We start from the raw sequence: 288,358 nt of genomic DNA, 5'->3' as shown, positions 1-288,358 counted from the left end.
TTTGGTGGTTAGCGTGCATCTCATGGCTCCTCTACACGATGGGCCAACGCCGCCACTCCAAGGGACGCATTTATGCCTTAGAGGGAGCAAGTGATATTGCTATCTCATTCTATCGCATGGTTGCGTCCCTTGGAGTGGCCGGCGTTGGCCCATCGTGTAGAGGAGCCATCATGCACGATTATCATTATCAATTCATGACGCGTGCGCCAATCAGCAAGAACAATATTCAAAGTCGTTTCAAAACCAGAAATCATAACAAAATCCCAAATCAGAATCGTGCTCCGTGTCAAGCGTGGATACATCTGCAGCACTCCATACATTTTTAAGCCACGCATACACAGATATAACACCACCTTAAAGAAAGAATCATGTATTTTTAACCCGAACACCGTAGCACGTTCGCTACGTGCCAGTTTAAGCATAGTTTTATAGCTTTGCCCTCACAAAGGCGTATAAACATGCAAAATACAAGGATTTTATGACCTTTAGTGCTAATGCTAGACAAATTGTGGAAGAAAATGATGCTTTAGAACAAAAGTAAATCTTGGGATATTTATGGAGCTAGTTTATGCAGAGTGGAGCAGTATTTCTTACGCTGCGTTGCTCTGAGACTATTAAAGGCTTGCTACACGGTCGCCGACAAGCCTTCTAACCGTCTGACCTTGGTCTGTCCTCTGTATGTGGGTCCGTCTGAGTTGGCTGGCTAGACGGTGGCAGACCACAGTGTGTTCAGAACTCGCGGACGGACAACACATATTGCAAACGCACAAAATGGCCCCTAACCTTGCGGATTGCATTTTGTTTTTCTTCCTTGACTTCTGGGGCGGCAAAACTTATTGGCGGGGCGCCAAATTTCATAATCTACTCATACTAGTGCAATGACAAAAAAAAATAGTTTTTGGCAAAAATTTCATTTTTGGTACAAGTTTTTATCGCTGAATGTACTTTTCTTTCCACAGGCAACTAAGAAGAAAAGGCTTTCCACAGGCAACTAATTAAATACTCGTTGAGACAATTCTAAAAACCCCAAACACAATTAGGTCGCGTTGTTCTATCACAGGGTTCCTATGGCCACCTCCTGTCTCCATCATCAGATCAGCTATATGGTACCATAATAATGCATTGTCACCCGATTTATATATGTATGCAAATGTTCAGCTCCATCGGAAACTAGAAAGTAGGTCTAATTTAACTTGCAAGTTTGACCCGTACAAACATATTTACATATAGCTGGTTAAGCAAATCTTGTCAGTAAAAAAAGGCGCGAAATTCAAATTTTCTATGGGACGATATCCCAACGCGCCTACATTTTTCAAATTTGCCGCCTTTTTCTACTGACAAGATCTGCTTGACCAAGTATACTTACATTAGGTATATTGCAAGTTAATAAAAAGCTTGTAAAAAAAAGAAAAGGGTATATGAATGAAACGCTGGCTCAAAAAACGACATTTGTTGAGTCATTTCAACTTGATGAATTTGCTGGACTACGCTACGGGGCCATACATAACTTTCTGAGAATGAAGAGAAAAGTATTTGATGAATTTTTAGAAATGCTACTGAGTACCCATGGCATGGCTATAACCACACGAGCGCACACGGCGCGTCCTCCAAGCGAAATGGCCTAGTGCGGTCGGCGACGGGCGGCTACACGGTTCCGGACCGACCGCTCAGACCGCGGTCGCTGGCGCGCGCTCGCATGCCAAGGGCGTCCGGAGGTCAAACGAAATTTTGTTGGTAACAACTGTCTACACGGTCCGGGACAGACCAAGGCCACGCGGTTTGGGGGCTTGTCGGCGACCGTGTAGCAGGCCTTTTAAGGTTTCCTTGTTTATAGAACAAGCTGTAATGGCTCCTGTACACGATGGACCAACGCCGGCCACTCCAAGGGACGCATTTATGCGTTAGATGGAGCAAGTGATATTGCTATCTCAATCTACCGCATAGCTGCGTCCCTTGTAGTGGCCGACGTTGGCCCATCGTGTAGAGGAGCCATAAGGTAAACGTACTAGTGTTCGACATGCTTATGCCCAATAGATGACACCTTGCTGTCACCTCTATTGACAATGACTTAAGTTTCAAGATGACATGTACTGGGACCGCGTCAAGCACTAGCACCACCACCTTAAATAGTTATTTACTTATTTTACAAGGGGGTAAAGTTGTTGTTTAACATCTCGTGCTAATGTTGATAACCGGCCGAGCAAATGTAAGATTCCAAAATTGAATCACGACCGTAGCAGGGTGGTCCGAAAAGAGGAATCTTAAGCGTTGCGAGGGTTTCAAGGTTGGAGGGTTAATAAAACTTCGGCACCAAGTAAAACTTAAAAAATAGTTTTACTTGGTGGCGAAGTTTGATTACACCAGTGTAGTGACACCAGCATGAGGAATATACTGACTGTAAAAAAATACAAATAAACGCAACGCTCGTGAACGCAACGAACGAAATTGATGATTCAAAACCATCACTTAACCCCTTACTGCATGTAGCTGTCAATAGAGTTGAATGTCATATCCGTCATATCTTCGTATGCGGTAAATGCGTCATGGCTTCGTATGCATAAAGGGTTAAAAATTGGTTCAACCAGCCATCATGAGGATGCAACTCAAAATTTACGTCAAATTACTTTGCCATTAACATATACCTATACAAAATAAACAACAACTTTCTCATTAGTTTTTAATTTATAAAGAGAGCCTTGACGAGCTGGTGTGTTAAAAACTGGTGAAAAGTAATACCTATACCTACACCTACTAAACTTTCAGTCAGTAATGCATGTCCAAACGTGTGTAAAATCTTTTCCAGAAACATATGAAAGAACTAATGGCAGTTTCAACTTTGCTACGTGAGCTCGAACTAAGCATAGTTTTATGACTACATACAGTAGTAAAACCAGGATATCGTCGACAAAACGCCGCTACCAAGGCGTCCGGGAAAAATATTGCCGGGATATTTCTTGAAACGCAGACGTAAACTGCATATATTAGAAATAAGTCACAGGCATAAATGAAAAGGAATGAAAATAAAATATTTATTTTCAGGCAACTATTGGGCCATAGATATTCATTCGACCGCCGATGCGAACAGACGTGTTGAAATTATAATTAAATAATATACAAATTAAAATCGTGTGCAATATGCATTGACCTCGATTTGGACAAACTGTGTCATGCGATATTCTTTGCTTGTGTAGTGCAAGTAGTTATGACGTCAAAGTGTTTAAACAACTTCAATCATTATGAGTGCTAATAACAGCCCGTTTGGCAGAAGTTCCAAAATTCAGCGTTCTCCGCCATCAACACCAGTGCCACCGAATACCGGAAATGAAAATGCACAACCAACGAGCGCAAAAGACCAGACCAGTCTAGACCCCGTACCAACATCAGAAATTCAGAACTGGATGAGCACCATAGATAAATCTCTTAGTGAAATCTGCAGCATATCGACGGAAGGCAAATTGAACTCCGACCAAAAACTCAGGATCCACAATCTTTGCCGAAAGGTTTCCCACGGTTCAGCAAACTTGGCAGTTCTTTACCAAGGCCTTAAAGCAAAGGCACTCGTTAACCACTGCACTCTTCAGACGCTTCAAGAAAAACAAGACCTATTCAGACAGTTTCCGAGCCCTCAAGGAGAGTATCGATAGCACTAACAGACCGGCCACACACGCACTCTCTTTTGCCGATATGGTGAAAACCAGTAACAAAAATGAAATTCGTCCTAATAATTTGAGCTCAGTCGCAATTTATCCTAAAGATCAGTCGAACTCAAGCGAGGAAACGAAAAACCTAGTACAAAAAATTATTAATCCTGAAGAAATGAAACTGCACGTAAGAGGGCTGCGTAAAGTTAAAAATGGCGGTGTTATCATCAGCACTGATACTAAGGACGACATAGAAAAATTGAAATTGACATTTAAAAACACATCCCCGAATCTCACCATCGATGAACCCTTCAAGCGCAGGCCCAGAGTTGTATTAGTAGGCGTACCATCGGCTCTACGGGAACAAGAGGTCTACAGTTGTTTATATGAACAGAATATAGCCGACAAGTTTCCAGACCTAACTCGGGAAAATTTCTTAGCATCAATCAAATTAAGCCATAAGTCAGGTAAGAAAGAAGCAGAGTCCTGTAACTACGTGATAGAAGTTCCAGCCTACATACGACGAGCTCTTATATCTCAGAACCGAGCTTTCATCAACTGGTCATCATGTCCTGTCAAAGACTTCACAAGTGTTACAAAGTGTTTCAAGTGCCATTTTTACGGCCATGCTGCCAAAACATGCAAGCAATCAGAGCCCATCTGTGGACATTGCAGTAATCTAGGCCACTCAGACAAGGATTGCCCATTTAAAGCAGAAAATCCCAAATGCGCATCATGCAGTCTCTTTAAAAAACCCAATGGTCATATCAAGAGGTGCTATCAAAACACATCTTATCGAGCTCGAACGGGCACAACGAGCAGTTTTAAAAGTGATGTTCTATCTTCCATTTCGATACCCTACTGAGATGCTTTTTAATATAGCAGAAGTTTTAAGTGTACGCAAACTTTTTATTTATCAAACATTACGCAGATACCACAGACTAATAGCCCCTACAATCACATTTGGCAACAAACGCATAGCTCACTACCCCGTACCTCGCTGTAATAGTGCATGGTCTAAAAGGCATTTTTCATTTTTGGCACCATACTTATATAACAAAGCACACAAAACCCTTAATATAAACAACATTAGTAATTTTCAATTAAAAAACAAAATTAAGATTTGGTTAAAATCATTAAGTTATACTGAAGCAGAAGAGCTATTACGAAGCGTGTTCTAGTACATACATTCTAAAATAACCAGACACACACGCGCGTAAACACACAGAAACACACACATATTCTAAAAATCAGACACACAGAATACTCACACACGCGCGCGTACACACACATCACAGTTTCATCCTTCTTTAAAATTAATTTTAATATTGTTAAATATGTAATATAAAATGTCTAACATTGTAACATTACCTACGCTTGTAATTGGGAAGGAACTGGCTCTTGAGACACAGGGAAACCTACTTTGAGAGCCAGGAACCAATGTTATGTAACAACTCAAAGTTGCAATAAAGATTATTTTATTATTTTTATTATTTTATATAACTGGGGACCCTGACTGCCCCGTCAGGAAAATGGCCGAACGACGGTACATAAACTCGATTGATTATGGGGACGGTTAATAAATACATGCTTTTAAAAGATTATCTGTTAATTTTAATAAAATTGTTTAGCTAAGTATACCTAACTAGTTGGTTTGTTGTTATTATCATTTTTTTTATCGACGTATAGATCGATAATGTCTTTCATACTTAAGTATTTAATGTTTGTATAGAATTGTCATCAATAAGTACTTATTTACCTTAAGTTTAATTAGCCCTACTGACCGTAATCCTATCATCTTGCCTCGTAATTATTTTTAAGGTAAACTAATAACAACGTAATAATGAAATCCCACCAAAAACATTCTGTAAAAAACTAGCCAAGTCTCGATGGAGCTGCTTGTTTATCTCTAAAAAGTAATGAAATCTAGACAAAGCCGTGCCAAGTCTAAGGTTCCTTACTGCGATTTCTTTATTATTATAGTTAATGTTGTGTGACTTGGCCGTTGAAGGGTACACAAGGGTACAAAACCAGGTGCTCCATGACACCATTGCACCAATCTGCCATTGCACCAAAAAGAAGTGTTTGTTTCAGGCTCAATACATAAGTATTATTGAAATACGCAGCTTTATCAAGCCTACAATTGACTGGTTATTGAATCAACGTTTTCCAAGTGGCAATTTTCCATCGTCAATGGGTAGCGGTTCTGGCGACAGATTGGTGCAATGGTGTCATGGAGCACCTGGTTTTGTACCCTTGTGTACCCTTCAACGGCCAAGTCACACAACATTAACTATAATAATAAAGAAATCGCAGTAAGGAACCTTAGACTTGGCACGGCTTTGTCTAGATTTCATTACTTTTTAGAGATAAACAAGCAGCTCCATCGAGACTTGGCTAGTTTTTTACAGAATGTTTTTGGTGGGATCTCATCTCTTTTTGTAGGCAGTCCTTCTTTTCGGGTACTCATACCCATACTATGTATACACATATCATAACTAAACATATCTTCATTCATACTCACATCGTACATCGTAGTGTACCTTTACTTTACCTACTATTTGTAGGAACTGCAACAGTAACTTTGTAATATCATATATTTATATGGGATTACAAACTTACTTATGCAGTTCTTAGATCTTTAAAATGTGACTGATATTGCAATATTTTTAGGTTTTCCCTTTATGTGGCCATTAAACCCTAACTCTGTACCAAATTTCAGCTCTCTGAGTTTATGGGAAGTACTAGTTCTATTCTGATGATCATGAGTGAGTTTCATAAATGCGAAACTTTGCTTTCGCTTAACTTCGGAACTAAATGACCTACAGACTTGAAATTTTGGATTTTAAGTATGTGATTATAGCTTACTGGATGACCAAAATTTCTACGTTCTGGTCTTATCCAGAGGTTCTCAAATAGGGGCCTGAAAATGCGGCGAAATGGTTCCAGTAAAGGATGGTACGGCAGTGTTTGCTTCGCGCTCGACTTGGCGGGGGCACTGCCGTGCCCCCCGATAAACACGATCGACCTACTTTATATATATTATAGACACTGACACAGCAATACTTGGTTACTATGTGTAAGATAATGCAATACCTACATATTTATGTTTCAATGTTCATGATTTTAATTTATTTATTGTTTATTGTTGTTTAAATTAGAATATTATCTCTTTGCCTGAGATACAGGATTATATTCCTAGTTCAGGCGCACGTAACAATGTACGTAAAAAGTAAAAGTTCACGTTCAATGTAACATTAGAAATAAGGTTATTCTCAATAAATTATTCTTATTCTTATAGGTAAATACCTTAAAACTAGCATATATATTATTATAAAATATACCTTAAAACTAAAACACACAATTATGGCTGCGATGCAGTTCGCAACCCCGCAGTGTCAGGGAGCCGGCCGCGGAACCGCCGGAACTTGACACTCTTCGGCCAAAACTCCTCCTTGGTGAAGGTCGCTAGATGTTGAGTCGGAACGCTCACCACAAAAGAATTAAAATTCACACTGTGTCGAGATTCCAACTTCACGACCATCAGGATGAATTCAGACTTGACTCGTACATACTTTAGGATCTCCTCGACCTTCGTAAGGTAGTTAAGTTCGCATATGTGCCTACCTTTTCTGATTATAATCAAGAGTACACTCTCACATGCGTTTTCGTATATTTTGGAGCACCGACAACACAGGTACTTATTTCTATTCTTCTGGTCAATAAAGCCACTTTTCCCTAAATAGTTGGCACTAGTTGCCGCTGGATGGCGTTAGTAGTTACTGTTCTGTAAGGCGCAAAAGGTACTTTATGATTTTCGAAGATTTGAACCATTTATTTCTTAGAGTGGCCGCTGCGATATGACAGACGGATCTAATACGTGCCTAACAAATCGCCGATAACAAATCCTAACTGGGCCCAGCCTCAGCTTGAGTTAGGTCACCGGTCCTGAGATATGTCAGCCACTGGTAATGGGATTTTTTATCGCAGGAGCCCAAATGTTGCCAATGGTTTAGTGCGGCGGCGGCGCAATCGAGTTAGCTACCAGTTTAACTTGGCCTCTAAGTAGTACGCAAAGTAGATGTTAAAACAAATGCTATAGTAATATACCAATTATAGGTCTAAAGTTTAACTAAGCTGTGTTCTACGATATCTTTAAACGCGGGGAGGCGAGAGGATTTATCTTAAGGTTCTGAATATTTGAAATATATGGTGGATTTTATTATTATTTGCTATCAACGCATATCTATTCTCAAACAATTAATAAAAATAGAAAAGACCCAACGTTGGATAAACCTGCTTACGACGAATATTGCGGTATTTTGGCCATGTTGCACGCAGGGATACCAGCAATTTGGAATGCCTTATCGTGACCGTAAAATAGAGCGAAAAATAAATTAATTAAAAAATTAAAAACACGACTGCTGCATTTTCTCTACAGTCGGGGGCTCACTACAGTCGGGGGACCTTGATGTACCTAAGAGCATCTCAATCAAAAGGTCCCCCGACTGCAATTGAAATTAAATGTACACGTACCTACAGTCACGGACATAAATGTGCATAGCCCTTTGTATTTACTGTGAATGACCGTGAGTGTATATTTACATTCCAATTTAGATTTATAAAATTATGTGACTAACATATTAACATTATTTTTAGCTTTTCAGTTCGATTTAAAATGCAGCAGTCGTGTTTTTAATTTTTTAATTAATTTATTTTATTTTAAACATTTTAGTGAAAAAACTAAGTAAAACTACCATTTATAAAGATTTCCCCCGGCCATTTAGTTTGTCCACAAAGTTCTTTTTATGTGGATAGGTATTAGCTCCTAGGACTGGGACCTTCTAAAGGCAGGGACACACTTATTACGGGCGTCTTTTCTGTGGATAATATGTGAATGTGTTCACAATTTGGGACTTTTGATATTTGACATTAAATATAGCTTCTTAACTTCTTAAAAAGAAGTGGAATTTTGAATTATAATGGCCATGAGGGTTTGAAGGACCACAATAAAGACTCATCATTTTAACTGTCACTAAAAAAGTTTTTGACCCAATTATCTTCGTCGCAACTTCAGCACGACGGCGCACACATGGCCTTTGGCAAAATAGTACCAATTCAAAGATCAATAATGACAGACTGCATGTAAAAGGGCCTATTCGACGCTAATATCTTTAAGTGTTAGTACCTACCTACATTCAAATGATGAACTTCCAAATAAAAGTAGGTAGCCCTGACAGACTAGATGGCTGAATGCCGAGCTCTGCGTAGGGCCGAACACCCAAAGCGTCCAAGAGCAGCGAGTTTCTACGCGAGGCTGAAGGCTAAGCTGCGGGACGTTAGCGGTGAAACACAAAACCACTGTAGGTACATGTGTTAAAATACATAACCTGAAGACCGACCTCCGCGTAAGGTGAAGGGCTAGGGATTCTAGCAATTCCTGCAATTTCTTCAAATATCTGACCAAGTTCCGCGAGTACTAACCTCCCGCAGCTCGGTCTTCAGCCTTGCGTGGAATTGCGCCTTCTCAATTATGATACTATGGGAAATTGTAGAAAGCGCGTACCTGTCGGACGCTCCGGGCCTTCGGCTTTACGCGGAGTTCGATCTACGGGCTTTGCATTTAGACACTGGCTATGCCCGACTCTTTTTGTACGAGGGCGCCGAAGGCGCCCGACTTTGGAACGCGTGCATCGCGCCCCATACGTCGGCCTAAGCCCCACGCTTTAAGTATGAGGGCGCCAATGGCGCCCGGATATGGTAAGCGTACAGCGTGTCACGTACGTCGGGCTACGCCCAACTCTCTTAGTATGAGGGCGCCTCGACTTTGGAACGCGTACAGCGCGCCATATACGTCGGGCTAAGCCCGACGCTTTGAGTATGAGGGCGCCGAAGGCGCCCGGCTTTGGTAAGCGTACCTACAGCGTGTGACGTACGTCAGGCTACGCCCGACTCTTTCAGTATGAGGGCGCCGAAGGCGCCCGGTTTTGGAACGCATACAGCGCGCCACGTACGTCGGGCTGCTTTGAGTATGAGGACGCCGACGGCGCCCGGGTTTGGTAAGCGTACAGCACGCCACGTACGTCGGGCTACGCCCGACGCTTTGAGTATGAGGGCGCCGAAGGCGCCCGGCTTTGGTAAGCGTAAAACGTGTCACAATGTCGGGCTACGCCCGACTCTTTTAGTATGGGAAAGTCGTAGGTGCCTGGTTTTGGACCACGTGCAGCGCGCCACGTATGTCGTGCTATGCCCGACTCTTTTAGTATTATTCAAACCCTATCGCTTAAATCGAAGTTTACACGTTTAGATTTCAATAGGGCGATTTAGTTCCTAAAATTACTTTATAAAAATATACCTATACAAGTCATATGGATGATTTGTATATATTTTTATGATCAGCGGTAAATACCCTTTTATTTGATAGCTCACTAAATAAGGTAGAAGAATTTATTTTTCTTAGCACATTTTGTAAATCCTTATTTAACCAAAATAAAATTTAAGCGCGTATGTTGCATATATATTTTAAATCGCCTTTCAAAGCTCTTCATTTTGAGACCCCACTCGATAGGTTTGCAAGTTTTTTTTTCTAAACGTCACGCAATATTGTGTATTACGTCCGCCATATTGGTTTTATAATGAGGTCATATAGCCTATGTCACCCGGGATGACGTAAGGATTCTAATGACATATCATACATCTAAATCGGTTAAGGCATTCAGAAGTTATGGTGGAATAAAGAAACTCACATAAATAAATATATAAATACATACAAACATGAACGCTGAACACAATACACTCTTTTTGTTTGGGCAGTCGTGTAAAAATGGATTAGTAAAATTATGTGTCTGTGTTAAAAGTGACGTTTTTGTCTGAAGAAATCACATTTGACTGACATATCGTTTCTACATCTATTAATTGACGTATCTTAAAGTTCAAATCGGGCCGTGAATTATTTTTGTGAAATTTTGTGTGCTGGCTCGGTAATTGTTTAGATTTTTTGGTGAAATAGTTTTTGAAATTTTTCAAAATTGCGAATTCATTGGGGGATTTGGGAATCTATAGGTCACAGAGCCACATGACAGTTTTAGCAAGTGTAGCCCTTGAGTAGGTTAGTAGTGAGAACGAGGTAGAAGGAACGGAGCGTATCGGGACGCAGTCAGCCGGAACTATTTATTGTTAACACTTTAAGACAACGGAGGATTTCAAAAAAAATGTTGCTTGAGAGATATTGTTTTAAGTTTAACATGTCAACGTTAAAAAACCGGCCAACTGCGAGTTGGACTCCGCACCATTCCGCAAAAATTTGCTTTATATTCCTATACATTTTTTCCGATAACTACAGGAAAGACGCGAACGATCATACAATAAAATATGTATGACTCAAACGGTGTTTACTTGCTAATGCTTGGACAGACGCGAGCAAAAACTAGTATTTATTACTTATTCGTTGTATAGACTGTACGCCACAGACAAAACATCCTCCAGATTGAGCATAGTCGCGCTACCCCCTCTGCCACGTATACGGTAATTTTACTCCATGTTCGAGTCGAAAGTGTCTTTGTGTGACGTCCGTGTCTTTGAATGGACCAATCACGGCACGGGACTTCGCTCACCTCGTCCCGCCCACCCCCGCATTTTTGGCGTCATCGGTTGCATGAAATAATTCCTCTAAACTCGGTCTAGAGTAGCCATTCTCGAAGTGTGTTCCGCGGAACCCAAGGGTTCCGCAAAGCCTCTGTTGGGATTCCCCGAAAATATATTTGTAAAAATAAGAAAAAAACCAGCTCTTCTATAGATATATCTGGCCCACAGTGAAGAATGAAATTTTTTTATTTGGGGTTCCGTTACATATTTCGCTTGCCGAAAGGGTTCCGTCACCAAAAAAGTTTGAGAACCGCTGGTCTAGAGGATTCCTAGTCTATGCTGTACGTAGTCTATTTACTCATCGACTTTATCACTATAATAAACAAACATGGCCCAAAAAGCGGACCTAATAAAGAAGCAAAACATTTGACTTCCCGTATTTTTCTTTCAGCCTGCTGTTAACCCGTAGACTGCCTCCTGTAGACACAACCCTAAGGCTCACTTGTACCATCCTAATAACTCGGGTTTTAGAGGTTAAACCGTTAATCTAGTGTCAAATTGTACATGGTACTTTGACATTTGTATATGTTCCTTTTTAATTTGTGTGGGTTATGTATTTCTAATTTTATTGTGTAACTATTGTATATTTTGACATATGTTTTTGACATTAAAGATATTGAATTGAATTGAAATGAAAACTCCAGGTTTAACCTTTTATCCCCGGATCAGTGGAATGGTGCAAGTGGGCCTTAGATAAGATAAGATAATACTTGCGTTGGCGATATGACCTTGACGCCTTTGATAGGAACTGGTGGGAGACGGGGTAAGACCGGGAACGTGGAAAGTTGTTTAAGATGTTCACAACAAAAACGTACTTATAACCGTAATTCATACTAAAATAAAGGTTCTCAACCATTAATACGTATCTAAATAAATTTGCAGTGAATACGAGCTGCCCCACGCTCCATCTAGCGAACTGCGATCTGTGTGCTAACCTAATAAACACGCACACAAAAAGCCTTTCCCTGACTGACCCGTCTTCCATTTTTATTTCGGCAATACCTTAGTACCAAATTGACTTAAACACTTCACGCGATTCTAGGATGTAAATGTAAAGGACTAAGGAAGATAATCGTGTGTTCGATTAAGGTTTAACAACTATCCTCCTAAACCCCAGAACAATTTTTTCACCACACCAGCTCGGAAAGGCTTACTTTGCACTTCGAAAACGAATAGCAAAGTTGCATTTTATCCACATGTGAGGCAAAGTAATCAAATGCAAATTTTGAGTTGTTTTCTTATGTTTGCTGGTAGAATTGACTTTTAAATGATGATTTTGGATGATAAATATTTAATAACATTCATTTGGATTTGATTTGGTTTGATTTTGTTTGATATTTTACATTTAATATTTGCTTCGGGTTCGTGTGGTGAAAAATTTTGTGTTTCACTCGGGGGCAAATTTTGTTTAACCCTCGTGCTTTGAAACCCTCGCAACGCTCAAGATTTCATTTTTCGAACCACTCGCTACGCTCGTGGTTCAATTTTGGAATCTTTCACTTGCTAGGGTATCAATATTAGCACGAGCGGTTAAACAATAACTTTGCCCCCTTGTAAAACAAATAACTATTCCAGTTTTGAATTTGGAACCTTCATTTGTTATGAAAAAGTATAGAGCATGAAAACTGTTGCTTATGGCGACTCCGACTCGTCCCGTCAACACTATGTCCAAAGTCTACAAATGTATGTCGGAACTGATATGTTCTATGCTGTCGGGGACTAGAGTGCCATATTAGAATGACGTTGGAGTCATATCAGGTACGGTCCGATTCAAACTTTAAGGTACGTCAATTATTACGTCTAGATACGATATGGATTAAGGTACTTGCGCCTAATAAGGCCCACTTTTTATTTATTTTTTTATTTTTTTCATTTTTGATATGAACTTGCAATTTTGTCTATGGTACTAACCAAACATGGGCGAGAAATTTAAACTCATTTACACTTATAAAAGTATGAAATTTTGAAATTGTGCAAGCTTTAAAACTGGGCCTAATTAGGTGCAAGTACCTTAGATTATATCAGTGTCAAAAGTATCGTTTCTGTTTGAAGAAACGTCACTTTTGACTGTGACATATCTAATCCATATCCGTATCTTGACGTATCTTAAAGTCTAAATCGGGCCGTAGAAGCTGTCATCCATTGGGTTCATTTTGCTCAGACTTGTCTGCACAAGTATACAGTGTGGAAAGATAAGTCGGGCCCTGGAGGGAAACTACCTTAAATCCTTAAGCTGGCTCATTTTACTTAAAGGAGACATTCCTTTATTTTTTTAAAGAAACAAAACTGCATACAAAGATTAACATCGAGATTAACATAGAAATATTTCTCCACATTAAGTCTTAGACTCGTCTGTCGTACAAAATATCCATAAAATCTAATATTTAGAACTCAAGATTTTTTTAGATAAGCCAAATTGAAGAAAAAAAGAAAAACCTTTAAATGCAGTTTTGTTTCTTTTAAAAAATAAAGGATGTCTCCTTTAAGTAAAATGAGCCAGCTTAAGGATTTAAGGTAGTTTCCCTCCAGGGCCCGGCTTATCTTTCCACACTGAGCGAGACGCAAAGCAGATAAATTGTAGGCTCTATAAGAACGAGCTACAGAAGTTACGGAAGTACAAAATGCTGGTGGTCTGAAGTGTAAACACTTCTGCCGACTTTACCCTCCTGGAGAGGACGTGGAGAGGCAACAAATCATTGGCGAACTTTTGTTCTGGTTGGGGTTCCGCTTAGATATTATAATACAAAAAATGTGACGTTCTACGGAAAAAGGTACCTTATGGCGGCTGGCGCTTACATCGCATAGCGCCGCAATAATATTGGAGCGGCGTTAATAATAGCGTAAGCGCCAATCGCCATAAGGTACCTTTACCCGTGGGACGTCACAAATTACAGCGAGTTGACATTTTACATGCATATCTTCTACCAGTTCTATCCTAAAAAAGCGGTGTGAGTGGGTATGACCTCCGACTTTCAATCCAGAGGTCGCGGGTTCGAATCCTGGCTAGTACCAATGAGTTGTTCGGAACTTATGTAGGTTCATTTGATATTTACCACTAGCCTTACGGTGAAAGACAACCTGCATACATCTGCGAAGAAATTCAAAGGTGTATGTGAAGTCCCCAATCCGCATTGGGCTAGCGTGGGGACTAGCCCAAGCCCTCGCGCATGAGCGGAGGCCTGTGCCCAGCAGTGGGACGTATATAGGCTGAATTATAATAATATTATATTAAATTTTACCCATTTTATTTTCATTTCAAAGAAAACTATAACTCGTAGTACCAGACATACATAGATATAATTTTATTATGCAAATGTAGGTTTTAAGTCCATGCCAAGTTTCGTGTAATTTAAAAATAAAGAGTGTAATTTCGATTATATGGCGGCTATGTTTTATGTGTCTCATAAAGTCATGCCTGCGGAACTCTGGCGTGTCGCCAGCGCCCTCTATCGGCTAAATTAATTAGCAATTAGCAGAGAGTAGACTGCCAAGCCAAAGACTTTTTGTGTGTCCAATTCCAGTAAAAAGTCAAAAAAGTTGTATTTACAATCTGTACGGATATGATGGTCGTTCTTGTCTACGTGACAGCGTGATAAAACGGTGTCCGTCACTTTCTATCCCACGGTGTTAAAAAGTGACAGTTATTTTATCGCGTGGATAAAGGCATTCATAATACTACCACCCACCGCTATTCATAGACCGCCTGTTGTTTAACCTCTTCTTCCTGTATTATATGTATTGTTTTCTGTAATGAGGTGTGCAATAAAGAGTATTTGTATTGTATTGTACTCCTGCTGGAGGTCAATTAGAACGTATATTTAACGGGTGCATTACATTTGTTATATGTAATTACTTTTCATATATTATAGTTTGATATATCGTTATTTTGTATAACGTAATAAATGGCATACTACCGTAATACCTAATTAACGGTATACATAATGTTATTATTGGTATAATGGTCATAAGGTATATTTACACTTCGTCTAATATACATTGCCATAATTATTACATACTCTAAAGCATATTATTTGTCATAACAAGTGACATCACATAATTATTTATATGGCATAATAGCATGACATAAATGGGTTAGGTTAGGTTTGAACTGCGGCCCCCGCAGAACGAAAACCGTGAAAGAATTGGTTCGGTTAGGTTAGAACTGCGACCTCCCTAAAATAAAATAGCTAGCAAAAGTAGTAGGTCTGACTAAAAAGTATGTGAAACTACGTTATCAGTAAAAGAAATATGTCAAAAAATGTTATACAATATCTGGATTTATACTTGATAAAATTGTATGAAGTATTACGTTATACAAAAATATAATATAACAAATGTAATTATAAAATATGTCTATATACTATTTGAAAATTATATTACATTAGGCATTATATCAATGACAGTTTAGATGAAATCACAATATAATAAAGGAAACGTGTAATAAAAATTACATCATAACATACAATAATATATCAAGTGGCGTTATAACAAATGTATGATAGTTTTTTTATAATTATATTAACCATTACACACCCATATTTAACATCAAATGATATCATGATTTATCGAATTTAAACACGGCGAGCAGGTATGGTGAACGGTATTCTAGTACTCATGCACCGTTAGTGCTTCTAATGGAGACCTAGGATGTTAATGATATCATGTAGTTATCATTCACGTGTACATTTCGTTCCTGCTTGTCGTAGATTTGTATTGACGAGAGCGAGACGTACTGGCAAATGATAGGTAATTGATCATCATCATAATTTAAGAGCAAGGCTCTTGTCGGTGGAGTATGCGCCAGTTTTTGCGGTCCTCGGCCAGGTTCTTTGCAGGTAATTGATAACAATAAGAAATCATTTAGATATTATTTAGATGCCAAATTGTACAATCGCCCCCCATGTTTTGCTTTGCATTAAAACAATTTTTAAACAGATTATTTATGTAACTAAATAAGTTTTATGAATTTAAAATTACAGCGTTCGTGGTAAATTGGAGAGGAAACATACTAATAAATATTACATTATCCGCATTACATATAATCCACATAATTACATGTATTTTAATATCATTATCCGCAATATAATCCATTTCATGACTCTGTATGTCGGTCTGTCTATTACCTTTACACGATTGAAACAAAAAAAAATAGATAATATTTAGTATAGATTGGATACGCTTGCATTCCGGAAAGGAGCATATTTAGGCGAATTCTAACTGTATTATTTAATTAACAAATCCAGATCAAATTCATAACCTGTTATAACAATACCTGTTATACATCTCAGGGTAGCATTTATCACGGAAATCTTTATTACACGCAGGCAAAACCTCTGGCAGAAACTAGTACAATTTCATTTTTGATACAAACTTTTATCGCTGACTGTACTTTTCTTTCAACAGGCAACTAATAGGTACTCATCGAGACAATTCTAACAAACCCAAACACAAATAATTTGTTACGTTGTTTTATCACAGTGTTCCTATGGGCACCTCCTGTGTCCATTATCGTACATAATGTACGTGAAGTTTCATCTGAATAGAATACTAGAATGTGGGTCTAAATTTAGCTTAGAAGATTTGACACAAACAAAATACTTGCATAATATATGTATTACTAGCAAACAATGCAAGTTAAATAAACCTTCTAACCAGGCCGCGTAGCCAAGATGCCAATCGCTTACGCTCCGTAGCGATCGAAACGCAACTGTCACTGTCGCACTAATATGGAAGAATGGTAGAGAGACATAAAGCTTTTCGTTGTCGAAGCGATAGCGATTGTAACCTTGGCTAGGCCGGCTGTTCCAATAGGCGGTAAAATATTGACTAATCGATATGACGTCACAATTTTATGCGCAACTGTTTTTGATAACCGTATTCAATTTTCCTGTTTTTGGTTTCCAGTAACTTGGAATAATCCCGCCATTTTTCGAGAGCAATGTATATAAATAAGAACCGGTCGTAAACATGTGCCCTATTGGTCCTGAATCCAATATAAGGCTCTTGGATCTCGAAATATGGACATGGAGGTTGTTACACTTAGGTACGAATAACTATAAGTTTTAGCTTATTTTAATAAGTTATTTAATATTCAATATGTTACATATAGATAGTGTTTGTGTGTGTATAAATAGATAACTGTACCATTGGTACGAAGGTGTACGATTTAAGATATAAGGTAAATAATAAAAATAAGCTAAAACAAGTGCGAGTCGGACTTGCCCACCGAGGGCTCCGCACTTTATAGTATTTGTTGTTATAGCGGCAACGGAAATATATGATCACGGTTCATGAGATACAGCCTGGTGACGGACAGACAGACAGACAGACGGACAGTGGAGTCTTAGTAATAGGGTCCCAATTTTACCCTTTGGGTACGGAACCCTAAAAACTGACAAATCTCGCTCTAAAACGAATGAAACAAGAAAATATTCTCATCTGAAATTATAATTTTATAATGTATTTAAGCTTAGAATAAATTTAAAAGTGGAAAAATTACTGTCTTGGTTGAGACTTGAACTAACGGCCTCTGGATCGATACTCCAGCGCCCTGCCATCTGAGCCACCAAGACCTCATCCATAGCCAGCAAATCTTTCCACCATATTCTTAATAGCATCGTTCGCAGACGTTTCTGCTTGTTAAAAATTAAAATTATAATATATTTACTTCTTATTCATGACTTTTAGACGTCATGAGGGCAGATCATATCGAAAACAAACCAGATCAAATTCATGACCAGTTATTACATCAGAATAAGCCTCCAAGTCGTTTCGAATGACATCCCATTTGTCTGTAGTATGTATATACATACATACTTACTTACCTATTGATCAGAATTATAACTCTTCACTTGTTTCGTCGTAGTCGGGTAATCAAAACCAAGTGTTTTACACAACATACAAAACTGACTTAAACTTCACACACCAATTTTCATCTAAGTAAATTGACTGCATTATAGGCTTCACTTTTTATTTCGTATTTTTATAATAACACTATATTATGTAAGTACCAAATGATGTTACTACATCTTAATGACTTGTGAGAGTTGTTTGCAAATTAATATTTTAAATTTTACTTATTAATATTACCTATATTACAATTTGATTTTTGCGGTATCTTGCCTTTCATACAATAATTTATACCTATTTTTATTTAAATTATTCGTAAACCAAACTATTTTCCAATTTTTGATACTTTTCTCTATCTAGTTTTGGATACTACAGTAGGATATAGGAAGTAAGAAATACAAAATTAACAAATGGCAAATGAATTTATTAACAATGACATTTTATCATAAAGTAGTGTAGCGGTAGCAAAATTGTACATTAAAATATTTTCTCAAAATATTATCAAAACATTTTACATTTTGCTGTTATTTTATGAAAAAGCCAAAAATCCAATACCTAGGTATTTAAAAGCGAATATTAACAATTAATAATAATAATATTGGGAATATGGCGTAGGGATGTGACGACCCCATCGCCCGCTGGTTTTACCAGTGCAATCAGTCAACGCAGGGCAGCTTGTGGCGAGCTGTTGGGGATTAACGACCTCACGTACCCGAGTGCTCCTGGGGAGTTCTGTTACCCGCAAGGAGGGTGGGTGGGACAGGATTCTCTGCCTCTGGCTTGCCTTAGCCGGCCGGCCAGAGTGGAGTCGTTAGAGCTATAAGCTCCAGGGGTGGAAGTAAAATATGCATAAGACGCGAGTTGGCACAGTGGCTGTTAACAGTCACTGGGTAGAAAGCGGCGCACACCTCTCGACACCCCTGAGCCGCTCACACCGGTGTTGCCCTTGAGCCATCCTAGATGTCGCTTTTTGTGGGGGCCTATCTTGTGAGGGCGAGTCACCGTCTGCCGGAAATAAAATTGCATACCGTTTTATTAGGCAGGCGTCCGGTTTTTTACCCCATAGCTCAGTACTAGTCCATCGCTTTCACCCAATAACCTAGTTCATTTTAGATTTCATCAACTCTCAATAGCCCTTACACCCTGGCGGGTGCTGCCTCTGCGTGCGTCCCATGACACGGGTAAGGGCAGCATCCGCTCGGTGTACCCCTTACATTTCATTAAAGTGTCAAAAGGGCCTCTACGTGTTGGCTTCGGCTCCGCGCACGCCTCCCAAAGGTCCGGAACACCATTGTTCCGTGATGGGAAAGACATACAAAAATATTTTATTGTTTTGTAAGTGTTTTTATATTTTACTTTTATATTCATATTATAAAAACCCTAGCCTAAGAAAAATGATGAATAAAGAGAATAATAATAACTAATTGAGGAAGAGGGTATTATACGGTCGGTGAAGGAGCGCTTTTTTAGTCGGCTCACAAAAGTACTTAACAGTCTTTTGTCAGGAGGCAACAAAGTGCGCGCCTTCAACGCCTGGGTAATGCCTCTACTCACATACTCCTTTGGCATACTAAGGTGGACTCAGACCGAGCTGGATGCCCTGGATCGGAGGGTCCGACAGCTGCTCACCATACACCGTATGCTGCACCCACGCTCGTCTGTTATGAGATTGTACATCCCACGGAAATGTGGAGGTCGCGGCTTTCTAAACACCAAAAATCTCCACAACCGTGAGGTGTACAATCTCAGGAATTATTTCCTCAACAACGAGTGTGGGATGCATCGTGATGTGGTGGCAGCTGACAGGGGCCTCACGCCGCTCTCCTTGGCGAACGAGAACTGGCGCAAACCTGTAGTACTAAGCACCGAGGACCGCAAGGCGGTATGGAAGGATAAGCAGCTACACGGGCGGTTCTACAAGGCCCTCATGGGACCCGATGTAGACCTACCCGCGTCGGTGAACTGGCTACGATTCGGGGACCTCTTCGGAGAAACCGAGGGTTTTGCCTGTGCAATTGCGGACGAAGTTATCATGACGAATAACTACCGGAGATATATCCTGAAGGACGGTACGGTCGACATTTGTCGGGCATGCCGCCGTCCCGGAGAGTCACTCAGGCATATTATCTCCGGTTGTTCTCATCTTGCTAACGGCGAGTACTTGCACAGAGATAATCTCGTAGCCAGAATTATTCACCAGCAACTTGCCCTCCTATACGGCCTTGTGGACCGTGAAGTGCCGTACTACAAGTACTCACCTGCGCCAGTTCTCGAAAATGGTCGTGCCACGCTCTATTGGGATCGATCTATCATCACTGACAGGACTATTGTAGCCAATAAGCCTGACATCGTGCTGATAGATCGGTCGCAGCGCCGTGCTGTGCTCGTCGACGTCACCATCCCCCATGATGAGAATCTCGTGAAGGCCGAGAAGGACAAGTCCAGCAAGTACCTAGACTTAGCTCACGAGATAACCGCCATGTGGGATGTTGACTCGACGATCATTGTTCCTATAGTCGTGTCAGCGAACGGTCTCATAGCGAAGAGTCTCGACCAACACCTAGAGAGACTCTTGCTAGGTGGTTGGATCAAGGGTCAGATGCAGAAGGCGGTAATTTTGGACACGGCGCGTATAGTACGTCGATTCCTCACTCTGCGGCCCTGACCACCGGCAGCTTGGGCCCTGTCCCGCTGCCGGCGGCACCCTAGGTTAGGTTTTTTATAATGTGTTTATAATTTTTTTTTTGTTTTGTAAGTGTTTTTATATTTTACTTTTATATTCATATTATAATTAACCTAACTTAAGAAGAAAAATAAATAAATAAAATAATAACTAAAATGAACACACGATAAAAAAAACCCCTAAACGTGGAAATATGATGTTTCAAACGTTCTTCGTTGGGAACGTTTGAAACACCATGATGATATTAGATTTTTTCCAGGAATTAATTCCCAACAAGTTAGAAATTAGTGTTTCCATTAACAAACCTATGGGGACAATTGAATCACTTTCCCATATTCTCTTTGATTCCCTATCATTACATGACCATGGGCGGTAGGGTTTTCTAAAAAACTTTATTTAAGAACTGAATATAATACGCATACCTTTCTAACTATAAAAATGAAATAGTTACAGGCCATCAAAAATAAATTGTTTCAACCGTCCACCTTCTACCCTATATTCGGACCAAGAGTCGTCAAGCATTTCTCTAAAAATCAAAGTTATTATTACTTTTCTAAAGTTAAGTACTACACACCTGACATAATATGGAAAATTTAAGAAACATTTTAATAAAACGAAAATATGACAATATGTTGATATTGTTGGTTTAATTAAACTAACGAGCATTTCTCTAATAATTAAAACTGGAACGGCACTTAAATAACCGTTACTCATTAACAGATTAATAACTAATACAACTTCAGAGTACATAGTACCAAAACACGGTTATTTATGTTTTTTTTTTAATTAGTAGATATTTAAACATACAGTTTCTTAGGGCTACATGCGGCAGCCAGGGTTAGTCACTAACCCGAAGTTAACCTAACGGTTAACTTGGTTAACACCCAGTGTCAAATTGTACTGGTAACCATGGTAACTCCAGGTTTAACCCCGGTTTAGTGGGCTAACCCTGCATGGTGCAAGTGGCGCTTCTAAGTATGTAATAAAAATATGCTTACACAAACTTTTATTATTTTTCCTGACGTTTCGGACTTGCGACGAAGAACGAACTATTACGTTTGAATAGTCAGGCCAAATAATAAAAGTAAGTGCACTCGATTAAGTCACGTTATGGATGAAAGGATTACAACTATGAATATTAAAACTATATTGCTAAGAAACATAGATTAACTGGTAAAACTAAAAGACAAGTGCGTGCGTGCGTGCGTGCGTGCGTGCGTGTGTTTGTGTGTTTGTGTGTGTGTGTGTGTGTGTGTGTGTGTGTGTGTGTGTGTGTGTGTGTGTGTGTGTGTGTGTGTGTGTGTGTGTGTGTGTGTGTGTGTGTGCGCCTCATCCTCATACGTTTATACGTTTCGGTTTAGGCCAGTTTCGGCCAAAAAATCATCGGCCGTAGTTTTAGTTTCCGCCATAAAACGGGCGAACCTTTCAGCCGGGCCGAAACTTACGAAATGGTACTTCGTACTATAAAACTAAACTATGCGACAAAGACCAAAAGTTGGGGAACAAGTAGGACAAGTAGGACAACTATATTAATACATATGTATATTTACCGATTTAAAATAAATTGGTGTTTAATAAATTAAATTAAAATTTCTTCATTAAAGACAACATAAGGTCCATACATTTGTTAGTTATCGCTTATAATTTATTTTAGTAACAACCGTAACCTAATAAAATATTTAATAATTTATAAACAAAAGTGACTTTGTCCGCTGACCCATTGCCCATAACAGAGGACAATCTAGCTTATTAGCTATCATGTTTAGAATGCTGTTGGTACTCCCGCGCACTCTGTCAAGCAGTGAGGCCGTTTTCTTGCGCCACACGGCATCGAAGCCGTCTGTGCGCGCCTCGGCGAACATGGACGATGCGCTGCAGAAACGCGGCAGTCTCAACAGCATCCTAAACGCAACACAACTCCACTAATGAGGGCACCACTGGATGGACGACGCACTCTTAAGAGGCTGTCAATACCTAAAACGCGCACACTGTCTAATTATAGTAATTATATCGTCGCATGTTACTGGACCTGAGTAAGAGAATAGTAAGAAAACTCATAATCTTCCTCCCGTTTCTCGGCATTTTTGCGACGGCTCATTCCCATGAGGCTCCCGTTTGGGGTCCGCTTGACAACTAATCCCAAGAATTGGCATAGGCACTTGTTTTTACGAAAGCGACTGCCATCAGACTGAGTAGACTGACCTTCCAACCCAGAGGGTAAACTAGGCCTTATCGGGACTAGCCAAGGTACACGACACGATGTTTTTTCTTCACCGAAAAGCAAATGGTAAATATCAAATGATATTTCTTATACATAAGTTCCGAAAAACTCATTGGTATGAGCCGGGGTTTGTAGTAACTGCGACCTTCGGATTGAAAGTCGCACGCTCTTACCGCTAGGCCACCAACGTTCAAGGGAATGATAAGAAAAGTCTTGAAATAAAAATAAATGTGGATTATTTGTGTAATATTACTCGTTAGCGGTTTAGGTATAAATGTTTTGATATTGTGATTTTAATTTCAGACATGTGTCTGCTATAATATACTTAAGTCAAAAAACTAAAGACATTAGAACCGTTTAATGGTGATTTTAAGACCAATCTTTGCAATTATTTTCTATCAAGCCGATTTCGTTCAATCATGTATCGAGTGCGGCCACGGTCTTTAAAATATAATAGGTAAATTTTAACAAACCTATTTCTTTTGCTTTACCTACTAAAACAAAGTTTTTCTTAAAAAACTGCTTAAGTAACATCAATTTCAAGTACATTGGTGTTGACTGCCCCTTATTATGTGTATAAAAGCAGTTTTATGACATCCTTTCAGCGATTTTAACAAGTCTTATAAAGTTTCGGTTTCGGCCGAACCGAACCGAAACCAAACATTCGGGTCCGGTATCGATTTCGACAAAAAAACATATTTCGGTTGGACACTATTGATTTTATTTTATTATTTTTTTTTTTTTTTGGATAGCTTTTTTTTTTTTTTTTTTTTTATTATGAATGGGCTTACTCATGGCCACAGACTAGCCGAGGCGTAGACGTGGCCTACGATGGAGCGAGCTCGCCCAGAAGGTGCCTGGCTGGTGGTAGCTTTAGCGTATTCAAGTTTTTTCTTAATGCTTTTGATCTTGTGTAATAACGCCAAGTTCTTTTTAATAATGTTTTTTCTAAGTGTACACGCATCACAGCGAGCTATTACAGGGGAAACAATCGTATCTGCTGGTATTTGGGGCGCGTCACACGCGCACTCTGCCTCTGTGTCTGTGTGTACGGTTATTATATTACTAGGCTCTGACCACATGTTGTCATCGGCCTCTATCAGTCGTGCAGAATACCTCACCTCGTACTCCGTGTCCGGTAAAGGAAGATGTAACTCAAACGAGCAAAAACGAGTATCATACGTACTAAAGTAATAGTCACAGTTCACCTTCGACATGTCCGCCGGTCGCCATGCTTCACTGATTGCTGTCGGACGGAATTCTACTCGATATTTACAAATGTCGCAATGATAGTACAACCATGGATCGTGGTATAAATATGGTTTTGTCCACGTAATAGTAGTCACTGCACTCTCAGGGAAATAAAGCAAATCAATCAGCTGCAGTTTTATGAGCGAGTTGGTCTTATAAATAAATGTTTCATTTCTGCAATACTCGAATCCTACAACAAAGTTGCACGTCTTAAGTACGATGAAAATGTTGCTATTTATAATGAATTTTTCCTTACTCACACTATTGATATTCCAATTACAAGTATTGTGGTCAATTCCACTTGACCTACCTGAGCACATCGATATCAGTGTCTCGCTTTCATCGTCATCGTTTGAATCTTTATAAGACAAAAAATATTTTAAACCGCCGTGAGAGTAGTGCCAGTAACATTCCAATACACTCCAGCCACTTATAAGGCAGTGAAAATTGTGGGACTTCGGGTAATAGCCCCTTACAACCTCTAACGATGAGCGATAACCGATGTTATCGATCATCGAACAAAGATCGATGACACCGATCGATGGTGAGGATATCAGTCCATAATCTCCATATCCTATTGTTGTTGCTTCATCTGAGCACTCATAAAATGGTAAAATCTCAGTGCTGTCCGCCCGTGCTCTATATATGACCGTAGTACTGTTAATGATTGTTTGTTTGTTGTTGATTGTTTGTACATCTACTGGTAAATTTTCAATAAAGAGAGATGTAGAATCAGGGCCAGTACAGAATACTTCGTAATCTTCCTCTAGCGGTACGAAGTATGTAGCACTATGTAATTTTTGAGCTCTTGGTGAGGTGACAGATATTGCAGGAACTACACGAACAGTTACTGTATCATTGCAGCCCGACTGGCTATTCTCGCATGTGAATGTAAATGTCCCTAGGTTTAGTTTGCTCACAGTAGCTTGTACTGTGGTAGTGTTTATACAACTTGTTGATAACGATTGTCCATATTTGTCAAGAATTACAAGATTTGTTGCGTCTTCAAAGGAGCACTGAAGAAGTATGTCTTCTACATATGACTTTTCGTACTGATCCTGACACACATAATTACGTCTGTCTGTATTTATTGTTATCTTCGGTGCCGGCTGGTCGGGGGCGCAGACCCCGCGGGCCCCGCCGGCAGCCCCCGCGCGCGCCGCGCCACTCAGCAACACCACCACTGACAAGATCACCACACCGCACATCGTAGATACAACTAACGAACTACCTGCTTCAGTGTTATCCTTGTACACATTTATGTTAGTTAAAAATATGGGAACACGGGACAATATAGCAAATATTGCCGTAGACACCACTGCTGGGCAGCAAGCAACGAGCAATGTAGCAAATATTGCCGTAGACACCACTGCTGGGCAGTAAGCAACGAGCAATGGCCCAGTGTTTCACCGTAGTCCTAATTAATACCCAATTTTCTGTTACATTTCCTCAATGTTTATGTGTGTGTTTGTGTGTTTATGTGTGCGCGTTTGAAATTTTATATACCTTATTAAATAATGAGCAATCGATTTTAATTAATTTAATGGTGTGCAAGCCATAAACCTGTTATTTTCCTGCAAAGGTGATGTAATATTCCCAAAAACGGGTACCTAAATAATATGTTATGGCACTTATGGCAATCGATATTTCAATTTCCTGTTAAGGTTTACAGTTAGCAGAAGTATTTAGCTCTAGGTATACGAGTATTATTGTAGGGTTATATATTTTGACATTGGAAATGTCTTTTCGTTCGCTCCAGTATAGGGTCCGATTTCACGAAAAAGTGCGATCCCCTTATATCTCGGAAAGTTGTTAAGATATGATATTAAAAAAAGGCTCAAAAGACGCATAATCACGAGAGCTGTAAGGTTCAAAAAATAATTATTCGAGAAAGTCAAAAACGAAAAAAGTTATGGTCGAAATAGTAAAAATAAAATTCATTTTTTTCCGAATTTTTGATTTTGGTGGTCGATAATTTGGAAACCAAGAATGATATCAAAAATTTAAGAAAAACAGCTGTGGATAATTTATTCAGCTACAATTTGAGCCTAAAACAAAGACGATCGGGTTAAGGGTTTGCCCTGTAGCCTAACCTTAAAATAGTCAAAAAGTCAGAACATTTTTCACATGACATTTATGACTTCATGTTTCGCAGAGTACGTTATCGGTGTTTGTTGTGAATTATCGGGATTATGACGACAGAATAACACTTGCACTGCGTGGGCTATCAAAATCGCTGCAGATTTTTCTTGGTCTAACTCTATCTATCCTGTTTGAGACGGGCGTAGATAACGTGTTCACTATTCGACAATCTATGCATTCTTGTGGTGGTGGAAATAGAAATAGAGATAGAGGTAGAGGTAGATGTAGAGGTAGAGGTAGAGGTAGTGGAGCTCGGGTTTAATACAACATAAGCACACGCTGTTTTGGTCATCGGACTCGTCTCGATGAGCACTTAGGAGAGTAGTACCCAAGATAGAGCTGATGCTGAACCCTGGCTGTACCTAAAGGAACTCAGGTTGGTTGCAACATAGGCACACGCTGTTTTGATCATCCGACTCGTCTTGATGAGCACTTAGGAGAGTAGCAGCCAAGATAGAGCTGATGCTGAACCCTCGTTGTACCTAGCGGAACTAAGGTTTGGTGCAACATAGGCACGCGCTGTTCTGGACATCCGATTCGTCATGATGATCACATGGTAGAACATTACCCAAGATAGCTGATGCTGAACCCTGGTCATCTCTCGTCGCGTCAAACTGCTGTCAAGAAAATTTTATATCTTGCAGCAAATGGGCCGATGCCGATCAAGACTCGAGTGACGATAACGGCGATGTGGCTACCACTTCTCGAGTTGACTACGGGTTTGCCGTGTAATAATTTTCTTGGACTTTGAATATGAATATACCCTGCTTATTAATCGAAAAATGAAATATCTTCCTATACTTATGCGCCACGGCGACAATTATTCAAAATTCGATACGCGTGTGGAAATTTTGCAATTTGTTTGTTCACATGCGTTATGTCCAGGATACTTGTGTTAATCTAAGAATAAAATAATTATCATTCAGCGTTGTAGTTTTATTTTGTAACTTTTTCCTTATCCAGACTTTCTCGTCGCTCAGCGACAATATTTTTCGAATTCCGTAGATTGATTTCCAATGTGCTCGATAGTCGTGTGAGGCACGAAATCTGTGATTTTTTTTGTACATACCTTAGTATAGTTTTCAGCCCTTATTTGACTGAAATATCATTATCGCTTTTTAATTTATAACAATCTGTCAAATCTGAAATACCTGTCATCAGCATCCTTATTACAAGCTTTTATTTAGTTTCACCTGTCCGTTGTCTGTCTGTCGGTCTGTAATCAAATCTTGTAAGTTAAATTTGATCCACTTCCCGGTTTCCTATTGAGCTGAAATTTTGCATACATACGTAAGTCGGGTGACAATGCAATATTATGGTGTCATCGAGCTGATCTGATGATGGAAATCGGAGGTGGCTACAGGAACTCTGTGATAAAACTCTCTTCAATCGGTCCCTCATTGCTGAGGATCGTGACTCCGTTTGATTCCGTCAACTAGTTGTCTCCATCGGTCCCGTTCTGTAGCTTGGTGGAGTGCGTCGCTGACAGGTATTTTTAGTTCCTCCGCTATTTGGTCCGACCATCGTTTGGGACTTCTACCCCTAGGCCTTTTTCCCTCTATTTTACCGGTCACGATAAGGCGTTCCAAATTGCTGGTATCCCTGCGTGCAACATGGCCAAAGTACCGCAATATTCGTTGCAAACAGGTTGTGGATAGACGTTGAGTCTTTTCTATTTTTAATTGTTTTAGAATAGATATGTTGGTGCGGCGGGCCGTCCATGGTATTCTTAGCATACGTCGCCAGCACCACATCTCAAAAGCGTCGATTCTCTGTCTAGGTATCAGCGGCTTTGAAAGTCCACGTCTCTGTACTGTATAGAGCAATGGAGAAGACAAGGGTGCGGACCAGGTGTATTTTAGTCCGGTGGCTAATATTACGGTCTCTCCAAACTTTGCTCAGTTGGGTCATTGCAGACTTTGCCATGCCAATCCGTCTCCGTATCTCAGCTTCGCTACTTCCTTTGTTGGTAATTAGTGAGCCAAGGTATTGGAACTGGGTTACGGTTTCGTAGTCACGTAGGAGATTGGTGCGTTGGATAGCTGTGAAACGGTCAATGATCATGAGCTTGGTTTTAGATTTATTAATAGCAAGTCCCATTTCCATACTGATATATGGTTTCCAGTTTGTGAAGCAACTCCGCCATTTCATTTTCCTGTGACAAAACAACGAAACCTAATTGTGCTTGGGGTTTTTAGAATTGTCTCGATGAGTATTAGTTGCCTGTGGGAAGAAAAGTACAGTCAGCGATAAAAGCTTGTACCAAAAATGAAATTTTTGCCAAAAACTTATTTTGTTGTATGTTAGAAATTAAGAACTTCCCTACATAGTTTACCTCTTATCTTGGCAAGGCTCAGAATATTTTAAACTTTAATATATTTTTAGTTTTTTGGCACCTATCGAACTGACCATACTAAACTATTGAAAAATAATGAATAAAAACCAGGGTTTTCCAGTTTCTGAAAATTATATTTATCACATTTAATACAATGCCAATCCCTTGACAAACGAGAGCTAGACCAAGAAAAGTCTGCAGCGATATTTATAGCCCACGCAGTGTTATTTATACGTCATAATTTCATAGAAGTTTGACGTTTAAAATAACACTGGCACTGCGTGGGCTATCGAAATCGCTGCAGACTTTTCGTGGTCTAACTCTACCTACTTTTTAGAAGAAAGATATGGTTTTATAAAAAATGCAATGTTATGGCTGGATTGGCGGGAAAGAACAAACGATATGGTTGAGTGGAGGAAAGGAGGGGAGGCCTTTGCCCAGCAGTTGTATACTGAACTAGGCTACCAAAAAAATACGTTGACGTGCACTCAAAGTCAGCTCACATAATTTCTATTACTATGTAAAGTACAGTTAATAACAAATACATCATATGCTTACTCTTTCTCACCATATATGTAGGTACCATTGTATGAATGCCATAACAAAAACTATAAAGAGGCTCTAATTTTACGATTTTATAAAAAAAAAATCAATGTGGCGGCCATTGTTTACAATCTTTAACTACGAACTTTTCGGATCTTCAGATGTAATTTTTTATCATGATTAGAGCAAATTTTCCGTCGAACGTACCGTTCCGTGTAATCCGAGTATTACATTAATTTAGAACCAAATGACGGTATTAAGACGATTTCCAGCTTGCTGGGAATTCATCATCATCATCATCATCTCAGCCATAAGACGCGTCCACTGCTGAACATAGGCCTCCCCCTTGGACCTCCATACGTACCGGTTGGAAGCGACCCACATCCAGCGTCTTCCGGGGACCTTAACAAGGTCGTCTGTCCGTTTTGTGGGTGGACGTCCTACGCTACGCTTGCTAGTCCATGGTCTCCACTCGAGCACTTTTCGACCCCATCGGTCATCATCTCTGCGTGCAATGTGGCCGCATTGCTGGGAATTAATTCCTGGAAAAAATCTAATTTGACTGGCCCATTACAGCGATCGTGGTAAATGGGTGAGGAAAATACTAATAAATATTACATTATCCGCATTAAGTACCTATTTAATAAAACTTTCTGCCTATTAAAAGATAAAAAGGCCAAATTAATGTGCAATGTTTTATGGAAAAAAAATTTTGAAATAACAAATATAATATGAAATGATGGAACTCCAACCTAGCTGGGTACATATTTTTACCCTAAAATCTTTAGCCTGTCGGCCGTTGCTTTTGATGTCAATAATGGGAAATCTCTATGGTAGTTGCAAGTTTTTTCTTAATGGCATTAATTTTGTGTATTAACGCCAAGTTTTCTTTTATAATACTTTCTCTAAGTGTACAAGCATCACAGCGAGCTGTTGCAGGGGAGCCAGTCGTATCTGCTGTTAGGGGTGCTTCACACGCGCACGCTGCCTTCTTGTCTGTGTGTACGGTTAATATATTACTAGGCTCTGACCACAAGTCGCCTGCCTCAATCAACCGTGCGGAAACCCGCAACTCGTACTCATTATCCGGGTAAGGGAGATATTTTAACTCAAAGAAGCAATCGATATGGTTACAACGCGCCGTGGACATGTCCGCCGGTCGCCATGCTGTACTAGTTGCTGTTAGGCGGTATTCTACTCGATATTTACAAATTTCGCATTTAAACGACACTGAAGTTACCGACACATCTGGATGAAACCAATATACAACATCATCATGACCTCCGACGAAATGCAAATCTCCATTCAGGTTCAGTTTTATAAGCGAGTTGGTTTTGTAAATGAATGTTTCATTTTTGCAATATCGTGTTAATATATTGCAAGTCTCAAGTACGATGGAAAGGTTTCGATTGATAACAAATCTATTCTGTCCCTTATGTTTGATATTCCATTTACAAGTATTGTGTTTAATTATTTCACCTGGCATATCTAAGCACATCGGTGTTTCGCTTTCATCTTCGAGATCTTTATAAAACAAAGAATATTTAAACCCACTGTAACTGTACTGCCAATAACATTCCAGCACACTCCAGTCACTTATAAGGCAGCGAAAATTGTGGGATTTCGGGTAATAGCTCACTATAACCTTTAACTGGTCGTCCACCGTATATGTTTCATCCTTTGTTGTGGCTTCACCTGAGCACGTATATATTCGAAATTTAGTGCGGTCCACCCGTGCTCTATACATAACGGTACTACTGTTGATGACTGTTTGTACCTTCACGATTATTAAACATTATCAAACTGCACAACGGGACTTAATCGCGTATTTAAGTTTTAAGATTTACCTCCGACGTTTCGAGGACGGCGTTGTCCCCGTGGTCTCGGAGAAGACTGGCTCAAGTTGACATCAACATCTTCTAGCCGCGCGAGTTTTTCGAACTACCCGCACTTGGTCTTGTTTATCAGTTTGAACGTTTTGCGCACTAGGGATGTCACTCTGTCGACACACAACACTAACGATATTCGATTTATCGACTGTCGATATTCGTTTCCGCTTACATTTACTAATGACTGGATTCCATGTGGATGAGATCTTAAAACCCTCGTCCCGATTAAAATTGCAATGTTTTTTGATTTCAATGGCTTCCCGCACTTTTCTACTGTAGAAATGGCGATCCGTGGAGAGGATTTTAGGGTTATGCAGCTCAATCCAGTGGTTTGGTCCTGACTCCAGCAAATGCTCAGCCACCGCAGACTTGTTGACCTGACGATTTTTGACAGCTGCGATATGTTCCTTAACTCTTTCTGCTATGGTGCGCTTAGTTTCTCCGATATAGGAAAACGTTCAAACTGATAAACAAGACCAAGTGCGGGTAGTTCGAAAAACTCGCGCGGCTAGAAGATGTTGATGTCAACTTGAGCCAGTCTTCTCCGAGACCACGGGGACAACGCCGTCCTCGAAACGTCGGAGGTAAATCTTAAAACTTAAATACGCGATTAAGTCCCGTTGTGCAGTTTGATAATGTTTGTACCTGTCTGTCGGTTTTCCGCTCATTATATTCATCCCACTCATCCATGTCAATGAAGAGAGACAAAGTATCAGGGCCAGTGCAGAATACTTCGTGATCTTCCTCTAGCGGTGCGAAGTATAGATCATTTACGTCGATATCTAGTTTTCCAAAACTTGGTGACGCGATGGACATTGCAGGAACTACACGAACAGTTACGGAATGATTACATCCAGTCTGTCCATTCTCGCATGTGTATTTGTATGGCCCTAGGTTTAGATTACTAGCTTTCACCTGGACTGTGGTCGCGTTTATACAACTTGTTTGTAGCGGTTGTCCATTGTCGTCAAGAATTACAAGGTTTGTTGCGTCTTCCAAGGAGCACTGAAGAAGAATGTCATCTCCATAAGATTTTACGTACTGTTCCGTATCAGCATAACGTCTGTGTGTATTTGTTGTCATCTTTGGTGCCGGCTGGTCGAGGGCGCAGACGCCGCGGGCCGCGCCGGCAGCCCCCGCGCGCGCCGCGCCGCTCAGCAGCGCCCCCACCATACACACGAGCACCACACCGCACATCGTACACACTACCGCTGATCAACGAGCAACAAGCAATGACACAGTGCTTCAGCGAAGTCCTATTTATACACAATTTTCTATTACGTTTCCTTAGTAACGCAATTGCGCACAAAAAGAAATACATTCGATTTCTACTATTAATAATGTAAACGATGTGCATGACATCAACTTGTGGTTTTCCTGCAATGGTGATATAACACATAATATTAACAAAACATGCTAATAATAATGAACTATATTCAGGTGATCTAGATTTCAGTTTCCTTTTATAGTTTAAATACCTATACCTCACAGCAGTAGGTAACTATTATCGTTAGTGCATATATTTTAGGTATGCGTTTTAGTCTTCAGATATTTAATAATATTTACTATAATGTTATCCAGAGCGGTAATTGAGATTACGTTTGTATGGAGATGCGGTCACGCCACTTTCCTCTTTTTAAATGCTTTCCAAGTACAGTCAGCAGCAGAAGTTGTTAAGCGGGCGAGATATTCAAAATGATCTTGACGCGACTTTATTGTTAAGAATAAGAGCGTGTCAAGGTAATTCTGAACACCTCGTCCGCTTAGCAACTTCTGCTGCTGACTGTATGTGCAAGTTTACTTTATCGTCGTGTATTCTGTATCGCTCATGTATTTGCCGACACTTACAGTGCAGAGTGGGAAGTCGTGTAAATACGGACTGAGACGCCCAAACCGCCGCAGAACTAGAAGGAAGTAAGGTTGTACGTGAGCTCACAAACATCTTTACAAGTCAACATTCCAAAAATATATAATAAAAAGTTTTTGACAAAAATGTCATTTTTGGTACAAGCTTTTATCGCTGACTGTACCTTTATTACGACAGACAACTAATACTCATCGAGACAATTCTAAAAACCCCTAACACAATTAGGTTGCGTTGTTTCATCAGAGAGTTCCTATGGCCACCTCCTGTCACCATCATCAGATCAGCTTGATGGTACCATATTATTGCCATGTCATCCGATTTACGCAAAATTTCATCTCAATCGGAAACCGGGAAGTGGATCAAATTTAACTTGCAAGATTTTATCACAGACCGACAGACAGACAACGGGACAGGTGAAACTAAATAAAAGCTTGTAAAAACCAACCATCTTATAGTATTTTTCAGACTGGAAGAGTATCACTATTATCGTATCCTTCCACTTTAAAAAATACTATAGCATACTATAGCATACTATAGCATACTATAGCATACTATAGCCCTACAGGATTCGAACTCGGGACTTCCAGCTTCGTAGGCACAGAGAACTCTTAGGGGATGGGATTACGCAAAATTGTATAATCCCTAATCCCTGACAATATTATAAATGCGAGGTTTATCTGTCTGTATGTTACCTCATTAAGGACGACTCACGGTAGACCGGGCCGTGTCCGGGCCGGAGCTTCCGGCGCTTACTTTTCTATGAAATGACAGGCGATCACGTGATGCTTTCCGTAGAAAACGGTACGCCGGAAGCTCCGCGTCGGACACGGCCCGGTCTAACGTGAGCCATCCTTTATGCTTAAACCGCTTAACCGATTTAGATAAGATTTGGTATAGAGATAGTTTAAGGCCCGGGATACAGAGCGTAGTTTTTATCATTCATCACCTTCAACGCAGACGAAGTCGCGGGCAGAAGGTAGTCTAGAATAAAGAAGCACTTTCAGAGAATTGTAAATGCTATCTAAGTATTTGTTTGCGCAAACAGCCGGCAGGTGGGGCTTATGCTCGCGATGCTCACATTCAGGTGCTTAGCACGAAAATAGCAAACACACTTAAAATGGGCTCGCTGTCGGCATATCACGACGATTTCGCGAAAACTGTATGCCGATTATACAGGGTGATTCATGAGACGTGAGCAGGACTAATCCTGCACACTCAGTAACTGATAATTGATCGATCTCCGTCGTATTTAGGTAAAACAACTACACTTTATCCTATTTTTCAACTTTTTGGTGAGGGCAAATTTAATTCTCTACAATCATGGTTACCCTACAAGACCTAATTAATAAACATAAAACCTCTTTTACGAAGGAAATAAAATGTCAAATCTTAGTGAGATACGAGTTTTCAAAAGTAACCAGACCGTGATGACAGTGATGACATTGAATTTGACACAGAATATCTGTAGTTTAGTATTCTAATTTTAGGGCGACCATGCATGTCGTAAATAAATTGAAAAAATTTTTTTTCAACACTAGTAGAAAATTAACGTCAATCTCACTAATACTGATACGAAACAGTTGCTTATAATTTACAAAATGCGCATTGTTAGTCCTGCTCACGTCTCCTGAATCACCCTGTATAGAACTTTTATTATGATATTAAAATGTTGTCAGTTTTTTTTATTTTCCGCGCGTGCTTTTCGTTTAACTTGTTCATAGAGCTACAGTCTACCAAGTCTCGCCTCAACATAATAAGTATACTGATCCAAAAGTTTGCGCTGATCTTCCGGCGAGACCATTTGAAGAATGTGGTACCTATTTGTATTACTTACCGTTTTTTTGAGTCGAGAACATTGTGAGAATATGTCAAACACATTTTAAATAAAAGGTCACTTCTGTGGACAGTACAATAAAACTGGACGAGCTGGGTAAATAATAATTATCTATCACGTTTTTCCCTATTTTGGCCTCAAATACTGAACAAAAGCATCACGCCTGTATACAGCAAAAAAAATAGCTTCTGATTCTTCTGATCTTGTGATATCTACAGGAAAGATGCGAACGAGTTACCAATTTATAAAAAAGCCTATGAGTTGAATATAGTTTGATGTGTAGGTAGATAAGTCGACAAGTAGGTAGAAATAGTAATCTTAGGGTCTCTTGCACCATTCCTCGGGGTTAACCGGTTAAACCTGGAGTTACCATGGTTACCAGTACAATTTGACACTGGGTTAACGGTTTAAAGGGTAACCCCGGGTCATTGGGATGGTGTAAGTGTCGCTTATAGATGCAACGTTCTTAAAAGATTCTAGTTCTGCTATTTTGATTGATTTATTTAAACTTTATGCACAAAAAAAACCTTATCATACAAAAGGCGGACTTAATGCCAAAAGCATTCTCTGCCAGCTGTATTTATAGTATTTGTCAGTTATCGCACTATCGAAAGTTGCTGAGCTAGGCCTTTGTAATAGGTTAATGGAATACTTTGAAAGAAACAAGTTACTTCATTATCACCAGTATGCGTACCGCCACGGCAGGTCTACGGTAGATGCTGCTCGTGCGGTAAATCAGCGTGTCCTCCAGTATATTGACCAAAAGAAAATGGTTGCAGCAGTTTTTTGTGACTTGTCCCGTGCGTTTGATTTGGTTGATCACAAATTATTATTACATAAGTTGCAAGGATCGGCTTGCTCCTGCACTTTCACGTGAGAACTGTTCACATGGCATATTACGCGTATGTGAACTCAATCCTTATGTACGGTATTGACCTTTGGGGGCTGGCAGCCGACAGGGATAGAGTTTTCATACTGCAGAAGAGGGCTGTTAGAATGTTGGCTAGGGTGCCGCCATTCACTCCAACAAAAGAGTATTTCCGGGAATTAAAAATTCTAACAGTGCCCTGTTTATACATTTTTGAGGTAGCAAAATATATGTTTAAGCACAAGAGTGATTTTGTTACGCGTCGACCTGATCAAAGGCAAACTGATCGCGATATTAAATCTGTCATTGTCAGGCTCGTAAAATCATCCAACTCGCTGGGGGTAGTTGGCATTAAAATTTATAACAGCCTGAGCCGTGAAATAAAAGAGGCGGCTTCTTATGAGCTATTTGTTAAAAAGTTAAAAGATTTTTTGATTGACCAGGCTTTTTACACGGTGAAAGAATTTGATTGTAAATTTAATGTAAAATGAATCTAGTAATTTTTTTTGACATTTGTATTTTTATTTTATTTTTTGTTAGTTTTATTGACGTTTGTATATACCACTATTTTTGACATTGTATATATTATGTACTCTGACATTTGTATATATTCTTTTTTAATTTGTGTGGATTATGTATTTTGAATTTTATTGTGTACCTATTGTATATTTTGACATGTGTTTTTTTTGACATTAAAGATATTGAATTGAATTGAATTGAATTGATGTTATGTTTGTGTATTTTTCGCTGTGTTTGCCTATTTTTAGACTTGGCAATACGTAACCACAGTCAGCGACACTTGAGAGGTTGAGGGGCTCTCGTAACCCCGTTCGTGAAGGACTTGACACAGTGTTGAAGGGGTCGATGTTAAGGGTTGAAGGCGAGAAAGTACTGAAATGTAGGTACACTTGTAATTTACTGCTTGCAAATAAGTAAGTCAGTAAACTTACTTATTTTAAGGCGGGTTACTATTGTTTCCCAGATAGTTTTAAGTCATAATGTATTGTTCGTCCGAATTTTCGTTAGTCATAATTTGTTTTTCTCAGAAACGCGTAACTTTTTAAGATTGCCATAAAACAAACCTGACCTAACCTAACCTATCTATAGAATAACCTTACGAAAATCCTTAATAGTTAACGGTTTCAGTTTTATGACTAACGATAACATGACAAACAATACATTATGACTTAAAACTTTATGGGAAACAAAGGGACCCCATTTTAAGCATTTAGGTTAGTAATCTCTGTTACGGTTAATTTAATTTTGATTTTATTATATTTATTTAAGTTAGTTATAATTATTTTAAATTTATACTATATAATGTGATTGTGTGTGTAGTCCTGAAATGTATTATTCGCTTGAAAACGTAGAGTCTGGAGACTACTAACTAGAATAGCAATTAATTTAAGCTTATGTAACTCATTCTCAACATACATTAATAAATTTCATTTCAATTCATACCATTTATACCTACACCACACGTGAAAGCAGCTCTGACACCGCCCCAACCTAACTTTTTGATCGCATGATCAAAGCGGAAGCAGAACTCGTCAAAACATTTTCGCAAATAAAATACGCCAGTATTTAGTTGACGTGTTTGCATGTCAATGTCGAGTCGAGTAGAAAATAACGATCGCAAAAACCGAAGACTGCTCTTGACACAACCGCGTGACACATCGTAGGCCGGGGGGTGAAATTACGTAACACACAATTTACTTTTTTGAGTTTAGGTTTTCCAAAAAACTTCCTAATTCAGAACATTTTTGAGTTTTTTCTTACTCAGAAACATCAAGTGGCTTTTTTATCCATATCATAAAAAAACCGAAACGCCGCTTGATCTCATGCTTAAATAAATAAATTTAAAAGTTTTAAAAATAATAATTTAAGTAACTAAACTATTCTAATCTATTCTAGTGGGTTCTATTGTCCCACTAAAATTTCTTTGTAATTTTACATGTATGTAAGATGTATGATTATTGGTGCAATAAAGAATATTTACTTACTTACTTACTTATAATATTATAAAATTAAATTTTCTTCTTCTTCGTTACACTCTTGACAGAGTGGTCATCGTGGCCATTATGTAGACTTTGGAGCGACTCGTTTAACGATACGTCGCCATTCCTGCCGTAGAGCTGCTCTCCGTGAGCATTCGCTTACTGTGGCCATGATTTGGTCGTTCCATCTCATTGGCGATCTTCCTCTAGCCCTGTCACCTCCCACTCTTCCTTGCACAACTAGAAATTAAAACTAGAAAATAAACCTAAAAATTTGATTAATTATAACAATCTGTATATCAAAAGTCCTATGTCCCGTTCCGACTGCCACCTGATACAAACGTGTCGAAAATGCTAAACATTGTCGCATTGCAGCGATATTTGCTGAGCCAGGAAAGAGCCGGAACGGGGGTCGCTGACCCTATCCCTCAAACGCCGCCCCAAAGTTCTAGTTTTTTGCAATTTCTATAGCGACCGGATCGGAACAACATTGTACTATGCTGGTACCAAGTTTGCGTCGGATTCGAGTGGAATCGTAGTTTCAATGTTTTATCCTAAAATGATTTTGCATTACTGCATTTCGTACTTATACACACGACGAGGGTGAGCTAGAACGATCATACAGTCACCATTTACTGCTACAAAAAAGTAAAAAATTCACAAACAAAATATATTTAATAGAAAATCTAGCTTTTATCAGGTACCCCCTTTTACCCGCCAAGTTTCAGCTGAAGTGCACCCTTTACCCAAAGCTTGGAGGGTTCATTAAGGGGCAAGGGGCTTGCTGTTATTTCTGTTCGAGTTTTGAACGTTCGTTGGAAAAAATGGTTTAAACTGCTTCGGAAATTACGCAGAAACTTTAACTCTGACGCTTTGTTCCTTCTTCACCTTCAAAAAACTGCAATAGGTACATACTCGTATTTCATTGACATGATGACTGTATTTATCAGTGATTTTTTGGAATTATGCGACATTTCGAAGTATTTTGAATTAACCTGAACCGCATGCACTTTACATTAGGTAAGGTATAAGTTTACTGCATGTTAATAATTTACACTTATGTAAGTTTTGTGTTTTGTGATTACCTGTAACTAGATAGGTAGGCATCTTCCACGATTGTTACATAGCTTTAAGAGCATGTAAGACGTATTATCTGTTAGTAATCTTAAATAATGAAGATAAAAATGAAACAAAAAATGCATTCGAGTAATTTCGAAAGGAAAACAAAAACATTTTAACAAATGGGGTATAGTTACGAAAAGTGTAAGTCCCTTTCGTTATAATAGAATATTTATGAGTGAATAGATAATTTAGGCACTAACATATTCGGCTCGATTCGGGAAGTGAATTAGAGACTCACTAGATATGAAATAGTAAAGATATGTGACGTTCCACTGCTAAAGGTAGCTTATGGCGGCTGGCGCCGCGATTCGGGAAATGAATTAGATATTCACTAGATATGAAATAGTGAAGATATGTGACGTTCCACAGAAAAAGGTACCTACTTTATGTGGCCGGCGTTTACATCGCATAGCGCCGCAATAATATTGTAAGCGCCAACCGCCATAAGGTACCTTTCCCGTGGGACGTCACATATCTTTACTATATCGTTTCTAGTTAATCTCTATTCGGATTTCGAGATAATCACAAGATCTAGAGACGATTTAGAGATCAACTAGATCTACAGTAGATATCGACTAGATGTGACTTGGATATCTATGTCATAACTTGTCGAAATCATTCAAGAGGACTTCCAGAATCGCGGAAACGTCAAATTTGACATATCTATCTTACAAATATCTTTAAATTATCCATATCGTAACTTGTTGAAGTCTAGTAGAAATCTAATTCATTTTCCGAATCGAGCCGTAATTCATGTCCCGAATCGCGCCGATTGTTCTGAATTCACTACTTCCAATGAGACTTAACATCATTTCGATTTTCGTCGGCCCTTTTTGAGATATATGTATAACATTACAGGCAATCTTGTATATTCTAGACCTGTGATACATACTACCCCATTGTACGCAGATTGGCAAATGAATAGTAAATTAAATCAAAGTAATTTTAAACCAATCCGCTCTACAGTTCCACCCCTTCCATTGCAGAGGGCCGAATATTGGCTGATATATTCGGATCGGCAGTGTAGAGGCTTATTTATGTGAATATCTTTTTGTGAATTTTGTGCTATTTTTTATGGAAAAATAACATGTAAATTTTCAATGAGAAATAAATATTATCTATCTAATCTATTTGTTTTCGTTTTCCATCTTTTCAAGCTTATGTTTGCTAATGTCGAATTTAACTATGGAAAATGTGTGTATATTTTGTGTAGATATAGGCATCAGTGTTAAAAAAAAATGCTGGTGGCCTAGCAGTAAGAGCGTGCGACTTGCAATCCGGAGGTCGCGGGTTCAAATGAGTGCGGCTCGTACCAATGAGTTTTTCGGAACTTATGTACGAAATTTCATTTGATATTTACCAGTCGCTTTTCGGTGAAGGAAAACATCGTGAGGAAACCGGAATAATCCCAGTAAGGCCTAGTTTCCCCTCTGGGTTGGAAGGTCAGATGGCAGTGGCTTTCGTAAAACCTAGTGCCTACGTCAAATCATGGGATTAAGTAGTTGTCAAGCGGACTGGGGTCCATGAGCCGTGGCAAAATGCCGGGATAATGCGTGGAAGAAGAAGATATAGGCATCAGTGTTAAGGACCGATTCTGATTTAATATTTTTGTTACGGTTTCGATCTTATTTTGATAATGCAATCAAGATCGCTCATGCTGATTGGTGCAAGCGAAATGAAGTGAAAATCGTGCTTGAGATGCGCGCCAATCACCAAGTAGCTATCAAAACCATAACAAAATTAAATTATCAAACTACAATATAGGGCAAAATATGGTGGCAGCCGATAATTCAAGTCGGCAAGCATAATTCAGATCGGCTTGACTCCGTGAGTGCGCGACCTCTTAGTGCCGGCATCAAAAGTTAACATAGAAGACATCACACCATCCTAGCGATCCGATTATTTCATTCCGGCCCCGAATTGTATAAAACCAGCTCGTTAATTAATGCATTGTGGACAAGCTCTGTCATTAAATCCGATTCGGACAATCACAGTTTTGTGGAACTATTTTAATTTCTGCATATCGTGTTACTTTGTTCACGTCCGTCCAAAAGTGCCTATTTCGAGTATATAGTATGTAGGGTCAACCTGTTTATTTATTTGCATAAACCTGAAATATTATTTCAGTCAAATAAGGACTAAATATGTGAACCTATGATAGTAGGTAACTTACCTACAGTACTATACTGTTAGGCATATTTAAACGTTAACAGGAATTTGAAATGTGTATTGCCTTAACATATTACTTGGCCTGATTTGATAATATTACATCACCGTTGCAGGAAAATAACAGGTTGATGTTATGCACACCATTAAATTAATCAAAATCGATTGCTCATTATTTACTTAATAAGTAAAATTTAAATGCAAAAGCGCAATTGCATTGAGGAAATGTAACAGAAAATTGTGTATAATTAGGACTACGCTGAAGCACTGTGTCATTGCTTGCTGCTCGTTGATCAGCGGTAGTGTGTACGATGTGCGGTGTGGTGCTCGTGTGTATGGTGGTGGCACTGCTGAGCGGCGCGGCGCGGGCGGGGGCTGCCGGCGCGGCCCGCGGCGTCTGCGCCCGCGACCAGCCGACACCCAAGATGACAATAAATACACACAGACGTTATTATTATGATTTGAAACAGTACGTAAAATCTTATGGAGATGACATTCTTCTCCAGTGCTCCTTGGAAGACGCAACAACCCTTGTAATTCTTGACGAGAATGGACAGTCGCTACAAACAAGTTGTATAAACGCGACCACAGTCCAGGTGAAAGCTAGTAATCTAAACCTAGGGCCATACACATACACGTGCGAGAATGGACAGACTGGCTGTAATGATTATATAACTGTTCGTGTAGTTCCTGCAATATCCGTCACCTCACCAAGAGTTCAAAAATTAAATAAATATGAATTCAATGCATACTTCGTACCGCGGGACGAAGATCACGAAGTATTCTGTTCTGGCCCTGATTCTAAATCTCTCTTTATTGACATGGATTTATTATTTTATGTAAATGAGGACAAAGCCTACAGACAGATACAAAAAATCGTCAATAGTTCTACAGTTATGTATACGTATAGAGCACGGGAAGACCTCGCTGGACCTCGAGGTTATAAGTGCTTTGGTGACGCAAGAACAACTGAAGATGAATCGTATACGGTGGCAGATAAGTTAATGGTTGTAGTGGACTATTACCCGGAATCCCAAAAATTTCGCTGCCTTATAAGTAGATGGGATGTATTGGAATGTTTTTGGCACTACTCTTACATTGGCGAGTTAAAATATTTTTTGTTTTATAAAGATCCAAATGATGAAGATGAAAACGAGTTACCGATGTGCTTAGGCACGTCAAGCGGGACTAACCCCATTACTTGTAAATTGAATATCATAAATGAGAGATCACACAGATTTACTATCAACTACAATATTTCCATAGTACTTAAGACTTGCAATTCATTGGCGCTCTATTGCAGAAATGAAACATTTACTTATAAAACCAACACACTCATAAAACTGGAACAGAGTAAGGATTTGCAGTTAGACAATACGAATGCAGTGACTGCTACTCTAAGTTGGTTTAAACCAAATGTGTGGTTAAAAAGCAAGAAGAAAATAGAAAGCGAAATTTGTGTATATCGAGTAGAATACCGGCCATCTTTATTTAGTGAAGCATGGCGACCGGCGGATACGTCAACGGTGCGCTGTAAAGATTTACAATGTTTCTTCGATTTAAAATATCTTCCTTTGCCGGACACCGAATACGAGATACGGGTTTCCACACGACTGATAGAGGCAGATAACTTGTGGTCGGAGCCTAGTGATATAATAACAGTACACACAGACAAGAAGGCAGCGTGCGCGTGTGAAGCACCCCTAACACCAGCGGAGACGACTGTTTCGCCTGCAACAGCTCGCTGTGAAGCTTGTAGATTAAGAGAATACATTATTAAAGAGAACTTGGCATTAATACACAAGATCAAAGCCATTAAGAAGAAACTCGCAAATGCCAAAGAGATTTCCCAACTATTATTAACATCAAAAGCAACTGCCGATAGGCTGAAAATTTTAGGTTTCGAAAACAACGTTTGATATCTTTATTTCTAAATTCTCATATATATACATCTATATGAGAATTTATCTATATATATACATAATTTAATTTTTATTTCTTATTTTCTCTCCTAATAAAATATTTCATGTAAAATAAATTTTACGATTTAAACTAAAAAATAAACGTATTTTTGGAGAAACGCATAGTTGGGAATGCCGACCATCTACAAGTGGCTGAGAACGAAATGTCACATAGACCGATAGCGAAAGAAGCGGCAAGGATTAATCCAAACAATTTCTCGGAGAAGTCCCCGTTATACATGCGATGGAAAATGCAGAGCCAGACTACATCTCTACGCAGCGCCAAGGAGTCAACTCGATCTGCAATACCTTAATGGAAAGTGGTTTGTTTACATTTGCAAGTCTCAACTGTAGGAATGTTAAGCGTTGTGTTGACGGTGTCAAACACCTGTGCAAAACATGTGTTATAATTGCTCTCCAGGAGACATGGCTGTTGCCGGACGAAATTCCGTTTTTGAATGGCATTGACGACAATTTCTGTGCGACGGGGACATCGGCTGTGGACACGACGGCGGGCATGGTGCGCGGGCGACCGCACGGCGGCGTTGCGCTGTTGTGGAATAGTGCCGTTCTTCATGACGTATCGGTTGTGCAGTGCGATAATCCGCGTTTATGCGCAATTAAGGTAGTGACGGACGACCGTCCGATTATAGTTATTAGTGTGTATATGCCGACGAATAGCGCGGACAACCTACCGGAATTTACGGATTGCCTCGGTGTGGTGAGTGCTATTGTTGATGAATACGGGGTCGAATCTGTTTATATAATGGGAGATTTCAATGCCCATCCAGGTGAACTGTTTTTCCGTGAATTGATGGACTACTGCAACGACCTGGATTGGTGTTGTATGGACATACAAAAACTAGGTATTGACTCTGGAACTTACACATTCATTAGTGATGCTCATAAGTGTAGACGGTGGTTGGACCACTGTGTTATAACACAGTCTGCGTTTGCATCTGTGAATGACGTATATGTTAATTATAATGTGACCTGGTCCGACCATTTCCCACTCATGTTGCAGTGTAATTTGAAGCTACTTACACCCAGGTTAAATAGATCAGTTGACGTATCAAATCAACACGTAATATGGGGAGGGAGAGGGTCGGAGCAAATAATTAGTTGTAGCGCAGAGTGCAACAGGCTGTTGAAATGTATTGACTTTCCTATTGAGTTTACACATTGTGCAGATAAATATTGCAGTGAAATGAGGCATAGGAAAGTCCTGGATATTCTGTATAGAAATATTGTGTCTGCCCTTTGTGTAGCTGCGATGCGAACCGCAACAAGGAAGCGTAAGCCCAAAAAACAGGTAGTAGGGTGGAATAGGCATGTCAGCGATGCGCACAGGGCCGCAAGAGAAAAATTTCATGAGTGGACACTTTGTGGTAGACCGGGAGTGGGAAGGTTATTTAATGAGATGTGTGAAACGCGAAGAATATTCAAATCACGCTTGAAATGGTGCCAGGACCATCAGACTCAAATAAAAATGAATATTCTAGCTTCACAGCACTCCAAAAAGGACTTCCGGTCATTTTGGAAAGCCACAAACAACATGAAATTTCGACCTTCGTGCCCTGTGAGTGTTAATGCCAAAACTGACACCAAAGACATAGCTAACACTTTTAAAGATCATTTCGTTGTCAGATCGCCGCTTGTACTGTCGCAGGATGAGATGAGCGATGCTGAGATCAACGACGTGGAACCTGGACCGGGATATACTGCTAAGGATGTATCGGAAGCAATTAAATCTATCTCCCGAGGCAAGTCCCCAGGGCACGATGGCCTCAGCATCGAACATCTCCAAAATGCGGGTCCCCACATCTCAAGAGTGTTAGCTTTGTTCTATACGTTGTGCGTAAGGCACTGTTATTTGCCTGAGGATATGATGAAAACTGTAGTTATTCCTGTACCTAAAAATAAAACTGGTGATTTGTCTGACACCAATAACTACAGGCCTATATCCCTTGCCACTATTATTGCTAAGGTATTTGATAGTGTGCTTAATGCACAGTTAAATAAGTACGTGAGCCTTAACCCCAACCAGTTTGGTTTTCGACCAGGGTTATCAACGGAAAGTGCAATACTGTGCCTTAAGCACACTGTCAAATATTACTTAAACAGAAAGACGCCAGTTTATGCGTGCTTCTTAGACCTGTCTAAGGCTTTTGACCTGGTTTCCTACAATATCCTATGGAAAAAACTAGAAGCCATTAAACTACCTAATGAGACCATACAAATTCTGAGGTATTGGTATGGAAATCAGGTCAATAGTGTTAGATGATCAGGTACTTTATCGGACCCGTACCGGTTGGAGTGTGGGGTGAGGCAGGGGGGGTTGACCTCGCCCACACTTTTTAACCTTTACATAAATGAGCTACTCGAGGCGCTCGGCAAAACTCATATTGGCTGCCATATCGACACAGTTTGTCTGAATAATTTGAGCTATGCCGACGATATGGTTTTGTTGAGCGCATCGGCTTGTGGTTTGCGAAAACTTTTAAGTATATGTGAGACCTACGCCATCCAACATGGGCTAAAATACAATGTAGGTAAAACACAATACATGGTGTTTGAACCTACTGGTTATCGGATACCCAAGGTACCTCCCCTCAACCTAAACGGTAGTTCACTGGAAAGGGTGAGGACCTTTAAATATTTAGGCCATATTGTCACCTCAGACTTAAAAGACAACATGGATATCGAGCGTGAACGGAGAGCCCTGTCGGTGAGGGCAAACATGATTGCGCGTAAGTTTGCGCGCTGTACTAGGGAGGTGAAATTAACTCTCTTTAGAGCATATTGCACCTCCCTCTATACATGCAGCTTATGGACATACTACACGCAGCGGGCCTATGGGGCTCTCCGGGTCCAATTTAACAACGCGTTCCGGGTCCTGGTGGGGCTGCCCCGCTTCTGTAGCGCATCAGGGATGTTTGCTGAAGCACGCATAGATTGCTTTTATACGACTATGCGCAAGCGATGCTCATCCTTGGTGCGCCGGGTGCGGGCCAGCCCCAACCCTATCCTGCGTTTGATAGCCGAGAGGTTTGACTGCCCATATATGAGGCACTGTGATAATATGCATGTTTCTAGAAGTACTTATTATGTCTAAACGCTACTTGGTATGTTGTACTTCTAGAAACATTATTTTATTTAATCAAATTTTAATTATATTTATTCTGTATATATAGTGATAAGTGTAAAAACTAACATAGCTATAAGTACATACTAACAATATCTAGTCTGTAAAAGTTACTTGAAATAAATGATTTATTATTATAATACCTATGCCGGCAACTGACAATTCGAGTCGCTATATATAATGTTGGTGTAGTGTGCGTGACCTCAACTTAGTTGTCGGTATCAATAGCTACAGAGAAGAAATCACACAATCCTAGCGATCCTATTCCTTAATTCCGGCCCCGAAATGTTTTATACATTTCCATACCAGCTCGTTAATTAATGCACTGTGAAGCGCTTTGTCATTAAATCCGATTCGGACAATAACAGCTTTGTGGAACTATTTTAATTCCTGCATATCGTGTTACTTTGTTCACGTCCGTTCAGAAGTACCTATCCCTTCTATATAATATACTAGCTTCTGCTTCACGACTTCGCCTGCGTGGTCTCAAACTATCTCTATACCGGTTTAGCGGTTTAAGGGTGAAGAACTAACAGATAGAAAAATAGACATTGTTACTTTTGCATATATAATATTAGTAAGGGTAAATAAATTTCTTCTGTATAAATATATATGTATGAGGAGTAACATATACGTGTCATTTAAGTATTTAGGTACTCTTATTGTTACAGGGCCCACCCGGTATACATTCAATTCATTAAACTAATTTTAGAGTTAAAGAAATATGTACAAAGAATAATAATCGCAGCAGCCTGATAACCTATAAAGAGGTTACATAATTATGAAAGATTTATTAAGAAACTAGCTGTTGCCCGCGACTTCGTCCGCGTGGAATCTTATCTTCAAAATTTTACATCTTTAGTACCTATAATTTTCATATCCAAGCAATGTTGAAATTGAGTACTTTTCTTTTTTAGCAAGTTGTATGAAGTTTTAAGTCAAGTGGATTTTGATGTTGGTAGCTGAAATTACTTTTCTTGTATTCTCATAATAGGTACCTATGCCCTTATACCCTTATACAAAGATTCAAGTTCCGCATTCCGCACTCACAAAATATCTGATCTCCATACAAACTTTCAACCCCTTTCTCACCACCTTGGGGGATGATTTTCAAAAATGCTTGAATTCGTTTTCATGTTTTTTAATTTATTACCTTTTTTTCCAAAAAGTTAAAGTTCCTAGGTTAAAATTAAATTTACACCCCAAAACGAATTTTCATCCCATTTTTAGCCCCCTTAGGGATTGAATTTCCAAAAACGTTGCAATTACTTTTTTTTTGTAATCGGCTATTATGTCTTTCTAAGAAGTTTCAAAGCATTTGTAATGGATTCAAATTTTGAACCCCATTTTAACCCTATTAGGGGATGAATTTTACAAATCGCTGAAATTCCTTTTCCTGTCTTCTAATCCCTAAATACAAAGATTCAAGTCCCACACTCGAAAAAATGTTTGATATCCATACAAACTTTCAACCCCTTTTTCACCACCTTAGGGGTTGAATTTTCAAAAACGCTGAAATTAGTTTTCTTGTATTTTAATAATATATCTTTCAACGAAGTTTTTAATTCGTAGCTCAAAAGAAAACTTTAACCCCATACAAACTTTCATCCCCTTTTTAACCCTGTTAGGGGATGGATTTTACAAAACGCTGAAATTACTTTTATTGTCTTCTAATAATATCCCCAAATACAAAGATTCAAGACCCGCGCTCGAAAAATTTTTTGATATCCATACAAACTTTCAACCCCTTTTTCACCCCCTGGGGGATGAATTTTCTAAAACGCTGAAATCAGTTTTCTTGTATTTGAATTTGATACTTTTTTACAAAGTTTAAAGTTCCTAGCTTAAAATAAAATTTGCACCCGAAGACGAACTTTCATCCCCTTTTAAACCCCCTTAGGGGTTGAATCTCCAAAAACGTTGCAATCACTTTTTATGTAATCGGCTATTATGCCTTTCTACGAAGTTTCAAAGCATTTGTAATGGATTAAAATTTTCAACACCTTTTTAACCCTGTTAGGGGATGAATTTTACAAAACCTTGAAATTACTTTTCCTGTCTTCTAATAATATCCCTAAATACAAAGATTCAAGTCCACCACTTGAAATTTTTTTTGATATCCATACAAACTTTCAACCCCTTTTTCACCACCTTAGGGGATGAATTTTCAAAAACGCTGAAATTAGTTTTCTTGTATTTTAATAATATATCTTTTTACGAAGTTTCAAATTCCTAGCTTAAAAGAACACTTTAACCCCATACAAACTTTCATCCCCTTTTTAACCCCCTTAGGGGTTGAATTTCTCAAAATCGCTTCTTATCTCTTGTACACTTTATAAATGCAATCTGGTGTGCAAATTTCAACTTTCTGGCTTTTGTAGTTTCGGCTCTGCGTTGATGAATCAGTCAGTCAGTCAGTCAGGACACTTGCATTTATATATATAGATTTTGGCAGGAATAGTTGTCAATATATTGAATTTAAGAGTTTTTGTAACATGCAAGAGGATTGAATAGGATAAATATAATACCTATACCAAAAATGGAGCACGTTTTTACTAATTTAAGTATTAACTTACATCCTAAATGTTTGAGGAAACCAACAGGAAGTTACCATGAATGACTATCGGTGCCTAGTGGCTGTTAATTGGTACATTTAAAGTTAGGGGAACACAGAGTAAAACGGGCAGCCGGGACATATTGACAGCATTTCAGTCGCTTAACTTCAAACTCGGGTAAATCCATCTGTCAGATTATGCGATTTTGGTATTAAGAAAAGGTAATAGTGTAGCTATTTGCTGAGAGGGTCGAATGGATTTACCCGAGTTTGAAGTTAATCGACACATTTTTTTCTCAAAACCACAACGGCTCTTTATAACCATACAGGTCATATTAATTTATTAGTCAATGCGAGAGGACGAACGAATGTTACATAGAAACGAAGTATAATATCGAGAATTACTAGACCTCTCTGTAAAATAGTGGTATAAACTAGATTTTTCAAAGTGAACACGTGTCTAAATATGATCGTTCTCCTCCTTTAGATTTAAATAATATTCATCACCATCATCATCTCAGCCATAAGACGTCCACTGCTGAACATAGGTCTCCCCCATAAATGCCCCCTGAGGCCCTATGGGGTCTCCCATGGGGGGGGGGGGGAATAATTGTAATAGTATTTCAATCTATATATGGGGACTCCAGAAAACCAGCCAAGAGCATGTCGGGTTACGTAAAATGGAGGGGTCCTTTACCCATAAGCGTATATCTTGACGGCAACTTATTAGCAAGAAGAGAAGATTTTTTGGAAAAACTCAAACTAATTTACGTTGAAAGCATTTAATGAGGTGATTTTTGATATTTTAATGTGCCCGCTTAAAGAGCCTAAAAGGGGAACACATTAACCGATAACTTATAAAATAATAATAAAAGAAAAACTTAAGGGAAAGGATAAGAAGAGAAACGGCTCGGATGACGACGACCATGTTCTAGAGATTGATACTCCCAACCCATAAATGTCCGGATCTCGCTGTCTATGTGGAGGATAGACATACTGAGTACAAATAGTACATGACATGACGATTACAATCCTAAATTTATATGAAATAAGGATGCATCCTTATTTCGTATAAATTTAGGATTTGGGTCTAGCGTAAATCATGATTTACGCTAGACCCGATAATTCGTTTTGTATAGAAAACTTCAAGTGATCATCGAGGATTTCTATAGAAAACGTGTATCATATTTTAAGAAATAAGAGCCAGCTTCTTCACTATTAGTTACATGAACTATTTGTTAATTTGATCTCAATTTATTATCTCAATTAACGATATAACTTAGGGGCATACTTATATTGCCCCGTGTTTCCCTATTTTTAATTACGAAATAAGTGCGCAAAAGGAAATATTAACAAAAACGTATACCAGGATAACGCTGAAGCAGTCAGTGCTAAGATTATATAGTTCGTTAGCAGTAGTGTGTACGATGTGCGGTGTGGTGCTCGTGTGTATGGTGGGGGCGCTGCTGAGCGGCGCGGCGCGCGCGGGGGCTGCCGACGCGGCGCGCGGCGTCTGCGCTCACGACCAGCCGGCACCGAAGATGACAATAAATACACACAGACGTTATTATGAAGAACATTATGTAAAATCACATGGTGAAGACATACTTCTCCAGTGCTCCTTTGAAGATGCATCAAACCTCGGCATTGAAGAAAATGGGAAAACTATACAAACAGATCGTATAAATACAACCGCCGTTCAGGTAAAAGTAAGCAGCCTAAACCTGGGCACGTATACCTTCAAATGCACGGATAGTCGGAATGACTGCAATGATTTTCTAACTGTTCGTGTACATCCTTCAATATCCATCACGTCACCAACAGCTCATAAACTATACGATTGGAGAATAATCAGGCCTATAACGTACTTTGTATCGGTAGAGGAAGATTACGACATACTCTGCAGGGGCCCTGATGCTGCATCTCAATATCAATGTCGTCGTTTTGCAATATGGTTATTTATATTATGACCAGAAAGGCCCCGGAGAGACACAAACCATTGTAAACAGTACTACAATAAAGTACAGCGCACGGGCAAACGACATTGGACGTCGAACATTTCAATGTTCAGGCGACGCGACAACCACAAACGGTGAACAATTTGAGGTTGATGATATGTTAGAAGTAAGTATATGTGGACTATTACCCGGAGTCTCGAGATTTCCGCTGTCTTATTCGTGACTGGAGTGTACTGGAATGTCACTGGCAGAACTCTTTCAGCGGGTTTACGTTTTCTTTGTATTACAAAGACAAAGATTTAATCGAGACACCAATGTGCTTATATATGCCAGGTAACATTGATAATATTTTCAAATGGAATATCAAACAAGCAGGCCATAAATCATTTGTTATTAATGATACATTTTCAGTCATACTTATGACTTGCAATTCAAATGCAAAATATTGCAAAAATGAAACTTACGTTATGAATACAAATTTACTTATAAAACTGGATCGCATTGCGGCAGAGATTTCAGGCTTATCTATATTGGCCGAGAGAAACCTTACGAGTAGCCTCGTTTGAATCGGACTGGGAGCAAATCGATTGCGAGATTTGTGTATATCGAATAGAATACCGTCAAACAACAATGAGTGAAGCATGGCGAGAGGCAGAGACGTCGACAGTGGAATGTACCCATTACGATTGCTATTTTGACTTCCATCTCCCTTACCCAGACACCGAATACGAGCTACGAGTCTCCACGCGACTAAGGGAGACTACAGACGACTTTGTGTGGTCGGAGCCTAGTAAACCGAAAACTGTACGCACAGACAAAAAAGCACCGTGCGCGTGTAACGCACTCCAAACACTAGCAGAGCCAATGATCTCCCCTCTAACAGCTTCGTGTAAAGCTTGTACACTTACTGAAAACTCTATCACAGATATGTTGACTTTAAGAAACAAAATTAAAGATTCCTTGAAGGAAAAACGTGCTATAGCCCAATTAAATTTCGAAGAGTTGTCAAAGAAAAAAGAAGCAGCCGATAGATGGAAAAAGTTAGGGTAAAACATGTGCCGAATATGTAGGTAGCTTGTTTTGCACTAGACCAGTAAAATTAGAGTTCTTTATTTGAAAAAAAAAACAACATTTTTATGTCTTTTTTATTTGTATGGCATAGACGTACCAATATATGCTTAGTGATTTTTGGAAAATAAACTTATTAAGTTGTTTAAAACAAGTAAATTTTACCAAACGGTTTACCTTTCTTTTTCTTGATAGAAAAAAATAAATAAAATTTTTATATTATTTATATTCTTTCTTATGTTTTACCTATAGTTCGTTTTTTTTAGCATTAGAAAGAACTTGAAAGAAGGTAAGCGATCTTGACATGTCTTTTAAATGAAAAACGATTTTTAAAAATCAGTAACTATTATTTATGAAAGCTGAAGAATATAAATGATCGTATTAGATTCATAATTGTTACATATTTGCCGTAACTTATTTTTAAAATGTGTTTTTCAATTAAAATACACATCAAGATTGTTTACCTTATTTCTAATGCTAAAAAAAACGAACTATAGCTAGGTTAAGAATAAGAATTTATATGGCTGTCATGTCATGTCAATTGTTGTATATGTGCAAATACGCTACATCAATAAGTTTTATAATAAATATTTTTACCCGACTACGGCACCGCAAAAGGAGGGTTATGATTTTGACCGGTATGTATGTGGGTATGTATGTATGTATGTTCATTTGTTCCCTCAGAACTCCTAAAGTACGCATTATAATTTGACAAACGATATGTCATTCGAATCGTCTTAAGCGTCCGCTGGTTATAGGCTATATGACGTCACAAAAAAAGGAACACGGCGCCCTCTAGAGGTCATAAAGGCACGAACCAAAAAAATAAAAATAAGTAATGATGGCGTGTTGTATATCATTTGAAAGAGCTCAATTAGCACATTTCAAATATATACATATTGTTAGCTTTTGCACCCGGCTTTGCTTACATGAACCCGATAAAACATTAATTTATCGGGTAGGTAATTCGAACTACGAATCTATAAGCGCTCTGAATTCTATCCGCGTATTACCCGATTAAGGCGATACAAGAAGGTTTTTGCAAAAGAAATTTGTTTGGCCACTATATACATGGTGTTTTTTAATGATCTGCAATATTTTATAAAGTGAAGTCCAGATCAGCCAAAATGTAGGAAACAGCCCTACATTCCCTACAAGAGACGTACAAGGCACGCTGTACGTACGAGGCTCGCTGTACGCGGCAAAGCGGCGCCCTCATACTAAAAGAGTCTGGCACAGCCCGACGTACGAGGCTCGCTGTACGCGTTCCGAAGCCGGGCGCCTTCGGCGCCCTCATACGAAAAGAGTCGGGCGTTAGCCCGACGTACGCGTTCCAAAGCCGGGCGCCGAAGGCGCCCCCATACTAAAAGAGTCGGGCGTAGCCCGACGTACGCGTTCCAAAGCCGGGCGCCGAAGGCGCCCCCATACTAAAAGTGTCGGGCGCAGCCCGACGTACGAGGTTCGCTTTACGCGTTCCAAAGCCGGGCGCCTTCGGCGCCCTCACACTAAAAGAGTCGGGCGTAGCCCGACGTACGCGTTCCAAAGCCGGGCGCCGAAGGCGCCCCAATACTAAAAGTGTCGGGCGCAGCCCGACGAACGAGGCTCGCTGTACGCGTTCCAAAGCCGGGCGCCTTCGGCGCCCTCATACTAAAAGAGTCGGGCGCAGCCCGACGTACGAGGCTCGCTTTACGCGTTCCAAAGCCGGGCGCCTTCGCGCCCTCACACTAAAAGAGTCGGGCGTAGCCCGACGTACGCGTTCCAAAGCCAGGCGCCGAAGGCGCCCTCATACTAAAAGAGTCGGGCGCAGCCCGACGTACGAGGCTCGCTGTACGCGTTCCAAAGCCGGGCGCCGAAGGCGCCCTCATACTAAAAGAGTCGGGCGCAGCCCGACGTACGAGGCTCGCTGTACGCGTTCCAAAGCCGGGCGCCTTCGGCGCCCTCACACTAAAAGAGTCGGGCGTAGCCCGACGTACGCGTTCCAAAGCCGGGCGCCGTAGGCGCCCTCATACTATAAGAGTCGGGCGCAGCCCAACGTACGAGGCTCGCTGTACGCGTTCCAAAGCCGGGCGCCTTCGGCGCCCTCATACTAAAAGAGTCGGGCGTAGCCTGACGTACGCGTTCCAAAGCCGGGCGCTGAAGGCGCCCTCATACTAAAAATGTCGGGCGCAGCTCGACATACTAGGCTCGCTGTACTCGTTCCAAAGCAGGGCGCCTTCGGCGCCCTCATACTAAAAGAGTCGGGCGCAGCCCGACGTGCGAGGCTCGCTGTACGCGTTCCAAAGCCGGGCGCCTTCGGCGCCCTCATACTAAAAGAGTCGGGCGTAGCCCGACGTACGCGTTCCAAAGCCGGGCGCTGAAGGCGCCCTCATACTAAAAATGTCAGGCGCAGCTCGACATAATAGGCTCGCTGTACTCGTTCCAAAGCAGAGCGCCTTCGGCGCCCTCATACTAAAAGATTCGGGAGTAGCCCGACGTACGCGTTCCAAAGACGGGAGCCTTCGGCGCCCTCATACCAAAGGAGTCGGGCGTAGCCCGATATATGCGGCTCTCTGCATGCATTTCTGTACTGCGGACGCCCTCGCAAAAGCAATATCAAGTGACTTTAAATAGTTAGTAACGAAATCATGACCCCAAAATTAATTAAATAAAAAATAAGTTCAAAAACTAAAACCCGACTACTGCAAATCGCGCTCTAAAAAGTATGAAACAAGATAGAATTCTTATCTAAAAATTATCGAACAGGGAATAATATAAATGTTACCATTTTTTCAATAAAAAAATACAACGTAATATAATTTACTATTTTTTTTTATATATGTATTTACAGAGATTCAGAGGATCGCCGTGGTCGTATGCCACGATTATAAACTTTAAGGTAAAGTGGCATACGACCACGGCTATCCTCTTCTCTTCGATAATTTTTAGATAAGAATTCTATCTTGTTTCATACTTTTTAGAGCGCGATTTGCAGTAGTCGGGTTTTAGTTTTTGAACTTATTTTTTTTTATTCCTTAAAATAAATATCTACATGTATATTGTGTTTTGTTTTGGCCTTGAAACAACTTCTATAATAAAACAACTGCGATTTTGTTTCATAAATCTATAAAGGATTGGCAGGGGGTAACTTTTAGAATTTTAATTATATCGAACTACGTTGTTCTGAAGCATCAGCAAAATAATTCCGTTCCCAAGCGAATTTAGCAAGTTGCGGAAGATTCCCAAAAAGTTGGCAAAATTAGGAACTTCCTCAGAAATTTCAGGAATAAAATCACATAAAACAAAAGGAACTTTCATTTTGGAATAGGACTATTTCGATTGCTAATACAGAAAAAAGTTTACGAAATTTTTCCAAGCGAGAATTTTGTTGATTTGGACACTTTCAATCCAGGAACACTGTAAACAGTTTTCAAGTCAAACTTAAACACCAACTCTTTAAGATTAAATGCTTTGTTTCCGCCTAAGGTTGTCTGGAAGAGATAGCTCTTTAGCGATAAGACTCTATCTTTGATCAATTGAAGGGATGTTTACAAAAACAACATAACTGACTACACTGGTTGACGCCTGAAACGATTAACAATGTTTTTAAAAAAGTGTCAACCGCTCTAAGCAGTTATCTTGTTTTTAGGGTTCCGTACCCAAAGGGTAAACGGGACCCTATTACTAAGACTTCGCTGTCCGTCCGTCTGTCCGTCTGTCTGTCACCAGGCTGTATCTCACGAACCGTGATAGCTAGACAGTTGAAATTTTCACAGATGATGTATTTCTGTTGCCGCTATAACAACAAATACTAAAAACAGAATAAAATAAAGATTTAAGTGGGGCTCCCATACAACAAACGTGATTTTTGACCAAAGTTAAGCAACGTCGGGCGGGGTCAGTACTTGGATGGGTGACCGTTTTCTTTTCGCATTATTTTCCGTTTTTTTTTTTGCTTTATGGTACGGAACCCTTCGTGCGCGAGTTCGACTCGCACTTGCCCGGTTTTTGTCAACATCCCTTCAATAGTTTTGCTTTAAACTGTATCTTTTACTGACGTGTGCCAATAAAGAGTATTCTATCTATCTCTTTCATAACTCTGAACTAATTTCACTGACCCACATATGTTATTGTAATCTAATAACGAGAGGGTCTGGGAATATTAAGTCGTTTTTTGCCCACTGCTGGGACGGAACTAGCCCACAAATTCCACTAATATTCCCTTTATTTGGGAAGATCCCGAATACTACAGGGTGTCTCTACAGACTTTGCGAAATAATAGCTTAGTTCCTTTATGTTTTGCTCGAATTTTTATGTGGCGATATTCTTGAGAGGGATATAAATCCAGGGAATTAGAAAGAAACAAAAGATATTGCGCGCCGCGTGAAAATTGTGATGGAAGATATCGCGAGGGTTTTTACCATTTACCTATCTCAATCAGCAAGATGACAATCGTTACGACAGCGAAACGTGTCTCTCTCTCATTTTTCCATATTAGTGCGATAGAGACATAAAGTTTTTGTTGTCGTAGCGCAAACGATTGTCAACTTGGCTAGGCAGGCTAGAGGTAGATAACGAAATTTCGATCTCTTACTTTCATTCAAACCTGCGTTATTTACCGTTACCGTTTCTTTATGTACCGTTCGGATTCGGACAACACAGCAATAATGCTGCCAACTGTGTGGCTGCAGGAAACGACGTTTTATCGACACACAGCGCGATTCGGGAAATGAATTTGAGATGCACCAGATATGAAATAGTAAATATGTATATGTGACGTTCCACGGCAAAAGGTACCATTGCCCCGACTGAAAATCAGAGCGACGTTAATAATAGCGTAAGCGCCAGCCCGCCATAAGGTACCTTTTACCGTGGAACGTCACATATTTTTACTGTTTCATATCTAGTGAACGTCTAATTCATTTCCCGAATCGCGCCGACATTTACCCCCTTATTCATAAAACTTTACGGGCTTGATTTTGTTAAATTATGTTTTATCCCTTTCTTTAATACATAAGTCAAAATGACAGACAAGGACAAACGATTATTAGCTAATTGAGGTTTGTAGCGCGTTTATGAATAAGGGGGTTATTATTTATTTCATTTGATGCATTGCTTCAAAACAATAAATAAATAGGTACTTATCTTCGCAGGCAAGTGCTAAGATCAGAAGAGTGATTATTATGACCTTTATTCGACTCCTGAGGAACCTTAAAGTATAACGTTTGGTGCCGGGATTTGATGGTTCCTACAGTAACGCAGTCGGCAGCATTGCTGCAGGCGTATTGTATACTGGCGTGGAAAAGTGCATGGACATGTTCCAACCGTAATATTAAGGCATTACGGTCGACATCTATTCTATCCATGCACTTTTGAACGCTGCTGTAGATTCGGGATAGACCCAATAAAAATGTACACTATCCGTCTGTAGAATCACCCGGGACCCGTACGGGGCAGGTTTTATTGCGGTGAGTTATGCTGCCCGCGGGCGGAGTGGGGGGAGGAAGGAGGGGGGACTGTAAATACCGGCCTCGACAGATTTAACCGGGAAGAAAAGGATAGTTCAGATTTCCGGATTTTATCTTACGATTTCGTGTGCCTGTGGGAAGATTCTCTATACTCGGAGGCCTACCGTTGAACTGAGGCAGTTGGTAATCTATAAACGTACGAATGTAAGTTAAATATTATATTCCGGAGACCAGAATCTATTACAGGAAAAATCCACATGTTTTTAGTAAAAAAGTTCATACTTGCATTGATCTAATTCAACCATTATTGCACAAAATATATACAATAATGTATAAAATGGCAGACTTCGTGCCAAATGGCATTCTCTACCAGTCAACTATATAGAGCCCAACAAAAACAAAATACATAGATACAATCGGTAGGTACAGAGTTTTTGCTACTCCCATTATTTGCATCCACCACATTATAAACAGTCCTATACCAAAACACACATTACCATGCGTATTATGTATGTATGTCTGTCACAGGTGACGCGAACGTGCCTAATCTAATACGTGAGGCCAATCGCCAACTCGCTACCTCAGACATCGCAAAATAGGCCTTACGGGATTAACATAAAGTTGGAAATGCTTCGGATAGGAAAGCTCAAAGAAAAAAGTATCACGGTTTGAAATCTGAGTCGAGTAATGAGATTTTTAACCGACTACGCAAATCTGGCGCCGCCGCAAAACAGGTTTTGTATTTATGTTTTACATAAATTGTTGTCTATATCTCCTGTAACTTTTGCAGTACCGTGGAAGGCTTTCTCGTACAATTTTGATCGCAAAACACGTGATTAGTATACCGTTTTAAATTACAAATACTCACAGTAGTCATATTGGTACAAATAATATGCTTATGTCTACTTTTACGTATGTCATAATGCATGACCACAGAATAACTAATAGTACTACCGCATGACTAATAGTACATTATTGTCGAGGCTCGGAAGTAGCTACTTGCAGGCTGAGGATTCGTTTTAAACGGACGTCCTTGGGAGTCCGTTTAATTGAATCCGAAGCCAGCAAGTAGCCTTCCAGCCGAGTCATATATAGTGCTTTTCTCAAAAATGGCGCAAGAAATATAAATATCATAGAAATATTTTACAAAACCAACGTTCTTACGTATATATTTTCACAGAAAAAACCCCGTGCCGCCTTTTTATTTTTTTAATAAAATAATAGAAGTGTATTTTTCTGCCGAAAATACGCCAACCTATTTGAGACAACTAAATAGTCGCGGTACTAATCATCTGTTTGGCTGTTTAATGGGCCTGTGCCTTCATTTAATATGGCCATTTCAAATTTTAAAAAGTTTGGAACTCGACAAATAATGGAATTTGTATGCAACATTGCAAAAGCGAGACTGCAATGTTTTTAACTTTTTAATTTTTGAGAGACCATAAACTACGCGCTTCGCGACCTATTTTTGAGAAAAGTACTTTAATGTGTCGTTTCCCAGCAGAAAGTCCCAATTCGTCGCTTGCTATAAGGACGCTTAGACTGGTTATTTGTAAGTATAAAGATACGAGCAAATCTCGTCCTTATTAAGCGACAAAGTGCATGGGACCTTTGACTAGACTAAGACACATATTTTGAAGTACAAAGTTTTAAATAAAGTACTTAGGCACATCAATCATACTTTGCGCAAAAAACTTTTTAATTACAAGTAAGCAAAGTTAGACTAATATTTTGTTAAACGCACATTTCCCCTGCGTTCTATGTGAAGTTTTAAATTGTGCAAGCCATTTCGTAAGCTCCAGTAACTTTCCAATAACAAGTACTTAGGCAAAGTAACACTCCGTCAAACGCACTCTGAGAGCCTACCGCGAACCACGTTCGACGTGTTGCCTCCCTGTCACACTTACGTACGAATTTACAAGTGCGACAGAGAGGCAACACGTCGAACGTGGTTCGCGGTAGGCCCTCTGTCGGTTAAATTTGAAAACCAATCGTCTCAGAAGTCCAATTAGAGCTGTCTGTCGCACAAAGCGGGGCCCGAATGTGCGGAAGTGAGACAAGGTTGAGACAGATTTAGGAAGAGGGTTCCGTATTTCAACGTACAAACAGCGAGTGTTTTTGATTAACAGACCGATTTGAACGTACTTCAGAATTATATTTAAATCATGCTTTTTAGTTGTCGTGCGTCTCGCCCGCGCTCATACATGTCCGTGTAAGTGCGAGCGAGATGCGAAACAAAGTAGCAGTAATATGTGAGAACAGACGAAATTGGAGGGCCCCGAATGTCCCGATCGGTTTTATTGCTCAAAGCCTTGATTAATCAATATCTGAAGAAGACATCTTTCTAACATCACGTGACAGAAAGAGACGCAAACGTGCCCATGAAGGATCTCCACAACGATTGGCCATATTCTTCAACGAAATTTTAACCTGTCAAAGTAGTTCTTTCTGTAACGTCGGCGGCTATTTACCTAACTAGTATCAGGCGTGGCTCACTCCGCGATTTCGTCGGTTTGCTACAGGTAGCTAAAAGTATTACATCCGTTCCACCCCAATTTTGGGGAAAGCCATAAGCCGCGCGTGGCGCTGTCGCCACCTAGCGGCCATATATCTGTGCTGATCGTAACAGACGCGTTTTGTTAGAGAGTGAGTCTTCTGATTATTTATTCTGTGCTAGTATTAACACATTTTATAGACGGGTCTATCGCGAATTTATAGGTAAGTATTTACCGACGTTTCGACACAGGTTTCACTGGTCGTGGTCGCGGCTAGAGCTGATGTTCCAGCAAAATGACAAAATAAAATCCGCGATAGCCGTCTACAAATGTGAGTCTGTATGTGTTCAAAACGCGAAAGTTTTAAATATCGTATATAAAGTGTGTGGTATAGTTATTAATTTCGTTTAGTTGTACCACTGTATATACATTGTATGTAAATAAATGTTTTTGAATAAAATAAAAAAAAATAAAGTGTACGTTAGTTTAAATTCTGTGAGAAAATTCAGTTACGTTAAGGGTTTTCCTAGTACCTGCGGAACCCTAGCGGTGTCAGAGCGGACGAAATTGGAGGGTCCCGAATGTCCCGATAGGTTTTATTGCCGAGCCTTGATTAATCGAACTTGTGTTTCGTTCCACGGGCTTTTTGGGGCTAACGAGCACACAACTTGAAAAAAAAAGCGGAATTCGCATTTCCATCGTTCTTTCGAACCATGTAACTATTTATTATGCTTTGATGGGCTCGATTTTAAGGTTTTTGAGTAGTGACTAAGATGACTTATGTTACCCGGACCCGGGCCGGGGCATCCGACACTTTATTTTCTATAGAAATAGCATGAGGTGATCACCGGGAAACTCTCTTAGAAAATGAAGTGTTTGGTTGACTCGGCCCGGACTCCTTAAGACGCGCTCTAAAATAAATGTAGATATGTACTACTTATACCTTGTTTTTTTATCCTGAAATTTAAAATGACAGTTCTATGGTAAATATCATGGTCGTTTTAAATGCCTAGTTTGTTTTTACTCTTGTTTGATGAAATGTTTCTACATATGAGTGATATTTCTGGTGATTTGAGAGAAGTCAGCGGCTTCTATCAGACAGCCAAAAATATCATCAAAATATTAAAACGCTTCATATTGCTTTAAACTAACACGATTTTCTTTCACACTTAAATAAACGTAAGTTTTACGCGATGAAGTCCCGTGTTAGTTATAAAAGTATTAAAACGCGTTATCATAATTGTGACGATCTCAGATTAATGTGTGTATATTTTTGTTTGTATTAATGAAAATTTTGTATCGCTATTGAGAAATAAATAAATCTTAATCTGATTCTATGTCCGAAGAAATAAGGGGGGCAAAAACGCACTTATTGAAACTAAATATATTTAAATATGTAGTATTTAACACAAACGCTAGATAATTAAGTAACTACTAAATTGGCAATAATACTTTTTACAGACAGCTGCACAGAGATGACTGACTTACATATAAATTTTTCTGCTAGGCGGGGGGAAGACGAGAAGACCAAAAATGGTACCTCCTTATTTCGACCCCTGAAAATAAACTTTAAACTTTTTAAACCCAAATCAATCACTTTGCCAAAACTTTGTAAAATCATAATGAGTTAAACCATTTAGCTATAAGCTGACTGATGACTTATCAGTAATAAATCATTCTCACGGCACTTACGACCTTCCTACCTCTCAATACGAGCGAAAATCAATCATCAACTTAAAACTAGACAAATGAATGCTTTTAAACTAATAGGAATAAAGTACACCAATGCGCACAGGCAAATGTCAACCGTATTTGATATCTTTATAAAGTTTAAATTTAAACTAAAGCTTACTCTATCCAATGGTAAATCTAAATGCAAGCTAGACGGATTAGGATCTCGTTAAGCAAGTTTGGAGCTTACCGATTGGGAGTAAGGTTCAATTTCCTGTGGTGTTCGGGGAACGTATGAGCTAAGAACAGAGCAAATATTCGCGAATCACTCACAAGACATTCATTACGAGTACGTGTGCGTAGGATTGCTAGAAGCGTTATTGTTTTTACTTAGATCAAAGAAAAAAAAACTATTTTAGTATATTTTTACTTCAGACAGTCGTCATCCGAATGTCACCTTCAGGGTACAAGGAAGACAGAGTCCGGATAACAAAAACTATATTTGCAACCTACTTCCAAGAAAACAGAGGATCATCGCAAAAGAAAAAGATATTGTGATACTCCTAGCAAATGTTAGGCATCATGAAATGGCCATGTTGCATGACATAACTAGAAATTTCACGATTTGGCGTATTTAACGTTCAGCCACCAAAAATTATAATAAAGACACTACGTAATGTTCATACATATATTTACTTGGTACTGATAGTACAGGTCCAGATCAAGGGAAAAGATCCAGAGGAAGATCTGCTACGCGATGGACCGACCTGTTAAAAACAATGACGAAGTCATCCGTAGTCGAGTGCACTCGCAACGCCATCAACCGTCAGAAATGGAGAGACATCGCAAGAGAAAGTTTGAAGTCCACCAACATAACCGGAAGTGAAGACCAGCCATGTGCGTCATCCAAACAGCCACGACCACTCTGACAAGAGTGCACGATTGAGAAGAAGAGATATGTACTTGTTGAACCGGCAAAGTACAGCGAATTGTTATTGTTAGGTGACAATTGTCACAATGATCGAACAGGGGCCTTCCAGGTGATATAAATATCTTCATCAAGTCAGCACGACTCTGGACCGCCATCACTCTTGCTTCTAACGCAATTACAAGTCCCCGCTTTGATGTGCCGCTAAGCTTAATTTCCTACTGAAAGCTCCTTTTAATTCTAATTCAAAGCGATGGTAATTCTATCGAATGCTTTTTTAGTCTGACTGTCGGCAATTTGGGGAGTAATGGCTACGTTTGTTTGACATTGGCAATGATTGGCAATGTGGATTTTGCAGCATTTTGTCTTGAAGGTTGAAACAGAATAATTTACGAATGTTTTTAACGCATGGTAGGTAATGTATTTGACTTTATTTTAAGTAATAATTCTTGGTGGATGATGAAAAGCCACTTTTATCAAAGAAAAATGCATATTTTCATAAAAATACTTAAATTATTACACAGAGCGATGTTAACCGTGGGTGTTGTTGAGAAAGAAGAGATTTACGACGCGATTCGGAAAATGAATTGGAGATTTACTAGATATGAAATAGTAAAGACATGTGACGTTCCACGGAAAAAGGTACCATTGCTCCGGCTGAATATTGGAGCGGCGTTAATAATAGCGTAAGCGCCAACCGCCATAAGGTACCTTTTGCGGTGGCACGTCACATATCTTTACTATTTCATATCTAGAGAATCTCTAAATCATTTCCCGAATCGCGCCGTGAGTGAGTCGATGAATGGATACACGAATAAAACCATTCGGTCAATATGGTTGCGTTCAGAAACAATAATTAATAGGTTTTTTGTGTTGTATTTACATGTATTAGGTATTATATTAATGATACGAAAATAATCCAAAAGTGAAATCTAGAGCGTAGTGAAGGTTTCAAGGCACTACTAAACTCGTAGAGCTAAGTAATCTTTAATGTTGCGTGAAACATATTTTTTTATTCACAAACGCAATGTAAATAACATTCATGTAACATTTACAAATCTCATCGAAATTAGCGATATTATTGTAAATAATTGTAATTTGAAATCATCAGTGAAAAGTCTATTCCGCTAACATGAAGAAACAACTGGGTCATTATTTGAGGTGTAAGATAAATGTTAAAGAAATGAAAAAACACATTTTGACGTGGCCTGTTGAGTTCTCAAAATCAGCCTCAAATTACTTTGCACTCTAGAATATAAAACGCAATTTTGCACTGATTTCAAATATAAAAACAAAGCTTTTCCGAGCGGATGTGATACAACGTATTTACACCCATTGTCACTGCTTTCCATGCAAATGTGTGTTGATAGTGCCGCAAACGCATTCTTACTTATATTTTTTATTATGGTTTCCACTTTGTTTCATTGTGAAACTGGAGTGAGACAAAAACAAGGGTTTATAGCAAATATAAGTAGTTATAATATGGCCATTATAACTCTACTGAACTCATAATCTTACCTATTTTCGTAATTATGAACTATTAATAAGAAACCGGTATAGAAAACCGTAGCTTATAAGGGCCTAAGTATTTAATTTACCTATATTTATATTAAAACCAAATCCAACCTCACAGTTATTATATCGGAGCGGCCAAATGCTCATAAATATCCGAACGTGCACTCAAACTCAAACTCAAAATATACTTTATTCATGTAGGCCTAGCAACAAGCTCTTATTAATCGTACCTAATTAATCTTAATCTAATTATCAAAACAATTTATTCATGTTAATATTATTCCATAATAACATTGGATTATTATACAGATCAAATTTAACAGAACTAAGAATTTCACAAAAGGATCGTCAAAGATTAAAAACACTTTAATGGCTTGATAATTAAGGTCCATATATTTGTTAAAAACCTTAGCTGCACATCTGATGGCAACTGTCCCGTGTACGAAACGTGTTAAAATCCTAGATTATTTTTATCAAACCATAGGTATACTGTATTATTTTACTTATAATTCAATAACCAGCTAAATAATTTAATGGCGCAGTCAGTAGGATGCGTTTAGGTATATGATAATGAGGATAATTTTAAATCATTTCCTTGTGTGTGTTTCGTATTTACTATTCGTTGATTTATGGAAAAGGAAAAAAAAATTGTATCAAGGCATATCATACTTAGAAAGATATTCTTTCTTTTATATTTATATTAAATACATATTTATATAATATTTTTATTTATTTATTTTAGCTTAAGAAATATTATTTGGTCGTTGTATTTCTCAACAAATGGAGATGAAGAATATTACAGTTATAAAATAAAAGATCTTAGCTAACATAATTTCTTTCATGTTTGTGTAAACTAAACTTCACTCATGTTAAAACGGAACATAATGTTACGAAATAAAATTATATTTAAAGTTAAATAATATTTATATTTGTTCTCTAGTTCACTAAAAGTTAAAACACTTTATGAATACATCGATTAGTTAACATACATATGCTCACAAGATAATGGGGCGTGTATAACGCATCGGTTGAATCATGCATGTGTCGACAGGTGTGTAACGAAGCTCGTAACCGTTACAATAAAAATTTACTGTCCCGTGTCGAGTTTGCGCGCTTATTGATATGCGCGATGTTGTTGACATGTCATTTTGATGAGTCTCGCAGGTGTATTATGGAGCGCTTTATCCATGTATTGTGATTAGCAATGCACGCACGAGAACTTTCCAAAGTTGCGAAACTTTCCACATGAGAAATTCTCGGTAACTTCTGAGAATGTTCTCGAGAACGAGAATTTATTTATTTATCGTAGTTTATACCATGAATATTCACGATAGTTTAGGTGTAGTCCTTACCCCCAGAAAATTCCGACTTTTGGTCGTCCGCTTCCGGTCAGAAAAATGTATGACGGCCCGGCCAAACGGTCAGACTTAGGTGGGGGGTGCTCGACCAAATGTCATAGAGGGACCCTGGCAGTTTTTGACGCCACCATTTTTTTTCAATATGGCCGACTTTTTTTAAAACTTTTTGAATTTTATCCTAGCGCGCTGAAATTTTGGTCACGGAATCTCGGGGTCCCCTAGATACCTATGAAAAAATTTTTTTTGGAAAAATGCTACAATTGCGGGAAAACTGGCCACTTTTATTTTGTATGGCAACTTTTGAACGGTGCGTGATAGGTGGGGGGTACTCGACCAAATGTCATAGAGGGCCCCGAGACAAAACAAACTGCATTAAAAAAAACAAAATGGCCGACTTTTTTCTTTAATTTTTTCAAGTTGGTCCGAGCGCGCTGAGATTTGGCATGGCGGGAGATAGAGGCCTCTAGATTCTAATGAAACTAAAAAAAAATTTTGGAAAAATTTGTCGAAAGTCGAAATGTTCTCTGATATAAAGTGAGAATTTAAGCAACTTATTGGTAAATTTATCACATCAACACAATAGCTAACTGTAATAGACAGTAATATATGCATAATAACATTTAGTTTTAAGTTATGCCTATTTAAACTTTATTTCAAGTATATTCTCTTGTTTAAACAATAATTTCCATGTTGCAGGAATGTTCTGAGAACATTCTCGAGAACGTTTCCGCTTTTTGGGAATGTTCTGCAATTTGTACATTGCTAATTGTGATAAAATAACTGTCACCTTTTAACTCCGCGGGATAGAAAGTGACGGACACCGGACACAAGAACGACCATCATATCCGTACATGTTTGGATTGAAAGCTTGTACAACACTAATTGATACTTTCACGATTTGTTTAAATTTGTATTAATTGAAACGATTGCGTAAAAGTTAGCTAGAATATTTATTATAACCGAAGTTGTATTGGGACCACAACGGCAATACTGTCGCTTTTAGATGTTTAACGTCGGATGTAATTTAAAAGCTTATTTATACCTAATTACCTACGCAAATAAGTCCAATTTTAATTAACAGAACGACCTTTTAGCAGGACAGTAATGATCATGTTTATCCTACTAAAGTTATAAGTGTGATATTTAGTATGTTTGCATATTTGTATCTTGTCATGATTGTTTCTCCGTCACGCAAAATTTGGCACACAGACAGTTCATAACCTCAAAAAGGACAAAGATACTTAATAAATCAGAAAGCAAAAGATATGATGTAGATTATATTGTAGATGAAGATTGTAGAATGTAGAATTTAGGGGAGGGTGGGCCCTGTTTCTGGGGGCACGGGCAGTGCCCCCGCCAAGTCGAGCAAAACAAAGACACACGGCCGTACTATCCTTTTCCCGAAGCGGCGATTTTCGATATCCTGTAATTTTGTGCTGGCTAAAGCCAACACCCTGAATTTTCAGTGACACATAGGGCTTGACATGCTTTAGATATATTCTCAAAAACATTCAATTTGAACTTGTAATTTAAGAATTATTGTACGTCAAAGTTCCTTAGTTTCGACAATTACGACAATACGTCTTAACAATTAAATATACATATGTGGCCTCGCTTTGCTCGGCCGTCTATATGTCTTCGGCCGGCAACCCCTTTCGTCCCGGCCTCTGTAGTAATGTACTATTACCACCCTAAAATAATGAATGATCACCAAAATTATAACACCATTTTAATGTGAAATGATTACCAATTTTATGATTAAATATATCTTATTGATATGGTTTAACACCCCCCGGCACTGACTAAAATAACCGACTTGTGTTCATATTACATTTCAAAACTTTTTTGTAGTAGAAGAATTGCATTGCGAGACTTGCATCTTTTTACAGTTAATGTTTTTGATGGGATTATGAATTTTACTCACCAAAGTCTCAGAGGCTAGTGGTTAATATCACATTCCTTCTTGTAGCAATAACAATAACCCGTAATACAGTATCTAGCGTCCTATTGATATTGCCATAACAAACTACTAATATTTATGATATAACCAACAAATAATGTCGGCTCGCTGCCAAAACGATATCATTCGGCACCATATTAGTTGGTAATAGCACTCGGCGGACACTCAGCCGTAATAATATTGGTATAACACTAAAATATTTTAGGATTCTCTCTTCATGGACTGACACCGCATTATTATAATATAATATTTGACTTGGGCGAAGTTGGGCACAGACAGTGGGTTGATGAATATTTTTATCGTTAGGAAAAAATGTGTGTAAATAAAATAGTTGCTACCCTGAGAATATAATTACATTTTTATTTTTATTCAAATCAAATAATTTATTTCGGAAATATGTCCATTGTTGTTAGTAACAAAAATTACTCATTTAATTGATTAATTAAAATTAAATTAATTTATTAATGATTATGACATGTGTCAATTGAAAATGTAAATGACTTTGTAGGGTTGTAACTGATATAAAAATACTTCTTTTTAATGATTTTGTTTTACATTTTAATCCAGCTTTACGATTATAATAACTCTATTGTAGATCACTTAAATAACACTATCCTTTCAGCTCAGTCCCTAGAAATGTTCAAATACGTAACTACATCTAGATATGTTGCGTGTGGTCAATGTCGAAACATGTGGGAGTAATGGCCATTGTAGGGCACAGGGGCGTTAACTCAATATACAGGGTGTGCGTGAGTATGGATCCAACGAAGGCGATTGATTGAGAACCTGACAACGATTTATTCAGCGAAAATTAAAAAATAAAGGAATAAAGTTTATAAATTAAAATATTGGCAACGCGAGCCTTAAGGTAACATTCCATTTCTAACCGCAGCTGCATTACTGTCAATTTTACTATGGAAATTGACAATGACAGCGACGCGTTCAGTACCGGTAGTGCAGCTGCGGTTAGAAATGGAATGTTACCATTATTCAGCATACCTACTTTGGGGCTTACGGACCGATTCTAACTTTAAGATACGTCAATTAATAGGTCTAGAAACGATATGGATTAGATGTCAGTGTCAAAAGTGGCGTTTTTTTTTTGAAGATCACTCCTTTTTTTGTGAAGAAGACGTCACATTTGACACTGACATATCTAATCCATATCGTTTCTAGATCTATTAATTGACGTATCTTAAAGTTCGAATCGGGCTGTTAGTCGATTTGTGTATTCTATAGAAAACTGAAGTGTCGGACTCCTCGGCCCGGGCCCGTACCATTCTAAAGTTAGTCAACCTTTAGTCTAGTATAATATATTTACTTGCCTGACAAAATGTGTCAAAGTAAAGTGCTAATTACTGGGTCTAATCTTTTTCCCAATATACCTTAACAGATTTGTCCACCAGACACATCTTAAAGACATACCGGGTGTGGCCTGTAACTCGAGCAAATAATTAAAACATAGATTGTACTCCTCAAACGGTGACACTTTTGTTCAACACCTTTTAAAAATTATGAAGTATTTACTCCCTATTTTTCATACAAAATAAATAATTATCTTTAATGGACGCCTTCGCCACGCCGTATCATTATGATTGACGTTGCTTGTCACGCCTAAACATAACAAAATTCGCAATACATTGCGTCTTAGAATTAACTTTAAAGTGAATCAAAAATCAAACTACAAGTTATTTTTAAAAGTCGCTAAACAAATGTTGGTCAGTATGAGGAGTACAGCCAACAGTTTAATTTTTTGCTCATGTTACAGGCCACACCCTATATGACGGACATATCGGTATGTATCTATACTATAGCCTTTAACCAATGGCACATTGATTCAATGTGTCTGTTCCCTGGGTCATCATTTGCACACGCTCCGATAGCACGCTTGCAGTGGATCGATATTTATGGTTGTGTGCACACGAGGGCACTTGACTAGACAGTTATCGATAAACTAGCCTTTGCCCGCGGTTTCGTCCGCATTGTCGTTTCATTACTCCCGGCCCCACCTATCTAGTATGAATTTCGGTATGAAAAGTATCCTAAGATGTATGGATAATACGTGGGCCATACTCAAAGTTTCTGGATTCTGATATACCGGGTGTGGCCTGTAATATGAGTAAAAAATGAAACTGTAGGCTGTACTCCTCATACTGACCAACATTTGTTAAGCAACTTTTAAAAATAACTTTTGGTTTGATTTTTAATACACTTTAAATTTATTCTAAGACGCAATGTATTGCGAATTTTGTTATGTTTAAGGCGTGACAAGGAACGTCAATCACAATGATATGGCGTGGCGATGGCGTCCATTGAAGATAATATTGTTTTTGTATGAAAAATAGGGAGTCTAGATACTTCATAATTTTTAAGAGTTGCTGAACAAAAGTGTCACCGTTTTAGGAGTACAATCTATGTTTTAATTATTTGCTCGTGTTACAGGCCACACCCGGTATTTTTTCTAAGTGGCCGGTTCCAGGAATTTTCTGTATGCCCTAGCTAACAGCTATGTTAATCACCGTTGTAAACGTGACGGTGTGGTAAAGAGAAGACGGTATCTACAAGAATATGTCCACGGGGAAGACGAATCATATTTTCGTTCATTAAAAGCAATTGATCAACTGTTTCTGTATAATATTATATTATAAGCGCAATTTCACCGTACATCCTATAAAAACGCTCTTTTTACCCGACTACGGCAACGCAAAAGGAGGGTTATGATTTTGACCGGTATGTATGTGGGTATGTATGTATGTATGTATGTATGTTCATCTGTTCCCTCATAACTTCTAAAGTACTTATTATAATTTAACAAACGATGTGTCATTCGAATCGTCTTAATCGTCCGCTGGTTATAGGCTATATAGCGTCACAAAAAAATGAACACGGCGCCCTCTAGAGGTCATAAAGTCACGAACCAAAAAAAAAAAATTAAGTAAGGATGACGTGTTATACATCATTTGAAAGAGCTCAATTAGCACATTCCAAATATATAAATATTGTTAGCTTTTGCACCCGGCTTTGCTTGGTTGCGCCAGATCTAGACACGCGGCAGCGTGTCAAGCCAAGTTCAAGCAAAGGAACTGGCTAGCCAGCGCCGAGTGTAATATTACACGAACCACTTGGTGCCACTTTTGACCCTTCTATAACTCAAAACATCTTTGACGTAAACACATAAAACTACGTGTGTTTAATTATATCCATAAGGATATCTAGAAGCCCAAATTTCATGAAGCTAGCTCAAACGGTTATAAAGGTATGAAGGTCAAAAAGTCGTAAATTTTAAGACTGACTTATGACTTATAGTACCTAAACCTAACCTACTTCCAGATGAATTAGAAGGATGAAATTTGGAATCCAGCTTGGTTATTGTGTGTAACCGTAGGAAAAAATCTAAAAATAAAACAAAGTTAAAAAATAGGGGGGGTCCCCATACAAAAAAACCATTTTTTATTGGGACTGACATATAAGTACCTAAACCTAACCTACTTCCAGATGACCTAGAAGGATGAAATTTGGAATCCAGCTCGGTTATTGTGTGTAACCGTAGGAAAAAATCTAAAAATAAAATAAAGTTTAAAAATAGGGGGGGTCCCCATACAAAAAAACCATTTTTTATTGGGACTGACATATAAGTACCTAAACCTAACCTACTTCCAGATGACCTAGAAGGATGAAATTTGGAATCCAGCTCGGTTATTGTGTATAAGCGTAGGAAAAAATCTAAAAATAAAAAAAAGTTAAAAATAGGGGGGGTCCCCATACAAAAAAATATTTTTTTATTGTAGCGTTGGAACCGTTACAAGCAGATATTTGAAACTACCCCAATATATGTATTACAATACAATACAATACTCTTTATTGCACACCTCACATACACGTAGTTTACAATAAATGGACAATAACATAAACAAAGACAGTAGAGGTAACAACAGGCGGTCTTATCGCTTAAGAGCGATCTCTTCCAGACAACCTTTGGGTATCGGAGACATAAGAATTAGAATATATGGTAGGTGGCGCAAAGAAAAAAATATGAAAAGTCGAATTGAATATAACTTAACAATACAAAATATTACTATAGATAAACATACTTAAATACGTATAACCATAAACATACATAGACATACATAAAAAGTATATATTAAATAAAGAAACAACAGTGTCAATATTATAAAAATGAAAAACTAAGGTAGGGAAAGGTAGTATTTCTTAAGGTTTGATTTGAAGGAGGTAATAGATTGAGAACGTATTGATTGTATTATTATATTTGCTATATTAAAATAAAGTTTAGTCAAAAAATAAGTGGTGTCCCCATACAAAAAACTTGTAATACGCTCTAAACAACCGGCCAACGGTGTGTCGTCGGCGGCGCGCGGCACCACATAATTATACAAAGAACAGAAGTAAACACCATACAGCGGAAACACAAGAAAATACCTGCCTAGTTTTCTTTACAAAAAGTATTGATATCCCACCAAAAACATAAATGTAAAAAAGGAGAGCCAAGTTCAATACAAAAATTATGCTTGGCTGTGGGGCTCGCCGCAAAAAGAATGGAGATCTAAATGAGTGCCACTGCCAAGTTCTATGCAAAATCCAAATATGTATTTATAGGAACAAAATAACATTATAAACAAGTATTAAACTCTATTTCTTTGCTTTATTGGATACCTATAACAATTGCTGTTATTTAAAAAAATGTGAGATCTTAAAGTAGGTTAGATTTGGCTTGGCCAGATTTTATCAGAATTACAATATATATAAAATGATTGATGTAATGAAAACTGGCCAAGTCAAATCTAACCTACTTTAAGATCTCACATTTTTTTAAATAACAGCAATTGTTATAGGTATCCAATAAAGCAAAGAAATAGAGTTTAATACTTGTTTATAATGTTATTTTGTTCCTATAAATACATATTTGGATTTTGCATAGAACTTGGCAGTGGCACTCATTTAGATCTCCATTCTTTTTGCGGCGAGCCCCACAGCCAAGCATAATTTTTGTATTGAACTTGGCTCTCCTTTTTTACATTTATGTTTTTGGTGGGATAAATCATTAATTTATCAGTTATGTAATTCGAACTATGAATCTACAAGCGCTCTGGATTTTATCCGCGTGTTACGCGACTACGGCGATACAAGAAGGTTTTTGCAAAATAAATTTGTTTGGCCGCTATACATGGTGTTTTTTTAATGTCCTGCAACATTTTATAACGTGAATAGGTATAGAAGTCCTGATCAGCCAAAATGTATGAAACAGTCAATTTTTTTTCAAAATACTTACGCGTTCCGAAGCCGGGCGCCTTCGGCGCCCTCGTACTAAAAGTGTCGGGCGTAGCCCGACGTACGCGTTACAAAGCCGGGCGCCCTCATACTAAAAGAGTCGGGCGGAGCCCGACGTACGCGTTCCAAAGCCGGGCGCCTTCGGCGCTCTCATACTAAAAGTGTCGGGCGTAGCCCGACGAACGCGTTCCAAAGTCGGGTGCCTTCGGCGCCCTTATACTAAAAGAGTCGGGCGTATCCCGACGTACGCGTTCCAAAGCCGCGCCTTCGGCGCCCTCATACCAAAACTTTCGGGCGTAGCCCGACGTACGCGTTCCAATGCCGGGCGCCTTCGGCGCCCTCATACTAAAAGAGTCGGGCGGAGCCCGACGTACGCGTTCCAAAGCTGGGCGCCTTCGGCGCCCTCATACTAAAAGAGTCGGGCGTAGCCCGACGTGCGCGTTCCGAAGCCGGGCGCCTTCGGCGCCCTCATACTAAAAGTGTCGGGCGTAGCCCGACGTACGCGTTCCGAAGCCGGGCGCCTTCGGCGCCCTCATACTAAAAGAGTCGGGCGTAGCCCGACGTACGCGTTCCGAAGCCGGGCGCCTTCGGCGCCCTCATTCTAAAAGTGTCGGGCGTAGCCCGACGTACGCGTTCCGAAGCCGGGCGCCTTCGGCGCCCTCATACTAAAAGTGTCCGGAATAGCCCGACGTACGCGTTCCGAAGCCGGGCGCCTTCGGCGCCTTCATACTAAAAGTGTCGGGCGTAGCCCGACGTACGCGTTCCAAAGCCGGGCGCCTTCGGCGCCCTCATACTAAAAGAGTCGGGCGTAGCCCGACGTACGCGTTCCAAAGCCGGGCGCCTTCGGCGCCCTCATACTAAAAGAGTCGGGCGTAGCCCGACGTACGCGTTCCAAAGACGGCCGCCATCGGCGCCCTCATACTAAAGGAGTCGGGCGTAGCCCGATATAGGCGGCGCTCTGCGTGCATTTCTGTACTGAGGACGCCCTCGCAAAAGTAATATAATGTAACTTCAAAAAGTTAGTAACTAAATCATGACCCCAAAATTAATTAAATAAAAAATAAGTTCAAAAACTAAACCCCGACTACTGCAAATCGCGCTCTAAAAAGTATGAAACAAGATAGAATTCTTATCTGAAATTATCAAGCAGGGAATATTATAAATGTTACTATTTTTTTATATAAATAATACAACGTAAATAATATAATTTACTAAATTTTTTATATATTTACAGAGATTCAGAGGATAGCCGTGGTCGTATGCCACATTACTTTTATTTTAAGTTTATAATCGTGGCATACGACCACGGCGATCCTCTGAATCTCTGTAAATATATAAAAATTTAGTAAATTATATTACGTTGTATTATTTATATAAAAAAATAGTAACATTTATAATATTCCCTGCTTGATAATTTCAGATAAGAATTCTATCTTGTTTCATACTTTTTAGAGCGCGATTTGCAGTAGTCGGGGTTTAGTTTTTGAACTTATTTTTTTTCCACTGAGTTTTGAAAAAGTATGGTATTTTTTGTAACTCAACGGGAAATTACTTAAATTTTTACGGACAAGTTGTAATTTCGTATAGCTCTTCGAGCAAGCCAAATTTTATGTAAATGTCATCGTCTTTCTCGCTTTTTCCCGGCATTTTTGCCATGCGGCATTCTTCGGATTGAAAGTCGCTCTTACCGCTAGGCCACCAGGGCTCCAAATTGTATCCGAATGTAACGAAAAAAAACATCGACAGTTAAATAAAAGTCAGCCCAATTATTCATTATAAGAACGGAAAACTCTATAACATGCTTCAACCCAGGTTACTACATATTTACAAAATTTTATCCACCGAAAAAATCTACATTCAAGTTTCCCAAAAATCTCCAACAGCAGGCGCCCGACGCGCGAATTTCCCGAATAATAAAATATTTCCTAAATCGGACCCAAACCCGCCCAGTATTACTTGGCCTTTGACCTTTGAACTAAGATTTCCCATCGTACCTACATGTTAACAGACGATTTTGAACTTTAATGCAAAGAGATAAAGTCCATCGGTGACGAGGCTTGTTGCTCTTAGCACAGTCATCAGATATATCGGAGTGGCCAATGTGCTCACAAATATCTGAACTCGCCTCTATTATCAAAGCGTTAGAGCGCTTGTTCAGATATAACTATCGATTATTGTTAACTGACCAGTTATGAGCCCTATTGCGTAGGACATACGGTATATAAATAGTCATTTCTGTATACTTTAAACCGCTCTATTCACCAAGTCGTATTCCATTCATTTTTATTTCATTCTAATCTAATATAACTAGATCTGTGATTTCATTCGAATGATATAGGTACAGTCGACGTCAAAGATATGTTTACACTTTTTGTCTTGTTACAAAGGAGTAAGGTGCAAAAGTGTAAACATATTTTTGACGTCAACTGTACCATAGTATACACTGTTAAGAGGATAGTAGTGGATAACCAAAATCTCCATTCCTCCGTGTATTGACATTATAGAGAATATGTTTACATAATTTCTTGTATATTAACCATAACTACTAACGCGACAGTGTGATAACTAATAAAGAGAAGACAGTGGGTATGTACAAGAATATGGCTAATGCCCCTTTTTTGTTTTTATTTTCGAATATTCGAGTATTGTAAGAATTAGGAGCTTTGAAGATTTTGTACGGAATTCATTTATCGCTCTTAAATAGTCAAAAAAAATCAAGAAAAGCCAAGCTAATAATAGTTAATAATAAAAAATTGCATGAAACTATTTTCAATATTAAAGAGGAAAGTAGGAACTACGTTTGTATGGAGCAGCCGTCCTCCACTATCCTCTTAAGAGTGTTGATGTTACAATTCTTATGGCTCCTCTACACGATGGGCCAGCGCCGGCCACTCCAAGGGACGCAGCCCTGCGGTAGAATGACATAGCAATATCACTTGCTCGCTTTAAAGCATAAATGCGTCCCTTGGATTGGCCGGCGTTGGCCCATCGTGTAAAGGAGCCTTTATACTGGTGGCCGGTCGGTGCAGAGGAGCGGTCATAAAGTTTTGCGAATCGTAGTCGCAGAAGGGGAGACCAAGCTATAATGGTGACGTGATATCAATTTGATTCGGTATTGACAGCTTCGCTGACGGCCGTCATCTAGTAACATGAGCAGAATACAGGGTGATTTTTATAAGGGAAGATTTATTAAAACATTTTTTTGAATATTGAAGTTAGTTTTTAGGGTTGGCTATGTCGCAGTCGGATCGTATAATCCGCCGTATTACATCTTTTCAAAAACAGGGGCGTTTTGAAATGCGGCGGTTTAACGATTAGCCGGTTTGAATGCGGCTGAATGAGAATCCGCCGGAATGTATTCGGCGCCATGCGTTCTTCAACACGGCTAGCCGTAATGTAATACATTGAGTCATTAGCCGCCGCTTTGACAGTTTTTAGTTTCCATTTTTAACATTCGTGGCGCTGCCTGACAACAAACTATGAGAAACGCTGGAGTGTCCGTCAAATCTGGAGTTCGTCGGACTGTTTCTTTTGAAAAAACATTTCCTTCGCAACTTAACTAGATGGAGCCCCGCGAAGCTGAAATAAAACTGAAATAAAAAACCTTGTAATTTTAGATGTACATATATATATCGGACTTCCCGCTTACTAGTTGGAAAACTAGTATTTTATTCATACCCGTTCCATTACTTGTCTAATTTAGGTCTAGCTCTCTCTGGTGGTTACGGCATGCTTGTTTGCTTTTAGTTTACAAATAGACTGAGGAACTAAGTATCTATTCTATTTGAGTCGGTACTCGGTAATCATTTCATTTTAGGGATACATTATAACCATACCTAGCCTTTTTTTCATGTACCCAAATGACTGATTATTGATATTTACGTAGCTTATGGTGAAATTATGTTTAAAACTTTAAAAAAATCAGAAAACCTTAACATAGGTAAGTATTTAATATTATATCTTATTAAAATGTATGCGAAAACTAAACTGTTTTTCGTATTTTCGGGGTTACCTCGTAGTAAAACATCTTTAGTATGACTTCCATATCCTCATCTTAAAGCGTGGCCAGACAACAAAATCACTCTGTATAAATTTGATTTATAAATCCAATTCAATTACAAAACTCAAGTTAAAGCAAGCACCAATATGATTCTGCTGTAAAGTTCTTTATTTCAACCCAAAAGTTACGTAACCGTTTCAAATGAAACCGTGTCGGTTACCAATAAAACGGGATCCGTTTTAAAACAAAACACATTATGATACAATTACTCGAAGCCTCGTTCTTGGCGCGGCTATCCAATATCACACTTTGTTATTACACTACTTGCCAACCAATCGTTTTGCTGCGTACAAGTTTGATCAGCAAAAATAATAAAAGTGCTTATTTGGGCGGAATGAACACGAAATTCCAATTTGTACAGTCACCTTCAATAATATGTTACTCTTCGAAGGCAACAAAAATATCTGACACGATCTTATTTGTAGAGCCAGAAGAGCGTGTCACATATTTTTGCGGCCTTCGAAGAGTAACATATTATTGCAGGTGACTGTACTATGATTTTCCGCTGAGCTATAGTCAGCCGTAAAAAGTCTGCAGCGATTTTGATAGTCCACGCAGTGCAAGTGTCATTTTAAACGTCAAACTTCTATGAAATTATGACATATACATAACACTTACACTGCGTGGGCTATCAAATCCGCTGCAGACTTTTATTGGTGCGGCTATACGAAAATCCCATACTTTTTTATAACTCAGGTGAATGTTTTTAGGACAAACGATAAAATTGGGCTAATATACAGAAAAGGAAACTCTATCTATGTATTCACCAAATTACTTACATATATCGAAATTAAGGAAAAAAGCTAAAACAAATCGGTTCGTAATTTGGTGAATATAAAAAGAGTTCAAAATTCTTTTTAATACATATAAGCGCAATTTCACCATTAACTATATTATGTTCTACAAAATCTTCATCTGAGTTAAAGAAAAATACAACATAGTATTTCCGTTTCGTATCTCGTCGAAAAATTGTTGCATGAATTTATATTCTCGTTCCAAATTGGGATTTCGTATTTATTTCGTCCAGAATGAGAAGGTCTTCAAACCAGCAAATGCTTATTTATTCAAACAAATCGACAACAAATCGATACCACTTATACTGGAACGACGGAGGCGATTGCTCCATATTCCATAAGAATATTATGATTTGTAATTGCTGCGAGAAATTGGTGCCGAGCGATAGCACAGCACAATAAATTTAATAAACTAAGTAAGAAGTTGTAAAACATAATCCCACCAAAAACATAAATGTAAAAAAGGAGAGCCAAGTTCAATACAAAAATTATGCTTGGCTGTGGGGCTCGCCGCAAAAAGAATGGAGATCTAAATGAGTGCCACTGCCAAGTTCTATGCAAAATCCAAATATGTATTTATAGGAACAAAATAACATTATAAACAAGTATTAAACTCTATTTCTTTGCTTTATTGGATACCTATAACAATTGCTGTTATTTAAAAAAATGTGAGATCTTAAAGTAGGTTAGATTTGACTTGGCCAGTTTTCATTACATCAATCATTTTATATATATTGTAATTCTGATAAAATCTGGCCAAGCCAAATCTAACCTACTTTAAGATAAAACATTTTTCAACATGAACTATAATTTTCTAAAATTCCAATGTAAATAAAAAACCCAAAAAGTAACCTCAAAAAAGTAAAGACTAAGCAATTATAAAGAAACACAAAAACATCAAAAAACCAAATAAACTACAAGGAAAAAACTAGAACCTAAGCAGATATGAACCCTGAAACCTCGTAAATAGAATTCCTTCACACCCTCCATACTTTAATATCGCGCTGTTTGCTGTCTTCGAGAGTTTTTGTGACGATATAAATCATCGCTATCGGGGAGGACAGAGGGGGAGAGGGGGTCTACCCAGACATATACTAGTGGTTCTATAGACCTCACGTACTTCCACTTAAAGATAGATAAAGATAAAAAATAGTTTATTCAAGTAGGCATTAGCTTTATTTGACGTTCATTGTAATAACAATGAACGTCAAATAAAGCTAAGCCATTTGATACTCCTCCCGCCAACCAAATCAATCAAATTCTACAAAATTTTTCGAATACGCTAACGGCTCGATTCCGAAAATGTATTAGATCTCTACTAGACCTCAACAAGTTACGATATGGATAATTTAAAGATATTTGTAAAGATTCTGGAGGTCCTCTTGAACGATTTCGACAAGGTAGATATATGTCAAATTTGACGTTTCCGCGATTCTGGAGGTCCTCTTGAACGATTTCGACAAGTTATGGCTTAGATATCCAAGTCACATCTAGTCGATATCTAATGTAAATCTAGTTGATCTCTATATCGTTTCTAGATCTTGTGATAATCTCGTTTCCCGAATACGCGTGTAAGTAATAACAAGAAGGACATGATCTCACGATTTTCATCATTGATGAAGAAAAGGTAATCAAATTTCACCAGAATATATAATATTTTAAACTTTCGCGTTTTGAACACATATTAACTCGCTCTTATATAATTCGCGTTAGACCCGGCTATAATGTGAGTTTATGTCACCAGAATATGTTGAGAAATGCAACATAGAGCCGTATTCTAATTGTAACAACAAATGTGATTTGGATTTGTCATGGTTATGTTAGGTCAGTGTAAAAAAAGACGTTTCTTCAGCCAAAAAGTATATTAGTATTATTATCCAGAAAAAGATTAGCTAAGTAGCCCAGTAATTTTTTGAAATACGCGCTCATAACTGTTCGTTTCACTTTTCTAATTGTGGTATTTTATATTTGTACTTGTTTGTTCGAAGAGAAAGCGAGAAATTTTTGCTTAGTAAAAGCAATTTGGAATAAGATCTTGTTTACAACCACTAATCTAAGTATTCAATCTAAACAATTGTCGGAAAACAATAGAATCGGATTCCACCTAACCAGTGGAACAACCAAAGAGCCTTATGACGAAAAGTCATTTTATTTTTGTGTTGACGCTTTATTTTGACGCTTAATTGGCATTCGATATTGGATCAAAAAATTTAAAAATGCCTGTTCAAGTTTGTACCTATACCTACTCTTGATGGAAACTCTTCTTTTTCCTCGCGTTATCCCGGCATTTTGCCACGGCTCATGGGAGCCTGGGGTCCGCTAGACAACTAAACCCAAGAATTGACGTAGGCACCAGTTTTTACGAAAGCGACTGCCATCTGACCTTCCAACCCAGAGGGAAAACTAGGTCTTATTGGGATTAGTCCGGTTTTCTCACGATGTTTTCCTTCACCGAAAAGCGACTGGTAAATATCAAATGATATTTCGTATAAGTTCCGAAACACTCATTGGTACGAGCCGGGGTTTGAATCCGCGACCTCCGGATTGAAAGTCGCACACTCTTACCGCTAGGCCACCAGCGCTTACACTACTAGTCTACTACTCTACTCTTGCTACTCTTGGAAACTCATGAGGTTTTATGTGGTCTACCTTAAATATGTCTGTGGTAAGGGGGTTGCGAACACGACGAGTAACTTTTGCGAAGTTTTTGTAGTCTTTTGTGGACTTGTCTGCACGTCTGTGTCTGGACTTTTGGTTTTCGAGGAGGGAATTGTAAATGTGTGACTAAACGTCACATGTGTTTATGAGGAGGCTAGGCGAATTAGAGATATTTACTTGTGTGTTCTTGTTTATTTATGTTTGTATCTCAATCATGTACTGCCGTATTCGAACTATATTCACAAGAGACGACACGTACTAGATCCATTCTAGATACGTTATAGTTTAGATATCAACTAGTTCTCTTTTGCAGCGCAATTCGGGCAACCAATGTCACTATTACGTTAGACAGAGTAAGATATCTATTAGATGTGAATTAGATCTCTAAGTTATATCCTATGGTAACCGTTCAAAAGTATCTCCAGAATCGCGCAAGTTTCAAATTTGACAGGTTAGATCTTAAACATATCTTTATCGGATCTTGGTGATGTCTAAAAGATATTTAATAGATGTCTATTTCAAAAATCCGAATCGGGCCCAGATTATAAGTTAAGGTTGAGTAGGAAGATATTTCCGACGCACCTGCCACATGAAGAATATTTACATATAAAGAATGACTCACGCTAGACCGGCCCGTGCCCGGGCCGAAGCGTCCGACATGTCATTTTCTATGACGGCTGATCGGTGATCACGTGGTGCCTTCCATAGAAATCTTCCATATAAATAAATAAACAAGAATTGCTCGTTTAAAGAGATAAATAAAAAACCGGACAAGTGCGAGTCGGACTCGCCCGCCGATGGTTCCGTACTTTTTAATATTTGTTGTTATAGCGGCAACAGAAATACATCATCTGTGAAAATTTCTACTGTCTAGCTATCACAGTTCGTGAGATACACCCTGGTGACAGACGGACGGACGGACAGCAGTCTTAGTAATAGGGTCCCGTTTTACCCTTTGGGTACGGAACCCTAAAAACGGAAAACGCAAAAACATACCAAACTTGTCCTAGGCGAATTTTCAGAAACTTTTTTTGACAGTGAAATCATTTAATCCTTAGGAAACTATCCTGCATTTGTTTGAGTTAGAATAACAAAACGCAGGGCCCAATCTGTATAAACTACCCAAAACTCAGACCACTATTAAGGGACCCCCTAGGTTAGGGTTACCAGATGACAGGAATTTTCCTGACATGTCAGGAATGGGGACGGAACACGAATATGTCAGGATTTTTTTTGAATTGATAGACTTTTTTATAAAGTACCTTTTTATTTACTTAAATTAATAGGTACAAGTAATAAATTTGATAAAACATAAATTAATATAATGCGGCAACCGGCTCAATCGGGTGGCCACATCGCTAACGCCTAGACCCCCCCTCCCCCTTCGTAGTCAAAAATATGAATGACATGAAAATTTTTCGGAAATCAGGAATTGTGGTAGGAAATTCTAAATTTGTATCTGGTAACCCTACTCCGGGTAGACTCGGGCGTGCTCGTGTTAATTTTTCCCGGGCTGTTTAATCACCCGGGGATCGCTCCCAGGAGTCCCGGGTGAATTAGAAGCCGGTGCTGTGCTTAGTAATACATAAGTACTTATCTCAAAGCAGTAACATGACTTGAGAGTATAGTTAGCCGACGTTACCATAAACGGTAGATGAGCTAATTTTTAATTTGTTGCTGAATCTTGTTCCTCAGATTTCAATAAAATATCGCGTTCCCTATTCTGAAAAATATAAGCGCAATTTCACCACATTATAAATAGGTATGTCCCAAAAAATCACCACGTGAGTCATGAAAAATCTGCCGCTTTTAAGATTTAAGAAACCGGGCAGATCCTTTTTAGGGTTTCGTACCCAAAGGGTAAAACGGGACCCTATTACTAAGACTCCGCTGTCCGTTCGTCTGTCACCAGGCTGTATCTCACGAACCGTGATAGCTAGACAGTTGAAATTTTCATAGACGATGTATTTCTGTTGCCGCTTAAACAACAAATACTAAAAAGTACGGAACCCTCGGTGGGCGAGTCCAACTCGCACTTGTCCGGTTTTTTATAGAGTTGTGTTACTGCTTACGTCATTCTGTGGCAGTAAGATTGGCCTAACCCTCGGGGCCCCGGGGCCAACCCGGTAATGAAGAAACCGGACGGTGATCCCATTGTAATTGGAAACCGGTTTGCTGAGGTCTAAAGACTTTTACGGTTTTTTATTGGATTTATGTAAATCTCGTCCGGCTGTGTACTTTGACAATTACCGAGGCGTAAGATTGAATTGGTTATTAGCTTCGAGCAACACCGGCTTCCGACACGTCGGAAGGTTATTAGTGAACCATTAAAGGCCGAGCCACACCGGCTTGCGTGTGCGTGACGTGCGCGTGTGCGTGCGCTATAATGTTGGAGCCGCACACGCACACGTCACGCAAGCGGTGTGCCATCTCTCATAAGGATCTGTATGCTACAACACCGCACGCGCACGTGCACGTCACGCACACGCAGCCGGTGTGTACAGGTCTTAAGGCCCCGTGGATTCAGGTTCTATCACTCGCACTGAGCGTAAGTGTGAGCGAGATGCCTGTGCGGGCTGTGTTTGCCCAGGATCGAAGTTGATTTTTTAATGTGTAGCTCACGTTAAAAATTATAAATTATAATACATAATCCAATTTACGTTTAGAAATCTAGAACACCTCCTGGCCTTGCTTCGAAGGAAGTAACAATTACAACTGAACGATAAAAGACATACATTTCCAAATAATTTTAAATTAATTATTACTGAAATGTATGTACAGACATAGGTAAGTCAAATGAGACCAATTTTATTATACCTCGGCAGGCAAAACCGGATAAAGGTACCGTTCAGATTCAGACTGTCTGCCAGCGTTATTGCTGCAGTAGTGCGGCGCGACTAGCTGCCAACTGCATTGCTGCCGCAAATGTCAATAATTCGGGCAGTAGCCGCAGCAATGCAGTCGGCAGTAATGTCGCGTTGCAATACTGCTGCAGTATTGCTATCCTACTGGATTCCTGTACGAAACGTCAAATTAAATCTAAATGTCTCGATAAAATGACGTTTTTGACGTTTCCTGTAGCAATGCTGTCAGCAGCATTACTGCAACCGTATTCTGCCATCCTCAGCTAAAAGGACGTATTTTCAATGAAAATTGAATGGAAATACCGTACCTTAGAAGGGCAGAATTACAGCGTGACATTACTGCTGCAAATGTCAAAATAAATGTCAGTGCCCGGATTTTTGCTGTAACAATAAAACAGTCGGCAGCAATGACGCGCCGCATTACTGCAGCAGTGTTGCTGGTGCAGTCTGAATCCAAACGGTACCTTTAGACCGGTAAAACCGTCGACAAAATGTAAAATTTGCCAATCGCGTCTGTTTAGAATTCCAAATGAGGACGGGGCGAGAGGTGGATCTTTTGAGGTGAGGTACTTACCTCATTTTATTTGTGCGTAACAGAATTTAGTGAGGAAGTTAAAACGGTGGTGGTCTAGCGGTAAGACATGGGTTCAAACGTTCGGGAATGTGGGCGTCTTTCCCGTGGACATTACAATAGTTAAGAGGAAATGGGACAACCGTTTTTTTGCAACCTCATCGTCATCGTACTGTGACGGGTTCCGCTTTCCTACTTTTCTCCTTCCACTTCGCTCTATCCTGGACATCGGTTTCCGCTTACCCACAGGCGCAATAAAAAATACTGCATGTAATAAAAAATATTTGTTGAAATTTGAACTTTAATAGCTGTCAATAGAGTTAAATATCATATCCGCCATATATGGCTTCGTATGCGGTAAGGGATTAAATCTTTAGCGATGACGTTACGTTACGCCACCGCTGACTTGGTTTGCCTCTCCTGTTTGGGCCTGGGAAGGCAAAACTAAGGGGTCTACTCCCTACGCATTCAGGCGGCCTTCTTTTATATAGCCAAACCACCTCAGCCGACTTTCTTGGAGCTTATCGGCGACGTCTCTCACTCCTAGGCTACAACGGATGTGTTCATTTCTATCTATCTTTACAATCTGTGTGACTTAAAAGCCACAGTTGAGTACCCGTACTAGCGGCTTACCGGACCCAATTTATTTTAAAATGTCCTCTTTATTCGGAGGATGATTGAGTTCCTTCCAGGGATGTTATTGTTAAGGCTTGCCGAGTCAAATGCTGAAATGAACCAGTGGTGTATAATATACAGGGTGCCCAGTAATTAGTGGATAACGTTCTAACTCAAACCGAACTTTTCTGTCTAGCCTCGTGCCGCCCAATGTGCATTAGGATGTACACTCAGTTCCGATGGAATGTCAACCGTAATTAAAAACAAAGTAGGCTAGGTTGCATTTCATTTGTCTCGTTAATTTTACCGAACAAATTAAATTCGACCTAATTGAAAATACAAAAAAGATTCTAACTTCCTTGGCTATAATTTTGTATGGTGAGCGGCACGAGGCTAGTGAAACAAGGAACCAAAATTAGAAAAGTGCGATTATCTCGAAAACCACGAAACTTTTACCAGACGAAGCATTTTCTGGACCAGCTTAGGTGCCCTGTCGGTGGTTAGAAGGTTAATTACTAATTACTGGGCAACCTGTATACGCAAAGGTTGATTGGTAAAGAGCTTGTTGGAATTATTAAGGGGCAGTGAGTTCAGGTCCTTGTCTGAACGCTGAACACTGAGTGGACGGCCGTAGGTGCCCGGGATCGTGGATTATCATAGTTATTAAATTGTTATTTTTAACAAAAAAAAACATGCAGTGGCATCAAAAATAATATTACGTATTTGTAGAAGCAATTTCCATGTTAATAGCTTTTATGCAATAGTACATAATTACATACGTAGGGCAGTAAAGTAAGAAATATCTCTCTAATTGTCGGCCGAGGCGAAGCTGAGGTCGACAAACATGTGATCTGAGGTTTTCTGCCCCAGGTGATGTGTATATTCATTTTTTCCGTCGACGAAGCCGGAAAGCGGGAACTTCGTTTAGCGCAGTGGGCCGAAAGTTGACGCTTTCCGGCCGGAGGGCAGAAAACACAATTGTCACCTTGACTCGCCTGGCGCCGGGAATACTCAGCAACGGCAGCTTTGCGGCTCGGCCAAACCCTTTTCCGGACTCAATTTAAAGGTGTCCTATTGAAATACCTACTTTCCTGATTGCTTTACCAATGCCCGAGAAAAGTCTGGCATTTTCCAGATCTAGATTGAATTTATAGGTCCCATTTGAATCGTAGATATATTTTATATTATTCTTTGAAGGCTATAGTAGCTCACCATGGCATCAAGCTTTAAACCGGGAATAGCTCAACTCATACCAATGAGTTTTTCATGTATACCAAATCCCTCGCTCTGGTGGAAACGCAGCCTAAAGGAGTCGTATTTACAATGAATCAGTTGATTATAAACCTCATTAAGAGAATGATGCGCGATGCACTTAATATTCGTTAGATTGGAATTACATTTTAAACGGCAAATAGCCCCATTAAATCCACCGCTTTACATTAATCGCCCCCCGGCAAAAAGAGGGCAAAGGGAGGGGGGGTCTTTACTCCCCAATTAAATGGTTTTAAAGGGACAGCGTATTGGGTCATTATTTACTTAATTGGTTTTATATTGGCTTTTCTTTGTCAATGGACTGGTTTACTTTCTAAAGAAAAGGTGCAAAACGTATATATATACCTATATTTGTCTACCTATAAATTATTTAATAGCGTTTTACGAACGTGAAAAACTAGTGATAAAAACAATGTTTGACTTTTCTTGATAAACATCCATTGCTGACATTTAAGGTAAACGTACTAGTGATCGACGCGGTCCCAGTACATGTCATCTTGAAACATAAGTCATTGACTCATTATCAATAGAGGTGACAGCAAGGTGTCATCTATTGGGCATTAGCATGTCGAGCACTAGTTTACCTTATTGTTTTTGACTCACGTCACTCACGATCCAAAGTTGATAGTATGGGAGAGAGAGTAGCCTAAAGCCGGTACCTTACCTAAAACGGGTAGGCTGTTTTATTTGTATGTGCCATTTAAGCTACTGTATCGAGACGACACGAGTATTTATGTTATTGTATCGCTACATTCGCTACTACATCGAACTTGAATCTCGTCTTTTTCGCAGCAAAAAAATCACAGTGTGTAAACGCCTTGAACTCAATACAGTCAGTGGGCCCGATTCGGATTTTGAAATAGACATCTATAAGATATCTTTTAGACATCACCAAGATACGATAACGATATGTTTAAGATCTAACCTGTCAAATTGACATTTGCGCGATTCTGGAGATACTCTTGAACGATTTCCACAGGATATGACTTAGAAGTCATATCCTGTGGAAATCGTTCAAGAGTCTCTAGATCCAATTCACATTTAATAGATATCTTACTCTATCTAACGTAAAAGTGACATTGGTAGCCCGAATTGCGCTGCAAAAGAGAACTAGTTGATATCTAAACTATAACGTATCTAGAATGGATCTAGTACGTGTCGTCTCTTGTGAATATCTTGAAGTTCGGCAGATAGTCAGTGTCATCTGTAATAAAGATAATAATATGACTAATTGTTATTCGCAACGTTCACAAAATATGTACGTACAGCAATAGCACAAAACAACGGACAAGGGCGAGTCGAACTCGCACTCTATTTGTGGTTATAGCGGCAACTGAAATTCATCATTAGCGAAAATTTCAATGGTTCATGAGAGTGTCCAGCCTGGTGACAGATAGACAGACGGACAGTGGAGTCTTAGCAATAGGGTCCCGTTTTTACCCTTTGGCTACGGAACCCTAAAAAAAACAGAACATTAAGAGTACGTCACGAAATGGACCCAGCTCAGCATAATGCTAGCAGCTGACGCCAGCGCTAGTCTTCCATAGAGCCTATTCGGTGATGCCACGACAGATAACACATAAAGATAGATGTAAAAAGCAACTTCCTTATTTTCTCGTAACAAACACAATAGTCCTACAGAATCTACAGGATCTCCCCGGAATCGGGAAACAATCTCGCCAGGATTGACCTCGGCGACAATGAAAGCAAAAACATACACAAAGGGGCGCGGCACAGACCTTCATATGAAATAGACACAGCAAATGAGCCATTTTTGTCTTTTAAATACATAAATAAATTGAAATTAAAATGCTTGTAGTTAATTTTACGGTTTTTTAGCCGTACAATCATAGATACATGACCGCGGTTACGGTAAGAGATTTAAGTGTGTAAATATGAGTATGTAAGATTTCACTACTATTTACTTAAGGCGTTATTCATAAACGCTCTACAACTCTCTACAAGCTTCAATAAGCTACGAGTGTAATGGTCACGGTCGCCAGATGTAATGGTCACGCGAATCACTGAAACGATTAGTTAACGAAGCACAAACAGTAGTTAGAGCAGAATACGTCACAACGAGTATGACCTATTTGTCTTAATCTATCAAATAAGGTAAGCTTATTTATTTTTCTATGGATCCAATAATAAGCTTAAGTTGATGACCCATTATAGAAAGGACTACAAAAAATGACATAAAAATGTTTGTTTAGATATTTTAGATACCAAGGGAATAACAAGGGTTTTAAGAATGAACAAGACAACCGTAACCATGGCAACGAGTGCCAAGAAAAGTTCGATTCACCCACAAAATACGACCCGCGTGGCGTGGTTTTCATATTATTGAGGTTACTAGAGGCATCTATTTTATTCCATGGTCTGTGGTGACAATGAAAGCAAAAACATACACAAAGGGGCTCGATGACAAATGTTACGGATGCCTTTCCTTGCTTTTTACGTTGCTTATTGTGAAGGGGGTTAAGAGGGGGTAGGGGGAGGGGGGGTTGAAAGGAAGTATATCGAAAAGGCTCAAGGATTTAGGTGCTCGAGATTAAGCTCTTACTCATAGAAATTTATTGTGCATTGCTGTTTGCGTATTGGTATCCTTATATCAAATCTTCTTTTTACTACCCAAACAGTGTATCTGCGGCAGTCACAGAATATTCATACAGTTTTTTTGCTTTGGTAACCTATAAGGGCCACTTGTACCATCCCTTTAACCCGGGGTTAAGCGGTTAAACCGTTAATTCAGTGTCAAATTGTACTGGTTACCATGGTTTCTCCAAGTTTAACGTCTCTAATAGGTTAGCCAAGCAAAAAACATGCTGTGTAATTATTATTACTGTTTAATATACGAATCTCCCGTATAGAAACATAAAATGCAAAAAAACACTTCAACAAGTATAATAATTATAATATGTAGTAGCCAATTTTGTTTTCCAATAACGGGTTATTTATTTATCTATTTATTCTGGCTAAAAGTAATACAATACAACTTGTATATAAAAAAAAATGTACGCTTCAAACTATGACGGTTCAATAAACAAGACAGGAAACATGCACAACTTGGCTCACCTTACTTGAACTAACAGCAAAAATCGTGTTTACCGGAACCGGAACCAAGTTCCGTAACAGGCGCTAAGCGTGGAACTAAGACTCTCGCATCGCTCGGCTGTAAAACGTGGCTATTTTGTTTTCGAGCGCACACAGTATACGTGTAGTGTACAGTACGATGACTGCACGGTACTTTTACCGTCAAGTGGGATTACTAGGGAATCTAGGGATAGGTGCGGTAACTTCAAATAATATGTGACGTTATCTATGAAAAGGAACCTTATTGTCGACGACGCTTATGCCATTATTATCAATGCTCCGATATAAAAACAATAAGGTCCCTTTTCATATACTTATAATGCCCCTACTCTTTTGACTATGAACAGTTAAAAACATGAAAATTATTAAAGCAAAGACGTTAAGCGTGATTAATTTCGTATATTAAGCACCTATTTATATTGCTGGCGCGCTCGCACAGTGGCATCATGAGCGAGATAGCTAAATAATTAGTGCAATAGAGATGGTGGGTCAATGATCGAAATTCTTCGCGCTTGGCGGCCTTACTTTAACTCAGTTAAGATACTGTATTATTAGTTTGCGATGCGGTGAGCTCGGAACTAAAATCGAACTATTTAAATAACCGCCCAACTTCGCCGACGGACAAACATACAGAATTTATGGCCCCTGTTCGACTCCAGTTTGGAGTTCCAATAGAATGCTTCTAACGTGGTTAAGGAATGGTGAGGTAGGAAGGTAGGAACATACCTACAGATGTATTCAACTCTCTATAAGGGATGTGTAAGAGATGTGTCTGATGGACAAATTTGTTAATGTATCTGTCGGCGGCCGATCGTAAGATCAGGCATATCGTGAAATTCCTAGGCATATCGTGAAACGTGAAAATCTTTGACTCGTTCCCTGAGTCGACGGAGCCCCGCTACGCGACGTCACAACTTAAAAAGACGGAGCCCCGCAAGCGGGGCTCCTATTTCTGGGCAGTTTGCCCTTCGGGCATCTGAAGTTTCTGAAGCAGCCTAACGAACCTATCTTACCTATAATTATATTGGTTTAATGTGACTATCCTCAAAACAATACACAGGAACATTACGATCTGCCTGATCTTACGATCGGCCGCCGACATATCTATGGCGCGACATAGGGGTCATAAGCGTGTCGATCGAAGGTCTATCCACAGACACATCTGTGCCTGATTCCTGCGATGGGTACATTAGCTATTTGTCTGCCAGACATATATATCCGCCAGATTTGACAGACAGATCTGTAACTGTACTAGAAATACTTTGTAATCGCAAAACTGCCCCCAATTTACTACCTATATACCACATGTGTGGTACAGATGTACCTAGGTAGTGCGTAATTGTTTTCCTTCGTATTTTTTCGGAAACGTTCGTATTTGTCATGCCACTTCAGTCTATCTCAGTACTTTTTGTACTTAGACTGACTGTTCACTGACTACACTACACTGCACTTCCTACCTTTTGTAATGAAACACTTTCTTGACAACTTAATACCCATTTATTCCGAAACCAAATTGACTATATACGGGTCGGTGGGAAAATCTTAATAGCGCGAAGTAGCCGACAAAACAGCGACATCTACCGTGAAATTGGACGACTATGAAACTAAACATTACTACATCAACACTGACAGTAATAGCAAGACACGTTCGTACGTTTCCGTGAAAATACGAAGTAAAACAATTAAGCACTACATTTCTAAGTTGCTTGTTCACAATAACAAATTACTGGAAACTTTTTCTGCCATTTGCTTATAAAATATTGTGATCGATACGTTTAGCTCTTCTTCCGAGATTTTAAATATTCTTTAAGTTTCAAGACTGTCTCACCGGATAATATATTCCCTCAAGTTTCACAATAAAGGCAGATATTTGTCAGAAATAAAGAATAATCCAGCTTCAGTCTCATGCAGAAGACATGCACAAACAACGAACTAAGACACCCAATTTATAAAACAGTTCATATCAAAAATAACACAATGCAGTCGGATATACCTTAACACGTTCGATATAAGGTTCGATTTTGCTTGGTTTAAGTGTATTTTGGGGGTCAGCTTGTCCTATTGTTGCCACAAAAGTTGTACGGCAAAGGAAATATTGGAGCATGTAACAGGAACAGAGTAACAGAGTTTATTATTAGTGACGGTGTTAGATAAGATAATATTTTATCTGCGCAAACGAATACTGATCGCATCAGAGCAGTTATACCTCTATATGTCCAACAGACAGCCGAATACGTGTGTATTACCGAAAAAAGTGTATTGTAAAAGAAATCCACGGCATTGGGAACAGCCTGCGATCAATTCTTAATATCTGTTACCGACAAGACCCGTTTTTAGTGAAAATTTGTTAGTTTTCACCGAGGACTTACAGAAAACTAGTTTTATCGAGTGAAAACGTGATTTCCCTAAGGTGATACGGAAAACTAGTTTTAACTAGGGAAAACGCGTCTTCACTAAAACATGTTTTTAAGGTGACATGTGCATTTCTTATTCATACACAATAGGTACATACCTACCTGCCTACACGTAAATATTCGATAATAACTCACTTTGTCGCCGCAGGACATGCACTTGTAAAGGGGCCCACTGATTAACAGTCCGCCGGACGGTATCGGCCTGTCAGTTGTTCGGAACTGTCAAAATTTTGTTCTAACTGACAGGCCGATACCGTCCGGCGGACTGTTAATCAGTGCGCCCCTTTAGGTTGTATTACGAGTATTTAGTCACTCTGTTCGGTTTCCTAACTCCTGCCGGAAATGCCTTTGCGTCTGCAGCCATGGCAAAGTGCCAGCTGAATGTACAAGAACTTTAACTGACCATTCATTGAACCTTATTCCCTATAAATAAGGTTTAAAATAGAAGCGACTTTGGTGGCGGGGTGAAAAGTAGCTAAATGCTATGAAAAGATGACACTTTTCGTTCAATACTGCGGATGTCTCAAATATAAGGTTTTTATTTGGGAAGTAGCTTACAGATAAATAAATAGCCATGTACAGTCAGCAGCATAAGTTGCCAAACGGGCCAGGTGTTCAAAATGATCTTCACGCGATGTTATTGTTAAGAGAGTAAGTGTCAAGGTAATTTTGAACACCTCGCCCGCTTAGCAACTTCTGCTGCTGACTGTACAAGGAGCAAGAGTACTGAGGTACACAAGCATGTTAATTTTTTGACAGTATATCCTACCAAAACAAGACTCTTGAGCTTGAAAAATAGGTAATAATTAAAGTACATTCTTACATACATTCAGTAAGTGTGTTTAATTTTTTTTTTATGAAATAGGAGGCAAACGAGCAGATGGATCACCTGATAGCAAGCGATTACCGCCGCCCATGGACACCCGCAACACCAGAAGGGTTGCAAGCGCGTTGCCGGCCTTTAAGATGGGAGTACGCTCTTTTCTTGAAGGTTTGAAGGTCGTATCGGTCCGGAAATATGTACCGCAGGCGACAGTTCATTCCACAGTTTGAAATAGTAAAGATTATAAACAGTTTTCTATTCAACTATATAGCTACCTACTTTAATTAAGTTCAATTGCTGTAAATTATATTTTTATATAATTTTATTGTTAAAATAAGGATTATTCTTCTCACATAACTTCGTACAAGTAGGTACCCATCACCCAAGCACGTGGCAATGGGATCTATTTGACTCACTAATCTCCTCGCGACATGGCTCGTCACGCCGCAGGCGTTAGGCCCGAGTCAAACCATTTACACACAAATTAGACTTCCCATCTCTTAAGCATTGTGCACATTAGCGTTTCAATCCTTTCCTTTTTTTTCCTGATCTTCCCACTGTCCGGAGATTTTTAGCTTTTATTTAACTTGAAAAGAAAAAAAGCGGTGAAAAGAGCGTTTGAGGGAAAACCGATAGGACGCCGACCGGTCGGTCGACCTGGGTATCGATGGGCGGATGTGGTGGACGCTGATCTGCGCGAGCTCCGGGTTGAGAACTGGCGAGACACGGCACAGGACCGGGATCAGTGGCGAGCAGTCGTGTTGGAGGCCAAGACACACTTTAGGTCGCTGCGCCACAGGAGTAAGTAAGTAAGTAAGTATTTAACTTGAAATGTTTGTATGTATGTTTGGATCAAAACTTTCACTGAGCTGAAACTTTACATACATAATGTAAGCTACCCAGCTAATAATATAATATTATGGTACCATCGAGCTGAGGTGGGCACTGGGCACAGGAACTCTGTGATAAAACAATGCAACTTAATTGTGATTGATAGAATTTTACTTATCATCCAGCAGCATTTGCCTGCAGTTGCCTGTTGAAAGAAAAGTACAGTCAGCGATAAAACATAAATAGCCGGCAACCTTCAAATCAAGAGTGAACAGGCACCTTCTGGGCGAGCTCGCTCCATCGTAGGCCTCGTCTACGCCTCGGCTAGTCTGTGGCCATGAGTAAGCCCATTCATAATAAAAAAAAAACCTTCCATCAAAAATGAAGCTTTTTACAAAAAAAAAATTGAAGGCAGGTACTTACTTTATTTTATATATGGTGTTTTGTTTGTGCAGCATTGCATTCTGACCTTAAAAATGCTTACCGCAGAAATAGGACTTTTCGCAAGGCCAAATAGGTAGGTATCTAACTCTGCCAAATAATAAATCGCTCGTGTGCGCAGACCTTTAAACCTTAAGACCCTTATAATAAATGACAAAGGTCATACCGTCTTGTTTAGCCCTTTCCATATTTATTCATGAGTACAATTGGGATCGTATAATTAAAGGTTTCATTTCAGAATTAATAAGAGGGATGAAAGGAAAAACGGATGCGAGATCGGATGAATAAAAATGAAAGGAATTTTGAGACAATATGTAAGAATGTGGAGATAAAGGAAATAATTGATTTCAAAGGATATCAGTATCTGCGATACGGGTAACATAATGTTAGATAGTAAAATTCATTTCGGTGGAGCCTTTTTTCGGGACAAAGAAAATTGAAGAATATTCGTACCTATACGACAAAGATTAACTGGCGTATTCGAACTTCAAGATATTCACAAGTGACAACACGTACTAGATCCATTCTATAAGGTAAGTACCCCTATTAACGAGGGGGTTAAGCAACTTTTACAAAGACAGGTAAAAATGAATTATAAGCTGGCTCTGTATGAACAAAGACATATTTTTTTATGATAGTTTGTACATCGAAAATTATATTTAATTGTTTTTTGGAATTGTTTTGGCCAATTATATAGAATAAAATAATTATTAAAACCAAAACGTCGAAATCGCCTATTACCGTGGTAATTGATCATTGTTACCCAAATACCGCGGATAAGGGTTCCTTTTTACGAGGGTAGATAAACCCATCGCATTTTTAGTTCCTTATTTATATACCTACTTATATTTATTTGACAATAGTAGTTGAATAAATAATAGGGATTATATTTAATCTGATTTCCAATAATTAGATTCAATTAATTTTTTTTCTTAGATTTTCTTTAAAGAAACAAGAGGATTTTTAGTAAAACATAATTATGGAAATTAATTCCTTTGAGCCTTCACCTACTAACTACACTTAGATAATAGATAAATGTGGTCGTATCAAAAATACATGCTGTATACAAGTATCTACATAATAATAAATAATAGACGGACAAGAAATTGTAGAAATTAAAAAGGCGGTCTATTAAAGGGGACATCTTACACAGACCGACATAGCCCCAAACTATGCAAAGCTTGTACTATGGATACAAGGTAACGATATACATAGCTACTTATATAGATAAATACGTACTTATATACATAAAAAACACCCATGACTTATGAAAAAATATCTGTGTTCAACACACAAATAAATCAAATAAATGCCCATCAACATAAAATGATACAAGATATGGGAAATCAAATATTAAAATAAATAAAAAGAATTTATTTATACAAAAGGTTAATGGTATATAAAATCATACAAAAATAACATAAATATATCTAAATATTAAAATATTTTAATCTAAAAGACCTCCGCGAGTTGTACCGGGTGCAAAGGTGCCCATCACACTTACCGCGTTACCACGTTAAAATAAATTAATATTGTATGTTTGTGTATTATATGTTCCAATTAAAATAATACAATATATAGGTTTTATGATAATTATATTATGAACCTATTTATTTCCTACCAAAGTTGTAGGTGGGTTGGTATTAGGTTCCCATACATCTTATTACCGAGTGTTGTCTTTTGTAACCATCGCTAAACGGTTCAATTCACATTATTGCAAAACTCATTTACGAGTAATAAAAATAAATAAAGATCGTGTACATTTTTAATACAATCAAAATGGCAGATTCGAAATATTACAAAACATTGTATAAAACAGACTTGACAACCATGCTTTTGTTTTTATATCAATATTTAAACAAGATTCTCATATAATGGTTTCTAAGAAAACCTCCAGTAAAGTACTTAAAACTGTAGTCAAAATTAAGAGTTCTTGAATAGATTTCATACCACGTTAATAGCTCTTTAGCTTTATAAATGGTTAAATATTTCAATAACATCAAGAGTTATGGAAATGTGTATCTACATATTAATATACAACCCTTTGAACTTAAAATACCGTTTCCGCTATTACCGAGGTATACCTCGAAATTAGGAACCACACCAAAAAATGGAACCCAACACCGAGGTTTTGAAATTCCTATTTTTTACTATTGGCAAGCAAATATTTACAAATTGAGTATTTGGGAACCATAAATATCATAATTCAGAATACTATATAAAGTCTTAGTCTTTCTATAATATTCACCATCAGTATGAAAATCACTAAATAAAATACGCGTTTGCTTACTTGAGGTGTTGCGCGTTAGTATGGAGCATTCAAATAATGCGCCCCCGATGAGTTAATTTACGGTTTTCGAATTATTTACTTTGTGTTTCTTTACTAGTGCTATACTTATTCGATATTCAAAAGAGAAGGCTTTATTTGTGTGTAGTTAAATTAAAAAAAAGTCAATTGGCTTTCTTATAAAACGCCTTTTTGTACATACCACGGTAATCACTGCCGATTTTAATGGGCTCGTTAATAGGGGTACTTACCTTATACGTTATAGTTAAGATATTAACTAGTTCTCTTTTGCAGCAGAATTCGGGCAACCAATGTCACTCTTACATTAGATAGAGCAACTAGAGCAAGATATTTTTTTTTTTTTTTTTTTATTTAAACTTTATTGCACAAGCACAGGAAAAATGTACAAATGGCGGACTTAATGCCTAAAGGCATTCTCTACCAGTCAACCATTGGGTCAAACAGAGACAAATGTTGGTGCAGGAGATACATAATTTATAAAGAGAAATGTAACCGAGAAGTCAAATATTATATATAAACATAATAACATAAACCTACAAAATTATGATAAAATACTAATACTTATATGATGTACAAAGATAAACTAATAAATATAAATTATATATATATATATATATATATATTGTATAATATGAAGACGGAGAACATTATTTAAATTCTTCTGACAGAAGATGCTTGCGGAGTAGTCGTTTAAAGACAGGTTTGCTTGGGGCTTGTCGAATAGAGAGAGGGAGGGAGTTCCAGAGACGGATTGCCTCAACAGCGAAAGAGTTGGACATAAAACCAGTACGGTGAGAAGGAATCGAAAGTTTGAGAGAACGGGAGGAACGAAGTTCACATCCTGGACGGGGGGTGATGAAAGTGAATTTACATTTAAGATATCCAGGAGAGGCAGGCTCGAACAAGATGGAGAATAAAATACACAGGATTCTAAGGGACCTACGACGACGGATGGAGAGCCAATTAAGCTGACGGCGATAAAAAGAAACATGGTCGTATTTGCGCAGGCCGAAAATGAAACGTATGCCATTATTAATGAGACGGTCTAGCTTATTGAGGTACTCCTGAGAGATATTAGTCATGCACGCGTCCGCATAGACAATAACTGGCAAAATAAGAGCCTGAACTAATAATTTCTTGGTACCTACTGGGAGAAAATTCTTAAATTTATAGAGATAACGCAATGTACCACAAACCTTCCGACTTATTTCAGAGACTTGGTCGTTCCAGGTAAGGCTAGAGTCTAATACAAGGCCGAGATCTTTCACTTGTTTTGTTACTGGAATGACGGTGCCATCAAACAAAATCGGCGCGAAAGAAACCGCACTAAGTTTTACTTGCTGATGATGGCTTCCTAGAATAATAGCCTGACATTTCGCCGGATTAACACTGATGCCAAAGCTGGTGGACCATTCAGCTATGTGGACTAGGTCATCGTTGATGAGGGAAATGGCAGAATCTATGTTTTCCACAGAAGCCTGGGCGTATAGTTGCAAATCATCTGCATACAAATGGTAAGAGCTGCGGATTTTGGAGGTGATTTGGTCAATAAAGATGGAGAATAAAAGAGGAGAAAGAATCCCACCTTGTGGTACCCCCGTGTTTAGGTCACACCAGGCAGATAAGCAACGACTGGCTTTAACTGCCTGCACGCGGTCAGAAAGGTAGGACGCGAACCACTCAGTCACTTTTGACGAGACCCTTAGATGTGTGAGAGTCGCAACAAGTAGGTCATGATCAACCACATTAAAAGCGTTGGAGAAATCAATTAGCACCAACACCGTTACTCTAGAATTCTCCATGCCGTTTCTTACATCTTCCACAACATTGAGAAGTGCAGTGGTGGTGCTGTGTCCCGATCGAAATCCCGATTGAAACGGAGAGAGCAGGTTGTTGCTGTGTATAAATTTGGAAAACTGTTTATGAGCTGCTGCCTCAAGGATTTTTGAGAGAAAAGGAAGAATGGAGATGGGCCGAAAATGGTTGAGAGAACTAGGGTTTGATATTTTAGGAAGTGGGATGACAAAGGCCTTACGCCAACATAAAGGAAAGACCCCAGTGAGTAACGAAGAGTTTACAATATGGGTGACTATGGGCAAGATACTGTCGAGGATAAGGGTGATCATGACTCTACTCACATTGTCGTGTCCAACAGCTTTAAGATATATCTATGTATTAGATGTGAATTGGATCTCTAAGTCATATCCTGTGGAAATCGTTCAAGAGTATCTCCAGAATCGCGCAAATGTCGAATTTGACAGGTTAGATCTTAAACATATCGTTATCGTATCTTGGTGATGTCTAAAAGATATCTAATAGATGTCTATTTCAAAATCCGAATCGGGCCCTAAACCGATCCTCGTCAAATCGTTTGATTTCACACACGGAAAAAAATTCTTTCATTTACTAAAAAAAATGTGTGGTAGACTGTACTTCTTCGATTGTATGATTCCCTTTGATACGGTTCAGTTGATGGGCAAATGAGATAACTTTGTACGGCAATCAACTTTCATCAATCCAATCCAACTCGGGCCTGAAATATTCAGAGATCAAAATATTCAAGGGACTTTGGCGAAAAAGTACCGTATTTGTGTGTTAGGTGTGTGTATCGTTAGGTGATATTCGTAACCAAAACTTACTTACCACAAGGTTAGTACCTCTAGAGTGTAAATTTCATTAGATAACGTATATTCTGATCTTCAGAGCCATACGGCTCGATTCGGGAAATGAATTAGAGACTCACTAGATATGAAATAGTAAAGATATGTGACGTCAACCGTACTAGCACCAAAACAAGGATGGGTTTTGTTATTGTAATTAGTGAGTTTTGGTTATTCCTAAATAACTTAAAATAAATCCTCCTTAGTTTTTTTTAGATAATTTAAGATAAGTAAAAGTGTTGTTGATGTTATCGTCGAATTCTTTCCTATATAAAGTTTATATTGATTAACTAAATATTAAATTGTGTTCAAATATTCAAAAACACTCTCTCTCTCTCTCTCTCTCGTTCGTTTCTCAGATCATAAAATATCTTACCGCTTACCGAACAGTTGGTTATGACCAAAGCTGTAACACTACCACGAGTTTGACACTGACATATTCGCTAACGTCTGCGTAACTTACTTTCTATATATCTCGCTCGCACTAATATGCCAGTATGAGCGAGATGCATTGGTAAGTTACGCACACGCTAGTGATTATGTCAGTGTCAGGTCAGTCTCAAGCTCATGAGCTTGCCACGGCTAGGCTACTGATCTAAACTCTCATAAGGTAAACGTCCTGGTGCTCAACGCGGCCCCAGTACATGTCATTTTGAAACTTAAGATAAGACATTGTCAATAGAGGTGACAGCATGGTATCATCTATTGGGCATTAGCATGTCGAGAACTAGTACGTTTACCTTACTTGGTCCCAAATTCAACTAGAAACCTATGTAAAAAACATTACGTACCGGTCTTTGTAAAGGATTTTTAATATGTATTTTTGTGCCGTCGTCCAAACATGCCTGTCCACTGGGGCCTTCATTTTTGAGTATTGCGTCGACAAGCAGCGGCGCGGAAACAGTGCCCCCTCACGCACTCCTCTGGATTAATTTTATTAAAACCCTCCTTAATAACGATAATCCACTCTAATCCCCTTGAATAGAGACCTTTTTTCAACCAACGCCCCGAGGAAGCCGTATTATTGAAATTTACCGAAAAAAGTCAAGTGGAATGATGAAAAGAAAACTTCATATATTTTTCATATCGTTTATTTTATCCGGTATACGATTCCATAAACACATTGCGATGAATATTATGGTCTGTACATTCAATATCAAATCAATAAAATGTATATTAGTAAATAATGTAAATATATATTATGATCTATTTAAATTATGTTGGCACTGACACGACGACACGTGGTATCAAAATGGACGCTAAGTATGGAACTTACAACGGAACTACGATTCCTCGGCCCGACTCCAATACCAACGGCATTCGTCTAAACTCATAAAGCTAGTAGAAAAAATATTTAGGCCAATATTAAATGACATTAAACTGTTTTAATATTTAATTTTACGCTCAATACATCTTCTATTTTAATAGTACCTAAACATCTCCGTTTAAATTAAAATATCGACCCAATGGAATGTAATAGGCATTACAATACTTAAATATTGACTCTCTTTTACAGTTTCCCTGAAGCAAGCTTAAGGTTACATAGACTATGTTGTACGCGTTAGTTTCTAACCACATACAACATTATTCTATCCCCTTAGCCGCGAATAAAAGAAACCCTACAGCTGCGAAAGTTGTAAGTTGCGTATCGATTGGGGTCGGGCGAGTGTCCGGGCGGGGCGGCACAGGCTGAGATGGCCTGACGCACAGCTGAGTGTATCCATGCTTGTATCAATTTCCTGCTTAGTTGATCAGTAACGTGAAAGATTTTTTGTCGGGGACCAAAAACGTAAAAATGGGAAAATATGAATAACTATTCAAACTAAGAGGCTTATTTTAGCCTTAAAAATTTAGAACTTGGTTTTATAATTATTAATTTGACACATACTCGTAAGGTAGGTCTGCAGTGTATCTCGATCAGATGAAATCAAGTCCAGACTTTCAATGTTGGAATAGGCCTTGAGAATCCGAATAAGCGTTTTAACGATATTTTACTCAACTCTTAGCTTGAAGATCAATAGTCTGATGCCCCAGCGTAAAATAATAACTTTCAAACGCTTCTTTTTCTTAACCTCCTGTCAGGGAGAGTAATGCTATTAATTTTACTTTCGCGAGATTTTTCTACGAAGTTATATTTTTTGTGTTTCACGATGTTATTAAACTTGCAAGGAATATACTGCATTAAATACACTCAGATAAACTTATTTGTGCAGTCAGGCACTGACTAATGTCACTACTGAAGGGTGAAATTGCTATTGAAGGGCGTAGTCGCTACAGAAGGACGTAGTATCAGTGGCGGGGCGTTCATAATACTCAAAAACCCACCGATTTTCTGATTTTCCAGACTAGGAATTTTCTTTAAGCTCACGGTGACAAGGAGCAAAATAAGCGCTGAATAATGGATGAATGTTTTTGACGCGCCGCCACTGGTAGGTTAGATAAGAAGGGCGCAATGCGCAGGAGAGGGTCTAACTCTTAATCTACTTCGAACTCCGATGGACGGAACATTGCGTTTTCCACTCAGGTACGTAACCAAACGTTGTACATCGTTTTATAATACAATTTTAAATCATCGCACAATTGACGGCTCTTAACGGTACAAAAATACATCTCGCTACAATTAAACTAATGGCGACTAGTCGCAGGCGCCCCGCCGGACTTTTAAAAAAATAACAAAGGAGGGTTGAGGTAAGGAGAACACTCTATGTGTATGAAAAAGTGTCCGTCAAAAAATCTTAAATAGGTGGCGCCACAATACCTAGAATATTTGATGAGATATATCCTATAGCTACTCCAGCGCCACTCTGGAGAGATTTCAAACTGTTATTAATAGCAGACAGCTGGACACTTTTCCAGCTGTTCTCCCATAAGAGGGTTTTCTCCTTACCTGTATCCTCCATAAAACTAACGATTAACATCAACACCAAACATCCGATAAAAATTTCCTTTCCATTTACACTAATGTTATTATGTACTTGCAAAAATGGTGGTAGCAAACTTTTGTCCATACAAAACTGCCCGGGCTACGCGGGCACTAAAATTGACATCGAAATTTACATGATTTAGATTCAGCTATGATACATAATGTTTTAAACGTTAATTTTACGAATTTGACATCTATATAAAATATATAGCGGTGTGCTAGCCAGTCGCGCTTCTCATGAGTCCGCCTAAGGCCTGCTGAGGCCGAAAAGAGAGATTATATGATTTATAACTTGGATGCTTATTCTAATTTAACAAATTGTTATAGTTCTGATCTTATTATGATACGACCTTGTCACAGGTTTACAGTGCATCTCACCGCCACCCCCCAATTTAATGTTAAATAAATGAAATGAAAAAAAAAATGCTTTATGACACGAATTTATGACGCTCGAGGGGGCCAATCAGCGTTTCAGGTCCCAATCAAGGCCTCATTCGGACTCGCGAAGCTTCTAGGCGCCTACCAGCACAACGCTCGCTCCAACTTACAATAAATTCTAATGCATTTCAATTGGTGTTACAATACATTACTCACCGATTACGATACCTATGTTAACTTCCACATTCATTAATAATAAGAAAATTCTATTTTAAAATATCAACAATTTGGCACATTATCTTCCTGTTTTCTCAAAATACCCATTAAAGAAAGCTTAAAGATTAGGAAGGGATGCCTTAATAACGAAATGTCGGCGTAAAGAGATAGCTAAGTATAACGAATACATATAGATCCTACGAAGACTAGAGGGACGTGTCCCGTACGATAGTGGGCGGTGCCCTAGATACGAACAGCTACTATATAGAGAGTCAGAGTGCCATCGACGACACGTATGCGTTGAAACGTGTCGAGCAACGACGCATGTGCGTCGAGAGCTTTACGGGCACGAAAGAGAGCAAGCGGGAGAATATGTACACCCCCGGAGCGGGGACCACAATAACAGAGTCGATAGATAGAAAGAGGACGCTAAGAAACTGTGATTTTCAGCTAGCCGATGTTACACGCACACATACTTATCATTTTTAAGCCATTCAATGCTTGTGAAGTGTGCATTTCGTGCGTAAACAAGAGAAAATCGTTGTGTAAAGGTGACATTCGGATGTTAACTGCCGCACCATTACTGTTGCAACGTTACTGCTACAGCGTTGAAGTCGCGATGTCCCGATTAAAACAGTCAACTGTTATGAAATCACAGTTTTCTTATAGCAATTCCTCTGTCTATCAACTCTGTGCAATAAACTTTTCAAGTCTACAACAATATCCGCAACATTTGCGCAGTCTTATCCTAGGTCATTCTTAGTTTCCATTCACTGAGTATTGCTTGAAACTTTTAACATGTCTCTGATTCCAGTTCATCCCAGTCTAACTTTGCTTCCACTGTTGGCACAACTTTAAATTCGCTCCTTGGATCAATGCAATCAGTAAACTAGGTTACGAAACTTTCTGCAATCTTTGCTTCAACTTTTAAGTATTCAGATACTTTCAAACTTTTTAGTCTAGCACTCTATTCACTATTTACACTTTCACTTCACTACACTGATTGTTTGTCTTTCATCACCGCTTAGGCTCAAATGGGGTTATAATTCATGTCTCGTATCTCCAATAACGTACAGCTTAGCAGTACATTTTTATTTCTTATCCCAATTTTCGCTAATATGATATAGCTGGTTAACACTGTCTTGATTGATGGCTTTATATCAAATTGCTCGCCTCCTTTTCACATAGGTTAACAATAGCGATTTTCATCTAAGTATTTCACTGCTATATCGCATGCATTTTCCTCGCATGCACTAGATGTAATTATCTTTAATCCGATTAAAAGCAATATTCACTTCAGATTTAACACTCTCGTTAGCAGCGGTTTCGCCATCGTTTTGTGATCTTCTAGTTTACATTACTACTTCAATCCAATTTCTTAGGATTGGAAAGTAAAACTCAGTTCAGATCTTACAATTTTTGGCAGCAGCGTCACCATCCTTCTATCGTCTAGTTTTGAACTAGCAAAGCTAACGCCGTCGTCAGTAAGGTTAGAGAGGCGTGGTAAGCGGTGGAGGCGCCGTGCAGAGCGCGGACGGTCTGCCGGGCGGGGGCGGGGGCGCGCGGGGGGAACACTGCCACCGCGCCGCCGCCCGCGCCACCAGCGACGCACCACACCTGAAATTTAATGACTGTGTTAATTTCATGTTTTAAACTGCAATAGTAAAGGAATTTGATGTCTGTGCTTCTTTCACCACTTAGTAATATGCCAAACTGACAATCAATATGAAAGCGACTTGGGTCGAAGTAACACAAATATATTAAAAATTTCTTGACTGTTTAAAATTCTAGATAAGACTTTGTGGCGATCTTCCACTCCGCTCAATACAATAATACAAATGCTCTCGAAATTCTCTACTCTAATATGAATACTCCATAAATGAAATGAAATGATTTATTCTTGCACGAACAAAAGATTGAAAGAAAGAAGCCATTAACTCGGTCCTACATGTTGCTACCTCTAGTCTCCGTCACTGCAGTCACTAACACCAAACCTGAGACATAATATTGCTCACCTCATCAGGGTCGGTCACGTGAAGTACAGTCCGCCAGCAATGTTGCGGTAGATCAGGCGTCAACGCCGCTGGTACAGCCCTGCCTCGGAGCAGCCATAGAACTCGCAACGCTCGGCCGCAAGCTCCACACTCGAGCCTCCAGCCGCCGCCGGCCACTGCTGTTGCTGACACTGCACGGGCCGTAGCAGCACCTAAGATATTTTAACAGTCTATCATCATCATAGGGAAGCAGCTAATTGAATCTTCATATAAACCAAACCTTGCTTTTAGACTTGATTGATTAACAGTAATAAACACACGTGACTCATAAAGTATTTAAACCATGGATCAGGCTCAAAGGACCAATCGGTAATTTTATTAATTCAAGCTATAGACAAGCTTGAAGCGCTGGTTGCCTAGCGGTAAGAGCGTGTGACTTGCAACCAATGAGTTTTTCGGAACTTATGTACGAAATATCATTTGATATTTACCAGTCGCTTTTCGGTGAAGGAAAACATCGTGAGGGAACCGGACTAATCCCAATAAGGCCTAGTTTACCCTCTGGGTTGGAAAGTCAGATGGCAGTCGCTTTCGTAAAACTAGTGCCTACGTCAAATCATGGGATTAGTTGTCAAGCGGACCCCAGGCTCCCATGAGCCGTGGCAGAATATCGGGATAACGCGAGGAAGAAGAGAAGCTATAGACTAGCCCCCTCATACTATACTTAGGTACAACTGCATTAGAATGAGAGTGCCAATTAGTGGTGATCGTCTACATGTAAAAGTTACGAGCAAATTATTTAAAAAAGACATAATTAGGCACTCTAAATGCTCATTCTGAATATGTTTGTTCGCAAAATCAACCTATTTTGTGTCTTGATCCGTTCTTACCAGTGACTCGTAGAGTGACACGCTTCAGCTCCTGCAAGCGCGCGAGGTCCGACCCGCGCGCTCCGACGCAACGGTACTCCCCTCCTTCCTGGTACAATGCTTCTTTGATCCCTGCTTGACAGATTAAGGGATTGACTCGAATTGAAAGTGAAGCTCTAGAGATATGTGAGACGGCTTTTTAGGATAATTTGGCCCACTGAACTATTTAAGGATGACTCACGTTAGACCGGGCTCTCTATAATATATATTAGCAAATGTGTGTGTGAATATGAACGTGATGTGTTCAATTGTTCCTCCTAAACGTTTTATTCCTCAATGGCTCTCATGGACCGTCCAATTATTGATTTTAGAATTCAAGTGAAAGTAAACACCCGTATTTTGGCTGCTACAAGGCTGGATGGAAGATAAGAAATCTCGGCTTTCGAACCGAAGGATAAGCGTAGATCTCGCATTGAACTGATCAAAAGGATAGACCCAAGTGCCCTCGCCGTCGCAAAAGATAATGGAGATTCTAAGAATACATACCGAGTACTCCGTGCGCATTGTGGGAGCCGGCGGGGGCCCACGCGCCTTCAGACGCGTTGCCGAGGACACGACGCCACCAGCAACCAACGCTGCCTGCAATACCACCTCAATATCAACAAAACAGAGGCCTACTTGTAATAAAAATGTGATTAATATTTCACTTCGAGAAAAGGATTCAGTTAAATGAACATGCTCTTCATAATGATAAAACCGAAACGTCCCTCGTTATTGGTCAAGCGTGTATCAATCGGCTGCTCAACACCTTAAAATTTTGTAGTTTGTAGCTTTATCTCAAATGTAAAGATAGATCAGATCAGATCTACGACTTTATACTAAACGTTACGGACCTAAACTTAATTTAAAACCTTTACCTTTGGGACAATGCAGCTGTACACTCCCTCCCAGTGGCACGTCGACTTTCTGGTGGTCCACCTCTTCTTCCTCGGCTTCCTCGGATTTCTGGCCCTCAGTGTTGGATGCGCTCGATGATACCGACGATGATTCGTCCGGGGCTGTAGAGAAATAAGCCTCTCAATTATTAGACTTGTAACTACCGACTACTTTCTCCGCATAGGAGTAGTTACACTGCCTTTCCCCATTAATATTCTTTTAATGACAAACCTATTTTCCACTTAGCTAATGACTTCCAGGATAAAACTACGGACAATCTTCTTGTAGGATATAGTTGGTATAAGTTCGAGGGGTGTAAATTATTAAAATCTAAAATATGGGAAGAGATAGAGAGACGGGTCTATTCGGCGTTTCATAGTCTCAAAAATTATCTAAGTTTGAAATTATTCACCTCTGTCAGCCCCAATAAAACAGGAGACCACCTGTATCGCGTTTTATTATACTCGTATAAGTATACAAAAAGTACTTACAGAGCACATTCAGATAGTAGCCGATGGAAGAATATTCCTGGTCAAGCCATGAGGCTCTGCAGCGGTACCATCCCCCATGCTGCGCTGATAGTGCCGGCCAGCGGAGCGACGCTGAGGATCCTCGCTCAGCGCCACCTTGTGGAGGTGCGCTGTAGAAAAGGTTTTTTTTTTAATATATGTCAGATCTTGAGTATATTCATTACTAGGTTTAAAATATGGTAGATCAAGATGCATTTCTTTACACCTAGTTGACTTTTGATTGTATTGTATCACAAACCTATCTGGAGGAGCGTCGTCTCGTCGCCACCAAGCTCTTGCTGGTGGATTCGCATCCACGTCACAGCGCAACGCAGCTGCGCCCCCGGCCCAAAGCGCCACGCCGAAGCCAGGCCACCGGGAGATCACAAATGATGGTGGGTCTGCCAGAAAAAAACACCGCATTTTGAACGTTATGATTGTTATGAACGGTATAAGAATTAATGAATTATAAAAATTTACGAGTATTTTTAATTATTATTATTTATTAAGAACACTAACAATCATAAATATCATAATAAACATCTTGTACACGTATACCGGGTGTGGCCTGTAACATGAGCAAATAATTAAAACATAGATTGTACTCCTCAAACGGTGACACTTTTGTTCAACAACTTTATGAAGTATTTAGACTCCCTATTTTTCATACAAAATAAATATTATCGTCAATGGACGCCAAAAGTTGCTGAACAAATGTTGGTCAGTATGAGGAGTACCGCCGACAGTTTAATTTTTTGCTCGTATTACAGGCCACGCCCGGTATTATTTTAACGTGAAATTAAAAATATGAACATTGAGCATACATGGATAACTAACCAAAATCTTGGAATTGCGCAAAGATAAGGAAAAGCACAAATAACATAAATAATTCACTGGCAAAGCAGCAGGTCTAGGTATCGACTGCTGCCGGAGATCGTGGTGGGAGGCCTGCATTGTTTGGCGTCGCACTGAATACTAGAGTTGAACTGAGAGACCGTGTTACTCACAAGTGACGTGAATCTCTAGTTTAGTAGAATGTATCGCCGGAGGGGTTTCGGCCTCATCAGCGGTGGGAGGCCTGCGTTGTTTGGCCTCGCATTGGAGACTGGCATTATGTAACTCGCGTGCTGCTGTCACTGACGCTCCGGACCAGGTTACGCCCTCTGTTGGACAAACGATAGGCATACAGGCATACATCTAGGATAATCATGACTGCACAATTATTTAAAAAGTGACAGCCACACGAGACACCAACATAGGTCACAAAATGATATTTTTATTATTACCCCGTGAATAGTTAGCGGGCTTGGTCCGCAAATACGGCCGATGATCCAGTGCCGGCTCTAGAGCTAGCAGTCGCCATGACAACTCTGGTGCTGGCACCCCTCCTGTAAGATAATCTAGGATAAGATAAAGGAATACGTTAAATGTAGGCGAAGAACTTTTTGGAAGACACAAATTTTGATCACACCATGGATGTAGAAAATTTTAACTGGAACTGGGAGCCCGATTCAAATTTTATTTTCTTATTCCGAAACTGTTCTTTTATGTCCGAAAAATTCTATTCGAGCTCTGGGCCATTCAGTAATCACCATAGACTACGAATCTTCTAGACGGAGCTTAGTGCAATTATTTCATGAAACCGATGCTGCCAAAAATACAGGGGTGCGGGGGACGAGGTGAGCGAGTCCCGTGTCGTGATTGGTCCGTTCAAAGACACGGGCGTCACACAAAGACACTTTGATTCGAAAATGGAGTAAAACGGTACCGTATATTTGTGGCAGAGGGGGTAGCGCTAGTGCTCAGTCTGGAGGATGTCTTGTCAGTGGTAATCGCTAAATCCTACCTTCAGCCACACAGCGTACTTCCAGCACCATCTTGTCCCGCACGGGCACCCACGTGTTCCCCGCGTCTAGTCGTCGCCCGTCCACAGCCAGGTACAGGGACCGCACCGGTTCTGTATCAAATAAAAACAATGAATTAGTTCTTTAAATCCGCCATACATTATTGGGAAGGTTGCTTCCTAGTTAAGCTAACTAGCCACACAGCAGAAAATCGTAATTGGAAACTGATTCGGTTGCTCTTGCTTGCAAGAGTGAGGGAGATAGATCTTTGAATGTCGGTGTTTGCGATTCTAGCCCAGCAATTTAATTCTGATATTAACCACATCCAACACAGAGACGGCTCCTAGGCTTCTTTTATATCAATGGTAAATATCAAGTGATATTTCGTATATTACTTATATGTTCCAAGAACCTCATTGGTACGTGCCGGAATAGAAGTCTTACCATAAACCAGTAGCTCCGTTGGCTTCCCCGAAACTTTATTGCCATTGGTATCTCTTCCTTCGCAGCGCCACACAGCGGCATCACTCCGTGTCGCTCGCGCTATAACTGCGCCGCCCGGCTCTGCCCACATCGCTTCTCCACCACGCGCAGAGGTAGGCAGGTTCACCAGCTGAAGAACATAGAAACACTTGATATTCTGATATAGGCTTGAAGGTGTACGGACAGCATTAATGAAATTTTGATGAATACTTATACACTTATACAGGTTGTCCCTAAAACCAACGCCAAGACTTATACATATAAAGGGCTTACAGAACAGCTGATGGGCTACCAGATTAAGCAAATTTACCCTGAATGAAAAACTCATTTCTTTTAGATACGGCACTTACGGCACATAAGAATCCTGGTTATTAAAGGTATATAAAACTGCCGATATCTCAAAAACTGAGCCTTTCATTCATGGTAATTTGCTTAATCTGGTAGCCCATCAGCTGTTCTATAAGCCCTATAAGTTTAGGCGTTGGTTTCAGGGACACCCGATATGTCATACTTGTCATTATTTCTTCTTAGCAACGTACCTCACTGTCGCGGTACCACCGCAGGTCCGTGACATTAGCCAGCTCGCACGGTATGCGGGCGCGGGCGTGCGGTTCTACTAGCAGCTCCCGATGTTTTGGCTGCACAACAAATTTTCAAAATAAACATATAAGTATATCGGGAATCACGTCATTCATGGGTGGGGTGTTTATGAAGCGTCTTTTCAGAATTCATGGGATTTTGCTCAGAGCTGTTTTAAGCACTCGATTTGTGATCGAGTTGAATGATAAGAATGATTTACAATGTAGTGCTTAAAGGCCAATGTTTTTTTATTCGAAATGCCTATGGCCCCCGGCAACCTTCAGCAATTTTACTGTCACAATTCTTGTATAAGTTGACCAAATCCAGAGAACACAACCAGAGAAGAGCCTATACAAGTTGGACCATGATCTGGTTAATGCAGGGGGCATGAATGGACCAGCCGTTCCTGTGGTGATGATAATCTGCTATATTCGAACTTCAAGATATTCACAAGAGATGACACGTTCTAGATCCATTCTAGATACGTTATAGTTTAGATATCATAATATGATATATTATAGTTCTCTTTTGCAGCGCAATTCGGGCAACTAATGTCACTTTTACGTTAGATAGAGTAAGATATCTATTAGATGTGAATTAGATCTCTAAGTCATATCCTGTGGAAATCGTTCAAGGAATCGCGCAAATGTCAAATTTGACAGGTTAGATCTTAAACATATCGTTATCGTATCTTGGTGATGTCTAAAAGATGTCTAATAGATGTCTATTTCATAATCCGAATCGGGCCCAATACCTGGCTAGTAGAAGGTTGCACCCTCGGCGCCTGTCTCGCTTGCGCTTGCGGCTGCGGCGCCGGCGCGGCCGGTCTGATCACAAAGGCGTCCACGCGTGACGACGCGCGCGGGCCCGGCGCGGCGCCCGCGTCGCCGATCGCGTCGCGTAGCGCGCCGCGGATGTTGAGGATCGTGTCCGCTGTCTGTACTCGTCTGTTTGCTCCCTGGTGATCAATTTTAAATGCGTCAAATATCTGATCCATACTGAACGGATAATTCTAAATTGTACAATGTACATACATACATACATATAATCACGCCTATTTCCCGGAGGGGTAGGTAGAGACCACGGATTTCCACTTGCTACGATCCTGACATACCTCTTTCGCTTATTTCACATTGTAAATTGTAATGACTTTGAATATATGTTCTGTGCAAATAAATTTTTTACATCAAAAGAACGCATGGTATTAGGTTAAGGAACACCTGTCCTATATATGTGAAGTTCGTTAAGGCTAAATCTGCGCCGACTTGACAAGCGACAGTATAAAATCACAATATTCCTATGAAAATATGATATTAATAATTAATGGTGACCACACTTTACAGCTCGTTTAGACGGACTCCAGCCGCCATTTTCTGCTTTTTTTCCAAAAAGTACTTTCAAGTCTCGGATGGCAAAATCCACACAAAAATTCTTAATATAAAATTCTTAACATTTATGACTATTTCTAAACGTAACTGCCAGATTTTGCTCTCAAAATTTTGATGTACTTAAACTATTAAGACAAAATTACGTTGGTTTTCTAGTTTCGTAAGTTTGATTTTATTAACTTACCTTTGAACCTTTATCCCAATCAGCTCCACTGCTTCTTTTCCTTCTCTCTCCCTCTTCAAACTCAACTTCACTTTCTCTCCTATCAATCTCCTGGACGTCATTAACATTCCCTATGTCAGGAAAGTTTTCAATGTCAGGAACGTTCTCAATATCAGGAATGTTCCCTATGTCGGGAATGTCAATCTTGTCGCTTGTTTTGTCTTCGGACAGCTCTGGTGTAACGAGGATGCTGCTGTCTTCGATGCTGGTTTCCGGGTCCTCAGGGTCGTAGTCGGGAGAGGCATACTGTGAGAAAACAACAATATCATTTTTAGGGTTCCGTACCCAAAGGGTAAAACGGGACCCTATTACGAAGACTTCGCTGTCCGTCCAGGCTGTATCTCACGAACCGTGATAGCTAGACAGTTAAATTTTCACAAATGATGTGTTTCTGTTGTCGCTATAACAACAAATACTAAAAAGTACGAAACCCTCGGTGGGCGAGTCCGACTCACATTTGTCCGGTTTTTTTCTACCATTGTGCCGACTTTTTCTACATGTCGCTAAGAGAGTTTGGGATTCTCTCAGCAACATAACCCAAAGAATTTAAATTGATCCATCAACCGTTTACTAGTGAACGAAATCATTGGAAGGCCTGATGGCAGTTGCTTTCACAGTAAAAGCAGTATTTATAAATGCGGCATTGCTAAAAAATAAAAACATGCCTGTAGCGGTGGGTAGAGGGGCGCATCGCGTAGTAATTCTTCGTCGAGCGGGGGAGGCGCGCGGGGGGAAGGCGCGCGTTCCGAGCTGGATGACGCGCGGGCAGAAGGGGCTGTAAAGAAAAGGACTTGTTAAGGTAACATTCCATTTTTGACCGCAGCTGCGCTACTGCTCCGTCGATGTTATTGTCAATTTCCATAGTAAAATGAATGACAAGACAGTGAATGCCAGTAACGTCGCAACAGTAGTGCAGCTGTTGTTGGAAATGGACTGTCACCGTTACTCTTGTTAGATATACCTAATTACCTACTCTAAGGTAGACGGTGAGTAACAGATAACCCACAGTCAATAAGACCTCAAATGCTGACTGTATAGGGGTTTCATTAAGTTGGAGACTGCAACAAGTGGAGTGGAGATTTTTGCAACACTTCAATCGAAGTCTAGAACTTCAGGAATGTTATATTGATAATTAAAAAAAATATATCCTGGTCCGGGCCCCAATTAAAATTACAAAACATTATAAATATATTACGGTACCTACCTATCGTTTGTAAATTTTTACGAGATTTCTGAATAGCTAGCATATGTTTGACTTCTGTCTGGATACTTTGACTTTGATTTATCCCTTATGTTCAAATGAGAATTACTGAATATTAATTTCCATAATTTAGCCCTCTCGCGCATGAGAGGAGGCCTGTGCTCAGCAGTGGGACGTATATAGGCTGAAATGATGATGATGAATGATGAATTTCCATAATGATTTAAACTTCGAAATCTAAAATAAGACATGGCAAAGTTGTTGAACTTTGAAACTGTTGATGTTTCAATTGAGTCAGTGAGATATATGTGGGTAGAGTAGGGAGCAATGAAACGCACTCGTACCGATGCACAGCTGGTTTATTACTGACTTGTATGTGTAGGTATCGGGATGCGCGCGCGCACACACATAGACATGCATACATATCAACTCCTTCCGACTTAATTTGGGAATCTGGGGACAATTACAACAAATTACTTAATTACTAAACCTTATAATTAATTTTCTTAAGCCTAGGTCTTAAGTTACATCCAGGCTGAGGAGCAGGCGATGAGCCTGACGAGACTTCCTCACTATTGTCTTGCACCGGTTGCTCAGAATGCTCCGATGATTTAACTACCAGATCATTTTCACTCGCACTCATAGGAGTCTCGGTCTCAGTCATCTCCCCCTCCGCAATCCTCACCTCTTCCCCCGTGCTGTCCGATTGATCATTAACCGTAACTGGAATATCAAGCGAACAAGTAAGGGGGTCTGATACAGGTGTGTAATTGGCAGAATCTGACGTTTGTACGTCAGTTGACGATAACAGATCAGTTTCCACATTCGTATATTTTAATAATTGATCGATATGCCTCTTACATACAAGATCATTCTCTAACTTTACCTCATACATTCTATTGCCTAGTTTTTTACATATACACGCTTTTTTCCAACATGGTTTACGGTTTTCATAACATCTGGCCCACACTAAGTGTTCAAGTTAATTAATATACGGTTTGATGTTTACGCCATCTACTATGTAATCACAATAATTTTAAAGTCCTAATTTTGCATGTGAACCATTGAACTTATCAATCTTATGTATTAAAACTCATTACTTCGAATAGATGGCGTTACGGGTCCTAAAAATCATCAAGCATACTTGTTTACTTCAATAAATAGTCTTGCACTACTTATCTGCATGAACGCTGCATTTTTAATTCTCCCACACCTCTCATCGACCGGTACAAAAGTGGTCCTTACCGAACGGATATAAGAACTATATTAGTGTGACATCGAAATTAACCTCAAATGTTGTTTACGTTTTTACAAATTTAAATGGATTTAAGAAGAAATTAAAGTGAAAAAACTGTATAATAAGTGATAAATAGACTTGATAAGTGTATACAAACGTTGGTGTGTGTATATCTTCATTATGGAAGACTATATAAAGGAACAAGAAAACGTGTACGCGTTGTTGACGAAAACTATTTCAAATTATAAGAAATCGCCGAAACAAAGATTAACTAGTGGTTATGTACAGTTACGGATGGAAATATTGACCGAATATTGGAATCAGTTTCACAACAATCATATGGAAATGTTAAAATTGGTACCTAAACAAGATCGCGGACAGTATGAATATTTCACAAAAGATTATTTTATGGAAGTCGAAGAACAATACATCGAAATACGGTCAAATATGATGGACTTGTTATTGAAGTTAAATTCACGAAGCGGAGAAAGTACATCGAGTTCACATAACCCTCCAACTGCCACTAGTGTGAGTGATGAAGTCCGGTTGCCGAAAATTAATATTCCACAGTACTCGGGCAGTTATCACGAATGGACTTCGTTTCACGATATGTACACATCGCTAATACACAATAAAACCACACTCAATAAAGTGCAAAAAATGCATTATTTAAAAAGTAGTTTATCAGGTGAGGCGGAACAATTACTTAAGCACATACCTGTCAGCGAGAGTAATTACGACATGGCATGGAATATTTTATTAAAAAGATACAACAACAAACGAATTATTGTAAACACTATTTTGGCACGATTAGTGAATCAACGAAAATTAGCTACGGGAACATCGAAAGGGTTACGAGAGTTGTTAGACACCACAAGTGAATGTATGAATAAATTGAAAAATCAAGATATACAAGTTGATACATGGGATACACTGGTAATTCATTTAATTGTGAATAAATTAGACTCCGAATCACACAAAGAATGGGAACTCGAGCTCGGGTCCCTAGAGATTAGTGAATTACCAACACTAAACATGTTAAACAAGTTCCTGGAAAAAAGATTTCGTGTTTTGGAAATGATACAAGCTCCGTCGCCGAGTGCACCTGTCAACAAAAGAAGTTTTCATGTAAATAAAAGCGAACAGAAATGCATTTTTTGTAACCAAGACCACCTATTATACACTTGTAAGGAGTTTACGAAATTGGCAGTAGATAAGAGAGTGGAATATGTGCAAGGCTGGCGGCTTTGTTTTAATTGCCTAGTACCGGGGCATTCAGTCAAGTTCTGCAAACATCGATCTTCTTGCCGCCGATGTGGGAGAAAACACCACTCTCTGCTACACAGCACGGGGAGCCCGCAGTCTCAGACCTCTGCGCCGGTTCCGGAGGCATCAGCGCAGCTTTTAGAGGAAAAAGAAGATACAAAGGAAGAAAAAGAAGATAAAAATAAAAAGAATATTATATCTCACCTCACTACGGGGAGTCACGCGCGGCTGATGCCAACTGCATTAGTGCAAGTATACGCGGAGAACGGAGAAAAACACTTGATGAGAGCGCTGTTGGACCTATGCTCACAGGAGTCTTTTATAACTGAGGCCGCCGCACAAAAGCTTCGTTTACGACGTACCTCAGTCAGTGGGCATGTCACGGGAGTTGAGAAAATGAAGACTACGCTCAAGTATGTAACAGAAATAGAGTTCTCATCAAGAATCGAGCTTAAGATGAAGATGAAGGCAACTACTTACGTTGTACGTCACATCACCGACATTATGCCGGAGAATGAAGTCAAGATGGAAAACTGGAAACATGTAGAGAAGTTGTGCCTAGCAGATCCAACATGTCATACTCCAGGTCACATCGACTTGCTTTTAGGAGTCGAAGTTTGGAGCGAAGTTATTAAACCTGGAGTGATCAAGGGCCCCTCAGGAACACCTATAGCACAAGATAGTCACCTGGGGTGGATAGTTTGCGGAAATGTGAGGACAGAGCACACTGCCACAAAAAACATCGTCAGCATGCATCTTAATGTTGATCTTAACAACATGCTGAAGAAGTTCTGGGAGTTAGAAACCATAGAAGAAGGAAGTAATACACTAACCTCAGACGAAAAGAAGGCAGAAGACATTTATGAGAAGACACACAAAAGAAAAGAAGATGGTCGTTACGTGGTCAGGTTGCCATTTAGAGAAGAACCACCTGTGTTACCACGTGACTCACGAGAGATAGCAGTGAAGGGATGGATGTCGCTAGAAAGAAGATTAGATAAGAATCCAAAATTGAAACAAGATTACAACGACGTCTTACAAGAGTACTTAGATCTGCAACACATGAAGAAGGTAGATGATGAAGAACGAGCCGAGAATTGCGTGTACCTACCACATCATGCTGTTGTAAGAGACGACAAACAAACCACACGAGTTAGAGTTGTATTTCATGCGTCATGTGCTGGAACTAATGGAGTCACCTTAAACGATGCATTGCTCGTAGGTCCTACTCTGCAAGAAGATTTACGCGATATACTGCTGAGATGGAGAGCGCACAAAATCGCATATGTCGCAGATATCATTAAAATGTATCGACAGATAGAAGTTAATGACGCAGATACAAATTATCAAAGAATTGTTTGGAGGAGTGATGCTCAAAAACCGATAGAAGACTACAAGCTACTTACCGTTACCTTCGGGACCTCCTGCGCTCCCTACTTGGCTATCAAAACCTTACGTCAAGTTGCGATAGATGAGGGTCAAGAGTATCCTGAAGCACAGCGTATAATACTAGAGGATTTCTACATGGACGACGTCTTGTCGGGTCATGAAACAGAAGATGAAGCTAAAAGAAATCAGAAAGAAATCACAGCAATTCTCAAAAAGGGTGGGTTTGAACTTCAAAAGTGGAGTTCAAATAGTGAAGCATTCATGCAAGAGATTGAACCTGTAAAACGATCCCCAAAGGCCCAGAGAGAAGTAGATGGAAGAGACAGTATTAAGACTTTGGGTATAATTTGGAACACTAAAGAAGATAAATTACAAATAACGAATAATTTGAAAGACTTACCTGAACAACCTATCACGAAGAGGAATGTTTTAGCAGATATAGCTTCATTATTTGATCCGATGGGTTGGCTGGCGCCTGCGGTAGTCATCGCTAAAACATTCATGCAAAAATTATGGCAGTTAGGTGTTGGTTGGGATGAAGAACTCGCAGATGACGTGAAGGAAGAGTGGTTGAAGTTTAGAAAAGAGATTCCTGCATTGACAGAAGTAAAGATAAATCGCTGGATACATACCAATGCAGACAGAAGCTCGATTGAGATTCATGGATTCGCTGACGCATCGATGAGCGCTTACGCAGCAGTAATATACGTCCGAATTATCGACACAGACGGGCAAGTACAAGTATCGCTACTCACGGCTAAAACGAAAACAGCGCCTTTGAAGCAAATATCCATGCCAAGATTGGAGATGTGCGCTGCTGTTCTGCTGGGTAGACTTCTGAAACATGTTGTAAGCATATTAAAAGTTGACAAACATCAAGTATTTGCCTGGTCAGATTCACAAGTTGTACTGTCATGGATAAAAGGCGACCCAGGTCGATGGACTCCTTTTGTAAAAAAATCGAGTTACTGAAATTAAGAAAATGAATGAGATAAACGGGTGGTATTATGTCAATACTAAACACAATCCAGCAGACCCAGCCTCACGAGGAGTTATGCCAAAAAAGCTCTTGACAAATACACTCTGGTGGAAGGGACCGGCGTTTCTCAAGGAGCCAGCCATAGAACTGCCGGGAACCGAAGTACCTGAAACAGACTTAGAATGCAAAAAAGTTATAAAAACATTAGTTACTACCAATAAAGAAAATGAAGAGGATTTAATACTTACCTTGATCGCTAAATACTCGTCGCTCAGGAAACTGGTGAGAATAATCGCATACTGTCGTAGATGGATGCTGCACCTGAAAAGAAAGAGAGAAAATAAAGATCACTTACCAACTTACCTGACGACTGAAGAGAGAGATGAAGCACTTACCATTTGCTTAAGACGATCCCAGGAAATCGAATTTCAAGAAGAAATTGAAGATTTAAAGAGTAAGAGACAGCTGAAAAGAAAAAGTCGATTGTTGTCACTCGCCCCCTTTTTAGATCCAAAGGGCGTGTTGAGAGTAGGCGGCCGACTACGCCATGCTGATTTAGAAGCCCAACAGAAGCATCCCATTATAATCACGAAGGACAATGCTCTGTTACCTCTTCTTCTAGCAGAAGCACACAGCAGCACTCTTCATGGCGGTCCGCAATTGATGGTGATGTATCTTCGATCCAAATACTGGCTAATCAACATGACTAATAGAATAAAGAAATATGTACGCAACTGCATCGTGTGTATCCGTCAGAGAGGAGAAACCGGCAGTCAGCTCATGGGAGATCTACCTGCTATAAGAGTAAAGCCCGCAAAGCCTTTTTTGATCAGCGGAGTAGATTTTGCGGGACCTATAAACGTGCGTATGAGCAAAGGCCGTGGGGCAAAATCCACCAAGGCGTACATATCTCTCTTTGTCTGCATGGTGAACAGAGCTTTCCACATCGAACTTGTGAGTAGTTTAAGCACAGATGCATTTCTAGCAGCTTTAAGACGATTCGTAGCTAGACGAGGACGATGCGCAGAGATGTGGAGCGACCATGGCATAAATTTCATAGGAGCCAAGAAAGACTTGATAGCCATGTGGCGCCAAGGTCAAGCAAGAATCCCAGACGAGTTTGCAGCGCAGTTGGACAATATGAGGATTAAATGGAAGTATATTCCTCCTGCAGCTCCAAACTTTGGTGGTATATGGGAGGCCGGCGTGAAGTCTATCAAATATCATATGAAAAGAGTCATAGGAAATTCAACCCTCACCTTTGAAGAAATGACGACGCTACTTGCCCATATTGAAGGTTGTCTGAACTCTCGGCCTTTATATCCTCTCAATGATGATCCAGACTCCTTACAGTCCTTAACCCCAGGTCATTTTTTGACCACTGAACAGATTGTTAGTATCCCTGATGAGGACTATACAGACTTTAAGATTCACCAACTATCTAGATGGCAACTAACGCAAAAGATGTTGCAAGATTTCTGGAGACAGTGGCAGAAGGAGTTTTTAACCCGTCTTCAGCAACGTCCTAAGTGGAACCGCGTAACCAAAGATCTTGACATAGGCGACTTGGTACTGGTCAAAGACCAACGACTCCCGCCTGGAAGCTGGCCGATGGGTCGTATTATAGGAAAACATCCAGGCCCTGATGGCTTAACTCGGTCTTACGATATACGGACAATTTCAGGTGTTTTACAAAGATCTATTACTAAATTATGTGTTTTGCCTTGTGTAAAGGACTCCGTCCTTTCCGGGGGAGTATGTTCAAGTTAATTAATATACGGTTTGATGTTTACGCCATCTACTATGTAATCACAATAATTTTAAAGTCCTAATTTTGCATGTGAACCATTGAACTTATCAATCTTATGTGTTAAAACTCATTACTTCGAATAGATGGCGTTACGGGTCCTAAAAATCATCAAGCATACTTGTTTACTTCAATAAATAGTCTTGCACTACCTATCTGCATGAACGCTGCATTTTTAATTCTCCCACACCTCTCATCGACCGGTACACTAAGGTTGCCTCCAGAATCTCGCGAACTAAATTGACAGGTCAATGTGCACAAATGATACCACAGTTTGGCCAGTGCTGTTCATATCGATATTTTCAAAAAAGTTTGAATTAGAGAATACCGCGAGAATTCACCGCTAGCGGCGCTACTGTTGCGCGGTCATTTAAAATGTATCTTTAAGTAATTTAAATTATTTTACAAAAGTTACTTGGTATTTCGAAAATTGTGCAATTTTATAGTTATAGATACAAGGATATTGGATAAACATATTGTAGGTAATTAAATAAATATTTTATTTTATTTGTTAGGAAAACTTACAGCTAGAGTAACAAGTTGTAGGTGATAACATAGAAACAGTGATTTTGGCTCAAAATACAAATAAGGCAGACCTAGACGGGGAAATAAGATAAGATTTCTCATTTATTTTGTGTGGTGTGGACGTAAAAATCAAATCGTCTCGGTGATCCCTATTGCTTCGATTGTAAAGAAGACCAGTCCCTAAACTGGACATTCAAGTTGACAATTAGGTCAGAATTTAAATACAGTTAGACCAAAAAAAGTGTGCAGCGATTTTAATAGCCCACGCAGTGCAAGTATTATTTTAAACGTCAAAACTCTTATGAAATTATGACGTATTAAATAACAGTTATCGATCAATCTCATCTACCGGTCACATTGTATAAAATTAAATCACCAATTTTAGATTTATGGCGACAACCGCGAGCTCTTGATATAAACAACTTGCTCCCAAACCTGCATATTAAGAGCCAACAGGAGTGGTCATATCTCCATACAAACGTACTCGACTGTTTCCTCCGTGGGTTTTGATGCTAGAGCAATGATTTTTTCAACACAGATTAATATTGTCAATTTCTGTGTCGGACCATTTTGCTTTTTTTTGATATTTTTGTTTTTTAAGGCGCTAGAGCCTTTCAAAAATGGCCATAATGGCCTCATTGACTATGCCGCAATGAGAGGCGTAGTATTCAAAACTGATATCAATTAGCCAAAAAAGCAAAACGGTCCGGCACAGATAATTTCATGATCATTTAGATTTCCATATGTGGTTAGGATTGGTTAAGTTTTGGAGGAGGAAACAGTCGAGTACGAAACCTCAATTTTTGAGATTTTTACGCAGGATTTTTCGCCTTGTCTTTATCGCACTAGTTTTAGGAGCCGCTTCCGTTAGCGAGATGGGTATATTTACCTAAAATATTTAAAACTCAGCTCCTGTTTCGTCTTAACATTGAAATTTGTCAGTTTCACATCCGCACCTCCTGATTTGATTGGTAACGTCACAATCTTACAATCGAATCAACCACTTTTCTCGTCACATTCATACAAATCGAAATCGTTTGTGACCCCTTTATAATTATCACATGGGTAGTAAGTGCATCTTACTTATCGATATTATTTTATCGACATATACCCCTGACTATTTTTTCTTTGCTATTCCTGGTATCATTTTATTTGTCAAACTCATGTCAATTTAGTTCGCGAGTTTCTGGAGGCAACTGTAGGTCACCTATATCGAACCATCTAACATTTTTATTGTTCTCATTTTCCTTATTATGGTTTCCGCGCGGCGCCGGCGCCGGCGGTCGCAACAAGTCCAGCCGACAGTGCAGCTCGCGGCCCAACATCAACTTAGCCGGGCTGGCACCCGTCGTACAGTGTGCAGTATTACGGTATTCGAATAAAAAATCTTGTAACTTCTCATCTATGACCTGAACACACGAGTGACACTGTAAAATGGACTTTAACTGCGTCTTACAAGTACGAACATTTATTTCCGCTAGACCATTACTACACGGGTGATAAATAGGCGACGTAAGGTATTGTATCCCGTTTATTTTGCAAAACTCGACAAATTCCTGAGAAGCTATTTTTGCATCATTATCCGAGACAATAACTCTTGGAAGGCCGAACCTAGCAAACAAAAACTTCAATTTTGTTATTAAATTCCGCGTAGTTAAATTGTTTCCCATATCTAAGCATTCCAGCCATTTACTAAAAGCATCTACTACTATTAAGAAAGACCTTTGACCTACCGAGAAATAGTCTATATGTACCCTTTGCCATGCAGAGGTGGGGCGGGCCCATGGCGAAGGAGGGCTGATGCACGCCTACGGTACATGCATTAATCAGCTGTTCGATATCCTTATCTATGTTCGGCCACCATAAGCGCGCTCGTGCATTACTTTTGGTTTTGACTATTCCCTGGTGCGATTTGTGCAATTCTTGTAGCAACCTAGACCTATACGTCGTCGGAATAACCACCTTATGCCCTCGTAATAAACAACCTTGTTCTACGTCGAGTTCGTTACGGCATAAAAAGTATGGATAGATATTCCTACATTTAATTTTACGTGGCCAGCCATGCTTTATATACTTAAGTACAGTACGTAAACACTTATCGCTGGCCGTAGCTACCTGAATATCTTTATATGTTAACGGGAGACTGTCTAATTGCATTGAATTTAAAGTATGTATTTCCTCATCTTCAACTGCTGACTCCTGCGGATCCTGATTCTGAGTCGGTATACGTGAGAAATAATCCGCAACCTCGTTTTGTTTACTAGTAATATATTTAATTTTGTAATTATATGCTGACATAATTATGCCGAACCGGATGAAACGCGACGCTGTCATTACAGGAATACCGTTGCACTTGCCAAATATTGCTAAAAGCGGTTTATGATCTGTTTTCAAAATAAACGGGTCCTGCCGACCATATAAATATTGGTGGAACCGTGTCACACCAAATACAATTGCTGCAGCCTCTTTGTGAAGCTGGCTATAGTTTCGCTCGCCGGCTGTTAGGGATCTTGAACCATAGGCGAGTGGTCGCTCGATACCATCGGGGCCGATTTGACCCAGTACTGCCCCAAGGCCGTAGGGACCAGCATCTACCGCTACCGTCAGCTGCGCGCTCGGCTCAAAGTGCGTGAGTACGCGATCTGACGCCAGCTCGCGTTTCTACGCCTCGAACGCCGCTTGCTGCCGCTCTGACCACTCCCATTGCGCGTCAGCGCGCAATAGCTCATGTAAAGGCCCTAGCAAAGATGATGCATTTGGAACGAAATTTCGGTAATAGTTTGATATACCCAGGAATCTTTTCAATTCTGTCACATTATTAGGCCGGGGAGCACTGACAATTGCCTCAACTTTCTTTGGGCACTTCAGTAACCCGTCTTTATTAATAATATGACCTAAGTATGTGACATTTTCCTGGAAAAAAGCACACTTATCTTTACCTAACCTCAACCCCGCATTTTGGAACCGCTTAAAAACTTGCTCTAATCTTTTCAGATGTATTTCTTTAGTGGGCCCCGTTACACACACGTCATCTAAAAACACGGATACCCCTTCGATACCCGCTAGTACGCTTTCGAGCGCCCGTTGAAAAATCGCGGGCGCACTTGCCAATCCGAATACTAGACGTGTATACATAAACAGGCCCTTAGTCGTATTAATAGTAGTAAGCTTTTGGGAATCTTTGGACAATCGGAACTGATTGTACGCTTGACTACAATCCAACTTGGAAAAATGTTGACCTCCACTGAGTTTTGCGAACACTTCTTCGATACGGGGAAGCGGATACTTATCTATGTAAACATCGTTATTTATAGTTATCGAATAGTCCGCGCATATTCTTACACTACCGTTAGCCTTCCGTACCGGTACTATAGGCGTCGCGTAGTCGGAATGATTTACAGGTACCAATATTCCTTTATCCACGAGTTTCATCAACTCCTCCTCTACGGGACCCTTAAGCGCAAACGGTAGGGGTCGAGCTTTGCAAAATTTCGGTTTGACACCATCTTTAAGCTGTAACTTTACTTCGCCATATTTAAAACAATTAACCCAACTCGTTATTAAATAATTCTTTATATTTATTTAACAACTTATCGGTTTCTGTATCGCACGAACAGTTTAAATTGTAAATTTTGTTTACGAGTGCGTTTCATTGATCCCATCCTCGTCGCCACTGAGATATATGTGGGTAGAGTAGGGAGCAATGAAACGCACTCGTACCGATGCACAGCTGGTTTATTACTGACTTGTATGTGTAGGTATCGGGATGCGCGCGCGCACACACATAGACATGCATACATATCAGTCAGGCTTTTTGTTTCGGAACTCAACAAGGCAGAAACTGAGATGAAACCATCTGTTTTGGAATTTCATTTATTAGCCCGCATTGAAGCGGAGTTTATCAAAGCGCCCGATCAATTAGTAGAAAGCAACAGGAGTTTGGTATTTAGACAATAAAGGTGCACAACTAATCTGGAGTTTACACTAATAGAACTTTAATAGTGCAGGAATTGTAAAATGTTGTAGGGAGGACGATTCTAACTAGACTATTTGTAATGGATTTGAATTGGTTTTGATACCACCTTGAGGATCATCTTGACGCATCTCACGCACAACTTTCACTCCATTTCACATGCACTGATCAGCGTGAGCGATCTTCATGGTCGTAAAATAATAAGATCAAAACCATAACACATTCGGCCAACATGAATCGGGCTCAGGGTATTTTGTAGGTTTTCTTTTCTATATTTCCTGGTGTAAAAAAGGATGAACCTTTATTGTGTTTTAATAATACCCAGTGTTAGGTATATGGCTGATATCTTAGTACTTGCACATGTTTAACACCATTTCAGCTCCTTTTAATAAAACCAATGTCCTAAATAGTATTCAAAGTTCATTTATTTGTGTAATCAACCGAAAAACTGCTGACAAAATTAACATAAAAATCGCCAAGAATCGTTATAAATAAACCAGAGCCTAAACGGAAGGCTAAAAGTTCTACAATAAATTACCCCATCAAAGTTGCGAGAACCTGGCAAGTAGCTATCGAGGGCGATCTGTATTCTGTATTGAAGGCGGGTGGGCAAAGTTGCGGAAATTTCAATAACGCGGTGTAAAGTATAGCCGTTAGGACTTTGCCCGTAAATACAGCTCGATACAGATAGGTACCTATTCGTATTAACTTTGAGTTTGGAGTGGAGCCGAGGCTAATGTAAGGCCGTCTTCAATATGCTGGGACCCTTAGGCACATACGAATTTGGGGCCCTTTTGAAAAGTAAAGAAAGCTAATTAAACTAAAAAATTTCTACTATGATGTTCAAGCAAACCAGTATGAGACGATTACACCTTCATTGACCTTGACTATCCCTATGACTTCAGAAGTCTGGTGCACACACACTAAGTTAGGAGGTTCTACATACAAAATCAGTCCCCAAATTCCTCTCTGGACATTGACATACCTGATAGAAAATATTTGTATAAAGCTAGCTAGCGGACGCTCTTAGCATTGACGGAGTCTCGATAATTTTTTGGTGTTCGAGGTACCCTACTTGTTTTGTTTTTGAGTGTGAAAACTTCTTTAACGGCGCTGAATTTTAAACAATTAACGCTACAAATTTAAGCTCAGTGGCCAGCAATTTCGGAACTAAAGTTTTTCAATAGAAAGGAGGATGGGTCAATTATACATAGCGCTGCAGACATTTTGGACTAGTCATTGAGTTTTCACTTCTGTCGGCACTCCCGGAGTGCAACCCGTTGTTTTTTTTATCATTAGACTACCCTGTCGTCGACACGTACATATTCGCAATAACTCGCGGACATAATCGCAAAAGTTCTGGATGAAACCGGATAAGGGGTAAGGTGAAGTTCTTTTTATGAAAGAATTAAAGTTTAGTACCCAGGCGGAGCTTAATGGTCTGAAAAATAACCTAACTTTAACGATTTCTTTTATTACGACGCAGAACAGTCGCCATCAGACATATCGGAGCAGCCAATGTGCAAAAATATCTGAACAGGCACTTTAACGCCTAGATAATAGAGGCCTTGTTTAGATATTTGTAAACACCTTGGCTGCTCCGATATATCTGATCGCGAATGAACAAAGCTATCGTGAATGCGTTGAAATAGGTATGGCATATTTGTGGTGGGATCGTGTTTTTATGCGACTACAGCGAATTGAAAACATTCACAGAAAATTTGCTGTGGTTTTGAACTGGTTTTGAGATGAATTTGATGATCGTCTTGCTGATTGGCGACCGTCTGACGTGCGTCTTACACTTTATTACGCATGCACCAATCAGCGTGTGGGATCTTTAAAGTCGTATCCAAATAAATACAAATAAGTTAACCGTTAAAAATTGTTAATCTGAAATCCTGATTTTATGCATGACATGGGGTATGTTAAAACAAATAAATGTCAATTATGTTCCAAGAGCCAGGTATTAACCAAAAACCTAAAAGAAGAATTAATGTAATATACAAAAACTTTTTTATATATATACTTTCATTAATATCACCAGCTTGGGATCACTTAATTGAGCTTTAATTTAATGTAATTTAATTTAATGTAGTGTTAATTTTTAATTTTAAGCTTATGTTCAACACAATAATTTTATTGTTATGAATAAATAAAGAAAGAAAGAAAGAAAAAAATACTGAAATTAATACTTTTCTAACGTATTGCCTACATATTTATTGAATTCTATTTATAGCGATCATCATCATCATCATCATCATCCTGGCGTCAATCCCGGCTGTGCCCCCGCGCGGGGCGCGAGGACCAGGGGTCCGCCTTCCGACTCCTTCGTGACCACTTTGCCCGATCTTCGGCATCCCTGGTAGTGAGTCCGTTGGCACGCATGTCCTCCTTGACGACATCAAGCCATCGCTTCTTGGGCCGGCCTCTTCTTCCCGTACCGGGAGGAGGCGGCATGGCGAGGCATTTGTTACCCACGTAACTTGCCGGTCTGCGCGAGACGTGGCCATACCAACGAAGGCGACACTCTTGCAGTTTGTCTGCGATGTCACGGACGCCAAGACTACCCCGAATGTGGGCGTTTCGGACGCGATCCTTGCGTGAAACTCCGCACATCCACCGTAGCATCTTCATTTCCGTGACACGCAGTTCCTGCTTGTGCCGCTCTAGTAAAGGCCAAGTCTCGCTGCCGTACAGAAGGGCAGGTCTAATGATGGTGTTATAGACCTGTCCCTTCAACTTAATCGGCATTTTGGGGTCACAAATAACCCCAGTCATCTCCCGCCATTTGACCCAAGCAGCGGAAATTCGGGCTTTGACGTCGCTGTCGATGTCCCCGGTAGTGCTAAGTACAGATCCTAGGTACTTAACTTGATCCGTGCGCTCGACCATGTCCACGCCTATGCGGACGGGTAATTCTATTTATAGCGATAGCGGTTCCTAATTGTCCAAAATGAAGACGATCTTAACAATTTCGACTCCTAAAACTTCCCCTTTCTTCAATCTATTCTTGTTCTTTTCGATATAATTCATTCATTCATTCATTCATCAAGCAACGAAAAGTTACGAAAGTAAAATACAGACGAAGTCGCAAATTAGCCCGTAATCACAATCATGCTAACTCTAAGCTGAAACAGCTAATTACACAGACGTTCAAATTCAACGCCGAATTTCTTGTTTCAACCAGAGAGAAGTGAGTCGATAAGGAGTGTGAGTTCCAAACGCCGCGTCTTCATGTTGTGTCCGATGTTTCGAGGATGGCGGTGTCACTGTGGTCTCGAAACTTCGTTTTTCGAACTATCCACACTTGGTGTTGTTTATCAACTTGAACGTTTTATACACTGGGGATCACTTGGTGGCCACACAATACAGTATTTTATGTTTGCATTATAGATATTCTAATTCCACACAGACGAAGTCGTCTGCTCTCTGTTACTTCTTCACGCTTAACCCGCTGAACCGAATTAGATAAAATTTTGTATGGAGATACTTAGAGGCTCGGGGAAGGAGATAGGGTAAGTAGTAATCATCATCATCCCATACAGACGAGCGGAGGGTAGAAGCTAGTGTTTCTAATATAACAACGAGAGGTTGTCACTCTTCATAACTTTACTTCTCTCTTTTTGATGATTTCCCGCCGTCTGCCGACTTAAACTGTCTAATGTCTGACTCACTAAATAACTTTTCAAGCAATTTTGACCTCTAGCAATTTACGAAAAATGTCATCAACATTTTGATTAAATCGTTTAGCATACAGCTGTTTCAATAATTTATATGTTAAAGTTTCCACTTTATAATTCAGTTTATTATTTGCTTTGTCTTTTTGTTGAATTATAAGTTTCATCAAGGCCATTAAATAATTTTCGTAGGAATTTCATGAATTATAAATTTAGTTCTGTAGTACAAATTAATTTATTTCATTTCCAAGCCAACCAAACTTTTATTATCTGTACACGAACGTTATTAGAAGTGGGATTTATTTATTTAACCTTTATTGCACAATATAAGAACTAGTAATGGCGGACTTTATGCCATAAGGCATTCTCTACCACTCAAGAGAATTAAAAAAATATTTATGGTATGGCAAGTAGAGAAGTATTTTTATGAAACACTAAGATTCTCATCACACTGTGACGTCATAACAAGAAGTCCTATGATGAATCCTCCTCCTAAATCTAAAAATTGCTAAAAGTGCTATTAAAGTCTTTGACCTTTTCATCCTTATACTCGTATTTTCATTAATGAAATTGCATAGCTGCAGTGGAACAATTAAATTCAGCTCAAGACGCTCTAGCCTTTTATATATCGGGGGGCACGGCAGTGCCCCCGCCAAGTCGAGCGCGAAGCAAACACTGCCGTACCATCCTTTACTGGAACCATTTCGCCGCATTTTCAGGCCACTATTTGAGAACCTCTGGATAAGACCAGAACGCAGAAATTTTGGTCATCCAGTAAGCTATAATCACATACTTAAAATCCAAAATTTCAAGTCTGTAGGTCATTTAGTTCCGAAGTTAAGCGAAAGCAAAGTTTCGCATTTATGAAACTCACTCATGATCATCAGAATAGAACTAGTACTTCCCATAAACTCAGAGAGCTGAAATTTGGTACAGAGTTAGGGTTTAATGGCCACATAAAGGGAAAACCTAAAAATATTGCAATATCAGTCACGTTTTAAAGATCTAAGAACTGCATAAGTAAGTTTGTAATCCCATATAAATATATGATATTACAAAGTTACTGTTGCAGTTCCTACAAATAGTAGGTAAAGTAAAGTAAAGGTACACTACGATGTACGATATGAGTATGAATGAAGATATGTTTAGTTATGATATGTGTATACATAGTATGGGTATGAGTACCCGAAAAGAAGGACTGCCTACAAAAAGAGATGAGATCCCATCAAAAACATTACATGTAAAAAGGTGCAAGTCTCGCAACGCTTTTGCTACAAAAAAGTTTCGAGATGTAATGTGAAACCAAGTCGGTTATTTTAATCAGTGCCAGGGGGTGTTAAAACCGTATCAATAAGATATCTTTAATTTGTAATACGTATAATGACTTGGCCATCGCACGGCTGCATAATGACAAAAGGATCATCGTCACCTATTAAAAATAATTCTAATTGAACATAACGCTAGCGCTAATTGCAGTTTGAGCATTACACATATTTACGAGTACGGTACGAGTAAAGCATTATGTGCGATTGACAAGTCATTATATGATGATTAGTGACGGATTACTGATTATTATTTAATTATTAGATTTAATGAATGGGCAATACGAAAAACTGTTGCTACTGTACAAGAATCAGAACCGGAAAAAAAGAAAAGAAAGATTTGTAATAATAAAAAAACTACTCCTAAAAAGAAAAAAAATGTGTTAAATAAGAAAATCTAATAAAATAAATCAATATGCCCACGTTTCTACAAAAAGAAGTGAAATCCCACCAAAAACATTCTGTAAAAAACTAGCCAAGTCTCGATGGAGCTGCTTGTTTATCTCTAAAAAGTAATGAAATCTAGACAAAGTCGTGCCAAGTCTAAGGTTCCTTACTGCGATTTCTTTATTATTATAGTTAATGTTGTGTGACTTGGCCGTTGAAGGGTACACAAGGGTACAAGACCAGGTGCTCCATGACACCATTGCACCAATCTGCCATTGCACCAAAAATAAGTGTTTGTTTCAGGCTCGCCTATACATAAGTATTATTGAAATACGCAGCTTTATCAAGCCTACAATTGACTGGTTATTGAATCAACGTTTTCCAAGTGGCAATTTTCCATCGTCAATGGGTAGCGGTTCTGGCGACAGATTGGTGCAATGGTGTCATGGAGCACCTGGTTTTGTACCCTTGTGTACAACATTAACCATAATAATAAAGAAATCGCAGTAAGGAACCTTAGACTTGGCACGACTTTGTCTAGATTTCATTACTTTTTAGAGATAAACAAGCAGCTCCATCGAGACTTGGCTAGTTTTTTACAGAATGTTTTTGGTGGGATAAGTAATTACACAAAAAGCATTATCAGAAGGATCTTGCAGTGCAGCCTTATAATAATATTATTGTTATGGCGAGCAGTTTGCACGTGTCTTATAATTGAATCCGAGAACACTGCAGCATGGATAATTTAAATTGCAGTTGTGGAAGGCAATTTACTTGATTATACCATTGTCCAATGTTCATGACAATTCATGAACTTTATTGCAAAGACATAAAGTCCTCCGATAAGCAGCTGAGAGTAGTGCCCTTATTATGATAAGGCGAAAACTGTTTTAGCAAAAACTGCTTTATTCATAAATTGCGCGCTTAGCCCATTAACAATATTTATGTAATTGATGTTATTCTTTAAAATGACGATAATATAATTGTATTAGCAAAATATCGATGAAAAGGTCGAACCTTACAAGTCACAAACAATAGTCGAAACCCTAGCAAAGATAAGGATAAATGAAATGAAATCAATAAAGAGCGAGTAAGACATTTCAAAGTCGTTGTTACAAAACCATTATACGGATAACTATTATTAATCGATTTGTATAACGTTCACCCCAACCATTTCTATACAATATCCGGGTCTAATGGCGAACAATATAACTCGGATGTGAAAAGCTTTAGCAAGTAACAAGTAACAACTACCGGCTTTTGTTCCCAGTGCGGTCATAAAAACTTTCTGTTCCAACTATTCCGACGCTTTAAAAAGTTTACCGAAGTTTAGAGATCATGGCCGATAGCAATTTGCTATACCTAGGTACAGCCACAGAACTGCACAGGATTTAAAAGTTTATAGAGCCCAGATTACCAGTTTGGATTGTCTTTCAAATATTCAAAAGTGATTAAGAAAGACTTACTATTCAGCAAAAGTAAAATATGAATATGTTTATTAACAGCAATAATCATAATCATTAATTTGCACATAAAAAGGGTTTTACATGGAGGTGTTATAAAGTTACATATACATAAGTTATATACATGCGAGCAGGATAGATAAAAATTTAAAAGCACACATTAAGACAAGCTATTTTTTTATCTTTAATATTTAACAGTGTTTTATCATTAACAGTTAGGTATATATGTAAGAAATATACGAAACATATTTGAAAGATCAATTTTATTCAACACATGTATAACAATCACACAATAACATTTTACTTTTAAAAAGTACTGATAGACTACCAACATTACTTCCATGGCTGAGAGGAATAAAAACCACTCACATGTTTAAATATAATTCATCACTTGAAAACGTCACCTTCCTTCGACATTCGTATAAAAACGTTAGAGGCCACCGCAAAATTGCTCACAGATTACAATTTTAAAACTTCAGACATTCACTCCAAACCAAAAAAAAACGTCCACAAAGCTAACTCAGACCGCTCAGAATCCTGCACTTCATTTTCATAAAGAAATCTCAAATATTTACAGAATGAGGGCAAATTCTCGAGATTATTTAACTGCGTAGTCATTTGCGGGTCTTCCCTTCCGCGGTCTGTCGCGACCTCACTCCGTGTTATTCTTTTCATTAATAAGCGTAGTCTAAAGCTCAGACGAACTTGTATTACTTGGCCTTTAACCACATGTATTTGCTATTAATCTTGAAGTCACATAAATATTGGTTTTCTTGAAGCGTTCGACTAAATAACGGTGAAAAAAGAATGAGAATATACGACCCGAAATGTTCAAAGCGCTTGCACATTAGTACTTATCACCTTAAACAAACCACTGTACTTAAAATCTAAGCTACGCCTATTTTGTCATTATTTTCCAGGGCCAAGTTATACTTGCAGCAATTTCTTCCAGGTTTCTGTGTGGATTAGGTTTGGACTTTTGTTTTTATGCGGAGAATAAAATCTAGATTGCACCCCGGACCGTCTGCCAGGATTTGATTTTACTGTTTTGACTTTAGGATTCGGATTGAAATACTTTCTCGTCTAATTTATCAAGTTAAACAGAACTTGAGGACCAATCTACTAAAGTTGTCTTAAAGATTTAAATTCCTAATGAGATGTTTGAGTAAAAAACTTTTTGTCATTCGAGTTCATTGCTCTTTTTAGCTACTGTAAGTAGTAAGTAGTTATGTTTGTTACTGAAAGTAAAGTTAGGAAGTTAAACAAGAAGGTTTTTAATTAGTTCTAACTAAGGTTGGCCTACCATAATAGAACCCGAAAAGCCTTGATATAAAGGTTTTCATTTAAAGTTTGGCTTAATTGGGAACCCTGAGGTACGCCAAATGCATTCGCATAGATTTTTTAAGCAAACTAGACACGAGTGTCGTTGTGAATGCTTATCAAACAGATTTAGGCTTATGACCTCAAATGTAAAAACTTATATTTAATCAAAAGTCAGTTACATGCCTACTCACGATTACATATATGTACCAAACGTAAGCTTTTAAGGATTCTAAACTTCACTAACAAGTAAAGTTCAAAATATTAACGAACTCGATTGGTATTGACTATAAGCTTCATTCTAAATGTAATGACATCAAACCAGATAATCCCTATTATCTGCCAAATAAATCTTCCTAATATTAGGTACCTAGATATATATGACAATTTATTCATATTTATTTTGTACGATGATATTTGATTGCGCCAAGCCGCTTTTTTTTGATCTGAAATAAAACACGGAATAGTTCTTAGCCCAAAAATCATTCCAAAGGGGGTAGAATATGGTGGTTAAATAATAATAATAATAAATAAAGAGCTAGCAGAATTATAAAAATATTTACACTCTAAACATTACCCTATTCCGGTCGGATTATAAACCGCAACGAATTTGTCGCAATCTCTCACCCGTTGTCCGTATTATTTTCCGAACGTTGAACATTGTGCGCGCTGTGCGTGGTCGGATGTAAATAGCGTTACGCCGGGCGCGGGACAGACCGTAAATCAGGACTCAGACCGCCCTCTTTCAGAGTACAGCGAGTAGCTAACATTTAAATTTACAAAACGGGGAAGTAAAGGTGGTATTTGCCTACTTTCTGAACTGCAAGTGAAGCAGGTGACTAACAGTAACTTTGTAGAATGACATATAAAACAAAGACACTACAACCATGACATAAAAAGTAGTAGATTACTGGAACTATAACCGATCAAAGCGAAAAGAATAATTTTGCTCAGTTATAGCACTAGCATTCGCCCGGTTAGCACTGTTAGTACAGCATAAGATAAGTAACAATTTAAGCATAAAAATTATATTAAGAAATAAGATGAAACCATGAAACTAATCGCTAAACCTGATTAATAGGTACGTAGACTAAACTTGGTAAACTTGACTTCTAAAGAATGGGGATTAAACTACTTCATCTCTTTTACTTTACCCTCTAATCTATGTGTGCATATGCCGCTATGTTGAAGTGTGTTGCGTGAGTATTTGTGTTCCTGCGTGTTCCAGTGTTTGTGTTCCAAGACAAACGCTGGCGCAATCCGAAGTTATTGCAGGCGTTCATCTATTGGCTCAACTACTTTGTATTTGTGTTCATTTGTTACATTTGGTTTAGTTTAGTTTAGTTTCTTATTCAATACTATCAAACGATGTCGTTCTCGTTGGATCTATTTTTCACAGAGACTTAAATTTATTCGACGTTAGAATATTCTATTTTACGTATTGTAGATAAGTAGAAACCCCGAATTCACTAAAGTTGAGAACAGTTAGACTTTCTAGTTCTCCGACAAAATAAAGAGCATTTGTATAACCAAAGCTCTTATTTTTATTTGGATGGCTACTACAAAATACAAAAGTTCTCTAGAATCTACATATGACAGATTTACGTTTACGTGATAAACACTTTTTCCTTTGAAAAAGGGCGTCAAATTCACATTAAAGAAGTGACAATAATTATATTAAAAGTCAGTCTTTAAATATTTACTTTTGATTATAGATTAGATTTAGATTTAGATTTATTTATTTCATAATATTAAATTTCAATATAAATTATTATATCTTAAAAGCAGAGCTTACACAGAGTAGATGAGACTAAATTACAAAACCTAGTCTTATTCTAAACAAAACCTTTAGAGCTTTAGTAATATGGCGAAAATGGAGCTCTGAATGAAATATTAACAGTTATTTGAAGACGAAGATCGGGCAACAGACTGTGGCTTCTAGACAAGGGATTTACGCCTTTATTACTAAAGTATAAAGCTCAAGATGGTGAATGTAAGCTTGGTGGTTTATGAATAATGTATTGTTCGGGTTTATTTACAAATAATGAGGATTCTTCGCCGGACGGCGCGCGGCGCTCTGGTTACAAAGTTACTTAGAGACTGCTGTTACTTTTAGAGACCAGAGATAGAAAAAATAAATTTATTCCTAGATCTGATAAGAGAAAATTCTTCATTCAAACTTTCTAAAAAATGCGCTGTGAAAAAAAAACGGGTTGCACTCTGGGAGTGCCGGCAGAAGTGAAAACTCAATGACATTGTAATAGTTTTTCGATCAGGTCACGTGTCCGTCTTATTTTTTCTCCATCACAAAAAGTGCACAGCGCCGCTAAAGAAGTTTTCACTTCAAAAAAACATTTCGATCAAATTTTCGCTGAGATCAAAATACAGTACACTTATTATTCTAAAAAGCAATGTAAAACTGTCAAATTAAATTAAAGATTCCTTTATATATCCAAATTCATTTGCCCTATAAACTGGTGGCAAGGTTCACTTAATACTCATTCATAAAACTATTTAATATTGCTGTAATCTGTATAAAAAACCCACCTTCTCATGTTTGAGAAAATGTGTTAAAATGGCGCCCAACGTGGGACTGTGAAACTATTTTGTATTAAGATTACGTTCTGATTGCGAAAGTATTGCTGCGCAGCATTTTATTAGGTATATTTTAGCTGCCAGTAACGGGAGATGTCACTATCCATCTCTTTGACGCATTTGCCGCATTGCTGTTGCGCTTCGAACGTTAAAATCTGTCGCTTAGTTTATCTAAAGTGTCGACAGATGATATCACCCATTTCCACTTATCCTGTGGTGCTGCTCGTGAATGCTTTGCTAATGTAGGTATACATTTTGTTTTCAAAGATATAACGTCTATTGCCCTTTCCAGAGGTCAAGATATACCAGTGAAAAGCTCTCTTACCGAAACGGGCTTAGCAATAGTTCGGACATGCGCGTCGTTACGTACAACCGTTCATTATTAGCAATGCAAAGGACGTGGGCTCTTAAAGAGAGATAAGGGACCGGGATTGAGGTTTTATAACTCCCGCATACATATTACTAGATTTACCATACAAACTATTTGACGTGGGTTAAGGAACAGTAATATCTTAACTAGAAAGAAGTAATAGGACTGCTTAAAACAGAGATCTATCATTATTTACAACAAAACAAGACGCTATGAACAAGTATAAAAGTCTTATCACAAATTATTGCAAGGACGTTAAGTGCGATCTAGATTTGACGACATTAATTGTATCATAATTACTTTCGTAATTAGTAGGTATTATATGTTGTAGCAATATAGTTGCAATATATTTTAAATCATGCTATCTAATCCGTTAAAATCGTTTTAAAAGTTACGTCATTCCTGGTGATAGGATCTTTTTGTGCATAAAGAATATACTATACTATTCACAATTATAGTCTGACATTATTTATTAACCGCAGATTATAATCAGATATAAGATTGGTCAATTAACAAGACAAATATTGTTAGACGGAACAACCGATGTTATTATTAGCAATGCAAAGGACGTACGCTCTTAAAGAGATATAAGGGATGCTGGCGGCTATTGGCGAAGGGTGGGGGTGATTTGGAGCAACTGAGGTTGAATACAAAGGGGGATTTTAGTAAATAGGTCGCAAGAACAGTTTAACGTTACTGACTACCTTTTACTAAACAAATAACTTGTAACGATTTTTATTTTGATACGACCTTTTATATCGCTCTCGCTGATTGATGCATAGCAAAATTAGTGAAAGTCATGCGTGAGGTACAGGCTGCAGCCAATCCCTAAGATGATCGGCGAGGTCCTTAGAGTTTTAGTAACTGGAGACGTCATGACTGTCATTTTCTGTACGAAACAGTATTCGAATTTTTGCGGGGGACGGGATGTCAAATGTATTACTATTTCTACATGATTTGTACGTAACATACAAATAGGCATGTCAGTCCATACAAAATTTTGCACAATTATGCAATTTTTTTGGCAGAGGCAAGCTCTTAAAGGCGACTCCAGTTACTAAATGCTCTAAGGCGAGGTCGTATCAAAACCAGACCATGAATATAACAAATGGTCAAATCTGAATCAAACTCCGGTTCAAATCCGGCCCCGGGCACTAAAGTGCTTGGCAGTTTTTCTTCAGTATATTAGATCTATTTCAGTTTTTAAATTGGCTGCATGATAAGTTCGGTATATTTGATGCGTTGGCAACGATCACTGCTGCCGCTTTCAACGTTAAATTGTTCATAAAATTTTATCGGTATAATTTATTCGCTCATAACGTATCAAGTGTAGTAATGTTGAGTCACCTGCAATATCATGCACAATAACGAATCTCGCAAACATATATGACCACTCTTATGACTCTACAAATTATATTGTGTCAGATACTTAGAGAGAGAGAAAATCAGACTTTTAAAAGATAGTTAAACCATTTATTTGTTATGTATAGATATGTGGGTACTTATAATATTGTATGCATACCGTTAGTCGGAATAAAGCATCAGCTGTGTTAACGTACTTTCGTTGTTTTAATTATCAAATACTTCATTGGCGACTTCGGAAAACAAGTTTTAAAGCTATTTATCGCAATAATAGCCTGTGAGACGCGTGCGAAATAATAAAATAAAATGTCTATCGGTAAAATTCGCGAGTTCGACATTGAAAATGGCAGTTGGGACTTGTACTGTGAGCGACTTGAAATGTATTTTAAAGCTAATTCCGTGACGAACGATAAGCAGTTATCAACGTTAATTGCGGTGGTTGGTGATCGGTGTTATGAGTTAATGACAAATTTAGCAAGTCCGAAAAAGCCATCGGAGTTATCTTTCACGGAGTTGGTATCGTTGGTGCAAAAACATTTAAAGCCGAAGCCATCCATAATGGCCGAACGGTACCGTTTTCGGCTTAGAAGGCAAGCGGCGGGCGAGTCCATATCGCAGTACATAGCGGAGCTGAAGAAGTTGGCGCGAACTTGCGATTTTAAAGAGGCCTTAGCGGACAACCTTCGAGACCAGTTGGTATGCGGCGTAAGTGGGGACGTTATACGGCAACGGCTGTTTGCGGAAGAGGATTTGACGTATGCTAAGGCGGTGACCTTGGCATGTTCATTGGAGGCGGCGGAGCGTGATGCAGCAATTATGACGGGCGGCGGCGGTCGAGCCTCCGGAGAGCCCGCGGGAGCGGTGCATCGCGTGGCTAGCGGGGACGGCGCGGGGCGCGGGGCCGGCCGGCGGCCGCCGGCGCAGCGCCAGCACCGGGAAACAGGTTTTAGTGCGCAGGGAACAGCTGGAAGTATAGGCGGTGCCACGCCTTGTACTGCCTGCGGCGCCACTAATCATTGTTTATCGACGTGCAAATTTAAGGAATATATATGTAGTATGTGCCGGAAGACGGGACATTTGCGGCGAATGTGTCCCAAGAGGTCGTCTTACAATGAAAAAGCGGCTCGAGGGCGCAATGGCGGCCGGCCGCGGGCCTATTTTGTTACCGGAGAGGATAGCGAAGGAGAAACTGAATCGGAGGAAGAGGAGGAAGCGTTGTACAAAGTTTCATTAAGCCAATACAAGCCGGTGAGTTTACCTATGTGTGTAAATGGACAACAATTAATGATGGAGATTGATACCGGGGCGGCTGGTTCATTTATTAGCAAAGAAACTTACGAACTATATTTTAGGAATGAGACTCTAAAAAAACCAAGTAGTGTATTTAGATTTTACGACCGCACTAAAATGAAAACATATGGTGTAATTACAGTGCCAGTAACTTATGGTTCAATTACAAAGAATTTGGACTTATATGTTGTAGAACAGGGTGAAACCAGTTTGTTAGGCAGAGAGTGGCTGGCCGAATTACGGGTAAAAATACCGGTAATGAAGCGTAGCCCGGTTAGCAATGTCAATTCCGTTAGCAGTGTTAATAGCGATTTAAATGTAATTCTCGACAGATATAAGGAAGTTTTCGATGGGGGACTCGGGTGCTACAACGGTGGGACGGCCACGCTGCGCGTGCGCGAGGGTGCTGCGCCGGTGTACCGGCGCGCGCGACCGCTGCCGTTCGCGCTGCGGGGCCGCGTCGACGCCGAGCTGGACGCCATGCTGCGGAGCGGCGTCATCGAGCCCGTTGACTGCGCCGACTGGGCGACTCCCCTGGTTCCGGTAACTAAGAAGGATGGAGGTTTGAGAGTGTGCGCCGACTTTAAGGTGACGCTTAATCCGGTTCTTAAGGTAGATAGGTATCCGTTGCCGAAAGTTGAGGAATTATTTGCAAACTTATCGGGGGGAGAATTATTTACAAAAATAGACTTGTCGCAGGCGTATAATCAGATTTGTTTGTCGGAGGATTCAAAAATGTTAACAGTTATTAATACTCACCGGGGGCTTTTTAAGTACAATAGGCTTCCGTATGGCTTGTCATCAAGTTCGGGTATATTTTGTAGAATAAGTGAGTCAATAGTGAGGGATATTCCTAATGCTCAGAGTTTTTGTGACGATATATTGATATTTGGAAAAACTCGAGAGGATCATTTATCTACGTTAGAAGCTGTATTGAAGAAATTAAAGGACTTAGGTTTAAAGTTAAAGAAAAGCAAGTGTACATTTCTTGCCGACGAGGTCTGTTATTTAGGATTTGTGGTTAGCAAAGACGGGATAAAGCCAGACCCTAACAAGGTCGCGGCTGTAGCAAAAATGCCACCACCATCGTGCGTGACCGAGGTGCGATCGTTCTTGGGTATGGTTAATTTCTATTCTAAGTTCATTCCTAACGCGAGCGATATCTTGGACCCCATACATAGGTTGCTAAAAAAAGGTGCGCGGTGGAATTGGACTACGAATTGCGATGAGGCCTTTAATAAAATCAAATCTTTGTTGATAGGGAAGCGGATACTAGCGCATTATGACCCTAACAACCACGTGACGCTAACATGTGATGCTAGCCCGCGCGGGGTCGCCGGCGTGCTCAGCCAGCCAGACGGGCAGGGGCGGGAGCGCCCTGTGGCGTATATATCAAGGAAACTCAATACAGCTGAACAAAATTATTCGCAGATACACCGAGAAGCACTCGCGATTGTTTTTTCTACTCAAAAATTTCATCAATATTTATATGGCAAGCGGTTCACTTTAGTAACTGATCATAAACCATTAATAAGTATTTTCGGTCCCCAAACTGGTGTGCCAAGCATGACTTCGAGTCGAATGCAGCGATGGGCATTGCTATTAATGGCTTATGATTTTGACATTCAGTATGTAAACTCAGCGGGAAATTGCGCCGACGCGCTGTCGCGGTTACCAATAGGACAGAGTAGGGAAGTAGACCCTCCGGAACAATCTTACTTGCATTTTGCATCTGACGCGCTTTTTCTAGACTGTAATGAAATACGTTTAAAGACGGCAAAAGACCCATTGCTAGGTCGAGTGGTCAATTATATAAAAAATGGTTGGCCAGATAGTGCGGAAATTAGGGAAATACAACCATATTTAAATAGGCATAAAGAGTTGTATTTAGAACTTGACTGTGTCATGTGGGGGCATCGTGTAGTAATTCCGGAAGCGTGCCGCGAGATAGTGCTGCGAGAACTGCATGAGCCTCACATGGGCGTCGTGAAGACCAAAGCCATGGCCAGGAGTTACGTGTGGTGGCCCGGAATGGACGAGGCTATAGAAGCGCGGTGTCGCGCGTGCGACGCGTGCGCGGCGGTGGCTCCCGCGCCGCCGGCGAGCGCACCGGTGCCATGGCATTGGCCGTCGCGAGCTTATGAAAGGGTCCATATCGACTTTCTAGGTCCATTAGATGGTCGTACTTACATGGTCTTGATTGACGCGCGATCAAAATGGATAGAAGTGTCGTGCATGACACGGACGACCGCTGACAGTGTCATAAGTAAATTATTAGAATCTTGGTCAAGGTGGGGGATTCCAAAACAAATAGTATCCGATAATGGCCCGCCGTTTTCTAGTAAGCAATTTAACGAGTTTTTAGAAAGGAATTGTGTGCGTCATATTTATTCGGCTCCTTACCACCCGGCGTCTAATGGAGCGGCGGAGGGAGCTGTAAAATTAATCAAGAATGTAATTAAAAAAGCTAAACACGAAGGGGTTAACATTGACACAGCCATACTCAAATTTTTATTGCACTATCATAATACACCTCATTGTACCACCGGTGAGACGCCTGCTCGGCTGTTGCAGGGCCGCGATTTACGTATTCGATTAGATGCCGTTAAACCGGATAGATGCGCTAAAGTCATCAACGAACAATCTAAAATGGTAGAACGGTCACATAAGCCATCTAGGCATTTAGAAATAGGTGAGCCCATACAATACCGAACTTTCGGAACAGGTTCCAAATGGGCGGAAGGTTACGTAGCCAATAGGTTTGGGAAATCTGATTATACTATTGTAACAGGTGACGGATCTACACACCATCGGCATATAGACCAAATGAAACGCCGAAACTTAAGAAACTCAAACGTTTGTCCTCCATCCAATACTGAAACCGAACCAGGGTGTGCCGTGCAGAGCGGCCGGCCAACTGGCATTGATGGCGCCGTGCCCAGCGTCGAGGTTATGGCAAACAGCCCTGGCAGTGACGCGAGGTCCGCCTCGGAACAGCCAGCACCATCGCAGGTGCCTGCGGCGCCCGTGGACATTCCGCCTCGCGCGGGTGACGGGGGGCCGAAGGTAGTTGAGGGAGGGGACCCTAAACGAGCGAAACATGTCGACCCACCGTTACCGGCATTAGAAAAAAGAGTACCTAAAGTAGTAAAACGCTACGGATTTGAAATTGACTACATCTGTTAACGTTAAATGTAATATGTATAAAAAAAATAGTAATGTTATCTAGTTATACCTAGCCTTTCACATGGCATACCTGTCTCGTTGTGTTATCCTTTATATATTTCATTAATACCTACAGGTACCTAAATACGTATTGTTAAGTTTTGACTAGTTACAGCTACCTATATAAAACCACACAAGCGTAACCACACAAGTGTATTCACGCAAGCGTAAGGGAGAGAGGAGAGATAATGTCAGCCAAGAATACTTACTTAGATATGTGGGCGATAGTTATCTTTTATTTCTTATGCAAGCTAACATGAGTTATATTGTGTAAAGCATTACTATGCAATTCTATATATTGGTTTTAGGTACTTGTCTGCAACAAATGTATGTATACTTAGTATAAGTTTTATTTTCATTAGTATTAAACTAGCGCCGCTTAGACCATAATTTTGTTATTGTAAGTTTTACTTAAAATAGTATATTACTATGTAATATTAGAATAAGTGTGGGGGTGTTATGTATAGATATGTGGGTACTTATAATATTGTATGCATACCGTTAGTCGGAATAAAGCATCAGCTGTGTTAACGTACTTTCGTTGTTTTAATTATCAAATACTTCACATACATAATGACATATAAAAAAAAGAACAAAAAAAAAAGGAAGATAGAACAGTTTTTTGGTTTGCTGCGTGCGTTGCAGCAAAACAAAAGGGTTCAGGCTACGCTACACTCTTTCGGGCGAAACACCGATGCTCCTGCTGGAAGAACCCAAAAAACCAAAAGGATTACCAAAGTTTTTTTTAATCACGTCTACCTGGAAATATTTTTAGATTAATTAGGCATAGCTTTTAAAATTCCTCTTTCATAAATCCATCAGAGCAAAATTACAAAATAATAAAAGCACCTAAGCCTCATTTCCGATCAAAAAGCCGTTGTTTTAGGCCTTTCTATAGAATTACTCAACAGCCGTAACAGCCATCGGAAAGTTCATTCAATTTTATACCATATCTCCTAGCAATAAGGTCCAAAGTCAAGCTGGTCTTCCAGTGTTGTAGAGGTTATGAATTATTAATTAAATAACTAGCCTCCATAATGGCGAATGAGCAAGCGTCTCACGTAGGAGAGGGGGAAGGGGGTGGAGCGGGGAGGGGGGTAATGGAATAACAAGTTGAAAGTTGGCAACACTTAACGCGGGTGAATCGTTGTGCGGCCAACGGCCGTTCTGGATCTAGGCATATTCGGATTTTGAAAATTTTACACATGTTTCGAATATTTTGGAGCTAAGTACTTCGAAAATATATATTTGATATTCATTCCCTGAGGTAATTGGTAAAATAGTTATTTACGATACAAGTGCGGGAAAGAGGAAATTCGAAACGAGTGGCGATAAATTAAAACACAACCGAAGGGAGTGTTGTAAATCGACACGAGTTGTGAATCACCTATTCGCACGTGTATCGTACAACGTTTTACAGTACATATGGCCTTTAAACTTTTGACTTACGCACGGAAAGGGGTTTCCTAAACCGTAGGATCATATGTACTGTAAACGGGATTTAAAGTTTTTAATGAAACCGTGTAAGACATTTTATATTATCCATACCCACTTGTTAGGTATGAGGACAATCCAAACTTACATTTTGACGTCAAAATGATGTTATATCGTTATCATTCGCCAGTGCATCTCACTCGAGTCACACTTGGTACTAAATTACGTCATTAAGATAAAAAAACGAACGAATTGGCCTTTGGATCAATCTATACTGGGTTTTTGAGGCCTCAGCTCGCTAGTTTTTGAGCATTAAGAATATGTAGTTAGTTGGTCAAGTTACTGAGTTACGTAACTTTGTTGGTTGGCCAAGTTACGCGTACATTTAACAGAATTATAAACAGATTTGTATGGGCGGTGGTCCGCCGCTTGATCTTTGAGTTGCTTGGTTAATTATAAGGTTTACATAGTCAAATATATTTGAGCACGATATTCACAAATAAGTGCTACGCAATGTCACAGAAAAACTAAGCTTCTTTAGAGCTCCACACAAAACTATTCGCGGAGCTCTTATAAATTTCCTTTCTTTAGAAGTTGTGAGTGATGATTTTGTACTAAGTATATCGATTAATGAAAAAATATTTTATTAAATAAGAATAAGACAATAAAAAGACAAACAAATAACTTATGAACTAAATATATATGAATGAAACTAAATTAAAACTAAGAGCCCTAAATATATCTAAAGTTAAAGAAGGAATATAAAAACTACTGAAAGAGGCGTCCCCGCGCTATCCCCTACTAAGGGCCCGATTCGGATTTTGAAATAGACATCTGTTAGACATGACCAAGATACGATAACGATATGTTTAAGATCTAACCTGTCAAATTTGACATTTGCGCGATTCTGGAGATACTCTTGAACGATTTCCACAGGATATGACTTAGAGATCCAATTCACATCTAATAGATATCTTACTCTATCTAACGTAACAGTGACATTGGTTGCCCGAATTGCGCTGCAAAAGAGAACTAGTTGATATCTAAAACTATAACGTATCTAGAATGGATCTAATACGTGTCGTCTCTTGTGAATATTTTGAAGTTCGAATACGGCAGCATGTATATTGATTATTGATAATTGTGTATTATTTACTTTGCATGTATGGGTACATAATATATCATAGTTATTTATCTACAGTTTCTGATTTTCCTTCACTGACTCATTTTTATAAGCACTCTGTATTATAATTAGTTTCGACAAAAACAAGAAGTCAAAATTAAAGAACAAACAAGGGGACGGAACTCCTCCGTAATCTCGAATTAAAAACAACATTATTCATATTACAATATTTCACGGCGGACCGTTAATCAACGTAAAGCCAACGGCACACCCGTCCTTTTCCCTCTTGTGGGAGGGAGCGGGACGCAACACTCATTAGTACTCATTAGCGTGGACGTTGTTGTTTTGAACGCTCAGAGAGCGAGGGGGCGATATTTGGATTCATGAAATAAAGCCGAATTGTTTTTTATTTGAAAGTGATGCGAGAAGGGTCAAAAAAATATGTACTAATTATTAATTGAATAAAAATATATCGCCGTAGCCGGATGGTGTAGTTGTCGGCGCGTCTAGCTGAAGACGCCGGTTCGATTCCGGCCTCAGCCACTACAGGATTTCGTCACTTTTCCTTTTGTATACGACATCTATCTCAATTAACATTCAAATCCTCAAAAACATAGGAACTCTGATAAAAACACAAATAAATGCCTGTACTAAGATTTTAACCTGGGATCTACAGATTCGTAGCTACACGGCGCGATTCGGGAAATGAATGAGAGATTCACTAGATATGAAACGGCAACGGAAACAGTACGCAGGACACGACGCGACGTCATGTCTCTTGCTAAACGGCGGCTGAACCCGTGAATATTTTTACATTTTTAGCAGCCATAGGCAAGACAAGGGAGAGAATTTATAATCAGGGCATTTGTAGAGTAAAATTAAAAGCGATTTTAATAGTAATTTATTGTTAATAAGTTTCTCTAACAACCTGCTATGCTAATATATGACAGTCCCCAGACTGCCGTGTCACACCCAACTCCGTTAACTCGAGTTACATGAGTTACGGATAACCAGTCTAAATCGTTTTAAAAACCTTTAAAGATATATCTTCTAAAAGAAAATTTTGAAAATCTTCATTATTTACTGAGAAAAGCATATGACTAACGGCGCGATTCGAACTTTAAGATATCGCGCCGTTAGACATTCACTAGATATGAAATAGTAAAGATATGTGACGTTCCACTGCAAAAGGTACTTTATGGCAGCTGGCGCTTACGCTTATTATTAACGCCGCTCCAATATTCAGTCGGGGCAATGGTACCTTTCACCGTGGAACGTCACATATCTTTACTATATCTTATCTAGTGCATCTCTAATTCATTTCCCGAATCGCGCCGTTACTCATGTAACTTAATTTTTTTGCCGATGGCGTCAGGCACAACTCAGTTAACTTGAGTTGTATGTCTGACACAACCAAAATATCACCATCGTTTCTTAAGTTGCCGGAGTTAGGCATGACTGGCCGAGCGCTTGGTTTATACCACAACAACATTAGTCAAGTAATACGTGTCACGTTTGATCACGCATCTGTCATGTAACTTGACTTACATGACTTCGTGTGACCACTATAGTATGGAAGAGTTCATTATGCGGAACCATTTAAATCGAATAAAATAAAAATTATTCAATTATGCGAAAAAAAATTTAAGGGCCTATTCTGTGACCATATTTCCTACATGTAGATTAGAAAAAAGAAAAAAAATACGATGAACCGTCAACGATAACAGCATTTGAATCTTTAAAACTTTAAACGTAATTATCTCGAAACTCAACTTTTAAAGTTACATGAGATGCGCGTGACACGGCAGCAGACCCCATTCAACCACCCGGGATCTCTAGTGTCAGCAGCCATTACCAGCATGTAACCAGCGTGAGCGAACTTATAACTCGTAATGAAATAAGATCAAAACTTGAATATATATCTATACTTAAATATTTGAATCGGTTCCATTCCACAATTCGACGAAAATAAGTATTGTAAAGTATTTGTTTATTATATTTTATGGGCCCATAATGTCCCACTGTTGGGCAAAGGCCTTTCTCTTATTCTTCCACGTATCCCACTCTCGATTGAGAATTACAACATATACTACGTCTTTGTACTTCAATCTCGAGCAGCGTAAACATGCCTTCGCTCCGTCTGTTTGTCCTCCGAAATCAAGCCGTCGCCAAATATTGACGGAACGAAATCGTTAACAAAACAAATGCTAACAAAATACAAATTAATTTTGTTTTTTTCGAGACGAGATTGAAATTACCAAAAAAAAAAGATTTCAGTCTCGATCCGAAGCTTCTTGTTATCTATTCAGATTCTATTGTGTTGTGTAAAATCTTATTTTTGCGATATCTTTGTGCAAAAATTGGGAAGGTGACGCTTCTTTTGAGCAATCATGTTCATTTAAATACAAAATAGGCATGAATAGATTTATTTACAAAAGCTTGCGTTAAATTCAAACGTGTATATAAACGTAACTTATGATCACAATTTGATTTTGTTAGGTACATACAAATCAACTTAATGTACAAAATAATTAGCTATTTAAATAATATACTAGGTAGGTAATTTTGAATTCTAAGATAATTTATAGTATTGTTTTATTAATTTCTATTATTATCGAATGTTATTATTGTATGTTAAATAAAAACAATCGGCGCGATTCGGGAAATGAATTAGACATTCACTAGATATGAAATAGTAACGATATGTGACGTTCCACCACGACAAAAGGTACCTTATGGCCGCAATAATATTGGAGCGACGTTAATAATAGCGTAAGCGCCAACCGCCATAGGGTACATTTTGCCGTGGAACGTCATATATCGTTACTATTTCATATCTAGTGAATGTCTAATTCATTTCCCGAATCTCGCCGAATGCTATTTAAATCACAAGTCGATTTTATAAACACACTTTTTAAACGTGGAATAGATTTTTGGATAAAAATTTCATTAATGTGTACTGTATTATATTAAATTATCCTTAAAATATTATGCATTATAGTTGTTCTTGCGTATATTTCCACTCGATAAATAGAACTAACATCTGATCTGTCAGTGTGACGTTTGTGGTTGAAGAAATGTCATTTTTGACACTAACAGATCAGATCCATAACTAAGCTGTACGAGTATGTATGTCTAATTCATAATCTGTTATTAAAATGTAAGACAATTTCTATATTGTTTTATAGTGGTTACGAATTGTAGCAAACGGCTACGAAACAACGTAGCAAGTGCTACGGCGTAGCGCGCTACGTCACAAATAAGTATAAATTAAAATTAGAAATAAAGAAGAAATAACTACGATTTTGGTAACAGCAGGCTGTAACGTTAAATCAGTTTCAAATTGAGATCAAATTTTAAGCCAAAAGGTCAACTCAAGTCAACGGTATATATCAAGGGACACAAATAAGCCCACAATAAAACGCGAAAAACCCTCCATAAATCTGCCACAGTTTAATTAAAGCCGTAACAGAGGCCATACAGGGTGTCCCTCAAATGGCTCGTTTTGGTATCTAGGACCACTCGATTTAATGTAAGATGGATGGATATCCATATTTGTTATCTTGTCATAACCGTCCGCAAAATATATTTGTATATGCCCTCATATACATTATTCTGATTATAATAACAGGTTGTGAGGTTGGTCTGGAGCACAATTCAGATTTAGGTACTTGTTTTGATTTTGATCTTATTTTGATACCGCCTTGAAGGTTCTTCACGCTGCTTAGCGCATAGTGCAGTTGTGCGTGAGATACGCACCAATTACCGAGAAGATCGTTAAGGTCATCAAAACCAGTTCAATACCATAACAATCGGCATTATAGATCCATTTATTTCACCGATATTCTTAACTTTTGTGCACAGATAAGTCAAATTTGAACCTAAATCTGTGTAATCTACTTATTACTCTTTTATATTTTGAAATTCAATAAAAACTGTTTCCTTTTTAAAACACCTTTCACTCACCAAAGAAATCCAGTAACAACCCCCGACCATAATGAAATCATAAAAACACCGTCCTGACCGTTAACGTTAATCCCCGCTCATGAATACATTACAGATGTTAACAATCACCCCCCACCCCCTAACCCCCCACCCCTGAGACAATCACCGCTCTTTCAACTTTTCAGGGAAATTTGTGTAATACGAACGATCAACGAACATGTTTTGGGATGCTGTTGTTGTGTTGAGGGACTTCAAAAATGAGTTTCAGAGGTTATAAGAGTTGGCAATGTCACAGAATAAATAATAGTACTAGGTACTGTAACGTAGACATTTTCTTAGATTTTTAATTAATATTTTTGGGTTGAATTCCTTTTCTTATTTCAACGTTTTTAACAATATCCCAAACTAACTCGATTGATTGCACTTCTTTGCATAATCTGTTGCATTCATATGCACCTTTTGATGCTTATCTGTTGTCGGGGTTGTCATATAAGTAAAAATAATTAAAACTTGAGATATTTATGTTGTCACTCCAGGAAAACTTTGTATGATTTAGGCATGACTTTTTTAGATAAAGAATAATTTGGTACTTACTTGGTAGATATTCCACCAATTCGCACGAAGCGCTTTGCTTCTACTTTCCTTATGCGCACTGCCAAGGAATGGAATTCCTTGCCGGCGTCTATATTTCCGTGTTCTTATAACCCGGCAACCTTCAAATCAAGAGTGAACAGGCACCTTCTGGGCGAGCTCGCTCCATCGTAGGCCACGTCTACGCCTCGGCTAGTCTGTGGCCATGAGTAAGCCCATTCATAATAATAAAAAAAAAAAAAAAATTTTGATGTAAAACAAAACATATAAATTACAGACTGACAAGGTGGCTCTGAAATGAAACATTATTAGATTTAATGATAAAATATATTTCTTAGGCTCAAGAGTGAGTTGTTAAGTTAATCAGTTCAGAATTTTCGAAGAATTTGTGTCTTCAGGGAATTGGCACCCTACTTTTGTTTTTGGCCTTTTGTTCTCAACATATGAGGAGGTCATTCTGAGATGACATGCACATTTGATGTGTGGACCCCTCCGGGGACGCACGCTCGCATGAGCCCTATTTTGTGGTGAGACCACGCATTCCACATGGTGGTCAAAATGGTGGAAGCAGTTCGAGTCCTTCGGTGTGTTCCACTGAGTGAGTATAAATGGAATTTGGTTGTGATCAATTCCACAATGGCGTGAAACGTTGTGGGTTTATTCTTAACCAGGTTTTGGTTCTTTACAGAGGTGACTCCTGCTCGAGGGAAGGGAGCGCTCCGCCAGAAGTCCTAACAGCTTCCAGTGCGGTGAGCTAAATTTCCAATTGTTTCATATTTTCTTTAGCGGCCATTAAGGCGTCGGCTAATATATCCTTTTCTCGCTTTGCAGGAGCCGGGATGTTTCTAGAAGCTTCCGATGTTTCTAGAAGCTTTCGATGTTTTTATATTTCTTTTGAAGATGTTTTTGAAGTTTTAAAATGGGGCTGTGGGATCTGTTCCACGCCATCTGCAGCTGCCTGCTCCAACCTGGGTAGCAGCCAGCTGCCCGGGGAAAGGCGAGCTCGCTCCCCGCTGCTCCGGTTCCAGCAGCAGCTTTGAGGTCGGTCCGTTGCATAACTTTTGAGTAGCATCAGCGCTCAACCACAAATTTAAAATGGTTTAATAAAATTCAGTTTAAAGTTTTGAAAGTTCTGGTGCATAAAACTTAGGTATTTCGAAATTTAGTTTTTAGTAATTAATTAATTGGTGTAAACCTTATAACATGAACCTGTGAAGCGACCCAGCTATACCACTGAGCTTTTGTAATATCTAATGTTTAGGAATAAAGTTTGTTAGATATAAATCTGTTTAATTGTTTCTCCTCTTAGCTTTCCTACAGCAAGGTTTCCATTTAGTTTATTTTATTTTATTTTGATTTAATTTTATTTTGTTAACATGGCTGTTTCCATTTTAGACAAGCCGGAGCTTTTCATCATTTATTTTACCCCCTTTCAAAACAGCCGTGTTACAATGGCGCCCAAGGTTTTCATGTTTTTTAATAATATCTTTGCTGCAGGAAAAGTCTAGACTTATTTTTATGCACCAAAAAATAATTTTGTTTAACTCACCTTTTGTAGAGTATTTTGTTACATTTCAAAGATTTTTTGGGTATTGCATACCATAATTTGGGCATTTGCTCACATTTATGCTGTTTTCTGCACATTTACATGTAATTATTTTCGAAAATCATAGAATTTTGTATGATACATTTTGAGGTTATAAAATTTTGCTGACTTGACAGATGTCAATAACACGTGTTGTATTTTTGATCAATTTGGATACTATTTTGAAGTTTTGACACTAGATTTTCGTTTGGTTTCACTTTTAACATTTAAATTTCAATGAAAAAATAAGAATTTTGTATTTTGTAACATAAGATAGGAGAACACAATTTTGCCACTTGGGATCACTTGTAGTAACTTGAATTTAGTCCAGAATTTCATATTTAGGAGGAAAATATGTGAATTTTAGTAGAATGTTGGTTTGTGATTTTTAATAGATTTGATGGAAATGCACTTTCATAAATGTTTTATAGTGAATTTTGTAAATTTTTATGTTTTAACAGTTAAGCCGGAAGGCATAATAATTTCACCACATTTCAAGGTTGTTAAGGAAAACAATAGTTATCTTAACATTATTTTATTTTATTTTCTTACACAGCACAGTTTTTGTAAAAATGAAGCACCAGAAATTTCAATGTAGTAGCATATTTAGTTTAATAAAGTTGAAACGCAACACTCAATTTCACAGCTTATGGATAGGTACATTTATTTAGGGTGGTCAAGCCAATCAGGAGCACATCCTAGGTCCAAGGAGCTGTGGAAGCGGTGTCGGCATTTTATTTTGCAGAACTCTCCGCATAGCGCAGGGGAAACAGTTTAGTATGGAAGTCTGGTCTGGCAGTCTGTAGTGTCCGGCGAGATGCTTGTGGTTTTTCATGATCATTTAACTTCTTAAAGGCAGATATTCTTCTTCGGCGTGCTAGCGCTTTTAGTTCCAGAACAATAGACATGATTTCACTTTCAAATTTAGAAATTCCTGTGATCCGGCTGTCCAGTTGTAGAAATGACTGGATGCTTTTCGTTTTTGTAGTGGTAATATCCAAATTCAGCACGGTTTTGATGTAATCTGTAACAAGTTCACTTCAATTTTGAGGTATGCAATACAAATTTGTGGTTAGTTTATTTCATTTGACTTTGAAATGACATTTAGCGTTGATTTTGAAGGGAAAGGGATAATCGTGTAAAATAAGATGATTCCTGATCTCAAGATTTAGTGTTTTACCTGTATTTTTGGTAGTTTTCGGTTAACTCTGTGTAGTTTTGTGTCGCTGATTTAGCGTATTATTATTTACCGTAATTCGAGTTTTTAACGGTACTTCACACAACGTAAGACTTGTGTTTCATATTAGATGGTAATTTTCCAAATTAAAATGGTATTTGCAACCAAAGTTTTGTTCTTTGTAATTTTAAAGTGCAAAGTAAGGTTAAGTCATGAAATTGTTTTTTTTTGACACAGAGTAAGGGTGCGTTCGGAAACGCGTAAACTTTAGTAGTGTTTTCTTTAATTCGTAACGAGTTCAGCGTTTATAAAAACGCTCGTTTTTGGAAAATCATTTTGTAATTTGTTTAAATATTGATATTTATTTAGTTAAATACAATATAGTTTTATGGTTTAGAACGTTACGAAATTTGGTTTTAGCACTCAAATTTAATGAGATAAATTGTTTTGAAGTAGTTTTTTTTATTTAGACCTTATTTCGCCAAGAATACAGTTTGTAATCTCGGTTTGAGAATTGGCGGAAATTTCGAATAAGGCTGGCATGTTTTGGATTTTAAAACAAGTTTTGGTAGGTTTTCAAGAAGGTGGTATTTTCCAAGGCCTCGCCTACACGAGAACGTTTTGCTTCACGGTTGTCTCGTTTGGAGTGTTGGGTATTATGGTAAAATATCCAATCACGACTTTATGCACGGTACGTGGTGAACAGCACTGACTGTATTCACTACTAATTTTGTTGCGGGGATGGATGAACGGGATTTGTAATGCGTGAAGTATGGTAGGGGCGACAGATGAGATATGAACGGTATGGTGAAGTGCGTGATGTATAAATGGGGCGAAACAACTTGCTCACTTTTAAGGTCAGAGCGAATCCTTAACATAGCCAAGGGTTTGGATTTCGGTAGTAGGTTTCGAGTGCTTACCACACTCGAGCACGGTTTTGTGCAATTTTGCGTATTTGTGGCTACGCATTTGGTCGGTATGGGGTTCATACCCAGCAGTTACCATTTTTGAGGCTGTTTTAAATTGGGTTCTTGCTTTTTTGGACATATCGACCGCAGTACCCCTTTTGGTTTGGTACCTTTTGTTTATCGTGTTGACGATCCAATGAGCCATTTTTGAAGGCATTGGAACGGCACTCGGTGTCTCCGCCACCTTTTTCATGCCTGCTACCGCAATGCAACTCAGCCAAATGGTTGAAATTTTTTCGGTTTAGTATGGTTTTAGAGTTTAGGGGAGTTATCCTTGGACGCACGACCCCTCGTCTTGTACCAGTCGTCGTGCCGCCAAGGACGACAAACCACACACCTGCTATATACCTCGTTTTTGGTTAGGTATACCATTTTTTTGTTTTGGTTTTTGATTCCGGAGAGTTGGGGGGACAGGTGTACCTCATCAACTCAAAGGGCCGTTTTGGATTTTTTAGGTTTGATTTGATGATTGTGGCTAACTGAAGGGTTGGGACAAGCCTTATTAGTGTCCTCAACCGGTAGGGTTGCAACAAAGGTTTTCGTTGAAGGCTTATAGTTGGGGGACTATAGGTCTCATTTTCGCCCGGTCTAGCTGAGTTTTTTTAGGAATGCTGAACATCGGTCCTGGCGGTTGGTTTTTGCCTTTCTCAGAACAACAAGCTTTTATCGCGTTGTACTGAGAAGGCCAACGGTTTGTTTACGGGTTGGAAGGATAGACGGAGGTTTTTTTTTTCTATGTGCAGCGCAGTTGGCCGCATATTTTTTTTTTTTTCACCTTCCGTGGTACTGACGTGGGTTCGAGATTATTATTTGTTTTTTTTGTTGTTCGGTCAGAACAGCAGTTATTTTAAATTGTTTAACGTTAGTATGATTTCACTTTTAGATTTTTTGGGGGTTCGTTTGAGCATTTTTGGTATGTTTTGAATCTCGAAGTTGCGTTAGACTTTTTGTTTACATTCTAGGTTTTCTAGGTCAGATATTTGAGTAGGTTAGTTTTCTTGCCTTCATTTTGTTTTTAATTTTGTTTTAGTGCACTCTAAAAAAAATTTGGTTGGCCCTATCAATATCTTGATGGCCGTAATCAAGCATCTTGATTCCATACGAGCCTAACAAGAACTTAAACACATCAAACAAGGTAATTCTGATTGCTATTACTATTGTTAGGTAACTGAACCAATTGAGATCTTGTTCAATATTTACACGAAAAATAATTATGCTAACTAATTGATCCTAGTAAGATCAACTAAGGGCTTGATAATGAAAACAAACAAGTTAGTTTAACTAAGATGTAAATCAATGTTAACATGAAGAATTACTGTATTAACTATTTGACCCAAATAAGTTCAACTAAGAACATGATTACACCGACTTATGGCGTATTAGCCTGAACTAAGATATTGGTCAATTTGAATCTTAATTGTTTAATCATTTCAACTAAGATGTAAATCAATGTTAACATGAAGAATTACTGTATTAACTATTTGACCTAAATAAGTTCAACTAAGAACATGATTACATCGACTTATGCATCTTATTAGCCTGAACTAAGATATTGTTCAATTTGAATCTTAATTGTTTAATCATTTCAACTATGAAGCTTGTTTAGTACAATACCATTCTTGTTCAATTGTACTATGACTTACTTTGTCGCATTTACTAAAACATTTCTTTCACATCTCTAGTTTTTATACGCGCCGTGCTGAATAATGCTGGTGGTCCTCGTTATTATTCTCAAGGAATTAGTCTTAAATACTAAAATATACATTATACATTTATTTCAGATCTTTTTGGCGATCGGCTTAGACCGGTTTAGCTTTACAAACACGGGAGGAGGCGTGCTTGTGAAATGTGAAGCCATATCGGCCTAGGCCGATCCTCAAGAAGATCTGAAATAAATCTGTAATCTGTATTACCTACTTAGTATTTAAGACTAATGCCTTGAGCATAATGCGAGTACGAGGACCAGCATTTATTCAGCACGGCGCGTATAAAAACTAGCACAAAGAAAATGTATAAAATTTAAACGAATAAGTAGTAAATAAAATATAACAACAAAGAAAGGGATAAAACATAATTAAACTAAATCAAGCCCGTAGAGTTTTATAAAAAGGGGGTAAATGAATAAAACAAAAAAATATTATAATAAGATGTTATTTATTCATTTAATCATTTTGAAAGTAAACGTTTTGCATTTAAATTCACGCGCACGGATCCGTGTCTAAGCTTACGAGGGGTTAACACTCGTTGGTCCAATCACGTTCACACTTGTTGGTTTATCCAAGCACACTACACTCACAGTGTCACTACGCGAGTTTGATTCGGATGTCACTGGTTGTTTTTTAGTCAAACAAATCACAAGATTCCACACATTTGACAGTTTAAAAACCCATCTTCACGATTGTATTTGTGAATTAAGGCTTCTCTTACCAATCTTGGTATATAGTGGCGTGCTGTCGAAATGACCTTGGGACTATGCAGCTCGATCCATTGACTTATACTCGACTCAAGGTGACACTGAGCAATAGCTGACTTGTGAGCGTCGTTGTTCTTGACCGCAGCGATGTGGTCTTTAATTCTGCAGGCAATAGTGCGTTTGGTATGCCCACTGTACGAACTACCAAAACTGCAATCAACTTTGTACACACCAGGTTTTTCCAGAGGAATAAGTAATTGAATGAGCTTAACGCAACTGCGTGCTACAGAGACTGACTGCTCGGTCGCACGCGCCACGAGAGGGGCGCGGGCGGGGCGGAGAGCGGGTGTACAGGCGATCCCCCTACTTATCTCTTGATTGATCGGATTAACCGATTATTTAATTTAATTATTAAGAAAATCGATTTAACAAATAATTCTTAGTAGAATGGAATATTAGTTTCGTAATCAATACAATAACTTGATCATAATGGGATTGAGTGTTTTATCTTCGTTGTTCTAAATAAATTATATGTTTAGTTGATTCAACTAGCAAATCTTATGTAAATCAACAAAGACAAAATAATCAAAAAAACTATTAAAATGTTCATACCTATTAACATATTTATCTGTTTTAATTAAATTGTTAAGGATTGAATTAACCTACGTTACATAATTATGCCAACAAGTTAATAATAGATGCAAAGTATACACTTGTTAGGATTAATAACATACCTACTTTATTAGTTCAATCACAGATACACTTATTGTTTTAAGTAATCAGCTTTCTTTGATTTATATAAGATCGTTATTGTTGTAATTAACTTAACGTCAACGAAGAGAAAACTGCTCTTAGTTGGTCTTCATTTTTTAGAGTGTGGTGAAAGTCGCTGAGGACAGCGAGCAGTTCACCTACGTTGAACCTTAAAATCGGGAAGGGGGGTATTGTAACGTAGACATTTTCTTAGATTTTTAATTAATATTTTTGGGTTGAATTCCTTTTCTTATTTCAACGTTTTTAACAATATCCCAAACTAACTCGATTGATTGCACTTCTTTGCATAATCTGTTGCATTCATATGCACCTTTTGATGCTTATCTGTTGTCGGGGTTGTCATATAAGTAAAAATAATTAAAACTTGAGATATTTATGTTGTCACTCCAGGAAAACTTTGTATGATTTAGGCATGACTTTTTTAGATAAAGAATAATTTTGATGTAAAACAAAACATATAAATTACAGACTGACAAGGTGGCTCTGAAATGAAACATTATTAGATTTAATGATAAAATATATTTCTTAGGCTCAAGAGTGAGTTGTTAAGTTAATCAGTTCAGAATTTTCGAAGAATTTGTGTCTTCAGGGAATTGGCACCCTACTTTTGTTTTTGGCCTTTTGTTCTCAACATATGAGGAGGTCATTCTGAGATAACATGCACATTTGATGTGTGGACCCCTCCAGGGACGCACGCTCGCATGAGCCCTATTTTGTGGTGAGACCACGCATTCCACATGGTGGTCAAAATGGTGGAAGCAGTTCGAGTCCTTCGGTGTGTTCCACTGAGTGAGTATAAATGGAATTTGGTTGTGATCAATTCCACAATGGCGTGAAACGTTGTGGGTTTATTCTTAACCAGGTTTTGGTTCTTTACAGAGGTGACTCCTGCTCGAGGGAAGGGAGCGCTCCGCCAGAAGTCCTAACAGCTTCCAGTGCGGTGAGCTAAATTTCCAATTGTTTCATATTTTCTTTAGCGGCCATTAAGGCGTCGGCTAATATATCCTTTTCTCGCTTTGCAGGAGCCGGGATGTTTCTAGAAGCTTCCGATGTTTCTAGAAGCTTTCGATGTTTTTATATTTCTTTTGAAGATGTTTTTGAAGTTTTAAAATGGGGCTGTGGGATCTGTTCCACGCCATCTGCAGCGGCCTGCTCCAACCTGGGTAGCAGCCAGCTGCCCGGGGAAAGGCGAGCTCGCTCCCCGCTGCTCCGGTTCCAGCAGCAGCTTTGAGGTCGGTCCGTTGCATAACTTTTGAGTAGCATCAGCGCTCAACCACAAATTTAAAATGGTTTAATAAAATTCAGTTTAAAGTTTTGAAAGTTCTGGTGCATAAAACTTAGGTATTTCGAAATTTAGTTTTTAGTAATTAATTAATTGGTGTAAACCTTATAACATGAACCTGTGAAGCGACCCAGCTATACCACTGAGCTTTTGTAATATCTAATGTTTAGGAATAAAGTTTGTTAGATATAAATCTGTTTAATTGTTTCTCCTCTTAGCTTTCCTACAGCAAGGTTTCCATTTAGTTTATTTTATTTTATTTTGATTTAATTTTATTTTGTTAACATGGCTGTTTCCATTTTAGACAAGCCGGAGCTTTTCAATCATTTATTTTACCCCCTTTCAAAACAGCCGTGTTACAGTACAGAACACTAACACGCGTATTCGGGAAACGAGATAATCACAAGATCTAGAGACGGTATAGAGATCAACTAGATTTACATTAGATATCGACTAGATGTGACTTTGGATATCTAAGTCATAACCTGTCGAAATCGTTCAAAAGGACCTCCAGAATCGCGGAAACGTCAAATTTGACATATCTATCTTACAAATATCTTTAAATTATCCATATCGTAACTTGTTGAGATCTAGTAGAGATCTAATTCATTTCCCGAATCGAGCCGTCAATCTCTAAGAAAACGCGTCTGTCACGATCAGCACAGATATGGCCGCTAGGTGGCGACAGCGCCACGCGCGACTTATGGCAAACCCCAAAATTGGGGCCGAACAGATGTACTTTTAGCTACCTATAGCAAAGCGCCTGGCAATGTCAACACAATACGCCTGGGGGCCTAGAAAAGGTGATAATCGTTTGCGTTTCGACAATGAATCTCTATCTGTCTCTATCGCACTATGTAATATAGAAGAGTGATAGGGAGAAAGCGTTTCGTTGGCATAGCGCAAACGACTATCATCTTGGGTAGATCTCCGGGAGTTAATGGCGTCAAGACATTTCCATACAAACGTAGTCCTTTCCTCTCTGAATTAATTATTAATAAAATTGATAATATTTTGACATTTTTAGCATTCAAATTTTTTGTTTGTATAAAGTTAGGAGCATTTAAAATTTGTAAAATATATTTTTCTTATAATGTTTTCCATGCTCCCCCCTTCCATTTTTCCCCTTTTTCTCTTAAAGTGGCCACCGATGTCCGTTAGAGCATGGCAGTAAACATTCCTGAAGTTGGAATGCCGCCTTCTCCCTGAAAGTAAATTATTGGAACAATATTTACTCATAAAACAGGGTTTTGCGTTGTGAAAGAATTGATTGAATCATATTCTGTAATAAAAAAAAAACATCACAACAATTATATAAAATTTTCCCTTAGTATTGCATATCGGAAACTAGGCCAAACCAATCTGCAAAATTAGCGTCCGAAACAAATGGAACAAAATAAAAGCGTGCACGTAATATGTAACCACAAGAATGATTGTTACGGCATGAAGTAATCATTCAACCCTCGACCTTCAATCATCCCCCGCCCCCCCCAAACCACCATCGCCCACTAATTGCAGTGCTTCATTCACTTCCGTTTCCCCTTAGAGGAATAAAGCACAGATCATGGATGAAACTAGACGCCGCAGTCATCCTCGGCGGTATGATGGCTCCTCTACACGATGGGCCAACGCCGGCCACTCCAAGGGACGCATTTATGCGTTAGAGGGAGCAAGTGATATTGCTATCTCATTCTACCGCATGGCTGCATCCCTTGGAGTGGCCGCCGCTGGCCCATCGTGTAGAGGAGCCATGACACGCGTGTTGATTTTTGCATGAGGACCTACAATTAATTACCTCGCAAGAGCGAGTTATGAAATTGACAAGTACTTTTTTGCACTTTGTTAAAATTTGTGCTATTAAATGTGGTGTAATGAGGCTGATGATTCTAATAAAGAGACTATCAGTTTTCAGTAAGTAAGCAGTTACTAGTGTATTGCACTTGTAAAAAGACACGCGAACTGCAGGCCTTGTTGCGTCTAGTTTAGTCAGCATCTAAAGTAGGGGATACGATTTTATACAGCATTAAAATAGCAGTTAAGTATGTCTCTATAAGTTTACAATTACGATTTGGGAGATACTTTTGAAAACGGATTGCTGAGATTTAGCTCTATGTGTAAAACTATAATAAGGCCCACTTGCACCATCGCACTAACCCGGTGTTAAGCGGTTAAACCGTTAACCTAGTGTCAAATTGTACTGGTAACCATGGCAACTCCAGGTTTAACCGATTAACCCCGGGTTAGTAGAATGGTGCAAGTGGGCCTAAGTATGTTAAGTTTTAGAATTGTATAAGTATTTGGCGAGTTGTTCTATCTAACGATAGTATTGATGTTGCCTGTTCATGGTATTGGTCTGTGCAATAAAGGGAAACAAAATATAGCCCCGAGATGGACGGTTACCACAAAGTTTCACGGCTTTATTATTAGAACCTCGTTTATTTTCACTCTTTTGCTTTTTACTGCTTCTCACAGCGCGGGAACATCATCCGGATAATTTATATTTCCAACGAACGAAAGTTCAACGAACTTTGCGTCTTCATCAAAGACTTGAAGATAATATTGCGATGAATAATTTTCTTCTTTTTGAGATCAAAATTAAGCATAACATGCAATCTTGTGGTATTTTTATGGTAAAAGATCATATAACCACTAAAATGGAATAAAGTGTTTTTAAGTATCATATCTAGCAATGTACAAATTGCAGAACATTCCCAAAAAGCGGAAACGTTCTCGAGAATGTTCTCAGAACATTCCTGCAACATGGAAATTATTGTTTAAACAAGAGAATATACTTGAAATAAAGTTTAAATAGGCATAACTTAAAACTAAATGTTATTATGCATATATTATTGTCTATTACAGTTAGCTATTTTGTTGATGTGATAAATTTACCAATAAGTTGCTTAAATTCTCACTGTATATCAGAGAACATTTAGACTTTCGACAATTTTTTCCAAAATTATTTTTTTGGTTCATTAGATTCTAGAGGCCTCTATCTCCCGCCATGCCAAATCTCAGCGCGCTCGGACCAAATTGAAAAAATTAAAAAAAAAGTCGGCCATTTTGTTTTTTTTTAATGCAGTTTGTTTTGTCTTGGGGCCCTCTATGACATTTGGTCGAGCACCCCCCACCTATCACGCACCGTTTAAAAGTTGCCATACAAAATAAAAGTGGCCAGTTTTCCCGCAATTGTAGCATTTTTCCAAAAAAAAATTTTTCATAGGTATCTAGGGGACCCCGAAATTCCGTGACCAAATTTCAACCACCAAAATTCAGCGCGCTAGGACAAAATTAAAAAGTTTTAAAAAAAAGTCGGCCATATTGAAAAAAAATGGCCGCGTCAAAATCTGCCGGGGTCCCTCTATGACATTTGGTCGAGCACCCTCCACCTAAGTCTGACCGTTTGGCCGGGCCGTCATACATTTTTCTGACCGGAAGCGGACGACCAAAAGTCGGAATTTTCTGGGGGTAAGGACTACACCTAAACTATCGTGAATATTCATGGTATAAACCACGATAAATAAATAAATTCTCGTTCTCGAGAACATTCTCAGAAGTTACCGAGAATTTCTCATGTGGAAAGTTTCGCAACTTTGGAAAGTTCTCGTGCGTGCATTGCTATGATTCATATCTCGTTAAGTAATAGGTAGAAAGCCTGACTATGAATATGAATATGAATAGATTTTAATAAATAATTATGAATTTGTAATACGCGCAATTATGATTAAGTTATTGTATAGTTAATTGATTATTTCTTTAGTTAAGAATATTTGCTTGTAATAATGTAATGTAATAATGTAATAATAAGCTGTCCCTGCGGAACAGAAGTTGACAGTCTGGGCTCCCACGGCCTCTCCTGCCGAAGGAGTGCCGGCCGCCTGTCCCGCCACGCCAGCCTCAACGATGTCATCCGTCGGGCCTTTGTCAGCGTGGGCGTGCCGGCCGCGTTGGAACCAGCCGGTCTGGCGCGCGACGATGGCAAGAGGCCCGATGGAATAACCCTCATCCCCTGGCAGATGGGACGGCCGCTCATCTGGGATGCCACATGTGTAGACACCCTAGCGCCGTCCCATCTAGTCGCCACGTCTCAGAGAGCTGGCGGCGCGGCAGCAGCGGCTGAAACCCTAAAACGCCGCAAATATGCTGGTCTTACAAACAACCACATATTTGCGGCGTTCGCGGTAGACACCCTGGGGCCGTGGTGTCCTGACGCCCACAACCTTTTTAAAAACCTAAAAAAAAGACTGTTGGAAACGACGGGTGACCCTAGGGCTGGCTCATTCCTAGGCCAAAGAATAGGCATAGCTATTCAGCGTGGGAATGTAGCCAGCCTTATGGGCACACTTCCGCAGGGGACAGATCTGGGGGATCTAAGGTAGGTGGGTAAGTTTTATTTATTTATTTTATTAGTTTTAGTTTTAATTTATTTAGTCTATACTTAATTTTAATAATAGTTTGTATAATGTAATTTAATTGGTATGTGTAGTGTTGGATATGTACAAAAAGTATTTGAGAACGCTATGTTTCGCCGACAGGCATACACATTTGAAATTATACCTATGTTTACAAATAAATAATTTGTCTTGGCTTGTCTTGTCTGAACGTCATCAATATAAAAGTGATTCGTGATTGAACACAAAAGTAAGAACACAAAATCAAACATAACATAACATAAGCAAACAACAAACAAAAAAAACACAATTCAAGTATCAAAAAATTCTCTAATGAAGCTGGTACATTTTGGATATATGTCTTTTTAATATTACGGTACCTATTTATCTTGACTATTATAAATCATGCTGCAGGGTTACAGTAAGAGTACTCTCATAAAGATCTTAAACATTTAACGATTCTCCAGAAACTTGTATATACTTCAAGAAATAATAGATTCTACAAACTATTTGTCTTCTCAAACAAGGCTGCCCTCGAACACACAGCATTAGCCTATGACAACACCTGCCCTGTTACGGTAAAACGGCGTATCTAGATAGGAAATATGTATAAGATACACCGTTCTGCCGTAATAGAGCAGTACTGTAAGCAAACGTGAGTGTATTCTTATGCCATTCGGCTGCGGCCGCAGTTGCTTGCAGGATTGGTATTTACAAAGATAACCGAACTCTATTACAACCTGTATAACTCCCGTTATTTCTAAAACGTAGCAAACCTTTGTTGAATTCTGTCACTTTCTAACAAAGAAGAAATGGCAAGGTGACCGACAGGGAGCAACGATTATCAAGGGAATGTTATACTTGAAAGGCGTTTATGAATAATGCCATAAATGTGGTCTCCAATCAAACATTTGTTAACGTATTTAATCTCGCAAATATCCTAGTAGTAGTAAAACACTTTATTGCATAAAACAAGTATATAATAAATGTGTACAAAGGCGAACTTATCCCTTTAAGGTATCTCTTCCAGTTAACCTTAGCTAGCTAGACGGTAGCGACCGTGCATATAAGGCTGTAGGTTCTGTGTTTGACTCTTGGTAAGGTCTCATTTGTGTATCGAGCAAGGATATTTTGTTCCTGAGTTATATTTAACTGTCGCGATATAACTAGTGACAGTAGTGACTAGCATACATAATATATAGCCGCGATATATCGCTGCCCCAATATTACAGGGTTCTATGTTTCACTTTTATCAAACTGAAATGTGAACGTTGTCATGGTAACATTAAGTCGAATTTCAACTGTCGTGAAAATGTAACATAGAACCCTGTAATATTGGGCCAGCGATATGTGAATGTGGCTGACGCAAGGACACAAACTGCTGAGTGTCCCGCGGTCGCTCGTTAGAGCCACTTGAACTGTGGACACATACGAGGAGAGGAACTTGGGAATCGGGACTCGAACTTTAACGAGTGGTACCTACTTGGTATATGGTAACAATGCTTATAGACTTAACTCATAATTCAGTTATTATCAATTCATTCATTCATTCATTCAATTCAGTCATTAATTTAATTTAATATTTTACACACGAAACACGTGTCGAGTATTATTCTTTTGGTGGTGATTTGTTATATTTATTTGCGTATTTATTATTGCGGTGGGAGGGTGGGAACATTAATTGCATGTAAAAAATACGCAAGTAAGTATAACGGATTAGCACTGATTGACTAGCACGTTATCTTTTACGCGGATTAGCAAAGTAATATTATGGTTTTAATTTTTTATTTAATATTTACACCCATGCTTTTCTTCACTATAATCAATACTAAATTAAGATCCAACCCCAAATGTTCAAATGCTGCTCAAAGACTAAAATTGTCACGTCAATCATCATTTAATCATTGAAATCATCAACACTCGTTAGTGGCACTCAGAATGTGAAAATCGCCGGAACTTGAGAAGAAATTCTCTAGGTTGATGTGTGACAACGTCTGCATAAAAGTTTTGGAGAACATTGACAAGGAGATAAAAGTTTTTACGTCAAACTAATTGACTCGAGACTTAAAGTCTCTTTTTGATTGATGAGGGATGACCTATCTGGTCAGGTTGTTGACATGATTAATAGATTATATCAATAAGTACTGTGACTTGTCAGTAAAGATTAAGATTATTTTGTAATACATGTTCCATGTATCCTCCAGAAACGCAAAGTTTTCAAAAGAGAAATATTAATAAAAGTGTTTAGCAACATTTAATTAAGTTATAGAGCATAAACTTCGTATTCAATTATTGCTTTTTTAAACCAAAATCTTAACGCACAAATAAGGCTTGAACGTATACTAGATAGATAGACATAATTATAGATAAACCATTTCGTTTGCTATAATACACACATATAAAAAAATACGTTAGGTACATTACTAGCGCAACAAGTTTTTTAGTAACACTATAAAAATAACAAGCATTAATAAATAATTCATAGGTTTGTGCGCGTGCCACGGACACAAGCGGGGAAGGGGAAAACCCAGACGCAGCTTTTTGGAGCAAGTGAAAGAAAAAGTGGGGGTCGTGTCGTATCAAAAAGTCAAAGAGCTGGCGCAAGATAGGGAAAGCTGGAAGATACTCCACCGACAAGAGAATAACTCTTAAGTTAATGATGATGACGTGCGCGTGCCGTGTGCGTTGCCGCAAAACAAAAGGGATCAGGCTCAGTAATGGTAACATTCCATTTCTAACCGCAGCTGCACTACCGGTACTGAACGCGTCGCTGTCATTGTCAATTTCCATAGTAAAATGAACAGTAATGCAGCTGTCGTTGGAAATGGACTGTCACCTTAATACGCTCCTCTGATTCGACCGAAGTTACTTAGACTAAGTACTGCCTTCCATTTTTGCGCCATAATGTATTAATTGCAGTAAAAGTCAGCATTGCACGCAAACACACGCACGGGTGAGTTACTGGCCTCCAGTAAATTATGGGCAGTAAATCAGCAGCCGCTGACACAGCCGCGCGGCTAACGAGGCGCGGCTAATGATCCTCCGGAAGAAAACAAAAGGATTTGGGGCATTCCAACAGATTATCGCTGAGGCAAGTCTTTCCTTTTTTGAAGGCCGAGTTTGGGTTTGACACTGAACATTTTTTATGCCAAGCTCTGAAAGTCTTATAATCGGTCGAATAAACACCTTATTAACTATGACAATTCAAGAACAAGTAAAAAACAGAAGAGCAGAAAAACAGAAGGATTTGGCGTATTCCAATATTTCCAATACACGATTACTGAGAAAATTATTCATTCCATTATAACATACAATATTGATACAAACTATAGAAACTGGAATAATACCTTGCACGAGAAATCGTGCTAAAATATATGACACAATCTTATTTGTAAAATATATGACACAATTTTATGTGTAAAAGATATGACACAATCTTATTTATAAAGCCATAAGAGCGTTCTGTATACATACTTTTACGAGTTTCATTGTGCAAGGTATCATTGCAGATGAGTGCACTCGTGCAAATAACAAGCGCTCCAGTTTCAGTTTCAAATATTTGTGTTGTACAATAACGACATCTACTAGGAGAACTACTGCGACCGTCGAAGCACTAAGTTTAACATCTTCAAATTAAGTTACATTCACTTGTTGAATAAATTACCATAAAACCCCCGACTATAGTCCAAAATCTCCCAATCATAGTCCAAAACTAACCTGAATATCTCAGTTTGGGTGAGACTGTTATTTGAATTAACCACAATTCTAAAGCGAAATATTTTAATAACGAACAAACTCAGGATAAATCGATAGCAAAATTAGTATGGATATGGAATATATGGATACTTAATTAAATAATTACTGTCGGTAATTTGACCGCCTGTTGTTTAACCTCTTCTTCCTGTATTATTTGTATTGTTTTCTGTATTGAGGTGTGCAATAAAGAGTATTTGTATTGTATTGAACTTGTGGAACATAGTTCTATTTTTTGAGTATAGTTAAGTAGTTTTACAATGTCCTAATTAAATACAAAACTTTTAGTGAATAATAATCGCTATAAAAAAGACATAAAACTTAGTTCTGATATTGTAGACTATTGATAATGTTTATCAAATCAAATATCAAATATCTTTATTTTGCATAAAATATGGTACAAAAGATGGATTAGCAATTAAGAAGCACATGCATAAGCCGCAACTGGCATGCAAAAACACAAACCCTAGCTTCGCTACATCTATTAATAATGCTAATAAATCTAATATTATACATGTTCCTTCTTATGATTACAATGTCAAAACAGATGTCATACTTAATCTAATTACAATGTCAGTATCTAGTCATATTTGAAGAAGTCGAAAAATTCATCAATTGAGTAAAAACATTCCTGTATCAACCAACTCTTAAGTTTACGCTTAAAAAGACTAAGTGGTAGTACTTTGAGATCATCTTGGAGACAGTTATAAAATTTTATTGCCATACAATAAGCGCTCTTTCCGTATAATACTGTCTTTTTAGCAGGTATGACGAGACGATTAGGGTATCTCGTATTAAACTGACAAATGTCCTTACGTCCTTACTTTACATGTTTACTTGACTATTATAGTTTTGGTCGGTACTTTCGCTCACATGGTACTTTCGCTTGTTAAATCCCCCTTCTTTCAAGCTTTCACGACCAGGTTACTCCCTTAGGGGATGATTTCCATTATAAAAATATTCCTTGGTTTTGTTCTTGGTTATATTTATTATAATAAGCCAGTACAAATTTTAGAAAAAATCGATTCATGGATTTTGCAACAAAAATAAGTAGTAAGCAAAAAGAATATCATACAATTTGTGAGTTTCATTACGTCAAACTAGTACTAGTGCAAAACCCTAAGATAAGATTACCGAGTGGACCCAGGCTCCCCAAGCGAGCCGTGATGAAGTTTCAGGAGAACAATATTATGATGATGATGAGATTTTGCAAGAAATGGTAACATTAACTCTCAAAATTTTGAGTTCAATTACAAAGTTTGTACGATTCTCGCAGAATAAAAAACAAACGTAAACAGTTTTACGTAACGACGGACCAAACAAGGTGAAAAGATGAGCAGAGTAATTTATTAGCACCCGAAATTCGTTACAAAATATTCTCTAACTTATTACAAGTCAAAGTTGTCGACTTGACACTCACCGAACTTCAGAGCCCTTATTCCAATCGCCCTCCAAGCGCAGGCTGGCGGCGCAATTCGGGAAATGAATTAGAGATGCACTAGATATGAAATAGTAAAGATATGTGACGTTCCACGGCAAAACGTACCTTTTGGCAGCTGGCGCTTACGCTATTATTAACGCCGCTCCAATATTCAGCCGGGGAAATGGTACCTTTTACTGTGGAACGTCACATATCTTTACTATTTCATATCTAGTGGATCTCTAATTCATTTCCCGAATCGCGCTGTTGGACAAACCAGTATGTGGTGTTCTGAATACATTCCACTGCTGGGCACAAGCCTCCTCTCATGCGCCCAATGCGGGGTCGGGACTTCACATACATCGCGGATGTATTCAGGTTTCCTTACGATGTTTTCCTTAACGAAAAGTAAGTGGTAAATATCACTTGATATTCCGTACATAAGTTCCAAAAAACTCATTGGTCAGTTCCAAAAAGTCAGACGTCAAATTCTCTCAGCCATCACCGCACTTATGTTATCAAACCAGAATTATCAAACGTGGTGCCAACCCCTCATAAGCATACAATTTATTTATTCGCTATGAGTTGCTAGCTAGCCGAGCTGTTGAGCTAGAGTTTGAGATTGAGAGTAGAGTTAAGAGTCCAAGACAGGCCAGGTAAGACAGGTGCTAGTCTGTGAATGTAGATTTACACTAGCTTTTCGCTGTGCTTCCTTTTGTGATCTTGGACGATACTAACCAGTCACTTGATATTTTTACTGAACTCTATTGCCTTAGGAATAAGAGTGACATAGTCGGCTTCAATTGCACTCTCTTATAACTGTTTTCTTTCCACTGTGACGGAGATGAGATGAGACGTGCAGAAATCAACCAATATCATTGGTTGTAAACTTGTAATTCAGCGGAGTGGAGAAGAGAGGGAGCGAATTATACTAACCAATGTAGTTGGTTGATTCACGCACGTCTTCTCTCATTTACCACCTAAAATTCTTACGAATGTAAAGATCACGTTAGTCTGGCAACCCAACTAGACTCGTCGTAGCGCGTAGCAGTGGGAATACTTTGCCAGACTCCGCAGAACTTTAGAAACACGTGCTTGAAGGAATCGTAATTAGAGAGAGAATATTCCAGCAAATGCAGTATAGAAACATGACAGAGTTACAGCTTCTTATTTATAACTAGAGTCCGTTTCTTGAATAGTATTTAATCCACTATAGAAATTGCACTCAAAAAACCCCTGGAACTAAATAATATATACTTATATATACATAAGTCTAGTGCTGTTCAAAAAGGCTCAGGTTCTGTTAATTTTTCTGGCAAAGAAAGTCACTTAAAATACAACACTGTTAAAGTCAAGTTACAGAATTACAGTACTGGAATCCTCAGACCAAAAAAATGGATTCGAAGCCGTTTCATTCAGTGTCAGCAATGCTACTAATATTATACTTAACTTGTAACGCTTAATTCGTTGCGCACATTTAACAGTGGACTTTCACACCCCTGTTTTTGAAGTTGTTACTCTGTTCTGATAATAAAATTAACTCTTGTAACAGTCAGTTTCCGTGTTGTCTTTTGTTCTTGGTCCTCTCATAACCGAAGAAAGAAACAAGCGCGAGACGGGCAGAATTTGAACAATCATTGAATAGAAGTTTCACGTTTTAAGTGCGACACACATACATATTTACCTTTGTTCTCCCGCTACATAATTTACACAACCAATAGCATGGTTACTAAATAGAATTATATTTAATGTACCAGAATAATTAACTCAGAGAACCCATTAATATTCCGCATATAACTCGCCCAATCGAAAATCGACATCAATAATAACTTGCTGACGACTCCGGAATTATATTACGGTGCCGATTTACGGAATCCCGAATTCCTGATGAAGTTTGGAATTCCGTCAGTTCATAATGGAGTTCGGCATGGCATTCGATTCAAGTTATTCAGTTGCAGTTGGCCCACCATTATAATTACTCCTTGGAGCAAAGAAAACAGGTTACTAGATAAGGTACGGACAGGTGCAAACTTTGGCAGCCTTTATAGTGAAGTCTCAAACTTGCTAGGTAACGAAATTTGTTTCATTTATAAAAGTTACCTACTCACCTTGTCGATCAACACCGAAGTATACAAAAATATACATGTAACTTTATTTGGCTTTATAGTAAAAGTTGTTTAGTGTCCTCTATATTTTGCCTAAAATTAGGAACAATTTGTTCTTTGTGATGCCTTGGATGGGATGTCAATCGCACAATCGATTCATTTTTGTGACTTGCCTGAATTTTATAAATGATATTTTAAAAACCATATTGCCTTAAACTCTTACTTTGTAGTTCTAACAGACCCTGAAATAATTTTAAAACTAGCAATTTTCAGACGGACGCCAAACAAACGCAAGCGTTCCCGGGAGAATAGGATCCTGCCTGTATAATTGTTCTGCACTTGTGCTGAGCTCGCGTCTGGGCTTGTGTTTGCATTACTGCTTAGAGCCGGCAGAGGATGGTTCACATTGCACTTAGGTATATACATATATTGTATTGTGTACGTACCCATATACAACTTCCCCTTTGCCAGTAATACATTTTTTCCAGCACCAAAGTATAGGATACATTTCTATTTTTGTCTTGTTTTTCATGTAACCCCTTACGTCCTATGAGTTAAATTATGAAGACATTGCTGGAATCTAAAGTTTTTGAAAACAACACTTCTACTCCATGCACGAATGAAATAATCTCATTTCAGCAATTTTTTTGCCTACTTTGGTGTCCCACTGCGGGGCAAAGGCCTTCATTAGTTATCAGGGTTTTATATCAAATTGGTGCTTGCCTTGCATTATGTTTGAACTGGGGATTTGGTTTCCACAACTTACCTGTAACAAAACAAAAACACTTTAATCACAGAATCATAATGTTACATTACCTACAGTCACATAATAAAAGGCTTATCGTATAGTTCAGTGCACTTAACACTTTTTTTTTCATTTCATTTTCTACAGTATTCGCAAAATAACTTACCTATGCTACCATCCTGATAATTGGAAATTATTAATCCGAATTAGGGCCTGATTCGGATTTTGAAATAGACATCTATTAGATATCTTTTAGACATCATTAAGATACGATAACGATATGTTTAAGATCTAACCTGTCAAATTTGACATTTGCGCGATTCTGGATACTCTTGAACGATTTCCACAGGATGTGACTTAGAGATCCAATTCACATCTAATAGATATCTTACTCTATCTAACGTAAAAGTGACATTGGTTGCCCGAATTGCGCTGCAAAAGAGAACTAGTTGATATCTAAACTAGAAAGGTGTCGTGTTTCGGAGGTTCCGGGGCAAACTGCCGAATCCGACACAAGAGCAGCCGATGCAACGGAGCCACGCCGTTTTGTCGACTAAATAGTGTTTAGTTTTAAATTTATAAAATACATTATGTATGTTAGTCTGTAAGGTACTTGTAATATGGGCCTTGTTGCCTGAATTAAATTTCTAAATAAATAACGTATCTAGAATGGATCTAGTACGTGTCGTCTCTTGTGAATATCTTGAAGTTCGAATACGGCAGTTAGCTGCCGCTTTTTGGTTTAAATGATATAAATTCCATAAATGATCATATAATTATGGCGTTGTAAAAAGTACTGTGCGGACGAAGTCACAGGCAAAACTAAGTCCTAATTCAGCTATATATCTTTCACCCGGTGCCGTGCCGGGATCCGGCGCCGTCTATAAAGTAACAAAGGATTACCGGCTCTCGTCCGGACATGAGCAGTAAAAGTTATATCTTCAGTATGGCGACTTGGCAGCCGGCCCGGGCTTTTTATGCCAGACAGCCAAAAACGGTTTGTATTCAGGGGACGCTGTATATAATAGTAGTTTATGCAATTGTGGCATAATAAGTATTCTAATTTTAAAACATGGAGGCCATTTCGCTTGAGGAGGTTTGCAATACAAGTTTCTATGCAGGGGGGGTCAGTTATCTAGTTATGCAGCTTACGGTACATGTATTGACGCGACCGATACGCAATTAATTATGACATCAAAATGTAAAGCTTGGATGGTTTCCTACAGATGGTTTCCTAGTTATGTATTATGATACAGTCCATACACTGTAAGCAACAGTGGATGAGCGCAAGTGTTAAAATTAGTGGTCATTTTGCGTGCAGTTCATTTTAAGGTTGACTCACGCTAGACCGGGCCGGGGCCGGGCCAGAGCTTCCGCCGCTTCGTTTTCTATGGAAAGCACCACGTGATCACCGATCAGCCATCATCGCCTCGTCCCGGGCACGGCGCGGTCTAGCCTGAGTCATCCTTTAAACACCATAGCAAATAAACTACAGCACCAGAATACTGAATTTAAATCACACAAAGCAAATTCCATAAAAAGGATTCCTTTAAAATAGGAAACAGCTCGCTTAATTACAAAAAATCACATAAAAAAACCCAAACGAGCTAACGCTGCAAATGAATGTTCTTTATCAGAGACGAGATAAACATAAAGATAGGGATTAACATTATTTACTTCATTAAAACTGTGCGAACAAACATGATACGTTTCCCGGTAGGCCCTTTGTTTGTTAACAAAGCAACCGCCTTAATGTATCAACGTATTGTCTGTGAAAATTTATCAAAAAACGGTTTACGTCACAGTATGTACTCTGACGGCAGAACATTGCAGTAATACCCCCTATTAGCTATGCCAACCAGTTTTCGTAAAACCCGCGCAGCTAGAAGATGTTGATTCAATTCCTCGCTATATAGTCTGCTGCGACCACGAACGTATGTCACGTTCGAAACGTCGAGACAAATCATAAAACTAAGTGCAGGCAATAAAGACCCTTGAAAATAGTTTGAGTTCAAATAGATTTTATAAACTGAAATAGATGACTGAAAAGTGACCAAGCCCTCAGATTTCGATTGTTCCCTATTAGTTGTATAGATTAATTTTAGTTATAGGTTCGCCTTGGTAGGTTATGTAGTATGTACTCATAAATTGTAATTTGTATGTCCTTATTATAAGCGTGATTACGAGTATTAAGCTTGTTGTGTGCAATTTCCAGTCTCTATTTTTCTCATATCTCGGTAGTATACAGCAAAGAAAAATGAAACCCGTAGTGTCCGAGCAGCCGAGCGTCCATGTTGCAGTTTTGGAGGGAATTTGTGGAACTAGGTCGGAGATTCGATTACACTCGCGTGGAGCTAGGGATGTCACGATACCGTGTTTATTTGGTACGATACCGGTACCGATTTTGGAATTTTTGAACCCTGGTCATACATAGAAATTTGGTTTTTACCTCTCATGTTCATAAAGTTGGTGTTCAAGTAAGAGACCTAAAGTTAGATTTATGCTCTAGTCACTAGTGCATAAAGTAAAATTATGTATTTAATTATTTATTAGTCAAATAAGTAACGCAGCATTACAGTAAAACCAAGGCACTGTGAAACTACAAAATAAAATACAATACAAAGAAACTAAACATTAGATTTGGGCGACGACGTAACAGCGTTGCGTCGTCTGACTTGGTGTAGGATTCGGCAGGTTGCCCCGGTACCGCCGAAACACCACACCCTTCGGCCAGAAGTCCGCGCCCTTATTAACCTAGCAATAATGTCCAAAACCTGCCATACAAATTACCACTGCTGCAGCAGGCGCCCGGCGCGCTGCTCTCAGCGCGCGGCCTTGCGTGGACCCTAGTACTCATATCTTTAGTCTTGAATAAATAGTCTAATCTCAGTTAAAAAAAAATATTGAAGAGAAACAATTGTTGCACAATCTCATCTTTCGCACAATACTAAAGCACCAACCGGTATCAGTAAACCGGTATGCCGGTATCCGACCCGCTCATCCCTACTCCCTAGCTCCCAAGTGTCCCTAACAGCAAAGTGAACAGTCAGCTGTTCCAAGGGTAATTACTTATCCTTTACCAAATCCTTTTCCTTAACTAAACGTCCTAACTCACCATTCTTCAATTTCAAGTTTCATACACGGATTAAACTATCTATAGATAATGGATTTTATTTCTTATTTTTGAGAAGGTATAGTTCAAAGTCGCTTACATCGTTTCGCGATTGGATTGTGGGTATAATTCGCGCGTATGGGGATTTCAGTTTGAAACTTGCCACTTTGCCGTCAGGGCCCGGGATGGGTGACTGACGTGAGATAAATTGACTTTAGTAAACAAAGATTAGCTACATTTATGTGGTTTGGTAAAGTTGGAAATATATTGGATGTCAAGTTGACTTTGTCAACTATTAAAAGCTAACGTAGTTTTAATTAAACATCATGTACACCTAACTTGTGTAATAAGCCAATTCGAGTTTTAGTTATTCGATCTGATTTCGATACGACAATGCTCAGTGTCAAACGTGACTTTAGGGTTTAAGAAATGTCTCTTTTGACACTATCAGATCAGTATCAATATTGGAATCAGATCGAATAACTTAAACTCGAATTGGTCTGAATATCAAAATATATACCTATAGATTGTATGCCGCCCCAGGGCACGGTAGCGGTCTGCATAGTGTATCCACTAATAGGATTAAGGGAGTAATTAGCAAATGGCGGCGGAACTACAAGTTGCCGTGGTTGCATCTCACTACATTAGTTAGAGCATACGTAATAACCTCCTGTAACCCAGCTGGCTTGTCTACTCATGATTAGCATAACTTCAATTTCGGGCCCGATTCGGATTTTGAAATAGACATCTATTAGACATCTTTTAGACATCACCAAGATACGATAATGATATGTTTAAGATCTAACCTGTCAAATTTGACATTTGCGTGATTCTGGAGATACTCTTGAACGATTTCCACAGGATTATGACTTAGAGATCCAATTCACATCTAATAGATATCTTACTCTATCTAACGTAAAAGTGACATTGGTTGCCCGCATTGCGCTGCAAAAGAGAACTGGTTGATATCTAAACTATAACGTATCTAGAATGGATCTAGTACGTGTCGTATCTTGTGAATGTCTTGAAGTTCGAATACGGCAGCTTATTGTTGTTACGACCTGTAATTAATAGTTATCTGTTTTACTATCAGTCAAAGTTGTTGTTTCACTCCTCGCAGGATATATTGATACTCATGCTCATGCAAGGGAAAAATGCCAAAACTGAACTTTTATTTCCCCAGTAAAAACAATCCATTTCAGTAATATTTTATGGTGTCAGATTAATCTTATTCTTTTCGAATTCACGAAAATCTGCAACGATTTATCTCGCGCAACGAGTACTTAAAAATATTAAAACTTTTTACATGAAACAGCCGTGTCATTTATCAGTTCCTGAGTTTCATTTTAAACACTTGCCGAGCTTGAGTCACCCGGTATAAGAGAGCCTTCACATTTGCCAGAAAATTTCTTCGGAACTTTGCAATTTTGGAAAATTACGTAACAGCGAACATGGAAGAGAACAATCTCACACCTGAGGATGCCGAAGACCGGGAAAAGTGGAGAAGACTGAACAGGAAAGCGGACCCTGGCGCTAGGCCGGGAAAACGCTAGGCTGAAGAAGAATAGTAGAAGAAGATCTGATTGACAATTCCATATGTACAAGTATTAGTTGTTCATAATCTCAAGGTCATGTTACATTGGTCGAGTCATTCGCACGTTCACATTTGCGGAAAGATCTCGGACTGGAAGTGGTGGAGAATGCTGGCGCGAACACTTAACTAAATTACTCCGTATGCTTTCCATCTCTTTAGCGTATCTCACGGCAGCTAGCAGGCAAAGAAACTGTATTCTCAAGACATACAATCCCACTAATTTGATTCTAAAATACGTTTTAAAATAGCTGAAACCATAACCAAACATGGGCTTAGTAGGGCAAGAAAGCCGCTTATTTATATTGTCCTACGGAACCTTTCAGATCTTTAGCGCATTCGGGCAGTTAGCAGGCTATGAATCTGAATTCGTGTTACTACTGAATGGAGCGGAAGACACACAGTGCCACACTATCTAACTAATTTGATTTTAAAACGTGGGCTGAGAACGGTGAAGAATTCTTCCGCAAACACTTAACTAAATTGCTCTGTCTTTTATCACTTCGTATCTTTCCGTAGGCGAGCAGACAAAACCTCCCCCTATCTGCTTGCTTTTTCATTGTGCTTTTTATGTTTGCACACAACAGGTGCGACGTGATATGAAGACAATATATATATCAGACAGATATATGTCTACATGCCTAGGTACTTAAATAAGTGAAAGTGTTGCATGAGATGCGCGAGAGTTACCAAGACGATCGTCAAGGTCGTATCAAAACCAGTTCAAAACCATTACAAATAGTAAACAAGAATTATCTTAAATATTCTGGTATTGATCTAACATCATTCGAAACCATTATGTAAGGATGTTTGCATGTGTAAAGCGTTGTGCGTAGTGTTAGTTCCCGTTAAACTGTGTATTATTAATGTTTCTTCAAAGAACACGCGTGTCGGCAATAATAACAGAAATCAAATACAATTATAGCCTCAAGCAGTATGTAATTATACGATCCTTCGCAATGGAAGCATTCTAACCCTAAACACCTGATCTAGATTTGAAACTGATATCATGTTCGTCGCGCTGTGAATAATTATTGTTTATTGATACGAGCCAGATGCACAATGATGGGCGATTGTTCAGTTATCATTTAACTATGTAGTCCGATAATGACTATTACAACGAATTAAAATATGAGAATGACCAATAAGAATTGTGTAATGAATGGAATAAATCCTATCCGTATGTTCAAAAAGCATAGCTCGTACAAAAGGCCTTCTATTCCATCGAGGAATACATGGCATCTTTTGACGGAGGTGGGTGACATAATATTATATCCCACCAAAAACATAAATGTAAAAAAGGAGAGCCAAGTTCAATACAAAAATTATGTTTGGCTGTGGGGCTCGCCGCAAAAAGAATGGAGATCTAAATGAGTGCCACTGCCAAGTTCTATGCAAAATCCAAATATGTATTTATAGGAACAAAATAACATTATAAACAAGTATTAAACTCTATTTCTTTGCTTTATTGGATACCTATAACAATTGCTGTTATTTAAAAAAACGTGAGATCTTAAAGTAGGTTAGATTTGACTTGGCCAGTTTTCATTATATCAATAATTTTATTTATATCGTAATTCTGATAAAACCTGGCCAAGCCAAATCTAACCTACTTTAAGATCTCACATTTTTTTAAATAACAGCAATTGTTATAGGTATCCAATAAAGCAAAGAAATAGAGTTTAATACTTGTTTATAATGTTATTTTGTTCCTATAAATACATATTTGGATTTTGCATAGAACTTGGCAGTGGCACTCATTTAGATCTCCATTCTTTTTGCGGCGAGCCCCACAGCCAAACATAATTTTTGTATTGAACTTGGCTCTCCTTTTTTACATTTATGTTTTTGGTGGGATATCAATACTTTTTGTAAAGAAAACTAGGCAGGTATTGAGATTTAATGTTTTTTCTTGTGTTTCCGCTGTATGGTTTTTACTTCTGTTCTTTGTATAATTATGTGGTGCCGCGCGCCGCCGACGACACACCGTTGGCCGGTTGTTTAGAGCGTATTACAAGTTTTTTGTATGGGGACACCACTTATTTTTTGACTAAACTTTATTTTAATATAGCAAATATAATAATACATATATTGGGGTAGTTTCAAATATCTGCTTGTAACGGTTCCAACGCTACAATAAAAAAATATTTTTTTGTATGGGGACCCCCCCCCCCCTACTTTTTAACTTTTTTTTTTATTTTTAGATTTTTTACTACGCTTACACATACTAACCGAGCTGGATTCCAAATTTCATCCTTCTAGGTCATCTGGAAGTAGGTTAGGTTTAGGTACTTATATGTCAGTCCCAATAAAAAATGGTTTTTTGTATGGGGACCCCCCCTATTTTTAAACTTTATTTTATTTTTAGATTTTTTCCTACGGTTACACACAATAACCGAGCTGGATTCCAAATTTCATCCTTCTAGGTCATCTGGAAGTAGGTTAGGTTTAGGTACTTATATGTCAGTCCCAATAAAAAGTGGTTTTTTTGTATGGGGACCCCCCCTATTTTTTAACTTTATTTTATTTTTAGATTTTTTCCTACGGTTACACACAATAACCAAGCTGGATTCCAAATTTCATCCTTCTAGGTCATCTGGAAGTAGGTTAGGTTTAGGTACTATAAGTCATAAGTCAGTCTTAAAATTTACGACTTTTTGACCTTCATACCTTTATAACCGTTTGAGCTAGCTTCATGAAATTTGGGCTTCTAGATATCCTTATGGATATAATTAAACACACGTAGTTTTATGTGTTTACGTCAAAGATGTTTTGAGTTATAGAAGGGTCAAAAGTGGCACCAAGTGGTTCGTGTAATATTACACTCGGCGCTGGCTAGCCAGTTCCTTTGCTTGAACTTGGCTTGACACGCTGCCGCGTGTCTAGATTAGGCATTGACTATTATGACTGTTTAAACTTAGTTTTAGTTGTAGTTTTAGTTTTTTGCATGCCAGATGCTGGTGAAATACGTGTTACCTAATATTGTCTGACCATCTTTTGTACCATATTTCATGCAAAATAAAGTTATTTGTATTTTGTATTTGTTCAACTTGGGACTGAAGAATCGACTCTAAGTCAAATCCCATCAAAAACGATAATGTGAAAATAGGCGCCAAGTTAAATATGATTTCACTGACAAAAGAATTGAGATCTGCATGGATGCAAGAATCTGTAGATAATCAAATAAGCAGACAACTTATGATGTCGCTTGTCTAGTTTAATATCAAATTATTATCAGATTTTTAAAATCTGAATACCGCCCTGGGTATTTCCTGTAGTTCTATCAATAGAATTTAAAGTCGTTGTAGGACATATTAAAATATAATTGGTCGCATACGTAGTTTAGACCGGTTGAGTCCCACCACGGGACCTATTCTTGTTAGAGGAGTTAGAATTTAATGGATTGGAGGTAGTTTACCAATAGGAGGCTGGATGACACAGATCAGATATATAGACCAGTTTTAAAATAAACATATTCATTCGCATGTTTTTAACTACTTATTTTATAATATAACTAATGTCTAAAGACCCCTGCTGAGAACGATTAAGACAGAAGACGAAGTATAGACGCAGAGAAAGTGTTTTTCTACAAAAACTGGGCCGATTTTTGATTAAATACATGTAATTCATATTTACAAACATTGACAATATTGAGATAGGATTGAGCACCACGGTTGTCATTTGTCACACGACACTCCCGCACGCATTGATCATTTCAATACATACAGCGATATTCGAACAATGAGATACGTCAAATACTAGATATTGAAACGATATGGAATAGATATGTCAGTGTCAAACAAGTGTCAAAACTGACGTTTTTGTTTGAAGAAATGTAAATTTTGACACTTGTTTGACACTGACATATCTAATCCAAATCGTTTCAATATCTAGTATTTGACGTATCTCATTGTTCGAATACGGCTGCTACTCGTTCAACGCAGGTCATTGTCCTACACATCGAGTATTTTCGCAAGGGCACGTTTAGCGCGAAACATTTTTATCGAATAAATGTGTATTTTAATCTGCGATGAATGGGTCTCCCCCCTCCTCTAACCTACTCCCCCCTAACACATGAATTCCCTGTCAAAAATGTCGTCAACACGTGCTGTTTTCCTGTTTATGATTTATATTATTGTTGTACAATCAAGGGCTGCAAAAACGGCTGATTTTGCTTATAATTTCTACTAAAGTGACCTGTTATAATTGCTCGTGAGTACACGGCGTAGGTGTGCGTTGCGGGTTGTCAACAGTTGTTATTATTGTTATTATGATTGATGATATAGCTATCATCAAAAGCGTGTTACATCATTTTTATACGTATCTTTGCAAAAAAATGTCTTTTAGGATCTTTCGTGGCATAATTCAGAACTCGTTATTTGTAGGTACTTACCTTTCTGAGAATTTACCGTTTCTCCAATTCGTACACTTAGATCACATTCACTCATTCGTTAATTTCACAAGCTATTAACAATTAGTAGATATTACTATACGTACGTACATATAGTCTGTCAGTAGGAAAAGGCGCAAATTCAAATTATCTATGGCACGATACGAGTAAACCTTAGCGGCTACAATTTTTAAATTTACAGCTTTTTTAATCTGTCGGAAATGGCTTGACAGACTATAGCTGCGTGTGTAATCATTCATCTCAATTCTCGTGCCGACTTTAATTAATCAAACCACTTTGAATCGGATTGGAGCCAATATGCGCATGTTACGGAGTGTTACAATGTTACAACACACAGATTAGAGTCTGGTTCATATTTAACAACTTGTTACAGCTTTGATACAAACTCGGATATCGCTCGCACTAACTGGTGCATGCGAAATGAAGTGAAAGTCGTGCGTGAGATGCGCCCCAATCACCAACACGATCGTCAAATTTATATCAAAACCAATTTAAAACCATAACAAATTGGTTTATTAGAATCGACCTCCTATTTGTTTCATTTTACATTTCTTCAACCCGAAATATCACTTTGGACACTGATATATCAAATTCATAATAAATTGAGATCAAATTCGTAACCTATTATTACAATCAAAATACGCCCCCTGGCTTTCTGGAATAATACAATCGCTTCAAAAGGTTCGTAGCAGCTACGGCGTAGCAATTATCGGCTACGAGCCTCGGCCTCGTAGCTACGAATATCGTAGCAGAGCTCAGCCTATTCCTCGAGCTCGGATTCCTGAAATTCTTTGGCTGTAATTAACGAAGTTATCCACCGGGTGCGGACACTTGATGACAATAAAATTAGGCCACTTTGTATGAACTTTACACACAAAGTAACCCTTTGGCTACTTCTACTCAGAACATAACTACTAGCATTTTCGATCCTGAGGCTGACCAACAATGTGCATGGATATATTATTTTCAATTACACTTAAAAATAATAATTAGCCGATCTCATTGTAATTCAAAACATTACTGAACGTATTCACTCCTTATGGAAAAACCGACTTTCGGCGCGATTCGGGAAATGAATTAGAGATGCACTAGATAAGAAATAGTCAAGATATGTGACGTTCCACGGCAAAAGGTACCATTGCTCCGACTGAATATTGGAGCGGCGTTAATAATAAGCGTAAGCGCTAGCCGCCATAAGGTACCTTTTGCCGTGGAACGTCACATATCTTTACTAGTTGATATCTAGTGAGTCTCTAATTCATTTCCCGAATCACGCCGTATTCCTCGAGCTCAGATTCCTGAAATTCTTTGGCAGTAATTAACGAAGTTATCCACTGGGTGCGGACACTTGGTGACAATAAAATTAGGCCACTTTGTATAAACTTTACACCCTTTGGGCTACTTCTACTCAGAACATAAGTATTAGCATTTTCGATCCTGGGGCTAATAAAGTCCAAAAATATGCATGGATATATTATTTTCAATTACACTTGAACACTTAATTAGCTGAACTCATTGTAATTCAAAACATTACTGAACGTATTCAGTCCTTATGGAAAAAACCGACTTTGTCATTACAAATCACTCTGTTGGCCGATCGATGTAAAGAATCCCATTTCTTGTGTAAGTATTACCAAAGTGTTTCGTTACTGTTATGCAAACATTTCTTTCAATGAACGGCACGTGAAATTATTTTCAGGAACCTGCGACCGGTTTTTTTTTAACTCTTATTTAAAAAACTTGAGCCACAATCGTATAATGTTCATAGTTGCCTCCACAAGTCCGCAACCCGCAAGGAAATAGCAATGGACTCTCAAGGCTCGACTTAAACCCTCGCGACGTTCTTTTGTTCGCTTCCTTAGCCTTACAACATTGTGCTTTATTTCAACGGCATAGAGTACAAAACTCGATGTTTGTAGTTGAGATTGATAGTGCAACTCTGTACCTTATTTCAAAGGAGTAAGGTTATATATTAGAGTGTTTAAATTGCTTCTTTTGTGTTCTCGTGGGTTACATTTTCGAGAATTGTGGACAATGGCTCCTAGTGCAGAGAAGATGGGTATTTTACGAAAAGACTAGGCTAGAGTCATTTTAACTCATACTAACAAAAGGTACAATATTTGGGGCATTATCTATGAAAAGGGAACTTATTGTCGATGGCGCTTACGCCACAGAGCGTCGCGCGGCATAGTATTTATATCGGAGCTTCGTTAACAATGGCGTAAGCGCCATCGACAATAAGGTCCCTTTTCATAGATAACGTCACATTTTAGTAGACTTAAACTTGAATAGTTCTTTTCCAGTTCCTTTCGTAAAAATCTCTTTTAAAATTATAATGAACTAGTAGGAGGATTCAGATTCAACAACTTGTTACCGTTTTGATCTTATTTTGACCCGACCTTGAAGAAGAAATGTAGTGAAAGTTGTGCGCCAATCACCAAGATGATCGCCAAGGTCGTACCATCAAAGCCTTAACGAGTTGTAATATCTGAATTGGGATCCCAGCCGTAAGAATATTACTTGTTGAGTTGTAAGTAATCGCTAATAATGGGCATACAATGATAGCAAGTCAGACTGTTTTATGAAATCCTTTAAACTTTCAAGAAAATAAGTTTTAGGCAAAAATTTCATTTTTGGTACAAGCTTTTAACGCTGACTGTACTTTTCTTACGACAGACAACTAATACTCATCGAGACAATTCTAAAAACCCCTAACACAATTAGGTTACGTTGTTTCATCACAGAGTTCCTATGGCCACCTCCGGTCTCCATCATCAGATCGGCTCGATGACACCATAATATTGCATTGTCACCCGACTTACGTATTGTATGCAAAATTTCAGCTCAATCGGAAACCGGGAAGTGGATCAAATTTAACTTGCAAGATTTGATTACACACAGACAGACAGACAACGGTCAGGTGAAAGTAAATAAAAGCTTGTAGAAAGCGTACTTCGTCAATGCATGTATGATGTCGCAGGTGGCCTACTACTACAGGCAACGAAACTTAAAGTCAGGTGAATCGTCTGCTAGTTTGCCTTCCATACTTATCATATAAAAGTCGGTTCTTTTTATTGTTTCAGTTAGAACTGCGAGAGCCATAAGTTCGATTCTGCTGCTGACTGTACCATTGAGCGTTATCAGGCCATTATAGCGTTATCGACGCGAGGCCCTCGAGAGGGCAGTTAAACTTGATGGCTCCTTAGAACCAGAAACTAACTCGCATAGACTACGCTGGGAATGCTTAGAAATACTGTACTTAATTCACTGCATTTATATTTGTATGAAATGATTGAAAAGGTAAAACGATTGATTAATGGGATGGGATTGTATTATTTAAAATATCTTTTTCTTTTTTTTGACGTGTATACTACCTAACTAATCATTTATGGGTCTGTGATGTCCGAAATAAAGTCTTTATAATAATAATATGGTGTGCATTTACGAAAAATAATAATATGAATAATATGATTATGTCAAAAATGAAATTATCGGCCCTCTTTAATACTAAAATGGGTTTTACAGCCACATAGAAATAGAACGCTAACTGGACGTCCACCAAAGCCGTCCTCCATCCTCCTCTTTTGAGGTGGTAGTCAAGAGGAAATCACGTGGCTAACTGCCCTATTCGAACTTACGATATGGATTAGATGTGTCAGTGTCAAAAGTGACATTTTTCTTTGAAGAAACGTCACATTTGACACTGACATATCTAATCCATATCGTTTCAAGATCTATTAGCTGACGTATCTTAAAGTTCGAATAGGGCCGTAAGGCATTAAATCAGCTTAATTTGAGCCAACGAGCAATTCGTGCCCAGCGGCATAAGCTGAGATAAAAATGCATATTCATATTCTGCACTGCACTTACTTCCCGCACAATAGATAATAGATGTAGACTAAAATAATCGGGTCACACTAAATTAACACCTATAGGGAGTGACCACGTATGGTTTTGTCCGTCCAGTACATATTTAAGTGGTCTGTGCCTAAAACATAGTGCAAAAGTATATGACCCTTACGTAGCGAGCTTAGTTCGCACTCTACGGTCATAAAACAAGATGATTATCTATGTTACAAGTAACTCGATGGTGGTAAACAAGCATACGGTCGGATACAGCAACTTGATAGACGTTTGTCAACACCCTTAAATAGTTTTTTCCAAGGTTTAAGATGTTACTTTTTATCAGTTTTAGTTATTACTTGTAAGCGACGACATTTTTTTTATATATACCTAGGTAAGGAAAATTGATTACGGTCTAAAAGTGTAATTTTTCATTCAGAAACGTCACTTTTAACACTTATAGGTCATATTCGTAACAAATTCAGATCAAATTCATAACCTGTTATTACTATCAGAATACCTCCCGGTAGTTATCCGCTGTGATTGGTTCACGCGCCCGTTGATAGATGGCGCTAATCCAGTTTCGCAAGTTCGCTGTCACTGCACTGTAGTTGTTTTCATAGAATATCGAGTCGTTGCCTCGGGAAACCAGACTACAGGACCTACCGCGAAGTTCGCAAATTGCGGGCATATTTCTTTTTTACTCCAATCAAGGCGTAACCCGGAGCCCCTTTCAAGCAGGCGACGACCCAGCTCCCGGAGGAAGGGATAACCCTCAGCGTACCAGCAGCCTGAAGTCTCGGCAGCGAGGGGGACGAATGGATGGGACCCGCTCCGCGCAGAGTATTTGTCTTTTTTAAGGGACGTTTAGTTTAATTCAAAATCTACCGATGTATTAAGAGAGCAATGTTAATTTTTTCTGCGATAATGCGCTCTAGGTATACGTATTGAAATTTATAATCCTTAGCTTACCTGACGCATTAGCCAGATCGCCAACTGATCGGAATACGTAGATCAGCTGTCGCACGATCAATCAGGGGGGGCTTTAGTGGAAAGGGGGGCGGAGAGGGATTAGTGCCTACGTGTGCCGATTATTGGCAGCGAATAATGATAGGAGTTTGGCTACATGCTCCAATGCTTTAGACAGTGTGGAACTAATGTCGTAATTGGAAATAATGGCTGTTGTACACTGCATTAAAATAATAGTAAGATATTGTAGTTCATTAAAGACCTAACGAGAGATTTTGGACTATTAGTCCGATAGCAATAACTTTTGAAGTTATAAGATTATTAATGTTGCCTATTTTTTACATATAGTTTTCAGACCATATACTAAACCTAATAATAATAATTTGTGTCATCCTAGGTATTTGCTTAGGTAGAAATTTAGGTATTTCTTTTTTTAAACAGCATTCGGTAAAAAGAATATTCGAGATGAAATTCTTTGTTTCCCTGTAAAAGCAAAGTGGCTTCTGACGTACACACGCATTTTGTGTCATTTTCATCCACGGGTATAATGACATTTAATAAATACCTAATAGTGAACCTAAAATGCCTAAAATAAAATTATAGTCGGTAAGTGAAGTGTTGTACTTCACAGGATATTATAATATGTTATTCAAATAAATGTGTTTCAAATTCATCCACCGCTTTTACTTTTAATCTTTTTTTTTCTTATAAACTTCATGTATCTGCCACAAAAAAAAATTCATGTTATTAAGTTCATGTCTACATTGTTATAATGCCACATCGAGACAACATTCATAATTTGGGTCATTTTCAACAACGGTTTTTTACTATTTGGCAAAATAAAACTTTGCATGAACGGCGTACGCGGGGAAGGCTACCTACGCGGGTAGCGAGTACCTACTTGCTCCCTTGGAGTGGCCGGCATTGGCCCATCGTGTAGAGGAGCCATTACAGTGTATTTATTTCATTCGGAGGCATAATTATTAACTTAAGTCTTTTCATAGTGTGGGAGTCAGTGTTGCCAACTCGGATTTTGAAAAAATGCTAGACTAATGTCTAGATTATGCCAAAATTATGCCAGATTTTTAAAATTTTTATGCTAAAAAAATGCTAAAATATCACTTGAAATTAGATACTTAAAACACATACATTTTTCAAATTTGCCGCCTTTTTCTACTGACAAGATCTGCTTGACCAACTTTATATAGTCCGTCGACGTCCATCCGTCCACGAAAGTCAAAATTCATAGAAAATTATGAACCACATAAGGCGATGGCGCATATTGTTGCTACCAAGTTGGTGCAAACTTGGCTGAGACTAAATTATGCTAAAAAATATGCCAGATGCTAAATGGAAAATGTTGGTGCCAAAGCGTGTGAAAATATGCCAGATCTGGCATCATTTATGCCAAGTTGGCAACACTGGTGGGAGTAGGTATGTTGTAAGTATATTTAAAAATAAAATTTAGGCTCCTCATACTGACCAACATTCGTGACGTTCGCAATCAAAAGGTACCACTTTATCCTTGCCATAAGGACTCTCTGACAGGTTATTTGTAATAAAGATACAATAAAATTTCGTCTTTATGGTAAAGGACAAAGTGGTCCCTACCTTTTGAATGAGAATGTTACATCAGCAACTTTTAAAAATAACTTTTATTCGGTATTTAGTACACTTTTTAAGATTATTTTAAGACGCAATGTATTGCTAATTTTGTGATGTATAAAGCGTGGCAAGCAACGCCAATTACAATGATGATGGTGTACATTGAATACAAAACTTCATAAATTTTAAAAGTTATTGAAAAAAATATGTTCCTTTGAGGAGCAGAATATTTTCTGTTAGAACGATTATGAAACAATTGAATGAATGAATGAGTTTATAGGACATTCTTACACAGATTGGCTTAGTCGATAAACAACGATATTATAGAATATAAGAAATTATGTATATATATAATATACTATAAGAAATTCCGCTGCGAGTAAAACGATGATAGTTGCTGACAAACACCGAGCTGAGGTTTTTAATTTGAAGAGAAATGTAAGTCCGTGTCGCTAAGTCCATGTTACTTGTTTTAAATTTAGAGTTTAGAAACTAATTCGTGGTAGTAAACGATACAAATATTAGAAAAGTCCTTTACAACCTTGTTCGCTTCATATACTTATAGTGAAATCATTTTAGGGCGGGTCATAAAGGGCAAGTAAAATAAAAATTGTCAATAGTAAAATATGTCCTTTACGACCATATTGACCATACGAGATACGATATGAAAAATCATCAAGACAAACGAAGGGCTTAAAGGACGACAAAATACATGTAAGTCATTTACAATCATATTTATATTTAGCGGTAACCTTAACGATAATATCTATGAATTTCTAATTTATAACTGGTCATTTACGCCCCTTTAGATAAGCTGTTTTTACAAGCTCATAGTGCAAAAATTTGGTCGTAAAGGCAACTTTTTAAGAGATATAAAAAATTTCACTATACAGAACGAAAGCGCTTGGAATTCTGAACAAAACCGACTACCGTCTAACGACTACCGTAGGGTCAAAGGGCGTAAGGGACAAAATTGCAAAAATGCTGTTATACTCAGTATTTTTTTCTCTATCGAATAGTATATTTAACGTATTGTTAACTTGAAAAAAATGTCCATTAAGCCCTATGAAAAATCAATGCTTGAACACAGTTTTCCAACGCATTTGGCCGTATCTACCAATTCAAAAAAATGTTGTGAGACATTTTGGCGTAACTCCCAACTTTGTGTAGGATACGCCCTTTTGCATAGGAAATTTTTGAGTGCTAAATGTACGTTACGCCCACAACTAATGTACAAAAAATGTATAACTATTGTATATTTATGCGAGAGAGAGATTCAATGTAAGAGATACGCCTGCGCCCCCATACTATGTATAATTTCGGGTTTATAATTGTTGCTTTTTTGTGTTTACGTGGGATGACCTAGTTATACCTACTTTCCTTGTCAATTTTTTTGTTAAGTAGGTACTTGCATTACCTGCTCATGTGCTCATTGCTTTATTTATAGGGTTACTAAATTTTGACAATTTAAACTGAACTAGTGGGTACTTTTTAGAGATGCACCGGATATCCGGTTACTATCCGGTATTGACCTATCCGGCTATTATTTTACTATCCGGCCGGATACCGGATAGTAACATTGCTTGATTTCGGAGTAATAAAATTGGATTTAAGAAACAGACACGGTCATAATCGTACTTATTTATTATTTTAAAACAATTTAATCATTCCACTGACTTGTACGCGCACTCATTTCGAACCTAGAAATGAGTGTGCGCGAACTTTTACTAGGAAACACTGAAAAACCGAAACGTAGGTATAGTTCCTCTGACCGGATATTCGGCGGCCGGATACTGGATATTCGGCCGATGGTCAGGCCGAATATCCGGTATCCGGCCAAACAACTATCCCTTGCATCTCTAGTACTTTTTCATCAGTTTTATAAAAATAATAAAACATGACTATATTCAAATGATAATTATGGCGTTTAATTAAGGTTAGACTGATAACTATTAGTTTTGTTTGTGACTGGGTCATTGGTAATATTGATTAAGACGTCATATTAATATTTTTTTGTTTAAACCCTAATTTACAGGATTAACCTTATGAAAGTTACTGTCTAGGTATAACGTTTGCATTTAAATCCATAGAAGTACGTAAGCCTGGCCGCATGCCTTTTTCTACTCTAATATAATGTCATAAATATGCGATCATATTCAATAAGTTTTACTGAATAGACATACGAAATTTCAAAACCACTATTAGGTACCTAATAGTACTTTAGTATATATAAAAGTAAAATTTATAATCCAATTAACATTACAAACAGAAATAACGCGTAATACTTTCTATAGTAAAATTAATTTGTTACAAATTGTTGTATATCAATATATACAGGGTGTCCAGTAATTAATGAACAACCTTCTAACCATCGACAGGGCACCTCAGGCTGGTCCAGAGAATGCACTTATAGGTCTAGTAAAAGTTTCGTGGTTTTCGAGATAATCGCACTTTTATGTCTTTTTACTAGTTAGCACCATACTTCACTTTAACCACCATCTAGGCCATAATCTTTGTTTGTAGAAATGTAAATAGCATGTGTGATACCATTTTAGAATCAATATTAGATAAACTATTTTTAAAAAAGTTGGCCACTCTGTTCTCCATACGTTTTTTTGTTTTCACCACAAGCGATCAGACTTCTTAAAAATGTTAGAGACCAAAGTATTTTTTTGGATTAAGGTCTTTTAAAAATATACCTTGGCTATGGAAAAACTGTTTTGCCTATCGGTTCGGTTAGCAGGCCTATTTGAGAATATTTTTCAAAAAACAGAAGCTAAAAATCTTTTCATTTATGTCCTAAGCGATCATTACAGTGAAACAAGGAACCAAAATTAGAAAAGTGCGATTATCTCGAAAACCACGAAACTTTTACTAAACCTATAAGTGCATTTTCTGGACCAGCCTAAGGTGCCCTGTCGATGGTTAGAAGGTTGTCCATTAATTACTGGACACCCTGTATAAATGGTAGGACAGCAGTGATTATGTTGAAGTAATCATCATCATCATTGTTCTTAAGAGCCTAGCTCTTGTCGGTGGAGTATTCGCCATTCCGTTCTTTTCTCTGCCACTGTTTTGAGCTCATGGTACGTCACTACATTAATTTTCTCTTTGGCCTGGTCAATATATGCACGTCTCGGTCTTCCTCTGCCTCTCTGTTCTTCTATTCTGCCTTCAATTATAGATTTTATGTAAGTATCGTGACGTATCAGGTGCCCCAACATGTTTCCCCTTCGGTTTTCAATTGTTTTTAGCAGAGATCTCTTCTCACCTACCAAATTTAATTTAATTAATATACTTGAAGTAATATAAACAAATAAAAAAAACATTGTTTTTGTAGTGTGTAAAAAAACATTGTTTTCTTAAGAACGACCTTTTCCACGTTTAAGTATCCAAAATAACAAAAATGGGGAAAACTTGACAGTGAATACTTACATCTCTATAATTTTTATTTAATATTACGCCCTGTTTCTGATAAGATAAACATTAAAGAAGAGGCGTAAGGGACGCCTTTTTAAAAATAGTCGTGTTTTTTGGCGTAACGGACATGCTATTTTTGTAAATAAGCATTGTATTCAAGAAATCAGTTTAAAATACCTCAAAAAGTTAGGAATAAGCCACATACAGGCATCAGTTAATTCAAACAAACAAAAAAGGTCTGATTTTTTTCTCAAAACAAAACTGATTTTTGGCTCTCCTGGAAAGATATCCTGGCGTTTTGTCAGTTAAACCCTTTGAGGCTACGGTAGTGGATATAACTCATTTTCGCCAAAATGTCCTTTACGCCAATTGAACCCAAAGGTAATTATTATCCAAGAACCTTGAACTATCAAAAGTGTTGGTAATTATTATTTAAGGTAAATGTATTCAAAACATCAGAATAAACAGGCATTAAATAACCTCAATACGTGTACATAATTAATAATATCTATTATAAAAAAATGCTAAGAACAAAAAATACATTAAAAAAATAATGTGCATAATTTACGTTAAGTATGGAAAGACTGGTTTGTGCTATTTATAATGAAAAAAAAATGATTATATTAAAATTTATTAGTCCATATAATTAAGATATATTGAAGTTAGACTTGATTAGATATAGAAATCAAAATTTTGAGAACATTAATATAAATTAAGTTCAAGAAGTAATATTTTTATCAAAGAATGAAAGTTACCTCAAGTCACGGTATTAATAAGCAAATTTTACTCAAGTGGTACCTATTCCCTGTCATTGTCACAAGTATATGATGCGTAACCATAATGTGTATAGATTTATAAACAGACCTTAATTCTCGCAATAAGATGTACTTACTTACAGTTCTTTTGATAAATGGTGACATTGTACAATATTTATAAGTTCTCTTTGTAGTAGTATAACTTTGCATAAGTTGCGTTAATTTGGCGCGCAGGCGAAGTAAACATGCGTTGCGTACGCAACGTGTGGTTTTTAGAGAGAGGCCCTTACCCGCCGCCACGCCAAGGTCGCGCCGCGCCCGCCGCGCCCGCTCCCCGTGCATGGCCCGCGTTGCCCGTTAAGAGCCACCCGCTAGCGTCGTATGAACGCGAACATTATTTTTGTATTATTTGTTTATGCAATGGATGAAACTGACACAAATTCATATTTCTTATTTATCCCGCCTTTTATATTAATAAGGTGTGAACTCTAGTAACCTTAATATTCTTTTGTTATGGTAATAGCTTGTTAGAACAGAATTATCAAAAATCTTATGCAGCTGTGCCTCAATAAGACACAAAAACATGTAATGTCCATATTGACACGATTAAATGCGACGTCAGCAATTTTTTTTAACTTTAATTATTTTTTGAGTCATTTTGAATAGTATGACATAGTATCCGATTGCAATGGACGTAATTGACACAAACTATGTTTTCACATTAAAAAAACTATCCTAAATGCGACACAGTTACATGTTTTCTCTCGAATATTCTTTTCTCCAAAATAATTCAAAATAAAAATAATTACCACAAATTATTAAATAACTTAAAAAGCAAATAATATCTGTGACACAAAACAAAATGTAAGATTAACAGCTTAAAACAGCATTCGTAAGCGAAAAAAAATTTGACTTTAATAATACTTTAAGTTAGGGCTCAAAATATAGCCAGCGCTGCAGGACTATATAGTTAGATGCTTTTACTGTAACTATGTATAATGAGTTGCCACATGCCCCTTAAATAGTTAGCCTCATTTTATTTATTATACAATCAAGTCACATGGGTTATTCGCGGGACTCCCAAGACCCAATTCCACGTACTCGTCTTTCGTTCTATCTACGCTCATCTTATCTCCAATTTACGTTAAATCCGATCCCCCCCTCCACCTTCCACCCCCCACACTGGAGAACAATGGCCGTGCGTATAATTTGATTGCCGACATTAAAGCGTCATCAAGACTAATACGAGTGTAAAGGTAACCTTAAAGATTTACATAATAGCCCCCCCTTTCCCCCCACTGCTATGCTATGCCGCCGATGTGATTGGGTAAGCTCAGGGAAACTAGTACTGTGTGAGTGCAAGGCATCATGGTCATTTACACTAGTGGATCTGTGAGCTCGAGATCTAGTTTTATAAGATTTTTTGAAATATAGTTTTATTTCTGTATTTCACAACTTCAGTGCAAAACAATTCATTTGGTCATAGTAATATTTTTGTGATAATATGCCTCATGGCATTAAGTTCGCCTTTTGTACATTAAGTTATTCTTTTGTGCAATAAAGTTTTAAATAAATAAATAAATAATAATAGACCCCATTTTGTGACAGAAATCAGATGCAATTTTAATATTTTCCCAATGGGACATTTTAGAATTTTATAAATGAAAAATCTTACACGCTTTTTAAAAGAGGGGACGTTTTGCAAAATGGATAAAGGGATAGTTAGTGAGTGGGCCTTTACACGGCTTCTCAAGGTCAGAAATACTGATGTGCCGTCAGAATGTATCGAAATCGCAAATTTTCACATTAAAAGTTTTCACATAATTTTCATAGTTTAGTATCCTGGAGATCAATGTTTTTCGTTTCCAAAGCGAATAATTTCCCATAAAGTTTTCCTCAAATTCCCGAGAACTATTCCAACTTTTTTGATTCCATTCCATTCCGCAACTAGCACATCTGTCTGTAGTCATACTTTGGTTACTTGAGCGTGGGTTCCTGTACGCTTCGGAACACGCTCTCTTTACGAACAGACTACTGCAACTAATACCTTACTTGTGATCCTGGAACTGGCTCCAATCTAATTTCAACCTTAAACTCTTCACGCTACAGTAAGTTTTGGAGTGAGCGCAGTATTAATACGATAGCCACCGCTGTGATTCCCGTTTGCTATCCGATCGAGTTTCGACTTTAAGGTATTATAGCTAAGGCAGGTTTTAGAGTAACTTGATATGCCGCAGTAGCTAATCCGTACAATCAACAGAATCGGTCCCGCGGCACACATCTCGCTTGCACCCATGGTAAATAGTAATGATGTCTCTGTCACACTTGAGACAATATTGCGAAATTGCCAGGGAGTATAAAACTCGTAATTCCATCGTAATTCCATAATGTCGTATATCTATATGAATCTTGAAAAGAAAGACAACGTTAACGTTAAGAATTTTTTACCTTGCTATTACAGTATTGTTATCTCCATTCCAGTTCCATAATAATATATCTAATCGTAAAATTGTTCGAAAATGTACAAACTCCAGAGTGTAAATCTGTTTTTAGCACTAATTTAATCAGTTAAATAGCTAATTTAAGGACACAGGGTTTTTATCAGTCATTATCATCCTTCCACGCGCACGCGGACAACATCGCGGGCTGCTATACCTATACTTACGTATATTTATGTAGATCGAAGGATATCAAGGATAATTAGATCGCGGAACCCTTTTTTTAGGAGTAACCGGTTTGATTACATTAGATCGGTCCACTGGTTCCGTCGAAACTCATAAACAACGACATTACTTACGCCACGACGGATTCCGCGTATCTTCTTCCACATTACTTTGGGCTAAATAACATTGTATGTTACAGTCAAAACCCGTTTTAGTGTAAAGTAAATGTGCTTACCCTAGTTAAAACTAGTTTTACGTATCGCCTCGATACCGAGTTTTTCCTAGTTCGTGGTGTCGGTATTGTTAAGTAGCAGGAGCATTCCACGGGCTGTCCCGTACAAACGCATTTTATTTCCTGTGTTGCGACTTTTTTCTCGGCTCATTTGTCATAGAAAAGGAAACTCTTATACCTTTAAATCTTCAGAAACTTCGCGTTTGTACGGGACAACGGTAGACAATTTCATGGAATGCTCCAGCACCAGATTGATAATTTTGAATAGTTGTTTAATACAACTGCAAAAACAGACGATTTTGCCCCCCTGTTTGCCCACAGCCCACAAACCTCCTAAATCTTCCAGAATAAACTCCTCTGGTTTCCTCAAGTCTGTCGCTAGATCTAGAGTATCTATAGACTCATCAATCATCACAAACAAAAAAACCGAGAGTTGATCCCCTAAGCTGTTTGCCCACAGCCCACAAACCTCCTAAATCTTCCAGAATAAACTCCTCTGGTTTCCTCAAGTCTGTCGCTAGATCTAGAGTATCTAGACTCATCAATTATCACAAACAAAAAAACCGAGCGTTGATCCCCTAAGCTGTTTGCCCACAGCCCACAAATCTCCCAGTAATGAACATGTGTAATCGGAGGCGATTGTCGCGGGCCTCCCCTGTGTCCCGTGAGACCGCTCTGCTAATTCACAAAACATTTTGCTGCGTTCACTACGGTGTCCTGTATAACTTGACCTCAGACATTTATAGCAAATATGTCTGTTTCACCCTCTAGCTTTTTCCCATTTCATTTCGGTCGGCTCTCCACATCATTCCTCTCCAGGCGAATCTGTTCTGGGTTGTCGAGACATCTATTTAAAAATATTAAGGTCATTGTTAACGACAGATATCCAGGTCACAAGGAGTCTACCTCTATCCGATCTTTTGGAACTGATGCTGATGTTTAGGAATTGTTTAAGGCGACAGTCCATTTCCAACGACAGCTGCACTACTGTTCATTTTACTATGGAAATTGACAATGACAGCGACGCGTTCAGTACCGGTAGTGCAGCTGCGGTTAGAATTGGAATGTTACCATTAGGCTTTAGTCGAACATTGCGTGAGCGACGTCAACGCCAATTTTCAATGTAGCAGTGACTTCGCATATTTGCCGCCTCTGCAGTCGCAATTTAAATCTAAGTTTGAGACTCATATTCTTACTATTTTCAATCTGATCAAAGTAAGTAAATTATACTGGTTCCTTTGAGTTAAGTCATCATTTTGCCTACGTTTAAAAAATGGGGCTAATATCTCTAGCCCCAGGGTCCGGATAGCCGTGATCTGTCCGTGTCCGAACCGCATACTTTCTTCGGCACACTGAGAAAATGAAATGGCTAGAAATAAATAAGTTTTTGCTGTTTACAACCGAGTGACTTGGCTCGGAGGGAGCCTGCAAAGTTCGTTGTTAAAATCAAAGAAGTCAACTAGGTTAACGTAAGTTGGTAAAATTACGCAAATAAATGTATTAAGAGTAAATAACACGCGTTTATATTGACTAAGGCATTATTTGAAAACAGATTAGTACTTGGTTAAAACAACCAAGAACGTTTAGCAATAATTGCTTGTTTGTCAATTACAAAGCTTTATTCCGCATTCTAAATAAGTATTTGTTGTATCCAACTGAATAAATTTTAACGAAGCCAAATTGGTACTTTGCTAGAGCTTATTTTTTTCCGTGCACAGTCATTTGATCAATCTTAATCTTTACTGCTACGATATAAAGTGTACAAATGGTCAGCTGCAGCGTTCCTATCGCATACATTCTTCGACACTTTTAACTGATCATTCGTAACTCTTATTGCAACGACTTAAAGCCTACCCTCGGTCAGTTTGGCGGATACTTCCCCTCAATTAGCTTGGTCCGAGTTTTACCTTTCATTGACCGGAGAAAATTGCTTCTCTTATTACTGCTATCAATTCGATCGGGGTCTCCGTTCTTTGGCAAGTAGATAATTCAATGCGACCGCGTACAAACAATTTAGTATTCTACTCAAGCTAAAATAATTAAAAACAGCCAAAGAAAATACTAAGACGTAGGTTAGCCTTGGCCGTAAATTTACAGCTGATGAAGATGGCGCTGTCATATTATACGATAACTAGTTACAATCGCTAAAGTTTAATGATCCACTTACCACAAAACCCATAGCACTTGTGTCCAGCGCCATCTATCATTATGTATAAATAACTAACGTACTAAACTCAACTGTGTGTGTGTGTGCGTGTGTAATTCAACTTTCAAGCGAGACATATTACTGTGACATACGGGCAGATATTTTTGCCATGAACCCTAAAATGTTTTACTAAAAGTATGTTAATAAGAAGCTGTTTTTGAGTTAAGAGCAATAGTTCAATGACCTTAGGTTTGTCCCTAAAGAGCGATGATCGTCGTGTTTATGTCGCAAATAATTATTCGGAAGGTCAACTCAACAGCAATCATTTTTATTGTCCCTGTGGACCTCTTAATGTAGGCAGGTATGTACCTACATCTCCATATTGTGCAAATTGTTTATATCTTCTCACTTTTAAACGATGCGTCCCAAAAATAAGAAAAAAACAATAAGTACAATAAAACTAATTAGAAGTTTATTTATACCTGGTTAGTATTATATTTAAATATTACTTAACTAAGTAAATAAAATTATAAAGTGTAAAAAAAATGCTCGAAAATTATTTTACATTGACCGGTTTTTTCAAAAAAAAGTCTATTCTTATTACAATGACGTTCTTAAGAGCTTTTGTATCATATGAAGGTACGGATTTACGGAACCATAATTTTGTGTGGCCCGACTCTCACTCGGCCACTTTTTTATTAATGGAGGTGTTAGGTAAACTTTGTAGTCTGTATGTGGTTACGTTTCAATCGGTGCCATTACAAGTTTTGTGACCACCCCGAGGGTCGCTGTGGGACCACAACAATCCACATCCATCAAAGTCTCGCGGATCATTTGTATCCCCCGATCGTAAATATCTGAACAATTAACAACCTTATAACTTTCCGTTATAGTTGAAAATTGCTTACAAATTTACATATACGCGGAACAGTTTCAGCGTTAAAGTTCAGAATTGCTGACATATTTATGACGCGTGTCTTACTGTCCTCTGCGTGAATACTGCACGATTTACAGTCTTATTGCTTAGAGCTTAAGTTCAAAATATATTATATTTATGGTTCGCTGTGGAAGGATCTCTGATTTATGATGGCTCGGATGTACGGTACGAACCTCGTCCAAACACATCAGCTGAAGATATTTCTATCGCGTTACCTAAAGATGTCAAGATTGTCAAGTTTCATTTTGTAGAAAAAACATAAGACCCAATTATATTATTTTTCATTCTTCTTTCGTTGTTACATACCTATAGTTAGAAATGTCAAGAAATTGGTTTTGATTTAACGAATACACATCAAAATAATTAAATAATAATTTGAGAACAATCTTACACAGATCGACTTAGCCCCAAACTAAGGAAAGGGCGTACAGTTGCCATCACAGATATATGGGAGCGGCCAAGATGCTCACACGTTTCTGAACACGCCTTGCCTCTATTGTCAATTTATCACGGCATTAGAGTGAGTGAGAATATAATATTCCCGGGATTCGAATCCAAGAGATGTTTTAAAGCTTGTATTAATTTTTGATATTATCTCGACAACCCTACCGTCCCTACCTTCGCACAACACAAATTTATACTTACCTAATAGGAAGCAATTTAGCAACAACAACAAAACTAAGAGTACCTTAACAATAGGCAATCAACTGATAAATCTCGGCCATTTGTTACCGGCGCAACCACAACAGACTGAACTCTTTGAGCACGTCCCTGGTATAATTTGATCCCAAACTCAGTAACAACAATGTTTATTTCGAGCCAGAGTCGTACAAATAGGTAGACATTGCATTATGAAGTTCACAAAAAGCGCAATTTTACCATAATTACATCATAGGCCCAATTTCACGTGCTATAATTGCTAAGAGGCTAACAGCGTCAACTGATGAATTGCACCCTACCCTACGTAATTCTCTACTGCAATTTCTATAACAGTCCTTGTTTAACCCTAAAACATACCTAATTTAAGTAGATACTTTTAATTTGAACGTGGTCATGGTCTATGGCTCTCTAGTGTCTATCCAGTGCCAGTGGAGCGGGGCAAGGCAGCGGAGCGGTGATCGAGATAAAAATGAATTCACCAATAGAATTGCATAAACTCTCCGCTTCTCTTTGCGCTATTGATGGCCAAACGCTCCGCTGCTTCGCTCCGCTACAGTGGACAGGCAGCTTAATACGGGAGCACGTATAATATGTAGGTTCTCGTGTAGTGACCGCGAGTTATCTCTTATGAAAATATAAACCACCTTGAATTAGATAATCGAATGTTCGTATAACCACTTATACCGAATCGACATGTAAGCGATTAGTAAGTTTGTGACTAGTCCTCATTTACGTAATAATATGTCACACTGGAGCTCATTTCAACACGTTTGATGATTCGATAATAGTATATTCAATAGGCTGGACTATGATCATAGTTAACACTGTCAACTGTCATGGTTGGATGACAGGGAGTGGTGGGAGCCATGGGAGCGCCTTCCGGCCATACAAACTTCGTACCCAAGGACCTTACTTGTAAACTGGATGCTCCGTTCATACCACTTAGTTGAGACATTATTATTGATTAGTAGGCATGGGCAATTGGGCATGACATTGAATGACAGAACACTCAGGAGCGTCGGGTTCGTATCATAACAACATCAAAACATTAACAAATCGTTAATTCAGAATAGTTTAAGCTGTAACAACAAAATTTTAATTCTTCATTTTTTCAATACTGTTTAGTTTGGGACCCATCTTCATTTGATACCTTTATCGCCATCTAGTGAGCGCAGGCGTATTCACCCAGCGCCCTATCGAACTAAGCATGGTCCGGGTTGCTAGATTAAAAATAATTTCGGTGTCTTCCTGCATCTTTGGTTTTTTTTTTAATCGAAAGGGGTTTGTAAATTAAAATTGTCTTCAAATATTGTTTTTCCTTTCTATTTAATATTAGTCCAAATAAAGTAAAGAAGAAAGGTAATGTTTTCTTTTCAAAATCACCTAGGATCGCACGAATCCAGTTCGGGCTGTGGCAACTCTGTCATTTGGTCTGTCATATCCTGCCAAAATGAAGGTCGGACATTTTCTTTGGAGTTGTTCCGCAAAGAACAAGCCTTTTCAGGCGATTTCTAAACCAATCGGGATAAATCTCCCCTTTGAGTGAGTATTTTAGTGATTTTTGCGACGAGTTTTGTGTGTAAGATTCAGTTTAATAGTGTGGTGATTTTTATTTTCAGCCCAGGCGAAAAAGTGGGGCACATGCAGCCCCAAATTTAAGGGCCTTTGTGGCCGTGTTTTATAGACCTCGCTTGTGTCGACATATGTTGCAGAGCACCCTTTGCGGGCCATTTTTCCACAGCGAGTAAGTTATTATTTGTTTTTTTTAAGAGTAACCTTCCGCCGCGCTGGTCAAATGTTAACCTTGACCTGACGCGTGCCGTTCCAAATTCGAAATTATGTATGTCTGGACTCCATTTTGTTGCAAAGTTATTTAGGTTCCAGCGTTGATAAAAGCGTTGTGTACTCTTGTCTTACTATTTGAAAACCTTTCCAGGGTCTACAATTTTACCTGTAAATCCGCCTGGCGCGGGTTCTACCTACGTGTGTGCTCGGTGAACCGCGTTGACCGGTGATCGGCGGGTGCTGCCTTGGCCTGTACCGAGAGGGTGACGACGTGGCGGTGTTGTTGGTACCCTAAACCCTGCGGATCAGGTCAGCTCCTTCCAATCTTTAATTTACCTCTACGGCGCCCAACAATATTCTAGTTAAATTGTAAATTTTCGACTAAAAGTGTTCAACCATAATATTTTAGCCGCTAACCCACATTCGCTCTCTCTCGTCCCTAGTGTAGTCTCAATTTAGATAAAATTAAGAGCTAGTCTAAGATAACTGCAGTGTTTGCAAGGCCCTTAAGGCCCGGGTAATACTTTCCTTGGTTCTTTAATCGAATAAACGTTGTAATTACAGTGGTTGTATTTCTTTTCTCTCCTTAAAATTTTTAGAATAACCCCCCCCTAAAATAATTTTGGTAACAGTGTCACCCATCGCGGGGCCTTCATAGCGAGCTACCTTTAGTCACATAGAAGTTAGCTAAAGGAATTTATGGTTGAACATTTTTTTTTCTTAGTGTACCTACTTGTTGTAGCATTAATTCTACTTACTGTCATAACCTTTAGTGATAACAGCACATGTGTCAATTGAATACTTATTATACAAATTGAATAGTGTTAGTGATAAGAGTTAATATTAATAGTCTAAACTTTAAATATACATTCTTGCTGGTATTTAAATTCCAGATATATTAAAAATAAATAACTTACCTCTTAGGTTTATTTTTGGGTACTATTGTGAACAATAGTAGGTTGATAATTTTATTTAGTAGAAGTGTACTGTTGTATCGGGCCGAGCACACAAGGTCAATTTTATTGTTTCAAATCTTTATTTACATTGTTTTTGCATGCATTACTGTGTCCCGAATAGGGGTATTGTCATAGGGTTATTAGCGTCAACATAAAAAAAAACTTTTGTGTTAAATTGATTGTAATTGAACAATAAGTTTAAATTTTTTTAAAATGGAGGACCGCCCCATTAACTTTAATTTATTGCATAAAGATGAACTAGAGTATGAAGTGAAGGTACGAGATGCCACTCCGGCAGACGATGTAAAGGGATTGAGGGAGCAAATTAGGAAGTTAGCGAGGGACTTACCATCAGATGATATCGAAGAGTATGTTGGGCACATTTCGCCGGAGCTTGCTATAATTCAAAATAAATTGACTGAATTGGAAAACTTGACCACGGCCGCCAAGACTCCAATAACTTTAAAGTCTCTTAACCGGGTACAGGCTTTAGGGCATCACTTGTATCATCGTTTAACACGGATTAACCCGGAGGAGTCCGCTGATGTCACCTTGCACTCGGGGTTAACGGATCGACTCATGCGAATCCTTTCAAAGTTAGATAATATGCTATCGGTGTTTGTGTCGACTCGTTCCAATGCTGGGTTCGATGATGCGATGGAAGGTTCGGGGAGCCCTGCCCAACCTGAAACTTCATCGACAGCTCCTGCTACCTCGTGCTTTAATAAATATCAAACAGTTAGTTCTTTAAATCTTAAATTTAATGGTCGGACGTGTGTTAAGGCCTTTTTACAGCGGGTTGAGGAGTTGGCAGCTTCGCGTCGTATTACGGAAGCCAGGCTTTTAGCTTCAGCCGTAGAATTATTTGATGGGGACGCACTAATGTGGTATCGCGGTATACGCACTGAGGTGTCCACTTGGGACCAATTGAAGGCTGTCTTAATAGATGAATTTTTGCCATTCGATTATGACAGGCGCTTATTGAAGGAAATTAGAAATCGTACTCAGGGTTCTAATGAGAACATTTCTACATACATTAGCATTATGCAGAATTATTTCAGTCGTTTGAATACGGAATTGTCGGATCAGGAGAAATTTGACATAGTTTCCATTAATGTTCGCCCGGAGTATACGGTACCTTTGGCCATTCAGTCGGTTACTACCTTAAAGGATTTGAAGAGGGTGTGTCGCGTGCTTGAGGACAGCTGGCAGCGGGCTAATGCTTTTGTGGAGCCTCCCAGACCTTCATCGTCTACCTTGGCCGCAGACTTGAGTTGTAAAACCTCTTCGCGTCCTAAAGTTGAGGCAGCCAATCCGCTGGAGAAGCCGTTCTGTGTTCGTTGTCGTGTAGATACGCACAGTCTGAGGGAGTGTAAGTCTAAACGGGTAGTTTGTTTCAAATGTGGTAGGGCGGGAGTGTCTTACCCAGATTGTCCCAATTGTTTTCCTAGAGCTTCTACTTCTACTTCGCCAGATGCAGGTGCTGTGCCTGGTGTTTCAAAAAACTAATTATTCCGGACCGCCGAATGTCGAGTCCCTACGATTTGGAGCGTGGGAACTCATGTAATTTGGTCGAATTTGGTGAAGATATTATGGGGGACATTGGGGTTAATCCAGACTGTCCTGATTACCCACTTATAGTTAGTACTTTAATGTCTCTTCCCGTTTCGGTGGTTCGGAGTCGGTTCATTTTGAATAAAGACGAGCGACCTCACATGTCGGTGGGAATTTTAGGTCGTTCTTTTCGTGGTCTTTTGGATACTGGGGCAGGGATCAGTATTATAGGTTCGAACTCGCATAGGGAATTTTTGTCATTAGGAGCTCAGTTGGTTTCTGCCACGGATAATACTCATATTATAGCAGCTAATAAAACTCGTTCGAGAATAATCGGGTGTATGTACTTGGTTGTTAAAGCTAAAAATTTAACACGCGAAATTAAATTTTATGTAATACCGGACGTGGGTACACGTATGATCTTCGGTGTTAATTTTTTTAAGGCGTTCAATATCGCACCGGAATTGTTTAGTCAGTATGGGAACCAGGAACCGGACACTACCGTGAATGAGGTCGTGCCCGAAAAACACTTGTGCTCCTTACAAGAGTTGACACCTGATCAACGTGCCATAGCGGACGGGATTATTTGTAATTTCAAGGACATTTCGTTTGAGAAGAAAGGTTTGGGGCGTACGCACTTGCTCACCCATACCATAGATACCGGTGATAGTCCTCCGATTAAACAACGTTATTATCCGATCTCGCCACACCGTCTGGTAGAGCTTAACCGTCAATTAGATGAGATGCTAGAGCAGGACGTAGTTGAACCTAGTACTAGTGCTTGGAATAATCCTACCCTTTTTACAGCTAAGTCTAATGGGGAGCTACGTTTTTGCTTGGATAGTCGCAAATTGAATTCGGTTAGTAAACGCGATGCATATCCGTTACCGTATATATCACGTATTCTGGACCAGTTGAGGGACGCGAAATTCCTGTCCTCAATTGACTTAAAAAGCGCGTTTTGGCAGATTCCGTTAGATGAGGCGTCGCGCGAACGAACGGCCTTTACGGTGCCTAAACGTGGCTTGTTTCAATTTAAGGTCATGTGTTTCGGGTTGACCGGAGCACCTGGTACCCAGCAGCGTCTAATGGATAAGTTGTTTGGACCCGAATTTAATGACAGGCTTTTTGTGTACTTAGATGATATAATAATAGTTAGTCAGACGTTTGAAGAACATATTGCGTTATTAAATAGGGTATTAGACCGTTTGTCGGCTGCTAACTTAACTATTAATTTTGCTAAGTCACAGTTTTTTCGAAAAGAACTTAAATACCTTGGTTATGTAGTAGACGAGCGTGGTCTGCATACCGATCCTTCCAAAATTCAAGCTATTGTAGATTACCCCGTTCCTACCAACCGTAAGGAAGTTAAAATGTTTGTAAGTACTGCATCTTATTACCGTAGATTTATTAAAAATTTCAGTGACCTCGCAGCCCCCTTAAATGCTTTGACGAGTACTCGGAAGAATGCTCCTCCTTTCGCGTGGTCGAGGGAAGCTCAGGAGTCCTTTCAAAAACTTAAGTCGGCTTTAGTTTCGGCACCGATATTATCGTGCCCAGATTTCTCAAAGCCGTTCCTTCTACATTGTGATGCGTCCGGGTATGGCGTGGCCGGAACTTTGACCCAAGTAATGCAGGACGGGCTGGAGCATCCGATAGCGTACGCGAGCCGCTCGTTAAACCGCGCCGAACGCAATTATTCCGCGACCGAGCGCGAGGCACTTGCCGTTGTTTTCAGTATCGAGCATTTTCGGCCATACTTAGAGGGTGGCCCACGATTTAAGGTAATTACCGATCACTCCAGTTTAAAGTGGTTTTTTAATTTAACCAATCCGACGGGCCGGTTAGCACGTTGGGGTTGTAGGTTATCCCCTTATGACTTCGAAATCGTACATCGTAAAGGTAAAGAACATGTAGTTCCGGACGCTTTATCTCGTAGTGTACCCGTGTTGGAAATTCATACTTGTGAGTGGTATGATAAGCTTTTTGAACGTTGCCGGGTATCCCCAGGCTCGTGTCCGAATTACGCGATTCAAAATAATAAACTTATGCGTTACTGTAAAAGTAAATTCAAGCTTTCAGGGGAATTTGATTGGAAGGTCGTGATACCATCGAGTCAACGACAGGAATTAATTAAAACTTGTCATAACGAGGAGCTTTCCCATTTAGGAGTTTTTAAAACTTATAAAAGATTATCGTTACATTATTACTGGCCTTCAATGTACCAGGATGTAGCTAATTTTATTCGAGGATGTGAGGTTTGCGCTGCGTATAAAAATTCACAGCAGCCCCCTATAGGTATCATGGGACACCCTAAGAACTGTTCGCGTCCATTCGACACGCTCAGTATCGATTTAGTGGGCCCACTACCACGTTCCAGGGCAGGTTATACTTATATTCTGTCAGTATTATGTTGCTTTTCTAAGTACGTGTTGTTTTTCCCACTTAGGCGAGCCGTAGGGAAGACTATCGCTCAGCGTCTGGAGGATGAGGTGTTTCTTAAGCACGGCGTGCCGCGCACAGTGATTGCGGATAATGCTACGCAATTCACTGGTAGCGAGCTTAGAGGTTTGTTTCAGAAATACTTCATTCCTCAAATTCATTACACCCCGCGTTATTGCCCTCAGGTTAACACCGTAGAACGCTATCATAAGACCCTGATGACGTCCGTCTCTATCATGGTCCAGAACGATCATCGAGCTTGGGACGTAGCTTTGCCGAAGGTACAGTTCGCCATGAATTCCACCACCAGCGAAACGGTTCGTTATTCTCCATTCTTTCTGGTTCATGGTAGGGAGGCTGTTGCTTGCGGTAAAGTCTATGGAGATTGCCAGACTTCGAAACTAGACCTATCAATTGACTCTCCAGATCGGTACGCGGAATCTTTAGGCGGCTTAAAGGAAGTTTTCGATAGGGTTAAGTTATCATTAATAAAAGCTCACGATAGAGGGGCGCGTTATTATAATAGGGGCCGACAGTCGGTTGAGTTTAGTGAGGGCGAGGTTGTTATGAAAAAGACTTTTCCTTTGAGTGACGCCAGTAAATTCTTTATGGCTAAGCTTGCTCCTAAATACGTGAAGTGCCGCATAGTTCGTAAACTCTCGAATTTAGTATACGAGTTGGAAGATTTTTATACGGGTAAGAATTTAGGGTCCTGGCATGCCCGGAATCTTAAAAGGTTTGATCCGTGATCAATTTCATTGGCTATAAGCCGTCTATCCACAGTGAGCGTTGGCAGTGCAGGGCGAAATCCCTGATTTCGCACTGCAGGGCCAGTGTTCCTGTGAAGAGTGTCGACTGGTAGCTCAGTGGCTCTTTAGCCGAGCTATCAAACACTGTCCTTGACTCACTTGGGTAATTGACTGTACTCAGTCATTACCGCAGATTATTGAATAATCTGTTACCTCACGCACATTCCGCCATATAACTTGGACGTGCAGCCCGCGACCCAGGTCGCTCGCTGCGCCGCCAAGATATACAGCGATGCAGTGCGTAGGTAGGGAGCTTTGCAGCTTCGCTTATTAGCGTTAGTTTCGTTAGGTTAATATACGCTTAGGGTATCATAGTGTATATTACAGTACAGTAATATTATAGTTTGTAGGTGGTAACTTGTGCACAGCTCGGCTGTGCTTATTTTTTTATTATAGTTTAATGCGTGGGTTCGAATTGGGTGGTCGTTGCTTTCCTTTATGCCTTTGGCGTCGATTTTTTTTTTGGGACTTCGTCTAGAAAATAAGAGGGTGGTTTTGCGAGCTGGGGGCCAGCTCAAAATTTTGCCGTTGTCAAAATTTTCTTCGGGTAGGGGAGCACTGTAACAACAAAATTTTAATTCTTCATTTTTTCAATACTGTTTAGTTTGGGACCCATCTTCATTTGATACCTTTATCGCCATCTAGTGAGCGCAGGCGTATTCACCCAGCGCCCTATCGAACTAAGCATGGTCCGGGTTGCTAGATTAAAAATAATTTCGGTGTCTTCCTGCATCTTTGGTTTTTTTTTTAATCGAAAGGGGTTTGTAAATTAAAATTGTCTTCAAATATTGTTTTTCCTTTCTATTTAATATTAGTCCAAATAAAGTAAAGAAGAAAGGTAATGTTTTCTTTTCAAAATCACCTAGGATCGCACGAATCCAGTTCGGGCTGTGGCAACTCTGTCATTTGGTCTGTCATATCCTGCCAAAATGAAGGTCGGACATTTTCTTTGGAGTTGTTCCGCAAAGAACAAGCCTTTTCAGGCGATTTCTAAACCAATCGGGATAAATCTCCCCTTTGAGTGAGTATTTTAGTGATTTTTGCGACGAGTTTTGTGTGTAAGATTCAGTTTAATAGTGTGGTGATTTTTATTTTCAGCCCAGGCGAAAAAGTGGGGCACATGCAGCCCCAAATTTAAGGGCCTTTGTGGCCGTGTTTTATAGACCTCGCTTGTGTCGACATATGTTGCAGAGCACCCTTTGCGGGCCATTTTTCCACAGCGAGTAAGTTATTATTTGTTTTTTTTTAAGAGTAACCTTCCGCCGCGCTGGTCAAATGTTAACCTTGACCTGACGCGTGCCGTTCCAAATTCGAAATTATGTATGTCTGGACTCCATTTTGTTGCAAAGTTATTTAGGTTCCAGCGTTGATAAAAGCGTTGTGTACTCTTGTCTTACTATTTGAAAACCTTTCCAGGGTCTACAATTTTACCTGTAAATCCGCCTGGCGCGGGTTCTACCTACGTGTGTGCTCGGTGAACCGCGTTGACCGGTGATCGGCGGGTGCTGCCTTGGCCTGTACCGAGAGGGTGACGACGTGGCGGTGTTGTTGGTACCCTAAACCCTGCGGATCAGGTCAGCTCCTTCCAATCTTTAATTTACCTCTACGGCGCCCAACAATATTCTAGTTAAATTGTAAATTTTCGACTAAAAGTGTTCAACCATAATATTTTAGCCGCTAACCCACATTCGCTCTCTCTCGTCCCTAGTGTAGTCTCAATTTAGATAAAATTAAGAGCTAGTCTAAGATAACTGCAGTGTTTGCAAGGCCCTTAAGGCCCGGGTAATACTTTCCTTGGTTCTTTAATCGAATAAACGTTGTAATTACAGTGGTTGTATTTCTTTTCTCTCCTTAAAATTTTTAGAATAACCCCCCCCTAAAATAATTTTGGTAACAAAGCTTACGTTACGTTACTTCGCTTTGTCGCAGTTAAAGTAAAGACAGTAAGTCGACTTACCTGTTAGAAGCAGTAGAGAAAGCAGAGAGAGCATCTCGCGGGCGGGGCGGGGTGCGGGGCGGGGGAAGGGTTGGGCCGGGGGCACTGCTCATCTCCACACGCCCAGGGTCTGAAAGAAAAAAATACACTGAGTATAAATCATCACTTCCTTTGAGATGAATTAGTTTTGCGAGCGAGCTGACGGAGTGGCAACTAAAGTTTACGAGATTTCACTGTACATCTCCAATAATGAGTTATCGCCTGAGAAGTAATGACTAATGGTTTTGTTCATAATAAGCGCTACAGACCTCAATTACCTATTAATTGTTTGACTTAATCTGTCTGTATTTTTAAGAATGAGATAAAACATAATTAAGGGTTGTAAAGTTTTATGAGTAAGGGGATACGAGATTGCTAGACGAAGTTACCTACACTGCTGACTGTCGTGTACCTTATATTGTAGTAATTGATATTTTATTAGGTACCTACTTACTTATTCCTTAAAAAAATCATTCGTAGTAAATATGAATATAAACTAGAAATAATACTTATATTTATACCAGCGGCAGCGGACAATAAGCTAACCAAAGTTAACGAACAGGACTGGTTTTAACAACACGGTAAACTAAAGGGCCTTAAAACAGAACCTCTATTAACATATCCTCATGAATAACAAAAACCCTCATAAATTTCCACCGAAAAGTTTCATGATTACACTTTAATAAACCACAAACAAATCCCGTATAATAACCGAAGTGGTAATTGTGGCGAGTTACAAACTTTGCCAACAGATGGCGTTGCTCGTTAGTCAGAATGTTTCATTCCTACGTAGGACGGTTCCTAGTATAACTTGAGCCTTGAAGTCACTACAAATGTGTGTAATTAGGTAAAGGCAAGTATTATACTGGACTCGTAATGCTGTTCAGTTGCATTGCTGATATACCTACTACTAGCTAGCGTTATTATTTTTAGGCAAACATTTGCTTCAGGCTGCATGTAGACAGAATACATTTCCTGCTATTTAAAAATGTTTTTATTTGTTAATAATAGTTTTTATAGTCTACAATTAATTTCTATACGTCAAACCTCTTGCACGGCATTACATTATTTGACGTTGTCAAAAAATACGTATATACAGGGCGTCCCACGGCGATGCCACATGGAGGGAAAGTACCTTAAATATCATAGATAGCATATTTTTCTGAAAGAAGACTTCATTTTATTTTTAAAACTTAGTTAAATTGCATTCATACTTTTTTAATTTTTTTGAAAAATAATGTATGGAAAAAAATTATCGCGTCATTGGAGGAAAAGTACCTTAATTATTGTAAATGAACATCTTACTGAAAGAAGACATTATTTCGATTTAAAAAAACAAGTTGAATTGCATTTTAAATAATTTCATGGTTAAACCGGGAATCGAACCCGCTACACGAGAAAAAAAAATACCTTGTAGCTTTGTCATACCGATCGAAAGGCTTCAATGTGAGAATTATTTTTTTGGTACAAGGTATTTTTTTTTCTCGTGTAGCGGGTTCGATTCCCGGTTTAACCATGAAATTATTTAAAATGCAATTCAACTCGTTTTTAAAAAAAAATACCTTGTAGCTTTGTCATACCGATCGAAAGGCTTCAATGTGAGAATTATTTTTTTCCATACATTTTTTTTCAAAAAAAATTAAAAAAGTATGAATGCAATTTAACTAAGTTTTAAAAATAAAATGAAGTCTTCTTTCAGCAAAATATGCTATCTATGATATTTAAGGTACTTTCCCTCCATGTGGCATCGCCGTGGGACGCCCTGTGTATATATATATATATATATATATATATACGTAAACACAAAGACAAATACTATAGGTATACTGGTTGAACTAAACGCCGCGCAAACTTGCGTTCGCCAAGCGGATGGAATGGCCGAGGACGAATGCTCCCGAAGGACCGCTAATGTCAAGCGGATTTTATACTGTCTGCCAACTTCAACTCTGTACTACAGAGAAATGAACGATAGTGGACCTTATGTGGTTGCTGTAAGGCATAATAGTGGCCATTTACTTGGTTGCGTCTTTGGAGTTACTAGGGTCGTACTTGAAGATAATTTGATCCCACGAATATTTAAATAAGCGATTCAAAAATATTTGATTCAAATACAAATCATACTGAGCGCGGAGGAGTGCCAATTCATATATCGAGCATGTAGGATGAAACTGATTTTAAACAACATTGGCATTCAGTGGGTACTAATAGTAAACGTCTATATAAATCAATATGCAACATGTAAGCCAAAACTACATCTTTAGTGATGTCCTTACACTTAAACTTTTGTGTACGTCAAACCAAACTATGAATACATTGTCATTCCCTTCCACTTGTCAAACTATTGTTCCTAATGAGCACATGCTCCCCTCGCAATCACTACATAACACTCGCTCTCAGTTAGCGGCCACTTGAGCCCCCTTACCTTCCTAATAGAGAGACAGGTTCGCAACGTGAAATATCACTCGGCGAAGGAGGGGGGCTTGTCATAAACGATGCAATTTGTAAAGTGCGGCTTCAAAGTGACGGTGCAATAACGGCACAATGTTGTTCATTTGTGATGTGTGGGCTCTAAACGCGAAAGTTTTAAGCGTGATCATAATGAAGGTCTGAAAATTTAAACTAATTGAAAATATTGTTATAGTTTTGAACTGGTTTAGTTATACGACCTTTATGAATGTTTTGGTGTTTGGCGTATCTCATGGACGACCTTCACTACATTTCGCAGGTTGTCAACGGGCGATCTTTGAGGTCGTAACAAAACAAGATCAAAATCAAAGTTGTTAAATCTACGCCTCACGATTACATTTGAATTGCGACTACAACAGCGTTGCTGGTGTAGTACTGCAGCGGTAAATGAGCGATTGCATCGCTGCCGTGGTCCTTGCGACTAAAACGATCAAGCCGTTACTAATTACTTATCAAGGACAGTGACCTCGCCCTCGTCAACGGTGCAGCAGTAGCCCTGCAACAGTAATACTGTCACTTTAATCCAAGAAAGTGACAGAACACCACAACTGTCACTATCATACTGTCATGCGCTATGGTCGCATAAACTAATAAGTATCTGATGGTTGCACTTTTGCCGTCTATCGTGCGTCATTGGTGTACTAAAATACACACTTTTTAGAAAGTGACAGACGATAAAACGCAGCCATCTTAAGCCCACTTGCAAAAATGTATGTTCCCTTTCAGCGCTCATGACACAACAACGATCGATTTATAATAGGGATGGGATCTGAGTATCCGGTTTAAGAATGGGGTGGCTCGCGGGGGGAGGGGGAAGGAACTTCCCTCCAACGAGGGTGAATTTACTGTTTATTTCAATGTCAATGTTGATTAGCGGCAACACTAGAGTATGTTAAATTGATGGTTATGTCCTTTCAACTGAGTTGTGCGGGTAAGGAAGGGTGCCATTGATTAGAGCTCGTTTGTGGAGAGGAATGATTTTGACGAATACGATGCTAGTTGTAGATGTTGGTAATATGTATGGAGAAAATGATTGTCTGCTGTCGTCTCGTTTGCTAAGTGCTCGTTTGCGAAGTGTAATTAGGTCCGTATTCATAATTTAACTATTGATAAGAATGATCATATCAATAGTTAAAAAGTGCTCGCATTATGAATTAGTGAAGGTAAATTAGTTTGTTTACATTATTTGCGATTGCTATTGAGTATAGCCCAACACTTAAAAGTAAATTTTGAGGCATGTCATTTCTTACGTTTCCGACACAAAATTTAAAAGGCCAAGTCTAAAAACTTGTAAGCTATGAATAACATAGCACAAAAGTGGACAGTCGGCCTCAGTTTCATTTCGTCATCTCCATAAATCGTCCACAGTGCCATGTCGTCAGCCTACAATTCCTAAATCGTCACCTTCCTAACTTGCCTACTTTCTGATATCGTCAATACCCCATTTTGTCTAAATTCCTATTTTGACCATAGTGCCAACTCGTCCAATATCTGATATCGTCAATATACCATTTTTGTCTACGTTCCTATTTCGACCAAAGTGCCAACTCGTCCGCGTTCTTTTATTTGAATTGAGAATGTAGAATTAATACTGATTGTCACTTAAACTGTCAGAAGCAGCACACATTTTATTCAAATAAAATATTTTTTCTAGCTCAATAGGTATCTAAGAAAGACAGATAAATAGGTAGTTACAAGTGTTTTTTTTTTCAGAGATGGACAACGAATATAGCCAATCAATACTACTTGGATTTGTAGAGGAAGCTTATCAAGCTGAAACACAAGAGTTTTTCAGGTTGAGATCAACCGATTCTACACCTGACCTGTACGTACATCGTGGCACACAAACACCTCAGCCACAGTTAGAAGAAAGCTTCTCACAAACCCCGAATTCATCTGCCCAAGATGTCTTTACTCAGACGGACGAATCTGCTGAGCATATTTCCACGCAGACGGATGACAGTTTTGGTCTCAGAAAACGGCATGAGTTTATGGCGGACATGTTGGCCGAAGAATATTTTGAACATAATCAAACGTTGAAAGAAATATTTAAAAGGGCTTTTCTGCAATTCGACATTTTACTGTTGGAAGTTTTTGATTCAGCGACTGACTGAATTGACTTATGTGTGTCATTGAATCATAGATAAAATTAATGTCAATGTGCACTTCATATCTTCTTAAGTGCTATTTTCCAGCTAGTATGCGGCAGTTACAATTAGTATTTGCTGTTGTCACACTTGTCCTTAACCATAAAGATAACTTTGATGATAATGATGATGTACTATTAGGGCTGCTATGTAGTTGACGAGTTGGCACTGTGGTCTAAATAGGAATGTTGACGAGTAAGCACTATGGACGAATTAGGAGTGTTGACGAATCGGCACTGTAGTCTAATTAGGAATATAACCAAGTTACCACGTAAGAAAGCGGGCGAGATAAGAAAGTGACGATATAGGAATGCTGGCGAATCGGAACAGTAGACCAAATGCGAATGAGAACTACTTAAGAAGTTGCCGAAATGAAACTGAGGCCGAAGCGGTCCTGAGCCAAATTTAAAAGGCCAAGTCTAAAAACTTGTAAGCTATGAATAACATAGCACAAAAGTGGACAGTGGTTAGTACGGTAGTACTATTAGTTATTCTGTGACAATACTTACGTCACGTCAGGGGGTGTCACTACGCAGTTTAGGTACATTTGGCCGGCGCGCCGCTCGGGCCGGCAGGTGTATGGCAGTGGGCTGCCGCTCGACCGCACGATAGTCGTGTCACGTGGCGCTCGCGCAAAGAAGATTCACCGTTCGTGCGCGGTTATAAGTTTCATTTTTGCTGCAGGCGGCGAGTATAGGTATAATTTTATACCTAAATCTGACTTTTGTGAAGGAGTGAATTTTCTGTACGGTAGTACTATTAGTTATTCTGTGGTCACGTCACGATATTATCACTATATCGACTCAAATAGAGCCCTATGATATTTGCAATGTCACACCGTCCCATGTTTGCTAAGTGCAGTGAATAATACCCCGATAATGATATTTGCCGAGGGATGATAGAGACGTCATTAATAACGCCTGCAGTGACGCGGCAGATACTCAGAGGATAAGGGACAATGGGGCTTAGTATGCTCGTAGCTCTATTCTGTCATTGGATTAAGATGGAAAAGAATGAAGCGCAAACTAAATTACTAAATCTTGAGGCAATGAAAATTATCGAATTTAAACTGTCGCTGTCGTGAGTCTCTCGGAAACATATCGCGCGAGTGACTCAAACTATGTACATCAGTTAAACCGTTGTTTTGGCTTAAATAATTTTTAAGAAAAAAAAACCGACTTCCATGGGGGCCGATGAAAGATTATTGTAGATGGTACACTATGTAGAAAAGGAGGTAAAACCACCCACTTTTCTACTAGCATTTCGCTTCTGTATAATGGCTCCTCTACAGGATGGGCCAACGCCGGCCACTCCAAGGGACGCAGCCATGCGGTAGAATGAGATAGCAATATCACTTGCTCCCTCTAACGCATAAATGCGTCCCTTGGAGTGGCCGGCGTTGGCCCATCGTGAAGAGAAGCCATGAGGGTCGTAGTTCTAGCCTAACCTAACCCACTCCTCAGATAGCAGTTCGGTTCTGTGCGGATCGCAGTTCGAACCTAATCAAACCCACTTTTCAAGTAGCATTTCGTTTCTGTAAGGCTCGCAGTTCTAACCTAACCTAATCCTTGTTCGGTTCTGTGAGGATCGCAGTTCAAACCTAACCTAACCCACTTAATGGCGCATGCCGTGCGGTGTACGGGGGTTTAAGCGGGAGGGGCTAGTAAGATTGGCATCATCGTACTTTATACCTACATTAATTTTATGGTAGGTAATCATAGTTGTTTATTTAGTTAAGGTATCATAGTGGTTTTCTGGGTCAAGGTCCGGGTCCGAGTCCGGGTCCGAGTCCGGGTCCGAGTCCGGGTCCGAGTCCGGGTCCGAGTCCGGGTCCGAGTCCGGGTCCGAGTCCGGGTCCGAGTCCGGGTCCGAGTCCGGGTCCGAGTCCGGGTCCGAGTCCGGGTCCGAGTCCGGGTCCGAGTCCGGGTCCGAGTCCGGGTCCGAGTCCGGGTCCGAGTCCGGGTCCGAGTCCAGGTCCGAGTCCGGGTCCGAGTACGGGTCCGAGTCCGGGTCCGAGTCCGGGTCCGAGTCCGGGTCCGAGTCCGGGTCCGAGTCCGGGTCCGAGTCCGGGTCCGTGTCCGGGTCCAAGACCGGGTCCGAATCCGGATCCGAGTCCGGGTCCGAGTCCGGTTCCGAGTCCGGGTCCGAATCCGGATCCGAGTCCAGGTCCGGGTCCGAACCGGATCCGGGTATGAGTCCGAGTCCCAGTCCAAGTCAAAATCGAAATTCGTAATCACCAATCGTGTACCATGCGTCATTGAAGAGTTCTGTTCTGGTCATCATCAGCAGTTCCACTTCACCAAATGCGACAGTTTTTAATGTAAATGCTTGATTTTATGATGAAAATACAAAAAAATCTATACGTATGCCTTTAATATTTGAGGAGTTCCCTCGATTCCTTATGGATCCCATCATCAGAACTCGAGCTTGACAAAAATGTGGCTTAAAAACTTAACTTGCTTAACGAACATAACGAAAAGGAAAAATCGCCAAACGTGAACTATGCGTCGTTTAAGAGTTCTGTTCTGATCATCATCAGCAGTTCCATTTCATCAAATGCAACAGTTTTTAATGAAAATGCTTGATTTTCTGATGTAAATACAAAAATCTCTATACGCATGCCTTTAAGATTTGAGGAGTTCCCTTGATTCCTCATGGATCCCATCATCAGAACTCGAGCTTGACAAAAATGTGGCTTAAAAACTTAACTTGCTTAACAAACATAACGACGAGGATAAATCGCCAACCGTGAACTATGCGTCGTTGAAGAGTTCTGTTCTGATCATCATCAGTAGTTCCACTTCATCAAATGCAACAGTTTTTAATGAAAATGCTTGATTTTCTGATGTAAATACAAAAATCTCTATACGCATGCCTTTAAGATTTGAGGAGTTCCCTTGATTCCTCATGGATCCCATCATCAGAACTCGAGCTTGACAAAACTGTGGCTTAAAAACTTAACTTGCTTAACAAACATAACGAAGAGGACAAATCGCCAACCGTGAACTATGCGTCGTTAAAGAGTTCCGTTCTGATCATCATCAGCAGTTCCACTTCATCAAATGTCACTTTTTTGGGTGTATATGCTTGATTTGTTGATAAAAACCCAAAAATCACTATATGTATGCCTTTAAGATTTGAGGAGTTCCCTCGATTCCTCATGGATCCCATCATCAGAACTGGGTTTTGACAAAAACGGGACCAATCTGTATGCATATACATTCAATCAAAAAAAGAATTTTCAAAATCGATCTAGTAATGACGGAGATATGGAGTAACAAACATAAAAAAAAAAAAAAACATACAACCGAATTGATAACCTCCTTCTTTGAGATTTGGAAGTCGGTTGATAAATAAAATAGATCATATTTTAAAGAAACTCCACACAAAGTCCTTCGTTTGAATTGCATGGCTCGTAATATTATCCCTGCAGTTTCAAGACATTGCCTAAATAAATTTAATTTGTGTAAAATAGAACGTAATAGGTACATAATAAGAATAAGTCTGTATGATGAGCAACGACTTACATAATAAGTATACCTACTCTAAAAATATTAACCAAGTTATCAATTACGATACATGCTTCTTCTGTTGACGGTCTGTGTCAGACCTTAATAATTAATAAATGGCGTTAGCATCGTGACGCGGTGGGAAGTGTACGCGCTGTGGGTCAGGGATTACGCGCCGAAAGCCGAATGTGTGGGATTAGGTGCTGTAAGGACACTGGTATTGGGGGAAGTGCCCACTGCATCTGTCACAATAGCTCAAAAAAGCTGCTCTGGGTGCCTAGCCAAGGTGACAATCGTTTGCGCTACGATAACGAAGCACTTTGTCTCTATCACTCTTCCACGTTAATGCGACAAGGCAGTTGCATTTCGTTCGCTACGGAGCGTAAACGATTGGCATGTTGGCTTCGAACCCTGCTTTCAATAATCTGTCTCTCATACGACAGCCGTTTTTAAAATTGCGAAACTTCCACATTGGAACATTTCCGAAACTTCTCAAATTTTCCTAAATGAAAGTTTTAAATTTCCTATGAAATATTCCTGAAATTTTGGAGATTCTTTCCTGTAGGCGTAACCATCGAAGGCGTCGTCAGTAGGCGGCGAAAAGTAACCGTGTGATGTCTGAGAGTGGATTCTGAATATTACCAAGAAAATTTACTATCTTATCGTATGGATCTCCACATGCATGAATTCTGTTATGTTATGATATTATTTAGCTCTGCTGACGGTTGGATGTGGACCTTAATTAATAAATGGCGGTCGTATCGTGACGCGGCGGAAAGTGTACGAGGCAGGGATTAAGGGCCCAAAGCCGGGGATGAATGGGATTAGTCACAATGAGGACACTCGTAGTACACTCGGGAGCAATGAAAATGGATCTCTCTGTGTGGATATTTCAACACGAAGCGTGCGGTTTTCTTTGTTCTTCATTCTTGTTGTAAAGTAACATCCAGTGTAGTTGCGATCACAGCTTGCTTGGTCGTATTTTAGTCTTTTTGCTTTTTAATTCGTGAAAATTTTAAACAGGTATGGTTACTTACATACGTAGGTACTTAATAACTAGGTAGGTAGCTGTTTATACATAGTAAGTGCATAGTTTGGTCTTCTTCTTCTTATTTCCGTGCCTTTTCCCATTATTTGGGGTCGGCCTATAAGTGCATAGTCTGGTAAATCATAAATATGATACACAAAAGAAAATTCACTTCAGACAAAGTTGGCAAAAGACAAAGGTCCCGTAAATCGAGACGCAAACATTTGTTACGCGCACCCCGTCTGTCTGTCTCTCTGTATGTCCATTTTTGGCTTTATTTATTAAATTTTAAGAAAAGTAACAACTTGGTAGAATTAGTGAATTACTACGTTAAAATGTGGGTCGCGAGCGGTGAAGTGGAAATGGACATGTCACCACGGGGACTGGGCGAGAGGAAATTGCTTGCGTCTTATCAAAAGAGCGCGGAGTAGCCTACTTTTCATCTAAAATCTAGTACACTTGGACTATGTGAATTAAGTAGGGTAATTATGTTCTTAATAGATAATAGGCAAATAGTCATAGTAGGTAAGTAAATAAGGTAGTTAGGTCATGGAGATAGATGATGTTAATAACTAGGTATTCAAAAATGTCTGTCAAATCTAAGAAGCCTTTGAAAATTATTCTTCTTGTTCCTGGCGTTATCCCGGCATTTTGCCACGGCTCATGGGAGCCTGGGGTCCGCTTGACAACTAATTTCATGATTTGACGTAAGCACTAGTTTTCTTTTTGAAAATTATTATAAACGATATAATTTAACAGTGCTATGCCAAGTATTATAAATAAAGAGTAATTAATGGTTGGCGAGTTTTTTTTATACCTACGTCAATAATGACAAAATGTACATGTTAAATTCAAGTTTCTGACCAGTGGGCTTTATATACCGAGTTGAAATAAAATGCTTGTAAAAACCATGAAATTTTCGGTTCCTTTGTTTCATTTTGTACATTTTCCCTACTTGACCAACGCAACAATGAAATAAGCTAAATGTGTTTAATTCGTCTAATAAATTCCTTAAAATTAAGCTCATTGGTGAAACAAATGTGCACGAAATTGGATGGCATATCCCAAAACTACGTCGGGCCCGATTTTTAGCCGATGAAAGTCACTGCCAGAAATTAGGCTCCAGTGAGTTTCGAGATTAGAAAAGTAAATTTATGTTTTCCTGCCTGCCTGTGTATGACCCACTCCAGATGAGCGTGTCATCTCGGGGCGAGCAGGAAATTGCTCGCGTTTCTTATCTTTCAGCCACGAGTAGCCTACTTCCGGTAAGTCTAGATGACTTGCTTTACATATACAGGGCGTCCCACAGCTATGCCACATGGAGGGAAAGTACCCTGAATATTGTAGATGGAACATTTTACTGAAAGAAGACATTATTTTAATTTCAAAAACAATTTAAACTGCATTCATGATTTTTAAATAATTACATGGTTGAACCGGGAATCGAACCCGCTACACGAGAAAAAAAAAACACCCTGTAGCTTTTTCATCCCGATCGAAAGGCTTCATCATAAGGATTATTTTTTGCTAAATAATATAGTGTCAGAAACTAAAGGAAGACCATGAATTTTAACATTTGATGTGAAATTTAGCGAAATAATCAAAAGAGAGCGGCTTTGTATTCAACAGAATGACACTCATTTTGAGCATTTGATAAATTAAATTGGTTAATTTGAATTAAAAATGTTAAAATTCATGGGTTTCTTTTTATTACCGACACTATGTTATTTAGCAAAAAATAATCCTTATGATGAAGCCTTTCGATCGGTATGAAAAAGCTACAGGGTGTTTTTTTTTTTTCGTGTAGCGGGTTCGATTCCCGGTTCAACCATGTAATTATTTAAAAATCTATGAATGCAGTTTAAATTGTTTTTTAAATTAAAATAATGTCTTCTTTCAGCAAAATGTTCTATCTACAATATTCAGGGTACTTACCCTCCATGTGGCATAGCTGTGGGACGCCCTGTATAAATTAAGTTGAGAAGGTATATAAAATAAATAAACGGTAAATATAAGACAAATTACGTATCTCCGTTTAATCGAACTTAAAAATTATAATTAGGTAATTATAATATGTATGTGAAATACGATCTGCCGAATTTAATTAAATTGGATTGGCAGGTATCTAACGACCTAATAAATACTTATTTGATCATTGATACCTTAGAATGATACAGATATGTACATAGCATTCGAAGTCGTACATATTTTGCTTTCATTTGGCTTCGTCCTTAATAATACTGCCGTGCTAACAACATATGCCGTAATCGCAGTTGAAATGTCATGCAATTATTGTTTATCTTGTTCTCTTTTAATAAGTTCTACATTTAGACGATGATTTTCATGCAAGTACTGCAAATACAATAAGCAGGGCAGAATACTTATCTCTACTAATATCATAAATACGAAACTATCTGTATGTCTGTTACTTCTTTATACTTAAACCGCTACACTGATTTAAGTGAAAGTTTTGGAGATAGTTTGAGGCCCAGTGAAGGACATTTATGATAGTTTTGATCAGTCACTACCATTTCACACAGACGAAGTCGAGGGCAGAAGCTGATAAGTAAATAATGAACATCTCCACATAGTCCACATGTTATTTAGCATTCGTAGTCTGTAGCTAGAAGTAGACATCTCAGTGTAATAGTTAAACACCAATTCCTGGCACGTGCGGCGCGTTAGTTCCCGCGGGGTTATTACATCCAACACCAAAAACTGACTGAACATGCTCTTATTTATTATCAGGAATTACTAGGTAGGTACGTGACTTACTACCTCGATCTCTACTTCAAGTTATGTTAGGTTACATTTTTGATTCGAAAAACTATTACTTTATAAATATGTGAGATATTATAACAATAACATGGAGGTAGAAATATTAGAAATCGGACCAGTACCTAAGACGCCGCCACTCTCTCTAAAACAGCAAAGAGTAAAGAAACCTTTCGCATGATGATCGCCGACATCCGATAGGATATAGCACCATGAGAAGAAGAAGAATCGATGTAACGTCACTACATATCTACCGTTTCACCGAGTCAGTTAGTTATGTAAAAAGTTGTTATGGTAGTTACTTACTGGTTTGTGGCGTAACTAGCTGCATGAAGACTATTTTGTATTATGTTTTGCACCTAAATAAAAATAGTAAAAATGCGATAAATTAAATTATGAAACTAGTTTTAGTCCCAATAATTAGCGGCCTTGTCTTAAAAAAATACCGCGCATATTTTTATGACGTATCTCGACGATTACAACTAAGTATTAGGACTGTATCTTAAATAGTGTTGCCAGAAACGCAAAAACTCTCATCTGTTGTAGAACAAACAGCTGTTGAAGTGCTATCCAGGGAGCGATAGTAATTGTAACAAGATCCTTCTGCAAGGGGAAGGCGGGATATAATTACGAGAACGAATTAGATTGGTCAGTTGACCGCAGTAGGTTTTTGACTTAAAAGTTACGGACTTTGGTAAACCACTAACATAATAACTACTAAACTTAATCTAATAGGACATGGAAATTGCAAAATAAATAATTATATCTACTCGTAGGTATTGAAGAAAAGTTATTCTATGCAGTCGGCACTTTGTTGCACCTGCCGTAATGCAACAACGGCGGCAACGAGAGGGGCATTACAACTTTACAAATGGTATCTTGATTTGATATTGATATTTTTAAATGGTATCTTGATTTGATATTGATATTTTTAAATGGTATCTTGATTTGTTATCAGGCTCGCACCAATATGAAAGTGAAGGCGTGTCACACAAGGAATAATATCAAAGACCGTGGAAAATGTTGAATTGTTTCCTCATGTGATGATTTTGAATAATAATATTTAATAGGTGTGGTGAAATTCAATTTGTTTGCCAATTGCATTATTACACCTACACAGGTATTTGGAGGATGCACTAGAGTACAATGTTGTGTAGTAGTAAAGTACCATCCGCGCAATATTACGTTATGTTTTAAATTGTCTCCGTTGCAGTAAGCTGCAGGCACATCTGACGATAATGTTTCTGCGGAAAGTATTCCCTGATGTGAAATGTACCGTGTTTATTGTGAAGCTAGTACACTAGTAGTATCGTAGTATGGTATGATAAAACAAGAGCTGAACAACACTGCTAAGTAGAATTTTAACAGATATTTTAAAAAGCGATTCCGATTACTTACGTGACTGAAATATAAACTGGTCATAAATGACGACCGAACTCGGCAATTTTATTGAAGAGAATAGAAATCTTTCGTTCTAGGAATATCAGAGCCACAAATGTTTAAGCGCGACTTGCAACATACCACGACTAACCCGGGGTTAACCTGTTAAACCGTTAACCCAGTATCAAATAATAGTACTGGTAACCGTGGTCACTCCAGGTTTAACCGGGTTAGTGAATGATGCAAGTGGCCCTGGTGTTAATTTTTTGGATGGCTTATGTCTTGCCAACTTACCAACCTTTGAACTAAAACTGATTGATTGTATCAACGTCAAAAGTTTCAATACACTATAGAGTACGTACTCCTACATATTTTCGATGTATTTGTTTTGGAATTTCAATTATATTTTTATATAATTTAAATTATTGTACAAAACAAACATAGTTACCTATTTGGTCATACATGCAACCATAACAATTATTATTTTCTCATCATCCATTTATATTACCAACTTGTTTCACCACACAACCTGATACACCTATCAGGATATAAAATGGAGGACTTTTAACACGAATAGAGTAGCGAATAGCTTAAGCGCGCCGCAGCGTGCTTGCTCAATAATCCCGCTAAATGGATGATTTAGATATCGTATGTTTAGCGAAGTGTGGTTGGGGGCGCCACTGGCGCACGCACGCAACTGTGTGTGAACGAGATACGCCATCACGTCACTCAGCTGAACTTATTTTCTGAAGTTGCTAATACATAATTATTTGATATTATCAGGATTCAAACTCGGAACCACTAACTTAGGTCACCAAGTATTCGTTTCTTAATTTTAAAGGGCCACTGGAGTTTCAAGTGTCTATCAGGCGAATTATGGGTACCCACTTATCACCAAACGCACTTGTTTAAAAAAAGTAAGTTTTTTATAGGTAGCTAATATGTATGTAGATAAGATATATTATGATTCTTCTATTATGATCTGATTGATATCAAAACTGAACTACTTAATTTCTTTACCTATTAGATTAGTTTTTACTAAACGTTTAGCTTACGAATAACGAATTCGGCTACCACGTCACAGGCATAGCCTAGTGTGGGGCCACAGGACACTTATAATTGTTAAGAAGGTTTTTCTGTGAAATAAATATTCTTTATTCTTTATTCTTTATTCCGATACACCCATACGAAACGAAAACGGCCACTTTGCGAGTCGGTTTAAGTAGAAAGAGAACCATTCACCCCTTTTCTTTGTCTTTTTTATTTGGCGATGTGCGACCAGACGCAACTGTGTGTGAAGAGATACGCCATCACGCCACTCTCGGTGCAATCTTCTCTTATTTTTCAAAGTCCGGCGGCCATCGCCCCGGGCGGCTATTCATCAAACGTTTCAGCCCCCGACCACGGCACTGGTATAATTTAACTTAGCACATTTCATCCAGAGAACGTGTTCCTCAATGAATACTCAGGAAACGAAAGTGGATAATGTTAGGAACGAAGGTCCCTAACTAATATTTAAAACTAAAATTGGATAATAACTTCCTACCCCAAAAATTATCTTAATTGAAAATTCGTGGTACTTAGAAGTTAGTAAGTCATCATTTTTCCCCAAGCCTCTACCCGACGTGCTTTTGTGGACATGAACTAACTAATAAGCCTCCAAATCTCCGCATTTCATACCAATACATCAAATTTTCAAATAAACTCTCTAGGGGCCCAAATCCGATGCCCTACTCCTACAGCGGTCGTCAACCGTTTGTGAATCGCGCAGTGATAACTCACGCGGCGCCTTTATCTCTCGACGAGACAGGGGGTGGGGCTGAAGGGGGGGGGGGGGGCAGGGATGGGGTAATCCCGGGTACTTGATTACGCCGCGCTGGGACGTAGGGTCGCCAAATTTTAAAAGTCCTGGTGATTTTTCTAATACGGTCCTGACGTTTTAAGCGCGGGTTTGAGTACAATTGGCTATTAATTTTAACTCGACGTACAGCCGCCATTAGGGATCTACGTACTTGAAAACGACAGGGTATATTCAATAATAATGAAAAGACATGGTTTCTGTAATCCATATAAAAAACAGTTTGTCCTTTACACCAAAGTACTCGTAGATTATGGGTTAAATTAGTAAGAACTAAAACCACACACCTACTTAATCTAATGTAAACTTTGTATTATTTCCATTTTTTTTTCAGTTCCAAATATTATTTTCTTCCGTATCACGGTATAAATATTTCCAGAGATAGCTATAAAATACAGGTTTGGAATAAATATGTAGTTACTTTCCTCAACTGTCTGATTTGTAGTTCTTAAATGAATCATTCATTCATTCATTCATTCATTTATTTATTTCTATAACAATATGATATTGTGTTAGAAAAATCTTACAAACTAATACATGCACATAATTAAAATTATACAATAACAGCGAATAATAATAATAATAGTGAATAAGGGCAGCTTGTGGCGAGCTGTTGGGGAGTAACGACCCCACGGACCCGAGTGCTCCCGAGAGTCGATCAGGGTCTCCGTCTCCGGCGTGTCTTCGTCGGTCGGAGTGGACCCCAAGGGGACCCGCAGGACTCTCAGCTCTGGCTTGCCTTAATTGGCCGTCCAGAGAGGAGTCGTTAGAGCTATATGCTCCAGGGGTGGAAGTGAAAGATGCATAAGACGCCAGTTGGCACAGTGGCTAGTAACAGCCACTGGGTAGAAAGCGGCGCACACCTCTCGACACCCCTGAGCCGCTCACACCGATGTTGCTCCTGGTCGTCTTTGCGACGGCAGTTTCAGGGGCCCATCTAGTCAGCGGCAAGTCACCACCTGCCGCGATAACATGTTTTAGCATTGTTATGGCAGGTGTCCGGACTTCTCTACAATAGCCCAGTCTCATTGTCCATCCAAACTTCAATCCATAGACCGGTATACTATTCACTTTTTCTGCAATAGTCCCAATGCCTGCTGCGACCGGTTCATGGGTGTTTATTGTTGCGCCTGTGAACGGGTTCCAGCAGGCGTTCTACATGACATTAAAGCTCTCCAAGGGGCCTCTACGTGTTGGATCTATATCCCCACGCAAGCCTATCAAAAGACCGGGATTTGTAGGCCCGTGAATTCCAAAATAGTGAATAATGACTATGGAACATTTTAAACAACCTAAAGCTTTATTATCACCTGTCTACACGTTACACCTACACGTTTAGTTAGGTGGTAACCCTAATGCAGTAACCCTAACTGAGAGTTGAGACTAAGTAGCAGGAGACGATGAGCATTTTGACGAGTCGACGAGACAGTGCCACACTGTACGTAGAGAGTAGACTGTACAGAGTAGACTATGTAGACTGTAGAGTGGATCTCAGTGTTTAAGAGACTCAGTGTTCATTTCCGGAGATAGATTAAGTACCAGATTTCTACTTTACTATTGAAGTAGTATAGTAGTGTTTTAATTTCATAAGGTCATCAGCCAAGTTAATTGCACTATGGAGCAAATTCAACTACTCTTAACATACAATAAGTGATTCTAGAGCTATATTCATGAGATACAGCCTGGCGACAGACAAACAGACAGACGGACAGTAGATTCTTAGGGGCCCGTTTTTACACTTTGAGGACGGATAGTCGTGGAAAAAGCATGGAATACGTTAATAGTAACGCACATTCGCTCAAGCCCGCGAATTTGGCATAAGTGCTCAAACTGCCTCCAACAAATTTTCTCGAGAGGGTGCTCAAAGTGGGGAGCGCTTTACATACGAGGGCCGAACCCCTAAAAACGTAGATTTATTTCCCGAAAATTGAAATTGGAAGGCACTATGGCCGTTTCACGCATTCTGGCTCACAATTGTAAAGTAGGGATATCACCGATTGGGTTCGGTCGTAAAATATCGTTTAGAGACTGCCGGCTCCTTTAAATGCTGCTTTTATAATAAACAGAGTAAATAATACAGGAAGTAAATGTTACAATACGTAGGTAACTGAAATAGAAAGGCGTGAGGTGTGAACTCGTGACGACCTCCATAAAACTTACTAATATAATATATGTAGGTACCTAACAGCCTCCTAGTCTAGTCAACAGTAAACCTGGCCACGAGGCCGGAGGTTCCTGCTTCAAATCTCGCTAAGGAACACATATTTTGTTGTTATGTTAATATTTATCGGCTGCTATTTAACTGATCACCAGATTTAATAAAATTTAATACCAAAAAAATCTATTTTACCACCCTAAAATAATGAATGATCACCAAAATTATAACACCATTTTAATGTGAAATGATTACCAATTTTATTACATTTTACTATCCTTGTAAAGGAAATGACACCAAACTAATCATTATTAACCCAAAAATAGTAAATGATTACCAAATTTCAAACCCCATTTTTATGTGAAATGATAACCAAATTTTTACATCTTGCTATCCTATTAAAGAAAATGACACCAAAATAATTATTGTAAACCCAAAAATAGTAAATGACCACCAAAATTAGAACTCCATTTTAATGTAAAATGATAACCAAATTTTTAAATCTTGCTATCCTATTAAAGCAAATGACTCCAAAATAATCACTGTAAACCCAAAAATAGTAAATGACCGCCATAATTGTAACCACATTTTAATTAAAAATGTGCAAATATTTAATATATCGTTATCCTATTAAATTAATTAATCCACTTCGTCACCTTTTTCTAGTAGCATTTTATTTCTGTAACATTCGCAGTTCTAACCTAACCTAACCCACTTTTTCTAGTAGCATTTCGTTTCTGTAAGGGTCGCAGTTCAAACCTAACCTAACCCACTTTTCTAGTAGCATTTCTTTTCTGCAAGGGTCGCAGTTCAAACCTAACCTAACCCACTTTTCTAGTAGCATTTCGTTTCTGTAAAGGTCACAGTTCAAACCTAACCTAACCCACTTTTCTATTAACATTTCTTTTCTGTAAGGGTCGCAGTTCAAACCTAACCTAACCCACTTTTCTAGTAGCATTTCTTTTCTGCAAGGGTCGCAGTTCAAACCTAACCTAACCCACTTTTCTAGTAGCATTTCGTTTTTGTAAAGGTCGCAGTTCAAACCTAACCTAACCCACTTTTCTAGTAGCATTTCGTATCTGTATGGGTAGAAGTTGAAACTTAACCTAACCTACTTTTCTAGTACCATTTCGTTTCTGTAAGGGTCGCAGTGCTAAACTAACCTAATACACTTACCTGATAGCAATTTAACTTACTTTTCTAGCAGCATAACGAAATACTACTAGAAAAGTAGATTAGGTTCAGGTATGCGGTGCGGGCTACGGGGGGTTGAGCGGGAGGGGCTAGTAATTTTGGCATCAGTTTACTTTATTTGGTAATATGTATACATTTTTTGGTAATCATAGTGGTTTATTTAGGTGAAAATATCGCATTAATTTGGTCTTCAAGATTTGGTGATCATTAATGATTTTTGGTGATCATTCAATATATTTGGTATTTGAATACAATTTGAAGTGCAGTCGTAATTAAAATGGTGGTTCTTTTGTATTTTTAGGGCTTATTTTTTTGGTGTTCATTAATTTTTTTTGGTAAGCATGATTTTTTTATTTAGGGTACCAAAGTATTTTTTGGTGGTCATTATATTTGTAGCCATATTTATCTACATCGTCGCCTAGTTAAGTGCCCATAGTACAAGCTTTGCTTAGTTTTGGTCTCTGACGATATGTGTAAGATTGTGTCCAAATATTTATTTATTTATTAAGACAATTTTACAAATTCAAAGGAATCATGTCTTATATTGTTCTTTGTTAACAACGTTTGCACATATAAAGAGTAAAACCGATTTAAATATTTTGGTATGGAGAGGAATATCCAGCCATCGTTGCGCGTTGAGTGTTTTGTTTATTGAAACTTAAATAGTTACCTACAACAAAGGCAGAGGTAGGTACGTTAAAACTGTAGAACAACAGAAACCTGTTAAACGTGCAAAGTTGGGTTACCTATTATAATAATATTGTGAACAATTGCAGGAGAGTAAGCAATAATTAATGATGTTTAACCAACTATATTTCTAAAGCACGACGTATGTATGACGGCCGGCAACGACCGTACGTTGTTGTTCCCACACTCGATTATGATCAACTCAGCAGTTCTAGTAATTGAATAAACGCATTTTGATTTAAACCATTGCGTCGAGGCAGTTCATCATTCCAATCGTAGTCGAGTCGAAAGATAGAGACCAACCATCTAAATAGCACTTTAAATTACACAGGTTTTCTGGGAGCCTGTATCGTCGTAGAAAATTCCAATCGAAATTTAAATAATGTATGTGTTCCGGCCTGGTAGGTATGTCATGAAAAGTCATTGTAGAATTGATCACTTCATGATATGGTATTATGGTTAGGTTCAGGTATGTTAAGTTTGACTGTTTCATGATGTGGTTGTATTTTATGAAATGTGGCATCATAAGACGATCACTTCTAGGATCTGGCCATGACATATGCATATGGCCATGACTTGTCGTAGCATCTTTTACCCCGATACATTTTTTATTTTCGTTTGTCGTTGCACCATGTTGGCTAGGCCCCCTATGGCTTAAGCGTTCGAGTCGTCGGCTTTTGATAAGCAATGGATAAAGACGAGCACTGCACTGTCGCAGGCACGTTATAAAGAGCCCATAACAAGAACCCTTTCAAGACAAACAGACATTAATACTCACGCAAACATTCCGTTATTCATACATCTAATATTAGAACTGAAAGGAGTAAAACATCACTACACGAGGGAAGTGACGCGACGTGTGGACGTAATAAAAAGATATTCACACTAAATGCAAGCGCATCACACACAGCGCGCTTTGATGGACGGAAGCTCTTTGCGGGGTGCTATTTAACATGTTTTAGTGACAGGTCGTGACATTTATGGCCGTCTAATAAAGAAATCGCAATCACAGCTTGCAGTAAAAACTGCTCAATATAGGTAATACTCCTAATACTTGTCGTCCATTAAATGTGTAAATAAAACAAGGAATCCCAAAATTACGGATCACTTAGAATTTCAGACTGTCATCTCTAGCCTAGTCATCAATTTATCATTCCCTCTTAGCCACACCCTCTTAGCCATAATCCCCCTTTTTCTGTCAGCATGTAGGACGTAGAAAAAACAACGATTTAGGACGTAGATTTGGGACGCATCGGTGATATTTTAATTCGATCGTATTTGCCGACACACAAGCCTGCACGTGCCGACACTTACGGCGCTGATGTGTGCCTTTGACACGTGTCGTGTTTTCGACCCTCGGTGTGCGTGTGTGTGTGAGAGGCCCCGAATTGATCATCTATCAGTTTATTTCTCTTTAGCTTTTATCTCAAATAAGCAATGCAATGTGGCGAAACTTACATATATATAAACAATCATTTTCTTTCTATGTTACTTTTTAATATTTGTTGTTATAGCGGCAACACAAATACATCTTCTTTGAAAATTTCAACTTCAGTGCTACCACGGTTCGTGAGATACAGCCTGGTGACAGACAGACAGACGGACAGTGGAGTCTTAAGTAATAGGGTCCTGTTTTTACCCTTTGGGTGCGGAACCCTAAAAAAGAACCCATAAATAACCCAACTTCTTGTTTCAAAATCATTTTTAAGTGCTACTTCAAGTTGTTGGTGTGTTTGTGATTGTGATGCTGTCAACACGTATCATTTTGTGTATGTTCGTGTGTGTGGGGACCCGAAACCGCCCTTTGTGCCTCGGGCGCCATCGTAATTGACCAGCACTTGCCTTTGCTCAGCCGTCTTTATTCCCAAGCCCATAGAGTTCAGTGACAAATAGCACTCGCTTGCCTTTGCTATCTAAATCTACCAGCCGTCACCCTTATTCCCGAGGTAATGGAGTTCAAAGTGAAACCAGTAAGACGGTGCTTTGAGAGATATTGCGGGATCATTTGTATTGGCGGAGATTGCCTTTGGTGTTCACAAAGCTTCTAGTGGTGTCAAAATGGAAGCCTCGACGGATTTCATGAAACTATAAAGAGGTAATGTAACATTTGATTCGTCAAACGTTTGTCTGTTATCCGCATGTCACAGGAGGAGCACATATACTTATGAAATGTTTGATTCGCGTTATAACTAAATATATGTACATGATTCAATTCACAGACAGATGGTATGCCAATTCTGTTTTTATATTAATGAACTGCTATACTTTCATGCTAAGTAAATATGCCACAAGAGGAAAGAAGAGAGTGCAAAAAAATGCTAAAATCAAAAGGACTTGCATTTTAAACAATTTGTAGAATTGCGTATTTGTACAAGCACTACACCACATGGAAAACTGATAGACGAAATGATGTAGTCTGCCTATAGGTCGTTTTTAGGGTTCCGTACCCAAAGGGTAAAACGGGACCCTATTACTAAGACTTCGCTGTCCGCCCGACCGTCCGTCCGTCCGTCTGTCACCAGGCTGTATCTCACGAACCGTGATAGCTAGACAGTTGAAATTTTCACAGATAATGTATTTCTGTTGCCGCTATAACAACAAATACTAAAAACAGAATAAAATAAAGATTTAAATGGGGCTCCCATACAACAAACGTGATTTTTGACCAAAGTTAAGCAACGTCGGGAGTGGTCAGTACTTGGATGGGTGACCGTTTTTTTTTGCTTTTTTTTTTTTTTTGATTATGGTACGGAACCCTTCGTGCGCGAGTCCGACTCGCACTTGCCCGGTTTTTAGGGTTCCGTACCCAAAGGGTAAAACGGGACCCTATTACTAAGGCTTCGCTGTCCGTCCGTCCGTCTGTCACCAGGCTGTATCTCACGATCTGTGATAGCTAGACAGTTGAAATTTTCACAGATGATGTATTTCTGTTGCCGCTATAACAACAAATACTAAAAACAGAATAAAATAAAGATTTAAATGGGGCTCCCATACAACAAACGTGATTTTTGACCAAAGTTAAGCAACGTCGGGAGTGGTCAGTACTTGGATGAGTGACCGTTTTTTTTTTTGCTTGTTTTGTTTTTTTTTTGAATTATGGTACGGAACCCTTCGTGCGCGAGTCCGACTCGCACTTGCCCGGTTTTTTTATATATAGTAAGTCGTTATCCAAATAAAAGTTTAGTGAAGCTAAAAATGAAGCAACTTAAACAATTCTTGACAATGTAACTTGATTACTTTATAGACATGTAACAAAATTAATAGAAACATTGTCTAGCCCACGACTTTTACTGGCGTCGTAAAAATGTACGTCCCCAGACAAGTCAGCACTATCACGTCATTCCCATCTGACAGCGCAAGCCTCAGGCGACCAGCTGATAAGATCCCCAGTCACATGCTGTTGTTACGGTGGCGAGGTTACGCTTTAACTCGACGGGGGTAAGGAATAACTCGACGTTATCTTATTCATCATGTCCCGGTCGTACGATTACGGTAATCAACATATAAATTGAGTGGGACTGTATATGTTGTGTGTATCTAATGTCTGGATGGAAAGATAGGTTTGACTTTGCAGAAATAAACATTATTTTGCAAGGAGTGATATAAAAACTATTCGCACAAAGATTAAGTCAAGACAAATTTATTTTAAATCAAGAACCTGTTTTAGCGAACAGACATTTAAAGCAACAGTTTTTCTTTGATCTAGTAAGTTTCAATTAAGATTCATCGTGAATAATATAAACTGCAAAGTTGGTAAATAATATTAATATTAAACAGTTAAGTACCTATACAGGATGATCAATCTAAATGGGTCAGTATGGAGAAGTCAGAAACTATAAGAGATAGCGAAATCTGTTCTTAGGAACCATGGCTTCGATTTTAGATTTAATAATAATGGCATTAAATTTTTTTTTTAAATCTATCATACATAACCGGGATTCGAACATGGTCAATATTCTTGTTGTTTGTTTGTATGGCAACTTTTAAACGATGCGTGATAGCTGGGGGGTGCTCGACCAAATATCATAGAGGGCCCCGAGACAAAACAAACTACATTAAAAAAAATTCAAAATGGCCGACTTTTTTAAATTTTTTCAAGTTGGTCCGAGCGCGCTGAGATTTGGCATGCGACGAGCCTAGGAGCCCAAAATTACCATGTCAAAATTTTTTTTGAAAAAATCCAAAATGGCGGCGCACACGGCCAAAGTCAAATTTCCAAGTAGGTTAAGCGAGCCTGAAGGGCGAGCTTCAGGCCGGGAGACCGAAAGCTGATCCCGGCGGAAGGCCGAAGGGCCGGAGCCTCCACCCCGACTCCCAAAACGCGAGGCCGAAGGCCGAGCTGCATGAATACGGTGCTTCCAAGCGTTTTACCAAATCAACTGTCTTGATGCGCGAAGCCGGCAGGCCGAATTCCCGACGGCGAAGCGTCGAGGCTTGCGAAGGCCAAAGGCCGAGCTCCGCGTAGGGCTGAAGGCCTGAAGCGTCACATGAGAGGGGGCAGTTGGAGCTTAAACACGACCCAACACTTTTCCTATTGGGAGTCGGGGTCGGCCTTCGGCTCTCCGCCGGGGTCGGCCTTCGGCTTCCCGGCCAGAAGCTCGCCCTTCGGGCTCGCTTAACCTACTTGGATATTTGACTTTGCCCGTGTCCGCCACCATTTTGGATTTTTTCAAAAAAAAATTTTGACATGGTAATCTTGGGCCCCTAGGCTCGCCACATGTCAAATCTCAGCGCGCTCGGACCAACTTGAAAAAATTAAAAAAAAGTCGGCCATTTTGAATTTTTTTTAATGTAGTTTGTTTTGTCTCGGGGCCTTCTATGATATTTGGTCGAGCACCCCCCAGCTATCACGCATCGTTTAAAAGTTGCCATACAAACAAACAACAAGAATATTGACCATGTTCGAATCCCGGTTATGTATGATAGATTAAAAAAAAAATTGAATGCCATTATTATTAAATCTAAAATCGAAGCCATGGTTCCTAAGAACAGATTTCGCTATCTCTTATAGTTTCTGACTTCTCCATACTGACCCATTTAGATTGATCACCCTGTATAGTCCGCTCCGCAACAGAACTTGCTAAACGTATGCGCTATTAAGGTAACATTCGGATTTAGATTGTATCAATCCATCACTGCTGCAGCAATAGGTACTGCATAGTAGTTTATGCTCTCGGCCATACAATCGTGTTGGTAACTTCTGTCACAAGCTTGTCAGGACACTTGATCGAGGCGGGGGGTTCTTTCATTGCACATTCTTTGCTCAATAAGCTGCTAACCGTACATGAGTTATTTTTACAAGCTTCTATTTCCTTTATCCGCTCGCGCCATTCTGTCTGGGCTGATTGTGTGTGTGTCGGCGGATCGGCAGCCAATTAAACCGGCAACCTTCCCCTTTTGCAATAAAATTGTTTTCGTTACCAACTTCTGGGCTCTCACCATTAGCTGAAGTACCTCTTTCGAACCAATAAGGCCTGAGATGTATAGTTAGAAACTTTTATTGTTGCCGACTAAACATAACCCTACAAAGAATTTAAACTCGTCAAATCGAATCATATTGAAATACTAGCTTCTTCCACGTGCCTCAACCTATCCCCATAACAAATTTCATAGAAAGTAGATGAGCGGTTTAAGCGTAAAGAGGTAACAGACAGACTGACAGTGTTACTTTTGCATTTAACAGTCGTCATCATTGCACGCAAACGAAATTACATTATTTTATGTTAAAGTCACTGGAGAAATCAAAATTTTTGAGTACTTAAATACAACTACTTAACTCTTATAATTATAACTTAGGTACATTTTGGTTCAAATCCACACATACCTACTGGGACTCCCGAAGCGACAGTAAAGGACTAAGGGGAAATACCAATAAGGGCGAATAGCTCGCGGAGGGGAGATGGGAGATACGACGGAAGCAAATAAAATTAATTGCAGCGCCATCGACATCCGACCCAACGTCTATCCATGCACACAATGTGTCACAAGGATAAATATGTATAGAGGGCTTGTTACAATAGGATAGGATACCAAATGGGTAACAACGGTAACATTTTGCGTCTAATAATGTGAAGTCAGGGTCTTATGAGCCGTGGCAAAATTACGAGATAACGCAAGGAAGATAATGTGACGTCAGGATTTGTAACAATTCTCCGTCTTCATTTATAAAAGGTATTTTTTTCTAAAAATTACTTATTTTCCATGAGACATTTTTGACGACTAACGCCCTGATCAACAGATCATAATTCTATATCAGAAAAACCATTGGTCCATTTATATGTAAAGCGCAACGTTCGATAGAACCCAAACCTTTTGTATTGATCCCCAGATTATCAACACTATATGCTTTAACTAACCAATATTCGACCTTATCACTTTACAATAAGGTTTACGAGTGGTCACTCAACTGTGCCAACATGCCATTCTTCTTTGTGTTCGCGCGATGTAAATCAAAGTCCGCAACCCTGCAATATATTGCAGAAAATATGGCTTTCTGCGCAAAAACTAACGTATCATGTGGTTGAGGCAAAAACGCTAGTTTATGATGTATTCACTTCGTCTGTCATTGCGAGTCGATCATTTGGAAACACGAAAAGTCTGACCTCGCGATTTATAGCTTTTGCCCGCCGAGTAGCACCGCATTAGGTAGTATAAGAGGGACATGCATGATATGATAAGCGCCAACGGCCATAAAATATTGAAGGAGTGTTCAAACGACCAGAGAGCTCACTTATGTTGGTTGTGCTGAGCGTTCGTCTCTCTTTCATGTCGTCAGCGATAAGATGTTATCCCTTGGTCAGCGGTTTTTAGGTTATGTTATGAGGCGAGAATGTGTCGTGTTTTTATTTAGTCGCGGTCATCCGTCACTCCATGATAGGACGATAAGCGACTTCTTCTATGCAGTGTTTTGATTTTGATATATGTATATTATCCGAAAATGTACACTCAAAACCGATTATTGTATGTATACATTGGAAACATGCGTTCGAATTTTTTGTTCTAAGTAGGTACATATTTTTAGGATTCCGTATACCTCAAAAGGAAAAAACTGAACCCTTATAGGATTCTTTGTTGTCCGTCCGTCCGTCTATCAAGACATTTTATCTCGGGAACGCGTGTAAGCAAATAATACCGAATTAATTAACGGTCATTGAGTTAGACCAAGAAAAGTCTGCAACGATTTTGATAGCACACGCAGTTCAAGTGTTATTATAAACGTCAAATTTATATGACAATATGACTGAAATTAATCTAAGACAACACTGCTTATTCTTATGGGGAATAGGGGTAATGTGAACAAAAATAATCTAATTAAATACTTTGAACAGTTAAACTCGCTTGCAGTGCATGAAATTATTTTTTTCACATTCCCCTATTGTGAGCAAATGTCAGAGGCAGAAAATACCACTAGACATAAGTTAAATATATCTCTATATAATCTTTGTACATAATATATAGTAGTAAGTTTAGCATAATTGACACTAACAATTTTGTTAGTAAATACCATATGCCTATGGTGTTTTTGACTAAAGGCAAGTGTTGCCTTTCAAATTATTATAAAAGACAAATAGCTTTATCGCTATCCTATTTACTTGACATTTCTGCCAAGAATTTGGCAGACAATTCTGCTCCTATTGAGCAGCCCAGTATGAACTTGGAATTGGTTCCAGTCATAACCAATGATTTAATAGATTAAAACTAGCTGTTAAGACAAAAGATTATGTCTCTGGCAATTTAGTTTTAAATAAATATAATGAAAAATACTGCAAATATGGAAAGTATATCCACCTGGTGCATCAAAATATTCAATGTATTAGAGGAAAAAATTTGCAGATTGAACTTTTTTTGAATGATTTTAATATTGATATTTTATGTCTTACTGAACATTGGTTACATAATAATGAATTAATGCCCCAATTTAATAATCATCAGGCGGGAAGTTCGTTCACCAGACTTAGTTCCATACATGGTGGGTCATTAATTATATTAAATAGTGTAGCGCCTGCTAGCTCGGGGTTCGGATGAGGAGGCTATTTAAAAGTGAAAACGACACCGATACTGAATTAAAAGTGTATTCTGTTGAATAATTACACTCGTAATGTTCTTTGGGAAACTTATTAGAAATTAAGCACTAAATACTGTTGAGATTTACAAATATTATCATTAGACATATATTAATCGTATCGCGTCGGTTGCCGGACTGCGCGGGAGCGGCGAGAACGTATCTGTATACGGTCGGTCACGCGCAGTGCGTCATGAATCGGAGCTGTGATTGGCTCATGCGGTGCAGCAGGTAAGTCGTCCAATCCGCGAGTTTCGTTCGGCCGGGCCGACGTTTGAGGTTGGCGCGTTATACACTCCCCCTCCAAGTTCCCAGAACGACCCGTTGGGGACTTGGTAACACTATCATCTCGCGCTAAGTTACGAGGGCGACCACGTAGTCGCCGTGGTTGGACAGGCACCGAAGGAATACCTTGACCTGGTGTGAATGGTGTCAAATCAGAACTATGGTATTTACCCAGGTCGGTATTGGTTTGTACGTCAGCTATAACATAAGAAGTTGGACTAATTATTTTACTAATGCGATAGGGACCATCCCGTTTGGGCATGAATTTCTTTGTTAAACCTTTAGAAGCGTTACTAAGCAAATGAGTGTCTACCAGAACTAGGTCATTAACGCAAAACAAAGGTGACTGCCGTCGGTGCTGATCAGCGTCGCTTTTCTTCTGGTCCTGCTGGCGTACAGCTTTCTCCTTTATAACATCCCAGTTTTCGAGAAACTTCTTCAAGTAAGGAGTTATTTGCGGCAGAAAGTTTTCTTTTGACAGAATAGCCTTTAAATCACGTTGGGCATCAAAAGGAGTCCTCATCTCTCGAGCGAACATCATGTGAGCTGGACTGCATCCAGTGGTGGCACAAAGAGCACTATTCATCGAGAACCTGATCGCTGGCAGGAACTTGGGCCACGCACGATGATTGTTCTTCACTAAAATAGAGAGTTGAATCTTGAGGTCTCTATTCTTGCGTTCTGCAGGGTTGGCCTCAGGATGATAGAGTGGTATTAAATTCTGCTTGATTCCCAGCAAGAACATGGTCTGCTGCATCACAGCTGAGACAAACTGAACTCCGTTGTCAGAAATGATTCTTCTTGGGAATCCATACCGTAGGAAGTACTGCTCGATAAGGGCTGGAGCGCAGACTTCTGCTGTTGCGTCCTTGAGGGCTATCAGCTCCACCCAGCGTGTAGCCGTGTCCTCGATGAGCAGCACCCATTTCTCTCCATTGTCTCCTTCAGGTAGAGGGCCAAAGAGGTCTATAGCAAGCACCTCTCCTCTTTGATTAAGCACTGGGGTCTGTAGTAGTCCCATAGGCTTCTGGTTACTTATCTTGTAACGTTGGCATTCTTCACATAGTTTTAAATATTCCGTGATGTACTTGCGCATTCCTGTAAAGTAATACTTTTGACAGATGCGTGCGAGGGTCCTTTCCACGCCCTGATGACCAGCTGTTGGGGCGTCGTGGTACTCTTTTAGGACGGCCTCCTTCATAGAGTTAGGTACTACCAGCTGAGCTTCCTCCGACTCAGAGTTGGGATTGTAATAGTAGAGAATCCCTTGGGCCATGACATATCCTCTCTCTAGCCATCTGGTCGAGTTAATAGGATCAGAGTCTTCCAGGTCTTGAATAATCTTGGCGACTTCTGGGTAGTTCCGTCGGGTTAACTTGTGGAATATCAATGCTAATAGAGCAGACTCCACATTCTTCTTTGGAGTTTTCATCGCAGACAGGTCGACTCAATGTGTCTGCTATGACATTGGCCTTTCCAGGTGTGTATTCATATTTGATGTCAAAACCTTGCAGTTTAAGTGCCCACCGGATAAGGCGACCACTTGGTGACTTGTGAGTCAACAGCCATTTCAACGGCTGATGATCCGTCTTCACTAAAACTGTATGACCATCAATATAGGGCCGGTACTTCTCAACCGCCCAGATCACAGCCAAACACTCCCTCTCAGTTGTGCTGTAACGGCGTTCTGCTGGAGTGAGCAGCCTGCTGGCATACTCAATGGGACGCTCATCATGTCCTTCGCCTTGCATAAGACAAGCTCCAAGAGCATAGTTACTCGAGTCAGTCCGTAGAATAAATTGTTTGCTGTAATCCGCTTGCACCAGGATCGGAGCAGAAGTTAATCTGGTCTTGAGCTCCGTAAAAGCCTGTTGTTGCTCGTCTTGCCATTTCCATGGTTCATTTTTCTTTGTAAGCTTGGTAAGCGGCTGAGCTACCGCTGAGAAATTTGGAACAAATTTTCTGAACCAAGCGCAGGTTTGGAGAAATGTCCGGAGATGCTTGAGATTAGTTGGCTCCTTCATGGCTAATATTGCTTCAATTTTCCCATTATCTGGCTTAATACCATCAGGGGTAATGAGGTGTCCAAGGTACTTGACCTCTTTGCAGGCAAAAACACATTTCTCTCGGTTTGCTCTTAAGCCAAACTGACGTAGTCGGTCGAACACAAGTTGCAGGTCTTGCAGGTGTTTCTCGAAACTGTCAGATATAACCAGGAGATCGTCCAGGTAAGCTAGAACTGTAGTATTTTGCAAGCTGGCACCGGATTTGAACTTATCCATCAACCGCTGGAAGGTTGCAGGTGCATTCTTCAAACCGAATGGCATTCGTACGAAACGGTAGGTACCGAATGGTGTGATCACTGAAGTCTTATCCCGATCAGCTGGATTCACACTTACTTGCCAGTATCCGGATCTCAGGTCTATGGTACTTATGTAGCAATGTCTTCCGGTCGACTGCAGCAGCTCATCAATTAAGGGTAAGGGATAGTTATCTGTCTTTGTGACGCTATTCAGCTTTCTATAATCAGCACAGAATCTGACAGTATTATTCTTCTTAGGGACAAGAACTGCTGGTGAGGTCCATGCAGATTCACATTCCTCTATTATCCCTTCCCGGAGCATCTTCTCAATCTCCGCTTTCATTATTTCTTTCTTTGCAGGTGTGAGCCGGTATGGAGGCACAGATATAGGTGCATGGTCTCCTGTGTCTATATGATGTTCAACAATTGGAGTGGGCGCTCCCCCTAGACTGAAGACTGCACTATTCCTCTCTAACACTTCGGCTAATTTCATCTTTTCACCTTCGCTGAGCATTGATCCTTCTTCAGCATGAAGTATATTGCTTGCAGCAATTGACAATTGCGTTGGCATGTCAGATTCATACTGTATGGGATATTTCTCACCACCTGGGAAACACCAAGTATGGTTATCAAAGTCCAGGTCGAGCCTAGATGCTTTTAGAAAATCGATTCCCAGTAAAGTTTCATTTTCTTCAGCTTCAGGTAAGATCAGGAACTCTTGAGGTATCACTCTATCCTTCACTTTGACATCTAAGGTAATTTTGAGCACATTTCTAAGTTGAGTTACACCATCGGCTAATGTCACTCTCATTTGCTTCTCGCAGAACTGTTGCTGTCTCTCAAGTAACAGTGAGTAGAGCTTTCGACTTGCCAAGCTTCTCTTTGCGCCTGTATCCACTAAGGCAATACCTTGCATGTCCAGGATTCCAATCCCTAAAATTGGCCGCTGATGCCTTTTTGTGTATTCCTCATATGTGTCAAATAAATCCAACACGGGTTCCTCAGAGTCATTCTGGTCCATTAGGGCTCCAGGTGTAGGCTCCTTGGAGTCCTCATCCTTCTGGTTTGTCCCTGAAAAGTCCACAGCTGAAAATAAAATTCCCTCACAAGGCGTGGTTGAGTTACTGGAATTATCTATACTGTGACCCGAAGATGACTTACTGTATTTTGTTACATTGTGACCATTCTTATTACTGTTATCAGCTGATCCTAAAACAGCTGTAGTCAACCTAGATTTGGCGTCATTGACCTGATCTGGCAGCACAGGGATGTTACTAATATTATTTGACACGGTGCAAAATGACATTTCCTTACTAAGGGGACAATTTACTTGCTTATCACTGTTATCAATAATGGACTTTGCAAAAAGTGTGCACGATTGTTGAACGACTACAGGGTCATCCTGGGAGCTGTCGGCGGCGCGGGGCAACACCGGCTTTGCTACTAAACCGTCACCAAAGAAATTTGCAGGAAGTGCATGTCGAAAATCAGTGGGAGACAAAAAGATCTCGTCAAGCTTATTATTTTGAACCTTAGGTATAGAGTTAAGAGTACTACTCACCGGGGAGAGCTTCTTAGTCTGCTTACCAGTGTCCTTTAACCCTGGATTGGACGAATCCATGCTGCAGTTGACAGTACAGAAAGTAGCATTACATTTTTCGCAATTTGCGCGTATAACACCTACTTGACCACAACCATAACAACGTAAGACATTAACATCTGATGTGTTATTATTATTATCGTTAGACGTACCACTAGTGTCTTTATTTAGTTTTCTACATTCTTCTTTTACGTGGCCGTAACGTTTACAATACCCGCACTTCTTACTATACGACTTAGATTTCGCGGCGGACGCGGACGCTGTATTGTTATCACTGTTATCATCTAAACGACGCGGCGGAGGCGCGCGGGGCTCGCGGGACGGCGGCGCGGCGCTCGCGCTCGCGGTAGCGCGCGGCGGCTTTGACACGGCGACGGGACGACTCGGCGAGGCGTAGCTCACGTTCTTGGAAGCGGCGGCGGCCTTTGTATCGTTCGTACTCTCGTTCAACGATTCTTCGACGGCGCGCGCCTTTTGTAATAATATCTTAAACGTTGCGCACTCTTCCCTCTTAACACGTTTGCGTATACGTTTGTTTAACAGTCCGTACACCATATCCAATTGTACCTTCTCGGCCAACTCGCTACGCGGCAATTTTGCCAACAGGGCTCTACACTTTGCGACGAAAACATGAGTATTTTCTTCGCCTTGTGGTGTAGCGAATAAGTCACGGTAAATGCGCGGTGGAGCTCGATTGTCGCCGTAGGTATGGCGCAAGCTGTCAACTACTTCGGTCCATGAAGTTGTCTCCGGTTTTATGCCCTGCCACCAATCTGCGGCTGAATGCGTTAGTAGCATTGATAACCCACGAATGGCGTTATCGTCCGAGATGTTGGCACAATCTTTGTAGGCCTCAATGGCGTCAATAAAACCTTCGATGGACTCTTCCGCATTTCCAGCGAATCGAGCTTTGCAGCGAGAGAAATTTCCTCCTTCTACAGGAAACGGTGTCGATGTAGTAGACGACGACGGGTGCCTAGAGGTTGTGATGACGCTTTCCAGCAGTTCCCTGAAGGCGTTGGTTTGCGACCGTTGCAACGAATCCACAAGCGTCGCGACGTCATCTCTCGTGAAAGAACCTTCTCGAGCGGGCTCGAGGTCATCTCGCGTCGGCGTCGACACACGTCGATTTCTCCTTGATTTAGGCGGCATTTTATTACACTATATTGTTTATTTCAATGAATCACGGCACAAAAGTCCACTTTTTCACTATAGCCTCACACTTGGGCAGCCATTTTGTAGCGCCAGCTAGCTCGGGGTTCGGATGAGGAGGCTATTTAAAAGTGAAAACGACACCGATACTGAATAAAAAGTGTATTCTGTTGAATAATTACACTCGTAATGTTCTTTGGGAAACTTATTAGAAATTAAGCACTAAATACTGTTGAGATTTACAAATATTATCATTAGACATACAATGTATATTAATCGTATCGCGTCGGTTGCCGGACTGCGCGGGAGCGGCGAGAACGTATCTGTATACGGTCGGTCACGCGCAGTGCGTCATGAATCGGAGCTGTGATTGGCTCATGCGGTGCAGCAGGTAAGTCGTCCAATCCGCGAGTTTCGTTCGGCCGGGCCGACGTTTGAGGTTGGCGCGTTATAATAGTCAGTTAAAATTTAAGGAACGTAAGGACATTGTATCCATGTCTGTTGAACGGACTATAGAACTAAGTGCAGTTGAATTAGAGCAATTTATTGTTGTCTGTGTGTATAGGCCGCCATTAAGTAATTTTGAATTATTTGAAAACATAATGGAATCTGCCCTACTAGGTCAGGAAATGAATGCTCAAAAAACGTTGTAGAGGGAAATGCTAGGAACACAATTTTTGACTCCGTAACTTTGTTTAGACTAGTTAGGAGGTGAACATATCAAAAGTCCCCGGCTGTAGCCCCGGTGCTGCGGGGTAGAGGGGAGTAAGAAGGTCGAATTTTTCGGTTTTTTTATTGATATCTTGGAAACTTTGCATCTTAGCGACATGACTACTAAGACAAACCGAAAGCTCATAAAATTAGTTACAAGTTTTATCCAGTCAAGTTTTTCGATATCTTGAATAGTTTTTGAGATAGACGCTCTTGAAAGTTTATTTAGGGATTTTAATGTTATCTTGATATCTACATCAGTGATGCTGTTAGGCCATGTTTGGCATAATTTTCGTATAAATCGGGGGTGCTGAATTCATTTATGGTATCACATTGACACTATTCCGAAGTAAAAACAAAATTAAAAAAATATATATTTTTTAAAATCCCTCTTCACGCTTAAACCGCTGAACCAATTTCGTTGAAATTTGGTACAGAAATAGTTTCAGTTTCGACACAGGACATAGGATAGTTTTTATAACCAAAAGCATCTTTTGAGGATGTGAAAAGTGGGGTGGAAGTTTGTATGGGGAGTCAGTAACCGCTGAACCGGTTTAGGTGAAATTTAGGATGGTATACATCTGTGATTTAGATGAAAATGATACCTAACATGACTTCAAACCTTACCTTAAGCAGTATGAACCTCAGGAATTCAGTTTCGTCGATGAAGTTGAATTCCCCCCATACTCCATTTCACAACTTTAAAGGATGATTATTGAGATAAAAAGTATCTTATGTCCTGTCTTGGAACTCGAAATATCTGTATACCAAATTACAATTAAATCGGTTGAGCGGTTTAAGCGTGAAGAGGAATTAGAAAAAAAAGTTATTTGTATAAAGTTTATATGTTTTTTCTTAGGAATGGTGTCAATGTGATACCAAAAATGAATTCAGCATCCCCGATTTATACGAAAATGATACCAAACACGGCCTAGCAGCTTCACTAATGTAGATATCAAGATAAAATTTAAAGCCCTAAATAAACTTTCAAGAGCGGATATCTCAAAAACTATTCAAGATATCGAAAAACTTGACTGAATAAAACTTGTAACAATTTTTATCAGCTTTTGGTTTGTCTCAGTAGTCATGTCGCTAAGACGCATAGTTTCCAAGATATTAGTGAAAAACCGAAAAATGAGACCTTCTTTCCCTCCTCTCCCTCCCCAGCACCGAGGCTACGGCCGGGGACTTTTGATATGTTCACCTCCTAACTAGTCCAAACAAAGTTACGGAGTCAAAAATTGTGTTCCTAGCATTTCCCTCTATAACTTCTTATTTCTTGGCCTATACGTAAAATATCATCTTCTAGTAAGAAATTGCTTATATGCGGCGACTTTAATGTAAATATTATGGAAAATTCAACAATGTCTTGTAGATTATTGAATCTTTTTAAATCTTGTAATCTCAACCACATGTTTATGGAGCCCACTAGAGTGACTGCTACTAGTGCAACCTGGCCGCGTAGCCAAGATGCCAATCGCTAACGCTCCGTAGCGATCGAAACGCAACTGTCACTGTCACACTAATGTGGAAGAGTGATAGAGATACATAATGCTTTTCGTTGTCGAAGCGATAGCGATTGTAACCTTGGCTAGCTACCCTGTATAGATAATATTTTCACAGATATTTTTCCTATTGCTAAAAAAGTTATCAGCAATTTAGAATCTGACCACTTAGGTCAATTAATGGTATTTGAGGCATTTAGGAAAAATACCATGAGAAAACAAATAACTTTTGTACCAGTAACCTCGGACCGCGTGGAAAGAATGAAGCTAAGTTTAGTTCAGGCGCTACCCTTTTTGTCTTCTGATATGAGTCCTAATAGTATGTATAATTCATTCTTTCACACTTTTATGAATCATTATAATGCGATATTCACCTCAAAATCGGTCGTAGTTAATGGTGCATCAGTTTTTAGTGAGTGGGCTACTGCGGACTTACATCAAAGAAGACGTGAACTGTATGCCTTATATGAGGAACGGCGGTTTAATCAGAGTGATGAATTTAAAGAACATGTGAAGGCGTATTCGAAGAAGTTTAAAGTAGATTGTCATATAGCTAAGCGAAATTATCTAAGTCAGAAAATAAAAAGTAGTTCAGACATTATTAAAGCAACCTGGAAAGTAATAAATGTGGAGACTGGTCGTTCGAAACACACAATTAAAGAACTTAAACTAAACATTGATAACAAAATTATAGATTCTAATTTAGAAGTAGCTACAGAATTTGAAAAATTTTTCACCGTGGTACCAGTATCTACAACTAAGGATTTAAATTCATCACCCTCATCTGCTGTTACATTATTAAAAGATAACGCTCCAGAGTGTTGTGGAGACCTTCATTTTGAACATGTTTGTACCTCAGATGTAATAAAGGCGTTTAAATCAATTAATGTCAAAAAAACTAGTGACCTCTGGGGAGTCTCTGTCCATGCTCGCCTTGTTTATTATAGTTATTTTCATAGTGTAATGTCATATGGTATTCTGGTTTGGGGCAAAGCAGCTGACATACAGACTATATTTGTCTTACAAAAGAGAGCCATTCGTTCTATATATAATTTAAGGGTGCGTGAATCATTAAGAGAACTTTTTAAAGAAATTAATATTTTAACTGTAGCTTCCCAATACATATATGATAGTATTATTTATGTTGTTAAGAATCTAGACTCCTTCACTAAGAATTCTGATGTCCATAACTATAATACTAGAAATAAAAATAAGCTTGCTATCAGAAAGTTTCGTGTTCGTAAAGTACAGAAGTCATTCGTTGGGCAATGCATTCATTTTTATAACAAGTTACCTGAGGATGCTTTAAGATTACCCTTTCCAGCTCTTAAGAATTACTTAAAAAAGTCATTGATGTTGAAGGCTTATTACAGAGTCGAGGACTACTTGACAGACAAACATGCATGGTCCAAACCAGAAACTGTAATAACGACAAGTAGCAATTAAAAACATTGTATTATGTGTAGAGTTAAAGGTGACTCAGCTCAGGTAAGAAAGCACATCAAATTGTATGAAAGCATCTCATAACAATCAGTTAGATTCATATAATATGTATTCTCATTTCTTTTATTGATTTTATTTTCTTTTCCTTTTGTAAGATTTGATTTGTTTTCTGAAAGAGCTACGTATTTGTGATTTCATGTGCATATATGTTTATTTTTTATATCAAATTCTATAAAGTTATGTACTCACTGAGTATAATTGCATGAATTCTATAGTAATTTAAATTGTATTAATTACTCGTAATGCATGTTAATTATAAGATGTAATAATGTTTTGAAAAGATGTGTCCCGCCGAGTTTGTTGCCGGTCCCATATTGGGATACCCTCCTCCAATTGAGGGGGGATTTAAATCTTCTCGGGGCAGAGGTGTACGGTTGGAGCCGGTAAAGGTTTATTTGACGTTCATAAGCGCATTGTAATATGCCTACTTGAATAAACTATTTTTTATCTTTATCTTTATCTTATCTTATCATGCTGTCAAATCCTTAGTAGAAATTGTAGCGCCTGACTTGGTAGTTATATTTAACAACAGTGTTGATTGCGGCGAGTTTCCTGATCTAATGAAACATAGTAAAGTAATTCCTTTATTTAAATCTGGTAGCAGCTCTGACCCCACTAACTTTAGACCGATATCTGTGCTACCAACATTTAGCAAGATTTTTGAAAAATTAGTTCTTTCTCAATTAGTACGACATTTTAACGTTAATAATTTGATGCATAATAAGCAGTTTGGTTTTACACGGGGTCGCTCAACAACCGATGCTGGTGTTGAGCTAATTAAGCATATTTTCGATGCCTGGGAGGAGTCACGAGATTCTTTAGGTGTCTTCTGTGATTTATCTAAGGCCTTCGACTGTGTTTGTCATGAAACATTAATCAGGAAACTTCATTATTACGGCGTTAGAGGATCGGCACTGAATTTACTTAAGTCCTACTTAAATGGTAGAATACAAAGGGTCGATGTGAATGGACAGCGATCACCTGGGTCATTGGTCTCTATAGGTGTACCACAGGGGTCAATATTGGAGCCTTTCCTGTTCCTTATCTACATAAATGACTTGCCATTCCTTGTTAAGACCCACCATGATATAGTATTGTTTGCAGACGACACCTCACTTATTTTCAAAGTCAAACGACAGCAACAAGCTTACAATGATGTAAACAATGCTATTTCAAAAGTAGTAAATTGGTTCAATGTTAATAATTTAATGTTAAATGAGAAAAAAACTAAATGTATTTAAGTTTGTCACTAGTAGTAACGTAAGGCATGTGCAAGCAAGTGTCATTGTGAAGAATGAGGAATTGGAATTAGTTGATAGTACAGTTTTTCTTGGTATAACTTTAGATTCTAAACTCCAGTGGGGTCCCCATATTGCTACTCTTTCGAATAGACTGAGCTCTGCAGCTTTTGCAGTGAGCAAAATCCGTCAGTTAACTGATGTGAAAACAGCTCGATTAGTATACAGGGTGATTCATGAGACGTGAGCAGGACTAATTCTGCATACTCAGTAACTGATAATTGATCGATCACTGTCGTATTTAGGTGAAACAATCACACTTTTTCCTATTATTTAACTTTTTGGTGAGGACAAATTTAATTCTCTACAATCTTGGTCACCCTACAAGACCTAATTAATAAACATAAAACCTCTTTAACCGTAATGACAGCATTTTGATTACGAAGAAAATAAACTGTCAAACTTGAGTGACATACGACTTTTCAAAAGTAACCAGACCGTGATGACAGTGATGACATTCAATTTGACACAGAATATCGGTAGTTAAGTATTCTAAGTTTAGGGTGACCATGCATGTCGTAAATAAATTAATAACTTTTTTTTCAACACGACTAGAAAATTAACGTTAACCTCACTAATACTGATACGAAACAGTTGCTTATAATTTACGAAATGCGCAGTGTTAGTCCTGCTCACGTCTTCTGAATCACCCTGTATTTTAGTTACTTCCATAGCATTATGGCATATGGTATTTTACTGTGGGGCGGTGCTTCAGAGATAAATACCATTTTTGTTCTGCAGAAGAGGGCTATTCGAGCAATATACAAAATGAACCATAGAGACTCACTTAGAGATAAATTTAAGGAAATTGACATAATGACAGTGCACTGTCAATACATTTATGAGAATATTCTGTATGTACATAAAAATATTGTAATTTTTAGGAAAAATTGTGAAATCCATAATATTAATACTAGAAATAAACATAAGTTCGCAGTGCCCTTCACTCGGCTCCATAAAATTAAAAAATCATTCATGGGTAATTGTGTAAGATTTTATAATAAACTTCCAAACCATATTACTGAATTATCTATTAATAAATTTCAGAATTATGTAAAGCGTAAACTTATTTCCAAAGCTTATTATACCACACAGGACTACATGAATGATAATACAACGTGGGATTAATTGTTATTCGAAATGATTATTTATTTATTAGGTATATTTGATTATTGATGAGGAAATGGATATTCCGATGTAATACTATCTACTTGTTTGTTACTTATGCTTTTTTTTGACATTTAGATTTTATTCTAGAAATTCTAGACTAGTATTTTTTTATACAATTTTTTTTTTAATGTTTGACGATCCTTTTGTGAAATTCTTAGTGTTAAATTTGACATGTATAATAATCCAATTTTATTATGGAATAATATTAACATCAATAAATTGCTCTGATAATTAGATTAAGATTAATTACGATTCATAAGAGCTTGTTGCTAGGCCTACATGAATAAAGTATATTTTGATTTTGATTTTGATTTTGATTATAGCGGATACGATATTCATATCATATCATATCATATCGTATCATATCATATCATATTTATTTATTGCAACCATGGTATTTCTATAGATATTACAATGTCTGGGTAGTTCCACATGGACCCTGTGAGGGCATAGCAATATTACATGCTTAGGATCTAATCTTAAATCTATGTGTATAATATGAAAGTAAGTCAAGTTTTTATATGAAAGTCGTATTGAATCAGTTAATTGTCAGTATGTGTATTCAATACAAATAGGCAACGAATTAATTATTAAGTGATGTCAAGTTAATGAGTATATAAATATAAAAATAAGTTAATGAGAATGTAGATTTAATGCAGTAAAAGTGGATTAATATTTAAATGCAATATGTTAACAAATTGATTCAATTTAACCTAGTAAGGTTTGTAAGTATACAGATAATAATGTCCGAATTTAAAATTAGTGCACAAATTATCGTCTAGTTACTAGAACAGGACTGTTACTGGCCAGTATAATTGTGACCTTTGCTTCCACAACAACCGTGAATAATAGGAGTTCTTTTTCTACTGGACACTCTGAAACGAACTACCTACTTGGTAAGATGGATTCTTTGATAGTGCTAGATTGTGGGACGTACATTTTTACGACCGCACTAAAAGTAATTTGTAGGCAATGAATGATTCTATTTATTTTATTTCATGGGCCTGTAAAATAAAGTTACAGTCTGCAGAATTTATGAAACAATAATAGAACCCAATATTTAAAAAATCCTCGTACTATTAGCATGACTCCTACATGACGCATAGCCCGCAACCCTTTCTTCTTTTTTGTTCGGATTGATGTCTAAGGTTTTTCAAATAGGTTACTTACAAACAAGCAGAAAAACAAGTTAACGGCAACCAGCCTACATGAGCGCGCTCGCCTGCTCGCCGCTTTTGAGTGGGAATCCGGGCAGTGGCTCCAAGCTCTACCTTCCATTTCAACAGGAACACTCTTGGACAACTCCACCTTCCGTCTCTCCGTCGCTCTCCGCCTGGGAGTGAACTGTGTTGCCCCACATCGCTGTCGCTGCGGTGACCCAGTGGACCGGTTGGGCCACCATGGTCTATCCTGCGGCAGAGGCGCTGGGCGTGCCCCCGCCATGCCAGCCTTAATGATGTCATCCGTCGGGCCTTAGCCAGTGCGGGAGCACCGGCCGTTTTAGAACCTATTGGCCTCGCCCGCGATGACGGTAAAAGACCCGACGGTATGACCCTGGTGCCGTGGAAGATGGGACGGCCGCTGGTTTGGGACGCAACCTGTGCCGATACCCTAGCGCTGTCCCATCTCCATGGCACTGCAGTGAAGGCTGGCTCGGCTGCCAATTCGGCCGAGCTTCTCAAGCGGCGCAAGTATGCAACCATAAATAGATTAAATAGTGGTTGCATATTTGAGCCGTTTGGGGTTGAGACTATGGGGCCTTGGGGAGAAAGCGGCCACAGAGTTTTCAACGAATGTAGCCGCAGGTTAGTCGAGTTGACGCGTGACCAGAGGGCTGGGTCATATCTAGCGCAGCGGATCAGCATTGCCATACAACGTGGCAATGCTGCCAGCCTTCTGGGCACGCTGCCAATGCCAATAGACGGCGATTTGGGGCAAATTTTCTATTTATAGTTTATAGTTTATTTTTAAGCTTACTTTTAAATTTTAGTTTGTATTTTCTATTTTAAGGCTTTTTATTGTTTAATAATTCTTTTTGCTTAAAATTATAAGAAATTGTACTGTAGTTAACTAGTTATTTATTCTATTCCTAATATTATGGATGGATGTATACTTAATGCATTTTCTTATCCAAGAGGATTAAAAAAATAAAAATTAGATGCTCTAGTATTTGGGCTGTTAAAGTATTTGAAAGATTTTTATTCGAGAAAAATTAAATATTCACAAGTGAGACTAGATTACTACTGAAGCAATAAGTTATACCTTATATTTCCTATCTCGCACTTTATGCAGGGCTGCAAGCAGTGCAAGCTGTATACAGTTGCAGTTAGGATGCAATATTTCCGTATCAACACTGCGCTTACGTATGAAAGCCAATAGGTATTGTAGCACTCTAAGAGCAACACTCTTAACACAGCATTAGTCCTTGTGTCCTTGCAGTAAGGTTTAAAATTGTCAGTTAACAATGTGGACGATACCTAGCACTTACGAACGCACTATCTGTGCATTAATAACGTGTCTGCAACCTCGCAAACGACACTCAGGCCTTTTGAGCATTGTCTGCGAATGGTCTACTCTGTGTTCTTTCCAATTTGAACCTTGTTAACTATGAAGTAAGGTGGAGTTCTGAATCACTAGGACTAGACGACAAAGCTAGCAGGCTCAAAGCGCGCAATCAAATCAGTTGCTCATTTTGTATGCGACGCATGTGCTCATCTCTGCTACAGGCTGTCGGGTCTATGGGATGTTGGAACTTTGGTAAAATTATTTAGCTACTATAAGGTACTACAAAATGAAGTTGATATAACAATGTACACGTTTCTAAATGGTCAGGAAACGGCATGCCTATAGAACTGCAGACATCCATAAGCTAAGAAAACATTCAAAGATTCAAAGATTTATTTGTTCAACATAGGTAGGTTACAAGATGTTAAATAAATGTTTCAGTATCATTTCAGGTGATATAAACGCTGCTAGTTTAAAACCAGGAGCGTATAAGGGATGTTAATAGGTATAACTAGACAGCAGCGATACAAATTGAACTCTCAACAAAACAACAACAACAAATTGAATTCTGGTTATCGGCCTGATTCAAACTTTAAGACACGTCAATTAATAGATATAGAAACGATATGGATTAGATATGTCAATGTCAAATCTAATGTTTCTTCAGTAAAAATGTCACTGACACACAATTGACACTGACACAAATAATGCATATCGTCTCTAGATCTATTAACTGACGTACATATCTTAATGTTCGAATCGGGCAGTATCACCTTAGTACTGCTAGGCCGATGGCATCGAACCGACTCTAACCAGAACAGTTGTTCGTTAACATGTTCTTGTATGAAATGTAGTAATAAAAGTAAACACTTCAATGTACAAAAATACATATTAAAAATAACATACAATTAGTAAGAAGTACAAAGGCGAACTTATCCCTTTGAGGGATCTCCTCCAGTTAACCTTTGAGTAGATGAGAGGAGAAAGTGAAATGAGCACAAATGCAGCAAAATGTACAACAAGGTACCAGAAAGATAAAGGATATAAATACATACACAATTTATAGAATAACAAAAAGGAATGGGGAATGTTGTCGTTGCTATTAATATTTTTTGGTCATATCATACTATCAGTTGATTATGCGTGGCGCAAGCTGAACTTATGGAACCAGACGAAGGAGAGCTAGCTGCCTTCCTTCTATACGCCGCCGCCGGGTTAAAACCAGGAATCAAATCAGGTGCTCATTTTGTATGCAACGCACAGGCTCATCTCTGAGAGACTGTCGAATCTGTGTGATGTGATGTTGAAGTTCTTGGAATTTAGAACCGCGTGGGTATACATGTATGCGTGATGTTTCGTACTGGCATAATTAATTAATTACAGAATTAATGTTGTAACTTTTGTGTTCCCAGAAGTTAAGAACATAAGTGAACCAAACAAATTGCACAGTTTCGAAACCAACAGGGATTTGATTACGAATGCAGACATTCAATAGGCGTTTGTTCATATTTTATGTTAAATTGTGACGTTCTACAGACATCAACACTATTTTATTTACCTAGTATGCTTTTCTAAAGCAATAGCGGCGATCGAACATTATCACTAGGTACTGGCTGATATGCTCATTTTGGTGTGAAATTGAAAGGACTATTATAATAATAAGCCTGACCCCACCAATGGCGGGGTGAATTGACTGGCCGGGACAGTGGGCCCGATTCGGATTTTGAAATAGACATCTATTAGATATCTTTTAGACATCACTAAGATACGATAACGATATGTTTAAGATCTAACCTGTCAAATTTGTCATTTGCGCGATTCTGGAGATACTCTTGAACGATTTCCTCAGGATATGACTTAGAGATCCAATTCACATCTAATAGATATCTTACGCTATCTAACTTAAAAGTTTACATTGGCTGCCCGAATTGCGCTGCAAAAGAGAACTTGTTGATATCTAAACTATAACGTATCTAGAATGGATCTAGTACGTGTCGTCTCTTGTGAATATCTTGAAGTTCGAATACGGCAGAGTATCGGCGACGGTATCCGACAGCTCGGAAACGGCGGATTATTCGCGAGTTCCGGCTCGGCGGCGACGGCCGTGGCGGCGGTGGCAGGGAGCGCCGTCACCATCCCGGTACCGGTACTATATAGTAGGGGTGTAGCATCAAGATAATAATCAGAGCATTCTACCGTAATGTATTTTGATAACGCAACTCTTTTGTTTTCTCTATGAATTATGGTGGTGGCAGTGAGTTTGTTAACCAAAACATTGTAACATTTTTAAATCCATACTATGGAATACCTTCCAATCCTGAGCAATTTTATGAATTCAAGAGTTTTAGAATAAGGAGACTAATAGAATGCTGCAGCTACGCTTCTAACTTCCGCACATCACTCAAGGACACATAGGCACAGCTGTATTGCATCATTGTTTTCCTTCGTATGTATTTTCTCGGAAACGTTCGTATTTGTCATGCTACTTCAGTCAACGTCAGTACTTTATGTACCGAGACTGATTGAAATAGCAAGACACATTCGTACGTTTTCGTGAAAATACGAAGGAAAATAATTATGCACTACGCTACATCTGTTCAATAATGTTACGTCAAACACATCTGTAATTAAAATTATTCTGAAGGGTTCACGAGTACCTCTAGTGATTTACAGTATTTTACACGCGTGTTGGGCGTGGTCCCTTTAAAATCTTCTTAATGAGCATATCCGTATAAAGTACCTTAAAGAAACAGTTTTGAAGTAGCTTCCGGCATACCTAAGTTAAATATCTAGTATCGGATAGTTGGCGACATCGCCCGGGGATAAGCCGCGCTAAGCGTTATTAAGCTGCATTGTCTAGCCCTAGACAAGATACCTAACTACCAATGTGTCTCTCATGTCCTACACTGCGAGGCTGCTAGCTGCGGAACAATGCGAGCACGGACGGAGCGAAGTATCGAGCGATAACCGCTTGGATATTGTCGCGTCAAGTCTTTGTGTTCAGTTTCGTCGGCTGCGCTTTGACAATCAGGGGGAACACCGCAAATTTCCAGATTATTCTTGTAATTTCATTTCTGTCACTTATTGGAGGAAAATCATAACGTAAATCTTATAAGTATTTTCTCGTAAGAATCGAATTATTAATTCCGTTGGTCGAGTCTTACATCAAGGATAGATACTGCCTAACTAAAGTACATCGCCCATAACCAATCACGACACGACGTATTTTTCCACATTGTGGGCATTTATTTTACTGATTTTCTCAACTTTCGGGAACAGGACCTATATTATGTAACCTGAATCGAAGTACATAATAATATAGGTAGTTGATGCATTTTTTAAATGTTAATTTATTTTCGCTTATTATCGACATTGACATTTAAAAATTGTTGCCCCAATATATTACAGGGTTCTAGGTTATACTTTTATCGAACTGAAATTTGGACAGGGTCATAGTGACATTAAGTCTATTTTCGAATTTAAAACTCTGTAATATTGGGCCAGCGAAATGTCGACATCTAATCGAAAGCAAAATAAAATAAACCGTCGTATCATTTCCCCCGATCACCAATTCCTCAATCCCTCATTACGATATCCATCCGCGGGGATTTCCGTCGCGGAGGCCCTTTCATCAACATTCCATCCATACTTACCTACTTGTGTTACATACGTTATAAATTTTCCTAACATGTTAGATTTTTTTAAATCTTAGCCTTTTTCCCGATTCCCCGCCCGCTTCTCGCAACCTTACCTAATATGTCACGGGAACTTAGCTAGTAGTATTCACAAAGGAGACTGCCTTCTGGCCTAACCCAGGAAAGGAAACAGGCCTTAGAAGTTTATTAGGCAAAAGTCCCAAGAAACCCATTATTTCAAGTATTAGGGGCTCCAAAATATAACCTCTAGTTACTGACCTGCCCGCCTTTCCTCTAGACTACCTACTTGTGCTATCGTATTAATTCCTTTCAAGGAATAAATTTAATCGGAAACAACATCTCATTAAGTAGGTTTAATAAAAGAATAATTCATTTTTCATTTATAGAAAATATACGGCGAATCCCCCAATCACCAATTCCTCATTACGTTACGATAATGTTCCTCGGGGACTTCCGGCGCGGGGCGGGGGGCGGGGGCCTTTCATCAAAATTGGATCGACGACGTAAGTACGTAGCGTGTGTTCTGTCTGCATACTGACTTCCTTCGCTCAATCATTTGTCGAAAGGAAGAGTTATACACCCAGTTGTCTTTATTGTTCCCGCATGTCAGTTGAAAACCTTGCTTTCAAATGTGCATGCTGTAAAAAGGTTGAGCATTTGTTTCATCAAGGCGACTTGACTGTCACTATCACGAGCAAAAAAAACAAATTAAAATCTAAATGCCTAAGATTTTTATTAAAAAGTAGGCAAATAGCCCTTAATTTCCAAGAAGGTCACAGAATTGATTAAACATCGGAGTATTATTTCAAAACAATGGTTATTAAATGTACATACATTTACCAATGTATATAGGCAGGTTTACTGCGAGTAATGTTAAAGACGATATAAACATATACATAGAAGACCATTAGGACGATTTTTGACCTTTAGGATGGTTAACTTTCGGTAAGTACTTTAAGACACCTCTCCAGAAAAGTATCTTCCACCCTCTGCTACTTTTTGAAATATAAATTCCTACATATTTACACGTATATATCTCGATAGTTCGCGTCCAAATGTATTTGCAATAGTTTAATCGTTATGTATTAGAGTCATATATCTTTTTTCTAATCAGATAATGCTACTTTTGATGCTTACTGTACCTACCTACCTGTACACCGTACATACTAGTCGTAGTCTTATACCTAATAGGTATATACTGCTCATACACGAGTTTGCCAGAAGCGAATGCTTGCCTTAGCACCGCATATTGCAAATATGTAAACCTGAGTGCACGCAGTGCAGTATAGCCAACAATCGAGCTGAGTGAGGCCCCGGGGGGTCATCACCTCTGTTTAACTAGTATGCTGTCATACCTTGTAGGTATGTACAAGTTGTAACGTTACGTTTGCTCATAACGCACCAAAGTGGCATCACGGGTCGCCCCTGTTTCACCGTGCACCCTGACAATTATCACCTGACGATGACAATTTGCCGCACATTGCATGTCCCACCAAGTAAATATCGACGCTAGAGGTGCCGTCGTTACTTATACGCCCAGAAATGTCAGTGTCAGGTAAGTGTCAATTGTCATCGTGGTGAAATTTACGACTGTGTCCAAAAAAGGACTGTATTGTTTTTACTGAATATATATTTATTATACAAAAGGTTAAAGGTACATAAATAATCATACAAAAGTAACTTAAATATATTGTTTTTACTATATTTTTTTCATTTTGACTTTTGACATATATTTTATTTGGGTTAAATCAAATGCTTGACAAGTTTCAATTGGTTTACGAAATGCTAGTTTCCTTGTTTTCTTGACTTGAGATTTATTCGCTCTGTATGATTAAAAAATTACGATGTTTCATAAACCTAGGGTTTTACTAAAGGTACCTATGTTTTATAATTTACCAGCTAAATTTTTTAAAGTTATTCGTATTATTCGGGCCCACCCAGTACACATAGATACACATACATATGTACTATGTAATACGTGACGTCCTAAAATCACAGTCCCTCTGCCACCCTCAGCAGTACGCACGTATTCGTAGAACCTTCACGTGGCTACATATGTTTACTTTGCCCATTCCTGCGGTTTCCGGGGTAATATTGGCCACTAATTCAAACAACTTTGATACTTATTTTCATACCCACTAATCCTTTAAGAGTATTTGTGTGTTTCCACAGAGAAGGGTCCATATGCTTCATGTGGACATGGGACCCTTCTTTGATGGAAAGCAACATTAATTCGCTTACCATAATCATAATATATGAATGTACAATATACATGCAATGCACTAACGTAGATCTGTTGTAATAAGTACCTAGTGATCCAAAATGTTTGAACATCGTATTCGCCCCTTGCATCGCATGGCAACTCAGTTCACCTCGTGGAAAGCGTTTACTTCCTTTTCTTGCTTGCCCTATATTTTCCTCGATATTGGAACATTTGGGATCCTCTGTTCCAACCTGTTTGGAGCTTATTACAATCCCCCTTATCCTTAAAGCGTGGCTCTCGCCGATCCTCACTCAGATGTATGCGCCATAGGTACTAGGGTAGGGTATCTGCGTTTATACCTATTCTGAGTTCGTATCGTGGTACGTTTTCTAGTTTTTCTCAATGTTATTTAGGAAACCTTAAACCTTAAAACAATTGGAAACTTATTTTTATTGCTGGACGTATAAGCGTATTAAGATGTCAAGGCACCTCGGTATATTTAGTAAAAATAAGTCATCATTAAAAGTGCTAAGCGTAAAGACAAAGAGGTCGTCTAAGCTAACTTTACACCGACTTGAATAGAGCAAAGTAAGTAAGTGTCATTATAAACGCTCCGTTTCCATTGTGACATGTCACACTTTATCATTGCAAATGCCACGCAGAGTTAGTCTGGTCCCACTCTACTCTGTTGAGGGTCTGATTTTTAAATTTAAATATGTACCTAGTCCTTAGTAAACGAACTAATAAAAATTCGCTTAGTACCTAATTTTGACGCTATACCGTGGTACTCAAAAAAAAATACATTACATACCGTCTGTTGTTTACCTCTACTTGAGTTGCTGTATTCTCTGTATTAAGAAATACTATTGTACTTATTGTAGGTATACATAAACTACTATTTAAAAGTATCGTAGCCGACAACGTGTATTTCTGCGGGTATCGAACTTGCTTCGTAGTTGCGAAGCGAAAACGTGTTGCGAGTAGCGCTGAACGAGTTAACATCAGGTTCCCTCCACTCCGATCGTCACGAGATCAACCCTTTCCGCCTAGCTTAGCTTTAGCCGCACGTAAATATCTACGCATGTATTACGTTTACTACTTTAGCAAAACCGTTGCGTATACATCCAGGCAGTTCCGTATACATACGTTTATTTTTCCGATGTTTTTGTGATTTATTGATATTGGGAACAATTTAGGTTAGGATAAATAGAACGATTCACTTTTTTACCATCTCACATCTCGCGGACTATTTACCATGTCTCACTAAGAATCAACTACTTCTACATAGGTGCATACAAATAAATCTACTCTGTATGTAACAAGTTATTATTTTTCTTAAAGTCCTCCGTTGGGACCTTGTCCCGAATATTGAATATAATGTTATCACTTTTATTACTTGTTTGTTACCAATCCCTTTGTTCAATAAGTTCCTACTTACGCACTAAGGAATCCGCTACATACGTTTATCCCTAATTTTACCAATTCCTACGTTTCATCAATAAATTGGATAAACCACGAAGGCTTTAATGCCAATTCTCAATGCATTTTCTTTCACCAATGTTCACTACAAACACTACGATAACCTCTAAGCAAGGTAGAGTAGGTAGGTAGTAAAAGAGCACATACTTCAGCGAGATCCATGTCAGTGGGGGATGACGTCACAGGCACTCGCGCACGTCCGCCCGGCTCGCAGGCGCTCGCCACACTGCCGCCCGCCCGCCCCGGCCCCCTCACCCCCTGCCCCGCCCCAGCCACCCAACCGAGACTTTTATTCCGCTTTTAGAGATCAGCCCCCGATAGATTCCGCGAAATAAAATGGAATCATACAGGCTGTTCTTTCAATCTAAGTATAGTACTATACCCATAATTATTCCACGAGCTGAACATGTAGGATCGACTTTCTCCAATACTAACATTGCAAACAAATCTCGTAGAAAACTTTAAATTAGTCAAATAATTTCATACTTTCACTAGCCATTTTTTACTATTTCGGGATTGATTCAATAATCGTTCATTGTAAGAAAACCTTTTTCCTGCATAGTAATCATAAAACTAAACGGACAAGTTCCCTTTCGTTTTTACTTAAACCTTAGAATAAGATTATCGGAATAAAAGGTATCCTATGTTATATGTGTTAATTAAGATTATGAGCGAAATGTACTCCGAAATTCTCGTAAGCCTGTTTGAAATGGAAATATTATTCTCATACGATACGCTATGCCATGACATGAGTATGAGTTGCTGTTGCACCCCACACCGTTGTACGTGTGGCACTCACTATTACCTACTCACTTACTACAGTAGTAACTTAACAGTTAACAACTTACATAACTATCATGCAGAGCAGTGGTCCATGATTTATTTTACATTCCTTGAACATGATGTCGATGATGTTTTTACACGCAGCAAAGTCATTAATATTGTGGCCACCTTCCTCGCTACGAATCCTCGCACATTTCTGGTGGAAACGCAGCCCTGAGCGCGAGACGTCTTATAATGCTCTCTCTAGTGTTAGATACTGACCTGTCTGCGCTCAAACTATGCGCAGTAACTGCGAAACTTAACGCATTCAATTTTCAACCTTGTGCTTTTAAAATAAGGTACAGCATTGAACGACTTGTCAGGTGTAGTTACTTTAAGGAAAATGCTTTCCCTGTCCCAATCACTAAAAGACCTATCTTACATCCGGGGATGGTTCAAAATTGATATGTATGGAGTAGGAGATACGGTTTATTTTTCGGGTAATATTAAATGCGGAAGAGCTGTGATAAATGAACGATTGTAAAGTTAGCGATGGCTTCCGAATCTAGGGGCGCTACTCGATAATATTGTTTTATAAGCTGCTGACATTGCTAATCATGAAATCGAGAACATGGCTACTTCTTTCATCTCAGGGAAAAAATAAACCAACCAAAAACATTTTCATGTAAAACGTCGCCAAGATGAGACCATAATTATTATATTATATGGATCGCACTGTCAAATTGTTATCAGATCTCATTTCGAGCCAAGCTTCTAGCTCTACATATAGGTTACTTCACTAACTATATATACACCTTTAGTAAGTATAAATATGTTGCTTGTTATTTTTGCCTATTTTGGTCTTTATCTGAGAATTCCTCAATATTATTGTACTTACTAAACTTTGTACATACCAAATAAAAAAGTACCTAATACCTGCTTGGATAATCCAAACCCCTAATTTGGAGACCCCTAATTTGCTGAATTTCTTTTGCAAATAGTTTCTCCCAACATATTCACCTCTTTCTATGTCTACTACATAGAACGATACGTACAGTCAGCAGCAGAAGTTTCTAAGCGGGCGAGGTGTCCAAAATGATCTTGACGCGACGTTATTGTTAAGAGAATAAGAGCGTATTAAGGTCATTTTGAACACCTCGCCCGCTTAGCAACTTCTGCTGCTGACCGTACGAGTGCGGTCAAGGCCTTTCGCTCTGAAATGTCCAAACCTAAATCAAATCTTATAACGGTAGTGCATGATGCTCGCGGCATTAATGTCCTCTTAATCCTGTTTGTTAAACTCGTGATAACAATGATAACAGCCGCGACACGAGTCAGGCGAGCCGCTCTCATGAATTATTAACGCGACTACGAGGGCCTACTACAAACCACTTCATTCCATCATTCGTCTACTTACCTCTCTATCCGATTATGCAGGGGCGATAGAGAGGCAGATAACGAAAGTTCAATTGTCGATGTTCGCGGCAGGCCCTCTGACGGGACTCATCGCCGATGCTAATGCCGCGGAATATTTATACAATTACAACCAAATCATTAACGGGAGGCTGCGCGGTGTAAAGCCTGATGACAGAGACAGGTGAATAATAAAGACTTAATTTTCCTACAGGTAGGATGGATAGGATAGGCAGTCATAATTTAAACTTAAATTTGACCTGCCTATTGATTGGCTTTCGTAAGTCGTTCAACCTTACGTACGATACCTTCTATTTCAGCGGGAAAATTTGATACTAGAATATTTTGTATTACATTGTCTACGTTATATAGCAACATAATAATATAACTTTAAGTCTTAGACGAAGCTACCTAAGTCCTTTAAGTGGCGTCATCTACAGGAATTAGATAAAGTCTGTACTATTTATTCTACAGATAGTAGTGTAAGCCTGCTCATAACTTTGGCGAAGTTATTTGAATAAGTCCGCAGCTTTTCATTTTCGATTCACGACGGCATTCAATAAATGGAAATTTAAAGTCAAAACTGGCTGGTAGCTTAGTGGTAAGACGTACAGATTCCAAACTGGATGTTGTAGGTTCGGGTTCCGGCTCGTATAACTTAGAATACCTATTTGTTTGACATTTGCCAGTCGTTTTTAGTGAAGTAACACATCGGGAGGCAGAGAGCTTGTCAAAATAAGTGTAAAGTGCTTCGCCGTTAAAACAGGTTGATAATTATTATGATGATGGCCAACACCTTGTGTAGTTGTGTAAAGGACTACAGGTAGGCCGACATATTAAACTTTAAATTCAATGTTACAGGGTTCCAGGATGTTTGCCCGATAGAATATCAAATCGAATACTTCTGTATATCGTCCTCGGCGCACCTTAGGATTCTTTTCCACAAGAGACGTAGAAGATACGATTACGAGGATGAGGACCAAGGGGTGTATTTGTTAAGAAACAATATAATCACTTCATTTACCTAACCTTGCTCAGTGCAGCTTTAGTCGACTATTTTCCATTAGTTCTTAACAAACATATCCATCGCTACGCATCCACGCACATCCCTGGTGGAAACGCAGCCCTTAAAGATCACGGCACACTTGTTTAGTTTCGTATTTTGCTGAATTTTCAATATGCAACTCACATGTCACGGTAATTAGTCCTCGAATAAATTACGTTCGACCTCTCCGTCAATGTGTGAGGTTAACAATACGCAATGCCGCGTCTCTTGTGGAGCCGGCCTCGGCGAGTCGGCGGCAGACAAACAAACATCGATGACCGCGACAACAGACAATAAGGCTTGGGCACTAAGGCTTCTCTAAGCCTGCGTAGGGTTGCCAGGTTTCCCATTTTACGGGGAAACCAAATTAGAAATTCGGGACTCAAAGATAAAATTCCGGACACACAATGATTTTGTGGTATTTACTTGAAATCTCCATATTTTTCAAGAAATATATCAACACTACTTAACCGTACCGCTGGACTCATTCGCCCATTTGAGACATTGGTAGGTAATCAAGAATAGTAATGAACATCTAGACATGCGGCAGCGTGTCAAGCCAAGTTCAAGCAAAGGAACTGGCTAGCCAGCGCCGAGTGTAATATTACACGAACCACTTGGTGCCACTTTTGACCCTTCTATAACTCAAAACATCTTTGACGTAAACACATAAAATTACGTGTGTTTAATTATACCCATAAGGATATCTAGAAGCCCAAATTTCATGAAGCTAGCTCAAACGGTTATAAAGGTATGAAGGTCAAAAAGTCGTAAATTTTAAGACTGACTTATGACTTATAGTACCTAAACCTAACCTACTTCCAGATGACCTAGAAGGATGAAATTTGGAATCCAGCTTGGTTATTGTGTGTAACCGTAGGAAAAAATCTAATAATAAAATAAAGTTAAAAAATAGGGGGGGTCCCCATACAAAAAAACCACTTTTTATTGGGACTGACATATAAGTACCTAAACCTAACCTACTTCCAGATGACCTAGAAGGATGAAATTTGGAATCCAGCTCGGTTATTGTGTGTAACCGTAGGAAAAAATCTAAAAATAAAATAAAGTTTAAAAATAGGGGGGGTCCCCATACAAAAAAAAACATTTTTTATTGGGACTGACATATAAGTACCTAAACCTAACCTACTTCCAGATGACCTAGAAGGATGAAATTTGGAATCTAGCTCGGTTATTGTGTGTAAGCGTAGGAAAAAATCTAAAAATAAAAAAAAGTTAAAAAATAGGGGGGGGGTCCCCATACAAAAAAATATTTTTTTATTGTAGCGTTGGAACCGTTACAAGCAGATATTTGAAACTACCCCCTTGGCCAGGTTTTATCAGAATTACAATATATATAAAATGATTGATATAATGAAAACTGGCCAAGTCAAATCTAACCTACTTTAAGATCTCACATTTTTTTAAATAACAGCAATTGTTATAGGTATCCAATAAAGCAAAGAAATAGAGTTTAATACTTGTTTATAATGTTATTTTGTTCCTATAAATACATATTTGGATTTTGCATAGAACTTGGCAGTGGCACTCATTTAGATCTCCATTCTTTTTGCGGCGAGCCCCACAGCCAAGCATAATTTTTGTATTGAACTTGGCTCTCCTTTTTTACATTTATGTTTTTGGTGGTACGTATTTTTCTTCTCACCATTGAGTTATTTGTAGTCAGCCTTCTTAAAAATCGCTTAGCGTTTACTTAGGTTTTTGTTTTAACAATCAAACTACAGGATACACATATATTCCGATACAGAACATTAGATTTGATTCATCAAATTTTGGGACATGGCCAACATCCGTTCATAGCTGATAATTGGGAGCAAATTATTCCGGACGTCTGGTCACCCTAACCCTGTCACTGTCGCTGAATATTCGCTTTGCACCATTGTAACCAGGTTACTTTGGTATTTGAAATCGCAGACTTGTTAGAGATCTCGAGCTCTGATTTATAATGGTTTATGTTTATAGAAGCGAATACTATTTATATGTAAATAATGGTAATAATGGACGCTTTGAACTGGGATGTAATTCACAAAGACGTTTACGGCAGTAGTAGAAAACACAGTATAACTTTGATTTCCAATTACGAAGAAATTATCAAGGGACATTTGAGCCATTCAGGGCGGTTGTTTTTCTTCTTTATTGGGTTTTGATATAAAGCAAAGCGAATAGGAGCGCTGGTGGCCTAGCGGTAAGAGCGTGCGACTTGCAATCCGGAGGTCGCGGGTTCAAACCCCGGCTCGTACCAATGAGTTTTTCGGAACTTATGTACGAAAAATATCATTTTGATATTTACCAGTCGCTTTTCGGTGAAGGAAAACATCGTGAGGAAACCTGCATACATCTGCGAAGAAATTTAAAGGTGTATGTGAAGTCCCCAATCCGCATTGGGCTAGCGTGGGTGGGGACTATAGCCCAAGCCCTCTCGCGCTCGAGAGGAGGCCTGTGCCCAGCAGTGGGACGTATATAGGCTGAGATGATGATTGGGTTTTGATAGCAAAGCCTAGGTTTCTATAAGAGGTAAAGCCTACAAATTTCCTTATTGATCGCTTATTTTACTTATATTATGTACACAACGTTTTAACTAAGTATCATCCACAGAAGTGATAACTTTTAAAATCTGTATACGATCTATGAGTGACGGACTGACCAACTCAAAGGCGAGGAACCATCTCAGAAATTCTATGACGTGGTGAGGAAAGCGATGGACCGGAATCGATGGCGAGAGTGTGTTCGTGCCCGAACAAAACCCACCAACCACGATCATCAGTCATGATGGATGCGACCAAGAAGAATACGATCTATATGCTTTAAATTTTGAGCCAAATTGCTTTAAATTGATTGATTGATTGATTGATTTTGATTGATTGAGTGATATTGATGCTTTAAATTGTAAATTTCGAGTACCTATAATGAATTATTTTACACCTAAATATAATTGAAGAAAAGATTATGCACGCAAACTATTTCGTTTTGTAAACAAACCTCGAATGACATTATTGGCCATCTCACGGAGCAGTAGTCAACAGTTGTTGAATGCGGGGGCTGCATGCACGTTAGCAGTCCAGAGCGACCTCCAAGTGACACGCTCGTCTTCAACCTTTACTCACTACTGTGCTGTTATGTTTCCAAAGAGTCGAGCACTCGGGTAAACCAATGTGACTCGATGTTTAAAAATATGGACAATTGGACGTAGAGAAAAAATAAGTTTAAAGTGCTACATTCGCTTAGCTATGCAAAGGTTGCATATAAACTTCTCAGCAGGGGGCGGTTACTTTTCTCTACAGCTGACTGTGTTGGCAAGTCCAACAGAAGACTAATTCCTTTTCATAGTTATCTATGGTATTGTTCTATCCTTGAATTATATTACCATGGGAACGAGAATAATTTATACTTCACATTACACCTAAATATGTAACTTGTGCTTTTGATAATATAATTATTTGTGACTATACAAGACGGTTTTAATTATCTTCGCCTCAACTGAACCGGCATTATCCACCTCACCGCTGAACATTGGTCCTTCGAGAGAGAAGAAAGGACGGAGATAGAAAATTCCGGCTTGCGATAAATGGTCACCGATCCATCGGCTTCTTCGTGCAAGAATATTCACGCTTTTAAAAAGAAGTACGCAAGCGGCGCGAAACAATAGGGGTGCAATACCTATTCGCTGCATACATTCATCGTCATATATATTCGTGCAACTGTTCACGCAAAGATTCGCATGCGACGCAAACATACTCGTCGCATCGCGCATATCGTCGGTCCTACGCACACCTCACGCTTCAAATTCATCGTGGTCATCGTGGATCTACATTTCAAGCAAAAACGCGCGTGTGTCGCGAAACTTATATTCGTCGCATCGAGCATCACGTTGGTTCTTCGCTTCTACACATCGAGAATCTACATTCCTCGCATCGCGCAAGTTTTTACAAAATATTTACAATTTTAATTATGTAATTCGTCGAAATGTCATTCGTCATTCGTCGCGAAAAAAATAATTTTTCATATTAGCCGCCATTGCAGCATTGGGTTGTCAATGCTGCCAACTAACGAATACTTTAAAACACATTTCATGGTTGAACTTTACTGGTCATTGTAGGGGGTGAAGCTTGTGCCTATATTAAGTAGTTTACACTATACCTAAAGTTTATGTGGTACTTTAAGTCCTTTAAGTCGCAATCACCAAAAATGGCATCTGAAGACTTGAGGAGGTTGCGAGCTGCACGAGGTTACACCAAGGCCTCAATCACTCGTCTCTTCAACTTTAGCAATAATGAGAATGATGTTGGCCTTAGTGCAATTTCTGACTTGGAAACGAAGCGCGCCAGGATAGCAGAGTTATTCAAAGATTACGAGCAATGTAATAAGGAGATTTTAGCCTTAGACGAAGCGGACGCGGAGGATGTGGAGGACTATGAGGCAAAATACTACAACATTCTCACTATCCTCAATGAGGCTATAAAAAACAAGTCGTCCTCGTCTGATGCGCCCTCGTCTGACGCTCCCGCGTCTTCCTGCAAAAAGGCTAAACTGCCTACTATAAAAATTGAAACTTTCACTGGTAAGTATAGTGAATATACAGGTTTTATTAACTTGTTTAAGGCAATAATACACAACGATAGATCAATTGATAATGTCCAAAAATTGTACTATTTGCGCTCGTTTCTCGCAAATGAACCCTTTGACTTGATTAAGAACCTGCCTCTAGCTGAAGGCAGCTACGAGGAGGCTCTTAAGCTTTTAGAGGAGAGGTATAACCATAGGTTCAAAATTGTAAATGAACACATTAATTCCTTGCTTGATATAAATGCCTTGGTCAAATCTAACCCTGCAAATTTAAGACAGTTTGTGTCATGCATCAAACAATCTTTATCTGCATTAAAGAATTTAAATGTAAGTACAGATAATTGGAATCCTATTATATTGGCTATTTTGTACCGTAAATTAGACACCTACACGTCACGGGCATACCAATTGGAGCGTGATGACACTGAGGAGCCCACAGTCACCGAGTTCCTGCTGTACTTAGAGAAACGCGCCTTGGCACTGGAGAATGCTGAGCCGTCGCCCACACCCGGGAAGTCTCACCACAAGGCAGTGGTGAATGTGACAGCGACTGCCTCGCCTGCCTGCAGTTATTGTAAGTCCAATCACCGACTATTTGACTGTAGCAAATTTAAAATGCTTACTAGTAGTGAAAGGATAGCTTTCAGCAAAAATAATGACCTATGCTCTGTCTGTCTAAACAAACACAATGGAAAGTGCCGCTTTCATTTCCGGTGCAGTACTTGCAAACAGGCTCATAATACCTTACTGCATCCGGACTCGGCTAACCAACCCCAAGTTTCTTTAGTATCAAACTTGGGGCATAATGGGGTACTATTACCCACAGTCAGAGTGAAGCTTTATTCACGGACAGGTAGTGAGGTTCATGTGAAAGCTCTTTTAGATTGTTGTTCACAAAGCTCTTTAGCCACCACTAAATTAATAAATGTTTTAGGATTGACCCCAAGCAAGGACAACAGCAACATAATTGGTGCTGGTGGAAAAAGTACTGATACGCAGTATTCTATACCTTTAGATGTGTATTCATTGACCATGCCTTACCGAGTCACTGCAAACTGTAATGTAATGGAAAAAATTACATGCCAGCTGCCACAAAATGCGATCAAATTGGATGCTATTAATATACCTGATGGGATCACTCTGTCTGATGCTGATTTCCATCAGCCATCTGAGATCAATTTACTTCTAGGTGCTGACATATTTTTCCAGGTCCTCCTTCTGGAGCCAGTTCCGGGTCAGCAGGAGCGGTCTGCGCAGCCTGTTGAAGACCCAGCCAGTCCACACCCGACGGTTGTAAATACAAAGTTTGGCTACATCATAGGTGGGGGTTTACCACGACAACAAACCAGTGACAAAAGTAAGGTAACGCTTTTATGTACACAATGTGACTCAAGTCTTAATGACAGTCTACAAAGATTTTGGAATGTAGAGAGCATACCTGAAACCTTTTGTGAACGCATGTCAGAGCATCAAATGTGTGAAGATACTTTTAAGAGCACAACGGTGTTAGAAAATAACAAGTTTCAGGTTGACTTGCCTTTGAAAGTTCCTTTGAATGAGGTCAATGATGTGCTTGGTAGCTCTTTTGATATGGCTTATTATAGGTTTCTTAACCTCGAAAAAAGATTGCACAAAAATATAAATTTGCTATCAGATTATGACAAGTTCATCAATGAATATGTGGACTTGAAGCATGGGCACTATATTGACTTCAATCAATTGGATTTTGAGAATGATCCTCTATACTTTGCATCCCATCATGCTGTAATTAATGACTCTAGCAAAACTACACGTACCCGGGTAGTCTTTGACTGTTCTTTGCAAACTAACAAAAAGGTATCGCTTAATGACATTTTGCTTAACGGACCTCCGGTACAAAAAGAGTTGTTTGACATAATGCTTTTGTTCCGATTAGGCAACTATACCTTCTCCACAGACATACGACGCATGTTTCGATGTGTTGATGTTAATCCGATGCATGCCAAATTGCAAAATATATTGTGGAGAAGCAATCCCGATGAGCCTCTAAAATGCATACAGCTAGATACTGTTACCTATGGGCAAAAGAGTAGTACATATTTAAGCACTCGATGCTTACTAGAGTTAGCAGATAGGTTTGAAAGTGATTTCCCACTTGCAGCTTATATATTAAGAAATTGCACCTATGTAGATGATATGTGTTTTTCAAACTCCGATTTAAAGGTTATGATGGAAGCCAAGTCGCAATTAAGGGAGTTGTTAAGTAAGGGTAGTTTCAATACACACAAGTGGGCATCTAATGATCAGAGAGTCTTAGAGGGCATTCCCAACGATAAACGGCAGTTTGATGACTTAGACTTCCAGAAAGATAATTTATATTTAAAGACGTTAGGTTTAAAACTGAATATGCGAGACGATGTCTTTGTTTTTTCTTGCCCCGAGGCCTTCAAAAAGGAAAAACCTACCAAAAAAGAAATATTAAGCTATATTTCGAAATTTTATGATCCGCTAGGTTTTATAGCGCCAATTATCATGAAGGCAAAGGCTTTCATGCAAAAAATATATGCTGAAAAAATAGGCTGGAATGAGGTTCCTTCAGCTATGCTGCTTCAGGAGTGGTCTTCATTTGCTTCCAAATTATCTCAAATGGAACCCTTCACTATTAATAGGAACCTGCATATCCCCTCATTGCAATTGATAGGTTTTGCTGATGCATGTAGCACGACTGGTTACGGCTGTTGTGTGTATCTTCGGGTGGTCGACGAACACGGTAATGCTTCACTTTCATTACTTTGTGCTAAATCTCGAATCAACCCCCGCAATAAGGATACGCTCACCATAGCTCGCTTAGAACTGTGTGCCATGCTACTATTATCTAAAGTAATCGCTCGAGTTTATGAATCGCTAAAATTGCAATTAAATATACAAGATGTATATCTGTTTTCTGACTCGCAAATTGCGCTAGCATGGGTGAAAACAGAGCCTTTAAGGCTCCAAGCTTTTGTTGCCAATCGGGTCAGGTTGATTCGAGATCTCACAGATAGATGGCGCTGGCTGTATGTACCCAGTGGAGAAAATCCGAGCGACTGCCTGAGCAGAGGTACAGATCCAGATGAGCTGCGGCACATACCCATGTGGCTGCACGGGCCAAGCTTTCTACAGGAAGGTAACTATAATTTTAATGATAAGCTTAACCCTCCTACAATCGATGACCTACCTGAATTGAAAAAGGCGCCCTCTAGTGCCAAGGTGACGTTAGTTACCCAAAAAGGATCAGATCCTTACGATTTCTTAGAAAGGTTTTCTGATCTCAACAAAATGGTAAGGGTAATGGCCTATGTAATAAGGTTTTGCTCTAATTTAAAAACTAATGACACAAATAATCTTGAGTATCTCTCCGCTAAGGAGCTTCAATTAGCTTTACTTCAGATTATAAAACGTGAGCAAGGCATTTACTTCAAACATGAAATTGACAGTCTCAAGGCTAACTTAGATAATGTTAAAGGTTCGCTCAACTCCTTACATCCTTTTCTTGACAATCATGGTTTGCTGAGAGTTGGTGGCAGGATAAAAAACGCAAAGGTGTCATACTCACAAAGACATCCTGTAATACTACCAAGGGAATCTCGCATAACAAAGCTTATTGTAAAGCACGAGCACCTTAGGCTGCTACATTCTCCGCCCAAGTTATTATTGTCAAGCTTAAATGATAAATATTGGATTGTAAATGGTCTTAGCTATGTAAAAAGTATAGTTATCAAATGCTTACCTTGTTTCAGAATGAAAGCTCAGTGTGCAAAACAGCTGATGGGTTCTTTGCCACCTGAAAGAGTCACGGCCTGCCGAGCATTCCAAAAAGTCGGCATCGACTTTGCAGGTCCAATAGCAGTAAAGAATTCTCGCGTAAGAAGAGCTTTACAGACAAAGGGCTATATATGCGTATTTGTTTGTTTTGTGACAAAGGCTATACATCTGGAGCTCTCTTCAGACTTAACCACTGATGCTTTCCTTGCATGTTTCAAGCGATTCATAGCGCGAAGAGGCCTTCCGACCGACGTATTTTGTGACAATGGTGGATGCTTTAAGGGGGCAAAGAACCAATTAGCTGAGCTGTACAATTTAAATGCATCACAGGATCATCAGACTCTGGTGCAATCCTATGCGGCACAGCAACGTATTGCCTTTCACTTTGTGCCAAGCTATTCACCAGTGTTTGCTGGTCTTGCCGAAGCTGCTGTTAAAAGTACTAAGTACCACTTAAAGCGTATATTGCAGGCTTATGTACTGACGTATGAACAACTTAATACTATTTTATGTCAAATTGAAGGGACCCTGAATTCTAGGCCACTTTTGCCTGTAACTGCTGACGATATTAACGATTACAGCTACCTTACGCCTGGCCACTTTCTGATTGGTACTTCTATGACATCCTTCCCGGAAGCGGACTTGGCCGAGTTACCTAATAATAGATTAAAGTTCTGGGAGATCTGTAACAAGGTTAAAGGCCACTTTTGGAAGGTATGGCATAAGTATTATTTGAATGTATTACAATGTCGTCCCAAGTGGCGCGATAGCCAACCAAATGTTAAAGTTGGTTCGTTAGTTATTATGAGAGAGCCTAACTCTCCCCCCATGACATGGCCCATGGCCAGAATTGTTAAAGTATATCCTGGTGATGATGATAAGGTACGCGTTGTAGACCTCTTGGCACCTAATAAAAAGGTGTACAAACGATCTTTAAGCGGTTTTGCTGTGTTACCCATTGAATAATTTTCTATTGTATAAGTAAGCTTTTATGCATTGTGTTTTTAATACACCTTTAAGTTTGGACACTAGGTATGTCTAAATATGTGTGTAAGCTAAGTTTATAGTTTGACAAGGTTCTTGTTTCTTTGATTATAACTCTTAAGTGTTTGCAGGTAAACTGCTGCCTTGTTAACACTACTTAGATGTTAAAGAGAGTACATTTAGTTCTCTTTCTTGCGTTTATCAACATATGCGTTGTATTTGTTGTTATTTAGGTAATATTTCTTAGGATGATCTCAATAATATTGATTTTCTCTTGTTTTTTTCTGTAGGATTTGAATAACGTTTAATAAGATGTTACTCTTTATTGTTTAGCTTTCATTGTAAACATAAGTTTCTTTAATTGGATTATACCATGATGCTGGGTAATGAGGTTATACCTATTTTAGTAGCAAATTACTTATTATTATTTAAGGCGAAGGTTTCGGCCCGCCCCAGCATGTTGGCAAGTCCAACAGAAGACTAATTCCTTTTCATAGTTATCTATGGTATTGTTCTATCCTTGAATTATATTACCATGGGAACGAGAATAATTTATACTTCACATTACACCTAAATATGTAACTTGTGCTTTTGATAATATAATTATTTGTGACTATACAAGACGGTTTTAATTATCTTCGCCTCAACTGAACCGGCATTATCCACCTCACCGCTGAACAGACTGTACATCAGTTTTATTGCTAAGCGAACCTCAGAGTCTCTCCATACCTAAGAAAATAAATGTTATCTACATATTCATGACGCGTGTAACTTCACTAAAACTGCAGGTGCCCATAGACTTCAATGGCTGCTTAATCCACTTGTTTGCCACTGTAGTTGTATGAAAAACATGATTTGATAGTTAAAATATGCGTAACAAATGACACGTATATTGGTCGCCTAAGAATTAGTCTCGCTCGGCATTCACAATAAGTATAAAGTAGTCACCCCAGACAATAAGCGCGAGGCGTGTGCGGTGCGTCCCATTCTCATGTAAATGTGCAGTAGAGAAGAGATGGGAACCAATGACTTTTGTAACATACGAGTTTTATGATGCGTAACAATGTTCGCGTGATCTGGTTCTGGCTTTTGTATAGGTTCTTAGTTTTAGATTTATTGATTTTTTTTTCAACTTTATGCTTGTTTGCAACTTTGTAGTTATGTACTTGTACACGCTGCGGTACCTACATTGAAATAAGTTACAATTTTCGACTGCGGGGTAATTTCAACTAATCGCAATATCTTCCATGTTTTACATTATTAATTAGAGTGCCATATATTATGTTTAAATAGCCTAAAAGCTGTTTTGTGTGTGACTCTAGTTATTAATTAAACACGGAACATATTTCGATTAGTTCAAATTATCCCGCAATCGAAATTGGCCCGCTGCACCATAATACGAATTAGATTAAAGGCAAACTAAATATTACAAGCTCTAAATATATGCACGCGCCCGTCATTAAAATAGCCCCTTTTTTAAATAAGGCTTAGAGCATGGGAATCGGCATGTGTGAGTTATTTTAAATAGTAGAATCTATTGTTGCAGTAGAGAAATTGAATAAAGTGGAAAGAAAAAACTCGTTACATATTTACTAATACATCTAAAATGTCTGCTTTTGGATTACATATTTCGAAGATGTTTTGTAGAGCTTAGATCTCCATTCATAAGCACTAACAGTGCATGAGTAGCGGTCGCGAAAGCCATGTGAGTTCAACCGTAAAATTAACTTAATGTTACTACTATCGGTAAATAAATCACGACAGTTTAAATTCGATTCAATATTTCGAGTTTATTTCTAGGTAGTTAATTCTCTTAAGTCGAATATAATGAACGCCAAATCGACGTAGTTACGTTTTTTTTAATGCTCGGTATATTTTTAGAATGATTGATTGTGTCCCCTCCCTAGCTCAAGTTCTACCTATAAGTAAGCTACGCGCCTCAATCACTGCACTGTGCGTCGTGAGCCGCTTACACCTCACCACCTGCCACCGATCCTCAATTTGCCTCGCATCAACGTTTTCAACTACGTCACTTAACGATGCCTCGTCTCAGCTCACTTCCTTGCCTCGCGCTGGCTCTCATCACAGCGTTCCTCGCTGTAAGTCTTTTGAGGAAACGTTCGGATTGAGACTGCACCCGCGTTACTGTTGCTAAAAATATGTTATTGTCCGGATTTTTGACATTTGCGGCAACAATGCAGTCGACAGCAATGTCGTGCCGCATTGCTGAAGAAGTAAGCATAGTGCAGTATGAATCCGGACATTACCTTTAGTGATTTTAATATTTACAAAGTTCGTTGGATTTTTTATTTTAAACTGATGCCTCAGATTTTTTACAGTTCCACTTCATACCTTGTAACAGTGAGAGTAATATGAAATTTCTAATGGGTTCTATATTGATGATCACTGTATAATTGTAATACTTACATCCGAAGACTTACATTTTCAGGTTGATACGGAGGGGCGCGCTTTCTTCGGCACAGGCTCCTTCTTCCAGGACGCGTAAGTTTACTTATAACTAACTATGTGGGTAATGTGGGTCAATAACATGAGTTAACAAACGAGATTATAATTTTTATTCTCTTCAAATGTTATATTATACATATATTCTGGATCCAATAATACCTTCGCCTTTGTACCTCTATACCTGCAAATTTTATATGTGAATCTGGTTTGCGACAATAAAGTGGATATTACTACTAAATAATTCTATTATTCTCGTAAGGCCCATTATACAAAGTTTTCATATTTAACCTTGTTCTATAAATGGATTTTCATTTAACTTGTACAAGTTAAGCGCGACTTAAGTCGTGTTTCAGTAACGTTTAACCGTTAAATTCCTGACAAAATGTATGGGATTTGACATTGACCGTCAGTTTTGTAACGATTGCTAACCAGCCGTTAAAGGTGTTCAATTAAGTGAAAATGCCCTTATTTTATGAAGTAATGAAACAAAAGAAATGCTACTTTATTTGGTTCATGAAAGGTTCTAATTGCAAGGGATATGTACATTGAGCCTTGCGAGGATTAATAATGAAATTCTAACCCGAGTGGGAACTTTGTTGCAGGCAGCTGAACAACGGCACGACGACCGGCCTCGGGCTGTTCGGCTCCTTCCTGGAGGCGCTGGCCTCGCTGCACCAGACACACGACCTCTCCTCCTGTGCGTACCATGGAATACATCAATTTACTTCACTGATTGAGGGCCTTACTAAGAACCACCACACCAACCAAGTTTTGCTGATCTTTGATGCACTTGTAAATTCGTATGTATGTATTCTTATGTCGTGGTTCGCGGTAGGCCCTCTATGTATTCACAGGTAGTTCCTAAACCGTAATTCATAGACATGAGGCTCATCAATAGTCATGTGCCAAAAAATCTAATAAATAAGGTTTCCATGTTCACAGTGTTCCTGGGAGGCAAATGAGAAGCGCTGGCGCAAGGTGGGACGCAGCGCAGACGCCCGCAGGTGCACTATAGAGAGTGCTACTACATGCAGCCGCCGACATACCAAATGTTAACGATTAGGTCCCATTATGCAATAAATACTAAATAAAGTAATAGTAGAATAAGGCAATATTTGTAAATACATCTTTAAAAAATTTCTTAATTAAAAATTAAAATATTTTTTTGGATTTGGCCATAATCCCATTTCTATGAAATGCCTCACCCCCACGCGCTACAATTGTTTTTCACGAAAATAAAATGAATGCATAACTTTAAGACTTTAAAAATTTGAAATGATACTTTTCAGAATAAACAATGAACGGGTTAAATTGTCCAATCATTTATTCAGTGGAAGTCGGCTTATTGTAATTGTGTTGTGAATGGCAAAAATGTCATAAAAAATTACATATAATTTTCTATTCTATTCTACTTAAGTATAACGTTATTACTTAAGACGCTAAAATCTTATTAAAATTAGATTCCGCAAAGCTTGCTTAAAACTTATAATAAATAGTTTTTATCTATGTATCGAGTGAGCACTTTACGCTTAGGTACTTTTTCTGTGCTACTTCACACTCACTAAGTAACTAAGTAACTTTGCCCTTTAATAGTTGGCACTACTTGCCGCTGGATGGCGTCAGTAGTTACTGTTCTGTAAGGCACATTAGGTACCTATGATTTTCAAAGACTTGAATCACTTATACTAAGATCGGTTACGTATACTAACGGGAAAAAGTGACATTGCTAACTTTCTAATTCGTAGGTTTACTCAATGAAAATTGTATGTTTCTCTTCTTTTTTATTAACTATACTTAGTGATCTGATCCTTCGTTGGTCTTAAATAAATGAAATGCTCATCCTCAAGTATGCGGGAGACTGCTGTACGAGAAACCTCATTCATAACCTTGGCGAAATTTAATTTTGTTGGGTCGTCAACAGAACTACTCAATAAAGTAGCAAATTTGCGCTACTTGCCGTAGGGTGGCATCAGTAGTTCATATTATTACAGAAATTACCTAATTTGTATCAATGTCAGTCTAATAAATAATAACAAAAAACCGGCCAAGTGCGAGTCGGACTCGCGTTCCAAGGGTTCCGTATATTACACAATTTTTAACAATGTATTTTTTATGTGAAACGTGAGTGAAATCTCTTTAAAAAATCCGTAGGGGTCGGATCAAAAACTGTAATTAAGTCCGTCTCACGCTTGACTGTACATTTCTAATAGGTTTTCCTGTCATCTATAGGTATAGACCTATTTTATGTATTTTTATCAACATTTTAGACCTAGTAGTTCCGGAGATAGTCGGGGGGGGGGGGGGGGAATGGTCATTTTTTGCATATTTTCTTGAATAACTTCTAAACTGTTTATTCGAAAATTATAAAAAAAATATGTTTGAAATCTTTACAATAAGCTCTTTCATTTGATATGTAACATGATATAGTTTAAAAAAAAATATTTTTTAATTTTTTCATTTACCCCCCAAAAGTGGCTCCCATGTTTAAAATTCATTTGTTTCCGTTACATGTTCGTATTTGGGTCACAAACTTACATTGGTGTACCAAATTTCAACTTGATTGGTCCAGTAGTTCCGGAGAAAATCGACTGTGACAGACGGACAGACAGACAGACGCACGAGTGATCCTATAAGGCAGCGGTCGGCAACCAGCAGCCCGCGGGCCGCATGCGGCCCGCCAACCTCTCGCTTGCGGCCCGCGAGCCCCCACGGGTATTTTGTATGTAATATTGACATAATATGACAATGTCTGATAAAGTCATAAATATTAACAACGTGCGGCCCGAATCCACTTCGTTAACTGCTATGTGGCTGCTAAAAGGTTGCCGACCGCTGCTATAAGGGTTCCGTTTTTTCCTTTTGAGATACGAAACCCTAAAAACGAAGACTGCAAACCCCCTCCAAGACCGGTAGAATGGTCAATGTTGAAAGAATGATTTTGCTATTCTTTACGTCGATATCAAAGACTACTAGCGCCATCTATTGATCTAAGTAAAAATATCATGGGAAAATTGATTAATTCTGGGACACTTAGCGTATAAATATGACAATGTAAAAAAGCAAATGAACACTAACAAATAGCCATTGCAAAAAAAAAAAACTAGTAAGTAGATACGCTTTGAAGAACCATTAAAAAAGATGGTATCGTGGTGATGGAATGGTGAAATGTTATGAAAAGAAAGGCAGTAATTGAACAATGAATCAGAAAATCACATCAATGAAATAAACAATAAAAATATGAAACCTGAAAGCAATTTGATTTTATAACAGACAAATAAGAAAAACAAAACCTGATACTGTAAAGAGTCTTTGTGACAAGTCCGACAGATGGCACTTTATCATGAGAGAGTATGAGATAGATCGCGCTGTTAAGATTTTCTTGGGAATCATGACTCCATTATACCGATGCAATGGCTAGGTAAGGTTAGGTTTTGAGTTAGGTTAGGTTTTGAGTTAGGTTAGGTTTTGAGTTAGGTTAGGTTTTGAGTTAGGTTAGGTTAGGTTTTTTTTTTTTTTTTTTTTCCTATGCTTCTACCTCCAACATGATCGGAGCCTGTATTTTCTGGTTTCTCTTTCATGCCAGTTCTCGCTTATTTGCTTCTCGCACTTTCATTCTACATACAATTCTTTCTTGCATTCATCATCTTTCGTACTTTTTTGTGGGTGGGATTCCCACCTATATCTCTATCTCTATCTATACTATATATATTCTATTTATTTATTTATTTTCATTTCTCATGAGATTCGGGATGGGTGGGTGAATCAATTTCAACACATATCTTTTATTGTTTTACAGTTTTGTCACATTTCTTACATCTATTTCCCTTAAACTATATTTATTACATGTTCTTAGTACTATTTTTTATTGCATTATATAAAGTTTTATGCTTAACATTAATATAATCATTATATTATGTAAACATAATTTATGAGCTCTCGTTTCGTTTTGCTACTTGTTTACAAATTTTTTCACAATAGTTTAAGAATTCCTCTCTGTTAGCTGATGTTATTAACTCTTTCATATTTGCTAGTTTTAAGTTTAAGTTTAATTTCATTTCCAGGTCAAACCGCATTTGGTCATGGACAGGACACTCCAGCAAGATATGCGGCACCGTCTCCCTGACTGCGGGGTCACATATGCACGACGGGCTCTCTTTACATTTAAATCGATGTAGGTATTCCGAGAACCCGCCGTGGCCCGTCATCAGTTGGGTTCTTATACCTGTTGGCTGTATTTTCCGTACCATTTTGTAGGCATTTACTGCGTCCGGGAAAAATAATTTTGTTCCAGAGGCGGTGTCGCTATCGACATATCTCCGGTTCCATTCCTCAATCGTTGCCGTTCGAATGGCTCGCTTTACGAATGAAACCGGACACCTGTCGTAATTTGGTTTTCGCTTTGACCCAACGGCGGCCTCCTTTGCCAACACATCCGCCCTCTCGTTCCCTTCCAGTCCGGCGTGAGCCTTTATCCAGTGCAAGGTTACCATTTTGCCCTGCCGGGATGAGGTTCGAAGGTTATCCCTGGCTTCTACTGCTAGAGGGTGGAAACATTTTCGATTTTGGATTGTTTGGAGGGCCGCCATTGAGTCACTGTATATTCCAAATGTCTTTTCCCTGCTCGCTGTGATCTCTCTCGTAGCTTTGCACAGCGCCAAGAGCTCAGCCTGGTAGACTGTGCATTGTTCGGAGAGAGCAAGTTTGTGGGCTTTGATCTCAGTTTCGCCTTTCCATATGGATAACGCGGCCCCAACCTTGCCCCCAATCTTGCTCCCATCCGTAAAGATGCGAACTTGGTAATTACTGTAGCTGTCTACTTGTTGTTGGTCTACCAGACTTATGACTTCCAGGTCGCTGTGCTCAGCCGGGTGGGGTGCTTCCATGGCCGAAGACATCCGTTCTACCTCCCGATCCAGCAGTGCCGACTGGGGCACTCCTTTCTTTGCCTCGTACAAAGAAGCCGCCTCTTGAACTCTGAGGTCTAATGGGAGCATCCCAGCGAGCAGCAGTGCTGAGTTTAATGAGACTGTTCTATATGCCTTGCATATCTTTTGGGCAAAACCTCTTTGTACGGTGTTAAGCTGTTTTATCACTCCCAGTTTTTTGGCGGCGGGTGCCCACGCGCTTGCGGCATATAGAACGACCGGCTCCACTGCCGCCGTGTAAATAGTGCGGATGACCTCCGGGTGCAACCCCCAGCTTACACGGGCCGTCCGGGCCAACTTTTTATACATATTAAGAGCCTTCCTACAGACGCCCGCCACATGCTGGTTGAATGTTAGCTTGTGGTCGATGGTGAGGCCCAGTATTTTTATTTCGTTTGACATGGCTATGTTCACCCCGCCCATGCTCAGGCGTGGTGCATCGAATTTTAGTTTTCTAGTAATTACCATTGCGCATGTTTTGTGTGGAGCAAATTTCAGTTTGTGGTCGATGCCCCACGTCCGAACATGTTCGAGGGTCGCATTTGCCTGCGTTTCTATGTCTAGGGCCGTGTCGCCATCGAAAATCAACACCACATCATCCGCGAACGCCTGGCAGAAGACTCCGTTCTGCTCCAGTTTTCTCAGCAGAGGGTCCAGGAGGAGATTCCACAGAATGGGTCCCCCTATGGATCCCTGGACACACCCCTTGTTTGTGCCTTTGTTATATTCTTGTCCAGCGTATCTCACTGTTACTTTCCTATTTTCTAGATAGCTGTCGATGGTCCGTCTCAAGTTCATCGGGCAGTCTTCTTCTGACAGTCTCGTTTTTATGGCAGGCCACCATGCGCTGTCGAAGGCTCCCTCTATATCCAGTGATATCATGGTAAGCAGCTTTCTTGCTTTTAATTTACCTTGTATGTGCTGCATCAGGTCATAGAGGGAGTCTTCGGTGCTTCTTTGGGGCATAAAACCGTACTGCTTAGGACTGATTTTTGGTAGTATATGGTGCTTGAGGCGGGCCACCAACATCTTCTCATATATCTTGCCCAAGACAGGCAAAAGCCCAATCGGCCTGTAAGATTTGGGCAAAGTATAGGACTCCTTACCGGGTTTTTTGAGTACTACCACTGTGGCCTCTTTCCATATCTTTGGAAAGTAATAGTGTTCGAGGCACTTATTTAATAGTGCCAGGAAGAAGTCGGGACTACATTTTATGGCTTGGACGCATATGTCGGCGGTGAAGCCGTCGGATCCTGGTGCCTTTTTTGGGTTAAATGACCTCATCGTCGCATTAAGCTCGCTCTGCGTAAACGGGGGGTCATGTTTTTCATCATGATGCCTCACGTTTACTTTTTGCGCTAAGTCTCTGATGCGACGATGGTTCATCGTATCCTCTTTTTCGCTGTCATCGGGATAAAAGGTTCTGGCTAGTAACTCCACCGATCCTCGTTCATCCAACGTTTCTCCCTCGTTCTGTAACAGCTGGTCTTCCTCTCGCTTAGTAATTCTTCCCATCACCCTATATATCCCCTCCCACACTCCCTCCCGATCCTGCTTACAGCAAAACTCCTTCCAACTCTCCGTCTGTGCAATTCGTACAGCATTCTCATATTCTTCTTTTTCTTTCAGGTAGAGGTCGATCACCATTGCTCTCCGGATGGGCGCGGCATTGCGAATTCTGCGCTTTTTGGTGGCTACGCTTCTTTTCTTCTCTGCAAGTTCCTGGGACCACCATGGCAAGGTGAGTGTGTTTGCGTTCTTTTTGTTTGGTATAGTACTTTTACATGTGTTCGTAATGGCTTGTGTGTAATTGTTTAATATTTCGTCTATTTGTTCTGTGTTGTGTACATTTTCCAGGTGTTGTGTAGTGAGTAGAGTGTCTTGCAAAGCTTGGGTCAGTTTCTCATGAAACTGCTCCCAGTTTGCTTTTCTCGTGTTATAAATGCGTGTTGTTCTGTGTATGTTAGTTCCTTTCGATGGTTTTAGGTTTATTTTAAAAGTAATACCGTTGTGGTCTGAACTTGTAAGGCCTTCGTTCACTTGCCAGTTTTCGACTAATTCGAGCGTATCAACAGAGCAAAATGTTACGTCCACATAGCTGCTGTACCTTTTTCCACCTCTTATTGTATCAAATGTTGGAGTTGTACCTGTATTCAGGATCTGGAGTTCTAGTTCCTCTAGCAGTCCACTCAGCTCTTTCCCTCTCTCGTCTTCGATTTGGCTTCCCCACCAGGTACTTTTGGCATTGAAATCGCCTCCAGCGATGATCTTTACCTGACCCATCTCTTTATGCACTTTTTTGAGGTGTTCAAGGTATTCCACCATGGGTTTATCAGGCTCGAAGTACAGGGACACCATCACTATTGTCCAGGCTATTGTTCGGGCTTTCACCACTACGATGTTCTTTGTGGTGAGGTCAGGGTATTGTGTGACGTCGAGATCATCATCGAAGATCATGACCGCCGCTTTCACAGGTCCCTCTTCCACTTTTTTGTCTTGAAAGATCCTAGCCCCTGGATATCCCTGCACCTCTCCTTCCTTCCCCACATAGGGCTCCTGAATCATCGCGATGGCCGTTTTGCGCTTTTTGGCTTCCAGCAAGAGTTCGGTAGTAGCCAGTTTGCTGCGCTGGAGGTTTGCCTGCATACATTGGTATCCTTTGTTCTCCGGGGCCACCTTAGCAGTACGCCACGGATGCCCGGGCTAATGTGTCCCACTTTCTCCTGACTGGGCACTCATTGCTAAATGCATCGTGGGCGCAGTTTTCCATTTTGGCCCGAGTACAATTTATGCACGCTGCTGCTTCTCCTGTGAGTTTTTCCGGGCATGCTTCTCTTAAGTGCGGTCCACCGCAGTGGCCGCACAGGTCTGCTGGCTCTTTGCAGAATCGCCGACTGTGGCCATAGCCCAGGCAGCGCGTGCATTGCACTAGGGGGCTCTGGTCCTCTACGCGGATACTCTGGAGATCTATCCTCAGGCGCTTTCCTTCAAGTGCTCTGTTCCAAATTGTGGGGGATACCCTTAGAACGACGTGGCAAGTTAGTGGATTTCTTGCTTTTCTGCGGTATTTGATCTCCAGGTGTCTTTCCTCTTCGTCGAGGCCATGGAAAACATCCCGATTCTGATTTTGGAGGGCCCTTATTATGTCTTCGTCGCTATTTATCTGTAGCACGTCTCTCATTATCAGAAGCGGGTTTTTGTTTTTCACTTCCTCGACGTTGAGGTCGACTCCCTGGCTCTCCATCCTTTCTCGGAATTTGTCCCTCTCTCCTTTGGTCCCGAATCCCATAAGTACCTTTCTGTCCTTCGCCTTTCTTACCCTTTCCACCTTTATCCATCCCTCCTTGGCGTCAGCCGCTTTTCTTACTCTGTCCAGGACCTCCTCACCTGTTTCAGTTTCGTTTTTGGAGGTGATGACAACGGTGTGTAAGGTGCCTCTTACTTCCGGTCTGACTTTAGGGACCGCACTGGGCGGTCCCGCTGTCACGCCGGCATATGTCGCCGTTGTCACCATCCTTTCGAGGGTCTCCTGTTGAGTCTTCACCGAGGCCTTCAGCTCATCCATTTTACTATTGTTTTCTTTGATGAGCCTGGTTTGCTCTTCCAGTTTTAACAGGAAGGTGTCGGTGTCTGCCACGGCCAAGTTATTTGTGGCCTCTTTGTTGTCCTCGGGCATCTCCCTGTTTGCTACTAGTTTCCCTTTACTTGTATCGGCATCGGCCTCCTTTTTTGCCCCGGTTTCAGCTTCCTTCACGAGCTGGTACAGCCGGTCCAGGGCCACCAAGACGTCGTTTTTGATTGACGTTTTGACATTTTTCCCATCTTTTATGCTTTTGGTCGCCATGTCGTGGAGGACCCGGGCCTCTGCCGTCCTGCTCGAGTAGACCTTTTTTGTTTTTGTAGGTGCGACGGTATGCTTTTTCGCTGGTGATATAGTTATCGTATTTTGCCTTTTCGGGCCTAAGGTGGCTGTGGTTATAGTTGTAACCTTGTTCTCCTGTGCCAGAGCTTCGTTTTGCTTTGCCTGGCCGGCCTGCATTGTTGTACTGGCATTGGGGGCTTGAGTGGGGCCATTTTCACTGCTGCTCGCTGCTTCCCACTCCCCTATGCTCCGTCTCACGCTCTTCTCCGGGGTTTTTTGTTTGGGGGGAGCTGAGTCCCCCGTCTGTTTGACCGGGCTTCTACCGAGGATCATGTCGAGGTATTTGTGTCAGTCAATAGGGACCAACCCAATATACTTAATCTTACTACACTCTACACTCAAAGTATAGTTGTCAACTAATTGTTTTCCGCCTCTGTAAAAGGGGGGCGGCGCTCTGGTAATTTTACTTACCGTCAGTGTAGATTAAAAGAGAAAATAAGTAAAAATAAAAAGAAAATTAAAAATGTAGAGTCAAAATTTTTGTTTTACAGGTGTAGAGTCGCAGACTCTACTATCAAATTAAACTACTACGACTGTATGTATAAACACAGAAATCACTTAAATCTAAGATATAACTAATTTTTACAAAAAATTTTTGAGCTCTACCTAGAGCCAAATTTCTATGCTCAAGAGGTAGCTCTCCCCGAGCCCTTGTTAGGTTAGGTTAGGTTAGGTTAGGTTAGGTTAGGTTAGGTTAGGTTAGGTTAGGTTAGGTTAGGTTAGGTTAGGTTAGGTTAGGTTAGGTTAGGTTAGGTTAGGTTAGGTTAGGTTAGGTTAGGTTAGGTTAGGTTAGGTTAGGTTAGGTTAGGTTAGGTTAGGTTAGGTTAGGTTAGGTTAGGTTAGGTTAGGTTAGGTTTTTTTTTTTTTTTTTTATAATATGACTACAAGTAGTACCAACGGTCCTCGCGAGGGATACGGGCGACCGTTGGACATAAAACTATGGAGGATTCCCGCTGGTGATACGGGTAATCTCTATTTATTTTACTATGTTAAAAATTACTATTTCATATTTCGTCCTGTAGTGTATTTACTATATTAATATGTAAGTTCTGTTGTGTCTAATTATTTGTATGTCGTATGTAAGCTAAGTGTTGTTAAATTTTTTCAGGGTATTTATAATATGGTTTATGTGTGTTATAAATGACTCGATTGTTGACTCTTTTTGAGTTATTTCTTTAATGTTGTACGGCTCTATGTTATGTATATTACAGAGTATTTCATGATCAGTTCGGGTATTTTGATAACGAGGGCAATGCTCTAATAGATGTCGCATGGTCTGAGGTGTGATGTCATCACATGGACATTCATCAGAGTCGATGATGTGGTGCCTCTTTAGATACGTTTTATTATACCCATGACCTGTTATGATTTGCGTCATTTGAAACGTGAGTTCAAAATATTTTCTAAACGTATTTATATCTTCCAATGTAGGCAGCCACTGTTTAAAGAGTGCACCTGTTGTGCACGTTTGATAAGAAGTATCTTGTATTTTAATTGTATCCGTACGTAAGTTCCTTTTGTGGTACGACAATGGAAATCTAGCATAGTCTGGTGCTTTGTGCTGCGAGGCCGCAAGTTTAGCCGCCATGTCAGCCTCCTCGTTGCCAAGGAGGCCAGCATGTGCCTTTATCCAACAGAATTGAACATCTTGCCCTTGCTGCCTCATTTGTACAATGGTTCGGTGTGTTCTATTTATGATAGAATTAGTGCTATTTCGGTAGGTAAGTTCATAAAGTGCGGCTTTAGAATCGGAGAAAACTGTTGCATGTTCCAGTCTGAGTTCCCGGCACAAACTGCATGCCTCATCAATCGCCAGACACTCAGCCTGGAACACAGTGCAACAGTTATGCAATTTCAGCTTTTTAGTTAAGCTACGGCCATCCGGATAATGTATTACAACCGCAGCCCCCACTACTCCATCGTGTTTACTGCCATCAGTGTAGATTCGGTGCATTTCAGTGGAGTAGTAAGGTTCTAGGTCATTCAAGTTGTTTATATCCTTCAGTTCAATTTGTGGGCGTACGATGGGATGTAATAGATCCGTAACTGGAACTCTCTTGTCGTAAAGTATATCATGTGGTAGGTATTCAGTGACTAAGGATCTCTTAACACGCTCAATTGAAGCAACTTCACGTACTTTATCCGGTAGAGGTGTCAGTCCCGCCAGCGCGATTGAGGGAATTGTGGGCAACGTACGAAATCCATGAAGGATTTTAATTGCGAAACCGCGCTGGAGGCTAAGCAAAGACGTGCATACTTTCTTGTAATTGGTTGCCTGCCCCCAGATTTCGGCTGCATATGTTATAATTGGCTCTATTACTTGCCTATAAATTGTGTTAATATTTGCGGCATGAACCCCCCATGTGGGCTTAACAAATATGCATAATCTCTTATATATAGCTTGCGCCTTTTTAATTATGTACTCCGTATGACGGATAAATTTCAGGTGCTGATCAACAATGACACCTAGCAGTTTGAAGTGTGTATCAAAGGGTATAAGTACATTGTCCATATATATTTTAGCAGCTTTAGCCTTCGGGGTGTAGGCAATCATTTTGGTTTTTTGGGGGCCAAACTTTAATTTATTATTTATGCCCCATTCGAAGACTGTTTTTAATAAGTTATTAGCATTTCGTTCTATTTCTTCAGTGTTCATGCCTGAGCAGATCAGCAAAATGTCGTCAGCGTAGGCTTGGACATAATTGCCATCCGTCAGGTCTTGCTCTAATAGGGTGTCAACAATAGCATTCCAGAAGATGGGTCCCAGTACCGAGCCTTGGACACATCCTTTGGTCTGCTCTTTTGTCACTGTAACGTCAGAGTAATTTAATATAATCTTGCGATCGGTAAGGTAACTGCAGATTATTTTTAATAAGTTATGCGGGCAATTTATGTCGGAAAGTCTTTTAATTAATGCAGGCCACCAGGCGTTGTCAAAAGCTCCTGCAATATCGAGCGATATGGCAACTACAAGTCGATTATTGTTTTTGCATTGCTTTAGTTTATTGATGGCATCATTGAGGGCATCCGTGGTGGAACGCTGTTCTCTGAAACCATATTGTTTATTACTGCAAGCATGGTTAATTTGCATATAGTAGGTGAGACGTGTGATTATGAGTTTCTCGAGTATCTTTCCAAAAACATTAATTAAACCAATGGGTCGGTAAGCTGATGTTTCTTTGTAATTTGTTTTATTTGGTTTTGGGATTGTTCTTATGTATGCAGTCTTCCAGGAGGCAGGAAAATACTCGAGCGTTAGGCATCTATTGTATACTTTGGTTATGGTTTCAGCGTAGCATTCGATAGATTGCTTGCAGATGTCCGCAGTGAGGTGGTCAATTCCTGGTGCCCTTTTAGGGCTCATGTTTTTTATTATGTCCAACACTTCTTGCGTGGTAAATTGTGGCTCATTATTTCTTATTGCAGGTTCGTTATTTACTATATTATTGGTAACGGTTTCTCTTATATGCATATGGTGTAGAGTATCGTCAGCAGCGGTGTCTTCTGGGAAGAACTTTGCGGCGAGCCTTTCTGCAGTATCCAGGATAGACGTAGTGTATGTTCCGTTATCTGTTTTTAGTGTAGCAGGCGGTTGCGGTTGCGGTGAGCTCTTTAAAAGGCGGTTAGTAACAGACCATACGTCATCCCTTCCCTGGCGACTGCAGAATTCTCTAAAGTGATCTGACGACGTTGTTCTTATTTTGTTGGAGTACTCTGCTCTTGCATCGTGGAGTTCTTTTAAGATGTTAGTTATGTCCTTTTTACTCCGTTTGAGGTCTTGTAGGCGATGATGCAGCGATATAACCTTTTTCTTTAAATCAGTCAATTCTTGTGTCCACCATGGAATCTTTTGATGGGGTTTTTTAAGGGTAAGCGTTGCGTCACAAGTTTTTAAAATGACATTAGTCATTTCATTTATATAGTTGTCAAGTCCGTTGTTGTCCAGTTCGTCTATGTCAGTCCTAAGTATATTGCTAGCATCAAAATTCTCTTTAAGTTTAGTTTTGAAGTTGTCCCAATTTGTTTTGTCAGTCTGATATTTATATGTTGATGTAGATTTCTTCTTATTGTGACGTATGTTATCCGATTTGATTTTAAATTCAATTCCATGGTGGTCAGATGATGGAATGATTTCTTTATTGACCTTCCAGTCCGAAATATTGTTTGCTGTGCGTGGAGTAGCCAGGGTGAGATCGACTATGGAATGCCTGATTTGGCCGTGTTTATTTATTTCTGTCTCAAACGTGGGTTCATTGCCTATATTGCAACTAATTAAATCAAATTTGATAGCAAGGTCATGTATTTCCCTCCCTCTATCGTTATTTCTTACAGATCCCCATGTAGTGTGCCACCCGTTAAGATCTCCACACACGATGTGCTCTCTATTAGCATACTGTTGGAGGAATTGCTCCAAGTGCGTCATCGTGTGTGAAGGATCCTCACCCGGCTCTATATAGACAGAGGATATCATTAATTTCCTGTTATTGTCGATCGTAATTTCAACGGCAATAAAGTTCGTAGTATCAAATTGAGTAAGCCCGATGTAATTTACGAGCTTTTTCTTTACAGCGATGCATGCTTTGTTTCTGCAAGTGATGTCGTTATGTTGATACAGGTCATACCCGTCAATGCTCTTAACTGACGTTTTATTCTTACTAATGAACGGTTCTGAAATGCAAATGATGTCATATTCATTGTCTCTAGCACATTGTACCAATTCTTGAAAAGCATTATTTCCACGGCCTAAATTACATTGAACGACATTGATGTATTGTTTTCTGTTAGTGTTTACTGTTGGGACGCCCTTAGGAATAACGGACAGAGATCCTGGCTATGCGATCCCACTTGATCCAGTCCGGACATTTTTTGCTGAACGCAGGGTGATTATATTCTTTGTCCTGGCCCTGGCAGTTGGTGCAGCAAGGAACTGTTGAGCTTCGTGGGCAGTTACGGGTATCATGCGCATCTGCGCAGAAACCGCATTTACTGCTAGATGTACAAGTAGCCGCGCGATGGCCGTAACCCATGCACTTGAAGCATTGCATTATCGGCGATTGGTCAACCGCGAGGACCGACTGATAACCGACCTTGATTTTTTCTAAAAGCATTTGCTTGTACAATTGTGGACTAACTTCAACCACTACATTTTTGATCGAGTCATTGCGCCCTTTGATGCTGCGTATGTATTTGACTTGCTTACTTTCTGCGCTAACACAGTCCATAATTCCGTGGTTCTGCTTTATAATCGCGTCAACTATTCGCTCGTTTGCGTTGTCATTTATTACGCCCAGGAGTTTTATGCAGGGGTTGCGTAGTTTCGGGACTCCGACTGTAACTCCTGTAGTATTGTGCTTGATAGCAGCGCTAAGTGTGGTCCTGTCACTTTCCGTCTCGCAGTTAATTACAACTTTATTATTCTTGGTGTGACGTACGCTCTTTATGCCAACACCCAGCTCTACCAAGTCTACCTTATCCTGCACTTCGATCATGGCGTCCTTACTCTCCTTTCGAGGATCCAACGTTTCCAGGATAACAGCATAGTTGGTGTCCTGGGTGGTTTGGATGATATTTCTATTTTTTGGGATTGCAGCGGTCTTTCTTGTAGCACCAGAAGATGTTGTACTCGACGTCCCGGCTCTAGCTTCTGTGCTCGTTTCTACGCGAGCTCTCTTCTTCTTAGCTTTCTTGCTGAGAACTTCGGTAAAGCCATCGATGTTTTCCTCCTCATTCTCTTCATCGATCGGGCGTGTTAGGCAAAATACTACTAGCTCATTGATTTTCTTTTGCTCATCCACGAGCTTTTCAATTTCTGCCTGAACCCCTTTGATTTCTGTTTTAAGGTCAGTATTCGTAGAATTGTCAGTAAATGCCGCTATGTCCTCGCTAACGTATACGTCCGTCTGTGTGGCGAAGCTTCTCGTTGCCGATTTTGGGGGCCAGTCAGTCTTTCCAGTGCAGGTAGATACTGCCAGGCGTTTTGCGCTCAATAGTTCACATTCCTGGCTGTATCTATCTACAATTTCTTGTATTTCCTTGACACAGTCGATTATTTCAATTTTATTGCCTTTTGTAACGCTTCTATTTTGTTTAAAAATACTATATATTTTTTCCGCTTTTTGTTTGATCATGGTCCTGAGCCTGCCACTAGAGTTCCGTGTGCTTGGGCTGACAACGGACTCGCTACTCATAAAAAGTCGTTCCATTTCAAAGGACTCGGTGGTGATTGGGGCATCCGGTACCGCCATCGGGGTATCCGGTTCCACCCTCAAAGCCGCCGGTCCTTGTGTAGGTATCGGCGTTGATGCATGAGCCGTATGCGTTTGCTCATGAATCTCCGCATGCGTTACCACGAAAGTTTTGTTTTGCCCATTATTCGTTTCCGATTCTGAGTCAAAATCGATGAGGAGGGTGGGGCACTGTGCATTATTTGCCATTTCCTTATTTTCTACTGTTTGTGTTTGCTCCGCAGGAGCAGATCGCGCTTTTTTAGGCGAGTTGGGAGGTGTGTGAAACATTTTTCTCGGTTGCAAAAAATACAGATTAAAAATAAATTATAATTTATGATCTAGAATAGATATCAACACAAATTAAATACTGAAAAAATTGAATACTAAAGTGCTACTGACATGCAAAATTTGAGATTTTTCGGATGGAAATTAGCGAAGTTACAGATAAATTAAATTTTAAAAGAAATGTTTTATTTTGAAGCTCAAGGAAAGATTTCTGAGATGAATTTTTTAATAAAATGTTGAAAACTATAAAATCTATCAGATAATTTTGAAACAAGAGAAATCTACCAGCTAAAAATGGAGAAAATTTGGTTTAAAACAATTGCTGTTATATTTCTTACAGGCACCGCAAAAAATCGAGGGAATTTTAAAATTAGTCTATGAAGTTCTAAGAAAACTATTTAATATTATGATAAAGAATTATAGGAATGATTAAGGCAAATTTTATTGTAAAGTAAGATTATAAAAAAGTGAGAAAACGAACGAGTTACGAATTTTTAAAAACTAAGAAAATTTCAAGACTACTAAAAATTAAATATCTCCGGAACCAAGAACCGTACAGACTAATAAATAGGACCAAAAAATAGGGCTTCTTGAGCTTTAAATTTATGCCAAGTTTCAAAATTTTAAGATAAGATTCGCTAAACAAACTATTGAAAGAAGTAAAAAAAAGTTAGGTTAAAATACGACGGAAGGAAACTTTTAAGTTATGCAAAAAACTGTAAGAGATGCAAAATAGTATATAAGACAAGAATAGATGGAAAAAATTTACTTTACTAGATAAAATAAAAACCAGAAAAATCTATCGGTTGGATTTAGAGATATTAATATAAATGTAGATTGCCTGTAGGTTTTTGGCAGGTGCAATTAAAAAGTATAGAAAGTTGGATATTTTTAAGTGTAGTTGTATAAGAAGAGTCTATTTTTAGAATGCAGTTATTTAGGAATTACAAAAACTGATTTTTATGAACAAGAAAAATTATGAAAAGTTGAAAAATGGCTGAGATATGAATTTTTGAAAAAGTGAGTTTTTGAAAAGAAGTTAAAATTAGAATATTTATGGAACTAGAAGGACTATGAAAATGAGTAATGTATCAAAAAATCGGGCTCATCGAGTGCTAAAATTATGCTAAAAATGAATTAAGTCGGGTACTATTTGGTCACTTTTTGGTTAGGTTCGGTTAGGTTAGGTTAGGTTAGGTTAGGTTAGGTTAGGTTAGGTTAGGTTAGGTTAGGTTAGGTTAGGTTAGGTTAGGTTAGGTTAGGTTAGGTTAGGTTAGGTTAGGTTAGGTTAGGTTAGGTTAGGTTAGGTTAGGTTAGGTTAGGTTAGGTTAGGTTAGGTTAGGTTAGGTTAGGTTAGGTTAGGTTAGGTTAGGTTAGGTTAGGTTAGGTTAGGTTAGGTTAGGTTAGGTTAGGTTAGGTTAGGTTAGGTTAGGTTAGGTTAGGTTAGGTTAGGTTAGGTTAGGTTAGGTTAGGTTAGGTTAGGTTAGGTTAGGTTAGGTTAGGTTAGGTTAGGTTAGGTTAGGTTAGGTTAGGTTAGGTTAGGTTAGGTTAGGTTAGGTTAGGTTAGGTTAGGTTAGGTTAGGTTAGGTTAGGTTAGGTTAGGTTAGGTTAGGTTAGGTTAGGTTAGGTTAGGTTAGGTTAGGTTTTTTTTTTTTTTTTTTTTTTTTTTTTTTTTTTTTTTTTTTTTTTTTTTCTTCTACCTCCAACATGATCGGAGCCTGTGTTCGTCTATTTTACTCTTACATACCAGTTCTCGCTTTTCATGCCTCTCGTACTTTCATTCCACATACTTTGTCTTTCTGTCTTTCATCGCCTTTCATATCTTTTCAAGGTGTGAGTTCCTTGCTACAACTACTCTACTAGTTATTTTGGGGTTGTAACTTTAATAAAAAACAACTTTTGATTTTTATTTCCAAATTTACAATGCTGGTTTCTTATAGGTATTTAAAACTATAGGCCTACGCTCTTATACTTAGGGTATCACACAAATGGCGCAACGAATTGGCGCACTACACTTAACTGGACTAAGGCACATTAATGGCGCATTACATTGGCGCAGGAAACAGGGACATCAATCTATTACATTTTTCTAACAGTACAAGTTGTGCTTAATTCGGCTATTGTTATTTATGTTATTACTTTACTTAATGTTGTATGCTTATTTTAAAATATACCCATTATATTTAACAAGCATACTTTTAATACCTATTTTCATTTTTATTTATCAGTATACATGTAATCGTTTTCTTTTCTATGGCTAAATAAGTCGCAGTTCTCTCCACCACTGTGTCGCAGATGCGGTTTACGAGTTTCCCCATTTGATCGAGTTCAATAGACCACCATGTCATGTTTTGTGCTTTGCATTTGTATTCTTTTTTGTGTATCACTTGTGTGTTCAACAAAACCTGGTTCAGTTTTCCAAGAAACTGATCCCAGTTTGCATTAACTGTGCTTTGTCTGTTTGTTGTAAAATATCTATTAATTAACTGCAATTTTTGAAGGTATGTTCTAATATTTTTGACAGAGTGGTCCAAGCTCGTAAGTTCTTGGCAGTGGGTCTTTGGGGTGCCTTTAACAGTATGACACGCTCGACCTCGCTATGTCGTCCCACTTCTTCCGCGTCGGGCAGGCCGAACTGAAGGAATTGTGTTCGGTGTCGTCTATGTCGGCCCTCACACAATTCCTACACTTCGGCGGCAACTTCGCGATGTAGTCTTCACATTCGTTGCGCAGGTGGGGACCACCGCAGTGGCTGCATAAGTCCGCCGGTGCAGTGCAGAACCGCCTGCCGTGGCCATAGCCCAGGCAGCGCGTACACTGCACTAGCGGTGTCTGGTCTTCGACCCTTACTCTTTGAAGGTCCACGTGGACGGTTCCCACCTCCATTGCCCTTTTCCAGATTTTTGGTGAGACGCATATTACGACATGACAGGTGTGCGGGTTCCGCGTCCTTCTCCTGTATTTGATCTCTACCTTGCTGTCCTTTATGTCGAGGTCGCGGAAGATGCCCTTATTCTGGTTTCTTAGAGCCCTCTCTATATCCTCATCAGAGTTTATAGAAAGGACGCTCTTCAGGATCAGAAGCGGGTCCTTGTTTTGCGCGTCCTCGACGACTAGGTTCGTTCCCTCTTTCCTTAACCTTTCTTTTATCTTTTCTCTCTCTTCTATAGTCTCCAACCCCATAATAACTTTCCTGTCCTTCGCCTTCCTGACCCTCTCCACCTTTATCCAGCCGTCCTTTGCGTCTACTGCTTTTCTTATTTTGTTTAGGACCTCGTCTCCCGTTTCGAGTTCGTCCGTGGAGGTTACGACCACTGAGTGCAGTGTGCCTCTTCTTGAGGTCGAGGCCGCACCCTGCGTCGTCTTTGGGGACGCCGCCGCTACGCTCGCGTATGTCGCGGTCGTCGCCATCCTTTCTATGGTCTCCTTTTGGGTCTCCATCGAGGCTCTCAGCTCTTCCATTTTCCTGCCGTTCTCTTCTATGAGCTTGGTTTGTTCTTCGAGCTTTAACAGGAAGGTGTCAGTGTCCGCTCCAGCCGAGTTTTTGGAGGTCTGTTCAGTAGAACAGGGTTGCGGTTTCTCCAATCGTTTCTTCTCCTGTTCCACTTCCTTCACCAGCCTGTATAGTTTCTCTATAATCTCATTTACTGAGGCTTTTATTTCTCTTTTTATGTTCCCGGACTTATCCATTTGACTCTTTGCTGTTTCCAGCAGTCGTCTAGCCTCCGCGGTTTTTGGGAACATGGATGGTTTGATCTTCGGGGGCCCAGCCTGTGACTGTTTTTGTGCGCTATTTGTACCCATGCTCGGCGCCGGGAGGGTCGCGGGAGCTGGTTTTGATGTCACGTCCGTACTCGCGGGCTCCACTAACTGTGGGCTTGGTGACAGGTGGAAGGTCCTGCCCTGCTCCCATTCCCCGATGCTGTTCCTCACTGATGGTCGTGGGTTTATTTTTTCCGGCTTCGTGGGCGACATCGTAGACTCTATTTTCTTTGGGGGAGTCCTGAACATTTAGTTGGAGGTAGTGTCTTATCACTTGAACCCCTGTAAAGGGGGGGTTTAGTGTATTTTAGTCAAAAAACGGACAATAAAATATAAGATAACAATAAACAAGTAAAGGTAGTTTTTCGCCGGTAGGGTCGAAAAAGGTCTGGTTTTGTATTTACTTAGAGTCGCAGACTCTAGTCTCTTAAATCTAAATGTAATGTTGGGAGTCACAGACCCTGTCAGCTGTATTTGGCGCAATGGCGCACTCCAATTTGGCGCAAAGGCGCAGCGCAGAAAAGTGGCGCAGTGGCGTTCTTCAGATGGCGCGATTTGTCCAGGATGAGTGTTCCCTGGTTTGTTTCTTCGTGCGTAGAATTGGAGTCGAGATGGCGCACGTCAGCCGGCGCAGTGGTGCAGCGGCGCACGGCGCAAAGCTGTTGGCGCAGCGGCGCGCGGCCCGATGGCGCAGTGGCGCAGCGGCACACGGCGCAGTGGCGCAGCGGTGAGTGGCGCAGCGGCGCGCGGTGCAGTGGCGTGGCGCAAACACTTAGAATGTTTCCCGCTGGCGCACACGAATGGCGCAATTTAGGTCGTACCGTGGCGCACTGCACTTTGTGTATGTTTCCCTGGCGCACACGATTGGCGCAAATTTGTTTGAACCGCGGCGCGAAACTATTTTCCACTGGCGCACGCCAATGGCGCAATTTTGTTAGCACCGTGGCGCACACTTCACTGAAGTTTTATATTTCCGTGGCGCACACGAATGGCGCATTACTATGGCGCAAAGTGGCGGAGCGTGGCGCAGTTCGACCGTCCCGGACCACGGCTGGCGCGCGACTCGGTTAGGTTAGGTTAGGTTAGGTTAGGTTAGGTTAGGTTAGGTTAGGTTAGGTTAGGTTAGGTTAGGTTAGGTTAGGTTAGGTTAGGTTTTTTTTTTTTTTTTTAGTGAAAGCTGTGAATAGTTCCAATGGCCCTCGCAAGGGATACGGGCGACCGTTGGACTTTTACTGAATGTTTAGGTTCCCGCTATTGATACGGGTAACCTTAAATCAATGCTATTTATAACTGTTAATAAGAATTGTAGTCAATGTTATTTTTACTATTAAGAAGTATATTACATTTATTATAAATACTATTATGAATTAAGCAAGCATATTACTTTACTGTTGTACATTTTTAAAACTTACGTATTATTAAACTTTTTTAGTGTGTTTATTATGTGATTAATATGATTTTTAAACGAGTCAATTGTTGTTTCTTTATTTATTATCTGTTCTATATTATATGGCTCTATGTTGTTAATGTTGCAGAGTATTTCATGTTCTATACGCAATTTCTGGTACCTCGGGCAGTGTTCCAGGAGATGTCTCATGGTTTGCGGAGTGACGTCGTCACATGGGCACTCGTTGGAGTCTATGATATGAAATCTTTTTAAATATGTTTTATTAAACCCATGACCAGTGAGCATTTGGGTCATTTCAAAGGTAAGATCAAAATATTGTCTAAATTTATTTATATGTTCTAGGGTGGGTAGCCATTGTTTTAAGTGTGCTCCGGTTGTGCTGGTTTGATATGTTCTGTCTGTATTTTTGGCTGTATCCATTCGAAGGTTTCGTTTATGATATGACAAGGGGAATTTTGCATAATCTGGAATTTTATGTTGGGAAGCTGCGGCTTTGGCAGTCATGTCTGCCTCCTCGTTACCGAGGAGGCCAGCATGCGCCTTAATCCAGCAGAACTGAATGGTTCGTCCCTGCTCTCTGATGGCTACAATGCTCTTGTGTGCGCTATTTATTGTTGCGTTAGTGCTGTTTCGGTTAGATAATTCATGCAACGCGGCCTTTGAGTCTGAAAAGATGGTAGCTTGTTCCAGTCCCTGTACGTGACACATGTTGCATGCCTCTTCTATAGCCAAACACTCGGCCTGGAACACAGTGCAGCTGTTGTGCAGCTTAAGTTTTTTACGTTTACACCGACCATCTGGGTAGTGGATAATGACCGCGGCCCCCACCACTCCATCATGCTTGCTACCGTCTGTGTATATTCTGTGCATATCGGTGGAGTAGTAGGGTTCGAGGTCATTTAGGTTATTAATGTCTTGTAATTCTATAATTGGTCGCCGAGCAGGATGCAACAACTCAGTGACCGGTGCACGTTTGTCATAATGAATATCATTAGGCAGGTAATTAGTTAATTTCGTACGTTTAACCATTTCTGTAGACGCCACTTCTTTAACTTTTTCGGGT

At 39.2% G+C, this 288,358-nt stretch overlaps 5 protein-coding genes, 3 long non-coding RNA genes and 1 pseudogene across 8 annotated transcripts; 4 read left to right on the top strand and 5 right to left on the bottom strand.

The window, feature by feature from the left end:
• Positions 1-3,102: 3,102 nt before the first annotated feature.
• On the top strand, positions 3,103-5,221 carry LOC134675734 (uncharacterized; annotated as a pseudogene).
• Positions 5,222-28,947: 23,726 nt separating this feature from the next.
• LOC134675829 (uncharacterized) lies at positions 28,948-32,286 on the bottom strand. The gene is made up of 2 exons (XM_063534124.1): positions 31,844-32,286; positions 28,948-31,086 (listed from the first exon to the last, which is right to left on the bottom strand). The coding sequence occupies exons 1-2, from the start codon at positions 32,279-32,281 to the stop codon at positions 30,121-30,123; spliced, it is 1,404 nt and encodes a 467-aa protein (XP_063390194.1). The 5' UTR covers positions 32,282-32,286; the 3' UTR covers positions 28,948-30,120.
• Positions 32,287-43,257: 10,971 nt separating this feature from the next.
• On the top strand, positions 43,258-51,424 carry LOC134675715 (uncharacterized). Its single transcript, XM_063534024.1, has 4 exons — positions 43,258-45,000; positions 45,862-46,061; positions 50,082-50,415; positions 51,389-51,424. The coding sequence occupies exons 1-4, from the start codon at positions 43,258-43,260 to the stop codon at positions 51,422-51,424; spliced, it is 2,313 nt and encodes a 770-aa protein (XP_063390094.1).
• Positions 51,425-101,157: 49,733 nt separating this feature from the next.
• On the bottom strand, positions 101,158-110,620 carry LOC134675733 (uncharacterized). Its single transcript, XM_063534044.1, has 15 exons — positions 110,597-110,620; positions 110,103-110,387; positions 109,285-109,488; positions 108,491-108,589; positions 107,913-108,081; positions 107,471-107,581; positions 106,911-107,012; positions 106,632-106,787; positions 105,884-106,025; positions 105,607-105,755; positions 105,097-105,237; positions 104,726-104,818; positions 104,201-104,311; positions 103,332-103,522; positions 101,158-102,933 (listed from the first exon to the last, which is right to left on the bottom strand). The coding sequence occupies exons 1-15, from the start codon at positions 110,618-110,620 to the stop codon at positions 102,766-102,768; spliced, it is 2,145 nt and encodes a 714-aa protein (XP_063390114.1). The 3' UTR covers positions 101,158-102,765.
• A 187-nt stretch (positions 110,621-110,807) lies between these two features.
• Positions 110,808-251,949, bottom strand: LOC134675958 (uncharacterized). The gene is made up of 3 exons (XR_010099830.1): positions 251,877-251,949; positions 203,083-203,191; positions 110,808-110,916 (listed from the first exon to the last, which is right to left on the bottom strand). It is a non-coding gene; the product is annotated as an uncharacterized LOC134675958 (long non-coding RNA).
• LOC134675803 (uncharacterized) lies at positions 230,028-236,308 on the bottom strand. The gene is made up of 2 exons (XR_010099798.1): positions 236,177-236,308; positions 230,028-230,303 (listed from the first exon to the last, which is right to left on the bottom strand). It is a non-coding gene; the product is annotated as an uncharacterized LOC134675803 (long non-coding RNA).
• On the bottom strand, positions 231,962-235,699 carry LOC134676003 (uncharacterized). The gene has a single exon (XM_063534313.1). It carries the CDS (start codon positions 235,697-235,699, stop codon positions 231,962-231,964), a length of 3,738 nt encoding a protein of 1,245 aa, XP_063390383.1.
• Positions 251,950-259,145: 7,196 nt separating the features above from the next.
• On the top strand, positions 259,146-263,296 carry LOC134675732 (uncharacterized). The gene is made up of 4 exons (XM_063534043.1): positions 259,146-260,073; positions 260,743-260,854; positions 262,553-262,678; positions 263,292-263,296. The coding sequence occupies exons 1-4, from the start codon at positions 259,156-259,158 to the stop codon at positions 263,294-263,296; spliced, it is 1,161 nt and encodes a 386-aa protein (XP_063390113.1). The 5' UTR covers positions 259,146-259,155.
• Positions 263,297-266,278: 2,982 nt separating this feature from the next.
• On the top strand, positions 266,279-267,464 carry LOC134676021 (uncharacterized). The gene is made up of 3 exons (XR_010099864.1): positions 266,279-266,399; positions 266,750-266,802; positions 267,369-267,464. It is a non-coding gene; the product is annotated as an uncharacterized LOC134676021 (long non-coding RNA).
• Positions 267,465-288,358: the final 20,894 nt, after the last annotated feature.

The sequence above is a fragment of the Cydia fagiglandana genome, chromosome 23, assembly GCF_963556715.1.
Source record: "Cydia fagiglandana chromosome 23, ilCydFagi1.1, whole genome shotgun sequence".
NCBI lineage: Eukaryota > Metazoa > Arthropoda > Insecta > Lepidoptera > Tortricidae > Cydia > Cydia fagiglandana.
This window is presented reverse-complemented; position numbering and strand designations above follow the sequence as displayed.

Excerpts from the sequence above, each read along its gene's own strand:
- LOC134676003 (XM_063534313.1), bottom strand. The coding sequence starts at position 235,699 with ATGCCGCCTAAATCAAGGAGAAATCGACGTGTGTCGACGCCGACGCGA.
- LOC134675715 (XM_063534024.1), top strand. The coding sequence starts at position 43,258 with ATGGAAAATGCAGAGCCAGACTACATCTCTACGCAGCGCCAAGGAGTC. Across the intron at positions 45,001-45,861 it reads TTGCCACTATTATTGCTAAG|CGGGCCTATGGGGCTCTCCG; the intron begins GTATTTGATAGT and ends TACTACACGCAG. Across the intron at positions 50,416-51,388 it reads TAAATACAACCGCCGTTCAG|ACACCGAATACGAGCTACGA; the intron begins GTAAAAGTAAGC and ends TCCCTTACCCAG.
- LOC134675733 (XM_063534044.1), bottom strand. The coding sequence starts at position 110,620 with ATGGTAGAAAAAAACCGGACAAAT. Across the intron at positions 105,238-105,606 it reads CTACTATCTGAATGTGCTCT|CCCCGGACGAATCATCGTCG; the intron begins GTAAGTACTTTT and ends ATTTCTCTACAG. Across the intron at positions 103,523-104,200 it reads TGTCACTCTACGAGTCACTG|GTGCTGCTACGGCCCGTGCA; the intron begins GTAAGAACGGAT and ends AAAATATCTTAG.
- LOC134675829 (XM_063534124.1), bottom strand. The coding sequence starts at position 32,281 with ATGACAACAAATACACACAGACGTTATGCTGATACGGAACAGTACGTA. Across the intron at positions 31,087-31,843 it reads AGCGGAAAACCGACAGACAG|GTACAAACAGTCATCAACAG; the intron begins GTACAAACATTA and ends ATAATCGTGAAG.
- LOC134675732 (XM_063534043.1), top strand. The coding sequence starts at position 259,156 with ATGGCATCTGAAGACTTGAGGAGGTTGCGAGCTGCACGAGGTTACACC. Across the intron at positions 260,074-260,742 it reads ACCACAAGGCAGTGGTGAAT|GTCCTCCTTCTGGAGCCAGT; the intron begins GTGACAGCGACT and ends ATATTTTTCCAG. Across the intron at positions 260,855-262,552 it reads AAAGTTTGGCTACATCATAG|ATAGATGGCGCTGGCTGTAT; the intron begins GTGGGGGTTTAC and ends GAGATCTCACAG.